Here is a 288,358-nt window from a genome sequence, read left to right on the forward strand (position 1 = left end):
ACAGTAAGCACTTAAAAAATACAGTGTGGCTTAGTGAAAAGATCACGGGTTTGGGAGTCAGAGGAAGTGGATTCTAATTCCGGCTCCACCACTTGTCTGCTGTGTGACTTGAGCAGGTCACTTCACTTCTCTCTCCCTCCGTTACCACATCTATTAAATGGGGATGAAGAGCGTGAGCCCCACAGTCTTATTATTATTATTATTATTCTCATCATTATTATTATTATTATTCTCTGTGCCTCAGTTACCTATCTGTCAAATAAGACTGTGAGCCCCAAGTGGGACTGTCTGATTATCTTGTATCCACCCCAACGCTTAGAACTATGCTTGGCACATAGTGAGTGCTTAATAAATACCATCATCATTATTATTATTAATAATAAATTCTCCAGTTATTATTATTTCTTAAGGAGGGGGCTGGTAAGGAGGAGGGTTGCGGCTGTCTCCCCTCCCCGCCCCCGCCCATATTGTAAGCCCGTTGTGGGTGGAGATTGTGTCCCTGTATTACTGATTTGTACTTTCCAAGCGCTTAGGTCAGTGCTCTGTGTACAGTAAGGGCTCAACAGTGCTTGGCATATAATAAGTGCTTAACAAATACCATTGTTATTATTTTTATTATAAATACGATTGAAAGAGTGAAAGGAAAGAATGAAGGAATGAAAGAGTGAAAGGAAAGAATGACGGAGTGAAAGAGTGAAAGGAAAGAATGAGAGTGGAAGAGTCAAAGGAAAGAATGAAGGAGCGAAAGAGTGAGAGGAAAGAATGAGAGTGGAAGAGTCAAAGGAAAGAATGAAAGAGTGAAAGAGTGAAAGGAAAGAATGAGAGTGGAAGAGTCAAAGGAAAGAATGAAGGAGTGAAAGAGTGAAAGGAAAGAATGAAAGAGTGAAAGGAAAGAATGGAGGAGTGAAAGTGAAAGGAAAGAATGAAAGAGGAAAAGGAAAGAGTGAAAAGAAAGAAGGAGAGATAAGGAGTGAAAGGACAGAATAAGAGTGGAAGAATGAAAGGAAAGAACGAAGGAGTCAAAGAGTGAAAGGAAAGAATGAAAGAGTAGGCAGCATGAGAGTCAAGGAGGGAAAGGAAAGAAGAAGAGTGGAAGAGTGAAAGGAAAGAATGAAGGAGTGAAAGAGTGAAAGGACAGAATGAAAGTCAAGGAGTGAAAGGAAAGAATGAGAGCGGAAGAGTGAAAGGAAAGAATGAAAGAGTGAAAGAGTGAAAGGCAAGAATGAACGAGTGAATGAATGAATGAAAGGCTGAATGAATGAGTGCGGGTCTCCCGCGGGCCGGTAGGTGGCGCCGCCGGCGCGGCTCTGGGCGGGGAAGAAGGCGGGCGGCGGCGGCAGCAGCAGCAGCAGCAGCAGCAGCAGCAGCAGCAGCAGCAGCAGCAGCAGCAGCAGCAGCAGCAGCAGCAGCAGCAGCAGCAAAGCAATTGCAGCTGCAGGAGCAGCGGCAGGAGGAGCAGGTCCGGAGCCCCGGCTGCAGCGTCCGGAGGCGGCCCCAGCCTCGGAGGGCTCGGGGAGCGGGCCGGGGCAGCGGGCCGACCCATCGCGGCCGAAGGGATGCCGGGGCCCGGGGAGCAGGACGGGGAGCGGCGGCCGGGAGGGAGCCCGGCCTCGCCCTTCGCCCTCCACGCCACCCCCGAAGCCGAGGTAGGAAGCGGCCACGGGGCTGGCGCTCCCCCTTCCTTCCCCCTCTCCCCACCTTCCTGTCCCGGCCCTTCGGACGGTGATAATGATGACGATGATGATGATGGCATGCGTTAGGCGCTCACTATGTGCCAAGCGCCCTTCCGAGCGCCGGGGTAGAGACGGGGTCGTCAGGTTGTCCCACGTGGGGCTCACAGCCTTCATCCCCATTTGACGGAGGGGGGAACCGAGGCCCAGAGAAGAAGAAGAACCATGGCGTTCGTTGAGCGCTCACTGGGTGTCAAGCGCTCTTCCAAACGCCGGAGTAGCTACCGGGTCATCGGGTTGGCCCACGTGGGGCCCTCGGTCTTCATCCCCATTTGACAGGTGAGGGAACCGAGGCACGGAGAATAATAATAATAATGATATCTGTTAAGTGCTTACTCCGTGCCAAGTGATAATAATGTCGGTATTTGTTAAGCGCTTACTATGGGCAGAGCACTGTTCTAAGCGCTGGGGGAGATACGGGGTCATCAGGTTGTCCCACGTGAGGCTCACAGTCTTTATCCCCATTTTACAGATGAGGTGACTGTTCTAAGCAGTGGACTGGATACAAGGTAATGAGGTTGTCCCACATGGGGCTCACGGTCTTCATCCCCATTTTACAGATGAGGGGACAGAGGCACAGAGAAGTGAAGTGACTTGCCCAAAGTCACACAGCTGACAAGTAGCGGAGCCGGGATTAGAACCCATGACCTCTGACTCCCAAGCCTGGGCTCCTGCCACTAAGCCATGCTACTTCAAGCCCTTCTCCCATTGAGCCCCCCCACCCAGATTTTCCTTTTTCCCAGAGGGAGGAGGGGACCTGGCCCTCTCTCTTACTGTGACTCCTTCCCCTTCCCCCCGGACCAGAGTGTTTCCATGCGGACTCTGTCCTCCGGCTCCCCGCGCTGCCTTCTGAGTTGGGAGTCGGGTCCGGCGGATCCCCGATTTTAACTGGAAGCCCCCAGGGAGTCCGCTTGGGAGAGGGGGCCCCTCCAGGGTCGGGAGCGCTTCGGGCCCGACCCCCAACCACCTGACTCCGGGACCTCGGTCCGGAGGCGACTCCGGTCTGTCCATCTGCACGCTGACCACCGATGCTTACCCTGGGCCAGCTCCGAGACTCGCCACTCTTGACCTTCCCTGCGCCGCTTCACCGGAGCATCTCATCAGCCCCAACACTTGATTTTGAACCACAAGAATTCGCGGTGGGAGGAGGACGAGGGCTGCGAGATTCTTCGGCATCTTTCCTGTGGCTATAAAAACCAATAGCATTATTGTTGTTGTTATTATTATTACATCAAGTGCCTACTGTGTGCCCAGCGTTGTACTAAGCTGTGGGGTTGATATAAGATTTCATTCAATCGTATTTGTTGAGCGCTTACTGTGTGCAGAGCACTGCACTGAGCGTTTGATGTTCAGATTGGACACAGTCCCGCATGGGGCTCACAGTCTAAATAGGAGGGAGAAGGGGTATTGAAACCCTTCACGGTCAAAGTAGAGGGAGGAGAATTTAATCCCCATTTTACAGCTGAGGAAGATGAGGCACAGAGAAGTGAAGTGGCTTACCCCGGGTGACACAGCAGACAAGTGGAGGAGCCAGGGGTAGAAACCAGCACAGCAGCTGTTCAGAACAGAAGAGAACAGGCCCTGAACCAAAATCCAGCGACAGCCTGGGCTGATGTCACGAGTTATTCATTTTCCCAACCCCGTTCATTTGGATTCTCTCGTGAGGAAGATGGAGCCAGGCTGATGTTCCTGCTCGGCCCCAAACCTTGAACCTCTCACTGACTCATCCTCTCCCTTCATCTTCTTCTCGTTGAGGAGCGTCACTGCCCCGGTGGCTTCCTACCTACTTTATTCTCCTCCGGCCCCTCCTTTAGGGCTGCCTTTTGAGTGACAGAGGATGTTTGAAATTCATTTTATCACCCAGCTTGAACAGGAGAGGGGCTCCCCGAGGTTTCGAAGGAACAAAATACAAAGATAACTGACCAGCTAGCTGAAGCTGAACAGCGGTAAGCCTCTTTAAACCGTCCGGGCATCGCTGAGAAAAAGATGTCTTCAGGAGAAGATGATGCGGAGTGGGGCTCGGGAAAACTTTTGTCTGCTTCCGTCGAGCCTGTTGAGTAGGACAGAGAAAGAGCGGACTTTTGTTTTCAAAACCGGAGCCAGGAAGCTGGACGTTTGGGCATTTGGAAGGGAGAGATGTGAAATCGGTACACCTGGAAAGTAGAAGCTAGTTTTGGGGTAGGACTTGGCGTAGGATCACATTTGTGGAACAAATTAAAAATCCTATCTCTCTCTATATATACGTATGCATATGCATCTTAGTAGAGGAACAGTGTGGCTCGATGGAAAGAGCATGGGCCTGCGAGTCAGAGGAACTGAGTTTTAATGCCACCACATGCCTGCTGTGTGACCTTGGGCAAGTCATTTAAGTACTCTGCGCCTCAGTTACCTCATCTGTAAAATGGGTATTCAATACCTGTTCTCCTTCCTTCTTAGATTGAGAGTCCCGTGTGGGACAGGGACTGTGTCTGACCTGATTATCTTATATCTTCCCCAGCTCTTCTAACAGTGCTCCACACATAGTAACCTCTTAATAATACCATTATTATTATTATTGTTGTTGTTATTGCTATTATAAGCCAGTGGCATTTCTCCTACCAGGCCCTTGGCAGTGGTTTCTAAGCTTCTGGTGGTAAGACAGAGTCCTGTCCCGTCCAACCCTGGCTTCGGTAGGTCTGGTGTGTCTGGGATCGGGAGTCTCTCTTACTGCCTGGCATGGAGCCAGGGGCCCTTGGAAGGGCGTCGGGGGCTTCCTGTGGCCCGAGCTGGTTAAGCACACGCTTCCTTCTCTGAGCTTTTTTTGTTCCAGTTCAGATGTTTGAGAGTCAGGAGCCCAGAAGGCCCAGCGAGCTTCGCCTTTCAGCCTTGGCCCTTTGGTGAAGGAGGGGGCACGGCGGGAGAAACCTTTCTGCGTGTTTCTAGACGGGGGTGGGTTAGCCACCCGAGGAGAATTGAGTGCTGGCAGGTTGCGGGGGCTCTGGGCTGGAGGCACGACCGGTGATTTTGGCCGGGATGGCCCAGGGCGATACCGGATTGTTCCCGGAGAAGAGAAGACACCTGGATTTCAGGGGATGACAGCTGTTACCCGAGGGAATCGAGGTAGTCATGGAGCGCATGGGTCTGGGAGTCAGAGTTCTAATCCCAGCTCTGCCAGTTGCCTGCTGTGTGATCTCAGGCAAGACACTTAACTCCTCGGTTCCTCAGTTTCCTCATCTTTAAAATGGGGATTCATTACCTTTTCTTCTTCTTACTTAGACTGTGAACCCAATGTGGGGGAGAAACTGTGCCCGATTTGAATATCTTGCTATCTCCTTAGTGCAGTCCGTGCTTGGCCCCTGGTGAGGGTTTAGTAAATACTACAATTTTTGTTATTATTATTATTGTTGTTCTTGGACTTAAGTGTCCCCAAGCAGGGGGCAGGGAGTACAGGGGGCCTGTCCTGGGAGCCTCTTTAACTAACGGGTCCCCTGCCTCACTAGAGCATTGGCTACCAAGTGGAGGTGGTCATGCCTCTCCTTATCTGGAGATGGGGCTGGGAAATGGGTTGATTTAAAAGCTCATTCATGCGGGTGCAGCAGGGTGCACTGGTTTGGGGAGTCATGCCAAGCCATTCCAGAGGCACACTGTACTGGGAACCCAGTTTCCTGCTTCAAATGTGGTAATGGGCTTTTGGGGTCTCCTTAGAACTCTCTCCTCTCCACCCTGAATGTCTGAATGGCCAGGACACCCTGGAGGGGATGGGGGGGAGGGGAGAATTGAAGTGATGACACTCTTGGACTTGAGCTGCGAGATCTCAGAATTGGAAGTGGTAATCAATCCGTGGTATTTGAGTGCTTACCTGCATACAGAGCACTGAACTAAGCACTTGGGAGACTACACTAGACTTAGAATAATAATAATGATTATGGTATTTGTTAAGCGCTTACCATGTGCAAAGCACTAAGTGCTGGGATAGCTACAGAGTAATCAGGTTGTCCTACATGGGGCTCGCAGTCTTAATCCCCATTTTTACAGATGTGGTCACTGAAGCCCATAGAAGTGAAGTGACTTGCCCAAGGTCACGCAGCGGACAAGTGGTGGAGCCGGGATTAGAACCAGGTCCTCTGACTCCCAAGCCTGCGCTCTTTCCGCTAAGCCACACTGCGGGATCCCTGCCCTCAAGGAGCTTATGGTCTGGCAGTGATGGCACCACAACTCTATTCCTCCTCCTCCCCGCTGGGAGCCTGGTGAACACCAAGGACCTAAGTTTCCTGCACCCGGCCACAGCAAGCATGTAGGGGATCAAACCTGTGCTAGTAGATATATGGACTAAGCCATCGTTTACATGGACCCCCTTTAAGGAACCAAAGTGTCATTCTTAAGGCATTGCAACCGAGGCTGTTTCAAAATGAGATCGTGAAATGATCGTATTTGTCGGGGTGGGGTGCGATGGGGAGGGGTGTGCCCGGACCTTGGTTTTGCTGCCCCTAGACCCACAGCAGGGACTAGGGTTGGAGTGGAGCTGCCCTCCCTCATTCCCAATTTTGTTCCCTCCCAGAAGCCTTGGGTTGGGGAAAGAGAGAGAGAGAACCCACTCTCTGAATGGCCTTTCAGTGACTGGTGTGGACAACTAATTGCTCAGAGGGCCCAGTGTGAGAGGAAGTAAGGCCTCAGCCCTAATCACTCTGACTTTTAAATGTCCAATGATACATCCTTTACTTGGGGCCACTTTGGTTTATGGAGGGGTGGTGTTTGTTAGTTGTTTACTATGCGCCAAGCATTGCGTGAAGCACTGGGGTAGATACAAGATAGTCAGGTCAGACATAGTCCCCGTTCCACATGGGGCTCAGAATCCAAATAGGAGGGAAAACAGGAGTTTCATCCCCATTTTACAGAAGAGAGACCTGAAACACAGAGATGTTAATGACTTGCTTGTTGCCACACAGCAAGCAAGTGATGGAAGCAGGATTAATAATAATAATATTTAATATTGGTTAAGTGCTTACTGTGTGCCAGTCATTCATTCATTCAATAGTATTTATTGAGCCCTTACTATGTGCGGAGCACTGTACTAAGTGCTTGGAATGTACAAATCAGTCACTGTTGTACATGCTGGGGAACATACAAGGTGATTCGGTTGGATGCAGTCCCTGTCCCCCACGGGTCTCACAGTCTTAATCCTCATGTTACAGATGAAGGAACTGAGGCCCAGAGAAGTGAAGTGATGTGCTGGAGGTCACACAGCAGATAAGTGGCGGAGCTGGGATTAGAACCCAGGTCCCCTGCCTCCCAGGCCCGGGCTCTTTCCACTAGGCCATACTTCCTCCCAAGTTAGGGAGAGTTAAGGAGGAGTCACCTAAGGGCACAAAAGGGAATATTAGACAGCAGAGGCTAACTCTTTTACACTTGCAAAATAGTATTGTTTTAGGGGGAAGTTGCCGGGACTGAATTGCATGAAACATTCTTCTCCAGGGGCACTAAATAAGGACGGGATCAGCAAGCTGTACTGTATTTCATTTTTATATATGGAGATGGACCCTCTTGAACAGCTGGATTCCAAACATTATGCAAATTAGTCCATCGAGCCAAGAGCCCTGGCTCCCAGTTGGCTCCCCGACAACAGGTGAAGGCAGTGTCCAGATGTCGCTCACGACTGGTATTCGTTTAGGACTTACTATGTGTCGAGCACTGTTCTAAACCCTGGGGACGATACAAGGCGATCAGGTGGGACATAGCCCCTGTCGCACAAGGGGCTCACAGTCTAAGCAGGAGGATGAACAGGTATCGCATCCCCATTTTACAGATGAGGACACTGAGGGCCGGAGAATTGAAGTGACACACAGCCTGTCACACAGCAGCCTAAGTTCACACAGCAGCCTGTGCTCTTTGAACGAGGTCACACTGCTTGTCTCCACAATGGTCATTGCATATTGGTTCCTAAATGCCAGTGATGTGTGCGAAACTGTGGGCAGAGCAGCGATTTTGGCACAGCCTGTACACAGGCACAGGCGAGTTTGGTTAGCCCTTCCTTGCTCTTGACCTCCACTGAAACTCACTGTGGGTAGGGAACTTGTCTACTAACTTTTATATTGTACTCTCCCAAGTGCTTAGTACAGTGTTCTTCACACAGTAAGTGCTCTGTGTCGCCTATGCACTTTGTTCTGTCCTTAAGCACTCTGATACACACTTCAACCCCAGACTCACAACATTAAAGTCCATATCCTTATACTCGACAGTTTTCCCTATCTGTAATTCATTTTAATGTCTGTCTCCCCCATTAGACCCTAAGCTCACTCTATTGTATTCTCCCAAGCACTTAGAAGGTGCTCTGCAAGCAGTAAGCACCCAATAAATACCACTGATTGATTGATGTCACATTAGGCTCGGGGCTCAGTGCCACACTATGAATCAAGGTCATCTCCTTGTCATGACTTTGTGAAGTCTACCCCTCCACGTGGGTATTGCCTCTCCTCTTCTGCCTCTTGGTTCCTGGGCCTCTATCCCTCCCATAACTCTGTTGAAGCCCCTAGAGTTAGGTTTTAGGGGGGAGAGAAAGAGAAAGAGAGAGAAAGCATCCTTAGTGAGCGAGACCTCCCCCAAGTCCCAAAGATTAGGCTCCCTACAGAGGAGCAGGCCTGGAACCCAGCTTTCCTCATGGAGGAGTAAGGTCATCCCAGCTCTGGCCCTCCTGAGGCTCAGCCCTCAAGCCCCAGATTTTCGGCCCAGAACACAGAATTGGCTCCAGAGATTTTGTTTATTCGTTAGTTCAGTGGTATTATTGAATGCAGAGCACTGTACTAAGTGCTTGGGAAAGTACAATTCAACAAACAACAGACACATTCCCTGCCCACAGTGAGTTTACAGTCTAGAGGAGGAGACAGACATTAATATAAATAAATTACAGATATGGACATAGTGCTGTGGGGCTCTGGCGGGGGGATAAATAAAGGGAGCAAGTCAGGACAACGCAGAAGGGAGTAGGAGAAGAGGAGAGGGGGGTCTTAGGGAAGGCCTCTTGGAGGAGATGTGCCTTCAATAAGGTTTTGAAGCAGGGTAGAGTGATTGTCAGATCTGAGGAGGGAGAACATTCCAGGCCAGAGGGAGGAGGTGGGCAAGATGGCGGCGGCTAGATAGATGAGATCGAGGTACAGTGAGAAGGTTAACATTAAAGGAGCAAAATGTGTAGGCTGGGTTGTAGTAGGTGAGTAGCGAGGTGAGGAAGGCGGGAATAAGGTGATTGAGTGCTTTAAAGCCAGTTGTGAGGAGTTTTTGTTTGTTGTGGAGGTGGATGGACAACCACTGGAGTTTCTTGAGGAGTGGGTAAACACGCCCTCAATGTGTCTGTAGAAAAATGATCCAGGCAGCAGAGGTAGATAGGACTGGAGTGGGGAGCGACAGGAGGCAGGGAGGTCAGCAAGGAGACTGATACAGTAATCGAGGTGGGAGAGGATAAATGAATTATTAACATTGGAATCATCCCATTGGAAACCCTGTGTCCTGAGTGTTTTCCCAGAGGAGACCGCCACCCTACTGCACCCACTGCCCCTCCACCCTAAGGCAACGGATTATCTTGTGGCCCGCTTGAAGCAGTCCTTCCAGGCCAGCATCTACTGCTCCCTAGCTCCCTGATTTAGGCTTCTTCAGTGGAGAAGTGGCTATGCCCCTTTTATAGTGTTGCCCATGTCCTGGGCAGAAAGGGAAAGTACAGGCTCCTCTTCTTGAGCCCCACAGCCCTCACCTCCACCTGCTGCCCCTTTCCTGGCTTCTTAGACCACCCAAGGTTCCTCTTTCTCCTCTCTCTCTGGAGAATTTCTGGTTGAAGCTTTTCCTTTCCCGCTCCTTCTTTCCCTCTCAAGGACCAACTGTCCCCTGGCAGGACAGGGCAGGGCAAGGCAGGACAGAGAGCCTGTGACACTCCTTTAAGTTCATCCAGCAGCGATAATGCATTTCCCTAGCAAGCGATTGACCCCCCCCAACCCCACCCAGAAGCTGCTGCTCATCTCCCAGCGTGCACCCGACGGCTGCCCTTGGCAGTGCCGCGGCGGCCCTCCGTCCAGGCTGTTTACATCTCAGCTCTTCCCGGAAAGGCTGGAAATAGCAAATGGATCAGCTGCCGCTCGGCAAAGACACAGGGCTCTGCTAGCTTAGAAATGGCACTGGGCTCGGGCTTTGGGGTCGTAGACTCCAAAAGCCGAAGAGGCCCTCCTAGGGGGAAGGGCAGGGTCAGGCTCTTACGCGCCGCCTCGTCGTCGGTGTTCATTGAGCCCCTCTACTGCCCTCAGCACTGAGCTAGGCAGAGGGGAAATCACAAAAGGAATAAGACCCAGGAGCATCTGTGTGATGGAGAAGACTAGCAAGCATAGAAGCAGTGTGGCCTAATGGCTAGAGCACTGGCCTGGGAATCGGAAGGACCTGGGTTCTCATCCCAGCTCCTCCGCTTGCCTCTGTGTGACCTTAGGCAAGACACTTCACTTCTCTGGGCCTCAGTTTCCTCATCTGTAAAATGGGATTAAGACCGTAAGCCCTGTGTTGGGATGTGGACGGTATCCAACCTAATTACTTTATATCTACTCTGTGCTTAGAACAGTGCCTGGCACATAGTAACCGCCTAACAAATACCGTAAAAATAAAAATGAATCAACAACGCGCAATTGGATATGAGCCCGAGAACGTGAATGTCACAATTTTATCCCTGATCTTATGAAACAGTTCCCAAGTACAGAGGTGCTGTGAGCAGGTGTGGGTCTAGGGGAATGTGAGGAGTCGAGGGGCAAGTTTCATCCAGGGTAGATGTTCAGAGGACTTCAAAGGAGGAGGGGTTTGTGATTTGGCAGGGTGCAGAGGTAGAGATGGGAAGCATGGTGATGGCTGGGAGGGTGAGAAAGCTGTGGTGAGATGTGTGTGTGTGTGTGTATGTAGAGGGAGGTCGGGGAGTGGAGTGGGTTGCTTGGGGTCTTTGTAGAAACGGCAGAAAAGTGGAGTCTGGGAGGAGAGCCGCCGGAGGCGGGTGGCCGAGAGCTTCCGAGTCCGTGGCTGGGTGTTTTCAGCTGCTGAGTGGATGATGATTCTGAGGAACGTCGCATCATCGTAAGAGAGTCGGTTCTCCTGCAACATGGGTTTTCACAGTGTATTTTGGAGAGAATGCACTTCTGCCTGAGGAGAACGTGATGTGCCGAGACCAAAGCGAGTTTCCTTCACACAGGGTTTTTCAAGAAAGTGGCCACCTGCTACTCAGGAATCTAGGGTGTGGGCATTCCTTGATTCAAGATGTTTTAATTCAGGATGTCCAGCGCTTTACTGCATTTCAAAGTTTACACCGTGCTTCGGCTTAAAACAGATTGGACTCAACTTTACAACACTGGCCTCATTTATGGCCCCTGCGGTGGGGGTGCCAGTTTGGAGTGGAGGTATTGGGGATAGGGACTCTTTGGGGCTGCAGATATTGGTCCAGGGACCCTAGGAAAATCATTTTTAAAGCCAAGATGGATGGGGAAGTGTGGAAGGCAATTTGAAGAGGGTGGCTGGAAGGGCGAGGTAGAGATTGGGAGGGTTAACTAAACACCTGGTGAGGGACAGGGACTCAAAATGCCCCGTAACTTCTTTTCTAGTCTACCCTGACGTGGAACCTCTGTGGCGCAATAAAAATAAATGAATGTAGCTAAATTACTCATCTATAATTAATTGAACACAAGATGCCTCTCAAGACTGTGAGCTTCTTGTGGGAAGGAAATGTGTCTATCAGCTCTGTAAGCATGTTTAGTACAGTGCTCTGCATAAAGTAAGTAAGCACTCTAATACCACTGATTGACTGATGGATGATTCTGAGGCTATCCAGCCAGAATTAAGGAGCCAATCTCCCATTTCTAGTATGTTTTCCTGTGGGAAAATTGGTTGCCACTTACCACGTGTTGACTTAAGATGCAGCTTTCAAGAACTAATAGTAATCGTGGTATTTGTTAAGTGTTTACTTTGTGCCGGGCACTGGATTAAGCACTGGGATCGATATAAGCAAATTGGGTTGGACACAAGAATTAAATGTAGCATAAATCTGAGGACTCTCTGAATCTCGAATTTGTAGAATGGTAATTTTTTTTTTCATGACACTTTAGTCGATCAATCAATGATATTTACTGAACTCTTACTTCGTGCAGAGCATTGTACTAAAAGCTTGGGAGAATTCAACAGAATTAGGAGGCAAGTTCCCTGTCCATAACGAGCTTACAGTCTAGAGGAAAGACAGACGTTAATATGAATAACTAATTTGTAATATACAATTCAAAGGTATGTACACTGAAGATATGACACTTTACATTATTGATCATATTTATGCTTCCCATTGTCCCCTTGAGGTAAGGAAAGGGCAGTAAGGGGGAATTGTTAACTCCATTTTAAAGATGGAGAAACTAGGGCACATAAAGTGTGCCTCCCTTGTAGACTGTAAATTTCTTGAAGACAGAGATTGCGTCTGTTCTCGTAGTCTTCTTAGTGCTTAGCATGGTGCTCTGCACAGCTTAAATGTTCAGTAAATGCCATTGATAGATTTGATTGACAAGGTGTTAAAGCGACTTGCCTAAAGTCACAGAGCAGGCCAGAGGCAATACTGGAGCAGAAGCCCAGTTCTTGACTCCCAGGCCTACGCTCTTTTCACTAACCCTCAGTGACTCCCTGTATAATATAAACTAGAATTTGAGGAAGGAGGAGTCTTCTCTCTCGTGCTGCCTTTGTCCTGGAGGATATCTGTGAGGAAAAGTATAATCCTCTGGGCAATGTTCTCCTAGGAAGTGTCCTTTGCCAGATGTAGGGGGCTTATAGGGAAGGGGGAACTCAATCAATCAGGTCATGAGTTCTAATCCTGATTCTGCCACTTGTCTGCTGTGTGACCTTGGACGTCACTTTACTTCTCTGTGCCTCAGTGACCTCATCTGTAAAATGGGGATTGAGACTGTGAGCCCCATGTGGGACAAAGACAGTCCAACTTGATTTGCTTGTATCCAACCCAGCATTTAGTGCAGTGCTTGGCACATAGCACTTAACAAATACCATTAATTATTATCAGTAGTAGTGTCGCCCCCTCTAGGCTGTAAGCTAGTCACACAGTAAATGCTTGATAAATATGATTGGTAAATACAGTTAAATCCGAATGAAGCTGTTCGTGGGCAGCGAACATGTATGCCAACTCAGTTGGATTGTACTCTCGTGAACACTTAGTACATTACTCTGCACATAGTGAGCACTCAATAAATACCACTGAATGAATGAATTGAGCACTTACTGGGTGTAGAGCACTGTACTAAGTGCTTGGGAGAGTATATTCCCCCTCTAGACTATAAACTCGTTGTGGGCAGGGCATGTGTTTATTTATTGTTATAGTGGATTCTCCCAAGTGCTATTACAGCATTCTGCAAACAGTAAGTGCTCAATAAAAGCCATTGATCGACAGACTGCCCACAATGAGCTTGCAGTCTAGAGAGGGAGACGGACATTAAATTAAGGCTATGTACGAAAGTACTATGGGGCTGAGGATGGGGTGAATAAAGGGTACAAATTCCACTACCAGGGTAATGCAGAAGGGAGAACAATAATACTAATAATAATAATGCTGGTATTTGTTAAGCGCTTCCTATGTGCCAAGCACGGTACTAAGCGCTGGGGTGGATACAAGCAAATCGAGTTGGACACAGTCGCTGTCCCATGTGGGACTCACAGTCTCAATCCCCATTTTACAGATGAGGGAACTGAGGCACAGAAAAGTGAAGTGCCTTGCCCAAGGTCACACAGCAGACAAGACCCATGACTTTTTGTCTCCTAGGCCTGTGCTCTATCCATTGTGTGGAAATGAGGGCTTAGTTAGGAAAGGCCTCTTGGAGGAGTTGCGATTTTAATAAGGCTCTGAAGGTGTGGGTAGAGTGATGATCTGTTGGCTATGAAGGGAAAGGGAGGACAAGGGCAAGGAGTGGGCGGCAAGATATATGAGATCGAGGTACAGTGAGCAGGTTGGCATTAAAGGAGCCAAGCTGGATTTTAGTAGGAAATCAGTGAGGTAAGATAGGATGGGACAAGGTGATTGAGTATCTTAAGCCAGTGGTGAGGAGTTTCTGTTTGCAGAAGTGGAACCACTGGAGGTTCTTGAGGAGTGGAGAAACATGGATTGAACTTTTTAAATTTAGAAACTTGATCCGGGCAGCGGAATGAAGTATGGACTGAATTGGGAAGAAACAGGAGGCACGGAGGTCAGTGAGGAGGCTGATGCAGTAATCAAGGTGGAATAGGATAAATGCTTGGATTAACATGGTAACAGTTTGGATGGAGAGGAAAGGGCAGATTTTAGTGAAGTTGTGACGGGGATTTGATGGCAGCTTGAATAGGTGGAATGAAAAAGATGAGTTGAGAATAATGCCAAGCTTATGGGCTCGTGAAACAGGGAAGGTGGTGCTGGCTACAGAGATGGGAAAGTTAGGGGAAGGATAGAGTTTGGGTGGGAAGAGGAGGAGTTGTGTTTTGGACATGTTCAGTTTGTGGCATCAGTGGGACATCCAAGTAGAGATGTCCAAGTAGAGGAGGAAATACAAAGCTGCAGAGAAGGAGAAAGGTCAGGGCTGGAGAAGGAGATTTGAGAAACATCTGCACAGAGATGGTAACTGAAGCCATGGGAGCGAATGAGCTCTCCTAGGGTGTGGGTGTAGATGGAGAACAGAAGGGGACCCAGAACTCAGCCCACAGCTCGGGGGGTAGGAGGCAGAGGAGGAGCCTACAAAAGGGACTGAGAATGAGTGGCCAGAAAAATAACAGGAAAACCAGGAGAGGACAGTGTCTGTGAAGCCAAGGCTGGATCAGGTTTTCAGGAGAAGGGGGTGGTCAGCAGTGTCCAAGGCAGCTGAGAGGTCGAAGAGGATTAGTCGAGGGTACCGGATTTGGCGAGGAGGTCATTATTGACCTTTGAGAGGAAAGTTTGGGTGAAGTGAAGGGGGTGGAAGCCAGATTGGAGGGGATCAAGGAGAAAATTGAAGAAGAGGAAGTGGAGGCAGCGGATGTAGACAGTGATCTCAAGGAGATTGGAGAGGAATGGTAGGAGGAAGATGGGGTAAAAACTGGAGGGAATTGAGGGATGAAGTGCCAGAGAGCTGCCCTGTTGTAGATTTACAAGGAGCTAGGGGCAAGTGGGGTGCTGGCTCCTCTCCAAGGTAACGGGGACTAGTGGCCATCCCCATTTTCTACTTCCACCTACATTTGGCTCTTCCACCGCTCACCTCTGGGACTGGGAAGAAGCAAAAGGGATCAAGGAAGGGCTGATGGAGGATTGAGCCCTTGATCCTTGCTGGTTGGGGCCTAGTCAGCACTGTGCAAGGGGGAAGAGCTGTGCTTTGCCACAATGACAGAGAGCTCCAGGCCTTAAGAAAACAGATTCTGGACTTCATCATCAGTGGTATTTATGGGGCGCTTACTGTTTGCGGAGCACTGTATTAAAAACTTGGAGTGTACAAGATACATTCCCTACCCAGAAGGAGCTTGCAGCCTAGAGCGGAATCATGCGATCAATTAATCATAGATGAGTAATTTAGTTACATTCACTAATTTTTATTGTGCCATAGAAGTTCCACGATAGGTTAGACATCTTCTACTAGATAAGAAGTTACACAGCTGTTCCCCGTTCACTGCAGAGCTTACTGGGCAGAGAGACGTGTTGTGTAGTCCTGCCCCTCCAACTTCCAAAGTTTCCTTCTAGCATCCTTCCCTAGCCCATCCAATTGCATCTCCGTTCGTTGCCCATCTGTTCCTTTAGTTAATTCATTGTTAATGGTGGTATTTGTTAAGGGCTTAGTATGTGCCAGGCACTGTAAGCGGTGGGGTGGATACAAGCAAATCGAGTTGGACACAGTTCCTGTCTCTCATGGTGCTCACTGTCTCAATCACCGTTTTACAGAGGTAACTGAGGCACAGAGAAGTGAAGTGACTTGCCCGTGGTCATAGAGCAGACAAGCGGCGGAGCGGGGATTAGAGCCCATGACCTTCTGATTTCCAGGCCCGTGCTCTATCCTTTAGGCCATGTTGCTTCTTCAGCCCCAAAGCCTTGAAGCTTCTGCTTTGCACCATCTTTTCATCTCACGCATCTGTCGTGTGCACTTACTCTCATAGTACAGTCAGCCCTCCTGTACTGTATCTTTATATACCACGTTTTGGATAGGGCATCGATGGGGAGTTGAGGAACATTCTTCTGACAAGTTGCCTCCGTCTGGGCAAGATGCGATGTGGGAAGAATTGGTTGCATGTGTGGGTGCGGTGTCTCTCAAGGTCTAAATACTCTTAGGGGAGCTTTCCTTAACGGGAAGTTTTGTCAAAATCGTAACCCCCGTGCTGGAGAAAACTGATTGTACCTTGGAGCTTTCTACAAATGGGTCACTCGGCCTCCATTTACAGTTAATCCAGATGAAAACACTTCCTTCCTCTTTTTTGTTTTTAAGTTCTGGACGTGAAGCCCATGTGCAGAAGCCAGTCCGACATTATATGGGGTAAGAAGCAGTGTGGCCTACAGAAAAGAGTCTGGGCCTGGGAGTCAGAGGACCTGGATTCTAATACCAGCTGTGTCTAATTGTCAGCTGTGTGACTGTGGGCAAGTCACTTAACTTCTCTGGGCCTGTTACCTCATCTGTAAAATGGGGATTAACTGTGAGCCTCACGTGGGACAACCTGATTACTCTGTATTTACCCCAGTGCGTAGAACAGTGCTCTGCACATAGTAAGCACTTAACAGATACCAACATTATTAATACCAGCTCTGCCTCTTGCCTGCTGTTTGACCTTGGATGTGTCACTTCTCTGGCCCTCAATCTCCCAATCTGTAAAATGGGAACTGAATACGTGGTCTCCTTCTTAGCCCCATGTGGGACAGGGACTATGTCCGATCTGATTGTATATTTTATCATATCTACCACAGCTGTTAATACAGTGCTGGGCACGTCACTTAACTTCTCTGTGCCTCAGTTACCTCATTTGTAAAATGGGGATTTAGACTGTGAGCCCCATATGGAACAACCTGAATACCTAGTATCTCCCCCAGCGCTTAGAACAGGACTTGGCACATAGTAAGCGCTAACAACTGCCAACATTATTTTTATCATTACTATCACTAATAATGTTATTACTATTAGTTGTGCTGAACAGTAGTTGCAACATTGCATGAAATTCCCAAGTTGGTGGTTCATACCGAATAAGCATTTGGTTGGGGAATTGCTTCTTGGTTTTTTTCAGTTTTTTTAATTAGCAAAGCCCACACACCAATTTTTCTGAGGTCTGGCATCCCCTGAGAAGAATGGGCCGCCTAACTAACCTTACCTCTGATCTGCACAAATGAACACGGGCCCAGAAATCTTACGTTATCTCTCAGGTTTTCCTAACTTCCCTAGTTCTTCCTGGAAAAATATAATTTCCCATCAAATATTTGGGGTCACGTTATTTCCACATGGAAAGAATTTTCTTATGCTCCATGGTGGGAATTTGACGAATGTCACCAGACATCCCACATTGGGTGGGACGATCATGGATTTTGAAGTTTAGTCTTGCCACCCAGAAAGCAGGGGTGATGGGAGGAGACCGACAGCAGCAGCATGGCGGTGGGGAGGAAGTTGAGGGACAGGTGGCTGAGCATTGCTTCTGATGAGGCTACCATCTCCAGGGTGGCCTTTCTGGCTGATCCCGAGGCTGGGCATGGTGGGAATTCCTGTGCTGAAAGTCCCCATTTGTGGCCCTGGAAAAGACCAGTGCCCCCAGTTCAATCGCCACATCCCAAGCTGGGCCAGCCGAGGCCACCCTTGCCTCCCTCGTCTCCCTTGTAGTGGCAGAGCAGAACACCGGCAGGGAGGATGTGAGAGGATCTCCTTCCCACCCCGTTCTGTACTTCTTTCTTTCTCTTCCTTTACCTCTTTCTTCCCTTTGCCCTCCCTGCTATTATTCTCCACTTTCTTCTCCTCCCTTCCTCCTCGTCCTTCTCCTCCTCTCTCCTACCTTCCTGTCCCCTTCCCTCTCACAATCGGCTGCCCCGCTTCCTTTTCTGAGGAACTCACGAGTGGAAGACGATTTCGAGACCAAGTTTCCGATTCGGGTTTCTTGACAACAGCCGATTCCCATTTGGCAGCTCAGTTGGTGGTCATTCACTCAGAACAGCCTTGCAAATAGTTTCTGGCCTGCTTGCCCTGGGTGACTCATACTATAGACCTGGCTAGTAGAAAACTTACTCACTTTCCTGGCAATATAACCTTCCCCGGGTGGAGGTTTTACCAGGGGTGGGGGGGGGTCAGGCTATTTAAAACCTTTGGAGGTGGTGGCGGGGAGGGGACTTTTACATTTGAGTACCGGGTATTAGCTTGGGAAGGTTTTTAAAGGACCTAGAGCAGAGACAGGAGGCCAGAAGTTGCCCCATGCTGCTGGCTTTCACATAAACACAGCTCGTTCTGGTTTTCCAGATCCAATGCACTGAGGGTTTCCTGCAGAGAAAACTAGGACTGCCGACAGTCTCATGTGGGCAGCCCTGCTGTGGTCTCCCTTCGCCGCCGACTTGTGGGTGAGCAGAGTAGAAAACAATGAACCGTCCCTCCCTAAAGCCATTTTCCTGGCTTCTGGTTTCTGATAAAGGAACCCAGTTCCTCGAGCACTCCGAAAACGTTTCCCTCCAAGATGAATATGGTCTTTTTTGGTGGTTGTCGTTCCCGCTTGCTTCCATCCTCCACCCTCGCCGTTTTCTTCCCGCCACCCCGTTCCCCCCTTCCCCCTTTACTCACTGAAATAACTCCAGCTGCGCCAGGGCTTTCAAAGTTTTAAATTGCACTTCGTGCTATTTATATTCTGGCCCAAAGGATGTTTTTGAGCCGAGTGGCTTATTTTGTCTTTGAGACAAAGGCCGAGTTTGTGAGCACATGGTAACGCAACTATGTAAACAGGAGTGTGGTGATGGGTGCACACTTGAAAGATGGGAGGTGGGTGTGAGTTTTCCTCAGGTAGGGGATGGCCTTAAGACAGCTCACTGCCTGGCTGGGCAAAATGAGGCTCAGAAATCACCGGCCCGGGAGGACCTGGAGGGAGTGTGCAAGGTAAAAGGAAAAAAAAAATGGTCGCTTCTCCGAGTCACGTTGCCATTTAATTAAAAAAAGGCAAAGGAGGTGTTTTCGGGAAGGAAGGCGGTATGTGCGTCTATGTTCTCTCTCCCTCTCCTCTACCCTCTCTCTCTCTCTCTCTGCTTTCTTGGGCGAACGTTTTTCCTTTGGTCAGATCAGTGCGCTAATGGGGCCCGCCACTCCCCTGCCTTCTTCACCAGCCCTAACCCCTCGGCATTCTTCTTCCTTTCAGGCGAAGGAGGTGGAGGCGACCATAGAAGAGATGCTAATCAGGCTGGATGAGTTCTGCGGCCTAACTGACCTGGTAGGTGGCCGTCGGCTGGGCCGATCCTGGCCCCGACAAGGCCTCGGCCCCTTCTAGAAGGTTTCAGGGGAGGCCATGTTGTCAGTGATTTAGTAACCAGACAGATCGAGCGGGGCAGCAGCCAGCAGTGGGGAGGGAAAACACAGACTCGGGCTGCGTGCGCACACACCACGCACACACACCACACACACCACACACACCACACACACATAGTCTCCTAAGTATTTCCTGAGGCGGCGGCCATCTTGATATCTCTTCCCTCCCCTGAGATGGTTTTATTACATAGAGGAGCGGAGACAACCACAAGGTGGCACTCTGGTGCACAAATGTGTAACAATGTACAGTGGGGATGGAATACTATATTTAACTCTCCTCAGGCTCCATGGAGCCCGCTGGATAAACATCTCGGAAAACCTGCAAGGGCCTCGGCCTGGCCGGCCCATTCCGGCCCACGGGGGCTTGGGGCCCGTCGCTTCCTCCCGGTCCATCTCTCAGCTCGGCCCGCCCTCCCCCAAGCGCCCCCCGACCAGTCTCCACCAGCGGGGACCGGCGACCGGCCTGGCGGACGTACCCAAAGGCGCCTTGGGAAGAAACGCCTGGTCTAGGCTGAGGTGCGACTGGCGAGGAGGTGTGGGGCGTGCTTCTCCAAGAACCTACCGCCGAAGCCTGGGTCGTTGCCGGAACGGGACGGGCCCGCCTAGGGCACGGGGCCCGGGAGTTGAGAGGGAAGTGGTGTGGGGAGCTTGGAAACTTTGAGGTCGGGTGCTTTCTGTGAAGCCTCTGAGACGTTTATTGAGTCTTAGGGACAGACGGACGGGAGGTTACTTGGATGGGAGAACGGAAGCGGGTGGCCTCGGCTTGGATTCAGGGAGAAGCTGGGCAGCCTCTTGTTTCCCAGGCGAGGGTGTTCTCCATTGAGGATGGCCCCCCAGGGGCTCTTCGCCGAGCTGGGTAGAGAAATAAACAAGAAGCCAAAGACACCAACGTTCTTCTGCCGTTCCCACCGAGCGGGCCTTCCCAGAGGGTTTGGCGCAAGTGCTCCCCCCGCACCCACCCGCCGGATTCCTCCTCCGGAAGTTGGCGCTGCCCACTGGGTTTGACTGAAGGGAGATCATTTGGGCCCTCAAAGCCTCTTTTCCCTCCTCACATCAAGATGATGGTGATTCTGTCAGGAACATCATCTCCAACTCTGAAGAACATGTACTTATCCCGATGATCATCAATCATCATCATCGTCATCATCAGTGCTATTTATTGAGCGCTCCCCATGGGCGGAGCACTGTACTAAGCACTTGGTTGAACACAACAGAGTTGGGAGAACTTTTCCTGCTCACAATGGGACAGCTCTGCTGCTCCTCTGCCAAGGTGATTGGGTCTGCCCGGGCATTTCCAAGCCAATCCTTTGACCACATGCTCCCTACCAACCCAAGGAAATGAAGGACTTACTATGTGCTGAAACGTCCCCTTTCCCATGGAGCTCTGACGTTGGGTCAGGGGACCCTCGGAGCGCGGCCCGGGGTCTTTGTGGTTTTTCTTCTTTAGCTCTTTTATGGATTCTCCCCTCCATTGTCCCGAAACCTTTTTTCAGTCTCGAGGGGGAGAAAACCAGAGAGCCATGTGCTATTGTTGAACCATCCTGCCCCTCCCGACTGGCTTCTATCAGAGGAAAACGCACAGGGTGTGTGCTGGAAGGTTTGATGGTGATGGCCTTGTTTTCCTCAGCGTTCGGGATATGGCTCTGGAGAGGCTTGCGGCCTGGACCGGCAAGGCCACTGGGCTCCCCCAAGAGAGAATCTGAAAGCCAGCTGCCCATGAGGATTGAGGGTCTTCCTCCTGACTCATGCTGAAGAAGCGATGACAGACAGCCACATCCCCAGGCGGGGAGATGGATTCCATCGAGCCCCGATTTCTCAATGGAGATCTTTCCCTTCTCCCTTCAGAGTTTGACCTCAGCAGCCTTGGCCTCGGTCTTGGGCGCCGGAGAGCCAGCGCCCACCCCGTTGAGAGCGGGGCTGAAGTGGGCCTTCAGGGCGGCCGGGAGGAAGCCCGGAGAGCCGGGAGCTCATTGTTAGACTGTGGGTTCGTTGTGGGCGGGGAATGTCACTGTTTATTGTTGTAATGTACTTTCCCAAGAGCTCAGTACGGTGCTCTGCACACAGTATACAGTACAGTGCCCAATAAATACGATTGAACGAATGCCCGTAGACCCCTGAGTCAAGGCATCTGGAACTCAGTCCCTAAAGACGCTTGGGGATGGCTTTGAAGAAAATGGAGTAATCCTTCTCGTATGACATGATACTTAGTGGAAATATTCCTAGATTATTAACTGGAGCTCCTGATACGCAGCGTTGTGTTTATGCGACTAAAGATAGTACTAGGGTTTCCTGCTTCTGGCTCATCAGAAAATATCCTTCTCCACAAAGGAGCCATCTTTCTCTGGGCCCAACCGGGCCTTGGCTTTGCTCCCTCCAGTTCCTCAGGGCAGGAGTAATGGTGGTATTTGTGAAGCGCTTACTTTGTGCGTAACATTGCCGTGAGCACTGGGGCAGATGCAGATTAATCAGCTTGGAGGACCACAGAGAAACTCAACGTGGGTTTTATTTGCATAGCGCTTCCTTCTGCTCCATAGGGCTTGTGGGGCAAGGCTGATTGTCAGTATCTCATACCATTTTATTTCTCTGAAAATCTTAAAAGGAAAAAAAATGAGCGAGAAGCACTGGGCTCGTTCCTTTGCCGCTCTGACCTTGAACCGATGATAATTTTCCATTGTCTGTGGCACTGACTAATTCTTTCCCTGGTTTGGCTTTGCCCGGGACGGGCTTCTCAGTCCCTGGAAGCACTGTCCTGGCCCACGGCTCTGGGGGTTTTCCCCAGCTCACAGAGAGTTTGCCGCCGGAGGCAGGAGGTGGCCGAGAGCCGGCTGGCTCAGACCCAAACTGAGCTTGAAGCCGAAGGTAGTTTGACTGGGGGTGAGGGTGTGTACTTGGGTCCCCCAACTCAAGTCTCTTCCCTTTCTCTGTCTCTCTGTCTCATACTTTCACAAAAATAACTCTCTTTGAAACAACAGCAAGACACTGGTTCCCTTTTGATGGTCCCCTCCTACGGCTTGATCTGGTTTCCTGTCAGACATAATGAGCCCAAGAAATCAGCTCATTTCCCCCACAACAGGTGCATTGAGGGTTGTACACTTGGTTTTTGGTTCAGCCCTTCTCCTTCTTTTCTAGACTGCCCCCTCTACTCCCGCCCCCACCCCCGCCACCTCTTTTGGGGATAACCCTCTTAAAAGCACTAAATCCCCTTCTTACCAGCAGCGCCAGACTCCGGCCCCTGAACTCTCCTCAGTTTGTGGAGCAGCAAAGTGGGGGTGGAAATTTAGGGTTGCAAGCATGGGACACCCCCTTGCTCTCTCCAGAGGCCCCAAGTACTCTATCTCCCTAACTCCTAACTCCTCCACGCAGAGAAGCAGCGTGGCTCAGTGGAAAGAGCATGGGCTTTGGAGTCAGAGGTCATGAGTTCAAATCTCAGCTCTGCCACTTGTCAGCTGTGTGACTGTGGGCAAGTCGCTTCACTTCTCTGTGCCTCAGTTACCTCATCTGTAAAATGGGGATGAAGACTGTGAGCCCCACGTGGGACAACCTGATTCCCCTGTGTCTACCCCAGCGCTCAGAACAGTGCTCTGCACATAGTAAGCGCTTAACAAATACCAACATTATTATTATTATTATTAGATCATAATCTCCCTCGTGGCTGGGACCAGATCCATCAACTCTATTATATTGTACTCAGTGGAAAGAGCACGGGCTTGGGAGTCAGAGGACATGGGTTCTAATCCCGGCTCCGCCACTTGTCTGCTGTGTGACCTTGGGCAAGCCGCTTAACTTCTCTGTGCCTCAGTTACCTCATCTGTAAAATGGGGATTAAGACTATGAGTCCTACGTGGGACAAGCTGATGGCCTTGTATCTGCCCCAGCACTTAGAACAGTGCTTGACAAATAGTAAGCGCTTATCAAATACCATCATTATTATTATTATTGTTATTACTCGCCCAAGCATTTGAAGCAACATGGTCCTGTGGAAAGAGCATGGGGTCTGGGAGGACCTGGTTCTAATTCTGGCTCCACCACTTTTTACATTTTTTTTTAATGGCATTTGTTAGCACTTACTTTGTTGCAGGCACTGTTTCAAGTCCTGGGGTAGATAAAGGATAATCAGGTTGAAAACAGTCCCTATCCCACATGGGGCTCACAATCTTAATCCCCATTATACAGATGAGGTAACTGAGGCACAGAAAAGTGAAGTGCCTTGTCCTAGGTCACTCAGCAGACAAGTGGTGGAGCCAGGTCCTTCTGGCTCCCAGGTCCATGGTCTATCCACTAGGTCATGCTGCTTTGATGTGCTTGTATACACCACTTGTCTGCTGTGTGACCTCAGGCAAGTCACTTCACTTCTCTGTGCCCCAATTATATGATCGGTAGAAAGGGGATTATGACTGTGAGCCCCATATGGGATCGGGACCGTGTCCAAACTGATTATCTTGTATCTGGTATCTACCCCAGCACTTAGAGTACCTGGCACGTAATAAGCACTTAACCAATGCTATTTTTTAAGGCACTTAATATAGTGCTTTGCACACAGTAAGTGCTCCATAAATTTCATTGCAAAAGAAGTGCTCAATAAATTCCACTGATTGATTGATTCCTCTAAACCTGCACTTTCTTCCCCTGGGTGGCATAATAAGGGTATTTACGTAGCACCAGTGGGTACAAGGCATTGTGCTAAGTGCTTGGGGAAAGTATACCAGAAGTGTGCTCTACCTTCCTGCTCCTCAGTTATCATCATCATCAAAGGCATTTACTGAGTTCTTACTGTGTGCAGAGCGCTGTACTAAGCGCTTGGGTGAGTATGATACACCGGGTTAGTGGACAGGTTCCGTGCCCACAGTAAGCTTAGTCTAGAGGGGGAGACAGACATTAATATAAATAAATAATTTATAATATATAAACTCAAGGCAGGAGTTTGAAGCCGTTTGACTTAGCCTGTGCCCAGAGCCTCCTTTTGCCTTTCCTGGCTGTTGGACGGTCACTTCTGGAGCAGAGAGATAAGAGAGCTTTGAGGGTGACTTGAAGGGGAACGGAGGAGAGGAGGTCCCTTCTGAGGGCAGGCGAATCCTCGGGAGACAGCGGCATTCAGACAGACCATTACAATTGCCACCAGTTCGTCTTCCTCTTTATATCCTTCATTCCTCATCCTTCTGGCATTTGATTGGTCATTTTTCCTTTTGGGGTCCCTTGAACCGAAAGAGCAAGCAGAAGACAACCTGCTTCTCTTTTAAATCAAGATTTTTGGCGTTATCTTTCTAAATTTTTTTTCTGCTTTTATAAATTTCCTCCTCTCATCAGTCCACAGGTCACAACCCCGAAAGCAGTGTGGCCTAGTGGATAGAACATGGGCCCGGGAATCAGAAGGACTTTGGTTCTAATACCAGCTCTGCCACTGATCTGCTGTGTGACCTTGGGCAAGTCACTTCACTTCTCTGTGCCTCAGTTATCTCATCTGTAAAATGGGGATTAAGATTGTGAGCCCCGTGTGGAACATGGATTGGGTCCGACCCAATTAGCGTGTATCTACCCCAGTGCTTAGTACAGTGCCTGGCACATAGTAAGCCCTTAACAAATGCATTTAAAAAAAAAGAACAAGGGTCCCAGGAGACTGTAGGGTCCTCATGATCCAGAGGGACAACAGGAGAAGGTTACCGGGAAGCGGAAAGGCAGGGGGGATGAAGGGGTGGGATCCGGTGTTGGCTGCTGGAATTGGGTTTTCTTTCGTGCAGATCCGAAGAGACACGTCGCAGATCCTGGACGAACACATTCCGCTCATTAAGACCAAAGTGACGGAAATGAATGGCATCTACACCAAAGTGGATAAATTAGAGGTTTGTCATGTTGATATATAAAGGCGTTGGACGAGTAAATGGGGTCTGCAAGCCTTAGTCGCCTTCTCCCCCCAGCTGCTAATTCCAGGCCGGAGGCCTGTGTGTAACCGTCACAGGACACGGTGATGAGCTAGTGGCCGGATGATTTAGCGGCCCCTCGCAGGCCACGGTGAAGGTGTCGGTGGTCCAGGGCGCCGGGCAGCATGTGGGTGTGGGGGGAAGCACGTCGATGGACCCAACTATTCCTTGGGTAAGTGAGTCAGTAGGAAAAACGAGGGACTTGAGCCTGACAGATCTTCCTTTCTGTTCCTACTCTGAGGCGGCGAGAGGTGAATGTGTAAAACAGGCATCTGCGTAAGTAGGGTATTAAAATTCTTGTCGGCTAAGGGCAAGGAATGAATATAATTAAAACATGACATTAGAATAGCTGATTAACTTGAATATCACTTACGGTGTTTACAGGAGGGGACGGGAAAGCAAAGGTCTACGGCCTCTTCTCCCAGTTGTCCTTCTCTCCCGACTCCGGGAAAACCCCTTCCTATCTCAGACAGAAAGCCTCGGAGGGATCGGGGATGCAGAGCGGTCCTGATTCAAGGCCTCCATCTTGTTTGGAACATTCAGACCTCTCCTCCCTAGGGGGAGGGGGAGGATGGAGTCGGGGCAGATTCCTCCGAAAGGCCGGCCGACCGGAGGAGCTTGGATCCGCCAATCAATCACTGGTGGTTATTGAGCACTTACTGTGTGCAGAACACTGTACAAAGTGCTTGGGGAGGTACAGTTCAACAGAGTTGGTGGACCTGATCCTTGCCCTCAAGGAGCTGACAGTCTAGCGGAATGTGGCCGTGACCGGCCGGCCGGGGATTAGGCACCTTTACGAGGTGTGGGTGGAGAGGGGCTGGGGGGCCAGGAGAAGGGTTGGGGAGCTCTCGGGCACCGAGAGGGAAGATTCTGAAATGCAGCCACTGGCCTCCTGGGCTCAGCCTCGTGCCTCCGGCCTCACTTGCCTTACCTCTGGAAAACTGTTCCGAGGGACATTAGACAAGTGCACATTACCTCTGGCAGAAGCCCCTGCTGCTCCTCGCTGCAATGAGTTTAACATCTGTTGCAAACCTGTTTTGCAGTTGATTTTTCCTGATGCCAGTGGACGAGGAGGGTACCCTAACCCAAGCTCTCTCGCCTTGCCCAGGACGGCAGGCACCAGTCAGTCCTTGCCCTTCGCGTCCTCTAACCAAAGCAACGGGCCGTGACGTGGAACAGGCTCCACGGGCAGCGGAAGATTTAGAACTAGAGATGAAGCGCCACTTTTCCCTCCTCTGCCCTCCATTTTACCTTGTGTCCTGGGGTCGGTTTGAGGCAGACCCGTACAGTACCACAGCGTTTCAGAGAAGGAGCATGGTCTGGTGGGTAGGTAGCGTGGCGTAGTGGATGGAGCACAGACCTGGAAGTCAGAAGGTCATGGGTTCTAATCCTGACTCAGCCATCTGTCTGCTGTGTGAGCTTGGGCAAGTCACTCCACTTCTCTAGGATTGAAACCGTGAGCCCGTGTGAGACAAGGACTGAGTCCAACCCAATTTTTCTTCTAGACTGTGAGCCCGTTGTTGGTAGGGATTGTCTCTATCTGCTGTCGAATTGTACTTTCCAAGCGCTTAGTACAGTGCTCTGCCCACAGTAAGTGCTCAATAAATACGATTGAATGAATGAATAGTGGATAGACTGCAGGACTCTGAGTCAGGAGACCTGCATTCTAATCCCGGCTCCACCTACTTGCCAGCTATGTGACCTTGGACAAGTCACTTCACATCTCTGGGCTTCAGTTTCCTTATCTGTAAAATGGAGATTCAATAGCCATTCTCTCTTCCTCTTAACACTGTGAGCCCTGTCTGGGACGGGGGATATGTCCAATCTGATTATCTTGCGTCTAGCCCAGTGCTTAGTGATCAATCGATTAATCAGTGGTATTTATTGACACATACCATGTGCAGAGCACTCCTACTGAGTTCTTGGGCAAGTACAGTACAGCGGATTTGGTAGTCTTCAGGATTGTGGATAGCACAGAGTAAGGACTTGTAGGCACTGAATCAATCGATCGTATTTATTGAGTGCTCACTGTGTGCCGAGCACTGTACTAAGTGCTTGGGAGTGCACAATGTAACAGGGTTGGTAGATATATTCTCTGCCCACAGTGAGCTTACAGTCCAGAAGGACAAATATTGTTAGTATCAGTGTTATATATAGTGTAATATTATTGCTTTCTGCTTAAATGAAAACACCTTGTCCACTCCATCGGTAGAGCAAACCTGGCTTGAGTAGAAGGTTCCTGAGGTGAGTTGGACACAGAGGGTGTGAACCCAGAGGCCAGACCAAGGCCCCTTCTAAGTTGTGGTCTCTTCCCTAATAATAATAATAATTATTAATAATAATTATTATGGTTATCATTATATGGTACTTAAGTGCTTAGTGTGTGTCAAACTCTGTTCTGAGCACTGGGCTAGATTCATTCATTCAATCGTAATTATTGAGCGCTTACTATGTGCAGAGCACCGGGGTTGGACACAGTCCATGTCTCACATGGGGCTCACAGCTTCAGTCCCCATTCTACAGATGAGGTAACTGAGTCCCAGGGAAGTGAAGTGACTTGCCCAAGGCCACACAGCAGACAAGGGGCGGAGCCGGCATTAGAACCCAGATCCTTCTGGCTCTCCCAGGCCATGACGCTTCCCTCGAGGGCTGGGCCAGCTCCCGCGGCAGTGGAACCCCAACTCGGTGAACCGTTTCCTGACTGTGGAGCTGGGGAGGGGGGCACGAGCAGACAGTTCACAGCCTTTGGGGGGGCCCGGGCCCCGTGGCTACGCAGGTTTCCCTCTCCTCCTCCTGTGGCTTTGCCATGAAGCAATTATTGGCATTTCAAAGGCAGCTCAGGCTGTGGAATGATTGCATTCCTCCCTGTTGCCTCACACTACCCACCAGAACTGTATTCATGCGAGAGCAGAAAATTGAAATCGGCTGCAGGAGGAGGATGCACTCGGGCTCTTTGTTCTGAACCCCGTCAGTGGAAGAAAGCCTGCCAGGGAGACCGACCAGAGACTGCCGTTGACAAGGTGGTGTGAGAGTCCGAGTTCCGGATGGTCCCTCCAGCAACGGTTTTGTGAAAGCCGACAACCTCCCCCGCCCCCGGGAAGCCCCCGGTCACTCCGGGGCTGCTGCGGTGCAATCTGTGGGCACCGGCGGCTTGTGGCGGCGATGGCGATGCCACCATTTTGAATTTCCCTAATGTCTCTTGGTCAAGAAATTCAAATGGCTTCATATTACCGACCTCAGCCATCCCTAGCCCCGTTGTGGATCGTCGTCCTCTCGGTAACGTTGAGAGAAACCGAGGCACGGAGAGAGTCAGGGACTTTCCCGAGGGGACCTAGCGAGCCAGTGACCGGGGCTGGGATCCGGGCCTCCGGTCTCCCTCGCCACCTACATCCCTGAGGGATCTCCCCCCCGACCCCCTTTGACCTCTGGGAGCCCCAGGAACCAGCCTGGTTTCCAGAACCTCGCTGGGATTCTTGTGGGGCATTACGTGAAATCAGAACCGCCTGGGGGAGGCTTGTGGTAGTCATTAAGGGTTTTGACGTCTTACTCCGGGTTGGTGGTGCTGGCTGTGGGTCTGTTGTCAGGAATGTATTCAAATCCAAGGCAGATGTGGTTGAGCTGTTCTCGGGGGCCTGCCTCTTTCTACAGGCGTTTGTCAAAATGGTGGGACACCACGTCTCCTTCCTGGAGGCACAAGTGCTTCGAGCCGAGAAGGATCATGGGACGTTCCCTCGGGCCGTGCGCAAGTGGCTGCAGTTGGCCAACTTCCCACCCTTCCGAAGTGTGAGTATTCCCCCAGGGGGAGGGATTTGGCCAGAGGAGGGAGGAGAGGAGGAGATGGAGAAGCAGGATTCTGCAAACCCAGAGAGATGCTGACTGGCTTCGGGTCTCCGGATATAGAAGATTCTCCACCCAGCCTGATCTCCTTTGCCCATTCTCTTGGGATCATTTTGGGAATGCAAAGGCAAACTTTATTTTGGATTAGGAGGGGAGACCAGGACACCTCCTTCATGGAGAGCCTGGAGCTAGGCAATTTGGAGGGATGCTACAGAATTGTCCTGTGCGTTTGACAGGGCATCATTCACAGGGAGGTTTACTCCGGGTCACAAGCGTGGAGATGAGGCCGACGTGGGACCGGGGGCCACAGCCCCCTCCCACCGCCCCCCACCAGGATTGCTCCTTGGGCTCATGTAAAATTGTAATCGTTGTATCTGTTAAGCGCTTGCTATATGCCAAGCACTGTACTAAGCACTGGAGTCCTCCTTGGGGCTCACAGCCCAAGTAGGAGGGAGGGCAGGTATTGAATCCCCATTTTGCAGATGAGGGAATTGAGGCCCAGATAAGTTAAGCGACCTGTGCTCCATAAATACGATTGGATGAATGACTTGCCTTATGCGTGGTTGTCTGTCCTGACTCACCAACACCGGTTAAACTCCTGGAGGGGAAGGACCAAGCTTTCTTCCTAGGCACCTTCCCCTGGAAGGAACCGTGGCACTAGGGTGTATCTTACAGCAGGTAAGTGGCAGATCTGGGCTCCCGGGCCTGTGCTTTTTTCCTTAGGCCAGGATGCTTGTAGGGTGGTGGAGGTGGGAGGTTTGCCTCATGGGCCATTCTTTTGGGGCCTCTTTGCCACACGTGATGTAATGATTACGCCTTCAGTGTCATGGCTCCTTCAAGGAGAAGATGCATAAGAAGAAAACTTGGTCCTTTCCCGCCAGGAGCTTAACCGGTGTTGGTGAGGCAGGACAGACACCCATGCATAAGGCAGATGAAGATCCAGGCGTCTACTAAAGGTCTGTCCTGGGTTAGGGCAGAGCGGGGCAGGGGACAGGGGTTTCGAGGGTGGGGAGAGAGAAGCTGAAGGGTGAGGGGTAGATGAGGGGGGTGGGAAGTTACAGTAGCCCTAGGTGGGGTGGTAGAAAGTATGGCCAGAGAGAACGAGCCCAGAGGGTCGTGGGAAAACAGAGAATAGAGGGCCAACAAGAGGCCTGGAGTGGAAAGCTTCCCATGCCCAAGTCTCCTTCTGAGGCCCCCACGGGCTGACCCTCTTCCCGCCCCGCCCGCCGATTTTCAGGAAAACTGGCAGAGTGTACTCTGATTGATCAAGAGCTCCCCACTCGTCCCCAATAATTTCCGATAACCAACCAGTCGTTGCTGCCTTCTAAAGATCCTTGAAATGCCAATGACAGGAACAAGGTTATGTGCGGAGAGAAGCACGGAAGCATGGGGTTTATTGGACAGATCTGGAAGAGGGAAAAGGGTTTCTGGATTGGAGCCTGATAGAGGAACCTGGAAAGGTTTCTGAGAAGGTGGCTTTTTCCTGGAGTTAGGAAAGGGAGGTGGGATTTGGGTTTTCCAAGAGCCGTGGGAGGACCTGGACATTTTCTCTCCGAGTTCGGATGACTTCCTCATAGGAAATCAAAACCAAACGTATGTTGTAAAGACACAAGGGGCTCATGAGGACGGGGAGTCCAGTGGCAGCATCAACACTGTCAAATTCTTAGGCGGGTAGTACAGTTTCAGGGCAGATTTCTCACCCTGCTGTGATTTGACGAGTGAAGCTTTTGCAAAGTTTGGTCTGGAATCAATCAACGAACGGTATTTGTTGAGCGTTTATCGTGCTCAGAGCACTGTACTGAGCACTTAGGACAGTACAACCCAGCAGCCTTGGTATTCGTGATCCTGCCCTCAAGGAGCTTACAGGCTAGTTTAGAGGCTTCTCCCAGAAAGTGTGGGTGAGTGTCTTCTGCCTGCCATGCTCTGTGTTTTCCCGGCATTGCTCTCCTTCTGGAACATTTTCTGGGCATTAGCAATGTCATCGCCATCTCCCAGGTTCAGAGCTGGCCACTGCCCCACTGCAAGCTGGATGGAATGAGCCATTTGGCATGAAGAGAGCGTGGTGGGAGCCGGGGGGCCCGCCCAGGCAGAGAGCTGGCCAGAGGCTACCGTGAAGGTGCTGGAGGGGTTCTGGAGTTTGGAGTCCCTTTGGAAGGGGGACAGAGAGGGTGATCTTGGGGGCTGCTCAGAACAGCTTTCCCTGCGCTCCCTGGACAGGTGCAGGTCACCCCCAGCCCCGTCCCTGCAGGCTCAGCAGGGTTTGCTGTCAGTGGGAGAGTTTAATAGTTAACAATAATGTTGGTATTTGTTAAGTGCTCACTTTGTGCCGAGCACTGTTCTAAGTACTGGGGGGTAGATACGGGGTAATCAGGTTGTCCCATGTGGGGCTCACGGTTTTAATTGCCATTTTACAGATGAGGTAACTGAGGCACAGAGAAGTTACATGGCTTGCCCAAGGTCACACAGCAGACAAATGGCGGATCTGGGAGTGGCTTCCGCTGCTCCTGTGGCACAGTGGACCCACGCCCTCCTCCCCTCTCCCAGCTCTGGCTGGGTGGCCCCCTCTGGGCTCTGTCTGACTAGGGCCGCACTCAGGGGACGTGCTAGGCATGAGTGATCCCTGGCAGGGCCTTACATGGCCCCTGCTCCGCCTGCCAGTGACATTCCCTGCTCCTACCTGTGGCAACTTGTTCCAGGAAGTGTGCTGGGCAGGTGGCTGTTCAGTCACCGAGGCCCATCTAGGGAAGTGGCTTAGTCTTGGTCTGTTACTGGGGCTCTCTGGCAGCCAGGGTTCCAGAGGAAGTCTCCGATTTGGGACAGAGTGTCAGGGAAGGGGTGTGTGTGCGTGTGTTTGTATATTTGTGTGCACACGTGCAAGCTTGTATGTGAGTGATTAATAATAATAATGATTATGATACTGTTAAGCGCATAACCTGTGTCAAGCGCTGGGGTAGATACATGATAACTGGGGGCTCACAGTCTTAATCTCCATTTTACAGATGAGGTACCTGAGGCACTGAGAAATTGAGTGACTCGCCCAAGGTCACACAGCAGGCATGTGGTGGAGCCGGGTTGAGAACCCAGGACCTCTGACTTCCAGGCCCGTGCTCTTTCCACTGGGCCACGCTGCTCTTCATCAAAGGGTGTTGGCCTGCGAGCTCTGAACCCTAGGATCCAGATCTATTCCTCAGGGATCTTTTAATTTGTTCAGCCACGGTTTTGGGTCCTCCAAGGTAACCTGAGACAAGTCCGAGAGGCCGCTGGGCCTGAGCTGTCTTGGTATTCGTTTAGTTAGGGTGTTTATTAAGACCTTACCAGGTACCGAGCATTGTGCAAAATAATCAGGTAGGTCACTTTCCCTGTCCCACGCTGGGCTCACAATCTAAGAAGGGGGTGGTGGGGAGAGCGGGTTTCTTATCCCCATTTTATGGATGAGGATATCGGGCCCAGAGAGGTCAAGCGACCTGCCCGAAGTCACGCAGCTGACATGTGATGGAGCCAGGGCTAGAACCCGGATCTTCTGACTCCGAATCCCATGCCCTTTCCATTAGGTTGGGCTGCTGCCTCCTGGCTATTAATTGTTAATTGCACTTGGGATCTTTCTCCCGTTTCAACTTAGCTGCTTGAACTGGATGGTCAAAGAAGAAAAAGTGACTTGTGCAGGCCCGGACTGATAAGCTGCTCTTCTCTTCTCTCCTTTCTCCTTAGTCCGTTATCCTCTCCCTCTCCCCTGCGCCTCCCACCATCTTCTTCTTCCTGATCCCTTGCACCCAATGCGTCCGGGGCCCGGGGAGAAGGAAAGCAGAGGACCCCATGGGTCCCGGGCCTAGCCCAAGGCCAGGCAGAGGCCACTCCCGGGGGCGTCGTGGGGGGAGGTGGCGGCGAAAGCGGAGGCCACGTGATTGGCAGCTCTGGGCTTCGGCTGTGCCGGGCCACGGAGGATGATGGGCAGCCAGCCTGTGATCTCGCCCTCGGGGGATCCGGCCTCTTCACCTCCCCTTTCTGCACCCACGCTCGCGCCCTGCCCAGTTCCATCTTGCTGCCCCCCAGCCGGCTCGCTACCTTCGATGGTCCCCCTGGGGGTCTGGCAGACCTGACGGACGCTGGGCTGGGCCCCAGCTGCCCCTGAATCAAGTCTGCGTGGTCGGGGCTTAGCCCACACTCGGCTCACCTCCCCCGGGCCGCACCTCCTCCCCTCCCCCCCAACCCCCACACCAGAGCAATGGAGTTTGGCGTCTGGCAGCAGCTGCCGCCGCCGCCGCCGCCAGAGCTGTCCCAGCTCCCATGATCCTCGGAGGCAGGGGGAGGGGACGGGGCCGGGAGCCCTCCCTGAGCGGTTGCAGGAAGGAGTGACTAGTCTGCCTAGCTCCTAGCGGCTCCGGCCACGACCGTTCCTGCCCTGCCCTCCCCGAAGGCAGTGGAGGGCCATTGGCTCTGGGCTGGGATTAGCTGATGCAGATTTCGCCACAGCCCTCTTCCCTTCCCTGCAGAGGGCATTCATCCAGTAAGGATATCGGTGACCGGAAACTCCTGAGCGTATGGAGTCTCCGACCAGTTAACTGCCCCGCCGCGCCCCTCTCCTTCCTCCAGAAGCACCGAGGAGAGAGGCCCGGCAACAGGGAGCTTCTGTCGGTCCTCCCCGGTGGCCTTTCCCACCTCTCTCCCGCTCCCCAGCTGCCAGACATTCGACGGGGTCTCGGCTAACGCTGGTGTCCATTACTTAGTCATCGGCCTATTTGTCTTCGTCAAGGCCGAGGCGATCGTAAAGCCAACAGTTGATCCTCCCTGATTTCCCTGGACCCTCCCGCTCCTCCCTCCCTCTCTTCCCCCTCAGCACTGCCTCCGCTGTCTTCCTGACCTCTACCCGCTCTGAAGGTGGGTGGCTAATAGCCTTAGCCGGCCAGGTGACCCGTGGGGCTTTACAGTCAAATGTCAGAGCGGGCGAGTTCAGTACCGAGGCGAGCAGGAGTAGCGTGGCTAGTAGACTGTGACTGGGAGCCCCCACGAAGGGACAGCGACCCTGTCTAATTCCCACCTGGGTATTCTCTCAGTGCTGAGTACAGTACTTGGCCCCTTGTAAGCACTTAACAAATACTACTATTATTATTAGTAGTAGTACTACTACTACTAAGCTCACTGTGGGCAGGGAGCGTGTGTACCAACTCTGTTGTATTGTACTTTCTCAACCGCTTAGTGTACGGTAAGCACTCAAGAGATATCACTGATGGTAATATCTCATTTCCTTCCTGGCTCACTTGAGAAAACTTTCCCCTGGAAAGTTTGGGCGCTTGCAAGCCTCCAGGACACGAAGCCTGGGGTGGAATCGGCTCAGCTTAGCCACCCACAGCCTTATGGACAGGCAATGTGGCTGTCTATTGTTGCACTGTACTCTCCCAAGTGCTTAGTACAGTGGTCCGCACACAGTAAGCACTTAATAAATACGATTGAATGAATGAACGAACACCCCACAGTGCTCAGCCGGGAGTTGCCCCCTCAAGGACGGGAGGGGAGCTTCCGGGCCCGGGTTTGGCGGCACCCGGGCAGGGTGAGACAATGGGCCCACCCATCCGGCTTGCTTTATTCGCCGCATGGGTCGCGAGGGGCTGGTCTCTCCGGCTTCCCGCCACGTTTAGCCTCCCGGAATCCAGGCGGCCCGCGAGCGGGGCACATGTGGAGGACCGTCGGGCAGACCCGCGGACGGAGTGAGGGAGAGGAGTTTAGAAGCTCCATCTGATGCCCGGAGACCGGAAGACAAGGAAACACTCAGTGCGCGGGGAAGGCCGGCCCCGAGACTGTCTGCAGAGGGCGGGTGGAGGGGCGGGGGGGTGGTATGCACACATCTGGAAGCCGTTAAGCGGGCCGTGGCGGAATCGGAGAACGTAAAACGGAGCTGCAGGCATCCTTGCGCGGGTCCCCGGGCCTCGGGGTGGGCGGAACAGTCTGCCGGAGAGACCTGCTTTGCTCTCGTGACTTTCTGCTGGACGTAAAGCCGGTTACAAGCTAATAATTGTACCGTGAATGTGATTGTGAATGCTCAGAAGTTGTCCTCTTTGCTTATATGCCCAGGAGCACAGACTGAACCCTGCTAATTTGTTGTAAACCGCTGTTTGTTTTCCAGTGAGCCAAAACATCTTGTTCACGAGGTGTCGTTTTGATTAATTCTTCCGATGGTTAGGAGCACAACTGTTTCCAGTGCTGACTCTTTGGCTAATAGAGAAACCACTTTGGGCCAAGCCCTGGCACCCGTATCCCCAAATTGCACAAGCAAATTGTGCAAGGGGGGGCGGGATTGGAGAGGTGGGAGGTGGCCCGTGCGGATCCCTCCCTCTCCCGGCACGCGACCTGCTCGCCACTCTGGCGGCCCACCTGAGGATTCGCGGACTCCATCTAAAGACCGCTTAGCCACTGGCAGCTCCTCACCACCTTCAGGAATCCCGTTCTTGGGCAAATGACTTAACCTCCCGGTGCCTCATCTGTAAAATGGAAGCAAAATACCCGTCCTTCCTCCCTCTTAGACCGTGAGCCCCGTGTCGAGTGGGGACAGTGTCTGATTCCCGTCTATTCGAGAGTAGAGTAGAGTAGACCACAGAGTGTATTCCTTTGAGTTGAAAACTTAGTCGATGGGGGGGAAGAGGGACATTCAGGAGGGAATGGGAAAGGAGTGCGTGTGTGTGTGGGGCGTCTTCCTTTGTAAAACCTCGCACCCTGAAGCAACCCCCTGAGCCCTCGCTCGGAACCCTACTCGCCCCCCATTTTCTCCCCAGCTGGGAAGGGCCGGGTGGCCATGGGCCTTGGTCATGGGGCCTGGGCCTGGGCTCAGGGGAGAGGCCTGGTCAGTTTGCTGAGATCAGAGAGCCACGTGGGCTCTGCTGTAATGGAGGCTGCTGGAAAAGGTGCTTTCCCCTTCTTCTGCCTGTAGGAGTCGTAAAGACCAGCAGCCGCCTCTCCTCCCCAATCCAACCCCCACCTCCTCCCATCCCCACCCCAGCGCGCACACGCTCACACACACATGCGCGCCGCGCACACACGCTCGCCCTGTACCCCCTCCCCCATCCTCATGTGCGGAGCTGCTCCCTGAGGCAGATTTCTTGCCTTGTGAAGTGTCCAACATGCAGAGGCACCTTCCCCTTTCCTTTCATTGCTCAGAGTTTGCTTAAGTCCTTATTCTGCGAGGCCCGGACTCGCTCTCTCCCTGGGCCAGGGGAACACAAAGAGAGAGGCAGATTTTAGTGCCTTTACTCAGCATTAATGTTCCCTTTTTTTTTTTCCTCCCTCTTCCCTCCCTGTGGTAAAAATGCAACATGAGCAGATGGCAAGTATTAACACAAAACGCAGGGCCCGGGTAGAGTTGGTTTAACCATGTGCTCTCTCCCCCTCTGCTGGGTCTCTTCCCTTCCCCTCCCCCCAGCTTTCAGTGAAGCAGTGTTTACAAGTTAATGAATTTCCACTTGAAATATTTTATGGTATGTGATGAGGTTGAGTGGCAGAGGGCTCCTCGAGGTGCGATTCAGGAACGCTCCGCGGTGCCGAGGCGAGGCCTCCGGATTTTATCTGGGGAGATGGAAGGACGAGAGGGGACTCGGGCTTTCCCGGCAACGGCATGCCGGGGGTCCCCACCTTTGCGTCGCTCGGAACCCGCCGTTCCTCGGAGCTGGAGCCCCCGCGTCCCGTCTTTGGGGTGGGCGGCCGTGGGGGGCGTAAGGAACTCCGCGAGCCAAACCAGTCTTCTTGGCCGCTCCTCGTGGCTCACCTACTGGGGGTGAGCGGCACTGTGGCCCGTGGACCTGCTCTGGAGATTGGTGAAATTTCATTTCTGGGTCATGGTCCTGGAAGATTTAGAGAAGCAGCTTGGCCTAATGGATAGAGCGCGGGCCTGGGAGTCAGGAGGATCTGGGTTCTAACCTCAGATCTGCCGCTTGCCTGCTGTGTGACTCGGGGCAGGTCATGTCACTTCTCTGGGCCTCGGTTACCTCATCTGTAAAAAGGGGATTAAGACTCCGAGCCCCATGTTGGACAAGGACTGTGTCCAACCTGATTATCTTGCATCTACTGCAGCGCTTAGGACGGTGCCTGGCACATAGTAAGTGCTTAACAAATAGCATTAAAAACAATTGATAAAGGTCCAGGGGGAAGCGGTACAGAGAGGACAAAACTGGACAGAAATGCCACGGAGAGACAGGCCAATTGTGTACGTTGGTAATCAATCGGTGATATTTATTGAACGCTTACTGTGAGTAGAACACTGTACTAAAAACTTGGGAGAGTACAGTAGTTAATAGACATGATCTATCCATCAGTCACGCTTACTGAGCGCTTATTGTGGGTAGAGCACTGAACTGAACACTTGGAAAAATGCAAGAGTTGGTCAACATATTTTCTGCCCTTATAATAATAATAATGTTGGTATTTGTTAAGCGCTTACTATGTGCAGAGCACTGTTCTAAGCGCTGGGGTAGATACAAGGTAATCGGGTTGTCCCACGTGAGGCTCACAGTCTTCATCCTCATATTACAGGTGAGATAACTGAGGCACAGAGAAGTTAAGTGACTTGCCCACAGTCACACAGCTGCCAAGTGGCAGAGCCGGGATTGGAACCCATGACCTCTGACTCCCAAGCCCAGGCTCTTTCCACTGAGCCACGCTGCTTCTGGATCTTATGGATCTTACAGCCTCGAGATGGGGGCCGGCATTAAGGTAAATTGTAGCTACAGACCTAAATGCTGTGGAGGTGAGCCAGTGATGTTTATTGAGTGCTTAATGAAAGCTTGCGGTGGGCAGGGAACACGCTGACCGACACTGTTATGTCATACTCTCCAAGTGTTTAGCGTAGTGCTCTGCACACAGTAAGAGCTCAAAAAATATGACTGATGGATTGTTACTGTCCGAGGAGCACCGTGCAGTAAAGTAGAAGCAGCATGGCGTAGTGGATAGAGCACGGGCCTGCGAGTCAGAAGGTCATAAGTTCTAGTCCTGGCTCTGCCACATGTCTGCTGTGTGACCTTGGGCAAGTCACTTTACTTCTCTGTGCCTCAGTTACCTCATCTGTAAAATGGGGATTGAGACTTTGAGCCCCACGTGAGACAGAGATTGTGTTCAACCCGATTTGCTTGTATCCACCCCAGCCCTTAGTACAAGTTCTTGGCATATAGTAAGTGCTTAATAAATGCCATTATCGTTACTATTATTATTAATAAGTAGACACGCCCTCTAGGAACTTGCAGTCTAGCTGGGGAGAGAGTCACTAAAATAAGAGGTAGGGGAAGCCACGGGGTTTAAAAATATGAACGCTCTGAAAGTTCTGTGGTTCTGTGGGGTGTGAGGAGACGGTGGGTTCCCAGTATTACTCTGGGCTGTCGGTTTCCAGACCGAATTCTGCGGGGCCAATGGGGGCCGGGGCTTCTGCCACAGTTAGAGCTATGTATATATGGTCAGGAAAAGAAAATCCGTTACAGTTCCAGAAGTTGTGAGTCATATAAGTCACACTGCCGGGATGTAGAGTGGGTATTGGCTCTGAATCGTTGCGAGCTCCGGCTCCAACTCTGCCTGATGAATATTTAACAGGAGTGTGCTCTCCTCCTGAGCATGTTATAGGGCCCCGTGCAAGCCCTATGGCACCAGCTTGAAGCCTCCAGGATTTTAACCCCCGGGGTGCCACACCTACAGCAGGCCGCCTCCCGCTCTCCCCCCCTCCCTCTTTCCCCCAGATTTCCTCCTTTGGCCCGAGGAGGCCCGCTCAGGGGTTCGAAGGGATGGTTTTGTTCCCGGCAGGGAAGGAGGAGGGATTCCTGGGTCCAGTGTGGGCCGTGGCTGTTATTTCTTCCTTTCGATGCAGCCCCGTTGGTTGGCTCCCCGCTCTGCCGGGAACCGTCAGGCCTCTACTTCATGCAATAGTAACTTCCTCTTGGAAAGGCTGGGGCCTTCAACTTTGGGCGGACGAGCCTCTCCCTTGAAGCCAAGCTCCTGCCCTGCCCCGAGGAATGTTTCTAAAGCGGCCCAAGCCTTTGCAGAATCCCAGAGTCCTAGCCTTCTCTCCCCTGAAGACCCTCCAGAACTTGAAAGGTAAAACTGAATCGGATTTAAATAACTGTAATTCTCATTACCCGGAACAGGTCTCAGAAGCCTTAGGGGCCACACTGAGGCCCTAATAGATGAATCCATCGGGGTCTGGAGACTCTAAGCTCACTGTGGGCAGGGAACGTGTCTACCGACTCTAATACTGCACTTTCTCAACTGTTTAGTACACTGCTCTGCACAGATAAGCGCTCAATAAATACAATTGATTGAGAGGGGAACCCACTGTACATTGCTGTCCCTCGGAGGACAGCTTCCACCCACTAAGGGAAATAAAGCATGTCTCATTAAGCAATAAGATCTTCCAGGTGGCATGTTTCTGTGTGATAATATCACACCTTTCTCCCTGTTTCAGGGCCTGAGGTCAGATAGACCTTAGCTATTACCCGAGACGTGTAATAATTAACCTGGAGAGCACCACTGATCGGGAAGGGATACTCTGACCGTACGTGGAATCGGCCGTACCGAGGATGGCAAGACCCTACCTGGGTACTGGCCACTCTGGCCAGTCCGGGTGACGTCGAGAGCCAATCGGGAGTCTCGGACGGGGGCCGGTCTCTGGAAGCTTCGTGGTTGCCGTGCAGGTGCCTTTCCGGCTCACCTTGGTTCAACTGCGGTTTCTACGCATCGGCCTGGTCTGGGCGTCGGCAGGTGGCTGGCCCTGGGGACGACCCACACGTAGCCCCGGCGGGGGGAGCCGGGCACCAGGAGTGGAGCGGCACACAGCGGGCATGGCCGGGCATGGCTGGGTTGGCTCCCGAAGGCAAAGACCGTCCCGGCGGGTCGCCTGACGGTGCAGCTTCTAAGGGTCGAGCGACCCTTGGCCTGTAGTAATAATAATAACAATAATGATATTTGTTCATTCATTCAATCATTCGTATTTATCGAGTGCTTACTGTGTGCGGGGTACTAACCGCTTGGAAAGTACAATTCGGCGACAAATAGGGAAAATTCCTACCCAACAAGTTAAGTGTTTACTATGTGCCAGGCATTGTACTAAGTGCTGGGGTGGATACAAGCAGATAGGGTTAGACACAGTCCCTATCCCACATGAGGCCTACACTCTCTATCCCCATGTTATATTAGACTGTAAACCCATCACAGGGCAGGGACTGTCTCTATCTGTTACCGATTTGTCCATTCCAAGCGCTTAGTACAGTGCTCTGCACATAGCAAGCGCTCAATAAATACTATTGAATGAAGGGCTGACATAACTGAGGCAAAGAGAAGTGAAGGGACTGCCAAGGTCACACAGCAGACGAGAGGCAGAGCTGGGATTAGAACCCAGGTCCTTCTGTCTCTTATGCATTAGGCCATGCTGCTTCTGGCCTGGTCCCAGAGTCGCAGGTAAAAGTATAGGCACTGAGTGTTTTGCCTGGTCTAGTTTTTCCGGAACAAAAAAGACCGGCGCATCATCAGAAGATACTGTGGGGTGTCTGTGTACCCCCCCTTCCCCGCTTCCCCAGCCCCGCCACCGGTAGCCAGGGTGAAGTCCCTTTCCTCTTCACCCGCCTCCGGGCTGGGCTGGGATAGTCTTGTCCCTTCCGGCCCCAGAGTGGGCTGCGGAGCTGCGCAGAGCAGCTGTGTGCCGCTACACGTTGTTGAGCGTCGTTTACGCAGCAGATCCAGCCTGCAGGAGTCACCATGAACGCCGCCGCAGCCTGATTTGAATGTTTCCCTCAGCCGCCCATCCCCCACGCCGCTGCAGTGCCAGCTCCCTTGCCTTTCTCCCCCTGCCCACCCCGACACTCCTCCCCCTCCTCCTCATCCTCCTCTTTCTCCTCCTCCTCTTCCTCCTCCTTCTTCTTCACATGCTCCTGCTCATGCACAGACTATTTTTATTCTTCATTCGTTCGCCTTGGCTCGGCCTTGTTCGTCGCTAACTTCAGGGCTAGGTAGGTTTGACCCAAGGTAACTCTCCTCCCCCACTCTTTCTCTCCCTCTTCCCCGTGCACCCCCTGACCCCCTCAATTAGTACATTTAACTCCTTCATTCCCAAACTGCCCAGGGCTTTCCTCCTGGGGGGAATTTTTAGGCCTGGGGAATTCCCAACCTTAAGCCAGACAAACTGATTCATAGTCTCATTCTCTCTCTTCTTCTCTCTCCCCCTCTCATCATTTCTGTCCAGTGAGCAGGGAAACCATCAGAGTCACAGGTGTGGAGTGTGTCAGTCAGTCATATTTATTGAACACTTACCGCGTGCAGAGCACTGTACGAAACGCTTGGGAGAATACAATATAACAAGATACAGACACATCCCCTCCCCACAACGAGCTTACAGTCTAGAGGAGGAGACAGACAATAATATAAATAAATAAATTACAGATATGTACATTAAGTGCCGTGGGACTGGGAGAGGAGACAAATTAGAGAGAGCAAGTCAGGGTGACACAGAAGAGAGCGGGAGAAGAGGAAAGGAGGACTTAGTTAGGGAAGGCCTCTGGGAGGAGATGTGCCTTCAATAAGGCTTTGAAGGAGAGAGGCGTAATTGTCTGCCGGATATGAAGAGGGAGGGTGTTCCAGGCCAGAGGCAGGATGTGGGCAACAGGTCAGTGGCGAGATAGATGAGATCGAGGTACAGTGAGAAGGTTGGCATTAGAGGAGCAGAGTGTGAGATCTGGGTTGTAGTAGGAGAGTAACAAGGTGAGGAATAAAGGGGCAAGGTGACTGAGTGCTAAATCCCCATGCCCAGGTGGTGGGGTGGGCGTAGAAAGGCTAGAGGATGGAGTGCCCTGTGGTGAGGTAGTGGTTTCCGACCGCCTCGATTGCAATTACAAAGACTTCAAGCTTGGGGATCAGTGGGGCACAGGCCTTCAAGCAGAAGCTCCGGCCCGAGGAATCTTGAAGTCTGGGCCCGGGGCCTGGCCCTGGTCTGAGGTACAACCTGTGGAGGCTCTGGTTCCACGCTCTGCCCTGTGCAGGTGAGGGTAGGGAGAGGGTCAGAAGCCCCTGTGAGCTTCAGGCCCTTAGCACACCTGCAGAGAGGCTCTGGGCCTGGGCTCTGCCCTGTACAGGGGAGGGCATGAAGAGAGAGAGGGAGAAGGGAGAGGAAAAGGGAGAGAAATCCCTGTGAACTGCAGGCCCTCAGCCCCCACTCCCAGGGTGGCTCGGCTCCCAGGCTCTGCCCTGTGTGGGTAAGGGCATGAAGAAGGAGAAGGAGAGGGAGAGGAGCCTCTCTGAGCTTCAGGCTCTCAGCCCCTGCCCCGAGGGAGGCTCTTGTTCCTCATTCTGCCCTGAGTAGATAAGGGCATAAAGAGAGAGGGAGGGAGAGGAGCCCCTGTGAGCTTCAGACCCTCAGCCCTTGCCTCCGGAGAGGCCCAGGTACCGGACTCTCCCTTGTATTGGTGAGGGCATGAAGAGAGAGGGAGAAGAAAGACCCTCTGTGAACCTGAGGGCCTCAACTTTGAGAAGCTAAGTGGCATAGTGGAAAGAGCATGGGCTTGGGAGTCAGAGGTCATGGGTTCTAATCCCAGCTCTGCATTTAGCAGCTGTGTGACTTTGGGCAAGTCACTTAGCTTCTCTGTGCCTCAGCTACCTCATCTGTAAAATGGGGATTATGACTGTGAGCCCCTCGTGGGACAGCCTGATTACCTTGTATCTACCCCAGCGCTGAGAACAGTGCTTAGCACATAGTAGCGCTTAACGAACAGGGTAATTATTATTAACCTCTGCCCCCGGGGAGGTGTGGCCTGACTCAAAGACAGTACGGCGCCGCAGCAGCCCTCATCGAGGCTGCGCACGGGCTTCGGAGTCAGAGGTTGTGGGCCCTAGTTCCAGCTCCGCCACTTGTCTGTTGTGTGACCTTGGACAAGTCATGTTTTGGGGCTTCAGTTCCCTCATCTGTAAAATAGGGATTAGAACTGTGAGCCCCACATAGGACAAACTGATTACCTTGCATCTACCCCAGCGTTTAGTACAGTGCTTGACACAGAGTAAGCACTTAACGTACACCATCATTATCATTATTATCGTCCGTCCTTTGGGCTTCCCGAAACTCTGGCCCCCGAGGCAGCCGCTCCCTGAAGAGGTGGAGCCGGCCCGACCCGGAAGGGGACCAGGCCTGGAGGAGCCCTCGCTTAGCCTGGGGCTTAGTGGCTCTCACAGCCCGAACGGCTCTCACAGCCCGGACGGACCGGTTCTGGGTCGAGTTTGAGTCCGGAGGATCATCGAGTGACACAAGGACACGTTTTTCCTCTAGAGATCAGTGGAGAAAGAAGGAACTTCTCTCCTGCTGCCCCTGGCTCTGATTTTCGCAGGTCCGGAACAGGGAGCGCAGGCTGGTCCCTGAGGCTGTTTCCTGTCTGGTGGCCTTAATCGAAAAGGCTAAAAACTGTGAATAAATATAGTCATAGTGCCAACTCTTTGTTCTGAGAGCAGGGCTGGCACCTGGGGGCAGTGGAAGGGGGTCAGGGATAGACACGGTCTCTGTGGGGCTGACAGTCTTAATCCCCATTTTACAGATGAAGTAACTGAGGCCTAGAGAAGTTAAGTAACTTACCCACGGTCACACAGTAGACGTGGCAGAGTCGGGATTAGAACCTACATCCCCTGACTCCCAATCCCATGCTCTTTCCACTAGGCCATGCTGCTTCCCTAAATCAGCAGCAGTGACTCTTACTGTTCCAGGGGTAGCCTTGGTTAAGGGTGAGGCCAGATTCCAAGGAAATGCCTTTAAGGACTTTACTTGCAGGCTCTTCCTGGAGTGGGGAAGTCTCTGGTAGTAAATTGCTATTGCTATCAATAATAATAATATTCAGTAAGTCTATATATATTAATATTTGTCCTTTGAAGTTAAAGAAGACAACACTAGTGGTGAAGTTCAATTGTGTGTGTGTGTGTCTGAAAAGGCCAATGCAGATGCCACAGTTCTGGTCACATTGGGAAACGAAAGGGTTGTCATGTTTGATATTTGCATCACCTGGCACCGGTTCTGTTTTACCTCCTTGTTTCTGGTTCCTTTAGAAGCTCCCGCTCAAAAAGAGCTGCTTTATTTTTGCTCGCAGTGCGCCATGCTGGTCTATTCTCAGCAATCCACTCCCGGTCTTGAGCTGGGATGCAGTCTGGTCCCAGGCTTTGTTTTGCCCTAAATTGTCTTCTCTTTCCTGCTCGCTTTCATTTTCTCAGTCCCAGCTCGCCGTTCAGCTGTTTACTATTCACTTCCCCGTGTCCCGCCCAGGTGAGCCGTGTTAAGGTGAGCCCAGCTTCGACGCTGGGAGACGGACCACATTCCAACACTCCATTGTCGGTCATCTCGTCTTGCCATCTGATACCGAGTGTGGCCCGAGGCTGACGGAACGGCTCAAGGAGCCGGATGTGGTGCCTGTGTGGGGTCCAGGTCTATCAGCCGTAGTGAAGGGCGGACGGTATTACAGCTCTGTAGACTTTTATTGTGGTCTGGAGCCCGTTACTGCTGTCGCCACTCTCTGTTTGACAGTCTCCCAAAGGGATTAGGAATTAAGCAATTACTCTGTGCTAAAATCTGGGGTAGAGTCAAGGTTATCAGATTGGAAACAGTCCGTTCCACACGGGACTCACCACCTCCCTTACCCCATTTTACAGATGAAGAAACTAAGGCCCACAGAAATTAAGTAGCTTACCCAAGTCACATAGCGGGTCAGTGGCAGAGCTGGGTCTAAAACCCCGGTCTTTTGGCTCTCAATCTGCTGACCCTCCTATAACCACATCTCCTCCAAAAGGCCTTCCCTGACTAAGCCCTCCATTCATTCATTCATATTTATTGAGCACTTACTTTGTGCAGAGCACTGTACTAAGAACTTGGGAGAGTGCAATATGATAGACACATTGCCCACAACAAGCTGACAGTCTAGATGCGGAGAGACAGATATCAAGTACACATAAATATATTACAGATATGTACAAAACTGCTGTGGGGCTGGGACGGGGGGAAGAGCAAAGGGAGCAAGTCAGGGAGGTGCAGAAGAGAGGGGGAAAAGAGGAAAGGGGGTCTCAATTCCCTATCCATCCTCTTCTCTGCATCACCCAGGCACTTAGCTCTGTATTCCTTAAGCACTTTGATACTTACCTTAGCCACACATCCAATTTCCCCTGTCTGTAAATTTATTTTAATGTCTGTCTCCCCCTGTAGACTGAAAGCTGCTTGTGGGCAGAGATTGTGTCCATCAACTCTGGAACTTTCATAGAGTGCTCTGCACACAGTAAGTAAATTGACTGACCCTATCAGACAACATCCATCTGTCTGGGATGGTTATTTTTTTAAGCTATTTGTTAAGCACTTCTTATATGCTAGGCACTGTTCTAAGCTGTGGGGTAAATACACGATAATCAGGTTGGACAAGATCCCTGTTCCTACATGGGACCTACAGTCTTCATCCCCATTTTACAGATGAGGTAACTGAGGCACAGGGAAGTGAAGTGACTTGCCCAAGGTCACACAATGGGCAAGTGGCAGAGTCAAGATGAGAACCCAGCTCCTTCTGACTTCCAGGCCTTGCTCTATCCACTAAGCCATGCTGCTTCTATGCCCGGAGACACGCGAGAAGGCTTGAGGGGGCCTCTTTTGCTCTCTCCCTCTCCCAGAGAGCTTGTGCACCTGAGCCAGATTGTGCAGTTGCGGGGCTTCTAAAGGGATCTCCCTTCACTGGCGTGTTTGCAGCCAGGCTGAGCTGGTTGTTCTCTCACCATTTTTGGTCTGTCGTCACCACCATCATCGACGGCAGCTTTTCTCGAGCCTTTCCTGTGAGCAGAACACTGCAACAGGCATTTGGGAACGGTGGAGGGATATCATAGGCGCACAACCAATGCCCCACCCTCTAGTCAGCATTGATACTTTTGCGGAGAAGATAAAACACTGGCTCAAGGTTAAACCCACTCCCCAGAGCCCATCCGTCTCCTGAGTCACATGGTTGGAGACCAGAGATTTAGCTATTTCCATATTTTTCTTTCAGCTTAAAAACAAGTGAATTATTATTATCATTAGTATTATTAGTATTGTCAGACCCTGTTCTAAACACTGGGGTAGATACAAGTTGATCAGTTAGACCAGTCCTTTTCCCACATGGGGCTCTAAGTAGGAGGGTGAACAGGTACTGAGTCCCCATTTTAGAGATGAGGAAACTGAGACCTAGATAAGTGAAGTGACTTACCCAAGGTCATACAGCAGGCAAGCGGCAGAGTAGGGATTAGGACCCAGGCCTCCTGACTCCCAGACCCGTACACTTTCCGCAAGGCCATGCTGCTCCTCAGTGGAATGGAAGGGTCATTTAAGAGGCTCTCCGGCTTTGGGAGTGGCATCGAGCATCCCGTCAGAAGTCTGAAGGGGGAAATAAGTCTAGAGAGAGAGGGTGAAGACTCCAAAGGGGAGGCCCATCGTCGTATTGCCGCCCTGCCATATAGGAATGGGCACGTTTCCGAGGCAGAACGAGCCACTGTCACTGCCCTCAAGGACGTCACTGTCTCTCGGAGAAGATGGGCAAACACAAACACCCCAGCATAAGTAAGGATACAGGGGTGTCCCAGATTACAGGCACCAGCATCCACTTGGACTCTAAATCTTGCCCGTTAGTTCTTCCTCCATATTTCACAGAGCATGGCCTAGTGGTTAGAGCACGGGCCTGGGAGTCAGAAGGACCTGGGTTCTATTCCTGGCTCGGCCACTTGTTTACTCCGTGACCTTGGGCAAGTCACTTCACTTCTCTGTGCCTCAGTTCCCTCATCTGTAAAATGGAGCTCACAGTCTTAATCTCCATGTGGGGCAGGGACTGCGTTCAACCTGATTAGCTTGTATCTACCATAGTGCTTAGTAAGCACAGTAAGCGCTTAACAAATACTACCATTATTATTATCATCTACCAACCCCCCTCCCACCCTTCCTCTTCACCCTAGTTTAAACTGTCTTCACCTCTCAGATGGATTATTCTATCAGCCTCCTTCCCAGCCTCCCTGTCTCCTGCCTCCTTCGTTAACTTGTCCCACTAGCAGGCGTCCAGATCACCTTCTTAAAGCATTGTTCAAAAGCATCACTTCCCCCCCCAGAAACCTCCAATGGCTACCCATTTCTCTCCACATGAACAAAAACTCCCATCCAGTGGGTTTTAGGTTCTCCAGAGGCTGCTTCCCTGAGACCCATCCACCCTCTTCTCCCGCTGTAGCCCGGCCTGCCACTTCACAGCTGTCAAATGTGGCGTGACTCTCCTATTCCCCTTGACATCATCATTCACCCTCCTCTGCTCCTTGGAGCTCTTTTCCCCCACTCAAATCAGCTCACATTCCAAGCCTCCTCTCACATTCATTCATTCAACGGTATTATTTAGTGCTGTGTGCAAAACACTGTACTAAGCGCTTGGGAGCATACAATATAACAATAAACAGACACATACCCTGCCCACAGTTAGTCCCTGTATACTTGGTCATACCTTCCCATCAGACACCTTGGCACTTAGGCACATTTCTGCCCATTTATTTTTATTTGCCTTCCTTTTTATCATTCTTACTTTGATTCTCATACTTACTGCACATTTGCAGTTTGTGTCCACGTCCCTCCCCCTCTGGGTTGAAAGCTCCTGGCAGGCATCCTCTGTTGTGTCTTCTCAGGCACGTGGTACAGTGGTGTTGCCTGCAGTAGATGTTCATTAAAAGCTGGTGATAATGAGGACATCTAAGGCCTGGACAACCTCACTGGCCGTGCGAAGAGGCAGGTAAATAGTCAGGACCAGGAGGAGAAAACCCTTAGTGGGAAGCCAATTATCTGAACAGAGGGAAACCAGGACCACTAAAAAAAAAAAAAGTCCAGTTCTCCAAGCAAAACAAGGTGAGTTTCTGTCATGAAGCCAAACCCCATTTTACAATCTAAACTTTTGACTATTTGATCTAGCCTCAACTCCGATAGTACCGTATTGACTTGCTTAGTTGCTTCCACTGCATAATTTCCCCACCCTGATTTTTGAGGAGGAAATAGTAGATATCTGTGGTACCACATAATTGGCAGCAGTGATATAAAGGAAATGAGAGGAGAAGGGGCAGAACACTGGGTAGAGCCAGTCAATCGTATTTATTGAGCGCTTACTATATGCTGAGTGCTGTACTAAGTTCTTGGGAGAGTACAGTATAACAATACAACAGACACGGTCCTTGCCCACAATGAGTTTACAGTCTAGAGGGGGAGACAGCTTTTTATTAAATAGAATAAATATTTATATTTAATATAAATAAAATTACAGTTATGTACATGTGTCATGGGGCTGGGCGGGGCTGGGGGGTGGTGTAAAGGGAGCAAGTCAGGGCGATGCAGAGTGAGAGAAGAGAGAAGGAGGGCTTAGAAGGCCTCTTGGAGGAGTTGTGCCTTTAAATTAGGCTTTGAAGTGGGGAAGAGTAATTGTCTGCCTGGTATGAAGAGGGAGGGTGTTGCAGGCCAGAGGCAGGACGGGAGGTCGGTGGCGAGATAGAGAAGATCGAAGTTCAGTGAGAAGGTTAGCATTAGAGGAGCGAAGTGTGTGGGTTGGGTTGTAGTAGGAGAGTAGTGAGGTGTGGTAGGAAGGGGCAAGGATGATTGAATGCTTTAAAGCCGATGGTAGAGAGTTTTTGTTTGATGCAGAGGTGGATGGGCAACCACTGGAGGTTCTTGAGGAGTGGGGCGACATGGCCTGAACCTTCTGGACTGGGGAGAGACAGGAGGCAGGGAGGTCAGCAAGGAGGTTGATATAGTAATCAAGGCCAGATAGGATAAGTGCTTGGATTAACATGGTAGCAGTTTGGATGGAGAGGAAAGGGAGGATTTTAGCGCCGTTTTGGAGGTGAAACTGACAGGATTTAGTAATGGATTGAATATGTGGGTTGAATGAGAGGAGACAAGGATAATGCTAATGGTACAGGATTGTGAGACAGGAAGGATGATGGTGTCTCCGGTGATGGGAAAGTCAGGGGAAGAACAGAGTTTGGTGGGGAAGATAAGGAGTTCTGTAGAGGCCGCTTGCCTAAGGAGATGAGGAGTTTCTCCTTTGAAACAGGCTCACTCCTGGGAAGGAAGAGAAGTGGGGTGGATCATTTACTAAGCGCCTTGTATGCAGCACTTGGAAAAGCGCAGAAGTAAAGAGATGCAGTGAGTCTCAAGTGTCCTCTTTCTTTCCTCTTCCTTCTCCCTTTTCCGCTCTCCCGCTGCCCTTATTGCTAAACTTAATTCTAATATGACCCCATGTAATAACTCCCCATCTCTCAGGTGAGAAAATTATGCCAAAAAGTGGGATGATGTTGCGAGTAAATATGGAACTCCTAACTGAACTTGGCAACGGAGTGAGCTTCTACCTTCAGCGTGCCCCCTGACCCTCGGTGCCTTGGCCCCTGGCCCAGGATGGCCGAGCTCTTTCTCTAGGATGCGGGTCCCAGTCCCAGACTCCCGCTCGCTGAGGTGTCGGGTTTCTGGACCCGTCCCATTGTTCAGGTTTTGGGTGGTGGTGTTTTTCTCCGCTGCTGTCTGAGGTGACTTTGTAACCTAAACACGAATTAATTTTCTGAAAAATCCTCCAGCTCCCCCCTGGTAATTTTTGGGTGATTCCCATTTTGGGAGCTTGTTGAAGTGATGTGCTGACTGCTCCATTTGTCAGTAAGGGGCGGTGGGGATCCGTGAAGGCCAGTTAGGGGCACAGTGCGAGTGAGTCCACATTCACCAACAGGTCACACCTCAACTTTTTTTTATGGTATTTCAGTGCTTACTTTGTTCCAGGCACTTTACTAAGCACTGGGTTAGATACAAGCTAATTAGGTTGGACACATTCCACGTCCTGTATGGGGCTCACAGTCTTAATCCCCATTTTACAGATGAGGTAACTGAGGCACAGAGACGTTAAGTGAATTGCCCAAGTTCACGCAGCAAAGTGGCAGAGCTGGGATTAGAATCCACGTCCTAGAGAAGCAGCGTGGCCTAGACAAGCAGCGTGGCCTAGACAAGCAGCTTGGCCTATTGGAAAAATCCCGGGCTTGAGAGTCAGAGGTCACAGATTCTAATCCTAGCTTCACCACTTATCAGTTGTGTGACTTTGAGAAAGTCACTTAACTTCTCTGTGCCTCAGTTACCTCATCTGTAAAATGGGGATTAAGACTGTGAGCCCCATGTGGGACAACCTGATTACCTTGTATCTCCCCCAGTGCTTAGAACAGTGCTTGGCACGTAGTAAGTGCTTAACAAATACCATTATTATTATTGTTATTATTCTGATTCCCAGGCCTGTGCTCTATCCACTAGACCACACTGATTCCTATGCTACTTTTGTTCTGGACTGAGTGTGGGGGGTGCATTCTGAGATCTTGGCAATCATGAAGCGCTTAGTACAGTGCTTTGCACACAGTCAGCGCTCAGTAAATACGATTGAAGGCATGAATGAATGTAACACCGCCAAGTGGAAATAGAGGATGACATTCTCCTCTCAAAACTCCTTGAAACCCAAATGACCCAGCACTTTCTGAGCAGCCCACACTGTGGAGATGCCGACACCCACTCTGGAGTAACTTATCCTTCGAACAAGATGGAATGAAATGAGTTTGTCATGTTAGGGGCTGCCAGAGAGAGGAAGGTCAGGTCAAGAAAGATGCTTTCCCTTGCCCCCGCCGTGTCCCCATCTCCCGTCCCTGCCCCATTTTAGCCTGGCAGCCCCCGTCAGGTTTCGTTGGCTATCGTACTGAAAGGCCGTCTAACGTGAACAGGGCGGAAGAGGTGAGCAGGGGCAGGAGAGAGGGAGGCTCACAGCGGCTGCATAAAGCCATTAAGAGTTAAGCGTGTGCAGAGTGGTTGCTGCTTTCAGTCAATCATTTACTGAGCGCTTACTGTGTGCAGAGCAGTATACCCAGCGTTTGGAGAGTACAATAGAGTTGGTAGGACCGATCCCTGCCCACAAGGAGCAAATGTTAATCAGTAACTTGGAGGTCTTCGGTATCTTCTCCATGAAGCCTTCCCTGGCTACACAATCCCCTCCCCAGCTTGTTCTCCCTTCCTTCTGCATCGCATCTGCACTTGTGTCTGTACCATCTAAGCGTAACAATCAGTGATATTTACTGAGTACTTTCTGACATACCAGAAGAATCGCAGATGGAGAGCAGGGCGTTGTGGGAGAGATGCGTCCATGGCGTCGCTATGGGTCGGAGGAGACTCGGCGGTATAAGACAAGACTGTATGCCGAGCATTGTACGAAGCATTTGGGATAATACGATGAGTAGGTAAACAGGATCACTACCCGCAAGGAGCTTAAAGAGGAGAGGGGGAGACGGACATTAAATTACAGGTGGAGATGTACGGAAATGCTGTGGGGGTGTGGTGAAAATCAAAGGATTTAAGGGTTGCAGCCCCAAGTACATAGGCGACACGGAAGGGAGGGTCGATAGGGAAAGTGAGGGCTTAGTCAGGGAAGGTCTCTTGGAGGAGATGTGATTTGTAAAATGGGGAGTGATGGTCTGTTGGATATGAATGGGGAGGGAGTCCCGGGCCAAAAGGAGGGCGTGGGCCAGGGGTTGGCGACGAGACGGATGAGGTCGTGGTACGGTAAATAGCTTGGCTTCAGAAGAGCCGAGTGTGTAGGCTGGGTTGTAGAAGGAGATCGGCGAAGTAGGGCAGGAGGGGGAGAGCTGATTGAGTGCTTTAAAGCTTTTAAGGAGTTTCTGTGTGATGTGAGAGGTGGATGGGTAACCACTGCAGGTTCTTGAGTAGGGAGATGTGGACCGAACAATTTTTTAGAAAAATGATCCGGGCAGCAGAGTGAAGTAAGGACGGGGGTGAGGAAAGACAGGAGGCAGGGAGGTCAGCGAGTAGGCTGATGCGGTAATCGAGGCGGGACAGGATGGCAGCGGTTTCGATGGAGAGGAAAGGGCAGATTTTAATGATACTATGAAGGCAGAGCCAACAGGATTCGGTGACTGATTGAATATGTGGCTTGAATGAGAGATGAGGCGAGGACGATGCCAAGGTTATGGGCTTGTGAGATAGAGAGAATAGTGGGGTCGTCTACAGTTATGGGGAAGTCTGGAAGAGGACGGGATTTCGGTAGGAAGATGAAGAGTTCTGCTTTGGCCACGTTTAATTTGAGGTGTCGGTGGGACATCCAAATAGAAATGTCCCGAAGGCAGGAGGAAATACAAGACTGCAGAGAAGGAGAGGGGTCAGGGCTAGAGAGAGAGATTTAAGAACTCATCCATCTAGGGATGGTAGTTGAAGCTGTGGGAGCAATTGAGTTCTCCAAGGAAGTGGGTATAGATGGAGACTAAGGAGGGGATCTACCACTGAGACTTGAGGCTCTTATGAGCATTTTCGTACTTATCTTTATAGTATGTTGATTCTCATAAATGTAATTTATTTTTATGTCTGTCTTCCCCACCCTGGGTTATAAACTACTTGAAGGCAGGGATCGTGTCTACCAACACCATCGCACATTTCCAAGTGCTTAGTACAGTATTCTTCACAGAGCACTCAATTTATTATAAATACCAGTAGAAAAATGATCGATGGAGCGACTTTTTTTTAAATACCAGTAGTAGAAGAAGTGGCGCTTATTGAGAACCCGCTTTTGTCAGTCTGTCTGAGGGACTTGGACAGTACAGGATCTAGAAGTGACACATTCATCCTCTACAAGGTGGCTATGCAGAAGCAGGTTTGAGGCAGCTCAGTTTTGGACGATGAAACCAGGCGGGCAAAAACTTCATAAAGGTCCCTCTCAGGGGACTTCTTTGTTTTGGGACTGTTGGACAGGCTAGGCACCGCACTACCCTGGGCCAGCATCTTCTCAGCTGCCTCAGCCTTGGGGCATGGACGAGAGGGGCTCATTGCGGAAATATGTGCAAGGCAGCAGCCAGGGTGAAGGAGCGTGGACTGGACACGTTCAAGACACCAGATTTCTTGTCCAGGCTTGATTGCTCCATGCCTCTTTTCTGAGCCCCATGGATCGGATCTAATATGTGGCCTTGTGGATAGAGCACAGGCCTGGGATTCAGAGGGTCCTGGGTTCTAAATCTGGCTCTGCCACTTGTCTGCTGTGTGACTTTGGGTAAGTCACTTCACTTCTCTGTGCCTCAATTATCTCATCCGCAAAATGGGGATTAAGACTGTGAGCCCCATCTGGTACAGGGACTGCGTCCAACCTGATTTGTTTGTATTCACTTCAGCGCTTAATACAGTACCTAGCACACAGTAAGTGCTTAACAAATACCACAATTAGTATTATTGAAGCAGCGTGGCTCAGTGGAAAGAGCATGGGCTTTGGAGTCAGAGGTCATGGGTTCGAATCCCGGCTCGGCCACTTGTCAGCTGTGAGACTTTGGGCAAGTCACTTAACTTCTCAGTGCCTCAGTTACCTCATCTGTAAAATGGGGATGAAGACTGTGAGCCCCATGTGGGACAACCCGATTCCCCTATGTCTACCCCAGCGCTTAGAACAGTGCTCGGCACATAGTAAGCGCATAACAAATACCAACATTATTATTATTATATCTACCCTGGCACTTAGCACTGGGCTTAGCACATAATGCTTAACAAATACTACTATTATTATGATATTATTATACCTGGTCTCACCTCACAGGGATTAGGGAAGCGCAATTTTGTTTTAAACATCCGCAAAGGGCTTGGAACTTTTCATAGCACGGAGACTAAGTCAACACGACATGATATTGTTGAGGTTCGTTATAGTGAATGTCAAAAGACCAACCGCCGTCTCGGCGCTACATTTTCTAGGTAATATTCTTCTTGGCTTTTAATTAGCACTTCTGCAACACTGACTAATTAATCCTCACCACCCTTCTCCTGGGTAAAGCCAGGACCGCGATCGGCTGTTAGCAGAGGTGGGGATGGGGAAGCGAGGTGGAGCGCCTCCTTACTCGATTGGTCCCGAGTGCAGCCGCTGGAGGCTCGGCTCTCCCCGCCCACCTGCCGGTTTACCTGTCGCCTGGTTGCAGGCTCTGTGCCTCCATCGGGTTCAGTGGGAGCCACAGGTAAAGGAACTCTCTTTCTCTCTTCCCCTCCCTCATTCTTCTTGTCATTTTCCCTCTCCTCAGTCACTCCTTCTCCCTCTCTCATTCTTGCTTTCTTTTTCTTGCTCTTTCTCCTCTCATTCCTGCTCTTCCCTCTCTCGTTCTTGTGCTTTCTCACATTAGCTCTCTTTCTCCCTCCCATACGCACCTCTCCCTCACATTTGCTCTTTCTCCCTCCCATACTCACGCTCATTCTCTGGATTCCCTCAGTCCTAAGGAGCCTGGAAAGCAGAGCCGAGAGACTCAGTCAGTACTCCCTCTCCTGTGCCAGTTCTCTGGGAGCCCAGCGTTTTCCAAGTGAAGAATGGAGGGCAGAACGGAGCAACCTGGCTCTTTCCCAGGTCCTGGCACTGCCTCTGGCCGGCTATGGGTTGGATGCTCTGGCCAGGTTTCTGAGGAACTCAAGAGGCAGGGGTTGCAGGCCTGCAAGATAATAATAATAATGTTGGTATTTGTTAAGCGCTTACTATGTGCAGAACACTGTTCCAAGCGCTGGGGGAGATACAGGGTAATCAGATTGTCCCACATGAGGCTCACAGTTAATTCCAATTTTACAGATGAGGTAACTGAGGCACAGGGGAGTTGAGTGACTTGCCCAGTCACACAGCTGACAAGTGGCAGAGCCGGGAGTCGAACCCATGACCTGACTCCGAAGCCCAGGCTCTTTCCACTGAGCCATGCGGCTTCCCCCAATGCCCCCGCCGCCCCCATTCCCATTGGTTAAGTTTATGGGAGGGATGGAGAGGGGGCTCAGTAGAGCAGCCTTCAGGGCATCTTGGGCGAAATTAGGAAGCACAGCATGGCTGGTGGGGGATGATTAGCCCTTCTGGAACGAGGAACATCCACTGATCCAGGCCAGAGGGGAGAGGCCAGTGGTGAGGTGACCAGCAGGAAGCTCCACAACGGTCCCCAGATCGTCACCCCCTTTCCAAATGAAAACAGCAGAAACCACAGATCCCAAGAGTCAAGATTGGGAAGGTCAGGGAGGGCCAGAGGCCCCAGAACAACCCTCAGGGCAGCCACGTCCTCGCATTTTCTAAAGTAGCGGCCACTGCAACACCCCCATAAAGCCACTGAACTAGCCAGCGCCTGGGGACCGTGACGTGGGAGCCTCCTGGTTTATCTAAGGAGGAGCGCGACCCAGTAAAGCTGCATGATTCGTTCTTCGGTCTCGTGCCAGTTGGGGTTCTGATGTCTCTCCCCTTGGTTATTTATCCAGGAGAAAAACCACGCCGGAACTCGTTGACCGGAATCGCTTTCTTTTGTTTCAGAAGCCGTCGCCACCAACCCAGCCAACCTACGAACTTCCGACGCTCTACAGAACCGAAGACTATTTCCCTATGAATTATGAAGGTACAGAGTATTAAACCCAGTAATGTGCTATGCGTATTCCTCGCCTGGCTTTGCAACGATCCCACGGACAATTTTTCCCTCACTAACATTAGAAAAACTAAAGGCCCTCAAAGTCTTTTCATCCTGTCCCCTCTTCCCTCTCCCTGAGCCCCGCTACTCTCTCTCATCACGACCCTTTGAAGGAGCAGTTCAGTGTGTGCGTTTCAGCAAAATTGAGGAGGGGTCGCTGGATGGTTTCTGTGTGAATTAAGAAGGCGCTGCTTTTACTGCCTGACCATTCTTTCTCATCAAGGAAATGAAGACATTTCAGTTAAGCTTTGCTGAAAGGTGATTTGAAAGGGAGGAAATGGAATTTGGGATCTTTTGGTGTCCGAAAGGGATTTGAAAAGTTTTTGGGTTTTTTTGAGGCAAATGTCTTCTGTATTCCTCAGTGGGGTCTCTTGAAAGTTGGTTAATTCTGTTAATTTGCTTAAATGAATCCAAGTCATGTTTGTTTTGCCCAGATCTATATTAATAGCCTCAAAACCCTCTCTTATTGACCAAGCTGCCAGAAAATGGGTGTCAGCTACTTGTATCTCGTGGGTCGTTTATCTTTCAGAGGACTGTTATTGTTACAAGAGTAGGCTGATTCCTCTAGGAGTATCTTTTTATGGTGTTTAAGCGCTTACTATGTGCCAAGCACTGTACTAAGCACTGAGGTAGATAAAAGATACTCAGGTTGGATATCACCCCTGTACCTCTTGGGGTTCACAGTCTAAGTAGGAGGGAGTAGGGTTTAATACCCATTTTATAGGGGAGGAAACTGAAGAACAAGTGAAGGGACTTGTCCAAGGTCACACAGCAGACAAGTGGCAGAACCGGAATTAGAACCCAGGTCCTCTGACTCTCAGGCCCATGCTCTTTCCCCTAGGTCATGTTGCTTCTCTGTCTTCTGCTAAACACTGGTTAGAGTGTTAGAATTTAGACCAAAGGTCTAGGCCTTTGGAACCAAAAAGATTAGTTTATGTGTCACTTCGGCCAGCCTCCAAGAGTCCAGCTTGGTTTCTGGGGTCCAGAGTCGGTCCCAGGTTGTTGCCCTGCCCTTTTAACCTCTCAAAACCAAGCAGGGCTTCACCTTCGCTCCCTGATGGTAGTGGTTTTCTCCTGGAACTCTATAAATCGGCTTCCAGGAATAACACTGCAGCTGCTCTCTACGCTGAGATGGATTGGCTTGGATGTATTAGAAATCTAAGGAAAATGAAAGGTAAGGGAACCAAGTTGGAAAAGCACATTAGCAGTTGCACCAGAAATGAAGGGGGGGTACTTCCTTCCGGGGGGATGCTGGCCAAACCCCAACTTAGCCGATGAATCTATCGTATTTATCGAGCGCATACTCTGTGCAGAATGCTGAACTAAGCCGGTTGGGAGAGTACAAGAGTCGCAGGATCTGGGTTCTAATCCCGGCCTCTGATTACGGGTTTGCTGTGTGACCTTGGGCAAAGACACTTAACTTCTCTGTGCCTCAGTTATTGCATCTGTAAACAGGGATTAAACTCCTGCTCTCCCATAGCTAAACTGTGAGGCCCATATAGGACATGATTAACTTGACCTACTCCAGTGCTTAGAACAGTTCTTGCACATAGTAAATACCTAACAAGTACCATATTACAAGCGCTTGGGAGAGTCTAACTTAATTATCCCAACAATAACGATAACATTAGGTACTTACGATGAGCTGAGCTCTGAGTAGATATAAGTCCCTGTCCCATGCAGTGTTCACAGTCTAAGAGGGAAGAAGGGCAGGTAGCTTACCCCTATTTGACAGGTGAGGAAACTGAGGCTCAGAGCGGTTACATCACTTACCTCAGGCCTCATAACAGGTCAGGGACAGAGCTGGGATTAGAATCCAAGTTTCCTGACTCTCAGGCTCTCGTGCTCTTTCCCTTAGGCTGCACTGTTCCTGATTTTCAAAGGCCAAGGGGAAAGGTCTGTCAGCGCAGCTCAGATCATCCACAACCGGGGCCTAGAATTCTCCTTGCAAACACCACTTGCACCGGGAAAAACTTGACAACAGAACACCACTCTTCCCAGAGAAATGATCGAGGCCTTCATTTTCTTGTTGCGTTTTGGGTATTACTTGAAGAAACACCTTCTCTCTCTTTCCTACTGTCTCGATCTTCCCTGAGTGGCTGTACAAATCCAGGGAAGCTTGTGTGGTCTTGCTGGTAGACTTAAAGTGGTGGTGAGCCCCGAGAAGAGCCTGCAGGGGCTGGTCACCCCAGTTCTACCCCAGTGGGGGTAGGCCTCTCCTGGAGTCTCGGGGAGCAAGGAGTAACCTGGCAAAGGAGCGGGCTCCGCTTTGGTGAAGCGGACCTCTGACTCGGTGCTCTCTGTGAGAGAACTCAACAGTACTGAGCACCCGCTGTGGGCAGAGAGCACTGTACTAAGCGCTTAGGAGAGTACCAGAGATTCGTAGACACAACCCCTGCCCTCCAGGAGTTCACAAGCTAGAGGGGGAAAGACAGACACTAAAATAAATTACAGGTACAAGGAAGCAATACTGTAGAGATAGGTACCTAAATACTACCTGGGGGGGGGGAAGAGGGGTCGCCTACCTATGTGCTTAGGTGCTGCAGAAGTGCAAGTTGGGGGGAAACAGGGTGGGGAGATGACAGATAGATCAGGAAGGCCTCCTGGAGGACATGTGATTTTCTCGAGAAGGGCTTTTGAAGGTGAGGAGAGCAGTGGTTCCGTCAGATGGGAAGAAGAAGGAAGTGCCAGGTAGGTGGGAGGGCAGGACAAGAGGTTGACAGAAAGAGCACGGGCCTGGAGGTTGGGGGACCTGGCTTCTCATTCCCGGCGTCGGCCACTTGCTTGCCCTGTGACCTTGGGCAAGTCACTTGACTTTTCTATGCCTCAGCTTCCTCATCCCAGAAAACAGGGATGGAATACCTTACCTGTTTTCCCTTCTCCATTGACTGTGAGCCTCTGATAATCAGGTCAGGCACCGTCCCTGTCCTTTCTGTACCTAGCCCGGTGTTTAGAACAGTGCGTTGACACATAACAGATCCTTAACAAAATCACAATTATTATTAATATCGGGGGGCGTGGTGGGGTAAGTAAGCCCCCGAAGAGAGAATTTCGAGGCCATCATTCGCAGCCTGTTTTTCATCAACAGGGCCAAGGAGGAGGGCACTGGCACTGAAAATGTGAAATCACCAGCCCTACCTGGGCCTGGAGTCCAGCCAGGAAGAGCTCTCACCTCCGGCGACTGGAGGCGAGCTGGGGGAAACGACGAATGAATGAATGAATATCCATTTTGTAGATGAGAAAAAGGAAGGCACGAGAAGCTAAGTGACTTGCCCAAGGTCACACCCACAGGCAAGTTCCTCATCAAGATCACGACATTAGGATCACCCCGGCGGGAGGGGGAAAAATGGGATCTGTGTTTCTGCAGATCGCAAGGAAGTTCTTAAAGCATTTCCCTGAAACGCTTCCTCCTCTTGGAGTAATGTTGCGTCTTATTTCTGCCTCTTATTGGAGTAAATCTGTGGCCCTCACTCGCCGGCCAGCCCAATCCAATTTATCCCTGTCGTATTTGAGACGGGCTGGCTGGGCGGCTATTTCAACTCCTGCCGCCTTCCCTCAGGGCTAGATCTCGGGCTTGGCTCACCTGGCAGGTTTGCTTGGGCCATTCCTTGGTCAGGAAGAGTCTGGGGCTGAGAAACCCCTGCTTGAATTCCTACAGCCCCCCAGTCTAAAAGGTCAAGACAGTTTAACTCTACTGCTTTTGGAAAAGGAAATCAGTTCCAACAATGAGGACGATTTGTATCGTCCTTTCCCCTGCCCGGAGAGGTCCCCGTTACGGGTTTCACCCCAACCCTTTCTCGGTGGTCGGGGCCGGGGGGGATCCCATTGACTCACTGGCCTACTAGAAAGCGAATTCTGTTCCCCAGGGGAGCCAAGCACCAGCGCATGCTGCCAACGAATGACACCTTGCACAAAGGCTCCTTCATCCAGGGAGCAAAATCATGGGGGGGTGTGGCATATGGAGCCATCTTACACTCACAGTAGACAAACCAACACATCAAGAGGGAGCCTTGGGGAACAGCTGCTCCTTGCAGAAATTTGTATTTATATACACAGATGGACAGATGGGGCGTTCTAGTGTTAACAAGGTGGGCAGGCAGAAGGGGAAAATTCGAGGGTTAATTGATATTCTTTTTGGATCTCAACTCGGGCAAGGAAAGCCTGAGGCATTCAAGATGAGGTGAGGAGATCAGGCCCAGCCAACGCCTGCCTCTCCACTTATGTACAAGGTCCAGGAGGTCTGAGGGACTTTCTGGTGCCTCTGGGGAAGATTTCTTAAGGAAACACTCCCCAGAAAGAGGGAGGGGTGACTGTGAATCCCAGGGCCGTTCCCTTGGGGGAAACGACTGCCCTACCCAAAGTCCTGGGGACCACAGTTTCCTTAAGGCTGGGGTCTCCAGCAAGAGTATTTTAGTGCACCAAGCCCTGTCACTCTCTCCTTGAGTGGGAACAAGGGGAAAAACGAAAAATTGAACAGCATTGAGGGGTGTAAGAATATTTTGGGGAAGGGCGGGCACCATCTTGGACTGGCGATTGCCTGCGGCTCTACGTATAGACTGTAAGCTCGTTATGGGCAGGGAACTGTCTGCTGATTGGTGTGGATCGTGCTCGCCCAAGTGCTTATTACAGTGCTTGGCACATAGTAAGCGTTCCATAGAATACCATTAACGGTGTGGCCCTCAGGCAAATCCCTGGTGCCCTCCCATCCAGAAGAGCCTGAGGCCTGGGGTAGTAGGGGACCAGACGCCCCCAGCCAACCCAGACCAAGGACCAGTCCTCTCCGGCACACCTACCTCTTTGACCCAGAACCGCTGCTGTGGTCAGACGCAGAGAAGGCTAAAACGCAAGTCATGCAGCTCTTCCTTTTGTCCCAATTTTGGAGGTTTCCAAGGCGGAGTTTGCTGTCTTTAACGCTCCCAGCTGGCTCTTCCCCATTCCAGCTGGCCCCGGGGCTGCAGCGAATGCTGGCAACCAAAAGGCCAGCAAGCACAATTTTTCTCCTCCTAACCGGACCGCTACAACCAACGGACATTAAAACAACATCCAGGTTCTTTTCTTATCGAAAGGGTGTGAATCTAGTTTCGAGGAGGGATTCGGCCACTTCATTTGTGAAAGGTGTACTAATTGATAAGGGTGTTTCCCGCCTCTCCTTAATAATCATTGATTACAGTCAAAAAGGACTTCAGTCTATAGCCAGCGTTAAGTACAAACCTGCTTGGGCTGTTCTAAACCTGACCTTTTGCAGGAAATTGCCAAATTTTTTTTAAAAGCTTTCAAATGTTAAGCCCAATTTTTGATTAGTTTTATTTCAGCTACTTGTCAATCAGGAAAAGCAGCACGGCCTAGTGGGAAAAACACAGGCCTGGGATGTAGGGGACCTCGGTTCTAATCCCCGCTCTGTCACTTATCTACTCTGTTGATCTTGAGCAAATCACTTCACTTCTCTCTGCCTCAGTTATCTCATTTGTAAATGGGAAAGACTATGAGGCCCCATGTGGGACATTGGATTGTGTCCAATCCACCCCAGTGCTTAGTATAGTTCCTGGTACATAGTAAGTGCTTAACAAATACCCATTTTTTTTTAAAAAAATCCATCAAATAATCCATTAATTATAAAGTGTTTTCTATGTGCAGAACACTATACATACACATACAAACATTGAGCGCATGGGAAAATACAACCGAGTTAAGTAGACACGATCCCTGCCCACGAGGAGCTTACAGTCAACAGGGGAGACAGATATTAACACAGATTAGGGACAGGGGAAATACAACAGTTGTAATGTTGCAAAAAAGTCCTTTGGTAACCATTTGGTACTCAGTTCCCATTTCAGTTAAGAACCCTGCACAGAACTGAAAAATCTCAGCTCAGCCTGGAATCCCCAACTACCCAGGTTTAGGCCTCAGTGCTCACAGCCACAATTTACCTTTGGTGGCACCCAGATTACTCCACAGATGGTTCCCCTCGCCCCAAGATCATAAATGCCAAGCCATTCCATCCCTTGCTCCTCTAAGCAGGACCCTCGATTAATTCAATGGTATTTGCTGAGCGCATTCATCCATTCATTCGTAATTTATTAAGTGCTTACTGTGTGCAAGGCACTATACTAAGCACTTACGGTTGTACTAAGCACGTCGGGGAGTACCGTAGAGTAAGAAAATCATGAGTCGTTTAGGAAAGAATCAACTAAACGCTGGGAGAAATACCTTTTCGGAACTTGAGGCTCGGATGCATAGAGGGGCAGTCCAGGAGTGCCTACCGACTAGATGGATTTTCTGCAGCAGAGAGTTGGGAGACGATAGAAGGGCCTGCATTTGCCCGCTCCTAAAACCCCAACCTGACATCTTTGGAACCAGACAGGTGTTTTTAAAAACACGGTGTTTAAACCACACAGAAATAGGAATCCTCTAGACTTTAAGCTCCTCGAGGACAGGGATCATGTCTGCCAATCTCTTTGTACTCTCCCAAGCGTTTAGTAGTGCTTTGCATACGGTAAGCACTCGTTAAATACCATCAATTGACCATTTCTTCTGAAACACTCTAAAGAGCGGTTAGAGATGGAGCTCACGTACTTTGAGATGGCTTCGCGAGCCTTCTTCAAATGGAGTCGCTCCGTTGCCGCATCCAGCGTGCTAAGAAAAGAGCGTCGGTCCATACGACACTTACCAGCTCGCTCTTCTCTCTCTCGTGCGCACGGACCAGTCCACCCCATCCGAGGGTTCAGCAGACATCAGCGTTCGCTCCGCTTGCCGAAAGAGGGTGAGCAACACCTTCTTTCGAGAAACAGCGTGGCGTAGTGGATAGAACATGGGCCTGGGAATCAGAAAAACCTGGGTTCTAACTCTGGCTCTGCCACTTGGCTGCTGTGGGACCTCAGGCAAGTCAGTTGACTTCTCTGTGCCTCAGTTACCTCATCTGTAAAATGGGGGTTAAGAGAGAGACCGTGTCCAACCTGATTAACTTGTATCTACCCCAGGGCTCAGTACACAGTCAGTGCTTAACAATACCATATAAAAGAAAAAAGAAACCCACCGTTAGGAAAGAGCAACGGCTTCGGCAGCCGGAGGGTCACCCGCCTTGCCGCCCAAGCAGCCTGGTTCTACGGTCCTGGGCAAGGACGCAGGCTGGGCCTTCCAAGCGGAAACTCGGGACAACCCTCCCTTAAGGGTTTCTGACCTAGCTGGAAGAGAGACTCAAAGAAGAACTACTGGAGTCACCAAGATAGGATAAGAACACAGGGTTTTTACCAAAACTCAGGCCCACATTGAAAATAAACTTTTTGAGGGGCCCTGATGTCAGAACGCCCTAGAGAAATCTCCCTGGGGGAAAAGTAGAGGAAAAAATAAGACCTACTGGAAGAATTAGTCTTGAAAGATTTTTTATTGAGGACAAGGATAGGAATTTGCTCAAATGAGTGATTACAAGCAGCGGGTTTTTGTTTTGTTTTAATAAACCCCAAAGTCTAATCCCTTACCTCCAGTTACAATGGAGACAGGCTGCCAGGGCTTGGAAAAAATAAATAAAATAATTTCCAAAAGCGAGTGGGACTTGTGGTGTTCTCTTTTTCAACCTTTCTCTCACTGCTGCGAGCCAGCTCTGGTTTAGCAAGAACTACCCCAGGCTGGAAAGTTTTCTTCCAAGTGACCGAGTCAGGCTCCGCAAGCTTATCACCAAGACTCTGTGAGTACCAACCAGCCCCCCAACCGGAAGCCAGAAGTTTACTCCCGAACCTTCTCCGAGCACGTCAGAAGCATAACTGCACCGATTTTCCTACCTCTGCCATTTTACGCCTCCCAGAAAGTCTTAGTACTCTATCGAGAAAACCAAGCCCGTGCCTCCAGGACCCTATTCAGTCGATCGATCAACAGTATTTACTGAGTGCGTCCCCGTGTGGCAGAGCACTGTTACTAAATCCCTTGACGGAGTACGTTATAACAGAGTCGGGAGACATGTTCCCTGCCCACACGGAGCTTACAGTCTAGAGGGAAAAGGAGTGCGTCCTCTAAGGCCCGGAGATTCGACAACAGCCGACGAGATACTCCAGAGGGGCGTAATCCAAACCACGAGGAAATTCCATCAGCTTTTTCAAAATCCCTTTCGCCCCACCCACCGCCCTCGACTACAACACCTGCATCTCCCTAATTTTCCAAAGGCTGGACCCTTGTGTGGCCAATCTTATCTAGACCAGAGAAGAACATCCGGGAGACGCCCCCTGTTGAAGATGGCCAGCTCCCTCCTGCCGAGGGTTACCAGACTAGCTTCTCCGATCTGAAGGGGGCTGCGTTTGTGCTGCCCTATTGCCAGTGACCTGTGAACAAATAAGCAGTCTGCCCCCACCGCTCCCGCAGGACGGTCTCTCTCAAAATGGCGACCGGAAAAGAACAAACGGGAGACTTGTTGAATGCCGCTGTGCCCTTCCGAAAATGCAGCTCGCCCCTCACGGGAGGCGAGACCGCCACTGTCCCAAGATTCTCATCTACGAGGTGCATCGTTGCCAACTGGAGTCTCTACCCACCCTCCTCCGACCTTTCCACCGGGAATATACGGCACCGGAGTCGGATCTCTGCTGGGGACCGGGGACGAGCCGCAGAGGGGAGAGGGACGGGGATCCGGAAAACCGCGGGCTCGTCGGAGCAGACCCTTCCCCCGGAGGCCCGGGGGGGCTCAGGTGCCAGCAGGAACAAACTGACGTGGCAGCGTCATTCGTAATAAAGCCAAGGTTTACATTAAGCACAATACAGCAATTTATTTAGATGCTTAAATGAATACAAAGGGAAATAAAGAGCACAAAATTATACATACTACAACAGTGTGTCATATATTAGATGGTATTAAATGATGCACCATTTGGTGTTAACTAAAGATAAAACTAAATATCCAAAAGGCAGCGCTTCTCGTGTTTCGGTCTGCTGCTTCAACACAATACCACTTTTTTATACAGATCTAAAAGGTGTCAAAATTAGTAGTTGCAAATTCGTTTTCTTGCAGGTGATTTTTTTTTTTTTTTTTAGCTTAAAAGATTTCAGAAAACGGATCTGAAATACCAGTTTATCATCAGCTGTAATGTCAAGGCTATTCAGAACGAGAAAATTCTATAATACAAGAGAGACCAGATATACTTTATGTCCCTGGCCTCCGGTTTGAGATTGTACAAGGTTATGTGCAAAAACTAAGTCTGTCAAAAGTTCTTACTGGAGCAGTTTCAAGCTTTTGCCTAAGTAACTAGATACAGCGTTTATTACACAGCAGGGCACCACTAAAAAAGAGGAAACCAACCTATGATGGGTAACACAAGAACAATAGCATAAGCTTCACTTGAATAGGTCTAAAAGACTGTACAAATATACATTTCAACTATTCAGAATGAATACATGAAAAAAAAAAATCGATTTTCCCAGAGTCTACTATACACATCGAACTGGTAGCTCATACGTTGGCCCTACTCTACCGTGTGGAGAAGGGGGTAATGTTTTAAAAAGACAGACAACCGAACGTGTACAGGGTGAAAGGAACGGTGAAAAATGCAGATTTAAAATAAACCTCTGCTTTTCCTCGTGTGCATTCGGGAGCCACCGGCTTATCGCTTTTCACACTACGTCGCTGTGTGCGGGGCTCGGCGCAGCAAGACTCTCGAGCGAGGATCGGCCCACGGTTGACTTGGAGATAACCACTGGAATCAGAGTGGCCACACACGCCTTCTTCCCCCTCCCCGCCCCGGCCCCCACCCCCCCCGCCGTCTCTCTCCCCCCCCTCCCCGCCCACCCCCCGACCCCGGCCACCCCCGCCCCCCCAAACCCCGCTAGCCGGATTGATCTCACGTCCGAAGGCAGTACCATTCGAATGAAGCTTTAGCAGTCAGTCTGAAATGCCACGGTCGGGACAGTTCTAGGATCGCGGGCCCTCCCCCGTCCGCCCCGCCCCTCATCCCCGCTCCCCCGGCCCCGCCTCCCGCCCCCTCCCCGGCCCGCGCCCCTCCCCCCAACGCCGCCGCCGCCCAGTGAGCGGAGCAGCTTGATCGCTTGTTGGCTGCTCAGCTCGACGCCGGTTAAACCGCTGTGCATCTGCTCGGCCACGCCGTCGGTTATATTGTCAAACTGATCTCCGTCTTCGCTATCAATTGTGCTATTTTGCCACTCCATCTGGGGGTTGGACAGGCTCTCCTCGTTCTCGGATGCGTTTTTCCACTGCGACTGGTCCTTGGCCCAGAACTCTTCCACTTTCCCGAAGGAACTCGTCTTCCACTTCAACTGCTCCTCGTCGCTCTCCGACGCCCCTTTGGTTTCTGCCGGCGGCTTGCCGCTGCCGCCGGCGTCCTCGCTCTGGACGACTCGTCGTCCAGACCTCCGGCTTGACCTCGGACGTGTTGTCCTCGAAGTCGGACACCGGCTGGGAGCCGGGCCCGCTGTCCGCCGGGGACCCGCCGTCTTTCCACTCGACCGGCGTCGTCCGGCATCCCCGTCGCTGTCGGAGGCGTCGTGCGTCAGCTTGGACGGCTCCGCGGCGGGCCGCGGCTCTCGGTACTCGGAGTCTCCCGCCGCCCTCCTGCCGGCCCGACCTTGCCCGGCGAGTCCGCGGGGTCCTCGCCCGTCAGCTTGGACGGGCTCCCTCGGGGTCCTCGCCGGGGCTCCCGCCGGGGGATCTTGTGGTCCACGTCAAAAGTCGGTGTCGCCAAAGTCGCTTCCGGCCCCCGTTGGAGTCCTCGTCCAGGTTTCTCCAGGCTGTCCGACGAGCTGTCGTCCCCCTTGCCCAGGATGATCTTCTTGTCCACGGTTTTACTGGCGTTGACCCGGGAATTCTTCTCGTCGTGGTTCTCGAAGAGCCACTCGGCGTCGACAGTCCATCTCGTGCTTGACCTTGTTCAGCTCTTTCATGTTTGAAGCCGAGCAACACCCCGGGCTTGTACTTTCTCGCAGTCGCGAACGCACTTCTTCCTCTTGTTGCTGAAGTGGGAGGCGATGTCCGACTTCCACAACCAAGGCTGGCGGCCAGCTTCCTCGATCTCTCTCCTCGTGGGGTAGGGCTGCCTTGTTGAAATACTTGGTGAGGAACGTCTTCCGGGCTTCGTACGAGTCGTCCTCGTGCCCCTTGGGGTCCAACGCCAGCACCACGGGCTCCTCGGGCTTCTCCTCGAAGATGGACGGCGGGAGTCCCAGGTCGTCGTCCAGCTCCGCTTCTTCAGCATGGAGAACTCCATGTCTCGTAGGTCCGCTTCACGGGGCCCAGCCCCGCCGGGGCCTGGTTGAGGCGGGAGGGGCGGTGGCCTTGTCCTGGCCGTTTCTGGGTCTTGCCCACCCCCGGCAGTGGACGAGGTGCAGCGTGATGGTGGAGGCCGTCATGTTGCTCGTGGTAGTACGCCCAGGCAGTGGATGCACTTGTACGTGAGCTTCTTCTCCACCGGGTGGACCGTCTGGATGACCTGGTGCCCGCTCCCGCAGGGTGGTGGGCCAGGGCGTCCGAGATGGGGCCCTTGAGGATGGAGAAGCACAGCGGGCAGAGGGTCTTGCCCACGTCCTTCTTGTAGGGGACGGCGGCCTGCGGGGAGCTCTTGACCGGCACGTCCGCCTTCTCCTGGATCTTGGGTTGCGGTTTCGGGGGGACCGGGGGGGTGTTCTGCGCGTGGTACGCCACCGACTCGGCGGGGGCGTCTCTCAGGTTGTATGTGGTGACCAGCAGGTGGATGTTGGTGTGGCTGCCCTGCTGCAGCGTCAGGTCGAAGGTCAGCGTGGAGTCCGTCTTGGGCCCCATCTCCTCGTCCACGTGGGCCAGCCGCATGTGCGCCGCCATCTTCTCCACGTCGTTGAAAGTCGACCGGCAGTAGGGGCAGGACAGGCCGTGGATCAGCATGTGGTTGAGCAGAGTGTCCGTGGGCAAGTAGCGGTTACAGTAGAGACATTTACTGGTGAAATTGTGGATCTTCATGATGTAGTTGGCCACGGCCGGCACCTTCTCCGCCTTGTGCTCCTTCTCGAAGTGGACGCTGTACACGTTCTCGGGGAACAGCTCGTTGCAGATGGTGCAGATTTTCCACTTCTGGGTCGACGAGGTGTTGGCGGCGACGGGCCGGTGGCCGCGGCGGGGGCTTGGCCCCGGACTGCCCCAGCGCCCGCGAGGCCGCCTGAGACTGCGAGAGGGAGGACGGCTTCAGCTGGCCCGCCGAGAGCGAGGAGGAGGACGAGGAGGAAGAGGAGGAGGAAGAGGAGGAGGAGGAGGAATTGGCCGACTGGAGCGTGTAGCGGGCCGGGCCCTGGGCCCTCTGCTCGGCCCCGAGCCCGTACGGCCTCCCGTTCCCGCTGGGCAGCAGCGGTTTCATCGCGGGCGATTGCTGCGGGAGAGAGACCGGGGCGCTCCCGCTCAGGCTCAGCCGCACCGACTGCCCCACCCCGTAGCCCGGGGCCACCGACTTGACGCCGTAATTGTTCTGCGGGAGGTGGACGTTCGACAGCATGTTGACGCCCGTGGAGTTCAAGTTAGGCTTTGGTATAGTGAGCCGGTTGACCATCTGCTGGGACGGGAGGGGCCGGACACTGCCCGAGCCCAGGGCCCCGACGCGGGGCGGGAGGCCCAGCGGCTTCTTCTCCTGGGGTTTGGGAGCGATCAGCATCAACGGTTTGGATCGCGGGACCACCACGTTGGTGTGCCCTATCATCGCCGTGACCTGGTAACCGATCCGTTCGTGGTCTTCGATGACGTGCTGGACTAAAGCTTCGTAGGACTTCGGCATAAAAAGGCATCGTTTGCAGTGAATACTACCCTCCTCTCGGGCACTGGAACTCAGCGGGACGGCCCCGTTCAGTGACTTTTCGCCTGCCTGGGCGACGTAAGGTGCTGCGACGTGCTGGAAATGTTCCCTGTAAATGTGCTTTCTAACGATTTCGTAGAGAGGATCTCGGTAAGTGCACTTCTTACAGTAATAAACAGCTTGCTCTACACTGTCAGCCTGCTTAGGTTTAAGGCTCTCGTGTTTGTTTTTATCTTTAAAAGTGCTGATGCCGCCGCTCGGTGCGGTGGCATTTGGAGCATGAAATATCTTAATGTGCGTTTCCAATGTCTTTTTGTCCGCATTGAAGGTACAGTAGGGACAGTTGAGGAGAATCCTGTTCTCAAAGTCTTCGCTGTGGACATTTCGGAAGTGACTTTTGTAGGCGGAAAAGAACTTCGAGGAAAACGGACAGGCGCTGCAGCAAAAGGGTTTTGTCCGATAGTCCTGCAAACGAAGGAGAGAGAGCGTTAACAGGACACGTTTCTAACCTGAAGCCTCGTCCGCCAGTCGGGACCCTCTCTGTTTTTTTTTTCCCCTTTATGTTCTTTGTTGAGCGCTTACTATGTACCAGGCACCATACTATGCGCTGAGGCAGACACAAGCTAATCAGGTTGGACACAGTCCCACGTGGGGCTCACAGTCTTAGTCCCCGTTTTACAGATGGGGTCACTGAGGCACAGAAAGGAAAGTGACTTGCCACCAAACTCACAAAACAGACAAGGGGCGGAGCCGGGATCAGAACCTGGAGCCTCTGACTCCCAGCCCGTGCTCTAGCTGCTAGGCCACTGCTTCATCTCCCCCGGCGGAGCAGGAGTGTGAACAGTCTGAGGATTCAGACTTTATCTCATCCTCCTTTACTACACGTTGCACTCCCAACTGGAAGTGATCCCATCGTGTTCTCGTAGGTTCTCAGTCAATCAGTCGTGGTACCTATCTGTCTGCCTACGTGACCTCAAGCAGAATCTTAACATTCCTGGGAGATGCCCGGATCGCCACGTTCATTGGCCCCCAAAATCAATGCGGAAAGCGATCCTTATTCAGCACGTTCCTGGGATGGGCTGTAGGACCGTTTTTCAATCCTTGCATCCATCCGTTTGGTCAGTTTCGTTGGACGCGATCGACAATGTGACTTTCAAATGGAAGAGGCTCCTTAAAACAAAATCAATCTTAAGACGCTCTTCAATCAATCAAAAATCTTTCACCTGTTAGCTTCTTTTCCACGGGGTCAGCAGTGAAAGGTAAAAGCCAGGCTCCTCCCGAAAACCTGGAGTAAAAGCTGGAACTTGGCCGGCCTGACTTGGGAGAGCCCAGCCAGCCTGACCTTCACCAAACTGAGGACAGCCAGCTAAAGGACGCACATTTACAACTTCGCCTTGGGTGAGGACAAAGCTTCCTGTGGTGAAATTCTTTTTACCCAGGCCAAATGGACTCCAGCTGAAGGCAGCAGACGGACTCTGCCCCACAGTATGAACCTCAAAGAGTCATAATACCCTGGACTGTAAGCTCCTTGGGGGCTGGGAGCGTGTACTGTACTTTCCCGAGAGCTCTAAGCCCAGTAAGTGCTCATTAAATGCCACAGATTGATTGTTTGATAGCAGGCGCTAGGTTCTGCCCTGATGCGTGTTTTCCCTACCAACTTTAGGATTCCCCAGTGGGGAATCAATCGGGGGACGCCCGCCCAACCTCACCCCTTGCGGGCTACCCTGCCAGGATTCCTTAATGTGGGCTTTTGCGGGGCAGAGTCCTCACCTTACATGAGAGCTGGGGGTAACCAGGCCGTTCTACACTGACAGATGAGGCTGTTTCTCCTTCTGCCAAGGGGGATTGTGGAGAAAAGTGTATATTCCAAAAAGACACAACCCAATCTTTCTGAACAAAGTAGAGTTTTGTAGTATGGAGAACCTTGCTTCCCAAACCAAAAGTTCCAATGCCAAGGCAATATCCAAAGGCCTAAGAGAACTGTTTGGTTTCCAGCGAAGATGTTAAACAAAAACCGCCCCTAGAATGAGATAAGTGGTGCTCAAACCACAATGTTTCTGAACGTCCTGATGTTTGGAGCAGCAGCCAGTTTCAAAGTTGCCAAATTAAAACCAGTGACACTCAAGGAGGTCTTCTGACGAGGGCTAGCAAGGACTAGCAAAACTCACACTCCACGAGAGGCTCTCTCCTCCAGAACCTCGTATTCACTAACAGCAAAATGGATCGTGGCCTTCTTTCTTCATCCAGAGCCCAGATCTTCCTTGGTAACGTCAGACTGGCCGTTCACAGTGGAACCAGCCTTCAGGTTATCGGACCTACCCAACCCTGGATTTAAAATGACAATTTTCCTATTTGGAATACTCCCGGTCTCAGATTGTTCTTGCACTGATGTTAAAACCTATCTGGAACACAACCATCAAGGCAAAAGAAAACCAGGTAACTCCACAAGAGTAAGCAGGAGTTCAAAGTTCAGCAGAGTACTGTTTGTTTGCCCATTGTTTAATCTTTGGGACAATCGGGAAATGGAGAACTGTTGCTCTTAAGTAAAAAAAGAAACACACAAAAAAACGCAAACCACACACCACTCCAGGGAGAGGGGCGGGAGAGATTACAAAAAAAAAGCATAAGTCAGGTTGGAGAAAACCTTTAGTTTCTTTCCCTTCTGGGTGGATGATGAATTGTCACATTTTTCCAATTCTGCCCCCTTTCTAAACTAAACCCCAATAACCTTAATCCCTATACTCTTTCTAGCTCAGTACTGTTTCTCCTGTCAAATTAGAAAAAAATTAAACAAATATCTTCATGTTTTCATTGCCACTCCATTTAGCCATCTGCTCCCAAATGTGCAGGCCTGGACCGCCCACACACTTTGGGAGCCACAGAGCAATGGAAGCAATAAGGCCTACTACAGTGAGAAACAAATCAGGGTCTCCGGCACTTTCCCATGGACTTTAGGAAAGTGAACGATTGTGAAATGCAACTTGAAAGAATTGAGGGGAAAATTGCGGGCCTATTCATTAGCACAAACCCAATTTTTAAGCTAACACTTCTGCGTCGGAAAAGTGAAACCTGCTTTATTAGGTTGATGGGGTTGCTAAGGAAAATGCCTAGATTCCATCCCTTCGGGGCAAAAATAACCACGTCCCCTCACCGGTCACCACCCTCCGACACTCCACCAAGTCACTTAGATCACTGACTTCAAAATCTGTACTGGAAAGAAATGGCTAAGGTGACTGTATAGGCGACGAAGGGAAGAAACTGTAAAATGTCTTACGTGATTAAATTAGTCACTGGACTTACCTGATTTTTTGTAAGTGAAGGGTCCCACAATCCAACATCCTCCCATGTAGTGTTTTTCAAATAAAAGTCATTAGGTTCAAACTGTTTAAAATCCTGCAAAAAGCACAAGGGAAAAAGTGTCAACCTTCCACTTTAGTAGCAAGAGCCATTATAATCCTCGCTGTTAGCACCAAACTCAGGAAAGGACATCTGCCTGCCTCAAATACAACACTCAAAGTGCCTCCCCAAACTCAGGCCGCTATTATGATGATGATAATGATGCTATTTTTTAAATGGTATTTGTTAAATGCTTACTATGTGCCCGCCACTGTAGTAAGTGCTGAGGAAGATACAAGCCAATCAAGTAGGGCACAGTCCATGTCTCACATGGGGCTCATAGTCTTAATCCCCATTTTATAGATGAGGTAACTGAGGTACAAAGAGGCTAAACCCAAGGTCAAGCAGCAGACTTGTGGCAGAGCTGGGATTAGAACCAAGGTCGTCTGACTCCAGGGCCCAGGCTCTTTCCACTAGGCAACACTGCATTTTGATAAGGGCTTACTCTATGTATGTCAAGTATTTCAACGCTGGGGCAGATACAAGTTAAATCAGGCCAGGCACAGTCCCTGTCCCACATGGGGCTCACAATCTAAGTAGGAGGGAGTACTACTTAAAATACTCCTTTTCGACCACACTTTTGCAAAGTCAATCACATTCGGTTTCCAAGGAAACAGACGTTCTAATTAAGTCATAAATTCCAACACAGATGAATGCTAAGCATTTTCTGTTTAAGGTCTTTGCATTTATTGGTCCTCTCCTACCCAAAAGATACCACGACAGTACTTTTCAGATACACCAAACGTTGCCCACAAAGATGTCATTCAAAAAGCTGAAAAACCGTAAGCAATAAGTAAATAAGCAAAATGAGCTTGCAGTAAGAAGCTTTCCATTAAGCTGCACTGAATTGTGTCAAAAATGTTGGCATTCTTTGGGAATAACTCAACTGCATGTCTCTGTTTATTGAGGGACTGCTGATAAGGAAATGGGGATCTTGATAAATATCTAACTGTTAGATGGAATTCTGACCAGTAGTCAATGCTTTAAAAATTGCTTTTCTGAGAATATCACTCATCCCAAACTCAAACCAAGACATGTAAAAATTGGGAAAGGGAGAGAGGTAGCGCAGTGTGGGCTAATGGACAGAGCACAGGATTTGGGAGTCCAGAAACCGGAGTTCTAATCCTGGCTCAGCCACTTGCTTTCTGGGTGATTGTGGGCAGGACACTTTAACTTTTCAAAGCTTCAGTTTCCCCAACTGTAAAATGGAGATTCAATATCTCTTCCCCTTCCTTTCCATGAGTGAAAGGGGCAGTGTCTGATCTGATTGTACTCAGTGTTTAGCACAGTACTCGGCATATAGTAAGAACAAAACAAATGCCACAATTATGATGATGATGATGACGAGGATACATGACTGGCTATACTAATTTAAAAAACAATTGCTTAGGCTGTAGGTCGATGTAAAATGGAATGATAGGTTCATGCTGATTTGGTAAATATCAAAATTTACCACACTTCAACACTGGTACATTTATTTCACTGATGGCGGCAAACCTAAACTCAAGATAACATAATCAACACAGTTGAGTCAAGAATCCAGGATTCTTGAATTTGAGGGTTAAAAAAACCCAAAACTTTACTCACGTTTACCCAACTACACTCTCACTGGCCCTTGGAATGTCCCAGATAAACAAGTCAGACCTCTGGAGAGGAAGCGCCACATTGGATGATGAATAAGTACATAGCTAGATATCTACATACGTACACGTAGATATATACCTATATACATAACCATCCTCTTTGAGAGAGGCTTCTGAAATATACTGAGTCTGTGTTGAAGGAACCATAACTCCTCTGAACTCTGGCAGATTCGCAGTCAACTTCCAAAAGGACTTATCGGTCAAACAAGAAGACAATGCCAGTTTTGAGCAGCTGGGAAAGGGGATTAAGTGAAACAAAGACAGGCCACTGCCCCAAGACCCAAGGAAGTTAATACTTACTTCTATATGTTCTTTACAGTATTCCAAACCAATGTCACTAAGTATTTTTTTCACAGTTTTCCGGGCTTTTCTTAAACTGCCAAGGTTGTTGACAGGAAGTTGGAACATAGTTTCTAGTGGAGAGAAAAATCAGGAAAGGTCAAAACACGATCTTTTATAATGTGCTGTATTTTAAACTTTTTGTAACTTGCCACCGTACTTTCCCCACACTGTCGTGATCCCAAGAGCCTTCGCCATCTGGCAATAAAAGCAGTGGATATATATTTCTGTCTAATTTGTTCTAAGCAACAAATGTCATTTAACCTGTTGTATCCAATGGGACATGAACAGGAGATTAACACGTGACAAATACTTGGGGGTTAAATCAAGCACCGTCTCATAAGAAATGTCTGTTTTCTGGTTTCTTAGAGGATCCCTCAGATCTGAACTTTCAAGGAGTTTCTTCAGGAAACCAATGAAAACCTTCTGAGAAATAAGTGCGAATGTATTCACCGCCCCCCATCCAAGAATTTACAGACACGTCCTTAGGCTTTGTTGCTTCCCCTACCTGTATTTCGTTTTAATGTCTGTTTCCCCTGCTACACTGTACGTTCCTTGAGGGCAGGGATTGCCTCTCTCCACAGCGTCTGCTGCAGTGCTCTGCCCACAGTAAATACGCAATAAATACGATTGAAAACTAAATTGTACTCTTGGAAAGGACTAGTCTTTCAGATAAATGAAATTTCCCCTTAACACCACTTTTTAGCGGCAGAGATACGAGTCAGAGAAACACTATTTTCCAGGCATTTCAGTAGAAGCCCCCAAGTGACCTACTTAAGGATCTCACCCCAAACACACAAAATTGGTTTTTCCTTTTTAAGCCCTTATGATGGATGAATGAATAGATGAATGTTGAGCTACGTACAGCACAGATGACGTCACGCTTTCCTGAATGAACAGAAAATACAATTGTTTTGTAAAAGTATTACAATATATTGCTAAGTATGGGCACCTACTGATAACCTAATGAGAAGGGCAAACACATCACACAGTTAGCTTCTACTGTATGGTCTCATTTTGTTTCCTTTCACGACCTATTTAAATCAGGTTTGTTGTTTTAAAGCAGAACCCACCCAAGTTGACGAAACCATGAAACTCAGCCAACACAAAATATTTCACAAAATATTTTACGTGTCATACAGTGATGACATGTAATTTTTTCTGAAACTTAAGAGGATGAATTTGCTCTTAATTTAATAAGCCAAAACCAAACCCATTTGAGGATACAAATAAGAGACATTAGAAACAGAAGCATGCAGAACAGCAGGCAAGATCAGAAGCTGAAGAATAAAATTAATCTCTTCAACTCACACTGCAAGGGCCTGGAATTCTAAACTAGCCATTAGTTCCTTTCCAAATATAAACCCCCAAACTTAAAATAAGTCTTTTAACTTGTTTTTAAGATTCCTAACATTACCCAGTTTTCTCCTCCAAACCAAATCTATATTAAAATCATACAAAGGAAAAGAATTCAAAATCCAGGGTTTTATGCCACCAGACATCACAAGGAACAAAAGACACGATTTAGTGTTTCAAAGGGATCCACGCTAGGTGAATCATGAGCAAAATGTACTTCTAAGAGTAACGCAATTAGCCTCATTACCCTTAGAAGTAGACACAATATAAAAATCAAACTCCGCAAATTGAACCGCCGTCACAGCCGGAAGACTCTGTCTCTCCTGACCCTCTAGGTGAGGTTAACCAAATCCTCACTGTTGAATGCGTGACTTGTGGAGCACTCTCTAAGCTAGTCATGGGGGAAACAGTCACTGGATCCCCAAAACAAAACTCTACAAAAGTAAAATATCATTCACTGGTTAGGTTGGGTTTGTTTTTCTTTTCTGGTGGTGGGGGAGAAGGGAAGGTGAAGGTTTAAGGTTTCATACTTGATAACCAAAAGATCTTAGTTTGATTCCTTATATGTCTGTGATGAAACCACATAAACCGACCTCGTGCTACAATCCTTTAAGGCCTACAGCCATGGGGTAGGGAGGAAGGTTCGCTAGCTCAATAGATGTGATTAAGAATTCCGGGGAAGCTAAGTTTGATTAAAAACCACCTCAATCTGGGCCTCCAGTCTCCCCTTTGCTCCATCCAGAGAGAGGTGGGGGGGTGCGTGCATGGGGGTGGGAGAGAAAGGGAGTACACTTACCAGCTGGAACCCCTGGTCAGAAAGGCCTCCTACTGTAACATAAACCCCATCTCACTGGCTCCAGCCAACCACGGAGGCTGGAAACTACCCTACGATGCGCTGTGCTTTGGGGGCAACTTAGAGCATGCTGAAATAATGTTCTTGGACAATCTCTCATAATAGCAAACAGTGGTCTAGAAGTCACTGGGTCGATGGGTATAGGAGATTAGGCCCATGGTATCAATTTTCATAATTTGAAGGGAAAAAAACCCCAAACCACATCATATTTTGACCCATTATTTAAGGACAGCACCTACTCTTTGATTTTTGCTTTTGTTGCTCTAAATGCAAATCTGGGTGTTTGTGGGTGCCTAACCCAGGCTCCGTGTATGTCAAATTTAGCCTCGCCTTATCTTACTTTATTTCCCTCACTACCACCGGGCCCCGTGTCCTCTATTCCCTGTCATTCTTCCTAGCAAGAACACACCACAACTAAATGAGGCTTTTGCAAACCATGATGTACAGCCAAAGCTTTTTTACTGAGGAGGCCTAAGAGCAAATCAAAACCAGGCATTGTTAAGTTCTCCCTACATTCCCTACGAAATTACGGAGTAAACATCAACTGCGTTTTTTAGAAAGCATACTTTGAAAATGTGCTTAATACAAGGTTCTAGTTTATCTGCCCCATAGATACATAGCAAAAAACTTGTGTACACACACACACACAACACATTCCTGACTCACTGAAATGTCATTATGTCTGCAGCTGACAGTTTACAGTCGCTATTCCAGGGAGACAAAAACTTCAGCTTGGGATAACAGACAGCATTTTTCCTCATGAAGAACGGCAAGAATTCTGAAGTGCCTACAGAGCCAATGAGGCCTTGTCCTACAGGCTCCTGAACAGCAAACTCCATGCACCTCATTTTATCAATTTAAAAAATCTGAAATATTGAGCAAACCCTCTTGAGATTTGGACTGATGATTCCAGGAAGTCTAAGAATGAGCAAAAACTAATGTTTCACCACAAAGCCACCACATCCTTTCTGGTTTACTCCTCTGGGCTGAGTTAATGAGGTTTAAAAATAAGAGTGGTCCTGTCTCCTGGAGTGGCAGGCAAAACAGCACTGTAACTAGTCTCTCAATCGATCCAGGGTATTTAATAAGTGCTTACTATGTGATACGCGCACTGTACTAAGCACGTACAAGACGACAAACTCAAGTTGGTAGATATGACCTTGCTCTCAGGAGCTTACAGCCTAAAGGGGGTCACAGACATTAAAAGCAATTACAAATTGGGCAAATGGAAGAATATAAGGATGTGAATATTTGGGTTGTGGGGCTGGGATGACAGTCAAGTGCTTAAGGGGTAGAAATCTAAGTCCCTATCCTCAATATTATGTTGGAAAAGCTCCTTTTAGGTTTTAGTTGAAAAAAAAAAATAAAAAGCATGAGGTGAGAGGATGCTACCATTCATGATTTCCTATTCTACCCATCTCTGAAGAAACACACACATGCATTTCTTCTATCTTCTTAAATTGAATCCTGATCTCTCCAGTAAAGCCTTGGATTAATTTACCTCCCTTTTATTTGGCAGTGTAGGATAGTAACACCTGCCTCTGCCTACCCACCCCATCATCCCACCTCTATACTACTTGGCAGAGGAACTAGTGTGGCTTAGTGGAAACAGCCTGGGCCTGGGAGTCAGAAGGACCTGGATCCTAATCTTGGCTCCTCCACTTGACAGCTGTGTGACCTTGGGTACATCATTTAGTTTCTTTGTGCTTCAGCTACCTCATCTATAAAATGGGGATTAAGACTCTGTCCAACCTGATTAGCTTCTACCTACCCCAGCGCTTAGAGCAGTGCCAGGAACACAGAAGCTCTTAAATACCATTTAAAAAAAAGGAAAAAAAGGAAAGTGAGGTGTCAAGATCAGTGGCAGAACCAGGCCTTCGATTTTCAGGCAATCAAGCTGCTGAATACCAGAGAGTGTGGATGGCTCAGTGCAAACCCTCACCCACTATTCATGCCTACTTATGTCCACTGATGATAGGACCCATCTTTCCCCTTCTGATCAATAGCGGCCCAACCATGCTTATCCCAAAGAGCAAGGGGCCCAAAATGGTGCCGTGCTGCACTTGAAAGGACAAACGAGTGTGCAAAAGTGGACTCTCAACAATTCACACCCAGGTAAACACTCTCATGGCAGCCAGTGTCATTTTTGACCCAGAGAACAACTCTAGACAAAGGGCAACTGTTCAATCAATGATATTTATTGAATGTTTACTGTGTGCAGAGTGCTTGGGAGAGTGCAGTACAACAGAATTGGCAGATACGTTCCCTGTCACCATTCTTTATTAGGCCACTGAAGTCACATCAATCAGTGCTATTTACAGAGCATATCCTGCGTACGGAACACTGGACTAAGCACTGTATTAAGAAACTTGACTCCACCAAGCCTAAAGGACCTACCTGATACATCCTTGGATCTCAGTGCTTTCCAACTGGGGTGCTCCAAGGATTTTTGCAGGCCGTCTTGGTATAATGAATGTGCCAAACTAATTTCTAAGTTGTTGTTTTTTTAATGGTATTTGTTAAGTGCTTACTTTGTGCTAGGCACTGTTTTAAGCACTGTGGTAAAGAGGCGGTAATCAGGTCAGACACAGCCCCTGTCCCACACAGGGCTAATCCCCGTTTTACAAATGAGGTAACTGAGGCACAGAGAAGTGACTTGTTCAAGGTCACACAGCACACAAGTGGCGGGGCCGGAATTAGAACCCAGGTCCTTCTGCATCCCAGTGGCTAGAGCCACTAAGCCATGCTGCTTCTCATTGACTCTGCTTGTACTCCTGGAGGCACAGAGCTCAAAGGAAATGTCACCGAATGACTGCATGCAGTTTGCTGCTGTTTCTGTTGCCATGAGCAATACAACTCAGATCATTTCCTCAAACACAACTCCAAGTAGCAGGGCCTAGTGGAAACGGGTCTAGGAATAAGAGGATTTGGTTCTAATTCTGGATCTGCCACATCAGTCAACTGTATTTATTGAGTGCTTACCGTGTGGAGAGCACTATGCTAAGTGTTTTGGAGAGTATATAAAAAGAGAGTTGGTAGGCACATTCCCTGTCTATAAACTTACAGTCTGGGGGGGGCGGGGACATGTATTAATACAAATAAATTTTGAAAACATATGGAAGTGCTGCAGGACTGAGGGGCGAATAAAAGGTGCAAATCCCAGTGGAAGGGCGATGCAGAAGGGAGTGGGAGAAGAGGATATGAGATTGACCTTGGGCAAGTCACTTAACTGCTGTGCCTCAGTTACCTCATCTGTAAAATGGAGATTAAATCCTACTCCCTCCTATTTAGACTGTGATTACCATATTGGGACAGGGGCTACATTTAACCTGATTAACTTTTATCCACCCAAGCGCTTCACAGATACTACTAAAAAAAAAAGAGCAGCACTTTTACAAGTACCATAAATATTACTATTATTAACTCCCTCCCCACCACCCGTTTACTAGCGGCTTAGTTGGCATGTATTTTTGTGTGATGGGCTCCAAAGATTGCTGTTGAATGGAAACGGTTGGGAAACACATTCCTAAGTGCCAAAGCGAATCACTAGCATTTGTGTGATACAGCCAAATGCCACCTCCAAAAGGTGTTAAACCCATCAGAATCTTGGAGGGAAGAGGCAAGGGGAAGAGCTTCAGAGAGAGATGCTAGTACCCTTTTCAAGTTTCTTGGATCGAAGCCCATGCTATCTCCCTATGTTAGACTGGCCTGTGAACATTTTACACTGGGGCGTTGATCACAGATCAGAGAACCTGCTTTAATCACCTACATGGGGGAAGGATGCTTAGTACAGTGCCTGGCACCTAATAAGCCCTTAAAAATAGCATAATTTTTTTTTTTAAAAAGAGGTTTAGACACCCCTAGACAAGAAAGTTCTACCCAAAGTATTTCAGATACCAAAAACCCCCAAACCAACCAAAACCAGAGCCTTGACTGAAAAAAACTAAAAAACAGACTTGGATCTCTCCTCACGCTTAGATTTATAAATCCGTTCACAAATATGAGACTGATTATCCAAGATCCTGTTCAGGAAAACATATCACTATGTGCAGAGTGATATGAGTTCATAACTAAAGGATTAATCCTCACTCCTAGACTTCCGATCAATTTGCCAAGGTGGCCATCAGTCTTAAGAGATCAAAAGTCAGTTCTGCTGAAATTGGCTACCTAGCCACTCACAGGTCCAGCTCACACGGCTTTTCCAAGAAAGCAAAACAAAAACACTCAAATACACTGGAATTTGGCCAGTAGCAGGCCAGTGCTATCTCAAAAATGGATTCAAATCCACACAAAGTGATAAAAGCACCCGGCAAGAGCCAACCGCAAAAGGCATTAGAACCTAGGTTACGAGGAGGTAGGGCACATTTTCAAGCAAAGAACTTATTCACTTGGCGTTGTGACATAAGCTACTACCTTTCCGAAAAATATCACCTGGAACTTTAGGAGGAATCGGTCTACTCGTAGTTTGTTACCCACGAGTTGAATGGAAAGAATGGAATAATAAGATGCGAACCCCAAACTAAGCAGCCATTAGAGTCGAAGCCCACTTCTGAAGAGCACCACCAGCTTCCAGGTTCTTAAGTCTCCTTTCTGAACGTGCTCGGAGTTTCCTCTAGCTGTCATTTTAGCAACAACCAAGGCCAGAGCCTGTTTTAGGCTGGGAAAATAACAGTACCAGTTCAGCAGTCACAATCCCATAAAGTCACTACTCTGATCTAGATTGTTCTGACGAACGTATTTTCTCAGCCCATTTGACCATGACAACTTTATCTTTTTTTTTTACCCCATTTATGGCATTTGTTAAGCACTTACTGTATGTCGGGCACTACACTAAATGCTAGATATGAGATAATCAGTTTGGGCATAATCCCTCTCCCACACAGTGTTCGCAGTCTTAATCCTCATTTTGCAGATGATGTAATGGAGGCGAAGTGAAGTGACTTGACCAAGGTCAGAGTCAGGATTAGAACCCAGGTCTTTTGACTCCCAAGCCCTTGCTCCTTCCAGCAGGCTATGCAACTTCTTTCTTGGGTTAGAAAAACATGACAAGAATCTCAAGAGGGCAACCAACATTGCCACGCTCCTCCATATGTCCCATGATACCATAGAGAAAATACCGGGTTGGAATGATCAATAATTTAACCTAATACAGGAGGGAGAGAGGGAAGAAGGGAAAGACAGGGAGAGAGAGGAAGAGAAGAGGGAGAGGGAGAGGGAGTGAGAAAGTGAGAGACCGTAGAAGATTGCAACAAACCCTGTGTTTATTCAGATACGGGCAGGGCACCAAACCATTTTGATTTTAGAGGCAAGTTTGCAGGAGTGGTAAAGGAAATATTAGGCCTTTATATTCCATAAATTTAGTTTCCTTTCATCACTGAGTCATCCAGAAAGCAGATTACCTGGACAATTTTACTAAATGCCAATGCACTGGTTGAAGGTGGATTTTAAAGTACGAATGCCATTCGATCATACGCCTCCGCTATATATGCTGATGGTCTTCACCGGGAGGTTTTTTTTTGTTTTTTAAACTTCCCCCCAGCACCCATTTGGGAACCACACGGTAAGGAAGAACAAATAAGAGTAGCGTGGCCTAGGGAAAAAGTAGGGACCTGGGGCGTCAGAGGAGGTGGGTTCTAATTCCCTATCTGCCATTTGTCTCCTGGGTGACGTTGGCAGGTCACTTAGCCAACTATGCCTCAGTTTCCTTAACTGTAAAATGGACATTAATCCTATTCCCCCTTATTCCGTGAGCCCCACGTGGGACAGGGATCGGTGACCAACCTAATTGTCTTGTATCTCCCTCAGCACTTGGCAGGTAGTAAGCACTTAAATACCAAAACAAATCAGACAATAGGATAGTCTGGGTTGCTGCCTTTGTGACTGATTTAAAAGTGAGGGCTCTAGTCCCCATTGTCATTCCCTCCTAATCCTCCCCAAAGCCCGCTTGCCTCCACCCCCACCCAGCACCCCAGCCTCTTTCCTCAGCCTCAGGATTTTGGCTGCCTCTGGAAATCAGCTCTCCCTCCCTGCTGGATCCCAGCTCCCTATCATCAGTCTCTGGATTCGTGGGAAGAAACAAATCCCTAGGAGCTTATTTTAGGATTGACTTATTCACCAGCACCTCTCACCCCTGTACTCTGCTCAGTTCCTTTAGAGCCTTCAACTCCCTCCCAGTGGAATGGGGGGTTCCACGACAGACACAAGGCTGCAGGGTGCCATCCCCAGCCTTTTCCCATACCACCGACCACCCTCAACATAACTTCTGCTCATCAGCCCAGCGTGACTTGAGCAGTAATTCTAAGGCCTGGCTTTGCTGGAACACAAGAAAGTAAAATGTGTTGGAAGCTCAGGAGGGCACCTGACCTAGCAGAACACGATGGGTTCTCTGCACAAAGAAATTGAGCACAATGAATTAAATGGTAATAGAAAGCCTTTTTATTGTATGGTGTTATCGCCACATTTAGTTTACATTTGAACATACCATACTGTCAGATGTGGATATAATACTATACTCGAATAGAAATTTCCCAAATATTCTGGAGGTACTTTTATTAGCATAGTTCATACACTTCTGCATAAATTATAATCCAACGTGTTGCAAAATACGGCAGTGTTCACTTCCCACAGAATGGGTATATCCGTAGGCTCAGCATTACAACAGTCAAAACTATTTTCAGTTATAACTGGATGTTGCAATCACAAGCAAAGCACCGTTTTAAACACCCAAAAGTTGCAGCTGAGAACAGACTATGCCCAGAAAGGAGACAAGTAACCCAGAACGTACATCTTCCAACTAGGGCAATGGATAAATATTGAGAGTTTTTATCTCTTTCCTAATTATACTTCACTATGTGCTTATTCGCTTAGCCTAAACTAAGCGAACTTTTAAAAGCAGAGGACTATGGGGCGACAGTCTCTCAATCAACATTCTAATGCCTGTAACTCGGGGTCGGTGAATAAATAACGTAACAATAGCACCGTTTGAAAGTTATTATAGCTCCACTATGTGCCCAAGCCATCAGAAGTGCCCATTCCGACTCATGAAGCAGGTGTTGTAATGTCTGGTGTTCCCAGCAAGGGTATTTGGTTAGCAAAGGGAATAGAGAGGGTCCTAAATTTAGGCTACCTCCAGACCTCCAGGGAATGTCTCCCTCCTTAACAGTCTCCGTGAGGGCATCAGGGAAAGTGCTTTACTATGCCCACCCTCAAGATGTGCAAATGATTCTAAACTGCATTTCAGAGTCAGCAGTCACCATGGGGCTGACTAACAATAGGTCCGAAGAAAAACCAAGGAAATGGAAGCAGTCCTGACCTGAGAAATCTAAACACAACAAAGATCTCCAGCAACGACACAGGTCCCAAAGGCAAATGTAAAATTCGTATTAGCTAGAGAGGCAGGTCCAGGCGTGTTTTAAAATCAAGTTGGGGCTGGCTAGGAGGTAGCAGCGTGATCTGATGGAAGGATCAAGGACCTGGGAGTCAGGGGATCTGGGTTCCATATCTGCATTTGTCTGCTGCATGACCTTGGGTAAGTCACTTAACTTCTCTATGTGTCTCTTGCCTCATCTGTAAAATGGGGAGCAAAGCCTCCCCTCTCTGACTTGGACGGTGAGCCCCGGGTGGAACAGGGATGGTGTCTGATCTTTTTATCGTCTATCTACACCAGCGCTTAGTACAGTGCCTGCCACATAGTAAATACTTCACATATACCACTGGAAAAAAAGTTACGGATGGCTCTTGCAATCAGGATGGGTGCTTACAGAGAACCACCTCACAGCCTCCATGGCTGCTGTCAAAGACAGCATTTGGAAGGATCAATCCTCTGACCCTGAAATGGCCCTTCTCTTGCTCTCCTGAGAACTCCTCAAAGACAGGTGTTCCCTCCCCCAAACCCCCTCTCTCTCATCCTTCCCAGCTGTCTCTCAAAAAGAGAGCTCTGCAGCATTTGGATTCTACCCCCTTTAGTACTAACAAGAATAACTGGTATTTGTTAAGCACTTACTATGTGCCCAGCACTGCGCTAAGGTAAACACAAGATAGGTTGGAAACGGTCCCTGTAAACTGTGGGGCTCACACTTTAAGGGGAAGGGAGAACACATATTAAAATCTCACTTTACAGATGAGGAAACTGAGGCACAGAGAAGTGAAGTTATTTGCCCAAGGTCACACGCAGCAGTCAAATGGCAGACCTGGAGTAGAATCCAGATCCCTTGGCTCCGAGACCTGTGCTTTTCCGGCTCGGCCACGCTGCTTTCCTTCCTTTGTCACTGATCCGTTGGTCGTGTCCTAAAAACCCTTGCACCTATTCTTCCTTCCCTCCCACCTATTCTTCCATCACTCACTCTCCGATGACTTTTTCTGCTCTATCTCCAAACACACTCTATCTCTCTTACCATAAAAAACAAACCACAAAAAAACCCACATCTTTTCTGGATCTCACCGGCCCCACCTCCTTGCTCCCTTTCCAGGCTAAAATGCCTCAAATGGGTTTTTACACTCACTCTTCCATCTCCCTTTTTGACCCTTTTCAACCTGGTTTCTTTCCCCTTCATTGAGACAGTGCTCTCCAAAGTCACCAGTTCCTCCCTGTCACAGCTAACAGACTCTACCCTGATCTTCCTGGGGCTCTCAGCTGCTTCTGACCTGGTACGTCACTCCTTTCTCTTGAATGCTCTGTAACTTGGTTTTTTTCTGACAGGTCTCTCATTTTTCTCCCTATCTCGGCCACTCCTTCCCTAATGGGCTCTCTGTCAATCTCTCATCCTCCTTCTTGTGGAAATTCCCCGAGGCTCAGCTCTGAGTTTCCTTCTCATCTTACTCTTATTCCCTTGGGTTCCTTATATGCTCCCGGCTTCAACTACCCCCTTCTCTGGAGGTGACTCCTAAACTCCCTAGATCACTCTTCTCCTTTCCTCTGAAATCTCACACATCTCCTCTTGCCTCCAGGACACTTCCACCTGGATGTCCCACAAGAACTTAAGTGATGTCCAAATCTCCTCTATCTTAACTTTCCCATCACAGCTGACACCACCAACACCCTCCTTGTCTCTGAAGGCCACAACTATTACGTTACCCTCGACTCCTTTGTCTCTTTCCATTTTCAGTCTTTCATTAAATCCCGCCGGCTTTTCCTCCACCACATTTCTGAGATGTCCGCCCTCCCTATCCAAATGGCCACAGTGCTTGTCAAGATAACTCTATATCACATCCCAGCTTGACTGCTGCACCAACCTCCTCATTGGTCTCCCTCCATCTGGCCTCTCCAGCACACGTCATATCATGCTGCCTAGATCATCTTTCTAAAACGTCACAATGTGCATCTACCAGCCATTCCTCGAAATCCTTTAAGGGTTACCCATTCCTCTGCGCTTTAAGCAGAAATCCTGACCGTTGGCTTTAAGCCACTTAATCACCTCTCCCTTTCTTATCCACTCTCTTTCTCCCACTAAATCACAGCTCGCATTTGTCTCTCTTAAGCTTATCTACTACCGTGCCTCCTCATCAACCCACCTCTCTCTGACCCCTTGCTCATGCCATTTCTGCCTGGTTCATCATCCTCCATCTAATCCGCTAGACCACAGCTTGCCCCATCTTCAAGCCCTTCTAAAATCACTTTTTTCCTCCAAGTCACAACCCCCAACTATCACCTCAGCAACCCTACACCACTTACAAACTTAAGCTCTAACACCCACATACAACACTTCTGCACACATTTTTATTTTCTCTTCTTGAGGGCGCAGATCTAATTCTACTTCATTCTTCCAAGCAAAGGGCTCTTTACAGAGTAGGTCAATAAATACTGATGGATTGACATGAGTTTTATAATTTCCTTTGTAATTCTCCTCAACATACAATTCCTCAGAGCCAAATCAAGATTTACTGGTCCTTTATGTTCTAAAATAATCCCACCCACGATGAAATTTACCCCTGACCTTTTCTACTTTACCCCCAATCTGGGACCGTCTTGTTCGGCTACGAAGCGCACCCACACCAGGACTGTCCTTTGACGCTGGGTCCCATTGCTTGCAATGCTTTGGCACTCCTGCTTAAAAAGGGTCACTCATTCCGGGATGGCAGGGTCCACTGGACCATCGAGGTATCCTACCATCACCTGGTGCCTGAGCTGTGCTGAGATAAACATGGCTTCCACCTGGTCCAGTAACTCAGTTCCAGGACTCTGTCTGTGACCCTGTCACACTACTGAACGCAGAGCGTGGCCTGTGACTGTCAGACTTGTTCGAGGTGCTGGGGGAAGGACTTGAGGGGGGTAGACCCTGGGCCTGCTGACCGCCACCAAGGCATCTCGCCAGCTCTGTAGACTTTCAGAGAGCATCTGCTATGAGGTGTGAATGCTGGCTCAAGAAAAGTGAGGTAACTCAGTGACGAGTAGTGGCCTCGCTTTCTAGGGGATGTGAAGCTGCCCGGGAAATAATCTGTTCGATGACTGCCAGGCTTGTGAGGAGTGCAACCTAGAGACCAGAGAAATAGGGACGCCTTTCCGCCTGGTCTCACCAAGGCAGGAAGGCCAGAAGCAACTGCATTGAGTGGCCTCCACAGACTACAGGATGCCAAGGAAGCTGCAGTGGACCCTGAGCCTCAAAGCAGCCCAAAACTCCCCTACTCTGGCTTCATTTCCCTACTGAATTTTTTTTTTTTGTATCTGTCCTCTTTTATGCTTTCTTAGTGTTACCCTTTCACCTCTCCTTGTGTCTGTCGCAGGCCCCCTCCCCTTTTGCTTTTAGATGGTGATAATAATAATAATGTTGGTATTTGTTAAGCGCTTACTATGTGCCGAGCACTGTTCTAAGCGCTGGGGTAGACACAGGGGAATCAGGTTGTCCCACGTGGGGCTCACAGTCTTAATCCCCATTTTACAGATGAGGGAACTGAGGCACCGAGAAGTTAAGTGACTTGCCCAAAGTCACACAGCTGGCAAGTGGCAGAGCTGGGGTTCGAACCCATGACCTCTGACTCCAAAGCCCGTGCTCTTTCCAGTGAGCCACGCTGCTTCTGGTGAGCCTCTGGAGGGCCAGGGACTGAGTCTAATTCCCATCCAGGGATTCTCCCTCTGAGCTTAGTGTGTTTTTCTCACATCGTAAACCCTCCATAAATACTATTACTACTGTCTGTGCCAAAGGGTAGGAGTCACATTCTAGATAAAAAGAACACTTTTTGACAAACTTGAAAGGCACCGAAGTGACTTCTACCTTAGACAAAGAGGAGATTACCAGTGCAGTTTCTTCCCTGGCCTGCTTGCCTTATTGGTGCCCTGAAGATCAATGGAAAAGGTGGAAAGGCATATGCCAACTCGCACCGCCAATCAACTAAGAATGCATTTGTTTGTTCCTGTTGTTTTGGCTCCCCAGTCTAGCAGCAGAATGAGGTTAGTTACTGGACCCGCTGGTGAGGAAAAAGAACTCGTTTCTGGCATTCTCTGTCAAATGGTTTCCAAGTAGGGTGTTGGTTGGAAGACCATTCACTGGGGTCCAGAATCTCTTAATTCAGCTCACTTGCTCTCAGCTTCTTTCTCCTCTCCCCATTTTCTGCTGCTCAGACTTCCCCACTGGAATCCGTAGCCTCAGTTTATTGCAATGCCACATCAGGAGCCGACTGTTTGGGTTGGTGTGACCCTCTGATTGCTATTTGGGAGGTCGCCTCTTACTTCTAATACATCTCTGTGTGGACCCTTCCCATCCTGGCGGCCTAGATGAGATTCTTTTATGCGAATTCCTTCATATGGGAGGCCCCGTTCAAGTTGCCTCATCAAGTGGAGATGACAAAGGAATTCCTGGGACCCTTGCCCTTCAAGGGAAACAAAGTGCTTAGAACAGTGCTCCGCACACAGTAAGTGCTTCTTAAGTACGGTCGACTGGTTGAAGGAGATGCTCAGGCCTACTTCTACCAAGTTCCCAGGGTGACCTCCAAAGTGAGCTATTGCTGGAATTGTCCTGCGTTATAGGCGGGCAAACTCCCGCTCTGAGACAGGATGCCTGGACAGAAGGATGAGTGCAACGAGGCTGGGTGGCCTTTTGGTAGAGCACGGGCCTAAGAGTCAGAAGGACATGGGTTCTAATCCTGGCTCCTCCATGTCTGCCATGACTGGGCAAGCTACTTCACTATGCCCCAGTTACCTCATCTGTAAAATGGGGATTAAGATTGAGAGCCCTGTGTGGGACAAGGACTGTGTCCAACCTTACTAACTTGTATCTTCCCCAGCACTTAAAACAGTGCCTGGCACATAGTAAGCGCTTAACAAATATCCTTACTATTATTATTCTGAGGTGCTTGGAGTCTGGGGTATCCTGGAACTCCACCTTGGGTCAGGAACCTTCTGGAGTGACTCCTCTAAGGTCCAAAGACTTCAAGAAACAGGTCCTACCACAGCACCAGAGCACTGTTGTGGGCAGGGACTATATCTTGCTTATTATTGTAGTCTCCCAAGTGCTTAGTAGAGTGCTCTGCACACAGCGCTCAATATGATTGAATGGAGAGTTTATCATCTGGGAAGGGGAAGGGACTGTGTAGGGAATCTTTGTCCCAGAACCAGGCTTCTGGGCCCTCCAGGCCCACTGTAAAAACCCAGAGGGAGAAGGCGCTTGGTTGAATCAAGATGGCAGCACTCATTTATCCGCTTGCTCACACATTCCCCTCTAGAATATAAACCTGTGGGTAGGGAACATATCTACCACACTCCTATATTGTACTCGCGCAGGCGCTTAGAACAGTAGTCTGCCCACAGTAAATGTTCAATAAATACCTCAAATTGATTCTGGGAGGTTCCCACAGTGCAGAATGGAGGAAACTGGTGTTCCTCATATTACATTAAGTCAGGTGTCTCTCTCCCGACATTTACTAAGGGAAGAGAGTAAGCTAGTCATGGGCAGGGAACGTTTCTGCAAATTCCGCTGCATTGTACTCTCCGAAGTGCTTATTACAGTGCTCTGCACCTAGTAAGCGCTCGGTAAGTGCCATTGATTGATTGATGGATTCACCTTGGACAATGCCAGAGCCTTGTACTGCTAGGGAGAGCTGTCCGGTTTGAAAATAGCTCTTAACTGTGAGGGTCAATGAGAGAGAAACTCTGGTGCACATGCCCACAAAAATAGCGTAAGGGTCCTCTTCTCGCCTCTCACCATTCAGGACAGGTACTCCTCGGACCCAAGAGTGCCATCCAATGTCATGTCTCTCCCTCAGACCGAGGCTGCTTGGCATTCATCAGAATCTAGTGGACTGTAGGGAGAATGGGGGAAAGGACATATCCTACTGACTGGGTTTTTGCAGTAGTGGTGATGGTTAGTGCTGAGGCAACCCCACTTCCGCACCCAGTCCACCTGTGCCCAGTGGACAACGTGGAGGGACTGCTGGCAGGGACAAAAGGCATAGACTTTCTCTGAGTACCCAGGCACCATCGAGTCCTCATACATTCCCCACGAATGCAGAAGCAGAGAAGCAGCGTGGCTCAGTGGAAAGAGCATGGGCTTTGGAGTCAGGGCTCATGAGTTCGAATCCCAGCTCTGCCACTTGTCAGCTGTGTGACTGTGGGCAAGTCACTTAACTTCTCTGTGCCTCAGTTCCCTCATCTGTAAAATGGGGATTAAGACTGTGAGCCCCACGTGGGACAAGCTGATTCCCCTCTGTCTATCCCAGCGCTTCGAACAGTGCTCGGCACATAGTAAGCGCTTAACAAATACCAACATTATTATTATTATCACGTCATTGTTAAGTGTGAATTAGTAAGGGCCGGTGGGGGTAAAACAAGACCAAAAATAAACCAGGGATCTTGGCATGCCTATTCAGTCTGAAGCTGGCAAGAGGTTCGAGGCAGGGCATACGTGGATGGGGGCAGTTATTTCAGGAGAGCAGTGGGACGCCAGCGGCCTCTTTTACCTCAGGGCAGGTTTGGAAAGCCCCATCGATCGCCTGAAGGTGAAACCAGTCGGTGTCGGCCTCCACTCCGAGAGGAAGCCTGATGGCACTGACACCACACCTGGCTGGGCAGCATTTGCATACAGGGGTCGCCCTCCTTCGGGAAGTTAACAGCACATGGCTCCCCTGTCTGAACGGTTCGAGGGGGAAGCGGCTCTTGAAGGTGGCTGGCCTGGTTGGGGCGAGATTGTCTGGGGGGGTACAAGGGGGGCAGGGAGGTGAGGGGAGTGAGAGGACCCTGGGGCTTATGTGACTGTTGTTGGCTTCTTCACAGGTGGTGCAACCTGAATATGAAAGCGATCCAGGCTGGGATGCTAGCAATTCTCTGGGCCTGTGTAAGAGGATGAACCACACTTTCTTTACTTAGAAGCATTATAATATTCCTAATTCCTAATTTGTAGTGTTAGGAAGCCTGATTTTTGGATTTTTTTAAGGCTCACCTGGTCCCTCCAATCTTGGGCGTCTTAGCTCCACACATAGGGAGCGGCACTGGCACTAATATGTGCCGTCTGAACAGGAGAATGTTGCTTGTGTACATTCAGTTTATATGGTTGTGTCGCTGCTGTTCTCAACTGGGCCAAGGAAGACGTCCCAAGATATTAGGTTTTCACATTTCATTGTCTCTGCTTTATTCGGGGAGGGGGGGGAAGGAGGGGTTTGTAGGTGGGGAGGGCCGGGGGTCAGGGGAGAATTCCCTCCCTCCACTGAGGGGGAGCCACCCACTGAGCTGAGCTCCACCCACCCCCAAGGGGAGCAAGAGCATAGGCAGCAGAGCCTTGGTCAGATCCTCTCCGAACTCCAGGGATGTTCTGTGCGTGGGGAGTGGGGCTTGGAGGGGGATAAGCAGGGTTCAGCCTGCTTGGCTACAGCTAGTATGGAAAAAGGTTCTGTTGAAAGGCTTCCCGGCTACACAGAGGGGAAGAAGAGCTGCCCTAACAGGTCAGTACGAGAGCCCTTGAGGGCGGTGGGCTTTGGACTGGGCACTCCTTTCCTGTTATTGACCTCATGGCCCACAGGGGTTCTGAGGGAAAAGGAGAGACTCAGTGCAAGGCAGGGAAGGCAATGGCCAGAAGAGTAAGGATGGGGTGCACGGACTACTTACTCTTCTTCCGCAGACCACGCCGCTGATCTCACGTCCCGTGGCTTGGAGAAAAGTCCTGAGGCCTTGGTTGCAGGGAGGCACAGGGAAGACAGGAGAGGCTGAAGGGGAAAGGGCTGACTTGCCTAGCACCCTGGCAGAGACAGAACTTGATCTTATCCGGAACCAGTTGCCTGCCCTCCTAAGACAGACGGTTCTTTTAAACTTCATAACGAGAGGTATCTGGGAGCAAATACTTTAGTGCCCAATAGGCATTCGGCAGGATAACCAAGGGTGAATGCCAAGGAGGGTAACCATCACTTTGTTCCTTCAATCACCCTTCGATGCCAGCGTGGTCTAGTGAATAGAACTCAGGCCTGGGAGTCTGAAGGACCTGGGATTTAACCCCAGCTTTGCCACTCTTCTGCTGTGTGACCTCGGGCAAGTCACTTCACTTCTCTGTGCTTCAGTTTCCTTATCTGTAAAATGGGGATTAGGACTCTGAGCCCTGTACGGGACAGACACTGTTGTCTGACCCCATTTGCTTGTATCTATCCCAGTGCTTAGTACAATGCCTGGCATTTATTAAGTATTTAACAAATACCACAAGTATTTTTGGCGAAACAATTCTAGGATAAAGGGCCTCACCCTTTATGGCGTGGGGGGCAGAAGACACATTTCCAAGTATTTAGGACCCTGGGAAAGCACCACAGAGACCAGCCAAACACCAGCTCAGAAACCTCCAGTCCACCTATTCCTAGATTTCCAGGTGCCGCACTGGGAGAGAGCCATGAGGTACCAGGGTGGGAAATGATCCCATTAGCCAGGAAGAGGAAGAAAGTCAGCCTTTCAATGACTGCTGAAACTCAGTCCCTCCAGGGCCAGAAAAGGGTCTCTCATCACCAAGTTGCTTAGTGGGTGATCTCCTGCTAGAGGCAGAGAGACCTTGGCCACATCCCCCGTGCCAACCCCGGGGATTCTTCCCTTTGGGAACAGCTCAGTGAACCAACCAGTTGGGGTCAAGCGTGTCGTGCCATAGTCCAGGACCATTTCCAGACAAGGAAGATGGGTCTGAAGTGGGCATGTGGGGAGCTGGGGTGCAGGCTTGCCTCAAGGTAGACGGTCTCAAGTGTTGGGAAGTGACCTTGGACACCAGGTTAGTCAACCCCATGTTGGTGTCCTCTTGAGAGGGGTAGGCCGTGGACTCCGTCTGCCCCAAGTGATGGCTGGCGTAGGGGAAGGTTGCTACATGGCAACCCTAAAGAAACCGCTGAGGCGACCAAGGTAACACTCTTGGCCCTGTCTGGACTCAGGCTTGAACTAGAGCCGGTACCTAGGATGTCCGCCTATCCCTGCATCCTCTGGTATCTTTTGATCTGTCTTCAGAGAAGAGACACTTCAAAGAGAAACAGCAAATCAGAAATCCACCAGCCAGAGCCAACTGCCACGTTCAAATCCGGGTTGCCTGGGGATCCCTCAAGTCCCTCTTCACCCTTGGAAGGAAGGAGGCCATCCTGGATCATCCTTGGCTATTTTCTGGGTACATCTCAAGTCCCGGGTCAAGATGGTGCTGAGCTGCTTCTCCCAACAGCTCTCGTCAAATCCCAAAGAGAGGTGGAAGCTCTTCTTCAAAAACCCATACTCCAAATTAGAGAGAAGAAACTGGAGGGCTCGCTTGGGGCCAAGGAGGAGCCTTGAAGGAAGGGGAGTGGAGTCGTCAGACCAGAACACTCGGCTTAATGGGAGAGGGATTGGCCATTGGGACATTTTCCTGTCTTTTCTGACTCAGGGTATGACCCACCTGTGGATCACTTGAAGCCATTCGAGTAACACACATGGAAGATCTGGAAACAGGTTTTCAACGTCACCGGCCTCTCAGCCGATGATTAAGACGCTGACGACGACTCTCCGTTACTCTTCAAAAGCCTCTCTGACACAGTGGAAGAGAGCAGAAGACGACTATGCGAAAAACTCGTGGAAATGAACAATTCCCAGGCCAGCTGGTATACCCAGAGAACTTGGTAAAATATCCCCTTTTCACAGGATTGACGGAGAGAAGAACGAGAGATGGGTGAGGGCAGCCGAGTTCTCCGAAGCACAACAGGGCTCTTGGGAGCACCGAGAGTACCGCTCTTGGCCGGGAGAGGAAAATGACCATCAGGTGAGCACACTAAAGCAGCCCCATTCTCATCCTGTTGCCGTTGCCAGAGTCAGCTCCTGGCTCAAAGAACCACTGTACTGGCCGGTGACGGCCACGTCGAGGCACTCCCTACGTTCCTGCTGGCCTCTTCAGCCATTAGCACCCAAGGTCCACTTTGCCAGTCTACAGTGCGCTACTTTCTGGGTATGTACAAAAGACGCCAAACCCAAAACGACTACAGTTTGGTGACTGGCAATGAAAATATTCTTGGAAGGACACTTCGATATTACCATAACTCTTGTGAATAGCATTAAAGATTTAATTCTTACTCCTTGACTTCACAGATTTTATTTCCGGACTTCGTGGAAATAGTTTAGACCCACTACTGATCAAAAACCAATAAAGTTCCCAACAACAACACAACAAAACTACCAGAATTGTGTGTTCTATCACCCCTATGGCAATACATTTAGCACACTCATCTACGCATTTATCCCTCATAAATAAAAACTACAAGAGCCAACCCAGGATTCAGACTTAAAGGGATCCACCTTTTCCCTTCCTTCCCATTGCTAGTGTATGTGTGGAATTCCCAGGAGAAACACTGAAGCTGTGAGCACCATGGTTCACTGTTTGGGTTTGTTTTGTTTTTTGAAGGAGATTTACATTCTAAAATATTCAACCAATCTCGCCTCTGAAGTACAGTCGGTAGAACCTTAGCCTGGGCTTACGTCACCCACCTGGGACGACGCTATCGACGAGGCAGAAAACTTCTTTCCGTGGCCTAGTGGTTAGAGCACAGGCTTTGGAATCTAAAGGACCTTGGTTCTAATCCTGGGCTCCACCACTTGTCTACCGTGTGACCTCAGGGAGGTCACAACTTCTCTGTGCCTCAGTGGCCTCATTTGTAAAATGGGGATTAAGACTGTGAGCCCCATGTGAGACAGGGACGGAATCCAACCTGACTACTGTATATCTTTCTCAGCACTTAGAACAGCGCTTGGCACATAGCAAGTGCTTAACAAATACCACACACGCACACACACAAAAAAATTAGAACACCAAAAAAGTACAAACCCATTCTGGGGAGCACAGGGTGCGGCTACTTCCCACCAACCTTTGCTTCAGCCTTACTGTACACAACCACACAGGACTTTGCATTTTCTTGGCATTTCTCCAATTTCACAGTACTCTGTACAGGAAGAGAACCCTGAGCGGGCAAGGGAATAAAGAGTGCTTTTTGAGGGGGACACAAGAGAGGAATCTCTACCGAAGGTCATCAGTCGGGGGAGGACGCTTCAAACTGTCTCCCCCTAACCCATAAAATCCCCTGGATTTACATTATAACATGATTTCTCCGTTACATGAGGTTCTCCGAGACCACACCGACCACTTTATGGCAGAGATGACCGTATGTGCCATTACCATTCCCAGTGGGAACTACCACTCCAGTGAACTCCTGTTCAATCCTCCAGAAGACAGGCTTTTCCACACTAGGCACACTTCAGAGGAGAGAGCCAGACCACACCCCCAGCAGTTACTTCCACTCTGAGCATTGTGGAAAGAATAAAATCTCTCTGCAGCCCCCACAAGTACCAGTCCTTGGTAAAGACAGCAGCAAAACTAGGTGGCCTTGGAACCCGCCAAGAACCACTGGCCTCAAAGCAGAGGTGAAGAGGAGAGGGTAAAAATGAAATAAAATAAACGTCCTCTCTCAGAGAACGCAGAGCTGAGGGGTGATCGTAAAGGGAAGAGCGAACGGTTCTGGGAGGAGAAGGTTTGGGTTTTACTTCCAACTCTGAAGCAATCACTGGGTGACGCCAGTGTCCTTTGGCATCATTGAGCCGGCCGCCTTCCAGCTATCGCCACGAACCACAACTCCAAGGATGAAAGTTTAGGACGGCAGGATCAAGGTCCTCAGGATTCGGCTGTCGGCTCCGTGGCCCACGACTTGGCAGCTGGGGAGCTTGGCTCACTCCTCCAGGTCTCGAGATCTTTGCCCTCCCGGTTCAAAACTGCAGTCCGTCCCTCTTGGAAAATGGGGGTGAGCACTGAGAGGAGGTGGTGGTGGGGTAAAAGTACTAACATCTACTGGATGCAACGCACTGTATTAGACCCACTTTGTCAGCCAAGAGAGTGGTCCTGCACAAATGAGACAGAATTGTAACCCAGACAGACTTGGCTCAGACAGCCCTATAGGCCTGGCCATTCCAGGCCCCCATCCTCAAATGTACCTGTTTGACAATTCGCTTTAATACCTTAATTACAATTGAAGATAGTCATGCTAATTTGCGCAGTTCGTTAAAAAAAAAAGAAAACGAAAGCAGCAGAGATGAAATTGAATCAGTTTCGGGTGTTTTCTTCCATACCGTCACTACCAACAGAACTGGATTCTTCAGACTCTCAATTCGATAAAAGAAATCCAATTAGTCTAACAAAGCTTCAAACACAAAACTCCTTTCACCTCAGAATAAAAAGTTTTAATACCAACTCAAATTATCATTTTTCAATTCTTCATAATTGAGTTTGGTGGCTGGATTCTTTGAAAGCAGCGGGTTTTAATTCGGCAGGGGCAGAAGCATGACAGCTACGTTTAAGTTATGGTTAGAGGACAAAGTTTTTTTCTTCACTTTTTAAAAAATTGTGGCTAGAAGGTTGTTTATTACATTGCTGTATCTAACAAATGGGTTTCAGTTGGGTGAAAGAGAATTCGGATGACTTTGGCTGGCAGCAGGCAATACAGGCCCACAGAGCGTTGGAGCCGACAAAGCAGGAACGCTACGGGGTTGGGGCAAAGACTTGACTTCAACAGCAGTAGTAGTTAGAAGCAGCAGCAGCAGCAGCGAGAGGCAGAGTAGAGGTATTCGAGTGCCCCATGGGTGAAATGCACTGCACTAAGCACTTGGGAAAGTGCAGAACCATACGAGCCCTGCTCCCAGCCCAAATGGAGCTTACATTCTATCAAACATACAACTATCAGAAGTAAGGTAATCAGAAAAAATAAGGTGTCGGCACAATTGATGATCTTCTATCCAGGGACAGGGTGTTTATAAAAAGACTTCAGTGCTGGAAGTGGCTTGGTGGGCTGTTGTGGCACCCTCTGGACTGTAAACTTGTCGCGGGCGGGGAATGAGGCTTTTATATGGTTGTGCTGTACTCTCCCAAGGGCTTAGTACAGTGCCCCGCACACAGTAAACGCTCAATAAATACGAATGATTGATGAAGAGGAGCCAAAGTAGAAATGTACGGAAAAGAGAAAAGCGGGATTTAAAAAATACAAGCAGCCCCAAGAGCTCGACCTGCCTGTAAAAATGCAATCCTGTCATTAAAGATCGGCACATGGGGACCGGCAGCTGGTCAAGCCCCAAACCTTTCCTTAAAGGAGGAATAGAGACCCCCAGGGCCTCCTGCCCAAGAGCTCCAGGACCCAGAACAATGGCTACAATTCTTCAACCCCAGGCCGGTGGGAAAATCACCACCCTTGGTACCAAGTTAGCAGCCGATGTCCCTCCTCGAGTGTCACGATTTTACCCACGGTTAAAAAAGAAAACCTCACCCAAACAGAACAGCTCTGTGTATCAAAAATTAAAATTTGACCGGCAAGCCTAGCAAATCTTCTCTCAGACACATCAGAGTGAATGACGATGCACAACGCTACTTAATTTTTAGGAGGTTTCCTACTGAGGGCCTCATTTCAACACGGTCTAGTGAAAAGAGCACAAGACGGAGAGAGAGGACAGTACTCGGCTCTGACGCCGAGTCACTTCTCTGGGCCTTGGATTGCTCATCTGCAAAGTGGGGATAAGGTCCTTGCTCTCCTCTCTTCTCAGATCGTAAGCCTTATGTTGGACAGGGACCAACTCTGACCTGGTTATGTAAATCCACTCAGCCCAGGACTTTGACACATAAGTAGCTCTTAATAAAAGCCAGACAAATAATTGTTCCTATCAGAAAGGCCATTCAAGCAACAATTCCAACAAGGATACCTCAACTAAGTGTAAGCCCCCAAATTGCATTTTCCTGACCTCACAATAATACTAGTATTTGTTAAGTGCTTTACTACTTGCCAAGCACTAAGCGCTGGGGGAGATACAAGTTTCATCAGGTTGGACACAGTCCCTGACCCACAAGAGGCTCACACTCTTAATCCCCATTTTATAGATGAGGTGACTGAGGCCCAGAAGTGAAGTGACTTGTCCAAGGTCACACAGCAGACACGTGGCGGAGCAGGATCAGAATCCGAATCCAGGTCCTTCTGACTCCCTGGCCCGTGCTCTAGTGACTAAGCCACGCTGCTTCTCTAATCCTAATAAACATCTTTCAAGTCAAAACCCACAACTTTTAGTGATCTAAAGTGAGAGTCCTGGCTCACTGTGTATGACGCCACACCTACACTACACTTTCTTTTCTCACTTTCCCATCCTTTGTTCTGCCAATAGTAGGTGTTCAGATCAGATGGACTGAAATTCACTCGCAAGAGCGGGTACTTTGGGGGATTTTGAGGGACAATTTATAGCAAGAGAATTACAGTTAAGCACAAGCCTGTCTGAAATCCGAAAGCGACCTGGATAATTTTGCTGACTAATCTGAGTGTGCCTTTAATAGCGTGGCCTAGTGGAAAGAGCACAGGCCTTGGAATCAGAGGATCTGAGTTCTAATCCAGGCTCTGCCCCACATCTGCTGTTTTCTTGGGCAAGTCATCTAATTTCTCTTTGTCTCGGTTACCTCGTCTGTAAAATGAGGATTAGGACTGTGAGCCCCACGTGGGACATGGACTGTGTCTAACCTAATAATGTTGGTATTTGTTAAGTGCTTACTATGTGCAGAGCACTGTTCTAAGCGCTGGGGTAGATACAGGGTAATCAGGTCGTCCCACGTAATGCTCACAGTTTTAATCCCCATTTTACAGATGAGGTAACTGAGGCCCAGGGAAGTGAAGTGACTTGTCCACAGTCACACAGCTCACAAGTGGCAAAGCCGGGATTCAAACCCATGAAACCTGATTAGCTCGTGTGTACCCCAGGTCTTAGTACAGTCCTGGCACAAAGTAAGTGCTTAACCACTGTCCCTCCCAAAAGACACCCTCTTAAACCCAAGATCCGGGCCCTGCGACAAGCCCCTGGAACTTCAAACACTACAAATACATGAAATCTGACACAAATAGACAAGTGCCCATTTAGACTGACTGATGTACTTCACTTTTCAAAGTATTTCAGAGTTTGATGATCGATACTATATGAATAATTGGACCCTACTGAGTCCCAATTCGAGGACTTTGCAACGAGTTATCTGACAAGCAGGAGTGTAGTGGCTACTTACACCTTCCAATTTCACAAATCCTGTATTATTTATAGTCTAATGACAAACAGCAGAAGCTGTGCATATTTGGGGGGGGGGGGGCGGCACAACAGATACTTGAATCCCAATTTTACAGATGAGGAAATAAGGCACAGAGCAGTTGCTCTATATGCTCTTTCATGAGACGCAGCATGGCTTAGTGGAAAGAGCAGGGGCTTGGAAGTCAGAGGACATGGGTTCTAACCCCAACTCCACCACGTGTCTGCTGGGTGACCCTGGGCAAGTCACGTAACTTCTCTGTGCTTCAGTTACCTCATCTGTAAAATGGGGATGAAGGCTGTTGAGCCCCACGTGGGACAACCTGATTACCCTGTATCTACCCCAGTGCTCAGGAAAGTACTCGGCACATAGTAAGCCCTTAACAAATGCCGTAATTATTATTATATCATCACCATTACGATCAATGGTACTTACTGAGCACATACTAGTGGAGAGCACTGCACTAAGCTCTTGGGATAGTAAAATACAAAAGAGTTGGTAGACACATTCCCTGTCCACGAGGAACTTACAGCCTGGAAGGGGAGACGGACATTAATGTAAACAAAAATACTCACAACAAAAGCTTGAGGAAGAACTGTCTGGAGCCGAGGCCCGCCGAGAAACAAAAGTAAGAGAGAGGCAATGAGAAAATACTCTCGACTTGCACGAGGTCCTGTCCTGCAGGTGCCCGTTTGGGTCCTAAATGCTATGGAGGCATACCCTCCCTCCCCAATATCTGCCTAGACTAGGTTTTGCAGATGCCTGAAAAGGGGAACGTCAGCTTGATCTTCCAGACCAGATAAACCAGGCTTACGGCCACAAGAACACCACTGAGGAAACAAGTCTTCCCCTGGACTAAGGATAGTCCCCTGCCCTAAACGCTGTAATGCACTTCCAAAAGCGCTCGACCCAGCTTCTTTCTCTGGGGTGGGGGATTCCTACTCCATAAAAAGTACTTCCAAAAATAACAGGCGAGCACTATTCCACTGTCAAGTCAAATACTGCCACAACAGGAAGTGGTATTTCCAACTAATTTTTCCAGTATTGTACACCTTAATGGCAATAACAACAACAACGGTAGTATCTGTTAAGCCCTTACTACATATTAAGCACTGGACTAAGGGCTGGGACAGCTACAGTACAAGCAGATGGGACACAGGTCTTCTTTCACACCTAGGAGAGCAGGTATTTCATCTCCATTTGACAGATGAGACTACTGAGGCCCAGATAAGTTTAAGTGGGATCCCCAAGGTCACAGAGCAGGCAAGTGGCAGAGGATTAGAACCCAGGTCCCCTGAATCCAGGTTGGGCTTTCTTTTTTTTTTAAGCGGCATTTGTTAACCACTTACTATGTGCCCCCTCCTCAAAACACTCCAGTCGTTGCCTATCCACCTCCACATCAAACAAAAACTCATGCTTGCCTTTTAAGCAGCCCACCACCTTGCCCCTTAACTCACTTCACTTCTCTCCTTCTACAACCCGTCCACATACTTTGCTCAAGTGCTAACCTTCTCACTGTACCTCGATTCCTTCTGTCTCACCACTGACTCCTAGCCCCACGTCCTGCCTCTGGCCTGGATGCCCTCCCTCCTCAAATCCAACAATTACTCTCCCCTGCTTCAAAGCCTATTGAAGGTGCATCTTTTCCAAGAGGCCTTCCCAAGCTAAGCCCCACCTTTCCCCATCTCCCACTCCCATCTGCATCACCCTGACTTGCTCTCTTCATTCATCACCCCTTCTGCCCCCCATCCCAGGCCCACAACACTTATGTACATATCTGTAATTTTACTTATTTCTGTTGATGTCGGTTCCCCCCCTAGACTGTAAGATCATTGTGGGCATGGAATACGTCTGTTTATTGTTATATTGTAATCTCCCAAGCACTTAGTACCGTGCTCTGCATAAAGCACTCAATAAATATGACTGAATGAATGTGCCAGACACTGTACTAAGCACCGGGATAGACACAAGCTAGTCAGATTGGACACGGTCCACGTCCCTCGGGGGGGCTCACAGTCTTAATCCCCGTCTTACCGATGAGATAACCGAGACCCAGGGAAGTGAAGCGACTTGCCCAAGGTCACACGGCAGATGAGTGGCAGAGGTGAAATTAGAACCCAGGTTCTTCTGACTCCCAAATCTGTGCCTTATCCACTATATCATGCTGCTTCCCTTTCCACAGCAAACCTTAGCACCTCGCAATCTTGGCACCAGGTAGGACCCTCACCCCAACAGAGACATGTACTAACTGCCCCTCCTCTCAAAACCTTCTCCAGGAATCTGGACCCTAAAAGCGTCCCTCCCCGACGGGGGATCTCAGCTCTTCCTTCCACCTCCCCCCATCCCCACTCCTCCTCCTCTCCAACAGACACTGCCCTGGGTGACCCAACGAGTCTCCAAAGCCCATGGAGGCTGCTGGGAAGGGGTGGGAAGAAAGGGCCAGCCAGGCTCAAGGGCAGTTCCTGTTGGAGCACAGCTTTACAATTGGGCAGGAAGCTGCTGATAAAGCCATATTTCACAGATTACATTAGCTGCACTTCAATATTTATTTATGTTCAAGCTATGCACTATAGAGGCTTGAGAATAGATTAACAAAATGTGGGAGAAGAATAAAGTGTGACCAAAATAAGCCTCCTCACCCCCTGCCCCGGCCCCCCAAAAATCTAGTTTAACGTTAAGGATTCCATAAAGGGAGGGAAGGAAGGTAAGAATCCACAGGCCCAAGCAAACTCAAATGAGGAATTTTGGGGGCGCAGGCGATGAAGTAGCAGCAACACTTTTATTGGAAGTTAGTAAAGCTGATTAATGACAACATGTTTCATTTAATATATTACCATCTGGAACCCTTTCTTCCACCACCTCTTTTTCTAGAGGGAATGCTGGGTGGCGCAAAGCTGGATTAGGTATTTTTAAATGAAGACTGAATTTAGCTCCCAGGCCTTATCTCGTTGGTACCAAGCGAAGAACATGGGGGAAAAAAAAATGAAAGAAGAAAAAGATAATCTGAGCAGATACCATTTGGCTACATCATGATGGCCAAAGCTTTTGTTTTTTTAAAAAAATGGCATTTGCTAAGTGCTAAATACAGTGCCAGACACTGTACTAGGAGCTGGGGTAGGTATAAGACACAAGTTAACCATGTTAGAAACAGTTCATGCCCCACATGGGGCTCACAGGCTTAATCTCTATTTTACACATGAGGTAACCTGAGGCACAAAGAAGTGATTTGCCCAAGGACACAAGGCAGACAAGTGGCAGAGCTGGGATTACAACCCAGATCCAGCTTTCTTTTTAGCCCAATATAAGGAGTCAAACAGAATTATAACCACACTTTCCCACAGAAGTTCCAAGTTAAGAAACCCAGGGTATTCACAATAAAAGTACCACTCCCCCAGGTGGGCAGCAGGCCGTCATTGGTCTCTGTGCCAGGTGGGTGATGACTGGGAAGTTGGCACTGTCCCTCCCCTCTCTGGCAGACGTCTGAAGGAAGCAGGTGGAGAAGAAATAAAAGACTTATCCTGAATCCAAAGAATCAGTCAGGGAGAAAACTGGAGATTCTTCCCCGTAACTTGCAGTGGAGGGATAAAACAATCTATCAATCGTATTTATTGAACACTGACAGTGTGCAGAGCACCACACTGAGCGCTTGGGAGAGTACAATATACCGGGCTGGTAGGCATGTTTCTTGCCCACTCTGAGTTTACAGTCTGGAGGGGGAGACAGGTATTAATATAAATAACTATGGTACAGATGTGTACTTAAACTGCTGTGGGACTGAGGGAGAGGTGAATAACGGGTGCAAATCCAAGCGCAAGGGGAGATGCAAAGCCAGTGGGAGAAGATACTCATTCATTCGACTGTATTTATTGAGCACTTACTGTGTGCAAAGCGCTGTACTAATTGCTTGGGAAAGTACAATATAACAACAGATACATTCCTGCCCATAACGAGCTAACAGTCTAGAGGGGGAGAAAGACATCAATATAAATCCATAAATGGATAAATAAATTAGAGATGTATACACATGTGCTGAGGGGATGGGAGGGAGGACGAATGAAGGAGCAAGTAAGAGAAGCACAGAAGGTAGTGGGAGAAGAGGAGAGCTTAGTTAAGGAACACTTCTTAGAGATGTGCCTTCAATAAGGCTTTGAATGAGGCTGAGGAGAAAAAAGGCCACCCAGAGCCAAAAGTAAGGCCCTAAATTAGGGAAATCCTCTCTCCCTGGCATCAGGCACTGGGGCCGGGAACGCTTTAGGCACATCTGAGTGGCCGGCACCCAGCCCACGGTCTGGGCTGGCTGCTGCCCCAGTGAGGAGTTACAAAGGTGGGGTCCAACTTACCCCAGGGGATCCAGGTTCCGACCGTGCGTGTCCCAAGCCCAACCAGACACCACCGGTCACTGGCCCACTAATATAAGATATTTATAATTGTATTATAATACTTTATACTCTAGACTGTAAGCTCGCTATGGGCATGGAAGGTGTCTACTCACTGTAGAATTGTAATTTGCCCCAGCGCTCAGTACAGTGCTCTGCAAATAGTAAGCACTCAACAAATAGCATTGATGACGATGAAAACTAGCTCCACTGAAAATCGCCACCCGCTAGGAGTTTTACCCATACCCATCCTCATACTTAGAGATCGACCACGCTTAGGCCCCTAAGTTCATTTACCAGCTCTTTACTTACACACCATCTTGTCACCGACTACTACCCAGCCCACATCCTATCCAACCTAGTCGTCGTGCCGCCTTCTCATCACTCCCCACCGCCGACCTCTCGCTCACATCACACCTGCCCTCTCTGCTCCCGCCAGCCCACAGCTCTCTCCCTTCTTCAGACTCCATCTGAAATCACACCTCTTTGAGGAGGACTGCCCTCAACTGATTTCCCATCTCCCTATCTTAAAACCCCCAAATCCATGTCACCTCTTTCACTCTTTTCAACCCAGCACTTAAGTACACATCTTATAAACTTCATTACTTGTAGTAGTAATAATATTTACTAAGCACTTTATGGGTAAGGAGCGCTGTACTAAGCGTCGGGAAAGAGAACACACAAGAGGGAATTAGAGCTGGTCAATTAATTTCTCCTATTGGCATTGTTTGAGACTGATTCCCAGCAAGAGGCCAAGAACATGCCTACTAATTAATTCTATTGGACGGTGCTGCTCTCCTCATAGTCCGGGCTCAATAAATACCACTGACTGAGCTATGTACTTCTCCCCATTGCTCTCATCCCAAATACACGATTACTAAATGTAATAAACAACGACTTATTTCCCTTGAAAGTGGAATTCTTAATCCAAAAGCCACCACCAAAATTTGGCCCATTTCCCAAGTGTTAATTTGCCATGACAGCCAAAACTCATCAGGTTCGGCATCACGTTTTGAATCCTGACAAAATTAAAATGTCAAACAATCAAAATGCAGTGTTACTGTTCACATTATAAAATGCCTGAAAACACAAGGAAGTCCGGCAGAGTTGTCACAGCAACAAACTACGAATGCGCGCAAACACAGCATTCCAATTTACTGTGTGTGTCTGAGTGTGTATATATACCCTAGATTTGAGACTAATGGGCTCAAACATTAATACTTTAAATGCATATGTATTCCAGCAAAGGTTACAGCTAAGATTATAATTTTGAATTCCAATGTGACAGCCTATATTTGCAAAAAAAAAAAAAAATGAAGGAAAAAGCCACCCAGGCCCAATCGTTGGGTTTGTTGTTTTTTAACAGTAGTTAAGTGCTTACTATATGCCAGGCACTGTACTAAGTGCTGAACTGTGTATGCCCTTAGTTAAAAAAAAAAAAGGACTCCTTCCCTACACTCTCACCCACCAGGATTAATATTGGTGCCAGTTTCCTAGAACTGCAAACGAATATTTTGTTCAGGAAGGATGGATGAGTCTTCCCACAGGGTGAAAATTCACTAGGCTCTTAATCACCAGGACGGAACAGTTCCTTGGAAGCAGTGTAGTCTAGTGGAAAGTGCAGGAGGTTGGGAGCCAGAGGACCTGGGTTCTCATCCCAGCTCCATTTGTCCACTGTGTGACCTTGGACAAGTCACTTAACTTCTCTGTGCCTCAGTAACCTCATCTGCAAAATGGGGATGAAGACCGTCAGCCCCACGAGGGATAACCTGATTACCTTGTACCTACCCCAGGGCTTAGAACAGTGCTTAGCACATAGTAAGCGCATAACAAATACCACAATCATTAATCCTGGGTGTACCTCTTGCCTGTTGGGTGACCTTGGGCAAGTCACTTCAATTCTCGGTGCCTCAGTTTCCTCACCTGTAACATGGGGATTCCATCCATGTGGGGCAGGGATGATGTCTGATCTGCTGATCTTGTATCTATCCCCGCACTTGACCCACAGTAAGCGCTTAAAGTGCCTATCGACTTTTGTTTGTTTTTATGGTATTTGTTAAGCGCTGTTCTAATGTTGGGGTAGAGATGAGGTAATCGGGCTGGACCCAGTCCACAGCCCACAAGGTGCTCACAGACAATCTCCATTTTACAGATGAGGTAACTGAGGCACAAGGAAGTTAATTAACTTGTCCAAGGTCACACAGCAGACAAGTGGCAGAGCCGGGACCAGAACCCAAGTCCTTCTGACTCCGAGGCCTGTGCCCTAACCACTAGACTAAGTTGTATTCATTCATTCATTCAATAGTATTTATTGAGCGCTTACTATGTGCAGAGCACTGTACTAAGCGCTTGGAATGTACAATTCGGCAACAGATAAGAGACAATCCCTGCTCATGGACGGGCTTACCGATGCTGCACTCTCCCAAGCGCTTAGTACAGTACTCTACACAGTGAGTGCTCAATAAATATGATTGATCAATTAAATCAATCGATCAACCAATGATATTTATAGAGTGCTTAACATGTGCAGAGCATTGCACTGCATGCCGGGGACAGTAAAACGCAACTGAGTAGTTAGTAGATGCAATCCCTGCCCACAAGGTGCTTACAGTCTACAAGGAAGAGACAGACATTAAAATAGATTAAGGAGAGGGGAAACAGTCTCGGAAACGTGTGAACTTGGAAGGTAGAGCGCTCTGCCTGGGGTCAAGAGAGGTGTATACAGTGGCTCCTCTCCTAATAAGGAATTTTCGCCAAGAACCATTCCCCGGTGAATCCCCACTTCCCTGGTCATGCCACTAGCCCAGACGCTCCACCACTCGGGCACTTCTCTGTTACTGAACTGCTTTGAGACTGCTTGCATCCGTGATCTTATTTTCCTTTTGACCAACTGGGCCCCACTTCAATCTCCTTTTAGGTTTGAAACGTGAAGAAAGTGGCAGGTCTTTCCACTCCAATCTTTGCTCCCCAAGCCTCCAGTACAGTGCTCCGCCTACAGAAATCAATCGACTGAGCGCTTACTGTGTGCAGAGCACTTTACTAGGCGCTTGAGAGGGTACATTAGGCACTCAATAAGTGCTGCTCTTTTCTTGATGTACGCGGTAACTGCTCGATAAATACCATTGAGTGATTGGACAAGGAAATTCTCTTGGAGAGTCAGGTTTCAATCTTCCTTCCTGTATATTCTCTCCCAGGGCTTAGTATAGTGCTCTGCACACAAGAACTTAATAAATGCTCTTACCACATTTTAATCACACCTCCAAAAATTTATCTACTAAGACCCGGCCCCAAATGCTTATCCTTAAACCTTTTCCTCAGTAACTGCTCGATAAATACCACTGAGTAATTGGACGAGGAAGTTCTCTTGGAGAGTCAGGTTTCAATCTTCCTTCCAGTATATTCTCTCCCAGAGCTTAGTACAGTGCTCTGCACACAAGCACTTAATAAATGCTATTACCACATTTTACTCACACCTCCAAAAAATTATCTAGCAAGACCCGACCCCAATTGCTTATCCTTAACCTTCTCCTCACCAGTGGGAGAAACTGACACCAAGAAGCTGACGAGATGTTTCGCCCTAGATCACAAAACCCACAAGGCAATCAGATTTTAGCTTACCACTGAAAGGAACTGCTATCTTCCTCATTTTGAAAACAGGCAAATTTAGTTTTCAATTTGAGTCTATTTCTCCCAGTTTCTTACAGTTTTGGGAGATTACCATCCATGCCTTACTTTAATCTCCATGTTCCTCACTCGACAAGCATTCACCCATACTTTTAACTTTTTTTAAAATGGTATTTGTTAAGCCCTTACTATGTGCCGGGCACTGTACTAAGCGTTGAGGTGAATACAAGCTAATCGGGTTAGATACAGTCCTGGTCCCACACTGGGCTCCCAGTCTAATCCCCATTTTATAGATGAGGTAACTGAAGCCCAGAGAAGAAGAATAATGATAGCATTTAAGCATTTATTGTGTGCTAAGCACTGTTCTAAGCGCTGAGGTAGATACAAGATAATCCATTTGTCCCACGTGGGGCTCAGAGTCTTAATCCCCATTTTACAGATGAGGGAACCGAGGCACAGAGAAGTGAAGTGATTTGCCCAAGGTTGCACGGCAGACATGTGGCGGAGCTGGGATTAGGACCCAGATTCTTCAGATTCCCAGACCTTTGCTCTATCCACTAGGCCACGCTGCTTTCCTATCCTGCTTCAAACTACATCCTCTTCTTCCTTCTCAATCTAACATGAAACTCCAGGACTGGGAGAAGGGGGGAGGGGAAGGAAGAAAAGAGGGATCAGGGATGAGAGAAGAGGAAAAGAAGCGAAACCGCTGGCTGGAAGACAGAGCAGTTACATGGCTCCCCGCTCCCCAGGTCTGGCTGTTTCACGAGCAGCTGGAAAAGGGGAGAAGGTCAAGGGGGACAAGAGGGAAAGAGAAGGACTGAGCAAAGTCACTGAAAGGTCAATCTGTGAAACACATAGATCTCTGAATTTCTATTCCAAAACTTTTCCCTTCTGGATTTTCGGCTAGGACTCTAGTACTGTGGCAACTCTCCACAAGACTTTGCCTTTCTGGGTCAAACCAATATCCACCCCCGGGCCTGACTTCTGCTTGCAGCAGAAACAGCGATGGTCATCGTCCTTGACACCTGCCGGGTCAGAGATGTTCCACGTGACATCCCCGGCTTCTCTTTTAAAGTAACCAATCACGGTGTGTCCCGAGCCACTTCACCCACCGGGAACCGTCTAACCTCTCTATCGATTTCGTCCCTCTAGCCTCCCATCACAGACCGACCCTTCATCCTTGGAGTCACCCAAACTCACCTATTGTTTTTTTCCAAAATACACCATCTACCTGGGCTCTGGTATTGATTCTCCTTTTAAAGACTCTTCTGCCCATTCGGTTGTAGAACGCAACAGTTTAGGGCTCACGAGTCAAGTCTCCCGGGCTCTATTTTCCTCCTTTGGCCACAGGCTCGTAATATGACTTTTGGCTAATGACTCCACCTCTGAGCTTCCTGCCCGCGACCTGTGGAATCAACTACACATTTATCCTCCTGACGGATCGCTGCAAACTCTAATATTGGTCCAGCCCACACAGAGCCTTGGGTAAAAAAAGAGAATCCACAAGCACGAAGGATCACTATTAAGTTATGAAGCACCCATTAGCTGAACAGCCCACATGGGCACAGTAAGAAGACTGCGGACAAAGTAGAGGCTTGGGAACCAGCTCTGAAGATATTCAGTGACTCAGGTGCATCACTTACAGAGCTTCGCAAATCACTGGGCCCTTGATTTCCCGATTTGTAAAACAGAAAGCCCTGGGAGCATTAAGTAAGGTTCGTAAAGTGCTCTGCAAATGAAGAGTGCCAGCTATCAGTATTATTTCAGCATTTCACAAACACCAGCAAGGGGGCCTTTGCAGACAGGTGAGACACTTTCTTTCCTTATTAAAAGTAACCAATCGGTTGCATTAGCCTGATGTACACAAAATTCGCCTGATTTGCACCTGAGCAACAAAACAGAGGCGCACGGACCAGGGGTGCTAGTATACCCACAGAATTTACCTTTTTAACAGACTGGGGGAGACACCCAAAGACTCCCTTTCTTTGCATGGTATAAACATATTCCTGAGTTAATGTCACACTCTGAGGTCCAATCGGTCCTTCCGGAGCTGCTCAGCGGCTCTTAAATGGTAACTGTCCCCATGCAAAGATTTGCCTGTTTCCCTTTTCAATCAATAGTATTTACTGAGCATTTACTGTGTGTAAAGCACTGTACACTAAGCACTTAGGGAAGTACAATCAACGGTATTTACTGAGCGCTTACTATGTGCAGAGCACTGTACTAAGCGCTTGAATACAAGAGTTGGTCCTTCCCGAGTGCCTTCTTCTGAATCGTTTTGCTCATGCCCTTAAAAGCAGTGTGGCTTAGTGGACAGGGCACGGGCCTGGGAGTCAGAAGGACCTGGGTTCTAATCCCGGGTCTGCCACTTGTCTGCTGGCCAAGTCACTTCGCTTCTCGGGGCCTCAGTTACCTCATCTGCAAAATGGGGATTAAGACAGTGAGCCACACATGGGACACGGACTATGTCCAACCCTGTATCCACTCCAGTGCTTAATACAGTGCCTGGCACACGGTAAATATTTAAAATACCATTAAAGGAAGAAAAAAAGATGCTGCTAAGGACGCATCTCTCCTGGGCTCTTTGCACTGAGTCAGGGACCTCTAACAGAATGAAAAATCACCATGGTAGCCACACCAAAGTGTCATCACAAATCAATTAATCTTGAGCTTTTGCTGAGTGCCGAGAGTGTGCAGAGTACGGGGCTATGCTTTGGGAGAATACAGTCCATGCCTTCGGTGTCCCAGCCCCCAGTGTGTTTACCATCCAGTTGGGGAGGCAGGAAGACACTAATATTTACACAGTGGAAACGGGGGAAGGGCAATACCTCAACTGCTAATGGGAGAAACGTGGTAGAATATATGAACATTAATATACTAATAATTTAAGCGCTATGTGCCAACCACTGTACTAGGCACTGGGGCAGGCACAAGATCATCAAGTCCCTCGAGGGGCTCACGGCCCAAGTATGAGGGAGCACGAGGAGGGAATCCCCATTCTGCGGATGAGGAAACTGAGGCATGGAGGCGTGAAGTGATCTGCTCAAGGTCACACAGCACACAAGTGGCAGAGCCAGCATTAGAATTCAGGGCCTCTGAGTCCCAGGATCAATGCTCTTTCTATTACGCTGTGCTGCTTCTCTAACACGCGGTGAGACGTGCAAGGCACAGTCAGGTTAGCTTGGCAGGAGTAAAGTAAAATCTAAAATCTCATCTTCCCACAGTGTTTGCTTTCCCTACCGCATCGCCTATGCACTTTGTTCTACCACCCCCTACATAGCCTTATACTCAGTTGCTTCCCCTACCTGTCCTTATTTTAACGACCCCTCTGACCCACTAGACTTTAACCCCCTTAAGGGCAGGGATGTTGTCTCCTTACCCTTTCGTACTTTCCCCAGCGCCTAGTACTCTGCACACAACCTGTTCCAGAGATACCCGTGATGGACTGACCGACAGGAGTAATGAGCGCAGGTGAGGTGAGGCAAGGTAAGAGGAAGCTAGTGAAGTCATAATGGTCACCAAGTTTCTCTTTAACACCTGGAAAGAAACGAGAAACCACCGGAGGCTTCTTTCTGAGGAGCGGAAAGATGTGCGCCAGAGCCAGGGAGGTCAGCGAGGAGGCTCTGAAGGCAGGCTACTGGGAATATTCCAGAACCTCTCCGCAAACTCGTTACGGACAGGGAATGTGTTTAATTCTGTTATATTGTACTCTCCCAAGCGCTTAGTACAGTGCTTGGCACATAGTAAGCACTCAATAAATACAATCGATTGATGGACTGAGTGAGCTGTCAGCCGCCCGGATGGAGGGGGAAGAGCAGATGCAGGAAATGCAGAGGGAAAAATCGGTGAGATTTAGTAAGGGACTGAATGCGAGGGCTGACAGAGGGGGGAGGAGTCAAAGATAATGCAGAGCCACAGGTTTCTAGGTGCCGGAGGGCAGTGGTAGTGGTGGAGGGGATGAGAGAGGGACTGGATTCAGGCTCGGCCATGTTGAGTTTAAGGCACTTGATGGGACACCGACATGGAGACGCCCTAGAGAGAGCAAGAGGAAATGGAGGGACTGCAGAGCCACTAAGGCTTAGCTCCTGGGGTCGCGGACCAATCAGCCTATACTTTCAGCTGGTGGGGCTCCGATTCTGGAGATGATTCTCAGCTGGCCCAGCTGCTAACGCTGACGGGACGGCAACCCAAACTGGGCCGACGTTGTTCACGCCTTTCCCCTTCCCGGGGGGTACTCACCCCCCTTCGAATCCAAGCCCCTCCCCACCCTCAACGCCTTCCCCCAAAGGACCGCTCCTCTTGCCACCCCGCAACAAGAAGGCATTCCCCAACCAAATCCCACCTCCTGGTCCTCCCAACCAACAACCGTCAACGGAAACACACTGCCATTATTTGCTTTTAATTTTATCCTCCTACCTGCTTCTAGTAGATCCAAGTAACGGGCACTAAGCTAAGCATTTTGAGGAACTACACCCCAAGCAGACATTCCTACCCACAGGTTTACATTCTGAGGAGATGGACAGGAGACGATTCGCGATAGGTGGGACCTGAATAACGGAAGACACACACATCAATTCTAAGAATGGATTAAATTCCTAAGTGCTACAGATGGCTCTGGGGCTCTACATTGGCTCGTAGACCCAATAAATTTGTGTCTGCCAATCTTTCCCACTAGATTCTAAGACCCTTAGGGTGGAGGGGATGTGTACTTTATTTTTATTCAACGTTCCCAAGTCCCCAGTACCAATCAATCAATGGTATTTATTGCGCGTTGACCGCGTACAGGGGACTGAACTAAGCATCTGGGAGATCTCAAATCTACAGAGTTGACAGACACGTCCCTTGCCCACAAGGAGCTGACAGTCTAGAGAGGGGGACAGGTGTCAATATAAATAACCACGAAGTACTACGCCACGTTCAAAGAAAGCATTCAAAAAATGATGGATGAATAAACGCAGTCTGTGGATCATGCATGTTCCCTGCCCTATCTTGAGTGCACCTATCCCAGCAGTTAGTTCAGTGGTTGGTGCTTAATCTCATCATTATCAATAATAACCGGATGACAACCTGGAGGGGATAAACACTCCCACTTTTTTTTTTTTAATGGTATCTGTTAAGCTCTTACTCTGTGCTATACTAAGCCCTGCGGTAGACGCAAGCTAATCGGTTTGAACGCACCTGGAGCTGACAATCTTAATCCCCATTTTACAGATAACGGACACTGAGAAGTGAAGTAACATAGCATGTCTAAGGTCACCCAGCAGACGGGTAGCAGGGCTGGGTTTATCCACTAGGTCATGCTGCTTGCTGCTTCTCCTTTCAGATAGCAGGTTCAGCCAGTCCTGTGCCGATAAACTGGTCAAGGGCTTCTGCACGAAAGGAAAACTAAGCGAGCTGTGGATCAGAACCAACACAAGAAACCAAGTTTCTCAAACTACATGGCTTAGGGAACTTGAAAATCAGAGGTGGAGGATAAAAGAGCCAGTTCCAATTGGTGGAGAAGAAGGTCATAAGAGTCTGGGGCACAGATTTAACCAATTACCAAGCAGCTTTAATCCCAGACACTTTCAAATGCCAAGTTTTCCAAAAGACATCAAATGGTACAAGCGACAGTGACTCACTTTGGCAGAATACGGTATATTTGTTTCAGATTCACCACCACCAACCTACTAACCACCCCTACAACTTTAGCTCCCTAAAGCAACGTGACTCGAAATAGAGCTCTGGGACTTGAAGTTCAACAGAATTATTCAGAGTAAAAATTGTACCGATACACATACCCCTCAGGCAAGTAAAAGTTACACCCTCAGTGAAATTAATTCACCTACTGCAATCTATAATACACTTTATGACATTCTCTCAAGCTGAAAATCCTTTGAAACGTCCAGGCCAAACAAGCAGTTTATTGCATAACACTCCCGTGGGTATCTTTGGGTAAACCACAAATTAGATGTTAATCTAATAAAATAAAATTTACCAAATTTCATTCACTCTTCTTTGATTTCAAGTTAGTTTTCCTAAGGTTTTAGAAGTCCTTGATGGGTGTCCAGGGCTTAATCTTGACTTGTTCATTCTGAAGCTCATCTTTAATAATTGAAAGGGTCTTTTTTCTTTTTTAAAGGGAAGATCACTTTCACGACTACAATTCAGAATTTATTTCACTTCTTTGCTGTTCAGAGCAGAATCTGTCCACGGTCTTTCTAGCTTCCATAGCCTGCCGTCTTTAACCGCTCCAAAAAGCAATGCATAAAAGTGTCCGAAGTCTTCTCTTATCCCTTTTTTCACCCAAATACTCACCCCCATTTCCACCAACCAGCGATTACTTTCCCCTTGAAAGTCCCCAGCTTTTGTGAGTTTGCAACCTGGGTGTATTCCTTCCCTTAATTCTATCTAACCCCTTCATCAATGGAGAATATCTCTGCATTTCACAATTCCACAACTCTTCATAGCCACTTTCAAGATTTTACAAGTTCTCCCCAACTTGGGAGTTGGAAAGCAACCTGAAATTCAAAGCACCATTCCCCGTCCACTTTTACCTTGAGCTAGACTTCTACTCTGCTTTTAATTTAGGATTCCATTGCTAAACTGGAGCTGTTTGGGAGAGCAAGGGGTGACAAAACACAGCTCTGCTAACTTGTTGGAGACCAGGATCCCTTTTGAGAGTCATTTTCTTCTGGGATGAAGTTTTGTTAATTCCAGTTCATGGGGCATCGCCAAGCCACTCAAATATTTACCAATACCTTCTCAAACCCGAAAAGTTGTCATTCTTTAATTAAAAAAAAACAAAACAAAAAAGAGCTCTCTCCTTAAAACTGAATAGTCCACACCTGTAAACCGTGGGGGAACTGGCCGATCCATTCTTTTTGAGGGGAGCCCAGGGTCGCTGCAAGGTTCTGGCTAACTAGCCTTTTCCTCAAGAACCGCTTCCACCACCAAAGGACCCCAGTTAACGTTACACCTGTTTAGGATTTACCACGTCAAGCAAAATGAAGCAACTTCACAGTTTTCCTCAACAGGCACTCTAACCCAATCTTCTTCACCAATAAGGAGTCTTCAAATCCACACTGCTCTCTAAACCATTCTTACCAAACAGAGGTCTCACAACCACCCGGCAGGTACTGAAAATGAGCAGGCACATTTGAAACCACTCGACAAAGGCTCAAATATCTATCTGGGCATCTTCTCCGACCCCAACACCATGGACAAGTTTCTTTGGAATGTTAAAAAAAAAAAAAAAGCCAACCCCCGAATATAAGGCTCACAGAACCTCCTGAACTCCGCAAAGGAGCTTTTCTATTATCGCCTCAGGCCACTTGTTAACTTTATATCAAATGGCGCACCCATCGATTTCATGAACCAAGTACATCTTAGTGTTACTAGAAGCTCCTCAATGAACGAACCCCCATCAATCTGCCAAAATAAGAGAATTCTGTGAATCTCGTTTCCTCCCGCTGAGGTGAGGGTCTCCTTACAAGCCAGCGTGTCCGTCAGCACTCAAGAGTCAATCAATGGCATCTGAGCACTCGGCGAGCGTGGGAGAGTACAACACGAAAGAGTCGGGCGACACGTTCTCTGCCCACGATGAGCTTACAGACTAGAGTCCTAGCAAAATGGCGACCCAAATGGTGCTTAATCCGCATTAAGGAGGCAGCAATAAGGCGCACCAATCCAACACCGTTAGCTTTTTGTTTTCCAGCTTTTCAAAGGAAAGCAAAATCCAGGCCGGGCCCCGCCCCACGGGAGTCACCTCTGGTTCCACGGGGTGGAATCGCTCGGTTCCAAAGGACTCAGGGCGACTGAGGCTTGGGGAGCCGGGCAGTAGATGCTCCTTTCGCTTCCGCGGTGCCACGGTTCTCCAACACCTCACCCCGTGCTGCGCTTTCACGAGGTGGCCTGACGCGGAGCCCCCGGAGGGCCAATGGAGTTCTCCAACACGGCAATACCCAACACCACCACTAGGCTGCCCCCTCCATTCGCCACAGCCACGGTGCCGCTTCGGGGTTCAGAGGGTCGGGGACCGAGGGGTTCTCTCGCCTATCTCCTCTCAACCCCCATCAAAACCCCCATCGGTCTGGGCCTGTTCCCGGCAGAATGATGTCCAATCTCCAGTGCTTTCAAGGTGGCGGGGTCTTTTGGGTGACGACTACTTTATGGCGACTATGGAGTCCGTCCACGGGAAAAGAACGTTTTCTAAACAGACCCCTACTCGACCTAGAAACGAAGACCGCCTCGATCTCGCGGTGACGTTGACGGTCGCTCGGGCGACCTCCCGCCGCCGCACCAAAACCCACGCCGCTTGAAAACCTACCATCCCAGGTGCGATTCCTGCATCCGTAGAGACCGGGGGCTACGGAAGGCGGACAGAGAGAAGTGGCGGCGGGCAGCGAGACGCTCCTCTTCTACTTTTCAAGCCCTCCCTTCGGGCCGCCCGACTCACCTGGCCGACTTCGGCCACCGGGCGCTTTCAAAACCGGAGTCCGGGGGAGACGCCGGAGGCGTGGAGAAGACGGGGAGAAAAAGCCAACCCCACACGCACGCACGGAAGACACCCATCCACTTCGGTCCGTACCCGAGCGGTCTTGGGTTCGGGCCACGTGCGGACGCACGTCGATCAAGTTTACGAGTAGGCGCCTCGCCTAGGCCTCCAAAGGAAGGTGGCTCTGAGAACCCAGAAGAGTCTTTGAAGGGTGGGGGGGGGGGAACCCCCCCAGAAATCACGGCTCTCTACTTGTTCATCTTTTTCTGTGCTGTTGTCAGCTCAGCAGAGTAAGTAAAGTGTGCGGGGAGAGGCCCATTTTCCCATGGTCTGTAGACGGCGCTGTGAAGCCGCTCTGGTCGTGTGCAACGGGGACCCTCCCCCCACTCTGCAGCCCTACCCAGTGCGGGGAATGCGCCCCCTACTGACTCCAACCCTCATTGCCTTTAGCGTTTTTGGCTGCGGTGCATTTTGGGTGGGGGCTGGTATTTTCTTCGTGGCCATCGACCAGGAGCAACAATACACATTGACCAAAAAAAGGAGAGAAAAGAAAAAAAACGGGACCGGGCAACCCCGGGGCCATTCTTTCCCCTCGCTCCAGTCGGTCCACATGGACCCGGGACATCCCGATTGGCCGTTGGGAAGATGGAGCTGCCTGGAAATGACACATCCAGAGAGCAGGATTTCGGGTTTTTGTTTCCCCCCCTCCAGTACACACACACACACACCCGCCTTTGTCTGCGAAATGGGGTTACAGCAAAGGCTTGCCTGAGAACAGGACTGGATGTGGGGGTGGGTGGCTTTTTTGGGGGGGGGGGTTGGGGGAAATCGGTTCTTGGGGGGGGGAGGGGGTCATGAAGCAATGAGGGTCTGGCCCCGAAGCCGGCTCCTGGCAGCAGGAGCAGCGGGAAATCGCGCCTTTTCCAGCAGACACAGACACCCAAGTTTGGGGAGAGGAAGGGGAGGGGAGGGGAAAGGAATGAGAGGAGGGGTGAAGAGGAAGGCGGCAAAGATACTACTCTCCATTCATTACATTTTTTTTTTTTTTTAGCCATTTCTGCTCTCCGCTTTACCGTTCTCTGTCATCTAAGCGGCGTGCCCAAAACCGAACTTTGCCATAATAAGCCGTTTCCCAGACTAGCCGGCATTTTTAAAAAAGAGGAGACGCTTTTGCCTGAAAGGAGACGCGGACGAACTAGCACGCTAAGGAGGGATGCAGGAGACTTCACTTTGGGCTATGTTAATTCGCCTTGTTGCTGCCCCCCCCCCCCAAAAGGGAAGGAAAAATACATATATATGCGTGTGTGTGTGTGTATGTGTATATCTCTCTCTACCTCTACCCCATCCCACTCTGCACACAAAGCTGAGGCCGGAGCAATCTGTCGTAGGAATCATGTCCGCTCAGGTACTCGCTCCCAAGAAGAATTCAACCCAGCCCTCGTTGGTGCGCCTTATTCTGCTGACTATTGCGTCGCCCTTGAGCGCCCACGAGAACCGGGGATGTTCCGGGGGTGGGGGAGCCGAGGGGCCGCCCGTCGCCCCCCAGGAAGAAAGCCGGTAGCGGTCCATGCCGTTCCGCCGGGCGGACCATCAGCCATTCAGCAGCTGGAGCACACACCGAAGGGGAGGAGGCGGCGGGCGGGGAGGGCCGGGGAGGGGGGGTTAAATTGAAACAACAAAGCCACCAAAGTCTGCAGAGGGGCGATTCGGCGCCTCCGGAGCTTCGCGGCCCGCGGGGCGCCCCTTCCCGAGTCGGCGGGGATGGCGTGGTAGGGATGGGGAGGGATGGCGGGGCCTTCCTCGTGGAGCGGGGCTGGGTGCTGAGTGCGAGGGGAGGGAGGGCGACGAGGGACTTCACGCGGTCGGCTGGGGCAGTCCGTGCGGCCAGGGGGCCGCCCCGTACCTACCTTGATTTGGTTTGTGAGGTGGCGCGGAGCCGGCGGGGGCCGAGGGGGCCGGATCTGGGCGGCGGGAGGCTCGGGAGGAGAAAGGGGGCGGCGGCGGCGGCGGCGGCGGCGGCGGCGGGGCAGCAGCGGCGAGGCGGGGGGCGCGAGCTGTCCCGGGGGGGCTCCGGCCGGCTCGCGCCGCGGCCGCTGCTGCCGGGGGAGGCGGCGGGCGCAGCAGAGTGAAGGCGGCGGCGGCGGCGGCGGCGGCGACGGCGGGACGGGACGCCGGCGGGCAGCGGCTCGCTCCGGTCCCCGGGCGGGCGGACGGGCGGACGGGCGGGCGGGCGGCGTCGACGAGTGGTGCAGACAAAGGGGGAGGGAGAGGAGAGGAGGGGAGGAGGGGAGGGGGGGGACGGCCTCCTCACCGGCGGCGGCCGCTTCTCTCCTCCTCGGCGGCGGCGGCGGGGACCGGGAGAGGGAGCTCGTCTGAGGAAGAGACAAAATCCCCCTCAGCGCTGCCTGAGGGGAGGGGGGGGGGCACAAGATGGCGGCGGCCGGGACGGGGGGTGGAGGGGGAAGGGAGGGGGGTGTGTGAGTTCAGCTCATGGATCCCGGCGGGCGGCTTGGGGGGGGGGGGGAGGGAGGGGGGAAACCGGGGCCGGCGGCGGGGGGAGGAGGGGCCGATCCCGCGTCTCCCCTCGGCAGACAATACAGGCACCTCGGAGAGTCCCCGAACCTGCCCTGGCCAAAATGGCGGCCGAGAAAGAGCGGAAGTGACGTAAGCGCTTCATTAGCATAATAGACTCATTGTCCAGCCTGGGGGGGTTTGCCCCTCTTGCCCCCCCCCACCGGGGGGGAGGGTATTTCTCTCCAAGCCAACGTGAAGCCACGGTCGGCTTAGGCTTGGGCTGTGGGTCACCCCCAACTGCCCCCCCCCCCACTCCGGGGGGGGGGCGTTATATAATCGACGGGGGGGTGGGAGGACGAGGGGTGGCGTTCTCGCGAGAGTGGGGGGATTTGCTATTGACCCACTAGGAGGCGCCTTGAATAATGGCCGCACTGCGCCTCCTTCGGCGTGCGCGGCTGGCGCCTTCCCCTGGCCGCGGCCGGCGGAGGCGGCCCTCGGGCCGCAGCACCGCCCCAGCACTCGGTCAGGTGGCGGGGGTGGGGATCCCTCCGCCAGCTCCCCGCTGGGGCCGGACTACATTTGGGTGGGTGGGCAAAGATGCTCCCACGTGGAAGAGGAAAGTGCGGGGGCGGGGGAGGAGGGGGGGGGAAAAGCCCGCCTGGAGCTGAGGGGGAAGCAGAGAGGAAGGAGGGGATGACCATCGGGGCAAGGAAGGCAAAGATGCCCCCTTCGACTCAGCCCCAGAGGGTGGAGGCCCATCCCTCCAGCCAAGCTCTTACTTTTCCCTTGGGAGATCCTGCTCCTGGGAAGATGACTTCCTCCAAGACCTGGGAGGGAGGCATCCTCCGCTGCGGTCCTCCCCCGTCGTCCGGAGGAAGAGAACGGCCTCCTGTCGGAGTGGCGATCTTCCTTTCCCGCCGACCGGTCCGGTCCTGAAAAACTCTGGATCTTCTGAACCTCCACATGCCCATGACAACCACGCCCTTTCAATTTTCATTCCACCGAGCAGACACGCGGAGATCCAGGAATTAATTGGCCCTCTCTGCCTAATCTAGAGATTACCCTATTTAAAAACAAGTCAGCTGTAAACTCCAGTTTCCCAAGATTTTTTTTTTTTTTTTTGGAGCCGCTACACTGCTAATTAGTTCGAGATAAGGTTCCCCATCCTTAATTGGTTTAAGGTACAGCCGAAACCATTAGAACGGAGTGTGTGGAACGGGGGGATTTGGGCAGTTTTTACCCCCGGTGGATGACTGGTCATCCGGCGTCAGTGCTCTACAGTACGCTCTTCGATTTAAAAGAGAAAAAACAAAATTACGGTACATCGTCTTGGCTTTTTCAGGATTTCAAAAGTTCGAAATGTAGTCAACTCAAAACCTCCTTAATATAATTAGGACAAGGAGCTACCGATTTAAACAAGGCAATGTAATGTTCAATGTGTGTAATTTGAGGTCCAGAACAACTTCATTAACAGACCGAGCGAGCTCTTGCGATTTTGAATTCTTTGAATTCTTGTGACTTTATTCATGGTTTTTCCAACTTTACAATTGGGAACTGAATGGAGATCATCAAACTTGGTCTTAGGCAGTAATAACTTTTTTTAAGAAAAACATCGTGTGGAAACAACTGAAATTGGCAACAGGGAACTTCAGGAAGCCTTATGCAGAAGAATTTTAAAGAATGAGGAAGCAGCTAATTAAGCTAAAGAAAAACTCTTAATATAATTTAAGCGCTCATTAATGGGTTTCAGTTTTCTTCATTGCTGTCTTCCATGCTGTGAAGCACACCTTATGTTTTTCATTATAATGGAAAGCAATTATGAATTATGGAACGGTTACTGTGGTCAGGTTTACATACTAAGGTTGCGGCTGAAACTTTTAGAAATGCTGGAAAAATATACCAAGCTTCCTTTAAAGTAACTCTCAAATGATGTAATTGCTGCTTTGTTAAATACCATTTCCTGCAAATTAAGATAATTTGGTATGGTGATGGAATAGGAAAGTTAGAAACCGTGTACAGGACTCAGGCTCTCTAGAAATGTCTGAATGTATATTTCTACGCTGTGGTGACGGCTCTATCTTTTGCAGGTATTTTAATCTTAAAATTCATGCTCACTTGTGAAAATTTTTTGCCACTTTAATACTAAATAAAATCGAATTCGGAAGGTAATGGCAAATAGATTAAACCAGATGTTAAAATCAAATTCAGAAAGTGTATTAAAGCAAACGTTAAGGAAGGCTTTCCAATTTATACACTCCATCTAGCCTCTAGTGAGTTTCTAGGGAGCCAGACTCTTGTTCTTAATGAAACTCCAATATCAGAGAATAATGGGTGAACTTCTCTAAGAAAGATTGACCCCTGGTGGGCAGACTGAACAGCTCACAGAGGAGGAAAGTCAAAGATCCTCTGGGCCAGGAGCGTTCTTTGGAATAAGGTTTGACCGGCAGCACGGCAAAACACAAAACTCCCATCATTTTTAAGTACAATTTTACCATGAGAAATGGAACATCGGCAACAACCATCTTAATTTACGTGGCGATATGCGATGAGGGAAGGGTTACGTGTTCCTTCGCTGGCTTCCAACTTTTCAGAGTGATTAAAAAAATCATTAGTTTATATAAAATATTTATATTAGTTTAGCGATCTCTCCCAAATAACAATTTACAGAACTGGCAACTTATGCAAAATGGCCTAGTGAAAAGAACCCGGGCCTGGGTTCTAAGGCCGGCCCCACCACTGGCCTACTGTGTGACCCTGGGCAAGTCACTTTTCTGTGCTTCGGTTGCCTCATCTGTAAAATACGGATTAAAACTGTGAAATCCCATGTGGGAATATGGACTTTTTCCAACCTGATTATCTTGTATCTACCCCCATGCCTGTGCCTGGCATAGAGTAAGCGCGTAACAAAAACCCCCAAAATGAAAGGGCAAATACATTTCTAGAGTCGTGCCTAACGGTTTCAGTGCCACATCTGTGTTGCCTGATCCGAGGGTAATGGTCCCCACCGCGTGGACCAAATAACTGTGACAGGCCAGTGTGCATATTTGGAATTATTCTTATACTCCATCAGAGCAAAGACGATGAAGTTCTGAAAGAGAGACTTCACTGCACATGAGGAGTGAGTTATGTTCACAGCCTCCCACTTCATCAGACTCCTGGCAGCAAGGTTTGGGTTTATGGTGTGCCCAAAGATTTACACGTGTTGTGTGTTCCCCTCCAAAAAGGTTGGGAAGTACCACTCTAGTCACGAGACATGAGGCACCTGAAATTCTGGATTCTAGTCCCGCTTCCCCCACTATTCTGAGCTGGGGCACGAATGACAAATCCTCTCTTCACCTCAGTTTTTTCCACCTGTAAATTGGGCGTACTTACTTGCCCTAGGATTCTGTTTTGAGAATGATAAAAAAAAAAAACCAAGCATGAACATAACCTTAAGATACCTATTTCTTCCTACTAGATATCCCCAAATATTAGGAGTTCAATTAAAGGAGGAAATTTGTAATTGAATAAGCAGCTTTTTGACTTTCCTTTCGCCAATTAAAATCTACCTCCAAGTGAGAATTAATCTCTAGCCATCCGGTAAATGTTTACCTTCCACCACACATGTTTTCACTAGGCATTATAGGTAGAACATGGTAGCAAAACTCCAACACTCGATTTGACCCGATGCGGTGTCAGAGACAACTGTGGGTGTGGTATTGGACACCGGGTAGTACAAATGCAAGTTTTTCCTAATGTGGGGTTCAGCAAGAATGCAACCCCTGCATTTGGCGGGGTGGGAGGGGGGATCTCAATGCCCACAATGACTCTCTACAGCTGATTTCCAAAATTTCAACATTAAGAAATTGATTTAGGGTTACATACTTTAACAGGTAGCCTGCAGCCAAGTTCCTGGATCACTATCTAAGAGAGAACAATTGCTTTTTTCCTCCCTTCTATCCCTCTGAATATCCCATACCACTAGGACAAGGCCACTTGAAAGGGGTAGGTTCAAAGCAGTAAAAGTAGGGCGTGGATTTGGACCCATCTTTTTTTAACACGGGATCAACGTCAAGGAGGGCAACCCCATTCTGAATACTGAGCCGGATGGACCACTGTGATTTCTCTTGTCCTCTTGCTCTCATATGGACTACACTGAATTCTCTCTGTGGCAATTTAGGATTCCTCTCTCCAAGATGAGCATCCTTTCAAGACATTAAGAAGAAACACTTTTTTTTTTAAAGCGAAAAGGATGTCTATATTATTTAGCCAGAGCTAATCTCTTGACATGTAACATCTAGGCTTTTGCCACCCTCTTAAGATGCTAAAAAGTAATTACCCTGCCACTCTGTATTTACAAACATCAAATTTCTTCTTGTTTTCAAGAAATACCGATTTGGATAGGCATGTTGACTGACTCAGAAATTTAAGGTCAATTACACTTCTTGGGATGAGAGGAGAACGGCACGCATGCGCAGCCGCCTGGGGCTATTTGAACATGTCATGCCAGGAAGCGCAAGGGGATTTCCATGCCCTTGTCCTTTCCCGCCCCCCACCCCCAAAACAAGAACTGTGAGAAGCTCAGCATGGCGGCTGCCATTCTCACCCAGGATTGGGGCCCCTGCCCCTTTCTCCACCCCATCCCACCCCCTCCCTGTTAAGACCACCAAAACAGGATGGAGGAGGGCAGGCCAGCCAGGCCCAAGCAAGGGCTTGCCTCAGGCTCTTTCGGGCACTCTCCTGTACATTATATTTCTCTTGGATTTAAATGCTAGGCAAATACAGATAAAAGCTGCTATTCTTCAACTATTTCAAAATTTCCCAAACAAAAAAAATCTGCATTCTTAAACTAATAGGCTAAAAATTATACAAAAATAGTATAGATTTATTTATAAATCTTAACATAGTAAAAGTCATCTATGATTTTCATTCTTTTCTACAGGGATTTGGAATACACAGTGGAATTTCACCAGAAGAAAAATTTTACATAAACTTACCTTACTTTAATGTTTATGTTCTAAAAGTAGCATTTAAAAAATCAGCAATCGGGTTCTTTTGTTTTTGGTTTACACTGAAATGAATATGATATTTTCAATATAAATGAATACGTTCTTTTATGTAGTGGCAAAGAGAGTCAACAGTCCTTTCAAAAAGGAGACTATTTCGTTTCCTCCCAGCTTGGATTCGCCATACACGCGGTCCACAAAGGATATAGGAACCTATTGAAAAAAACTACAATTACTGGAAGAAATTAGGGTTTAACACAGAGCGCAAAATAATTAACGAGAACTCGACAAAAACCGCCATGATAGCTCCCTTATTTTAGTGGCTTCGACCTACGTTAATACCCCTATGTCAGAAGCCCAAAGTGTGGATTTTCTTTCGGTTTCGACAGATTTACTAAAGTTGACCAAGGATTTGAAAACACAAAATTAGATTAAATAAACACGTAGCAAACCTAAAATGACCTTAAGAGTATATATTTATTTTCTTAGGTTTCGAGCTCCATTTCACCAAGTGGTTCGATTTCAAATATACGCAAGGCCAGCCTGGCATCCAAAAAGGGCTCCTGAGTCACTCCCGAAGTGGCCCGAGGGTAAGAGTCGGATATATATTCTGCCAGGTTTGGTCTCAGGGACAGGCGACAGACTTGGGATAGACGGACGGACCCAGAATCCTCGACACCAATCTACCCAGCGGAGACCTGAACCCGAGAGCGATCCGGCACAACTCTCAACCGGCTACAACTACGGCTTCAGAAGTACAGTTTCTGCTCTACGTAACAATGTTGTTGGTTCTGGGCCCTCTGATACCTAAGCGAGCTTAAGGAAGAACCGCACCCTCCCCGTCTTTAAAACCCAAACAGGCTTGGGCCAGGGCCCCAGGATTTTGGAGCACAGAGTGGCTGATAGTGGGTAATCACTTAGATCACTGATGCTACAACCTCTGATTTTTACTATAGAAAAGGTTTATTCAGCCCAATGTGATATTGGGCAGCATTTAGAAGTAGCATTAAAGGAGGCTAGGGATCATGTCGTCGTATCCTCCCAAGCAGTCATTACAGTACTCTGCACATAACTAACGCTCAACAAATGCTTCTGACGGGATTACTTTAAAATCAACATGTATTTTTAACATAGCTAGCACTCTACCTCTCCAATGGTGTAATCCAATTGTCTAGCTCGAACAATCATCTCCATTTGGAAGACGTATCCTTTGGAAACACATTTTTCCATTAATTTCTGTAGAACTTCTTTTCGATATAACCTGGGAAACAGACACACACTGATTTTATATTTCATTCTCCTATGTTCCTAATTTTGGAGTTTCTCTTATGTTCATTTGTTCAGTTGGAAATCTCTCTACAAAGTTGTACAATTGAAAAAATTACAGACACTTTGGGGAAGCAGAATGGTCTAGTGGAAAAAGCACAGCCCTGGGAGTCAGAGGACCTGAATTTTTATCCCAGTTCCACCACTTACCTGCTATGTGGCCTGGTGCTAATCGCCTAACTACCCTGTGCCTAAATTCCCTCACCTATAAAATGGGAATTCAATACCCGCTCCTGCCTACTTAGATTGAGAGCCCTATGTGGGGGTCTGGTTATCTAGTAGTAGTAATAAAAATAATAATAATATGGTATTTATTAAGTGCTTACTATGTGCCAAGAACTGTTCTAAGCGCTAGGAGAGATTCAAGGTTATCAGGTTGTCCCACGTGGACCACAGTCTTAATTCCCATTTTACAGATGAGGTAACTGAGGCACAGAGAAGGGAAGTGACTTGCCCAAAGTCACACAGATGACACTACCCCTGTCCTTCATACAGGGTCTGCCATATAGTAAGCAGTTAACAAATAACACAATTACTGTAAAGTTTTTTTCTATAGATCTGTCATTAAGTCAGACAGATCCTACAACATGTGTTAGAAAATTAATTAGTGCTGAAGGAGGCCCAATATTTCTCATATTGGGTACTTTTCTTTCAGAGCACTCACAATGGTTACAATAGAGAAATCATCTGCTCCTGGGTATGTCATTTTATCTGCCAATTTAAAAAATCTATTGCATAAGTATATTTTAAAAGTTTATTATTGACATTTTTAGCCTTGATTGATTAAAAAAAAGGTAAATGATTATTCTTCCTTGAGCATTTTGGAAAAGACTTGTGTTTTTTAAAGACTTCTTCTACAGAGAAACTAAATCTTAAGGAAGAAAAACAAAGTGGGTATGAAATTTTCCTGAAAAGGAGCGGCAGAGTTGAGAATACGGTGAATGTACAAGAACAGACAATGCTTGAAGGAACTCTTGGAAAGCTTAAAAAAGCAGGGGTAGAGAGGTGTGATTATTTTTTAAAAATAATCACTTTTTTGACTCATTCGCATTGACTTTCGAGACATCCGTAACTAGGGATCTACTTCTGTCTCAGGCACCTAAAAATCTCCCCATGCCACCTCTGAGAATACTAAGGGCATGAAGAAAAGAAGTATGATTCTCAAAGCTCAGTGACAGTTTATCCCATGTAAGCTCATTATAGGCAAGGAAAGTGTCTGCTGATTCTGTTGTATTATACTCTCCCAAGCACTTAGTACAGTGCTCTGCACATAGTAAGCACTCAATACCATTGATTATTTCCAGATTTTGGCAAAGACAGTACAAAACACTTGGAGGTGTGGGGGTTGGATACTTGAGGTCCTAATGGTGATGAAAATCATTGAGAAATGTCCACAAAAGGAAAGCTTGCCAAAATTTGCTACTGACCCACCCACATTACTGGCCCCTTCTCTGTGTATACACATACACACACACTCTCTCTCTCTCTCTCTCACGCTCTGCAGCATGGCACAGTGGATAGAGCAAGGGCCTGGGAGTCAGAAAGTCAAGGGTTCCAATCCCAGCTCCCCACTTGTCTGCTGTGGGACCGTGGGCAAGTCACTTCACTTTTCTGGGCTTCAGTTTCCTCATCTGTAAAACGGGGATTGAGACTGTAAGCCCCACGTGGGACAGGGACTGTGTCCAACCTGATTTGCTTGTATCCACCCCAGTGCTTAGTACAGTGTCTGGCACATAGAAAGCACTTAACAAATACCATTATTATTGTTTTTATTATTAATAAATAAAAGCACATGCCCTTTTTCAAAAAATGATATTTGGTAAGTGCTTCCTAAGTGTCAGGCACTATACTAAGTGCTGGGGTAGAGATACGAATTAATCAGGTTGGACACAGTCCATGTCCCACAAGGGGCTCACAGTCTGAATTTCCATTTTACAGATGGAGCACCTGAGGCCCAGAGAAGTAAAGTGACTTGCCCAATGCCATATAGCAGAGAAGTGGCAGAGTCGGGATTAAAACCCAGGTTCTTTGACTCTTTGCACTGGACAACACTTCATTTCTCACCAATCCATCCATCAACGGTAGTCAACTTCTCCCATAACTCATGTTTTCACTATACAAATTAGATGTAATGCTGTTGGAGAATTAGGAAAAGTGCTGTCAATCTGGATAGAATGCAAAGACATGTTGGGAAAAAAACAGTTGAAAGCATCTATGTGGCTTCAAACAAACTGTGAGGGTGATAGTGTTAAGAATTTTTATTAACACAGGATTTGTTCAGAATGAAGCTCCCCATCACAGGAGTACTGATTGTATTTATTGAGCAGCCACTGATTGCAAAACGCTGAACCTTTGTGCTAGGGAGCATGAACCAAAGGCAATACATATACCCCCTGCCTTCAAGGACCTTACAATCTAGCTGGGGAAAAGTCAGATACAAATAATGAAAGGAAGAGGAAGAGCAAGGATACAACAGGTAGTAGTATGAGTATCAGAAAAATGGGCTGAATAAAATAATTGAGAGTGTGTGTAAAACCTGTATAAAAATACAACACTATCCCATTTCTCTCACATTCCTAGAATGCCCAAAACTAGCAAAGGGCATTTTTGCCTGTCTTCCACCCCTTTTTCCTAAAGCCCCAAATGAGAATTGCCCCAACTCTTCTAACTGCCAGCTCTGCCCTTAGCATTTACCACTTTGTGACAATCGGCACCCTCTTTTTGGCAAGCTGTTTCCTCAACCAAACCCCCTTATTGACTGGATCATACCCTCCCAGTCACACCCTCCCATTCAATGCATCTCTTTGAAGGAGGTGTGCTCTCATTTGTTAAATCACTGCATTTTTTTCTTTTGGGTCTTCTCTTTATAGAGCATAACTATATTTTTACCTTTTTCTATTTCCGTACTCTTTCCGATAGACTTGTTTCTTTTCAAAATTGAGAAAAAAGTACAGTAGGAAAAACTGAGAGAACCCAGGGCTAATATACTTCTTTTGCTTCTGGGTCTATTCCCTGTTTCTTCACTTGTTAACGCCTTCAGCTTTATAATTCTTTTTGGTTTGTACCATTTCCCTTGTCTTTCCGTTTCGGGTCTGTGGATTTGCTGATAATTTAGCCGAAAGGGCCACTGCCAGATTGCCCATTGACACATCAGGGCCTGCAGTTGCTGTCTGGGCATGGGATTGCTGTAAGTGCCTCTTCGGTGAATAGTGTCCTGGCCCTGACACACTAAAAACATGGCAGGAAGTCATCAGCTAGGCAGCCTGCATAAAATGTGACTGTTTTTCAAATGGAAAAACAAGGACTAGAAGCAGTGTGGCCTAGTGGATCGAGCACGAGCCTGGGTTCTAATCCCGGCTCCACCACTTGTCTGCTGTGAGACCTTGGGGAAGTCACTTCACTTCTCCGTGCCTCGGTCACCTCATCTGTAAAACAGGGAATAAGACTGTGAGCCCCGTATGGCACATGGATTGTGTCCAACCTAATTAGCTTGTATCTAACTCCAGAGCTTAGTACAGTGCCTGGCACATAGGAAGCTCTTAACAAATGCCATGAAAAAAAAAAGAAAGAGTACCTATCTAGGGGTCCCTCTGTAGGATTCGTGCAGTTTCCTACTCTTCTCCTTCACCCTTCTACTTCTCTGTTTCTTTCCCTGTCCACTTCCTCCACCTCCTAAGAACATTCGCACTACGGCATCAAGCCACACCAGTGATCTTTCCAACCCAGATCCATCCCCATTACCGGCACCAAAGGAGGACTGGAGGAAGAATATGATGTTTTTGGTCGTAAACAGCAAACTTCATGGTTATGGATGTATCTTCCAACAGCTGTGTGGTTTTTTCCCCTCTCTAATATCCCTTTTCGATCTTTCTCTCCTCTTTCCCTAGCTCTCTGTCTCTCTTGCTATGTTGACATCCCCCCAGTGGAAAGTGTCCAAGTCTGGGAGTCACAGGACCTGGGTTCTAATCCTGGCTTTGCCACTAGCCTGCTGTGAGACTTTGGGCAAATCATTTAACTTCTCTCTGCCCAGTTTTTTCACCTGTATAATCCCCATTTTACAGAACTGCTCTCCCTCCTTCTTAGACTCTGAACCTCTTATGGGACAAGACTGTGTCCGACCTAATTATCTTGTGTCTCAAACCTGTGCTTTGATACAGTGTTTGGCACATAGTAAACACTTAATATCGTTATTGTCTCTTTCCATCTTTCTCCTCCTCTTTTTCCATATTCACCACTTGAGCCTCCCAACTGTCCTGGTAGGGAGCAGTGAGTATGTAGACACTTGATTGATAATTTATTTGGAGAACTGGAGAGACTAGAGGGAGGTAAAAATGAGTCCGTCCCTGCCAGTAAAGGGACTGCCAATCCACTCCCAAGGGACAGCGGGAAAAGGATGAGGCCATGGCTTCCTGGATTCTCTAGACTGTAAACTCGCTGTGGATAGGGAATGTCTTGGCCAACTCTGTTTTACTGTAGTCTCCCAAGTGCTTAGAACAGTGCTCTCACATAGTAACCTCTCAGTAAATATCACTGACTGATTCTGGTGGAATACAAATTACTGAGGCCTGGAAGGATCCTTTAGTTCAGGAAATGGTACGCGGTGGAGGGGAGGTTGCTAGTGGTATCTATTTGGCTCCTCCCCAGAGTCCTTTAATTCTCCACACAAGGTGATGGGATCCTAAAGTTGCCAGCTCTCTGTACTGTCAGGAGTCACAAGGAGATGGAAAGGGAGGAGCTGATTTTGTCCTGACCTCCCAAATCTCTATTTCAGGGACCTCTTTCAGTACTGATCAGTTAGTGGCTTCATTTACCTTAAAAGGTCATTTTACAATTTTTATTTGTTTACTGCTACTCATTTTTCAATTACCTCATGTAAATCCAATCTTAGTCTTGCACAAGGAGCAATATATTTTGCACCTGTACTGTAGACTCTAGCCAAGAAATGAAATTTGAGGAAGTCATTTACTATATAGACACCTTGTTTGTGCAAGCCATACCAGTTTATGTTTAGTCCTCCAATTAGGTCAAAGCATACTACCAGAGCAGTATAACTAACAAAAGAAAGAATAAAAGCAGTACATGTTCCCACTGAATATTTCATGTTTTAGCTATTAAACTCTCACCTGACTAGGAATTTAGGCTTAAATCATTGATCATAATTAGCTGACTTTTTCAAAAAAGTGTGGCCTCCAAAGTGTTGGGGTGGTCACAATAATGGTGCCAGCAAATATTATTTATGAGCTACTACTAAACAAATATTAATGCTTAAAATAAATCTCTGAGGGAAAGGAAAATGAGGGTTTTGTTTTTCCCTAGTTTACAGAGCCATGGTGAAAATTTGTTAAATGACTTTTCTAAAGCCAAAAAAAAAAAAAGAGAAACGTGTGTAGTGTCCAAGTATTATCTAAAAGGATACTGCTACCATTGGGGCTTCTGGCTAGCAGGTCTAAACAAAATGAAGATTTCCCAACCGAAATAATCAGAGCAGGGTTTTTCCACAAACTTGGTTCATCGGGGAGGGACAGTTCAATATCATTCATCTGGTCAGGCTCAGACAGCATCGGCTAAACAGCTGCTGCTAACTACAATTCTCCAAGGAGAAGTAATGCACAAATTACTAATTGGTGCAAGACAATTAGTCCTGGAAGTGAATTAATCAGCATTTACATTTTCTAATACTATTAATAACATGTTTGGCCATCTGGTGTATCCTCTCAAACAGTATTTAGTGTAGCATACCTATAGAACAGAACGACAACTCCTGGAAGACAACAGATTGACTAGAGACACCTTTCTCCCCTCATTAATCGGAAGAGTGTAAAATAAATCTCGCATACCTGAAACTTCCTGTTAAATCTGATGCTCCGGGTCTCAGCAGAACTTGGGTTATAAAGTTGGCTCCACGGCTGCCAAATAAAAGTGAATTCTTTAGTCACAATTTAGGTGAAAACTCAGTAACGCAAGCGGCATATAATACAGTGAGAGGACACGAAAGCACTACTGTCATACATGTAGTACGGTGATTACTTCAAGATATATTGAGCACTTCTTAAATTTTATAAACTCATACCAAGATTTCACCTGTATACTGTTAGGGTAGGAGTCCTCTTCACAAGCATCACTCATTATTATTATTCAAGGCCTAACAAGTTGCAATAGTAACATTACTCATAACCGTGGTATACAAGATGTAGGCTGAAAATGTCAATTTAGTGGTTGAGGCGCATGTTCTCTGTCCGACCTGATTAATTGATTTGACCCTAGTGCTTAGTCCAGAGTAAGCACTTAAATACTACAATTATTATGTCTATATTTGCCACAATAGATAAATGAAAAGATTAAAGTGATCCAGACATCAGAACCGGTTTAGTCATTCTGGCAGAATGATAGCACATGGGTATTCTCACTTAAAATGCAGTAGTAAAAATTACTGCATTAAATAGTTCAGCTTTGTATTTACTTAAAAGGAGGAAAAAAGGTCAGTGAAATCTAAGTACTCCACTAGCGTAAAATGCCTGGTCTCTAAGCATAAGTATCCTAATACGGGAATACCAATAATATACCCTAGGTCTGACTAAAAACTACTCAGGACCATAGGTAAAGCAAATTATTCCACACTGACTTCATCAGTGTTGATCGTAATAGAAACTTTCTAAGGTATATGGTATATTTTCATTAACCAAAGTCTTTCAGACTACCCAGATTACTACACAATTAATGCAAAGTGATTCTGTAATGTCAAAAAATATTTACCAAAGAATGACAGTACTACACCTGCCTCATTGACTCCAAGGCCCACAACCTCCTCAACTACGTCAGACCTCTAACTCCCTGCTGAAACCCTCCCTAATCTATGGAGAGTCAGCTAACTACTTAGTTAGCATGACAGAGACCATCAGACACTAAAATGCCCGAAGGGCTATCCTCACCTCCTCCACTCTTTCTTTCCTGCCTCCAAATCCACATTCTCTACATTTTCCCAGCCCTTTCCCAAATGCTCTTAAAATTAAACACCTCTCTCCTGGTGCTTTGGATCCCATCCTGCCCCCCACCAGAAGCACGTGCTCAGACCCATCTTCCCACCCTTACCATCTTCCCCCAGCTTTCAAACTGCTCAAGTTCCTCTTCTTTGGATTCCCGCTGCACTTTCGAGCTGTTACCGCGTTTCCTCGCTCCCATTCCTGCCCAAATACCCCTGAATGGGTTGTATACTAGACTTCCTCCCTACCCACTCCCTCCTTGTCCCACTGAAATCCAGTCATGTCAACACAGCAGCCACCCTTACCACTTAGTTATATATCAACTTACATTCTCCATTTATGTTTCCATTCTGGAGCTCTTACCAGCTGAACCTCCACTTTCCTTCCGGCTCCCACTTTATGTCTATCTGTTCCACTAGAATGTAAACTCAAGAGCAAGGAATCAGATCTCTTTCTTCTACTGGGCTCTCTCTCCTAAGCACCTAGAACAGTGCTCTGCCTCAGCTGACAAACCAACAAGTATCACTGAATGAATCGATACTGCAACAGTGAGGTCCCAGAGACACACTTAAGCTTCTTGTGGCCAGGGAACGTGTCCACCAACTCTGTCATCAATATGGCCTAGTGGCAAGAGCACAGGCTTGGGAGTCAACGGTCATGGATTCTAATCCCGGCTCCGCTACTTGTCTGCTGTGTGGCCTTGGGCAAGTCACTTAACTTCTCTGTGCCTTAGTTACCTCATCTGCAAAATGGGGATTGAGACTGTGTGCCCCATGTGGGACAGGACCTGTGTCCAACCTGATTATCCTGTACCTACCCCAGTGATCAGAACAATGCTTGGCACGAAGTGCTTAACAAACATAATTATCATTAGCATTATTACTCTCCTGAATGCTAAGTACAGGGCTCCGCCCAAGGTAACCATTCAATAAATGCCACTGATTGATTTAAGACTCCAATTTTTTTTCCACAGCCACATGATGTACAACACAAAAGGAAGTCCACTTACCTGATTATTTTTCTTTTCAAATCCCAACCATATACACCCCCATTTCCTTTATAGCGAGTACCGGAGACAATGTCAAAATTACCTTCTTTTTGCTTTCTGTAGGATATATAAATTAGTTCATGCATAAGAAAAGTCAACTGTGATACTGCTTTAATAGACTGTTTCTAATGATATTTTTCAAACATCCAATGGTGTGTGGACAAGGCCCATACGGTATCTTTACAATGAGAAACAATGTAATAAAAGGAGACAGAATTTTTCGATCTCCATTTAAAAGTAATTTTTCAATTTGCTTGTTAAATAATAACCACGTATCAAGATCCTAGGTCTTGTTTATAAACTAAAAGAAATGGTTCCCAAACTCTCCTTGAATTTCCAGTTTTCTTGGTGCCCTTCTCACGAAAGAGATGGGACAGTTCCAGTCAAGCAGTCTTAAAATGGAGTGAGAGTCCAGAGTGTTCTCAAAGGGCAGAAAAAGGAACCCTGTAACAATTCTAGAAAGTTCTGCTGTCAGGGCAGGGTGGCAACACAATGTGCTCCACGGCTGGATTTGTTTATACCAACCCAGCCTGAACTTTTAAACATCAGAGAATGTTTCTTTACATCAATCGTTTTCTGATGTTATAAAGCCCAACTGATAGCAAGAAGACGCCAGGATCGGTCTGGGTGCAGTCTTCTTCTCCGCATGGGGAACTAGTGCCTGGCTGACATCCTTCCAGAAGCAAAGTAGGTGGGATTTAGGTACCTAATGAAGCCACCTGAGATACCCTTTTAGTTAACTCCTGAATTAAAGTCCGGAACTGTACAAGTACAATCTGACCACCCCAAGCTTCATAGGAGAAACAGCATGGCGTAGTGGATAGAGCACAGACCTGGGAGTCAGAAGCTCGTGGGTCCTAATGCAGGCTCTACCACGTCTGCTGTGTGACCTTGGGCAAGTCACTTCACTTCTCTGGGCCTCAGTTACCTCATCTGTAAAATGGGGATTGAGACTGAGAGCCCCACATGGGCAGGGGTTGTGTCCAAACTGATTTGCTTGTATCCACCCCAGCACTCAGTAGAGCAATTGGCACATAGTAAGCACTTAAATACTACAATTATTATTATCAACAGCATACCCAAATAAAATTTTCAGTACTGACTCGAGATGTTTATAACCACAACTTCATTTTAACTGCTTATTTACAATTTATCTACTTCAGTTTTCCCCAATTTTACAGTGCATTTCAGTTCAGACCTTTGGAGCTGTATGGGGTGAAGATGTCATACTAGAATGGAGGGAAGATTGCCATGTCCTACCTCCTCACATCCACCAAACTCTCTTCCCCTCTTCAAAGCCCTACTGAGAGCTCACCTCCTCCAGGAGGACTTCCCAGACTTAGCACCCACCCCCTTTCCCTCTGCTCCCCTTCCTCCTCCCATCCTCTGCTCCTCCCCCTTTTCCTCTCCTCAGCACTGTGCTCATTTGTAGATATTTATTACCCCATTTATTTTGTTACTGAGGTGTATATCTCCTTGATTCTATTTATCTTGATGATGTCTTGTTTTGTTCTGGTTTGCTTTGCTGTCTGTCTCCCTGGTTTAGACTGTGAGCCCATCATTGGGCAGGGATTGTCTCTATCTTTTGCCGAATTGTACATTCCAAGCACTTAGTACAGTGCTCTGCACATAGTAAGCACTCAATAAATATTATTGAATGAATGTGCTTCTACCTGTGTTCCCCTGAAATCCTTGTCTTTCAACCAAAAGAGAATCCAGCTGACTAGATAGAAAAGTACCCTGATGCTCTGGTATAATTTACATTATTTTTATCCCATGAAATCCTGACATTGGAAAACTGTGCATTTCAACAGTTATAATATTGCCCTTCCAAGTATTAAAAATGGTACCCACCTAATGAATTCCGGAATGAATTTTGGCTGAAATTTGGAAATAAGAAAACAAAAATACAACAGTAAGTCAGTAGACCTCATTTAAAATACCTCGAAAGGAAAACAGAGGAAAGATGAAAAGACTTACGTGATGTGATAGGTCGGCATCCATAATAATGATGAAGTTGCCGGTGGCATGTTGCATCCCATGAATATACGCAGTCCCTGGGAACGGAAGAAAGGTTACTACATTACAGGATGATCAGAAATTGATTATTAGAAAACTGAGTCAGACCATTATAGGAGAAAAAAAAATTCTGAAAATCATATGCCGTTATTAAAAAAAAACAATCCTCTAGCTAAATGATATCATTATGTGAGGGACGGGTCTTCCCAGGTCCCTGAGTAAGAAGGCAGGGAGAGGTCTGGCTGAGAAGAGCCAAGGGAAGTTTTCCTTGGTGGCTGTCTTCCGACACTTATGGCTGAGCTTTTAATAGCCAACCAACAACCTTGGCAAGCTTTCCACTGAAGAGCTAAAATTTGCCGCTGAAATCAATGAAGATGAGTAATTTGAGATACTAATGCTCCAAACAAGCTTAGTTATCTAGGACTTCTTCCTCGCCTGGAGTCTGTGACTTCAGTTTTGAATTTTTTTTCCTCCAGACTCATAATTTTGATAATTTCTGTTTTTCTGCATTATCCTCAGTTTACAAGGTTGCAACATGCTGTCTGTGACCTACGTGCACAAATTCCCATCGTTCTCTTAAAAAAGACTACTAGATACTCTGGAAGGAAAAGCACCTACGGCTAACCTGAAACACGCCTTAATTATTGCACTAAAGAGCCTCAGAAAAAAGTATAATACTCCAAGTCACCCTAAGCCAGCCATTAATTAGGTCACTATAGCTTACTGATATTTTACACAACAATGATAGACAGAAAATTACTTTTCCTCTATAATCAAACATTAAAATTTTATCCTTGGGGGTCCCACACCTCACGCACACCCAAAAAGTGTCCCCAGTTATGTTGGTATATTTGCAGCAAATGGTGCTGTTGAGAGTTTGGTGTTCAACACCCATACCCCAGCTCCCTTTATGCATCTTCCAGTAACGGCACATTTGGCAAATCTGAGCAGGGCTTACCAAAATACAAAAAATCCAACTAGACCTTGTTGGTGAAGTGGGATGGGTCTTAGGGAAGCCAGATCTACTTAGTTGATGCGAGAATCTAGGACTACTGATGTTGTCAAATGCTTTAATCAAGGCAAGAAAACCAGTGGTGAGGTCTGAGGACCGTTCTTGAACTAATCCTGTATGACAGAGAGCAAACATTTTTTGGGGGCGTCTGCTGTACTGAATGCAATCTAAATTCACACTGAGTACAATACTAGCAATATTCTCGAGCAGCCAGTCCAGTTTGCTTATTTTAAGACGGCAGATTCTGAAAATTAGCAACACAAAGAAGAAATATAATAGCATTAGATTTCTCCCTTTCCAGACCTGCCGCTCTATTAAAAACCATTAGGACCACCTGAAAATTACAATCGCACACTTGATGTATTAAAGCTTGTGTCGCTTCTCCAAGTGGCTAAAAATACCCACTCTAAAACATTTAGAGACTTCTAATCAAAATAGCAGTTGTGAAGATTAAGAAGTTTTACTTAATAATAACTTACCTAGTCCCAACTTTTTTTCTCTGGGCCTTAGGAGCTGCAAGATTACAAAACAAAGATTTGATTTTATCCATTCGTTAATATATTTGTATTAAGTTTTAATTACGGTTTTTTTTTCCATGTGACCAAAGCTCTGAAAGATTTTTGAGCAGAAAGACGATTCTGGACATATGCCCCAAAATTTTCATTAAAAATTGAAGGCCTCAGAAAGCACATAAAGGCATTCAAGACCGTAATCAAGAATGAGGGGAATTCATTCATTCATTCATTCATTCATTCACTCAATCGTATTTATTTACTGTGTGCAGAGCACTACAGTAAGTGCCTGGAAGAGTACAACAATAAACAGACACATTCCCTGCCTGCAATGGGCTTACGGAGAGACATTAGTATAGATAAATTATAGCTATGTACATAAGTGCTTTGGGGCTGGGAGGGGATGAATAAAGGAAGCAATTCAGGGTGACTCAAAAGGGTGTAGGAGAAGAGGAAAGGAGGGCTTTGTCAGGGAAGCCTCTTGGAGGAGATGTACCTTCAATAAGGCTTTGAAAGCGGGGAGAGTAACTGTGGGATTATTTCGGGCTATTTCCACTAGGGTCACGCCGCTTCCCAGCTTCTGTACTCCAAAAGAAAGAAGCATCTTCCTTTTTTAAAGATAGTTTTCCCACAAATCCGATCCTGATTTCTGCCATGAACACTACAATTACTCTCTCTGGATTTTTGAGATGCTTTATGAGTTTATGTAATCATTTTATGATGAAAACACACCCAAAGAAGTTCTCTCTTCTCTGTTTCTTTTCCAAAATGTTTGCTTTAGAACATGAAATGACTAATTCAAGGAAAACTGGGCAAACATTCAAGCCTGGGGTCTTCTCCAATTCAAATTAATAAACAGGGAAAAGAAACTCCTTTATATAGTGTACATGAAAATAAATAAAGGCCATATTTTTGTTGAGGGAAAAATATTTTGTTTCTTTATCCACTGTGTGAAGTGAAGTACATCCCAATGCAATTTTCTTTTCCCATTTGAAGTTGGTCCAATTTTGCAATTTCATCTCCATTGAACTCATCTGTCATTTTTTGAGATATATGAAACTAAATTCAAATGGCAAATTTCATAGGCAAAACCTAAAGATTCTCATTTGGGATGCTGGGGAGAATTTCCAAATTCACCATTTAATTGCGTTAAAAAGTTGGGTCACCGTTACTTCAGCTGTGGGCACCTTCTGAGCCAAGTAATGCTGATAAAAATGATTTTAAAATGTTTTTCCTCACCAAATCGCTTCCCCTGCCCCTTTAATTAGTTATTCTAATTGACCTGATTAACTTGTATCTACTTCAGTGCATAGAGCTTGACACATAATAAGCGCTGAAATATTATAATCATTTTTTCTAACATGAATTTGTAAATCCAATAAACTCCCAGTTTGGGTGCTTATGATTTACCAGAGTTTTTATTCTATATTGTCCAGGATATCATTCACGTAGAATTATAGTAGTTGCCTTTGAAAGCTGCTAGTTATCAACGTTTCATTTTCATGACTGGAAAAATAAAGAGCAAATATAATCATTCCAGACCTAGTTGAGTGTAACCTGTCATTGCTTCAGTCGAGGCTCTTCCCATCCATCATCAGACCTTCAAATTAATCACTGAATCTCAGAAACAGTTCCCCAGCAAGAAAAGCAAGGAGGACTGGTTCATGAAAGAAGCCAGAATGGGAATAAGTCAAGGGGGAAGAGGAAAAAAAAACATAGGCAGGCTAGTGGGAAAGAGAAAGGAGGAGTCGGGTGGCCAGAGCCAGTGAGCCAAGAGCCACTGAGAAGAGAAGAGTAGTAGAGTCACTACTGGGCAAGAGAAAGCTGGTGGCAGAGAAAGACACGATTAGGGGCAGGGACTGCAGTGAAAGGAGGAACCCTCAGGACAGTAAAGACTGTTTGTAAACTGGACCATAAAAATGCACTCGTTTCAGGTAAAAGTTTGTGATTCACGTCATTGATCGACAGGACTTACTGAGTGCCTGCCAACAGTAAAGGAGAAGAAAATAATCAATCAAGTATCTATTGAGTGCTTACTGTAACACCGTACTGAGTCCTTGGGAGTCCCGATACAAAAGAGTAAGTAGAAGAGGTTTCCTGCCCACAGGGAGCTTAGAGAGAGACTAAAGGGGGAGGCAAGTAATAAAATATACTGAAGAATACATCAGAAGCAAAACACGTTTCTTCCCCTCAAAGAGTTCACGATCTACGGGGGGAAGCAGCGGGAAGAACAACGTGGATAAAACGTAGTAGGGCCTATGAGAGCATGAAAGAGCTGAATGCAAAAATTGAGTACACACTGAACCTAGTTAACTACACTGAATAGTAGTTAATTTTGGAACTCATCACTGAATGTACTCAGCATTATGCTCATCTTAAAACCCATCAGGATATTTTAATTTCTCTAAATACATCCTGAATCACCAACGAAAAATGGATCCCACACGGACGGGCTTTTAGACATCACCGGGACAGTCCTGGCGCCTAAACACACTCAATTCCAGGTACCTGACCTTCCCTCAGAACAAGTGAAATGCAGTACTGAGGACGAATATAGAGAATTCAACATAACTCACGATTTTCTCTGACCCATAGATCTTTTCCAACTGTTCTGCAACTTCCCGCGTCCCATCTGGACTTCCATCATCAATGATTATAATCTCATAGTTGTGGCCACTGAAATTAAATTGGGAAAAATAACTTAAAAATGGCATAACGACAATTATGGAAGGCATCATTTCCTTTGAGATGAAAAAAAAATCTGAACTAGTCAAGTACAAATCAGAGTGCAGATACTGAACAAGTAAAATTGAATAACGGCCCATTTCACTCACTGCTCAAGCTGCAATTACTTTATAGAAAATAAAATACAAATATTTTGTTTCTTCAACAAATAGCACTCACTGAATTATCTCATCTGAGGAACGGTAAAGAGGCAAAACTTCATTCAAGAAGGTCTCAGATGTAAAGATGGCCTATTAACCTACGAGCTATGAAAATTAAATTATGGATGACATGCTCACAAAAAAAAAAGAATTGGAAAAAATGATAGAACAATCAATTGTGGCAGAACTTGTTTAAATTGGAGGATCCCGTTGGGAGAAAGAGATAGATAAAGGAAAGAATTGGCATGTAACTGGATTCCAAGCCAGCATCAATACAACTATCCGGTGTAAATTTCTCAAAATAGGCATTAAAATTTTAATTTTGAAAATGCATCAGAATGTTTCTAAACTCATGTATGCTGTTCTATTTACCTTCTTTTGAAAGAGGAAAAGTTGGGTTGGTGAGAGGACGTGAGGGGCCATTAAACATTTCAAATCTATTTAAGCTATAGCTATACTATTTAAGCTACACTAAGCTATATATCTAATCCCCTTTCATTCAATCAATGGGTTTTATCGTGCACTTACTACGTGCAAACCACCGTACTTAGCGCTTGGGAGAGTACAGTACAACAGAATGAACAGATACGTTCCCTGACCGTTAACGAGCACGGAACTCCTGAATTCCCTCGGCGGAAAAGCAACGGGAGGGGAGCAGGACTCCCTCATGCCCAGCCTTGGTGCCCAGCACGCCGAGTGAAGCCCGTTCCCCCCCAGAGATAGACCCTGAGAGCCGCTCTGTCTCCCACTGGACAGATGAGGACACTGAGAAACAGAGAGGTTAAGTGACTTGCCCAAGGTCACACAGCTGACAAGTGAGAATCCAGGGTTCGAACCCAGGTCTGCTGACTCTCAGACCCATGCTCTTTCCACTATTAATTAAATCTGTAATTTATTTATACGAATTCATTCACGCAATCGTTTTTATGATAATAATAATAATAATGTTGGTATTTGTTAAGCGCTTATTATGTGCAGAGCACTGTTAAGTGCTGGGGTAGATACAGGGTAATCGGGTTGTCCCACGTGAGGCTCACAGTTAATCCCCATTTTACAGATGAGGGAACTGAGGCACAGAGAAGTGAAGTGACTTGCCCACGGTCACACAGCTGACAAGTGGCAGAGCCGGGAGTCAAACCCATGACCTCTGACTCCGAAGCCCAGGCTCTTTCCACTGAGCCACGCTGAGCACTTGCCGTGTGAGAGTATAATACATTGCCTGTCTCCCTCTCTAGACCGCAAGCTTGTTGTGGGCAAGGGATGTTTCTGTTTATTGTTTATTATTAGGGAAGCAGCGTGGCTCAGTGGAAAGAACACGGGCTTGGGAGTCAGAAGTCATGGGTTTGAATCCCGGTCCTGCCACTTAGCTGTGTGACCGTGGGCAAGTCACTTAACTTCACGTGGGACAACGTGATTACCCTGTATCTACCCCGGCGCTTAGAACAGTGTTCTGCACATAGTAAGCACTTAACAAATACCAACATCATTATTATTATCACTGTTCCACTGTTCTCTCCCAAGCACTTGGTACAGTGCTTTGCACATGGCCAACACTCAATAAATACGACTGAATAAGTGAAACCCAATTTTGCAGATGAGGAAAATGAGGCACAGAGACGTTAAATGACTTGTCCCTAGTCATAGCAGGCAAGTGGCGGAGCCAAGATTAGAAGCCAGTTTTTCTTTTAAAAAAAGTTGTAAGAATTAAATCAAATGGTAGTAAGGTTTCCCTGGAAGCAGGTTTTTTTTTTTTTTTTTTTGCTAAAAGATCATTTCCATATAATTTCTTTAAAGAGATTCTTCTCAAACCAGGCAAAAATTTGGGGGGAGAAAGATGCTCTTAAATGTGAAATATTTAGAATAGGGAGAGCGAACCTAATTTTGGTCAATCTTAACCACCTAACAGTCTCTCACTCTTGACTTTTCTGCCTCTAATTCCACTCCACATCTTTCTCCTCCCATTCAGTTTTGTCAAGCTTCTTCCTTCTTCCAAAGCCCTTTTTTAAAGCCCACCTCCTTCGGGAAGGAAACACTCTAAGAAACCCTCCCACCTTCCCCCAGTCACGCCATTCCCCTCCTACTCTTTTGTACTTAGCTCCTTGAGGGAAAAATCACATCCTCCATTTGTATTGAAAGCTCTCAAGCACCTGGTAGAGGGCCACATTCTGTTTATCTACATATTATTTCCCCAACCCCATATGTATTATCATTTTTCCCTTTTGGTGATTTTATTTTCATCCTTTATGGCTTCTTGTATCTCTAATAGACTTCCTCAAAGAGTAGGGATCACATCTTATACTTCTAAAATCCCCCAAGGGCTTAGTAAAAAGCTTTGCCAATAGTTATTGCTCAACGGTGGATGACAAAGCCCACTACAATTTGGCCAAATTATATTCCCACAACAAATTTTGCTGACTTTGGTGGTGTGTGGGAAGCACGTTAAAAAATACCTTTTAAAAAAAGGAAAAAATCACAAGGCTTAGTTTTGGCATTCCTTCTGGAAGTAAAGCACGAGCTTTTGAAAACAATCTAACCGAAATGGATCTTTATTTTGTAAACTCCTTGAGGGCAAGGAACTTGTTTACCAATTCTTCCAAGTGCTTAGTAAAGAGCTCTCTCCACAGCTCAATAAACACCACGGGTGGATTTCTGTTTAGAAGGCCCTAGAAGCTGGAGCCGCTGAGCCCCGGCAACCTAAAAAAAAAAGAGGGATACCACTTGCCCCACCATCAAGGGGAGGAGGGAAAGTTGTTTGGGAGGAACTTAGGGCAAGGGGCACAGTGCTCTGCACACAGTAAGCGCTCAAAAAAGCAGCATGGCATAGTGGCAAGAGCTCGGGCTTGGGAGTCAGAGGTCATGGGTTCTAATCCTGGCTCTGCCACCTGTTAGCTGAGTGACTTTGGACAAGTCACTTCACTGGGTCTCAGTTACCTCCACTGTAAAAGGGAGATGAAGACTGTTCCCCTATCTGTGATGACCCTGTCTCTATCCCAGCGCTTAGAACAGTGCTTGGCACCTAATAAGTGCTTAACAAAAGCCATCATTATTCTCCGTGCCTCAATTCCCTTATCTGTAAAATGGGGATGAAGACTGTGAGCCTCACGTGGGACAACCTGATGACCTTGTATTCTCTCCAGCACTTAGAACAGTGCTTGGCACATAGTAAACGCTTAACAAATGCCATCATTATCCTCCATGCCTCAGTTCCCTCATCTGTAGAATGGGGATTAAAACTGGGAGCCCCACGTGGGACATCGTGATGACCTTGTATCCTCTCCAGCGCTTAGAACAGTGTTTGGCACATACTACGCGCTTAACCAATGCCACCATTACCCTCCATGCCTCAGTTCCCTCATCTGTAAAAGGGGGATGAAGACCATGAGGCCCAAGTGGGACGACCTGATGACCTTCCGCGAAACAGCGTGGCTCAGTGGAACGAGCCCGGGCTTGGGAGTCGGAGGTCATGGGTTCGAATCCCGGCTCTGCTACTTGTCTGCCGCGCAGCCTTGGGCAAGTCACTTCACTTCTCTGGGCCTCAGTTCCCTCATCTGTAAAATGGGGATTTAGACCATGACTATCTCCCCCGGCGCTTAGACCAGTGCTCTGCACAGTGTAATAATAATAATATTGGTATTTGTTAAGCGCTCACTATGTGCGGAGAACAGTCTAATCGGGGGAGACAGACAAGAGCAATGGCAATAGAGTCAATAAATAGAGTCAATAAATAGAGTCGATTAGACCGTAAGCCCGTCAAAGGGCAGGGACTGTCTCTATCTGTTGCCGATTTGTCCATTCCAAGCGCTTAGTCCAGTGCTCCGCACATAGTAAGCGCTCAATAAATACTATTGAATGAATGAATAATCGGGGGAGACAGACAAAAACAGTGGCAATAAATAGAACCAAGGGGAAGAACATCTCATTAAAACAACAGCAAATAAAAGCAGCGCGGCTCAGAGGCAAGAGCCCGGGCTTGGGAGTCAGAGGTCATGGGTTCGGATCCCGGCTCTGCCCCTTGTCAGCTGGGTGACTGTGGGCAAGTCACTACACTTCTCTGGGCCTCAGTTACCTCATCTGTAAAATGGGGATGAAGACTATGAGCCTCACGTGGGACCACCTGATGACCCTGGATCTCCCCCAGCGCTTAGAACAGTGCTCTGCACATAGGAAGCGCTTAACAAATACCAACATTATCACGTGGGACAACCTGATGACCCCGTATCCACCTCAGCGCTTAGAACAGTGCTCCGCACATAGTCAGCGCTTAATAAATACCAACATTATCACGTGGGACAACCTGATGGACCCTGTATCCACCTCAGCGCTTAGAACAGTGCTCCGCACATAATAAGCGCTTAATAAATACCAACATCATCACGTGGGACAACTTGATGACCCTGTTTCCACCTCAGCGCTTAGAACAGTGCTCTGCACATAGACAGCGCTTAACAAATACCAACATTATTATTATTGTTACCGATCTGTCCATTCCAAGCGCTTAGTCCAGTGCTCTGCACCTAGTAAGCGCTCAATAAATAACTACTGAATGAAGGAAGGAAGGACCGGCCGGGGGAGGGGGGGGGGAAGAGGACGGGGGGGGGGGGAAGAGGACCGGGAGGGGGAGGGGCGGCGGTACCTCGCCCCGAAGCTCTTGACCAGAAGCCAGACGATGAGGGGTAAATTCTCCCGCTCGTTGTAAGTGGGAAGGAGGACCGAGTATTTGTCCGCCCGGCCGGGCCGCGGCCTCCCGGCGCCGCGCCCAGCGCCATCGCGGGACGCCATGGCGGAAGCGCGAGCCCCACCGGAAGCGGAAGGGCGCGAGCCGCGGAGCGAGGGAGGGAGGGGGGGAGGGACGAGGCGGGCCGTACCAACCCCAGACCAAAAAGGGGGAGGGGGTCGGCCGCCTCTACGATTCTCTTTTCCGCCGAAGAACGGGGCCGGGATCCCAGCGCCTGGACAGAGGCGACGGGGAAGGCTGCTCGTGAAGGGGCTCGGGGGCGGAAGAGCGGTTTCCGTCCCCGTTCGCTTCTCCGTCGTCGTCGTCCCCCCGCGGTGGCGGCCCGTTGGTGCGGTCCGAGGCGAAGGGCGGCTTCCGGCGGAGGGCGCGGGGCGGAGGGCGGCATGGCGGCGGAGGACGTGGCGGCCCTGCGGGCCGAGCTGGAGCGCCGCGAGGAGGAGGTGAGCGAGCTGCGGCGCCGGCTGGAGGCGGCGGAGAAGGGGCGGGCGGCGGCGGCGGCGGCGGAGGAGGAGGAGGAGGAGCTGGGTCCGCTGCCGGCCCGCAGCGCCCTGACGGCGGCGGAGATCCTGCGCTACAGCCGGCAGCTGGTCCTGCCGGAGCTGGGCGTCCGCGGGCAGCTGCGCCTGGCCGGCTCGTCCGTGCTGGTGGTGGGCTGCGGCGGGCTGGGCTGCCCGCTGGCCCAGTACCTGGCGGCGGCGGGCGTGGGGCGGCTGGGCCTGCTGGACCCCGCCGTGGTGGAGCCGAGCAACCTGGCCCGCCAGGTCCTGCACGGCGAGGCCCGGGCCGGGCAGCCCAAGGTCCACTCGGCCGCCGCCGCGCTGCGCCGCCTCAACTCTTCCGTGGAGGTGGTGCCCTACGCGCGGGCGCTCACCCCCGCCTCGGCGCCGGACCTGGTGCGGCGCTACGACCTGGTGGCCGACTGCTCCGACAACGCGCCCACCCGCTACCTGGTCAGCGACGCCTGCGTGCTGAGCGGCCGGCCGCTGGTGTCGGCCAGCGCGCTGCGGCTGGAGGGCCAGCTGGCCGTCTTCCACCACGCCGGCGGGCCCTGCTACCGCTGCGCCTTCCCGCGCCCGCCGCCCGCCCACACGGTCACCAGCTGCGCCGACGGCGGGGTGCTGGGCGCCGTGCCCGGGGTGCTGGGCTGCCTGCAGGCCCTGGAGGTGCTGAAGATCGCCGCCGGGCTGGAGCCCGCCTACAGCGGTCGCCTGCTGCTCTTCGACGCGCTGGGCGGCGGCCCCGCCGGGCAGTTCCGCTGCGTCCGGCTGAAGGGCCGCCGGCCCGACTGCCCGGCCTGCGGGGACCGGCCGGCCGCCGCCCTCCTGCCGGACTACGGGGCCTTCTGCGGCGGGGCCGCCCCCCACGACCGCCGCGGCCCGGGCCTGCGCCTGCTGGAGCCCCGACACCGCCTGGCCCCCGACGCCTACCGCAGCCTGCTGGACCGCGGAGAGCCGCACCTGCTGCTGGACGTGCGGCCCCCCGCCGAGGTGGACATCTGCCGCCTGCCCCACGCCCTGCCCGTGCCCCTGGCCCGGCTGGAGCGCGGCGACGAGGCCGCCCTGGCCGCCCTGGCCCAGGCCGTCGGCCGCGGCCGGGCCCGCCTGCCCCCCGGGACCCCCTTCCCCGTCTACGTGGTCTGCAAGCTGGGCAACGACTCGCAGAAGGCCGTCGGGATCCTGAGGGACTGCGACGCCCCCGGCCTGCGGCCCCTCGTCGTCAAGGACATCGCCGGGGGGCTCATGGCCTGGGCCGCCTCCGTCGACCCCACCTTCCCCAGGTACTGAGGGACGCCGGACGGCCGGGAGCCCCCGAGGACCCACCCCGGGCCCCGGCCGGCGCCGTCCCCTTCCGGGGACGCCGCCCTCGTCCTCTCCCGCGCCGGGATCCTGCGGGGCGGGAGGGCGGAGAGCCGCCCTCCCTCCCTCCCTCCCTCCCTCCCACGTCGATCGACGAAAGAGCCGCGGTCTGGTCTCCTTGGGCGCACTCGCCGCCCCGTCAAGGGCCGCGCCCTGGCGCCTAAAAAGCGCCCCGAGTCCACGCCTTCTTGGACCCCGCTCTGGCCCCAGGGGCGGCGGAGGGGAGCCGGGGGGAGATCGGGGAGTTCTCCCGTGAGGGTCGGCACGAGGTCGCCGGCGGCGGCCGGAAACCCGCAAAAGTCAGGGGACCAACCGGGAAAGGGGTCCAGTCAGACCACTCGCGGAGAGCCCCGGCCGACCGCCGAAAGCGGGACCGCCCGTTTAGGCCCAGGTCTTCAAGGCGCTCCGTCCCCAGGCGTTCCGGCGGTGGGCCGGAAGGACAAGGAGGACCTTCGGGAGGGCCGCGAGCTGCCTCGGACCTCTTCAGCGGCGGCCTCGAGACCCACCCAGGTGTGAGGCGGCGGCGGCGCCGGTGGAGGAAATCCACCACCCTTTTCTGGGGCCGTGCCCCGCCCCCAACCCTGCCCTTTGTCACTGCTGTAGTAGGTGACCTTTCTCTTTCGGGTACCATTATCGCTCACTTGAATTTAATGAAATCACTTTAGTTAACTGATCATTGTTCCACGATTGCTATGAAGGACTTTACCTCAGGGCCCCGCTTCAGATCCGGATCGAGTACGGCCTATTAAACACAGCCTCAGGGAGCCACCCGCTGTGGGTCGACAGTGCAGAGATGGACTTAAAAAGCCCAAGTTTCAAACAAGGGGAGAACAGAAAGGGGGGGAGGGGAGCTCGGAAGAAAACACGCCAATTTAAACCAATCAATCACGTCATTACCCGCCCTTACTTCACTGATCTGCTATGACCCAACCCTATGCTTCCCACCTCCTCCTTGTACCAGAATCTCAATTTATCTCACTGCCCGACCCCACTTGGCCCGGAACTCCCTCTCCTTTCATATCGCACAGTCCACCGCTCTCCCCGTCTTCAAAGCCATCCTAAAGTCACATCGCCACGTCATTTCCACTCAATTCGCATCTCCGGCCCCGTCAGCCCTCACTTCCCCTATTCATTCACTTAGTCGATTGTATTTATTGAGCGCTTACTGAGTGCAGAGTGTTGTATTAAGCCCTTGGGAGATCACAGTTCAGTGACACAAACATTCCCTGCCCACAACGAGCTCACAGTCTGGAAGTGGGGGGAGACATCAAAACTAGTAAACAGGCATCAGTAGCATCATTATAAATAAATAGAATTATAGATGGATGTATATACACACCTCATTAATACACAGCATTGTAATTATAAATATGTACATATATACACGGGGAGGGGGAGCAGAGGAAAAGGGAGGACCTTCTGCATCACCTATACGTACTTGATAGTCACCTCACCCCCAGCCCCACACCACTCAGGTACCTATATTTTCCCCTATCTGTAATGTATTTTAATGTCTGTCTCACCCTCTAGACTGTAAACTGGTGGGCAGAGATCGGGTTTAGCAACTCTTGCAGTTTTCCACACGCGTAATTCAGTGCTCTGTACACAGTAGCCATTCAATAAATACCATTTATTGATAGAGGGGATATTTGGTCTTTTATGCTCTTCACCATTCCAGTCTTGCTAGGGTGACCTAGTTTTCAGCTGCCCCTCCCCTGGCCTGTAACACCATGGTTCTGGACGCTCGTCTATCCAGGGTGAGTCCAGTCACTGTCCAGCCTCGCTCGGCCTGCCGAATTCCGTGACTTGAACACCTGAAGCCATTGGGTCTGGGTAATGGGAGGGGGTGGGAGAGGGACCAGGCTCTCGGAGAAATGCCTTAGTTTGGGGCCAGTTCTGCCAGATGGAGTATGTTGCTATCACTTCATCCTGCCTTATGGCAGAGGAACTGTGCGATGTGAGTCTTGGGGTCCGTAGATTGAATTGGTTAACATCATCACAGTTCACTCTAAGTCGGGACCGGGGCTTTATAGTTTCTTCGGTGTGAACCCCTACTGCAGCTTCTACAAACACTGTTTGGCCTGGTGACGCCTGTGTGGGCCAAGAGATGATGTTCGGCCTATTTATTTTATACCTATTTCAGCGCTTAGTTCAGTGATCTAGACTCAGTTCACTGTGGGCCCGGGAACTTGTCTGGGTATTGTCACATCGTACTCTCCCAAGCTCTTAATACAGTGATTTGCACACAGTAAGCGCTCAGTACCATTGAATGTTTGAGTGCTCAACACATAGTAAGGATTTACCAGTTATCACCTTATTACCTCTGCAGGTTGCCAAGCTTCCTGTCCCTCTAGAGCCTCTAGGCAGCAGCTCAAAGGGGCTGAGATCCCTGTAGTCTAGAACACCCCCAGGACCTTAAAAATTTCGGACAAGTGTGCAATGAAGTGAATTTTAGCAAGACTATGGTCTTGGTCAGCTGATAGCCCCTTCCCCCCCAACTCAAGCGCTTAGTACAGTGCTCTGCACCCAATAAATGCTCAATAAATACAACTGAATGAAACTCCAAGCTCATACAGAATCTCCTCCCGGATCCCTTTAGACTGTAAGCTCTGAGCCCGTTCAGTACAGTGCTCTGCCCACAGAAAGCGCTCAATCGATACGACTGAGTGCGTAAGCTCCTTGAGGGCAGAGATTGTCCCTACCAGTTTTACTGTACTCTCCCAAATGTGTCTGCACACATTAAGAGCTCAGTAAGTACTATTGATTGAATCCCATTCCTGACCTAGGTGTGGAGATGAGTGTGGGTAATAATAAAAATAATAGTGCTACTCGTTAAGCACTCACTCTGCATCAAGCACTGGGGTTGACGTGTTATAAGCAAGTTGGACGTGGTCCCTGTACCAGATGGGGTTCAGAGTCCAAGCGGGGGAAAGACAGGTGTTGAATCCCCATTTTACAGATGAGGAAACTGAGGCACAGAGACATTAAGTTACTTGCCCAAGGTCACACAGCAGACGTGGACCTGGGATTAGACTGCTGGGAAGCAGCGTGGCTTAGTGGAAAGAGCCCGGGCTTGGGAGTCAGAGGTCATGGGTTCTAATTCCGCCTCGGCCAATTGCCTGCTGTGTGACCTTGGGCAAGTCACCTCACTTCTCTGGGCTTCAGTTACCTCCTCTGTAAAATGGGGTTTGAGTCTGTGAGCGCCACATGGGACAGGGACTGTCTCCAACCTAATATGCTGTATCTACCCCAGCACTTAGTACAGTGCTTGGCACGTAGTAAGCGCTTAACAAATACCACAGTTATTATTATTAGCTCAGGTGCTCTGACTCCCAGCCCCCTGCTGTTTCCACTAGGCCATAAGCTTCTCAGGGACATTCCTATTCAATACTGAGAAATTACCACTTGCCCTTTTCTAAGATGGAAGGTTCATTCATTCAGTCATATTTATTGAATGCTTACTATGTGCAGAGCAGTTTCTCCTTAGCTCCCCATCCCATCAGTCCTATCATTAGCAAAGGACAGTTTTACAAATGACCCTTTTTGGGGTTATTGCACAAAGAGTCTACCGAGCAACCATCACCTAAAAGAGGTTACGGGCTAACTACGTGCCAGGCACCTGAGTGAGTGCTGAGGCAGATAATCAGATTGGACACGGTCCGTATCCCACGTGGGACTCACGGTCGTAATCCCCTTCTTACAGATGAGGTAACTGAGGCACCGAGAAGTTCATTGACTTGCCCCAAGATCACACAGCAGACAAGAGGTGGTGTATACCTCTTCTGAATTCACAAGCTCTCCGAGTGAAAAATGGAGGAAAAATGAAGAACTCTCTCTCCTCTTTCAAGATAAATGACAGAAGTAAAATGAACTTAGCGATTGTGAAAACATTTTAATTTTCTGTTCTTTTATGATAATTATTAATCTCCTATTAGTCCTTTAGGACAGTGACTGCATTCTCTATGGAATAATTAGAATATGCTATCTAAAGTGGGAAGTTGGCTCTGGGTGGAGATGCCTTCTCTGCGTATTTCCGGGTCCTGAACGACTACAAGTGAGAAAAGGAAGCTAATTCCCAGTATGCTGCTTACATATGTTCTTCCCATTTATAGACTATCCTGAAATATATTCGTCGATGGGAAACTTTATTCTGGATGCTGACTCCTTCTGTCATTAATTAGATGAGACTCATGCATCTCTCTGTTTTCCAATTTTAAAAACAGTCTGGCTCCCTAACCTTTTCTTTAGAGTAAGACTGAGGCCATCAGAGAGCACAATTTGACTTGAATGGCGAAATAACCTAGAGTATTAAAAGAAAAAAACATCTGGGAGAGCTTCCTCTGGTGATATTTTTCTGTTTGGGTCAGGATCACTTTGTTATTTTGAGAGTAAAAGAGCAGACTCTAGAAATCTGGTCTCTTAGTGTCATTTGATTTTTACACAAAGAATTTCTACAACTTTTAAAATCACTCAAATGCCGCTGTATGCAGCATCATCTTCGAACTGAAAGACAGCTAAAAATTTTATAAACATATATACTGTATTAAAAATGTCTCCTCTCTTGGAAATCGATAAACATGAAATCTCTATTACTCTATGGGCCTCTTTTTGTGTGTGAAAACAGTGAAGAGCAGAAGTGATAATATTTTGACTTCTCTAAAAATTCCATTTGTTTTCAAATAGTGAGACAGTTCATCAGCGAGATACCAGAGTGACATCTCTGCTGATGAGCTGTAAATCTTTCCATTAAATTCCAGGAGCAAAACTGGCTAACAAATTAGGTATCAGTCATTAGTGACAGAAATATCCTGAAGAGAAGAATCCGGAATGTTTTTCAAGGACAAAGGAATCCAATAAGATCCAGTAAAGAATAGTTGATGCAGACACATGAGTTGTACTGTGTACATTTCAGAAATTCTCCTCTCTAATTTTCGTATTCAGTGGCATTACTGGGAATTACTGGGAATGAAAAATAGGATCCTTTTGGTTCACTTTTCTTGTTGCTTCCTCCTAAAGTAATCATCAGTGACCTAACGTTGTTATTACGTACGGGATGGTATTACCTCTTGGTATATTTTGTTAGGACGAAATATATATCTTAATGAACACCCCCCCCCCATTAAAATGGTGACATATCACAAAAGAATGAGTTGTATTGTTATAAATCCAGCCAGAGCAGACAAATTTCTTAAGGTTTTAGAAACTGTGAGAAAGGGATGGGAATGGTCAATTCATCAATCAATCAATGGCACTTATTGAGCGCTTACTATGTGCGGAACACTGTACTAAGTGCTTGGGAGCATACAATACAACAATTAGCAGATGTTCTCTGCACACTGTGAGTTTACAGTCTATTCGTAATGGAGAGACCAAATGGCTCTCAGGGGAAAAGCATGCTTAGACCCTTTCTCAGGTCTTAATAATCAGACTTCCAATACATTTTGCTCCTATACTGATTATAGAAGGGTGAAAATAAAAGTACAGATGGAGAAAGCATACAGGACCTGCTCCATGGGTTTTATTTGCCGAGCTCCCTGCTGCTAGAGAGTTGTTGCCTCTGCTTTCTAGAACTTTATATGGATGGGCGTTCAGCTGTAAAAGTTGGGGAATGTAGCTGTCAGCAAAAAACGAGGAAAGGCATCATCACATTTTCTGCTTCCCGCCCCCCTCCCACTGCAGTTGCAGGACCCAAGAATGGCCTTGTAGGAAAGAGGAAGAGGGAAAGCAAAATGAGTGATGAATGTACTCCCTCCACCCGGCCACTGCAGTCAATTCTTCTCATACCGGGTCCTCAGCGTCTTCTGCTCCTTCTCCGTCGATCACTTAACGCTAATAAAATGCCTCGGCTCTTTGCATTTGTAGAAGGCAAAAGGGCTGTTCTACAGTAGGTCAGATTTTTTGGAGATACTCCAAGAAGTCCTCAGTTTGAATGGAGCTGCAGACAAGACTACCATGTCATTCCATTCACAACTGCCCCAAAGCTCAAGGACAGAAGGAAGGTGTCTTTAGCTTTAGATGCATCTAAGTGAGGAGAATTAAAGAATGTAATTATATGCACCCAGGATAAAGTGTAAAGAGTACATTTTCATTCTTCAAAGCCTTGTTAAGGTCACATCTCATCCAAGAGGCCTTCCCCCCCATAAAGTCCTTTTTTTCCTGGTTCTTTTTCCCTTCTGTGTCATCTCTGGATCTGTGACTTTGGGGCATTTGATATTTGCCCCACCCTCCACCCCCCACCGCACTTATTTGCTTATCTATAAATTAAATGATATGATATTTTAAAGTATAACGACCGTCTCCCCCTCTAGACTGTAAGCTCGTTGTGGTCAGGAAATGTGTCTACCAACTCTGTTATACTGTCTTCTCTCAAGCCCTTATTAGAGTGCTCTGCACACAGTAAGTGCTCAATAAATACCATTGATGGTGGTATGTACTGAATGCTAACTGTGCAGAGCGGAGTATTAAGTCCTTGGGAGGGTACCATGCAATAGAGTCGATAGGCATAACCTGTTTGGACTAGGAGTAGACAGGGGAAGCAGTAGAGTAAAATGATACATACATAATGTGGCATGGGGATAGGGTAAGTATCAAAATTCTTCAAGGATTCGGGGCCAAATGCTTAGGCAACACAGAAGGTAGGGCAGAAAGGATGGGGAGATGAGAGATTAGTCAGGGAAGACTTCTTGGAGGAGGCTAGGGCTTTGAAGATGGGAGAGTGGCAACCCCCAGCCCTCGAACCAGCTCGTTGAGAGCAGGGAATCTGACTGTTTATTGTTGTGGTGTATTCTCCCAAGCACTTAGTACAGTGCTCTGCACACTGTAAGCGCCCAATAAATATGATTGAATGTGTTGGATATGAAGAGGGAGGGCATCCCGGGCCAGAGGGAGGTGAGCAAGGTGTCAGCGGCAAGATGTGATCGAGGTCCCGTGAATAGGTTATTTTTCAACAATCAATAAATCAGCGGTATTCAGTGCTTACCGAGCATAGTGCAGGGGATTAAGCACGTGGGAGTGTACAACAGGACAGAGTTGGTGGACATGAAAGAAGATTACAATTTTGAGCCAGGCCAAACAGACGCGGAGCCTCTGCAGGGCTCTGGCAAGCAGGCCCTCGGCCACCCGGCCCCGCTACCAACGGGAAGGCTGTTGGGATCGGCAAATGGCCCATTTGCTCGTGGGGAGGCTGCAGCAAGAATTCCAAGGAGTCAGCAGCAGCATGGAGTTAAAGGGAAGTGGAAAGGGGAAGTGGTGGAAAGGGGAAGTGAATTACAGAAGCCAGGGAGTGCACCAGCTTCAGTCACTGGCTGAATCCCCGCCACTGTCCCCTGTTCCAAATCAGTGAGGGTGGGGTTTAGGGGAGACAGTGTTATGAGGGAGGACCAGGACAGGACAGAAAATGGTGGAGGTGAGCAGGAAGAGGGAGAGCAGGGAGGTAGGCAACTGTAGGAAGTATTGTGACAGTTGACAGCGAGCGAGTGAGCGGGAGAACGATTATTAGCTTCAAATCAGAGTAAAGGAGTCAAACAAATCTTTGTAATCCACACTTGAAAGTGTAGGGATTCATTTCAGTTGTTCAGAGTGGGCGAGAGGGAGGTGGGGTGTTGCAGGGTGTCCAGGAGCAGAAAACCAACTTTTATTTCCAGGTGGTATCCAAGGTTTCATTGTCCCTTCAGAGGAGGAAAGGGCTGAACTAACTATCCTCCCTCCCATCTCAACTCTACGAATACAATCACATTTTGAGAACAGTTCTTCCTAAGCAGTCTAAACCATTTTTGGGGGGTATTAAAGATTATTTCATTTGCACCGTATTCCTAATAGGTAAGTTTATTAAGTCTAGCGACCCCCTCAGAACAAAGAGTTATCCGCCGTCAAAGCTCTGAATTCTTAAATTGTGATAGCAAAGTCACCTACACTACTGTCAAAATTTGCAATACACAAAGCAGTGTGGCTCAGTGGAAAGAGCACAGTCCTGGGATTTTGCAGATGTGGATTTTAGTCCTGGCTCGGATCCTTAATAATAATCATAATTATAAACCATATTTGTTAAGCAGGTAATATATGCCAAGGACTGAATAATAATAATAATTATGGTATTTGTTAAGCTCTTATGTGCCAAGCACTGTTTTAAGCACTGGGGTAGATACAAGGTATTCAGGTTGTCCCACGTGGGGCTCACAGTCTCAATCCCCATTTTACAGATGAGGTAACTGAAGCACAGAGAAGTGACTTGCCCAAGGTCACAAAAGCAGACAAGTGACCCAGCTAAGCGCTGGGGTAGATACAAGATAATCAGGTCCCTCATGGGGCTCACGGTCTAAGAGGGAGGACATATTTTGAGTCCCCATTTTACAGATGAGGGAACTGAGGCACAGAGAAGTTAAGTACATGGCTGAGGTCAACATCAGAACTGAGGTTTTGTGATTCCCAAGCCTGGGCTCTTCACTAGGCCATGCTCCTTCTCAGGACACTTGCCTGCTGGGTGACCTTGGGCAAGTCACTTCTCAATGCTTCAGTTTCCTTTTCAGTAAAAGGGGGATTAAACCCCTGTTCTCCACCCTTCTGATGGTGAGCCCCAAGTGGGACAGAGACTGTGTTTGATCTGATTATCCTGTATCTTCCCCAGTATCTAGTCCAGTGCCCAGCACATAGTAAATGCTTAAGAAACACCGCAGTTATTAATACCAACTGCCTAATAGAGTGCTTGGCACACAGGACCCCGAGTCACTTCACAAAGACAAATAGCAATATGAAGTTCTCTCCTACTGAACTCTGCGGACTTTCCCTTTGAAAACCTGCATCCTGAGGTGATTTGAGGCAGAAGTTAGACCACATCCAAAGGAGAACAAAACAGACAAAACAAAAAAACTCAATCGTATTTACTGAGCACTTACTGTGTGCAAAGCACTATACTAAGTGCTTGGGAGAGTACAATATAATAGTATAATAGACACATTCCCTGCCCGCAGTGTTTGGTCATTCCAGGTAAATTGATGGATGATTGATGGCCCTCTAGATTGTCACCTCATCCTCTGGACCGTAAGCTTGTTGGGCAGGGAATGTGACTGTTTTTGTATTGTACTATCCCAAGTGTTTAGTACAATGCTCTGCACACAGTCAGTACTCAAAAAACTGAGTACTGAATGAATGAATGCCATGAATGAGGCACTTGGTTCAACTGAGGGTCCCTTACAATAATTTTCATTTGAAAATAATAACTACCCGGGCAGAGGATGAGGGGAGTGTCAAAGCAGCGACTGAGCCTGAGGTAACCAACTTCCAACCTGCATTTTTTTGCGGAGGAACCTGGAAACAAATCAGTAGAGATTCCCAATCCAAATCAGAAAGAGGGATGACCTGTCCTCTCTCACCTCTTCTTTCAGGGACATTTTGCATCTCAGCTGTCTTTTTCAGCCTCCCATCTCCCTTCTCTGCTGTCCTCTCTCTCTGGAAGAGTTTTGCCTCGTGGGTCACTGAAGAAAGGAAACTGATTGTGGGTAGTGCTCCTGCGCACTGGTCCCGCTTCTAGCTCCTGGCCCTTCTGTGTAAAAAGCTGTTATTTTATTTAAAGCCTATTCAGAGGTGTGCGTACTGTTGCTAGGTTACTAAATCTCTGCTTGGAAAGAAAGGTTATCTCAAAAATATCCAATGCCTTACCTCTTAGCTTTAACAAGGGTATTAATTATGTCATCTGGAGGGGAAATTGACCTGTTCATAAATTTGGGATGAAAATAATTGTCTGGACACAATTGCTTGGCTAGTTGCTTTTTGAGGACTATTTTAGCCGCGCTGTTGGTCCAGGGGAAAGAGCATTGCTTTGGGAATCAGGAGGCTCCCCTCTAGACTGTAAGCTCTTCGTGGGCAAGGAATGTGTCTGTTATATTGTGAAACTGTCCTCTCCCAAGTGCTTAGTATAGTGCTCTGCACACAGTAAGCGCTCACTAAATACGGTTGATTGGTTCATTGATTGATCGAGGCCTGGGGAAAAGTCCCGGTTCGGCCTGTACTTGGTTCTCAGAGACCAAGATCACATGTGCTCCCAAGGGTTTAGTAGAGTGCTCTGCACACAGTAAATGCTCAATAAATACCATTGATTGATTGGTTGATTCACCTCACAGTGGGCTTCATCCTGAGAAGCAATGTGGTCTAATGAAAAGAGTAGGGGCCTAGGAGTCAGAGGACCTTTAATCCTGGCTCTGCCGCTTGCCTGCTGTATGACCTCGGACAAGCCTCTTAACTGCTTGGTGCCTCAGTTTTCCCAGCTGGAAAACGGGGAGTGAATAAATGCCTGTTCTCCCTCCACCTCAGACTATGAGCTCCTGTGGGACAGGGATTGGGTCCGACCTAATTATTTTGTATCTACTGCGGTGCTTGACCTTTAATGCTTAACATGTAAGGAAGTAGCGTGGTACCGTGCTAAGCGTTGAGATAGATACGAGATCATCAGTTTGAATAGATTCCCTGTAGACATGGAGCTCACTGTCTTAATCCCCATTTTACAGATGAGGTAACGGAGGCCCAGTGAAGTGATCACGCAGTAGACAAGTGGCTGAGCGGGGATTAGAATCCATGTCCTTCTGACGCCCGTGTTCCACCCACAAGGCCACGCTGGACAATTTTGGCATTCAAAATATATGAACATATTTATCTGTAATAGATTATTATCTGTAATATACAAAAAGTATTAGGTACTTATAAATATTCACAAACTGCGTGTAGGAACTGATGTCCGACCCCTCCCTCGGCCCCTCTCCCGGCTGCAGTTATCAGCTCATCGTTCAAGCACTTAGTACAGTGCTTTGCACCCACAGTCAGCACTCAATAAATACAACCGAATGAAGTCGGGCGACCATGGAATGAATGGTGATACCGTTGATGGCGGAAAAAGGAGGCCCTGGTGTGCTCCTTGAAGAGGAGGCCACCATGGTGTGCTTTTGGAGTCCATGGTTTGCTTTTGCTGCCCTGATAATGCACTTACTCATATATTTAACAACTGCCCTGTCCAACTATCTCAACCCCGCAAGTAAATAGCTGTCGCCCCAGCACGCAGCTATCTTAGCCGTACGGGCAAGCTACCCCGATGTTCAATCCTCATCCTGGGACGCGGCTGACTCAGATCAAAGAAGGCCGAGGGAAGCGCGGAATCCGTTGGGGTCACAAGGGGTTTTCCCGCCTAGTTGACGAACCAGCCTCCGGCCGAGTTTCGACACTGGAACCTGGATGGCCGCCAGGTGATGACAGAAAGGCTGCGAACATCAGTCCAATCGCAGCTCGACATGAATGGGCCCAAAAGCGGACTCCACCCTAAGAAGAGAACTATAAGAAGAAGCCAAGCACTGGACCCGGCGCGCCACCTCCCTTAAGGGGTGGACGCCCGCTGCGTGCGTTACACCGATTCGGCCTACCGGGGGTACTTGTAATCAGTTGGAATAAAGGTGCTCTTGTTTGCTACTGGCTTGATCCTCCGAGTAATTCTTTACTCGCCCCTGATCTGAATCTTGTACGGGCAGACTCCGATGTCCGCCGTCACCGTCGTTCGATGCATCTGTGCTGTCTTTTATCTGGGAGGTGGAAGGTAGTGTTGGTGATTGTGAGCCAATGATCGGCACATTAGCGGAACAGAAATAGGCTTGGTATTTAGCTTTCCAATCCCATGGGTTTTTTCCACGTTTCAGTAGCATTAACCACCCTTGCTTGGAAATCTCCCCCCAGTGATCACTGTGTTTGATTTTGAAGCTGTTGTAATGAGTCTGTCCACATCTGTTGAGAAGCAGCGTGGCCTAGTGGATAGAGCCCGGGCCTGGGAGTCAAAAGGGCCTGCATTCTAATCCTGGATCTGCCGCTTGTCTGCTGTGTGACCTTGGGCAAGTCACTTCACTTCTATCAGCCTCAGTTCCCTTATCTGTAAAGTGGGGATTAAGACTGTGAACCGATGTGGGTCAGGGACTGTGTCCAATCTATGTTGCATCTACCCCAGCATTTAGGACAGCTCATAGTAAATGCTTAAAACATTATTATTATTACTAATATTATTATTATGAGATGAGTACAACAAGCCAGACAAATTAGCCACATTCAAGGATATTAAATAGCATTCTTCTACTTCCCATTTATTTAATAGTTGTTCATTTTTATCCTCTATTTGGGGGAATGGGGTAGCGGGACCTTTTGGATGTGTTCAGATTTTACCCTTGTATCAAAGATACAAGAAACAGTGGGACCTAGTGGATAAAACATGGACCTGGGAGTCAGAAGAACCTGGGTTCGAATCCTGACTCCACCACAAGTCTGCTGTGTGACCTTGGGCAAGTCATTTCACTTCTCTGTGCCTCAGTTACCTCATCTGTCAAATGGGGATTAAGAGTGTGAGCCTCATGTGGGAGGGGGACTGTGTCCAAATTGATTAGCATGTATCTACTCCAGCACTTAAGAACAATGCCTGGGACATAGTAAGTGCTTAACAAATACCATAAAAAAGATTTGGTCTTGTGTGGGATGAAAGTCTGGACCTCAGTGGCCTCATTAGAAACAGGTGTGATCATATCTACTTTTTACCTGCCTAAGGCTAAAAATTACTAAGATTTTTCTGAATGTAATTGTAGTCTTCCCCCTAAGTGTAAATTGATGTCATAAACTAAGCTTGGAATGATGTTATGTAAATTCATTCAATACTAATTATTGAGCGCTTACTGTGTGCAGAACACTGTACTAAGCGCTGGAATGTACAATTCGGCAACAGAGACAATCCCTGTCCATTCACAGGCTTACAGTTTTATGTCTATCCCCAGTGCTTAGTGCAGTGCCTGGCACGTAGTAAGCGCTTAACAAGAGGTCGTGGGTTCTAATCCCGACCCCGCCGTTTGTCAGCTGTGTGACTTTGGGCAAGTCACTTAATAATTCTCTGTGCTTCAGTGACTTCATCTGTAAAATAGGGATTAAGACTGTGAGCCCCATGTGGGACAACCTGATTACCCTGTATCTACCCCAGCACTTAGAACAGTGCTCGGCACGTAATAAGCGCTTAACAAATACCATTATTAGCAACATGGCTCAGTGGAAAGAGCACGGGCTTGGGAATCAGAGTCAGAGGTCATGGGTTCGAATCCAGCCTCTGTCACTCGGCTGTGTGACTGTGGGCGAGTCACTTAACTTCTCTGTGCCTCAGTTACCTCATCTGTAAAATGGGGATTAACTGTGAGCCTCACGTGGGGCAACCTGATTACCCTGAATCTACCCCAGCACTTAGAACAGTGCTCTGCACATAGTAAGTGCTTAACAAATACCAACATTATTATTATGATTAAATGCCATTAAAAAAAAGAGGAGCTTAAAGGTTTCAGGAGCTCCTTTAAAACCCTCAGTTCCCCAGCACTTATGTGAATCTCTGTCATCTATTTATAGTAATGTCTGTTTCCCCCCAGACTATTTTTTTTTTGTGAGCAAGGAACGTGTCCACCGACTCTTCTGTACCGTGCTTCTGACTATTGTGCATAGACAGTCAATCATATTTATTGAGCACTTACTGTGTGCAGAGCTCTGTAAAGTGCTTGGGAGAGTACAATATAACAATACAACAGATACATTCCTTGCCCACAGCGAGCTTACAGTCTAGAAGGTGAGCTTAGTATACTCTGCACGTAGTAAGGGCTCAGTAAATATTGATTGATTGATTGATTGATTGATAGAAAGAGCTTTGGAACATAGGTGTCAAGACCTTTCCAAGTATTTACTATATTAAAGCAGCAAGGCTGTTGGTGGTTGTTTCCATGAGTCCGGTCTACCTCAAGGGGTGGGTTCTAATCCTGGCTCTGCCACTCGTCTGCTGTGTGACCTAGGGCAAGTCACTTCACCTCTCTGGTCCTCAGTTACCTCATCTGTAAAATGGGGATAGAGACTGTATCCACCCCAGTGTTTAGTACAGTGCCTCACACATAGTAAGCACTTAATAAATACCGTAACAGCAGGGATTTTGAAGATGAATGAGGTAAAATAGTACATGACACTTGCGGGGGAGTGGGAAGGCCCTTATGGGAATGTCAGAGAAGTGACCAGCCATCCGGTTTTATACTGGACAGTCTCGTTTCAGCTGGCCCATCTCCTGGGTGTTCCCAAATGCTACTAGACGCTCTAATGTCTGGTTTTTCATTTTTGGCCCCAAGCCTCCCCTCCGCTGGGGCTCCTGCTGCCAAGTTCTAGGACTTGGACGCTGCTTCAGACTTCACCCTGGGAGGGGAACCGAAGGGTCTGGAGCAAATGGGATATACGGTCCCACCCCCAGAGAAACATTCTAGGAACCTGCCAAATCTGTGTACCTCCGGAAAATGGTACCCGGGACATCATCCCCTTTGGCTGTGGGCCCAGCATAACGCAGGCACGTCTCCTTGTCTGGTATATGGTGGCCATCGGTGACTGCCCTATGAGTTGCAGGAAGGGTGAGGGGGCAGAAAGGGACTGACACTGGGCACTCAAGGGAGGTTGGCAGAGTGAGTCTTCTTGTGGCTTGGTCTCCAGCTGGGCCTCCTGTTTCTCCTTAATAATAATAATCATAATGCTAATTGTGGTATTTGTTAAGTGCTTACTATGTGCTATGCACTGTTCTGAGCGTTGGGATAGTTACAAGACAATCGGGTTGGACACAGTCCCTGTCTCACACAGGGCTCACAGTCTTAATCCCCATTTTGCAGAGGTGGTGACTGAGGTTTAGAGAAGTGAAGTGACTGGCCTAAAGTCACACAGCAGGCAAGTGGCGGCGCAGGGATTAGAACCCAGGTCCTTCTGACTCCCAGGCCCATGCTCTTTCCACTAGGCCATGCTGCTGCTCAGGAAAATTCTCCTTTAGTTCCCTGAGGCAAGTTCTCTCCACTTACCTCTTGCTACCCTTGCTATTTGCTGCTGACATTGACAACCACCCCTGCCACTTTCATTCATTCAATAGTATTTATTGAGTGCTTACTGTGTGCAGAGCACTATACTAAGCGCTTGGAATGCACAATTCGGCAGTAGATAGAGACAATCCCTGCCCAAAGATGGGCTCACAGTCTACTATGGCTCTTCTTAGAGAAGCAGCGTGGCGCAGTGGAAACAGCACGGGCTTTGGAGTCAGGGCTCATGAGTTCGAATCCCAGCTCTGCCACTTGTCAGCTGTGTGACTGTGGGCAAGTCACTTAACTTCTCTGTGCCTCAGTTCCCTCATCTGTAAAATGGGGATTAAGACTGTGAGCCCCACGTGGGACAACCTGATTCCCCTGTGTTTACCCCAGTGCTTAGAACAGTGCTCTGCACATAGTAAGCGCTTAACAAATACCAACATTATTATTATTCTTCCATTCTCTCCACTCGCCCATCCCTACTGTTTTAAACATTTGGAAAATACAGAAAAATACATTTCTAGAGGATATGGAATTGCTTTAGCTCCCTTGACCCCGAGAGAAGTTTCTCGAACTCACTGTGGGCTGGGACCGTACCTATGAATTCCATTCTACTGTGGTCTCTCAAGCACTTAGTACATGCTCTGGATGCAGTAAACACTCAGTAAATGCGTTTGATTGATTTACTGATTGAGAGCTTCACTGGCTAGGTGTGTACTCAGGATGTACTTAAGTGCTTAATATGTGCTTTGGACACAGTAATCGCTCAAAAAATACGATTGATTGAATGATAAGGATGCTGCAGGTTGGCAGTAAACATCACCTTCACCTGGAAGGGGCAGGAAAATTGGGTTAGAGTTGGCAGGACTCCTTGCTGAACTGGGATATTTTTTACAGTGTGACTGTGAAAAAAAGTTTCTGTTCCACCACTGTGAATCAGTTAATTATTGTGCCAGACAACGCAGATCATTCTAGCTAAAATTTGGGAACTGTTTGTAATCTTAAAAAGATTCAGGAAGCTTGATGGCTCTTGTGAATCTTGAATTCATTTAACTTCTAGAATTTTTTAATGATATTTGTTAAGCTCTTACTATGTGCCAGGCACTGTATTAAGTGCTGGGGTAGATACAAGCTAATTGAGTAGGACACGGTCGATGTCCCACATGGGCTCAAAGCCTTAATTCCCACTTTACGGTTGAGGTAATCGAGGCACAGAGAGGTTAAGTGACTTGCCCAGAGTCATACAGCAGGTACGTGGCGGGGCAGAGATTAGAACCTAGGTCCTTCTAACTCCCAGGCCTTGCACTATCCACTAGGCAACACTGCTGCCCTAGAATTTAACTTATAGAATTAATTTAACTTCTAATCTCTAGAATGTCACTGCTGCCCTGAAGAAATCACGTATGTCTGTCTGTCGATTTATCTAGCAGTATACATTTGTCGGTATAACTGTCTGGGGTCTATCTACGGATCTGACTGACCTCTCAGCTTGCAGTTTTCACCAAATATACCATCACTCTTGTTGTAGTAATGCAGTATCTGATGTCAGAGAATACCAATAGCTTGAAGAGGTATTAAATCTAGATGATGGCTACTAAAATTCTTACTTGCCTGCAGCTAATTCTATTTTTTCCCTCCAAATGCTGGGCCTATCGGTTTATGCTAAATCGCGTGGCTTTTATACACATTCATGGGTCGGCAAACACATACCCATAGTATATACACCCACCCAAATGCCCTACGGATATGTCTACATAAATACATATGCAAGCACAGAAAGGAGAGAGACATCCAGATGCAGATGGACGGAAATTGCGATCACGACTTTAATGGCAAAGTTATTCCTACATTTTTGTCTCTAGACCTGCCGATGGCATTTTTAGAAGAAAAAAAATCTCGGTCTCCATATGCTCCAACAAGCCAAGTTTCATCCCCGTCATACTTTTTTTACGGCATTTTATTTTTTCTGGGTCTCTTTGAGATCCGTAAGTATCCCAAAAGGGATAAATTGATTTCATTTGTAAAAGAGGGGGCCCAACTGCCCCGAAATGCAAATTCCGTTTTCCGTATTGTCCCTTGACTGCTATTTCCATCAATGACCCCTAGAGGGCAGGATTGACTCAAAAAGTAAAGACAGGCAGAGGCCCGTTCAGAAATTAAGAAAGTTGCATGGAAATCATTTGTCTACATTTCAGACTCAGGAGACCAGTTGGACACTTCTTTTGGTACCCTCCCTGCATCTGGGCATATGATGATGACGATGATAAGATTAACAGTATTTGCTGAGTGCTTACGATGCGCCAAACTCTATACTAAGCACTGTAAACACGGCTCACACGTACCACGGTTGCTATGGGGCTCACAGTTTAAGCAGGATCAACAGGTATTGAATCCACCTTGTGCAGGCAAGGGAACCGAGGCACCGAGAAGGTGACTTTCCCAAAGTCACACGGAGCTAGGATTAGAACCCAGGTCCTCTGACTCCCAGTACCGAGCTCTCTCCACCGGGCCACGTTGTTTCCCTGAAGCGTATCTGAGCTCATAATTTTACCGGGGAAAACAGACGTGATTATTCATTCAATAGTATTTATGGAGCGCTTACTATGTGCAGAGCACTGTACTAAGCGCTTGGAATGTATAAATCAGCAACAGATAGAGACAGCCCCTGCCCACTGATGGGCTTACAGTCTAATCAACTCAACATGCAGCCGTCCCACACCTATTCTCTAGAAATAACAGTCACTTTTGGCGGTTCAAAATGTTTTTAGAAAGACCTGTCTTAACCAGTGGCGTCCCTTTTTATCATACTTGAGGGGTCAGAGAATCCTCCATACCATCAGTCTAGTCATCCTTCGTTTTTGGACAAATGGTGAGCTTTACTCACTGATGCGGATGTGCTTGAAAAGGCCAGTGTGAGTATGACCAACCAAACCACGAATATACAACACCCTGTTATGCTACCATGTTTGCTGTTTACTGGGCCTGGGGACAAAAGGCTCCGCATTTATGTCCATATCCATAGTTTATAATAATGTCAGTCTCCCGCTCTCGATTGTAAGCTCCTTGTGGGCAAGGAACATGTCTATCGACTCTATTGTTCTCTTCCAAGCACTTAGTGCAGTGCTTTGCACACAGTAAGCACTCAATAAATATGATTAGTTGGTGGATTAATTCTGCTCCACGGAGTCGGGGACGGGAGTGGGGTGGCACTGGAAGGGAACACTAATGGCTTTTTGAAGCAGGCAAGGGGCTGGAAGTGGAGTTATCATGCAGCTCCTCTCCTTGCCTCTATTAAGCAGATGAAGTCTCGCGGCTGCCGGTTTTCCATGACGGCATTAGGTTCTGGGTTGCTAATGAAGGGTACTTGTTATGTGAAAGGTTTCCTGGCTCCGAGAGATGTGCTGCCTCAGTTTTCTTCAGGTTTATTGTCAGGCTGCAGCAATGGTGTTGGCTTCGCTAAATGAGCCACATCATTCAAACAGTGGTATTTATTGAGCACTTACCTGGTGCAGAGCACCGTACTAAGTTCTTGGGAGAGCACAATACAATGGATTTGGTAGACATGTTCCCTGCCCACAAGGAATTTACAGTCCCAGCTCCACAGCACTTCTCTGTGCTTCAGTTACCTCATCTGTGAAATGGGGATTAACTGTGAGCCTCATGTGGGACAACCTGATTACCCTGAATCTAACCCAGAGCTTAGAACGGTGCTCTGCACATAGTAAGCACTTAACAAATACTAACATTTATTTTTATTTTTTATTTACGCATATATCTAGAGAAGCAGCTTGGCTCAAGGGAAAGAGCCCAGGCTTGGGAGGCAGAGGTCACGGGTTCCCGGCTCCGCCACCTGTCAGCTGTGTGCCCTTCGGCGAGTCATTTCATTTCTCTGGGCCTCAGTTACCTCATCTGTAAAATGGGGATTAAAAGTGTGAGCCCCAAGTGGGACAACCTGATTACCTTGTATCTCCCTCAGCACTTGGAACAGTGATTGGAACATAGTAAATGCTTTAACATATGCCATCATTCTTCTTCTTCTTCTTATTTATTTATTTATATTAATGTCTGTCTCCCCTTCTTGACTGTACACTTGTGGGCAGGGAGTGTGTCTGCTTATTATTATATTGTACTCTCCCAAGCTCTTAGTAGAGTGCTCTGCACATAGTAAATGCTCAATAAATACAATTGACTGACCAACTGGCATGAGAACCTTTCTTTAGAGCAAGCACAGTGTGAGGGTAGTTTGCCATTAATGTTAGCTAATGAGGGATACGGCCCATGTTTAATTCCCACCTGTATATTTTTTTCCCCGCAACTTAGTACAGCGTTCTGCATACAGTAAGGGCTAAATAAATACCACTGCTACTTCTGCTAATGTTGACCGCCAAGCTTGGATTTCTGTTTTGAACACAGCTGTCGGAGTAACCCATTTCATGCTGGCGGGATTGCAGTTCGGGATTCCAGTCGGCGGGGACCTGAGTTGATTTGAAACGTGCGGAATCTTTTATTACTCTTCTCCCTTATTGAAAAGGTAGTTCTGGTAGAAAACATTATGCCTGAATGTCAAAGTGCCCTACCTAGTGTCCCTGCAGTGCTTAGAACAATGCTCTGCACATAGTAAACGCTTAACAAATACCAACATTATTAACATGGCACCCTGGGGCTACTTAGTTGATGCCAATGAGAAATTCTCCCAGGCCAGCCGTTTAAAATAAAGGGAGTGTTTCTCCTCAGTTTTGCTCTACCTGGAAATTGATTAATTATAAATTGGTAAGGCTGGAATGGGCATTGAGAAGCAGCATGGCTTAGTGGCAGAGCATGGGCCTGGGAGTCAGAAGGACTTAGGTTCTAATCCCGGCTCGGCCACTTGTCTGCTATGTGACCTTGGGCAAGTCACTTAACTTCTAGGTGCCTCAGTTACCTCATCTGTAAAATGGGGATTAAAACTGTGAGCCCCATGTGGACCATGGATTGGGTCCAACCTGATTAGCTTGTATTTACCCCAGAGCTTAATACAGTGCCTGACATAGTGGGTAAGAAGTGCCGTAAAAAGTCCTTCCAATTTACTATTATTATTATGGTATTTATTAAGCACTTCATATGTGCTAAAACATTAGGCCCATTAGAGAAGCAGCATGGCTTAGTGGAAAGAGCACAGGTTTGGGAGCCAGAGGATGTGGGTTCTAATCCCGGCTTCACCACTTGTCTGCTGTGTGACTATGAGCAAGTCACTTCACTTCTCTGTGCCTCAGTTACCTCAGCTGTAAAATGGGGATTAAAAGTGTGAGCTCCACGTGGGAAACCAGATTACCTTGTATCTACCCCAGAATTTAGACCAGTGCTTGGCACATAGTAAGCGCTTAACAAATTCCATAATTATTATTATTAGGTTAAATGCTGGAGCAGATGCAGATAGATTGGACACAATCTCTATACTACACTGAGCTCCAGATGGACTCAAGATGGCAACAGCCGAATTCTGAAATTTCAAATGAGCTGGTTAAGACTCTTTCTTTCCTTCTCACTACCGGCTCCTGCCTTCTGTTCACCTGAGTGAGCTTCAACCTAGCTTAAGAAGCACAGAGCACAGGCCTGCGAGTTCTAGTCCCGGCTCTGCCACTTACCTGCTGTGTGACCTTGAGTAGTTCACTTTTCTGTGCCTGTTTCCTCAGCTATAAAAAGGAGATTAAGTCCCTGCTCTGCCTCTCAGACTACGGGCCCATGTGGAATGTGGATTTTTGCCTGATCTGATAATCTTGTTTTACTCCAGCTTTTATCATAGCGTTCGGCTTTAAGCCTAAGTGCTTAACAGGTACTTTTATCACAGGGTTTGGCTGTAAGTGCTTAACAGGTACAATTATTATTCCAATTTCTAATAGTATTATTATTATTCCATATGCCAACCCAAGATAGAACCCTAAGCATATTGTAGGGGAGGGCAGAGATCCTAGCCTGAATTGTTGAAGCGTCCAGTAGCAGTCCTGGACTATGCAACTGCACCAAAGTATGAGGAGAGCCTCTGAGAAGGCCAGCTCTTTTCCAGAGACCAAGCCCAATCTGAGAGCGAGAAGGACTTCTAGACATCGTTCATTTTGCAGGGACCTAAGAGTCCCTTCCTTCCTCTCAGGATGGCACCTGGAGAGTTTTCAGTCCTCTACCAGTCTTGGCTACGGGAGGGAGAGTCAAGCAGAGGCCTGTCCATTCCATTCCTAGCTTGGGCAGTGGCCAGCGAGTGGAAGACCATCTGCTGCAAATCAAAAGTTCACCCTGGAGCAGCCAGGGAGAGAGTCGAGGATGGAGACTCAAGTTTAATAATGATAATAATAATAATTATGGTATGTGTTAAATGCTTACTACATGCGGAGCACTGTTCTAAGCACTGGGGTAGATACAGGGTCATCAGATTGTCCCACATGAGGCTCACAGTTTTTAATCCCCATTTTTACAGATGAGGTAACTGAGGCACAGAGAAGTTAAGTGACTTGCCCAAGGTCACACAGCAGACAAGTGGCAGAGCCGGGATTAAACCCACGACCTCTGACTCTCAAGCCCGGGCTCTTTTCACTAAGCCACGCTGCTTTTCTTACTGTGCAGAAGGCGGCAGTGGTAAACCACTTCTGTATTTTTACCAAGAAAACTCTATGGATCCACTACCAGAACGATTGCAGATGGAGGTGGGGTGTTCTGGGTGAGATGTGTCCATGGAGTCGCTGCGGGTCAGAGACGACTCGAAAGCTTAAGACAAGACAAGTCTCTCTTTCATCCTTGCTCTTCAGCTTTGTAATATCTTACCGTCTTTGCTGTTGCTGATAGAGTGATACCAGACCAAAATTATGGGCTCCAGTCTGACCCAATAATAATAATGATGGTATTTGTTAAGCGCTGACTATGTGCCAAGTGCTGCTCTAAGCGCTGGGGTAAATACAGGGTAATCAGGTTGTCCCACATGGGGCTTACAGTTCTTAATACCCATTTTACAGATGAGGTAACTGAGCCTCTCTGTCCAGTCCTAGCCAAGTCCAATGTCTGTGGGGGATGGATTGTGGCCTGATTTTTGGTAGGTTTTTTTATTTTAGCCCATTAGCATTTGGAGAGGTTTCTGAGGAGAGAGGAGGTGTCGGGTATTGATAACTGCCTGCTGATGGGGCACATGTGGATTTCATCTGTCTGCCACTCAACAAGTCAATCGTATTTATTGAGTGCTTACTGTGTTCAGAGCACTGGGCTAAGCGCTTGGGAGAGGACAATACAACGATAAACGGACCCATCCCCTGCCTACAACAAGCTTGCAGTTGAGAGGATGAACTGAGTATGTGTGGGCAAGAGCGGAATGGCGGGGCCCTTTCTCCCTGATTTATTGATGTCGATGAGGTAATTTCTCCTTTCAAACCAGTTCCAACTGTGGGGCCTCTGCCTTAGCTCCAACGGGATAGGGTAAGTCCAAAGATCTAGGTCCTTCACAGCAATAATTGTGGAATTTAAGGGCTTACTATATGCCATGCACTGTGCTAAGCACTGGTGAGGCTACAGGATAACTAGGTCTCACATGGGGCTCACAGTAAGTAAGAGGGAAAATAGGTATTGAATCCCCAGTTTGCAGATGCGGGAACTGAGGCACAGAGAGGTTAAGTGACTTGCCCAAGATTACACAGCAGGTAAATGTTGGAGCCGGGATCAAAACCCAAGGCCTCCGACTCCCAGGCCTGTGCTCTTTCCACTGCTTCCAGGACTCCCAGGCTACACCGCTTCCCTGGATTTTCTCCTAATCTGAAGCCCCGGGAGATGTATTAAGGGACATCAGTATTTCTGTTTTTAATAATGGTTACAGTCTTCAACCCACCCTGGCTTTCCATCAGGTGCTTTATCAATCCATTAGTTTTTCATAAACCATTTTCTCTTAAAGACATTCCCTACTTTGTTTTCTGCAGTAGTGAAACCACACTGCAGTTTTCTTCCTTTTCCTCTTTCCTTCCCTAGACTCCTCTCTCTCTGCCTCTCACTTACTTCAACCTTTCACCTTGATTGACGTATCTCTTGTCAAGATGTAAATGAAAGATAGTCCAGCAGAAGATGAGATTGCTTATTGCTCTGTCAATTTGTGGGAGCGAACAAGATAAGGAAGAAAAACATATATATTTTTTTCAGGCAAGTCTAGACAGCCTCACATATAACTTGGACCAGTAATGGGAATAGACAGTATGAAAATCTGCACTGTAAAGTACTTTAAAAGGATCCTTTTCTGGGAAATGGCCAGCCTCTGATTTGTCTAATTACCTACTTAGTTGCTATGAATAAATATTAATTACTACTATAGCAGTAGGTACTAATACAATAACAACAAACAATATAATAGTATATGTACCCAGAGGCTTGTGGATTACTGGATTCATTTTAGTAAATACAGAAGAAATATACATCATAGATGCCAGCAGCGACAGCAACCTATTATAAGCAAACAGGAATACTGAGTGATTCGTGGCCTGGTTTCTTAAGCAGCAGGATTTGCAACATACCCAAGACCCTCAAGACAGAGCAAAACAGCCTAGGTTGAGTGATTGCATAGGAGAATCCTCTTCATCATCCCATCCCTCCTCCCCTTGGCCCCCACATCAATTGTGGGGAGATAAAAGGGAAAAGCGTAGCCTTTTTTTTTAAAAAAAAAGTATTTGCTAAGCATTTACTAAGTGTCAAGCATTGTTCTAAGCATCAGGGTACGAGTTAATTAGGTCAGACACAGACCCTGTCCTGCATGGACTAAGTCACCGTCTAAGTAGGTGGGAGAACAGGTATCCCCATTTTACAGTTGAGGAAACTGAGGCACAGAGAAGTTAAGCGATTTGCCCAAGGTTACACAGCAGGCAGTTGGCAGAGCCAGGATTAGAACCCAGGTCCTTCTGACTGCTAGGCCCGTGCTCTCTCCCTAGGCTACTCGTCTCTATTAGACTGTAAACTTCTTGAGAGTTGGGAGTGGGTGTGTTTTTTAGCATTAACCTTAAACCCACTGACCAGGGCAGTAAATCCAGTAAGTTTTCAGGGTTATTTCAGGCCTAGGTTGGTCCATTCTGAGAGCATCCTTGGATGTCCTGCATTTAAACCCCCCTCCAGACTTTTCCCTGCCTCCTGGGCAAGTATGTTTGCAGTGTTCTCTTGTTTGAACAAATCTTTCAATAATAATTAGGGTACTTGTTAAGCGCTTACTATGTGCCAAGCACTGTTCTAAGCGCTGCGGTAGATACAAGTTAATCAGGTTGGACGCAGCCCCTGTCCCACATGGGGCTCACACTCTTATCTTACCTTGGTATCTGTTACCGATTTGTACGTTCCAAGCGCTTAGTACAGTGCTCTGCACATAGTAAGCGCTCAATAAATACTATTGAATGAATTGAATGAATGAATGAATCCCCATTCCACAGAGTAGTGACTTGGCCAAGGTCACACAGCAGACATGTGTGCAGCTTCTCCCGGGCCCTCTGTCTTTCTGACTCCCAGGCCCATGCTCTCTCCACTAAGACACGTCTGGAATCTACATGCCTACCCATCCGGCTCTATCATCACATATCATTCGAATAAACGCACGTCAACTCTTTTGAAGTCTCTCATGAATAAAGAAAGTGCTGGATGGGCCCTTTTCTCTTTTGTATATATAGGGAGAAACAATATCATCCTCAGGCAGGTCAAATCCACTCACACCATACTCTGTCTTGGACAGTGGCATCTAAAGGAGGAGCACTGTGGGCTAGAGGAAAGAGAATGGGCCTGGGACTGAGGGCTGGGTTCTAATCCCAGCCCCGCTACATGCCTGCTGGGTGATCTTGGGCAAGTCACTTAACTTCTCTGTGCCTCAGTTTCTTCACCTGTAAAATGGGGAGTCAATGTCTGTTCTGCCTCCTATTCATACTGTGAGCCCTGTGCTGCATCTGATTAACTTGTATTTACCTCAGCACTTGGAATAATAATAATAATGTTGGTATTTGTTAAGCGCTTACTATGTGCCGAGCACTGTTCTAAGTGCTGGGGCAGATACAGGGTAATGAGGTTGTCCTACATGAGGCTCACAGTTAATCCTCATTTTACAGATGAGGTAACTGAGGCACAGAGAAGTTGAGTGACTTGCCCACAGTCACACAGTTGACAAGTGGCAGAGCCAGGATTCGAACTCATGACCTCTGACTCCCAAGCCCGTGCTCTTTCCAGTGAGCCACGCTGCTTCTCTAATAATGTTGGTATTTGTTAAGCGCTTACTATGTGCAGAGCACTGTTCTAAGCTCTGGGGTAGACACATGGGAATCAGGTCATCCCATGTGGGGCTCACAGTCTTCATCCCCATTTTACAGATGAGGGAACTGAGGCACAGAGAAGTGAAGTGACTTGCCCACAGTCACACAGCTGACAAGTGGCAGAGCTGGGATTCGAACCCATGACCTCTGACTCCAAAGCCCGTGCTCTTTCCACTGCGCCACGAGAAAGCTTGGCACATAGTATGTGGTTAACAACACCGTAATTATCAAAGAGCACTTGGAGAAAAGGATATGATGAATCCATTACTCTATATCGATTCATTTTCACCTCCATTGTGGGTTCAACTTTTAAATAAATTCTTTTCTTTTTAATCTACTATAGACCTCTTGTCCATAACCTCTTGTCTATGTCCTCTCCCCACCCCAGTCCATACTTCACTCTGCTGCTCAGGTCATTTTTCTACAAAAGCAATTATTCCTTGTTTCCCCTTCCTCAGGAACTTTGAGTGGTTGCCAACCCACTGCCACAAGCAGCGTGGCTCAGAGGTCATGGGTTCGATTCCCGGATCTGCCACTTGTCAGCTGTGTGACTGTGGGCAAGTCACTTAACTTCTCTGTGCCTCAGTTACCTCATCTGTAAAATGGAGATTAACTGTGAGCCTCACGTGGGACAGCCTGATCACCCTGTATCTACCCCAGCGCTTAGAACAGTGCTCGGCACATAGTAAGCGCTTAACAAATATCAACATTATTATTATTATTATTATCACAACCAATAGAAACTCCTTACATTGGCTTTAAAGCATCCAATCACCTAACCTACCTAACCTTGCTGATTTCCTATTACAACCAGCCCGCACACTTTGTTCCTCTAACACCAATCTACTCACTGTACCTTGAGTTCATCTGTTTTGCTGCTGACCTCTTTTCCAGGCGCAGCCTCTGGTCTGGAACGCTCTCCCTCTTCATAACCAACAGATGATCACTCTCTCTACCTTCAAAAACCTTATTAAAAGCATATCTCCTCCAAGTGGGCTTACTAAACTCTCATTTGCCCTTCTCCCATTCTCTTCTGTGTTGTCCTTACTTGGATTTGCACCCTTTTCTCACCCCTCCCTCAACCCTATAGCACTTATGTACACATCGCTAATTTCCTTATATTAATGTCTGTTTCCTCCTTAGTACGGTGGTTTGCACCCAGTAAGAGCTCAATAAATCCGATTGATTGAATGACCGCATTTCCCCAAACCTTGCTTGAGACTATTTCATGTTTTCAATGATTTATCCATCAGTAGTGTTCATTGAGCATCTACTTGTGGGCAGAGCATGGTAGAAGTACTTGGGAGCGTATAACAGAATGGATAGACATTGTCCCTCCCCTCAAAGATTTTACAGTCCAGCACAGACAGAATCTGTGGCAAGCATCCCCAGAGATTTGATGCCCTAATCCCATGGGACTACCTTCTCTTCCTGCATTGAAGGTATCTGTGCTAGGTTCCTGCTTTTCACTCTGAGAGAAAGACAAAAATTTCCTGATGCCGTCGTGTGGGTGTTTTTCCTGAGGGGGGAAGAAAAAAGACAGACCCCCCAAACAAGACTCCATTTGCTCTGTTCATGTTACCTTCCTGCCGGTTTTGCATTTTAAAATTATCCTCCTGCCTCTCAAAGAAGAGTATCCAGAAGAGTATTATTATCATTATTATCACTGCAGTAATTTTTGATTGCTGTGCGCGTACTGTACTGGTTAAAGGCAGGGCTAATTAGTCAGAAAACTTACTTTTCCTGGTGAGTCACTGGGAGTTTGTCATAGGAGACTTTAATGAGTCCCCCATGACTCAAGTGATATTTCCTTTCTGCATCACTAAAACTTGCTGTGATAATTTTGGTTTCCTGACCTAGAGAAGAGGCCCCACAGTCAACTCTCAAAGCTGAGAGTTGGAGCAACCCCCAATCAGCAGGGCTGGATGATGAAACCGATATTTTTTCCACCCTATTCCTAGTTCATGTCTGAAGTGAAGGGATGAGTGCTTAGGTACAGTGCTCTGCATCGGGTAAGTGCTCAATAAATACCATTGATACATTTAAATGTATGTAAATGTAAGTTCTGGGTGCTGTTGCAGCCTCCTCAGAAAGGTAACAAATAAATCAGGTATGGCTGCATTTTCCCAAAAACCTACTGATTTACATCATTTAGAAAAGAAGCTATTTAAGGTACCCCCCCCCCCCAAGACCCTTCTGTAATCCAATTTTATTACCCCGTGTGGGGCTAAGCTATATGGAACATTTCTTTTTTTTTTAAAAAAATCTCTTTAGCAGAATCTATTTTGAAAAGAGAATCTTTTTTCCTCTAAAAATCGTTCATATATAATCTTCTATAATTGCACAGAATTTTCTAGTGCTTAAATCATTTACATAGCCCAAAAAAGAAAACCCATCTCTTTATTGATGGAAATTGAGATCATCACTACTACAAAGTAGGGAAAATGTACATGGCTTTATGATACAAATGATGGTCTTTGATGCCACATAACGTATTTTTTTTTTTTTTTGCCTTTCAGAGGTAATGCCCCCAAGTGTCATTTATCGGGAAGCTTCACCGCTTGCCCGTTGGACTTAAGACCGCCTCGTGCTGCTGCCGTCGAGAGCTCCGGAAGCAAATGAGAAAAGGCCTATGACCACAGAGCCGCTGTCCGTGAGGGGCAGGGGTGACCCGTCATTTCAGTTGTTGTTGTCTCGCGCCTCCGAGGAGACGCTCCCAAACAAAATGTCGCTGTCCTGTGACCCGTTACTTAACTGCGACTTGGTTTTGATCAAGAATTGCGCCCTCCTGAACATGATCCTCTCCTGCTCCTGCTTCAGCTCTAGGTAGGAGCGGGAGAACGTGTGGAAGATGGACGTGACCGGGAACGCCATGAGCAGGATCCCGCTCAGGATGCTGCTCAGAGCCACCACCTGGCCGGGGATGCTCCTGGGCACCATGTCGCCGTAGCCCACCGTCGTCATGGTGATGACCGCCCACCAATAGCAGGCCGGGATGCTGGTGAACTCCTGGGTGTCGGCCATCTCGTTCTCAATGACGTACAGCAGCGGGGCGAAGAGGGCGATGGCGACACAGAGGAACAGCAGCAACAACCCAAACTCCCGGGTGCACCTGCGGGCGGTGAGTCCGAGGGTCTGCAGGCCCAGAGAGTGGCGGGCCAGCCTCATGACGTACAAGATCCTCAAGGCACGGAGGATGCGCAGGACGAGGCCAACCTTGTCCAGGTAGCTGTTGCCCGAGCTCGGCTTCTTGTGGCCCACGGATGTGGTGTCGACCACCAGGGTGATGTAGTACGGGAGGATGGCTACTAGGTCGATCAGGGTCAAGGGGCTCCGCAGGAAGGCAAACTTGCTGGGCGCTTGAACGAATCTCAGCAGGAACTCCAGGGAGAACCATGCCACACAGACGGATTCCACGATGAAGATGTTGTAGCACATCTGGGAACACTCGCCCTGGAATAGAGAGGAGGCGTTGCGGGGAATCACGGAAGTTTTCAGTTATTCAAACTGAGCTACGGTCTCGGGAGTTAGAGGACTCAGAGGTAAGTCCCCCTCCTGGGAGCGATAGCCACTTCAGAAGTGAGACCACGAAGGCCAGTTTTATGATTTTCCCAGCCTGGTACAGATGCTACAGAAGGAAGCTGCAAAGCACTGGCCCTGAAAGAGTTCACGCCCAACTTACTCCCAGGGAGCGACGTGCATGGATCAGCCTAATAAATAAATTTTAATATTGCTAATGAGCTGAGGTGGGGCCTGAATAAAGCTTTAAGGATCTAAGGCACCCTGGGTTGAAGGGCACAATTTTAACCTGCTTTATCGTGGCATTCATCTACAAAGAACTGATGTCTCCTCCTTTCCTTTAAATGCCACGTGACCCCTTGCCACCTGGATATCATCAGCTGATCTGTTCAAGGCCAAGACATTCCCCTTTGACAGCTGCTACAGCTTCTCATTTCTGGACAATTTCAGCTTATGGTTCGTTTCTCCCTCCCCACCCTGCCTCCTGCACAGTCCTCCTGGTGATTCTAACATGCAACCGGCTGACCTTTGCACACCGCTGCCTAACACTTCCTCACTCTTCGAGGCTCTACTGACCTTCATCTCCTCCACACATTTGCTACGATCCTACAGGGCAAATCAGAACATCGTTATCAGATGATGCTCCTTGTCCTCAAAGGTCACAAATAGGGTACTATCCTCCTCTTCCAACTTCAAACTCTACTGGTCTATAAGCCCCTTGAGGGTAGTAATCTTGCCTGCCGATTTTATTGTACTGTATTTTCTCAGTCCCTTAGTACAGTGCTCTGCACACAGGAAGGGTTGATAAGCACCAACTCTCTCACTCTCTCTTGCACTACAGTACTATTGCACTCCTCCAACTCCCCCTCACCCCATTTTAATGGTATTTGTTAAGCACTTTGTCTGAGAAACAGCATGGTCTAATGGATAGAGCATGGGCCTGGGAGTCAGAAGGACCTGTGTTCTAATCCCGGCTCTGCCACTTATCTGCTGTGTGACCTTGGGCAAGTCACTTAACTTTTCTGGGTCTCGGATACCTCATATGTAAAAGGGGGACAAGAGTGTGAGCCCCATGTGGGACAGGGACTGTGTCCAACCTGATGACCTTGTCTCTAACTGAGCGCTTGGAAGTGCTTGGCACATAGTAAGTGCTTAAGAAATACCATTATTATTGTTATTATTATGTGCCAGGCACTGTAATAGATACAAGTTAATCAGGGTGGACACAGTCCCTGTCTCACATGGGACTCACAGTCTTAATCCCCAGTTTACAGAGAAGGTCACTGAGGCACAGAGAAGATAAGTGACTTATCCAAGGTTACCCAGCAGACAAGTGGCGAAGCTGGGATTAGTACCCAAGTCCTTCTGACTCTCAGGCCCATGATCTTTCCCCAACGCCACTCTGCTTCTCTTTTAAATTTCAAACTCTCTCTAACTAGAGCCCCCTGACACCTCCCTGCTCCAACGACTCTAGATTCCCGAGATTTCAAGCCTTTTCACCCTGTTTTATTATCCCAGGCATCAGCCACCCCTCTTACCCCACGTGTGAGGGAAAGAACAATAGTAACTCTCTTATACTCTCCCAAACGGTTAGAACAGTGACTTGCACACAGGAAGCACTCAATAAACACCACCGACTGCAGTTCTCCTCCCTACACTCAAGCGAACTCACACACTGAATCTGGCTCTCACTTCTTTAAACTCATCAGAAAATATCCCAAACTGACCAGCTTTAGCCATGCCAAAATTCTGCTTCAATCACATCAAGGTGATTCTTTTATTCTTCTTGACACTCTGGCCCACAACCCTCAACTGCTCTTCCAAATTTAAAATTCCTTTCTAAAGCCTCCAGGCCCTCCACTTCTTAATAACAGCTGATGACCTCACTATCCTTCTTTATTGATGTGATCAGAATATTCAGATGCATCTTCCCCATCATAATATTCCCATCTCTTCTTCCTGGTTTTTCTGAGAAACAGGTATCCCTCTTTTTCGATGAAGCTAACCTCATTTCCTGTGACAAGTTCCCAGCGTTCTCATTCATGAAAGATCTTGCTCTTCTTCATCTCCATCTTGAGAAGCAGTTTGGTCTAGTAGAAAAAGCACAGGCCTGGGCGTCAGAGGGCCTGGGTTCTAATGCCACTTGACTGCTAGGTGACCTTGGGTAAGCCATTTAACTTCTTCCTGCCTCACTTTCCTCATCCATAAATTCGGCCTTAAATCCTACTCCCACCTATATTAACTGTGAGCCTCATGTGGTTTAGGGATTGTTTCCAACCTGATTATCTTTTATCTATCCCAGTACTTAATACAGTGCTTGGCACAAAGTAAGCCCATAAAATGTACCATTAAAAAAACACAAAAAACCCCACAAATTCTCCTCTCCTTCATTGAACATCTAAAGTGTCGGGACATGCCATCCACATCCGGTGTTTCCATTCAAATCTGTTTTTGATGACCTTTAGTCTGGTTTTCCTTTCAACATTTCACTGAAACTGCTTTTAGCTGAAGTTTCCAAATCTAACCAAATCCAATGCTAGCTTTTCTGTGCTCATTTTTCCAAACCTCTTCTCTGCCTTTGATGTGACATGCAAACTCTCCTTTTTATCAATCAATCCTATTTATTGAGTGCCTACTGTGGGCAGAGCACTGAACTAGGTACTTGAGAGAGTACAATATAACAATAAAACCGAGTGGGTAGACATGCTCTCTTACCACAATGAGTTCACCATAGAAATTATGTATATATCTATGATTTATTTACTTATATTAATATGTCTCTCCTCTAGACTGTAAGCTTGTTGTGGGCAGGGACCATGTCTACCAACTCTGTTGTACTCTCCCAAACACTTAGTACAATGCTCTGCAAACAATAAGTGCTCAATAAATACCACTGACTGACGGATTGATTGATTGAAGTTCTTTTTAGCCTTGTCTTTAAGGAATTTTCCAGGTTCTCTTCAAACTGCTCCGACTACCTCCCCTCTCTCCTTTGCTTCTTCTCTCATCCTTATTTTCCAGCTAGGCATCCTTCAGCATTTTGTGCTGGCCCTCTCCACTTCTCATTTTATAGCACTTTCTTGAGGGGAGGTCACTTAATCCCAAGGGTTAACGTTTCCAGTTCTAGCCTCTCGCTGGAAAGATCTCAGTGCCATTTCACTAAATGAGGGGCAAGGAGGGTGGAGTGTAATCCTGGCGACTTGCCAGGAACATAAAACCATTGTAGCAACAGAGGCCAGGGGAGTTGTGAGGTGTTACGCTCCCACTCATCTATTCAAATACTCCCTTCTGCCTCTAAGATATCTGCAGTCTGTATGGCTAGTTCCTAGTTCCTCCCAACTTCTCCAGAGCGGCCATGGTAAGCACAATCCTCCTGCAGATCCCTGAAGATGGTGGAGTCAGGGGGAACGGAGAGAAGTGGGCTGGGGAGGGGATATGCCTTTTTGCATGTTTCTAAATTTAAATTTATTCTCAGTCATTTTTCCTGTGGTGCAGTGGCAAGGGTTACCCAGGGAAAAATCACTGCGGATGTACGAGTCACAATCCCTCCGCTTTTTTTTTTTATGGTATTGGTTAAGCTCTTGGTTTGAGTCAACCATGCTCAAGTGCTGGGGGGTAGGTCCGAGTTAATTAGGTCGGACAAGAGTCCCTGTGTCTTGAAGTCGGGGCCTGCATCTTCTTTTCTGTTTTGTAATCCCCATAGCTCCAGTTCAAAGCTCCTCAAACAGTGGGATCTCAGTGCACGCTATCGAATGAATGAACCTTGGGGGACAACTGAGTTTTTCTCGAGGGTCTTGATTTGGAACTAGTTAGTAGTGATGAGAAGAAGCTGGCCCTAGGTACACATGCTACCCTGGATGTTACTATGGTCTATACACCCACCCTTCCATGTGTGCACACACACACACAAACACACACACACTCAGGGATTGAGCCAGGTGCAGAATTTGAGCTTTGTGACCTGTGTTCCCCAGATATTAGTCAAAGCACAATCACAGATATTAGGGCTGAAAAAAAAATGTGCATCCGACAAGCTGTCCCAGTTAGTCTGTCATTTAAGTTGCCACGCCTGCTTCCCACCTATAAAACACTCCTCTGTAAAATCTGCTCTTGCCTATTAGCTGCAGATGCTTTTATCTCCTCACAGAGAGCACCTTTTAGCTGACAGAGGGGGCCTCAAATTGCACCCGTCCGATTCATTTCCCAGGCCTGGCATTAATAACCGTTCACTTTAGGCCACGGGGGCCTCGGTTTTGGCCGGGAAAGCCAGCGACTGTGCTCTCGGGGCCCCGGAGATCCGAACCGCGGCCGACCCGGGCCGGAACTCACCTGTTCTTCCTCTTCTCTTAGGATGGGCATGGTGCTGATAGACAAGTTCACGGCGGTGATGGTCACAAATAGCACAGACAGGCATGCGAACACTTTCCCCGGCAGCCCCGACTGAGGCCTCTCCACCATGTCCCGCAGCCCCTTCATACACAGGCCCACCCGGGCCTCCTCGGCCACTTCCGCCAGGCTCTCGCTCTCCAGCAGGTCGTCCTCCCTCTCGTTCATCTCCGTGAACTCCTCGATCTTCTGCAGGTAGCGGCGCTGGCAGCACCAATCCAGGTTGCCCTCCTCGATGCCCCAGTAGAGGAGCTCCTCCCGGAAGGAGAGGGCACACATCTCCCTCAGCAGACGCAACTTCCCCACCCGCAGGAAGGTCAGGATGGTCCGGAAGGCCCCGGGGTTGCGGTCGAAAAAGAACTCGTTGCAGGTCACGTCGTAGTCGTCGCAGACGTTCAGGATGTCGTCAAAGTTGGTGCAGGACTTGAGCTGCCCGAGCCGGGTCAGGGGGAACCCGTCGAGGGTGGTCCACGGCAACAGGTACCTGATGCCCCCCACGTTGATGATGATGTGGCGTTTGCGATCCTCGGGCTGAGCGCTCTGGTAGAGATCCTCTCGCGGGGGGAGAAGCCGGGCTCTTTGGTAAAACACTCCCTTGAGCGAGTGCGACTCGGGGAAGAAGGTGTGGTTGAAGGAGGTATCGGACACACAGCTCAGGGCGCTGTAGTCGTAGTCCGAGTTCTCTCCGGGCAAGAGAGTCATTTTGGCAACCGGACTTTACATTCCTCCTTGGAATTCTGAAACAAGATGGGGAAGGGAGGGGGTAAAAAAAAAAAAGGGACAGAGAGACAGTTTTTCTGACAATCATTCAGGTGTTTGGCCTCGGGTAAGCAGTGACAATGATGACCATGCTGCTCGCAGGACTATTTTAAGATCAGTGAATAACCACGGCAGAAAAAGGGGCTGCCAGCAGCTCATTCTCAGCTGCTTGGTAAGGCAGAAGCAGCAGCCAAAATGCTCCACTCTCTGTGAGGGAAGGCTCACACAGAAAGCCCAGCTGTGGACTTCCACCCCACTCTCCGCTCCTTTTGCTCGTGGCTTCTAAAAGTGCTCTGACGCCACAGAGATTTTGAGATCGAGCAAAATTTCAATTCTTTGCATTGCCTTTTTTCTCCAGAAACCCACTGGTACGATTACTAGGAATTCAGTTCCAATGAAGGTGAAAATGATTTTAAAGGCAGTGTTTATGAATCTCTGTAAAATGATGCCCGCTACACGCCTCCAAACCCGATCTGTTTATAGTCTGTCTAGCCCCAGAGCTCATCAGAGTGTTCGGCACATTGTAAGTGCTTAAGAAATAGCACAGTTATTAGTTTTGCAGACTAATAGTCCCGCAATTATAAGGTACAGAGATGAATTACTCTTTATTCATTCCAACTGGCTCCACCTTTCCGGGTTTTCCCTCTGCAATTGCATCCATTCCATCCATTGCATCCATTGAGGACCTATTTGTAGGATGCTTCTGAATGGTAGCTGTGAAATAGTTTTGGGGTTTTTTTCTGGCTAATTTTTTCTAGTCATTAAATTCAAGTAACAGAGCTTCCTTTCAAAAAATGTCTCCAAGTTTGCATCATAAAATAGATGCGGCTTCACCCTCAAAGATAAAAAAAAATTCACCAGGGGAGTAAATTTTACTTTTTATTTAACAAGGGCATGTCCCTGGAAGAGGCATATATTGTATCCTTAGAGCTATTCAATAAACAGACCATAGAACCAAGTTCTCTTAGTTTTCTCTCTAAAAATCCTAACCTTTGGACCATCTCAGCTTTTCACTATAGCTATTTCCCCAAGTCCTGGCAAATCAATGGTCTTTATTGAGCAATTACTGTGTGCAGAGCACTGTACTAAGCACTTAAGAGAGTACACTAGAATTGGCAGACACGATCCATACCCTCAGGGAGCTTACGGTCTTTCATTTGCCATGATAATGTTGCCATACATCACTCTACTTGAAAAGTATTCTACCCAGAAAGCAATATAATGTGAAAAAAAACCCCAATGTCCTGTTTCCTGGCTACAAGTTCACCGACAGATAATGAATATTTTATTCTCCTTCCCTGCAGCACTTGGCTCCTCAGAGACGGCAGGAGACTAATTTGCTAAATGAGGATTAGACACTTTTTTTAAAGTTCATTGATGGGTCTCTGGTGTGTGCATATGTACATGTGTTTGGCTGCAGGGGCCGGGTGGGGAAAATACAAGGGCAGGTCTACTCTTCTCTGATGTATAAATGGAGAAGTCAAGGTCATAAATTTGTTTCAGAAATGAAATCCCCTGAAAAAATGGGGAATGCTTTTTTTTTTATTAGTTGCAACCTCATTCTAAACTAGCATGCCGTCAGTCAATCAATCACTGGTATTTATTGAGCACTCACTCTGTGCAGAACACTGTCCTAAGAGCTTGGGAGAGGACACTAAAACAGAGTTGGTAGATCCCCTTCCCTGCCCACAACGAGCTTACGTTTTAGTGGACCGTGTGCCAGGCACTCTGCTAAGCCCTGGGGAAGATATAAGATAATCAGGTTGGGTACTGCCCATGTCCCATGTGAGGCTCAGAGTCTAAGTAGGAGGGAGACCAGATATTGTATCCATAAATAAGGAAACCGAGGCTCAGAGAAGTTAAATGACTTGCCCAAGGTCACACCGCAGCCCTCTCCCTACTTCAACTGATATAAAAGTGCTTTGGAAAAATCAAAGCACTACACAAATACAAGGTATGTGGGTCCTCATGAGTTTTACTGGTTGTAGGCCTTTGTCATTTTCATTATGTTTATGTGGTATGCTGGTGAATTTGAATCTGATTTGCTTCCATACTGTAAATTGTATTTTTCAAGAGGCCATATCTTTCTCCTTCTCCCCATTTGACCCAGTACAGGAATTAACACCCAGTGGGTACTAAATAAATGTTGCCGAACGAAAGAAGATTTCTTGAACGGAGACCGTGGCCATTGGCCATGTTACTGCTCAACAAATGGCCAAAGCGTGTGAAAGCCAGGCTCCCATTTTCCAAATTCTTGCAAAGAATATAACATCCTGAGTTTGGTGATAGCCACTGGGAAAAAAGATGGATAAATAATCACCCATCATGGGGAAAATAATCATTATGTACTGGATGTCACAAAATCAGCAGAAGCAGCAGATAATTGAGAAAATCTGCTATTTACAAAACTCTAGTTCTCTACTATGGTGATTTCCCAGGGAAGTCTGGATTGATTTCCCTGGCAGTAAACTGGTGTAATTCTTCCGGATCAAGAGTTGCATCTGTGCCTCTGACTCAGGCAGTTCCGTGCATCATGAAACAGAATCAAATTTGTGAAGTATAAAAAAAAAAGGAAAAAGAAAATTCTTTCCTTTTGTGTTTTGTAGCCACCATGGTGAGGCAGGTTTCTACTTGCAGAGCCCACTTTTCGGTTTCTCTATAGTCCACCTTTCCTTCTCCCAGCCAATAGTTTTCAAGAATCTTACTGGCTCAGTACTGGACCCTTCATTTTGTGCAAGTGAGAGAGCGTCTTTGTGTGTGTTTGTGGGTGCGCAATATGCAGAGGGAACACCATGTGACCTGTGGCATCATAAACTACTATCTATGGCTGCCCTTTCTTTGCCACTGCCAGATTTTAAATGCTGCTGAGCTCAATCTATGGCCAGGTTTGCTTTATTGGACACACAAAGTGGACAAGTTCAAACGAACACTGATGTCATGCTGCATTTCTCTCCAATTAAAATGTTAATGCAGAAGCAGCGTGGCTCAGTGGAAAGAGCCCGGGCTTGGGAGTCAGAAGTCATGGGTTCTAATCCCGGCTCTGCCGCTTTTCAGCTGTGTGACTTTGGGCAAGTCACTTAACTTCTCTGGGCCTCAGTTACCTCATCTGGAAAATGGGGATTAAGACCGTGAGCCCCACGTGGGACGACTTGATCACCTTGTATCCCCCCCAGCTCTTAGAACAGTGCTTTGCACATAGTAAGCGCTTAACACATGCCATCATTATTATTAGTAGTAATGAGAATGGACTCAGGCACTAGAGATGGGCTAAGTGGCCCTGATCAGATGGACAAAGAAGGAGCACGAGGGTTAAGGAGCCCCAGTGAAATTGTTAGGCGTTTTCATTCTCCACCTCCCATTCGCCTTTCCTTTTCATAACAGTGACGATTTAGTGATCCGACTACACCAGTCTTTCCCGGATTGCTTCCAAATTCAACAACAGCATAATCTCAGAAGGCACACTGTGCTGAGGTTCCAAAACGGCCAAAGTGCCGTGTTTTTGCAATCCAGATCGAATAGAGAACAAATGGGAAGCAGAGCATGCCCTAGTGGATAGAGCTCAGGCCTGGAGTCAGAAGGACCTGGACCCTAACCCTGGCTCCACCACTTGTCTGCTCTGCGACCTTGGGCGAATCACATCATTTCTCTGTGCCCTCACTTACCTTATCTGGAAAACGGGGATTAAGACTGTGAGCCCCTGTGGGATAGGGACTGGGTCCAACCAGATTAGCTTGTATCTATCTCAGCGCTTAATACAGTGCCTGGCACATAGTAAGCACTTTACAAATACCATAAAAAATTGCTCCCACAACATTTCTCGGGGGAACAAAAGCAAAAAGACCCTATTCCTCACGGAAAACCCTGATGGTGTTCAGAGGATCTCCCCAGCCTGTACCTGGTGAGCTAACAAAACTGCCAGTTCAGTTAATAATGATAATGATAATAATAATAATCAGTATTGGTTAAACACTTACTATGTGTAAAAGGGTGTGCTAAGAACTGGGGTAGAAACAAGATAATCATGTGGGACACAGTACTGTACCCTCAGTTTACAACTGAGGAAACTCAGGCGTAGAATAATTGTGACTTGCTGAAGGCCACCCAGCAGCCAAGTGTTTAGTACAGTGCCCGGCACATAAGTGCTTAACAAATACCAAAAAAAAAAAGTGGCCGAGCTAGGATTAGAACCCAAGTCCTCTGACTCCAGGCCCATGCTTTTTCCACTAGGTCATGCTGCCTCCCAATGGGAGAAGCTTTCAGGCTGGAGCCAGAAGAGATATTTCATCGAGATGCTCCGAGACCTCCTCACTGATTTTTTCCCTTGGACTGTAATTGGAGACAGAGACACTAAACCCTACCAAAGAAAAAGCTCTGCAATCACGGAGAAAAACTACACCAGCTACTCTTTTCCACTCCGTTTGCTGACATGTTCCCACAGGGTAAGTTTTAAGGCTGCAGAGTCTAGGGCTCCAGATGGATGGGTGTAAAGAAGGAGGGTGTTTACCTATGCAAATATCAATTCTAAACAACTTTCCAACTCTACATTTTCCTCTCAGGTGGAGGCTTATGTCTATCTGTTTTGTCTAAAGAGGGATGCCGTTTGGAATGATTCTGATCTCGGCAGAAATTCCACTGTCGGAAATGTAGGGCATCGGGCAAGGATTGTGGGGTTTGAAGGAGGGGTCAGAGAGGACACTGTAGCCCACTCTTAAGGGATCAGAAACATAAGCCCTTGTGGCTCTGGCTAACAACTGGATAGCAATTTCACAACTGCACTTGAGACATGTTTCTGAAAAGCACGGTTGACTTTAGGGCTCTGTGATGCAGGGATTTTCAAGTTGTGCACAGGTGACACTAGTGCCAAGATCATATGGGGCCCAAGTGAGCAATACATGCTCAAATGGGTGTCTGGGGTCGTCTTAAACTATTCGCTAATTTTCTCATGTTAAATTGTACTCCAGTTCCACAAAATCACCGCCACAAACCACTTTTCAATCACACGTACACACACACACACACACACACACATACACAAACACACATGCCCTGCAATGAGTCAACAGCCCCGTTATTCTTCAGTTTTGAAGGATGTTCTTTCTGCTCACGTCTTTGAGGTATTAGCACCCTCCTATGTTCATTAGGGGCAAAATTAATTTACTAAAATTCAACAGGTCAGATTCACCAAGCACCAGGGCAGTTGGGGCAAGTGGCTGAGAAATTCACACACTCTCTCCAAAGACAGATGGCCTCCACGTTCAATCATTTAGCATATGGTACTGCCATTATCTATCAGATTTGGCCTATTTAATCTTCTAAAGACTTCAAACCACACCAACAGCCCTCAACAGTTACATTTTAATAAATCTCAACTCCCAAACATCTACAATGACTGCACCATTATCACCAACCCAACTTAATGCTGGGTAAAATGTAGAGCCTTTATATTTTCCAACTTAATGCTGGGTAAAAATGGTGGGGATATTTCCTCGTGCTTGTTTTAGCGAAGCAGACCCAGGAGAGACAGCATCTGCCGGAACTCCAAACAGGGGTGTCACGAGCTTGTTGTGGACAGGGAATGTGTCTACCAACTCTTTTGTACTCTCTCTAGTGTTTAGTACAGTGCTCTGCACACAGTAAGTGTTCAATAAATGCCACTGATTGATCGACAGAGGTGCCTCCTTCTGGGAGTTACACATTCAGACACCACTCCTGAGAGAGAGGCAGCATAGCCTGGTGGATAGAGCGAGGCCCCGGGGAATCAGAAGGACCGGGGCTCTAATCCCGGCTCTGCCACTCGTCTGCTGTGCGACTCCGGGCAAGTCGCTTTACTTCTCTGTGCCTGTTACCTCCTCTGTAAAACGGGGATTAAGACTAAGCTCCACGTGGGGTTGCGTCCAACCCGATTACCTTGTATCTACCTCAGTGGCCGGTACAGTGCCGGCACCTGGTAAGTGCTTTAACAGAAAGCACTAAACATACCAAGGCCATCACCAGTGATCGCTTTCCCTTTTCCTTTGCGAGCTGCTTTGCCGGTGAGCGGGAAGAAACACATACCATTAAAACAAATGGCAAGTCACTTCACTTCTCTGGGACTCAGTTACCTCATCTGTAAAATGGGGATTGAGACTGTGAGCCCCACATGGGACAGGGACTGCGTCCAACCCAATTTACCCGTATCCACCCCAGCGCTCAGCACCGTGCCTGGCGCATAGTAAGCACTTAGCAAATGGCATTATTACCGTTATTACTATTATTACTAAAACCGAAAAGCAGAAAGGGCCAGCCACGAGGCGGCATGAAGAATGGGCATCCACCCTTTAGCAGCCAGAACGGGCGCCGAACCCTTCGGCTCCGCTCCAGGGGGGTTGGTTAACGGGCAGAGAGAAGGCAGTAAATGGGCAGAGGAGTTGGCGAGAGGAAAGCCGTTGGCGAGGGCAGAAACCCGGGCAACCCCGCAGAGGGGCGAGGGAGAAAGGGCCCCGCTACGGCAAAGGCCCCAGAGGAGGAAGGCCGGGCGGGCCGGACAAGCCGCAGCCGGACGGAACGGCCTAAAGTTGGCAGTCGGTGCAGGGTGTTGCTGGGCGGGGGTGATGGTGGGTGCGTCGTTTGGACTGTGAGCCCGTCACTGGGCAGGGATTGCCTCTATCTGTTGTCGAACTGTCCATTCCAAGCGCTTGGTACAGTGCTCTGCCCAGAGTAAAGCGCTCGGTAAATACGACTGAATGAATGGTGGGTGGGGGCGATCGGGCGACCCGCCCGGCTCCGGGGCCCGCGGGGCAAACTCCAAACGTGGTGCTCGGGCTGGTCAGCGCTGCCAGTCCTGGGGGCGAGGCCCGGGGGGGGGGGGGCATCCCTGCCCTGCGGACGGATGGACGGAGGGAGGGATGGACGGGACCAGCCCCCTCTGCCCCTCGGGCTGCCGGGGCAGGGGCAGCGAAGGGATGCGCCCGGCTCTGCCTGCTGCCCGCGGCCCCGCTCCGCCCAGCCCCTCTCTGGACTCCGGGCAGGCGGGGACGGACAACTGGGCTGAGTGTCCGGTCCTGTCCTCTCCGGTCCTGTCCAGTCCGGTCCTGTCCTCTCCGGTCCTGCCCAGTCGGGTCCGGTCCAGTTCTGTCCCGTCCAGACCGGTCCTGTCCACTCCGGTACTGTCCAGTCCGGCCTTGTCCGGTCCAGTCCTGCCCTGTCCGGTCTTGTCCGGTCCTGTCCGCCCCCGTCCAGTCCGCCTCCCTCCCTGCTCCCCGGGGGGGGGGGGGTGCAGGGCGACGGACCGAGCCCGGGCCGGCGACCCCCGGGGTGGTGCCCACCTGTGCCCGCCCCGAGGACCGGGCCGCCCGGCCGGGACCGCCCCGGGCCGGAGCCCTCCACGTGCCAACCGCCCCGCGCCCCCGCAGCGCCCCCTGCCGGCTGCCCCGCCGCCGGCCTCGGGCCCTCCGCCAGCCTCCACCGCAGCCTCACTTGGAAACTCTTGGCTGCTGCGGCCGCGGCTGTTGCACCTTCTGCTGCTGCTGCTGCTGCTGCTGCACCCTCTGCTGCCGCCGCTGCACCTTCTGCTGCATCCAAGCCTCCACACCCCGCTTCGGGACTGCCAGCGTCAGGTGGCCAGGGTGAGAGCCGAGGAACCCCGGAGAGGAGTGGCCCTCTCTCCCCCTCGCCCCTTCAGTCTCCCGTGTTTCAAGCCGGAGCTCAGGTTCCGCGTTTCGGAAGAGGGAGACGTCCGGGGCTTCGCCGAAAGCCTCTGCCCTGAGCCCTCTCCTCTCAATCCCGCCCGCTTCCACTCCCCTCTCCTCTCTCCTCTCCTTCTTAATGCCCTCCCCCTCCGGCCTCTTCCTTCCTCTCTTCCCCGGCCGCCCCTCGGCCCAGAAGGGAACGGTCAAGCTGGGAGGGATCCCGAGAGCTCAGACGGTCCTCGGAGAGGAAAAGAAAGGAAATCGGGAAAAGAGCCGTTCTCCCTGTCTTTCTCCCCCACCCTCTCCCCTCCCCATCTTTCTCCTCCCTCCCCCCACTCCGCTCCCCCTACCAATCCCGTCTCCCCCCCCCCCCCCCCCCCCCGTTTGGCAAAACGTTTGCGTGGCTGTCACTTCTCGTAGATAGGAAGCTTTTTCAAAGCTGGGGTGGAGTCTGGATGTTTTCAGTAGGGCCTCCCCAGGTTCCTCTACGTCGTGGAAGAAAATACCACTCTGCTACTCAAAAGTAAAGAGCACCGCTCTGGGAATCAGGATTCGAGTCCTGGTTCTTGAAATAGTGGACAGTTTTTCTCGCCTGCGATCGCTGATCAATAATAAAGAAACCGGTAGCCAAGAAATACGCCGAAGATTAACGATAGGAAGACTTGGTGTGAAGAGCCCGGGAAGAGTCATGAAACGTGCTGTTGGAACAATGGCCACAAAAGTACAAACTGTCAACTCTCTGGTGTTTCCGGTGACCGTGTATGGATCCGAAGGCCGGACAGTGAAAGAACCGGATAGAAAGAAAGATTCTTTTGAAACGTGGTGTCGGAGAAGGCTTCCGCACATACCACGGACCGCCCGAGAAACAACAAATAGACGTTGGAGCGAATTAGACCAGAGTGGTCTTTGGAAGGCCAAATGACTCCACTTAGATTAGCATATTTTGGACACATAATCGGGAGGACCGATTCTCTGGAGAAGACACGAATGCTAGGAAAAGTCCAGGGAAAATGTGGAAGAGGCAGACTAACAGCTAGATGGATAGAGACCAAAACAACGATAGCGGAAGAACCCTTAGAGAGGTTGCTGATTATAGCAGAGGACAGGACGTTCTGGAGAAAGTATATTCATAGAGTCGCTGTGAATCGGAAATGACTCGATGGCACTTAATAATACTAATAATGATCTATCTGCTGGGACAGTGCAGTCAGCAGCGAAGGTTTCCGAACCCACCGGAGGTGTTCGCTCTGGAGGGCAGGCTCAACAGGAATCATGAAAAATACCTGGCTAAAGTAGATGGCCAAGGTCACGGTGGCTACCAAGACATGGTCATGGCTCAATCGATCGATCGTATTTATTGAGCGCTAACTGTGTGCAGAACACTGGGAGAGTGCAATACAACAGAGTTGGTAGGCACGTTCCGTGCCCACAGTGACCTTACAGAACAGATTAGACTTAGACTGTAAGCCCGTCAAACGGCAGGGACTGTCTCTATCTGTTGCCGACTTGTTCATCCCAAGCGCTTAGTACAGTGCTCTGCACATAGTAAGCGCTCAATAAATACTATTGAATGAAAGAACAGAGGCGGAGACAGACACCAGTATAAATAAATTACAGATATGTATATAAGTATTGTGCAACTGAGAACAGGCTGTAGGTTGGCTCTAATGCACATTAGTCACTTTGGCCAAAAGATGTCCCGGCATGCCGTCATGTGTACACTTCATGTGTACATTTCATGTGTACCGTCATCTACACTTTGCAAGACGTATCATCCCTGACTGCCTATTTGCTTGTTGTCCTCCATGCCCTTATGGGTTCGTAACTGGCAGGGCCAGTGTGAGTGGCACAACACAAACCCATCAGCAGCGTCGTCAATCCATGCCACTTTGCGGTCTCACTTCCATTCATCTCCCCTCCCACAGTACATCCCAATACTTTACACGGTACTGTACCACGTCCTACTTAGATTCACATTTATTATTGCTACTACTAATAGGGATGATGTTATTTATTAAGTGCTTATGTGCCAAATATTCTGCCACACACTGGGATAGATACACGATAATTAGATTGGGCATAGTCCCTGTCTCTATGGGCCTCCCAGCCTGAAAGGTAGGAAGAACAGGTCTTTTATCCCCATTTTACAGATGAAATTTGAGGCATATGAAAATTAAATGACTTGCTCAAGATTACACAGCAAGGCAGGTGCCGGAGCCGGGACTAGAACACGGGTCTCCTGACTCCCTGCCCTCCCCCCTTTTCACTAGGCCCTTCGGCCTCCAATATTAATATTGATTTTTTAATTTATAAAACTTTTTATTCAGTCATTCATTCAATCGTATTTATTGAGCACCTACTGTGTGCAGAGCACTGTACAGAGTGCTTGGAATGTACAATTCGGCAACAGATAGACATTCCCTGCCCAACAACGGGCTCACAGTCTAAAAGGGGGAGACAGACAACAAAACACAACAGGACTTCTGCACCAGTTATCTAATTTGAGATAGGGAGGGATGGGGATTACTAGCCCCAGTTTACAGATGAGTGGGTTGAGGTACAAAAAGGTGAAAGTGCCTTTCCGAAGGTAAGAGAACAAACGACAGTATTGACGGTCAGTATTAGAATCCTCTAGACTTTAAGTTCCTTGTGGGCAGGGAATGTGTCTATAACCTCCATTATAGTCTACTCACCCAAGTGCTTAGAATCAATCAATCAATGGCATTTATTGAGTACTAACTGCACAGTTAGTGGAAAAAACCCAAACATGGGAGTCAGAAGACCTGGATTCTAATGTCGCCTCTGCCACTTACCTGCTGTGGAACTTCAAGCAATTCACTTAACTTCTTGGAGCCTCAGTCACCTCATCTATAAAACGGGCATAAAATATCTGTTCTCCCTCCCTCAGACTATGAGGACTGTGTACGACCTGATTAACTTGTATTTCCACCAGCACTTAGCCTATAGTCAGCCCTTAACCCCAACCCAAACAGAGTGGCTCAGTGGCAAGAGCCCGGGCTTGGGAGTCCGAGGACATGGGTTCGAATCCCGACTCTGCCACTTAGCTGTGTGACTGTGGGCAAGTCACTTGACTTCTCTGTGCCTCAGTTACCTCATCTGTAAAATGGGGTTGAATACTGTGAGCCTCACGTGGGACAACCTGATTACCCTGTATCTACCCCAGCGCTTAGAACAGTGCTCGGCACATAGTAAGCGCTTAACGAATACCAACATTATTATTATTATAATTATTTATTATAGGCACACTTTCATTCATTCATTCAATAGTACTTACTGAGCGCTTACTATGTGCAGAGCACTGTACTAAGCGCTTGGAATGTACAAATCGGCAACAGATAGAGACAGTCCCTGCCCTTTGACGGGCTTACAGTCTCATCGGGGGAGACGGACAGACAAGAACAGTGGCAATAAATGGAATCAAGAATACTTGCTATGTGACTCTGGGCACTCCATTTACAGAACTTCGGTAAAGCATCCTTAAGAAGTTCCCACCTCAAAAGTGTCACTTATAATACGCTGAGACTCTCGGGTACCTTATAGGGTGTCGACATTTTTCAATTTGCTGCTATGCAAGCTGCAAAACGTTGTGAGAGGGTTTTGCGGGCCGAGGTGAGAGGCCGGGCACCGAGTGCAGGTGCGCCTCTTGGCCTCTGGGTGGCGTTGTCCAGTCACTCCTCCCCAGGCCACTGCAGATTTCCCTTTTTTTAAAAAGAATCACAGACTTCTCAGGTGGCAAAGGATGGCCAAAAGTCTTCTAATTCATCCCCCTTTCTCCCATCAGGAATGTATTGATTCTCGGTTTCAGAGATCTCTAGCAAGCTCACCGAGATTTATGAAGTGCTCACTTGCTTCCATCATAACCCATCCCATCAATCAATCCATCACTAGTATTTATTCATTCAGTCGTATTTATCGAGCGTTGACTGTGTGCAGAGCTCGCTTCCTTCATGACCCATCCCATCAATCAATCCATCACTAGTATTTATTCATTCAGTCGTATTTATCGAGCGTTGACTGTGTGCAGAGCTTGCTTCCTTCATGACCCATCCCATCAATCAATCCATCACTAGTATTTATTCATTCAGTCCTATTTATTGAGCGCTTACTGTGTGCAGAGCCCTGTACTAAGCGCTTACTAATTATGGTGTTTGTTAAGTGTTTACTATGTGCCAGGCACTGTACTAGGCGCCGGGGTGGATACGAGAAAATCAGGTTGGCCGCAGCCCCTTGACCCACGTGGGGCTCACGGTCTCAATCCCCATTTTATAGATGAGGGAATTGAGGCACAGAGAAGTGAAGTGACTAGCCCAAAGTCACACGGCAGACAACCGGCGGAGCTGGGATTAGAACCCGTGACCTTCTGACCCCCACGCCCCTGCTCTATCCACTACATCATGCTGCTTACTGTGTGCAGAGCATTCTACTTAGTGCTTGGGAGAGGACAATATGACAGCGTTGGTAGACAGGTTCCCTGCCCACAGTGAGCTTACAGTCTAGAGGGTTTATCCTTACATTCTAGGGTTTAACCTCCCCGGTGTATGTCTCCTGGCAGTGTTGACAGTATCCGAGACCTCTGGAGTGAAAGCAGAAGTATGTTGCGCTAATGTTCAATGCCAGGTCCCGTGATTCACTACCTGAGGTCTGATGAGCATGGGGCAGGTGTCCCAGGTGGAGTTGATGCAGGGCTACGCAATCAATCCATCAATCAATCCTATTTCTTGAGCACTTACTGTATACAGAGCACCATACTAAGCGCTTGGGAGAGTACACTATAACAATAATAATAATGTTGGTATTTGTTAAGCGCTTACTATGTGCCGAGCACTGTTCTAAGCGCTGGGGTAGACACAGGGGAATCAGGATGTCCCACGTGGGGCTCACAGTCTTAATCCCCATTTTACAGATGAGGTAACTGAGGCACAGAGAAGTGAAGTGACTTGCCCACAGTCACCCAGCTGACAAGTGGCAGAGCTGAGATTCGAATTCATGACCTCTGACTCCAAAGCCCGTGCTCTTTCCACTGAGCCACGCTGCTTCTCTATGTAACAGACACATTCCCTGCCCACATTGAGCTTATAAGGAGGGCACATATGAAATCAATAGCAACAGAGTATTTACTGAGCACCTAGTCGGGGCCGAGTGTTGTACTGGAGGCTTAGGGAATATACGCAATAATTCAAAGGTTTGGTTTCAGACTCTCTGCGTGAATTTATAGCCTACTCATTTACTGAGAAAGGAAGCGTCCGTCTCCTGTCCTTTCTCCCATTAAGAATGCTATAGCCAGAGGTGTAGGTAATGACAGAAATTTGTAAAATTTCCAGTTGCTTTGACATTATTATTTTTACTATTAGTAATAATAATCATTATTATCATCATTATGGTATATGTTAAGCCCTTACTCTGCATCAAGCACTGTTCTAAGCATTGGGGTAGGTACGTTAGTCTGGTTGGACACAGTCCCTGTCCCACATGGGGCTCACAGACCAAGTAGGGCGAATGGGTATTGAAACCCCATTTTCAGTGGAAGAAACTGAGGCACAGAGAAGTTAAGGGACTTTCCCGAGATCACCCAGGAGGCAAATTTTGGAGCCTGGCTTAAAACTTAAGCACTCTGACTCTCAGGCCTGTGCTTTTTCCATTAGACAAGCCACTTCTCATTACTGCTGCTTCTCATTACTGTCTAACCCATCCGACTGAGCTCCTCAGGAAAGACGCTTCTGAGTCTAAATGCCAAATCATCATAATAAAACACACCGAGAAGCCGCCCGTACTTTGGAGCCTCCCAGAGATTTTGTAGTTCGAAATAATTTCAATTTTCATCTTCAGAGATTGTCCCTTTGGCCTGTTTGGGTCTCCTTCTCTAGGGTCAGGGAGAGATGCTTGAGAAAGGGAGAATTGACAAAGAGTCACCGTGATTGTAATCCTGCTCCTAAGGGAAATTGGATTCGTTCCCCTAGAGGAGTACAAAATGCACTCACCCTGCTGGAATGTGTGATCATTTTAATGCAGTAGCTCCTTCCCAGAGGCAGTGCTGCAGTGATGGGATTTTAAACACAAACATCACCTTGTAAAGTTTGGGTTGTTAGCTTTTAAGTTTAAGGGAGATTTAACACCAAATCGCCTCTCTTCCAATCCTCTTCGGAGATACCATTCATTTTGGTGCTGCTTCTGAAGGACTCTCGTTCTCCCCTCTCTGAAAATAGTTTGCCGTGGCCTTGCGGAACTGACAGTGAAGGGCAAGTTTTGCTGATTTAATATCTTTGTCGTTCATTCTTCTCTCTCCAAGCAAGAGCCCTCACCTCCAAATCAAGCTTTGGGTTGATGCTGGAGTCAGATTCCCTAAACTTTTATTAACATTAACACTTTTACCTTAACATTTTTGCTCTGAGCTCCTCAAGTAGTTGTGATATCAAGCCCTCTTTTAGTCTTTTTAGCCCTTTTTTGGGTTAGTTACAAAAGCCAGAAAGGAATAATATTACCAAAGAAGCACTTGTACCGCAGATGTTGTTGTACATAAATTATGAAATGCCAAATTAAAAAAAGTTTATCCAAACTTACAAAAAAACATTTTATTACTCCCAAATGATATATATTTTGAATCTTAATCCATTCTCCATTTATTAGGCATGGCACTGTACATAATAATAAAAATAATGATAATGATGGTAATAATAGTTGTGGTATTTGTTAAGTGCTTACTATGTGGCAAGCACTGTGCTAAGGGCTGGGGTAGATACAAGATAGTCAGGTCTCACATGAGACTTACAGTGTAAGTAGAGGGGAGGACAGGTATTGAATCTTCATTTTTGCAGATGAGGGAACTGGGGGACGGAGAAGTTAAGTCATTTGCTCAAGGTCACCCAGCAGACAAGTGGTGGAGATGGAATTAGAACTCAGGTCCTCTGACTCCCAGGCCCATGCCCTTTCCGCTACGCCATGCCGCTTCTCCCTGTATAGCACAGGTTCCTTAAAATAAACACACCTTCTGGAGCTTGTTTTCTGGAATGAAAATAATCAGCGGTATTTGTTGAGCGCTGACTGTGTGCAGAGCACTCTGTTATGTGCTTTACAAAACAACAACCACCATCAGCCATGCTGGGCTGATAAAGTCACTACAAGTGTCAGGGGAATCCTGTCGACAAACCAAATTCGCTGCACCACTTGGAGAACTGGCTTTGCTGCAGTGGAAGATTTTTAGTCCTGTCATGATTTACTCTGCTTCTGGGCTGCTTTCCCTCTTACTTCATTTGAATCTGGAGTTGAGATCCTGCTGTCCCTTCTCTGAGACTGATAGGGGTCATTCACTGCAGTGGCTGCAGTCAAAGTTGGTGCAGTTGACAGCACAAACAGACGGCTTCAGCTCTCTGGCTGCTCCTTGCCCTTCCTCATACTTCCAGGATTCAAATCTCCTAACTGAACCAACGCAGTTCCTTCCTTTTGCAGGTGGACAGTGGCCACAAATGTCAGTGGCCTGGAAGCTCAAGAAAAGGATATGTCTGACAAATAGCACATTCTGGTCAATCGGTCAATAGTATTTGAGTGCCTACAGTGTGCTGAATACCGTAATAATCATAATATCAGTATAAAGCGTGGTATTTGTTAAGCGCTTACTATGTACCCAGCACTGTGGTGGTTACAAGATAATCAAGTCCCACATGGGGTTCCCAGTCTAAGAAGGAGGGAGAACAGCTATCGAATCCCATTTTGCAGAGGAGGGAACTGAGGCAGAGAAAAATGAAGTGACCTGCCGAAGGCCACACACCAGGTACATGACGGAGCCGGGACTAGAACCCGGGTCCTGTGAATCCCATGCCTGGGCTCTTTCCACTAGGTCATGCTGCTAAGCGCTTGGAAGAATACAATATATTTAGCAGGCACGTTCCCTGCCCTCAAGGAGTTACAGCCTAGCCGGGAGACACAAGTAAGTAAGTTACAGAGAGGAGGAAGAAAGTGCAGTGCTCTGTACATGGTAAGTGCTCAATAAATATCATTGATTGAAAAGGGGATATGGACAAGAGTAGTGTTTAAAATAAGGTAGGTACAAAAGTGCTAAGGAAAGTTGTTTGAACGACCGTGCTAAGGCAGTGCAAAAATGGTCCGGGATGGGGGTGGGGGGGCTATATATTGGGGTAATCGGAAGGTCTCCTGGAGATGGGATTTCAGAGGGGCTTTGAAAATGGGGAGAGTACAATTCTGTGGTATTTAAATGGGGAGGGAGTCCCTGGCTGGGGGAAGGACTTGAGCAAGAGGTCCGTGCAAGAGATGAGGACAAGATACAGTGAGCTGGTTAGCTTGAGTTAATCCAGGTCAGGAATCAGATGCAGCTGGCTAGGTGGCTGCAGGTTCTCTTACTCTGGCAGCGTGAAAAGCAGTGTGGGCTAATGGGAAGAGCATGGCATGGGAATCAGAGAATCTAGGTTCTAATTCCGACTCCTCCGGTAACCTGCTATGTAATCTTGGGAAAGTCACTTAACTTCACTCTACTTCAGTTCCCTCTTCTGCATAATGGAGATTCAATATCTGTTCTCCTTCCTTCTTAGACTGTGAGCCCCTGTGGGACCTGATTACCTTGTATCTGTACCAAGTAGTACAGTGCTTAATATAGAATAAGCACTTAACAAATACCATTCTTCTTCTTATTATCATTATTCTTGTTGCTATTGTTCTGCCTAGAAGATAAAGACTACCAATCCCCATCCTCATCAAAAGTGTGACTGTAGGCTCCTTGTTGGGCAGTGATCATGTCTACCAACTATATTACATTATATTCTGTATTATGTTATATTCTCCCAACCCCTTAATACAGTGCTGTACACTGTAAGCCCTCCATAAATACCACTGATTGATTGATGGAAAGGTCTTTAATGAGCAGAGCATGAAATAGACGATGCAGTCCCTGCCCTTGAGAAGTTTATCATCTAAAGCGGAAGTTGACAAGTGTACAGTAGTTTAAAAATGAAACAACAGATTGAGTAAAACAAACATAAATGGATGAAAAAATAGTAACGGATACCTAAGTACTAAAAGGTGATTCTTGAAGGCCAGATGGCCAAGGCGAGCCCATGGTGGACCGCGATTGTCTCTATTGCTGTATTGTACTTTCCAAGTGCTTAGTAGAGTGCTCTGCACACAATAAGTGCTCAATAAATACGATTGAATGAACGAATGGCATGATCAGGATGGTGATGGGGGATAGTTAGAGGGGTTCTCCCATCTCCAACCCTTGATTCTGCCCTTCCCAAGCCCTGCAAGTTCTCTCCTCCTTCATATCCCCCAGGCTACATTCAGAGAAGCGCGTGGCTCAGTGGAAAGAGCACGGGCTTTGGAGTCAGAGGTCATGGGTTAGAATTCCGGCTCTGCCACTTGTCAGCTGTGTGACTGTGGGCAAGTCACTTAACTTCTCTGTGCCTCAGTTACCTCATCTGTAAAATGGGGATTAAGACTGTGAGCCCCATGTGGGACAACCTGATTCCCCTGTGTCTACCCCAGCGCTTAGAACAGTGCTCTGCACATAGTAAGTGCTTAACAAATACCAACATTATTATTATTATTACATTCTTCCCCAGCTTCAAAGACCTGTGGAAATCCCAGCTCCTCCAGGAGGCATTCCCTGTTTTATTTCCACTTATCCCCATGTCCTGTCAACTACAGTAACCACTGCCCCCCCAGTTCAGTGGACAGCTGTTCTCTGCCTGAGGAAAAGCAAGCTGTTCTCCATCACCCTTGGGGCATTGGTTTGTTCCCTTTCAGGAATATTCCCTGTCCTGAGGATCAGGAGACAGTCCCAGAGAAGCAATTTTCTCCTTAAAGAACAAAAAGTGAGTCATGCCTTTGTCTTTCTCTTTCATAGATATGTGAGCTCCTTGAGGGCAGGGAAGTGGGCAGTGTGGGCTACTTGAGGGCGGTGCGTCTTGTTTCTGGCATACTCTCCCAAGAGCTTAGCACAGGGCTTTCCACTCGGTGCTTAATAAATACCTCTGATTACTGATTAGCCTCCACCTTTCCCAAAGATTACTGGCACCAAGATATGTCATTACTCTCCAAGGGAATTGTTAACAATAATAATATTAATAATAGTAATGGTATTAGTTAAGAGCTTATTATTTGCCAAACACTGTTCTAAGTGCTGAGGTAGATACAAGATGATCAGGTTGTCCCACGTGGGGCTCACAGTCTTAATCCCCATTTTACAGATGAGGTAACTGAGGCACAGAGAAGTTAAGCGGCTTGCTCCAGGTCGGCAGACAAGTGGCGGAGATGGAATCAGAACCTACGTCCTCTGACTCCCAAGCCCGTGCTCTTTCCACTAAGCCACGCCAAAGGAATTTCTCCCTGTCTCTTACATGGTCTGCATATTACTACATTTAACTTCATGTTCTACATCCCAACACCACATTGAATTTTGAGTAGTACACTGCTGACTCATAATTCATCTTGGAGTTGGCACCCCTAGGTCTTTCGTGGCTCAGTGGGAAGAGCCCGGGCTTTGGAGTCAGAGATCGTGAGTTCGAATCCCAGCTCTGCCACTTGTCAGCTGTGTGACTGTGGGCAAGTCACTTCACTTCTCTGGGCCTCAGTTACCTCATCTGTAAAATGGGGATTAAGACTGTAAGCCCCACGTGGGACAACCCGATTCCCCTATGTCTACCCCAGCGCTTAGAACAGTGCTCTGCACATAGTAAGCGCTTAACAAATACCAACATTATTATTATTATTTCAGTTTACCTCCATCTTGTACTTAGTATTATTTTTCACTATTATTTGTTTTTCACCCCTTGCAGATTTGATGAACATGCTCTCAATTCCTGTGTCCAACTCGGCAATAGTAGCGGGCAGAGCTCAGACCTGGGAGTCAGAAGGCCCTGGGTTCTAATTCTGCTTCTGCCAGTTGTCTGCTGCGTGACCTTGGGCAAGTCACTTTACTTCTCTGTGCCTCACTTACCTCATCTGTAAAATGGGGATTAAAATTGTGAGCCCCAAGTGGGACATGGACTGTGTCCCACCTGATTAGCTTGTGTCTACCCCAGTGCTTAGAAGAGTGCTTGGCACATAGTAAATGCTTAATAAATACCTTAAAAAAATAGACCCCAGCCTGGAGACCTACTGTTTGAGACACACCAGTGAGACCAGTGTCACCTTCGAGTGTAACTGAATACCTTTCTGATCCAAACTAAATCATATCTGTTGACTTTTCCTAGCCTACATAGACCGTGGCTCCATCGTAAAAGGAAATTAAATTGGTCTGGCATTCCTAGGTATTCTAGTTTGATGGGCAGGAATCGGGTCTACCAACTCTGTTGTACAGTGCTTTCCCAAGTGGTTAGTACAGTGCTCTGTACCAGTAAGTGCTCAAAAAATACCATTGACTGATTGATTCCTAGTAACTAATGCTTTTCAAGGTTGTTTGATTATTTTCTTTACTGATTTCATTTTCACTGCCTTCTATCACTAGATTATAAACTGCTCACTAGATTGTAAGCTTTTTATGGGCAGGGATCACCTCTACCAACTCAATTGTACCCTCTCAAGTGTTTAGAACAGCTCTCTGCACACAGTAAGTGCTCAGTAAATATCACTGAATGATTATCCAACTACTCATCTCTCTCTCTCATTCTGTAATATCTGGCTTGTTTTTCTCGATGTGCTCAATATAGCTGACTTTCATTTCTCAGAAAAACCCTCCTTCCACTAACCAATTTTCCTTTTCCTCCCCTAGTTCAGGAAGCTATTAAGAGAACTTTTTCATTATTTTTTTTTGTTCCCCCTTTAGTTGATGATAAGCAGATAGTCTAAAAAGGTCAGGGTGAATCTTAACCACTCTGGGAAGAACAGAAATAACCAGGTTAGGGTGACCCAAAATTTTATGTGTTGACTTATTTGCTAGTTTAATAGCCTCATTAATCACCTAATCATTAAAGACATGTAGTAACCAGGGATGATTTCAGCATGAGAAAGGATACTGATCTTGGAAATGTTTTGCATGGGGCAGCAGAGCAGATCAAGTCTTGTGAATCAGAGCAATGACAGCCACTGGTACAAATTTTTTCTCCCCTAGAATTTACGCTGTAAGACTTCTGCAGAGGGATAATCGAATTTCCCTATAGGAAAACCTGCTCATCCCTAACAGTATTTCATTTCATTCTCTCCAAAATGCATCAGGAACATAAATCATAAGATTCAGGCTAACAAAAGGTGTTAATGGGTCTGTAGCAAATGAAGAGTTTTCCCCCTTCTGTCTTGCAGCATTAGGCTGTTTGAATATTCCCCATTTGTGGAGGCATTTATCCATGTGTCTAATGTCAGAAATTTGTACATGACTGAGGTGCCTTAAGACTGTAATGCCCTTTCCACATCTCTGGTTCCCATGTGATGTCTCTGCTTGGTTGTACTTGGATTTGCTCCCTTTATTCACCCTTCCCTCAGCCCCAACGCACATAATAATGGTAATAATAACAATAATAATAGTAATAATGATAATTTTGTGTCAAGCACTGTACTACATACTGGGGTAGATAAAAGCCAATCTGACTGAACACACAGGGGCTCACAGTCTTAATCCCCATTTTACAGATAAGGGAACCGAGGCACAGAGAAGTGTAATGACTTGACCAAGGTCACCCAGCAGACAAGCGGTGGAGCCGGGATTAGAAGCCAGGTCCTTCTGACTCCCAGGCCTGTGCTCTATCCACTAGACCGTACTGCTTCTCACTGTACTTACGTACAATGTACAATGTATTTATGTACATAGCTGTAATTTATTTATATTGAATTTATAACTTAATAAATTAAATTATAATTAAATAAGATTTTTATTATTTATATTATATTAATATCTGTCTCCCCTGCTGGACTGTAAGCTCACTGTGGGCAGGGAACATGTCACCCAACTCTGTTATATTGTATTCTCCCAAGCCCTTTGTACAATGCATTGCACACAGTAAGTGGTTGATAAATACTATTGCTTGATTGGTTTCCATAGCTTCCTACCTGGTGTGAGCCCACTCTTCCATTCACCCATTTTGTTCATATTTCATCTTTCCTCAAAGCCTGAAATGCTCAGTTGAAGATCCCAAAGTAAAATGGACATTTTTGAACCAACAAAATACTACCTAGGAAATATTGAAATCCATGAGAAATAGTGTCAGCCAAAATGCTACAGTTATTGATTCTTATAAGAAATGATGGGGGAGGCTTATTTAAAAAAAAAACAACTAGTAAAGGAAGTACTCTTTGCAGAGTTATGCTTCAGTTCGAAATCTGATTATTTCCTGTGAGTTAAGCTTATAGTGGTATTTGATGGATAATTGAAAAGTTCAATAATTGCTTAAGACTTGTAATGCGACAGTGAAGCCTAACACAGAAAAAACAAGGCACACACAGTGCAGTTTTTATACCTAATTATCGCTCAATAGTTGATCAAGCTTACTGAAAAATTACCATGAAATATAGTGCCATTCTTTGGCTAACAAGATTTCTTTCTTATCAAATCTATAAAACATTTCCACACCATAATTCCCAAGACATTTTATAGTGATCATAAAAATCCAATAATGCCCTTCAATAGTAATTTACTCTGCATTAGGCATTCACATTTACTTAACTTTTGAAGGCTGTGGACTTTTGGAAAAATAAATGTTACCCGGGTGACCTGTTTATATGATCATCGTCAACTACATATATTGAGAGAGTCTCCTTCTGTGTGCAGAGCACTGATGTAGGCGTTTGGAGAACATATGAAAGACAGAAAAGATGTGATCCCTTCCCTGGAAGAGCTCACGATCTAATGGAGAAGACGAGAAGATACAACACTGCCGAATATACAGTGGGTGAAAGAGTGAGGGAATTGGATATGAATGGTAAATCAAGGGAATAAATACATAAGCAACAAAAAAAAAGATTAATACTTGAAAGTTGTAGACGGTAAGGTTCTTGGGCAGGGATTGTGTCTACCCACTCTGTTGCGTTTTCCCAAATGTCTAGCGCAGTGCTCGACACACAGTAAGTGCTGATCAAATTTCATCTGTCAACTTACTGAAGAGGCTGTCGGGATAATAATGTAATAATAATAATGTTGGTATTTGTTAAGCGCTTACTATGTGCAGAGCACTGTTCTAAGCGCTGGGGTAAACACAGGGGAATCAGGTTGTCCCACGTGGGGCTCACAGTCTTAATCCCCATTTTACAGACGAGGGAACTGAGGCACAGAGAAGTGAAGTGACTTGCCCACAGTCACACAGCTGACAAGTGGCAGAGCTGGGATTCGAACTCATGAGCCCTGACTCCAAAGCCCGTGCTCTTTCCACTGCGCCACGGGATCGGTGGTATTTATTAAGTGTTTTCTGTGTACTGTGTGCTGGGCACTGAGAGTACATTATAATCAATTAATCCGTCAATTGTATTTATTGAGGTTTTACTATTTGTGGAGCACTATATTGTATAACAGAGACGATAGACACATTTCCTGCCCACAAGGAACTTACTTTCAGTCTAGAGGGGGAGACAGGCGTTAAAATAAATTAGGGATATGTACATAAGTGCTGTGGGGTTGAGCGAGAGGTGAATGTCAAGGGGTTAAAGGGTAGAGATGCAAGTTCACTGGCGGAACAGAAGATAATGAGGGCTTAGTCAGGACATCTTGGACGAGATGTAATTTTAGGAGGCTTTTTGTAAATGGACAACCATTGGAGTTGCTTGAGGAGTTGGGAAACATGGGGTAAATTATATTTTAGATAAATATCTGGCAGCAGAGTGAAGTATAAGGCCTGGAATAGGGAGAGACAGGGAGGTCAGCGAGGAGGCTGATGTAGTAATCAAGCCAGGATGTAATAAGTGCTTTGATCAGTGTGGCAGAAGTTTGTTTAGGGGGGAAAAGGCAACGTGATTAGGAAGGAGTAGGGGGTTATTAATAATAATAAAGGTTCTGGTATTTGTTAAGCACTTAATGTGTATCAGGCACTATACTAAGCGCTGGGGTGGATACAAGCAAATCAGGTTGGACACAGTCCCAGTCCCACATGGGGCTCACAGGCTTACTCCCCATTTTATAGATGAGGAAATGGAGACACAGAGAAATGAAGTAACTTGCCCAGGGTCAAATAGCAGACAAGTGGCGGAGCCGAGATTAGAACCCACAACCTTCTGCCTCCCAGGCCTGTGCTCTATCCACTATGCTCGGGGAATGACTCCTGGAGGAGGTGGCTTTTCTTAAAGGCCATGAAAGAAAAGTGAAGTTGAGAGAGGAGGTTATACTAGGCAAGAGACTGGTGTGAGCAATAGATAAGTGAGACTTTTAGACAATTAGGTTTGCTTGGGAGGAGCAAAGCAAGTTTCTGAAAGGTAAATGAAAGAGGGCCTGCACTGATCTTTCCCGGTAACAGGCTTTGGCCAGATCCTTTGTTGAAATTCAAGGGGCAAAGTGGAAGAGAAACTCGAAGGTTACATGCTTCGAGGTACCCCCTGAGTCATATAGATGTATTCAATTTTAAGAGTACTGAGAGCGTAAAAAGCATACATTCATAACGTTTATTCAGTCATTCAACAGGAACTGCGGGAGCCAGGCAGCGGTGCAAGATAAAACAAAGAAAATTAAAAGCTACTGAAAGATTGGGTGGATGAAGGGAATACCAGTCAAATGTGAATGATGAATGAAGTCAGGGGAAAAAAGACCACAAAGGTGCAGATTGTTTGTGATCCCAAGAAGCTCTACCTGGGTCTGTGAGGAAATGATAATTCACAGGCTCCTCTGCTTTCCTGTATCTGCTAGAGAAAGTCTCATGTACATTTTTTTCTTTGGTTTCCTCCCTCAGGCCCTGCCACCATCAAAGACAGTTTTTATTGAGTGTCTAGTATACACAGAGGGCCGAACTAGACAATGGGGGACATAGGATCTGAGACTCCAGGAATATGAGTGTTTTCCAGAAAGAAAGCCATTTGCGGATGGAGATGTCAAGAAGGTTATACGTGGGAACTGGGGAAGAGGAGGAAGGGAGACTGGAGCAAGTCAAACTCAAAACTAAAAGAAGATCGCTATGAGCATCGGTCCTCCTGGCAGGGGTATCGATCAATCGATCTATGGCATTTCCTGAGAGCTTACTGTGTGCTAAGTGCTTGGGAGAGGACAATACAATAGAGCTGGTAGACACTATTCCTGCCCGCAAGGGGTTTAGAGGATGATGATGAAGACTTCTTCAGATGGCGTGAGAAAGCTACAATCTAAATTTTGTCTCTCTAAAGTAACACATTTAGAGTAAGACAGTATTGGGTTTGATATTGCTAGAAACTAGGAAAATCTTCCAAAGTAAAGTTTTCAAACATTTCAAAGGAGAACCACAATTTTAGAGGTCCTTTATGTTCAGTAATCCACAAACGCAAATCATAGAAGGGAGCAGGGAGCCCCCAATTATAGCTTTCCTGTCCATTCCAGTTGACAGCCTTATTCCAAACAGAATTTTTCAACCCGAAGTTCTATTTTCGCCACCAGCTCATCCAAGCAAGTCTGATGCTCAATGCCAAACCATTTTGTCAGCTTTTAGGCTGTACAATAATAGTATCTGTGGTGTTTGTTAAGAGCATACCATGCCAAGCACCGTGCTAAGCAATAAGGGTATTTGCAATCAGACCAGACATCATCCCCGACCCACGTGGGGCTCATAATCTTAGTAGGAAACTGAGGTACAGAGCAGATAAGTGACTTGCCAAAGGTCACTCAGCAGACGAACAGAGGGGCCGGGATTAGAACCCAGGTTTCCTGACATCTGGTCCTGTGCTTTTTTCCACTAGTACAGACTCTCTGGGGCAAGCACCTGTTTACCTTCATGTCAAAACAGACCTGATAGATGGGGGTTGGTCAGACGTTTCCACTCCCCATGATGCTTTCTCCCCATCCCATTGTCAGTGTGACGGAAACCTCAGACTATTTCTGAGAGTCCAGACAAAGGGGAGACAGGACCACCAGGGTCCCCAGACATCAGCCATTAATTGTCCAAACCCCTGGGCCAAACCGAAGGCTCGTCCAAAGAAGTCATTACCATGGACCAGCTACTTTGCTTCAAGCTGTTTGCTTTGCCATTCTCAAAGTGGCTTGTGTGGAACTGCATCAGAAAGCATTAGTTAGTGATCCTCTGTATGTTGATTAAAAAGGGAGTGGGATCAAATCAATCAGTTAGATTTATTGAGTGCTTACTATGTGCAGAGCACTGAACTAAGCACGTGGGAGAGGACAATATAAGAGAGTTGGTAGAACTGTTCCCTGCCCACAATGAGCTTACAGTTTAGAGGAGGAGGCAGCCATTAATATAAATAAATAAATTACGGATCTGTACATATGGGCTGTGGGGCTGAGGGAAGGGGTGAATAAAGGGTGCAAAAGGACCCCAACTCCCTCCTCCTTTCCTCTTCATCCAGAGTGCCAAGATCTCCAGGCTGTGTGGGAGATGCTATAATAGCCAGAGAGCTGCCTAGGATATTATTCAAACAACCAGACAAATAAATACCTGCCATAGAGCAGTCTCTGGGAAAGGGCACACGCTTAGTATCTTATCTTAAAATTTCCCAGGGGCTTGAATTGAAATAGTATGTCGAAGTGTGTATATGTACTGCCTAAGAGATTTTTCTGCTGTGGAGGCTGGCCGATGTATTTCACAATAGAACAGAGGAGAGATGATGTCTGGAATATGGATCTCTGTGGGCAAGAGATTGAACTGGAACCATAAACCTGGTTCCTTAGGGAAATCTCCGCTCTTCTGTGTTATATGAGTAAAATAACTCAAATAATTAAAATCACTGGCAAATGATTTATCTCTCTCTCCCCACAAAATGAGCTGGGGAAACAGCTTTTGGTTATGTTTTTTGGACATTTTTCACAAGTGCTAATGAATAACTGACCTGGACAATCTGGATCAATGCACCCTGCATATTACTGGGAAGTAGTCACCCCTGTGGAGTCCCCATAGACAGAAGAGCCAAACAAGTGAGAAGTAGTGATGCCTAGTGGAAAGAGCACAGGCCTGGTAGTCTTGGGAGACTTGGATTCTAATCCTGACTCTGCCACTTACCTGCTGTGTGACCTTAGGCAGATCACTTAACTTTTCTGGGCCTCATTTTTCTCATCTTTATATTGAAGTTCAATATCTATGTTCCCTCATTATTTAGATTGTGATCCCCATGTGGGACAGAAACTGTATATGCTCTGATTCTCTTGCTTCTACCCCAGGGCTTTGTACAGTGCTTAGCTCATAAAAAGCACTTAACAAATATCACAGTTATAATTATTATTATTATTATTACCTTAAGAAGGCCTGGGGACTAGACCATATATAAGGAAGATAAATTTTGGGAGCAGAAAAAACAGTGATGGTATTTGTTAAGGGCTTACGATGTGTCAAACACTGTTTTAAGAACTGGGGCAGATACAAGTTAATTAAATCAGATACAGCCCCTATCTACATGGGTCACATAGTCAAAGGAGGAGGGAGAACAGGTATTGAATCTCCAGTTTACAAATGAGGAAACTGAGACACAGAGCAGTCAAGTGACTTCCCCAAGGTCATGCAGCAGGCAAATAGCGGAGCCGGGATTAAAAGCCAGGTCCCCTGACTCCCAGGCCCATACTCTTTCCACTAGGCTATGTTACTTTAAAAAAAAGCATTGGCAATCTCCTTTAAGATTCAAAGAGAAAAGGTTTCACCACATTAGCCCCATTGGATGAGGAACATTTTGGGCAGGAGTAAGCAGTCTGGGCTTATTGTAAGGAAAAGGGAATTCTGTAGCATCTATTTTTTCTGAAATATAGTGACTTGGATGGATTGGAGATTTAAAACAAACAAACAAACAAACAAAACAAAAAACCAACAACCAGAATAACTCTCAGCAGTTCTCACGAGTAATGTATTGGCAAATGAAGAATTCAGGAAAACTTGGGAAAATTCAAAGAGGCAGAAAAATCAATTTACACTCAACTCTTTATTTTAAATAATATTTTATTTTATTATTAATAATAATGGTATTTATTTAGCACTTACTATGTGCCAAGCATTGTACTAAGTCTTTTATCAATAAATCAATGGCATTTTTTGAGCACTTACTGTGTATAGAGCACTGTTCTAAGCGCTTGGCAGAATACAGTGCAATAGAGTTGGGAGAAACAATCACTGTCCTCAAGGAGCTTACAGTTTTGATAATTTATCACAAGGTGATCAAATAGAATCTCTGAGCTACAACTCCATTTGCTTTGCAAGAATTATGCATTCACCAGAAAAATCCATCTTGCCCGAGCTGGAATGAAAGAGCAGAACTCTCACAGAAAAGTGAGGGGAAGGGATGCTTGGAAAAGTTATAGGCTAAGGAAATTCAATTTTTGCCCTATTTCAGATAGGCTAACCACTCAGTTGACTTCTAAAATTAATTAATATCACTGTCTTAGACAATTTTTCAAATGTCAGAGATAATTGGCAAAAAATAAAATATTGGTTGTAAATTTATAGCCTCTTGACAGTGTACCAGAGTGGGTTAACTTTAATTTAACTGGACTCATTATATAACCATAGAAAGTGTGGCTGAAACATTTGATGTATGTTTGAAATCACACTTTCTGAGATGGGTGTTTTCTGGGCTCTGCCAAGGACCACTTTGGAAGTTAGTTTCCAAACAATCATGACACTATTTGGTAAACCCATTTTTTTGTCTCTGCGGTGGTTAAACAAACTGAGAGGCAGGATTAAGGTTAGGCCACAGTTAACGAACCCTTCCGGACATTGATTTGGTTACAGAGGCAAGATTCTTATAGTGGGGAAATTTTGGATGGGAAATGAGGTAGGGTAGCAAATGTCATCTAACCCAACTCTAAATTTTCAGTAGGGCTCCCATCCCCTGGGGCACAAGACCCCCATCCCCGCTAGAATGTGAGTGGGGATTGTGTTTACCATCTTTATTGTCCTCTCTCAAGTGCCCGCACAGTGCCCTGCCTGGAGCAAGCCCTAAAAAAATACTACTGGTCGATTGAAGGCCTACCGAAAGCCTCCTCCTCCTGAAGAATGGGCTCCACTCAGTTCCAGGATCATTTTGTTTGAAGGCAAAACACAAAACAACGATCTAACCATTTACAGAAAACAATGGAACATCTGCACCTGGAAAGCTCTTTAGAGGTCTGGTTACATCCCAAGAAGGATGTAAGAGAGCTCGCTAAGTGGAAGAAGCCCCGGCTTTGGACCCAGGAAACCTGACACTCTTGTCTTCTGTGTTACCTTGGGCAAGTGACCTAGCTTCTCTGTTCCTCAGTTTCCTCATCTATAAAATGCGGCTTCAATACCTGTTCTCCCTCCTACTTAGTTATGTGGGACAGGGACTGGGTCTAACCACATTATCTTATATCTACCCCAGGGTTTACTATAGCTGAAAGTGCTTAAATAACACAATTCAAAGTCACTTCACATAATCATGGTGATGGAGCAGCTTCCATATAGAGCCCATATCTTGCTCACGCCCAGCAGACCACCGCTCTCCCCCATCTTCCAAGTCCTTCTGAAGTCACATCCCCTCCAGGAGGCCTTTCCCGATTGATTTTCAATTTCCCCACCTTTTGTCCACCAATCACTATCTCGGCACTTCTGTACCACCAAAGCACTTAAGTCCACTCACCCTACTCTCCGGAGCATTTAGGTACATATCTTTTTAAACATATTGCCTTTTATCTGTAATTTATTTTATTGTCTTGAGCCCAGGGATCTTCTCTACTCATTCTATTATACACCCTCACACTCTCAGTACAGTGTCCTGCATGAGGTGGCTCCATAAATACTATCGATCGATTGACTGCTCTCTCTGTTTATTTGCACAGCTGATTCGAAGGCAGAAAGTAACATCGCTTGAATGATCTGCTTCTGGGCAACGGAAGGCTTCTCTTCCCCTTTTCCGGAGAAGGGGCCCCTGCTGACCAGGTGACAGATTCAGAGTCATTTAGGAAAATATTCCAGCCCTGCAGCCAGGGCTCCCGCCTGAGAATGTTTTCCTAACTTGTCAGGGGACGGAACTGGAAAATCATTGTGCTTTGAAAGAAGTTGGTAGATGCTTTGAAAGAAGTTGGTAGACGCATTCCCAATAACCATTGATAATCAAGTTCTTTTTATGTCTAACTGAACTCCCTTTTGTTGCATTTTAAAGCCATTTCCCCCTAATAGGTCCCTGATGGGAATGAAGATGAACAAGATCCTAGCCAAAAGCTCTCTGCAAGCTGGAATGCCAGGGTTGGGATTAGTTACTTTTGAGAAGAGGAATTTCACAGTTAACAGCAGGAGGTCAGTGATAGAGCTGAACTCAAACCCAGAGGGCACCAATAGTGTCCACCCCACCTCAAACTTAGGTCTTAAGTTTTAATAGTTTCTTGGTCCCATTGCCAACGGTGTTTACTTGTCTTTGGATCAGTGGCAGGAGGATAGGAAAGGAAGTAAATGCCCAAGCGAGGAATGAAGGAGTTTGCTTCTGGCTTCCCTACGGGAGTCATGAGGGATAGACATGCTTTGTCCCCATTATCATCATCAACATTATCATCAGTGGTGTTTATTGAGTGCTTACTTTATGCAGAACACTGTACTAAGCACTGGAAAGTGTACAATACCACAGAGTTGGTAGGACTTTGTTATCTAGATATCTTGCTTTGCTCTGCTTGAAAGTTGTTTCCTGGCTCATGTTAAAAGGTTGCCTTGGAAAATCTATTTTTCTTCTCGAGATTGTATAGAGTATTTATGTTCCTAAGGAAATTTTGTAAGCAACCTGAGTCTCTGCTCTGACATCTGCACCCTCCTGTTTCAGCTCTAAGGTGCTATTTTTAGGGCACCAAAAATGACATCTCATTAAAGGGTCAGCGAAGTGTTGTGTTGGTTTCAAGGGCTGGACGTGTAACTTCAGTCCTGGATTTGTATTTCTTCAGGGTTTCAAAGGGCCCAGAAAATGCGTAGATCTGAGGGCTGGGTGAAACCCTTGAACTAGGTAAGAAACCTTCTAACTTTCTTATTTTATCTCTTTTTCTACTCTCCCACTTCCGTCCCCTTGCTTATGCTACTCTCCGACCTGGCTTAGAACTTCTTCCATTCCCAAATGTGACAAATCACAGTCAATCAAATCAATTGATCAATAAATCAATCATATTGTTTTAGGGTTTACTGTGTGGAGAACACTGTTCTAAGCACTCGGGAGAGTACAATATAACAATATAACACAAAGTCCTCCCTATATTCAAAGTCTTCCCAAAAGTCCACTCCCCCAATGTCCCTTCTCTGATCAATTCCCAGCATCCCGAGTCCTATAAACACAGCGCCCATCTTGATCATTTACAGGCCCATCCTCAGCATGTAATAATTGGTTTTTCTTTTTTTTATTGTATTTGTTAAATGCTCTCTATGGGTCAAACCCTGTTCTAAGTGCTGAAGTATCGATATGTTAATTAGATCGGACACAGTTCCTGTCCCACCTGGTCCTCACAGTCTGTGTAGGAGGTAGAAGAGGTATTGAATCCGTATTGTACAGCTAAAAAAACTGAGGCACAGAGAAATTTAGAGACTTGTCCGAGGTCACACAGAGAGCAATCGGCAGAGCTGAGATTAGAACCCAGGTCTTCTGATTCCCAGTTTTAGGTCACTCTGCTTCACTGATTAATAAAATAAATGTAATTTATTACATTTTCTGTTGGGTTAATGATTTTGATTACTTTGTTAATATTTTATACCCATCTCCCCCATTTAGCAGTAGCTCCAAAGGGGCAGGGAACAGGTTATTTCTCTGTGTGTATGTGGTCTTTTTTTACAGTTTATGGTAAGCGCTTACTAAGTGCCAAGCACCATTCTAAGTTCTAGATTTGGGTAGATACAAGTAAATCAGGCCAGATACAGTCCCTGTCCCACATGAGGCTCACAGTCTAAGTAGGAGGGAGAAACAGGTACAGAATCTCCTGTTTACAGATGAGGAAACTGAGATGCTGATAAGTGACTTGCCCAAGGTCACATAGGAGGCAAGTGGCAAAGCCAGGGCACGTTTCCTCACAAGTTCTTAGTACGGTGCGTTACCTGCAGTGGGTGCTCAATCAGTGATATTACTATAATTCCCACGTGTGAAACTGCTGTGCAAAGCTCAGTCTGTGGGTTCTAAGTAGGCACAAACACAGAAGTTCCTCTCTTTCAACTACTCTCCTCATCCACAGCCACGGGGATTCTGCATGGGATGATTTTAGCCCACGTGACTGGTCCGTAAACTTGGCAGCCTTGGGCATCTGCCGGATGCAGACGTCCCTAACACCAGCTCTGTCCTTCACCAGCTTTAATAACTAAATTACCACCTCCCACCTTCTGCAGAATCCGGAGGTGGTTTCCGTAAATGTGTGTCGACAGTAGAGTTGTGTGTAGCAACAGTGTACACAGAGTGACAGAGACCAGTGTAGTGGTCTCTGGATGGAAGGAATGCAAAGCAGCCTTTGTCAATTCCCAGAGGAAAAATAACTTCCAGAAACAAGCATGGCTACTTCACCCATTCCATTGGGAATTTTCTTCTGCCAGTGTAACTTTTACATAACCCACAATGGAATACCAAGGAAGTCTTCATTTTAGAAATAATTTTGGATTACTACATGTGAGTAGAGATAAGAGAGTTGAAATCAACACCTCTTTGACCCACCATTAAGCGGTTCAGCCTTTAAAAATGGCAGGAAGTCTATATTGTTACTCTCCTAAGTGCTTGGTACAGTGTTCAGCACACAGTAAGGACTCAATAAATGCCATTAATGATTCTTCTCCTAGGAGCTGGGAGAGAGAAGGAAGAGCCCCTTGTTCAGCCATTTCCACTTTGGGCAGCTATGAATTAGTTCCTTATTTACAAGGCAGGGGAAGGGGAGGAGATCCCACCTTCCATACCATTAGCTGCTGCTCTTCCCCAATCAATTAATTGCATTCACTGAGTGCTAACTGTGTGCAGAGGAGTGTACTAAGCACTTGAACACATCCCTTTTCCCTTGCCATTAGTGGTGAGGCCAGGGAGAAAAGCACGTAGGGCCTAAGAATGCAAGAGGGTTTCCACTCTCAGAAGAGGTAGGAGGCTTTGGGGTGTGCCAGGAGCAGGCCATCAAGCCAGAACCTGAAGTCCATCTCTCAGTTTAACCCTTCCCACAACCCTCACTGCTCAGGGATCCCAGGTGCCACTTTTTCTTAATGAGCAAGCTGCCCAAAATCATATCCAAAGCCTTTTCAATTTGCTTCCAATTAGCCAGCCTCCCTGGTGTGTGCGTGCAGCAAATCCAAGCCAGGTCCAATCCTCTGCTGCTGGTGAAAATTAGTTACAGGGATTTCAGCTAGAGGCAGGAGAGAATCCTTCCCTCCCACCTCTGGCTTAGTCAGTGAGATTTCTTATCTGGCTCCAAGGAAAGAACTCCCCACCTGGGACTTTACCTTGATTGAAGATTTCTTAGGCTGGGGAGGATTGTCAGCTTCCCTTCCAGCTCAACTAATTCTGCAAGGCAGACATCGCTTTTGGCAACCCAAGCCAAATGTTAGAGTCTTGTGCTAGTCAGTCACAGGTATTTTTTGAGTGCTTACTGTGTGTAGAACACTATACTAAGTGCTTGGGAGAGTACAATAAAACAGGCAATTCCCTACCCACAGTGGGCTTACTCGTGGCAGCCGGCCTGAAGATATGGAGTCCCACGGCCCATCACTGGGGAAGGGTATTTGATGTCTGCAGGGCAGCTGCTTAGAGACATGGCCACTGGACTCTGGGATTCTCTGTCATGGCTTTCAAAGTAAGTTTATTAATAATAATAATGATAACTGTGGTATTTGTTAAGTACATACTATGGGCCAGGTACTTTACTAAGTGCTGGGGTAGATACAAGCAAATTGGGTTGGAAGCAGTCCCTGTCCCACATGGGGCTCACAGTCTTAATCCCCATTTTGCAGATGAGGTAACTGAGGCCCAGAGAGGTAAAGTGACTTGCCCAAGGTTACACAGTTGACAAGTGGCACGACCGGGATTAGAAGCTTGGTCCTTCTGATTACCAGCGTGTGCTCTATCCACTAAGCCACACAGCTTCTTTACTACTCATCGATTACTACCTCCCTGAGAATGGGGCATCGTCTAAGCTCTGGGACTCATTTCTCCGGTTTAACAGGAGCAGAGATCACTGCTTGGCTCATTCTCTCTGACTCTCAGGGGTTTCAGCTGCCAGAAAGCATATGTTTTTCTAAATTGGTTCTGAGAGGGGGGTGGAAGGGAACAAAAGGTGAAGGAGTTCTTGCGGAGCAATTAGGCTTGAATGAGAGGCTTGATATGGAAGGTGGTGACTTCCAGTAATGTTGCGGTCTAGTGATTTCTCCCCTGACCCTTACAACCAGACTCAGCTTTCCACTGGCCTGAGCCAGAGGTCTCCAGGAGTAAAACATTTTCCAGCAGACTTAATCTAGTCTTAGTCCTGCACGTACCCATATTACAGGCAGACCAGTTAATCTGGTGTAGCTTTCAGAAATGGAAATCTGCAAAGCAGAGGTTGTATGACAAGGTTTGGTGTCATACACAATGCATGTGTAAAGCAGTGTATCCTAGTGGGAAAAGTCCAGGACTGGAAGTCGAGAGACCTGGGTTCTAATCCCCTCTCTGCCACTTGCCTGCTGGGAGATTTTACCTTCTCTGAGCGTTAGTTTTCTCATCTGTAAAATGGGAGCTAAATACCGGTTCTCCTCCCATAAACTGTGAGCCTCACGTGTGACGGGGTCTGTGTGTGATCTGATGCTAGTGTATCTACCCAAGTACTCAGCACAGTGCTTGGCACAGAGTTGGTGCTAAACGAGTGCCACCGTCATTAGGATTAATGCAAAGCTGTGCCCCAAATTGGAGGCTGGCCCTTTAATAGGGCAGTAGAGGGCCACGCTCCTGTATTATCTCTGTGTTCATCAAAAATTCCCATTACTGGAGAGCTACAAACAAAATTAAGATCTTAGCAGGAGGCATGCCATGAGAAGAGACATTCAGTGGATCCCAGCTGGAGCTGAAATTGGCCCGCTGGTCAACAAGTGTGTGTGAGGAGGTGGAGGGGCAGGGGGACTGGTGAATAACTGCATCTCCGTTCACTTTAAATAATAATGATATTTGTTAAGCACTTACTATGTGCCAAGCATTGTATTAAGAGCTGGGGTAGGTCTGGGATAGTCAACTTGTTCCCCCCCCCCCCAACATGGGGTTCCCAGTCTTAGTAGGAGGGAACACAGGTATTGAATCCCACTTTACTGATGAGGAACTTGAAATACAGAGAATCTAAGTGACTTGCCTAAGGTCACCCAGGAGGCAGTTGGCAGAAGTGGGATTAGAACCCAAGTCCTGTGACCCCCCCCCAAGCCCCTGCTCTTTCTGCTAAACCATGCTGTTTGACTAAATCAGTGTCATTCATTCAATTGTATTTATTGAGTGCTTACTGTGTGCAGAGCACTGTACTAAGTGCTTGGGAAAGCACAATACAACAATCAACAGACATATTCCCTGCCCACAACAAGCTTACAATCTAGAAGGGGGAGAAAGACATCAGTGCAAATAAATAAATTATAGGTAGGTACAAAAGTACTGTGGGGTTAGAGTGGGGAAGAAGAAAGTGAGCAGGTCACTGTGATGCAGAAGGGAGAGGGAAAGAGGAAAGGGAGTTATCTAGTCTGGGAAGCCCTCTTGGAGATGTGCCTTCAATAAGGCTTTGAAGGAGGGGAAAGTAATTGTCCCCTCCCACCCCAATCTTGCTATACCTCAAGCGGCTGCATTGCCGGGGGAGGGGAGAGAGCGGGGTCCTTGGCTTCCGGCTTTCTTCACGTTCCAAAAGAAGAGCCAACACTTCTGCCCCGCTATGAGAGAAAGGCTCAATCCATTGTGAAATTGGAGCCATGTGGTTCTCTCGAGATGGCAACATAGACTAATTGACTCTAGTGAGACTTCATTGAGCCGTTCATTAGATAGGGTCGTTTCGGCGTCACTGCCCGCTAACGGTTAGGGTTTGGAGACGACTTTCTCTTTATGAAGGGGAAGGACAAAGGGCTTACCGAGCTCATTAGACCATCTCTATTTGCCACAGAGTCTCTGAGAAATTGCAGCTCTCCGACCATACCTCGGGGTAACCCAACCAGGGACAGTTTTCAGTGAACCTGCCAGCTCTTGGCAGCTGACGGAGAGCAGGATTATGAGCTACATATGGAAATGTTTAAAGATTTAGAGATGGATAGAGATGCGGGGAGGAGTTGGGGCCGGGGAGGAGAAAGCAGGAAGGAGGAGAAAAGAAGGCTTTTAAGGTTTTTGCAAATCCTTGTTCAAGTCCATTTCAAATCATACTGCACTGTATCTATCTGATCCTACCATTAACCCAGTTTCCTAGCAAGCAATCTTGGTGTTTACCAAATTGAAGTCCACACTTCAGAAGTGCTCAACACAGGCAGGCAAACCTTTCATAGTATGGGGAGGTGGCGTGGAAGCAGAAAGAGGAACTTTCTTGTTTGTCTTTCTTGACAAACTTGTTTGTCCCTTTCAGATGATGACATGCAGTTCAGCTCAACATGAACCATTTTTCTTTCCCAGGATGCAGGGCCCTCCTCAAATCAACCAGACAATTATTCTCCCCTCCTTCAAAGCCTTACTAAAGGCACAGCTTCAGCATGAGGCCTTCCCAGCCTAAACCCCACTTTTCCTCATCTCCCACTCCCTTCCACGTCACCCTGACTTACTCCCTTCGCTCTTCCCCCGTCTCCCCAGCCCACAGCACTTATATATATATCTCAAGTTTTATTTATATTGATGTCTGTTTACTTGTATCGATGTCTGAATCCCTTCCCTAGACTGTGAGCTCATCGTGGGCAGGGATTGTCTCTATTGCTATACTATACTTTCCTAAGCACTTAGTAAAGTGCTCTGCACATAGTAAGTGCTCAGTAAATATGATCGAATGAATGAATGAGAGAAAGGGGATCAGAGAGCGTTCTCTTTACAGCAAAGAAGCCCGGTAACCAAGCCACCACGGACCTGACGTAAAGGCAGGACAGCCCAGGGCGGAGCTGGCGGTGGTTAGAAGAGACAAGGTCGGAGGCAGGGGAATGGACTGAGAGCCAGCTCCTATTGAAGAGCAGGAGCAGAAATAGCCCTGTGAGCAGCCTCCTGAAAAGATGATCCCTCCTCAGTGGCCACCTCGGATTGCACACATAAAACCCCAAAGCCTCATTAGAGTGATTTGAAACAGGTGTCTGCTGTGTGACCTTGGGCAAGTCACTTTACTTTTCTGGACCTCAGTTACCTCATCTGTAAAATGGGGATGAGTGTGAGCCCCCTGAGGGACAGGAGGGACTGTGTCCCACCTGATTAACTTGTATCTGCACCAGCGCTTAGAACAGTGCTTTGCACATAGTAAGTGCTTAACAGATACCACCATTATTACTTAACGTCTCTGTGCTTCAGGTTCCTCACCTGTAAAATGAGGGTTCATTACCTGTTCTCCTTCCACATGGGACAGGGACTGTCTGACCGAATTAACTCGCATCTATCCCAGCACTTGGCCCAGTGCTTGACACATAGTAAACACAACTAATACCATAATATTAGTATAGTAATATTATATTATATATATTTATTGAATGCTTCCTGTGCAGAGCACTACTGAACCCCAAGCCATTGCATTCGCTTCATTCCCATCTGGAAAAATCACGCCGAAGGAAATGCGCACGGACGCAGACTCGCAGGCAGAAACATTGCTTGGGCAAACACATCTGGCCCACAGAGAAGCAAACCCACACAGAAAACTCACAAACATAAGCACAGACAAATCCACATAATTACACACAAGGGCAGACAGACCGACTCCCTCTCAGAGCGTGACAGACACTGACAGGACTGTGGACACGTGAAGAAACCCCCATGTACAAGAGACACATAGAAGATAAACGCACAAGTACAAGTATTCTAAGGGAAACAGAGGGATGGACACAAACGGGGAATTACACAGAAACCACATAGAGGGGAAACCTCCATGCACGGAGACAAAGTTACACAGCAGGAAATGATGGTGCAGAGACTCAGAAAGACAGAATTGCAAACATGATGAGGGATGCTGTGAGGCAAGGGGGCAGGAAGCGATGGGAAAAAACCTGCGATCTGGAGAGTGGGGAAGAGCAGGGAAGACCGAAAGGTGACAGAAAAAGGAGAAATGTGAAGAGAAGGAAACAGGGGAAAGATGAGAGACAATTACAAATCCTGTGATGGTTTCACAGGTTTGGGTTAATTAATATTCCCCAGCTGGTGCCACCGTCTCGTTCTGGAGACGGATCAACCTCATTTAGTTCCTGGCTTCTTCTGGTGCTTTAGATTTAGGACATGGAGTACAAGCTGCTTCATTGTCCTGAGATTTCCTCAGGATCCTGGGGCATGTTTGCTCCAGAAAACTGAGTCGAAAAAGGAAATTATGTGGAAAATCTTGCCTCTAGAATTTTCTTTCCTTTGGGAAGGGAGGCCCTTTCACCTGGACAGAGTGGCACTGAGGAGGCTGAGAGCATATTGTCTTGGGTTTCCTTTCCCCTCTAGACTGTAAACTTGTTGTAAGCAGGGATTGTCTGATATAGTGTTATATTGTACTCTCCCAAGTGCTTAGTACAATACCCCGTACACAATAAGCACTTACTAAATACAACTGACTGACTGAGACTGGCTTTCAACCATCCTTCATTAGCATTTTTCACAAAACCACCACAATGCATCAGCTAATGACACAGTCCTCCTTTGGCCCCAAAGAGTAAAAACAACTTTACCTGTTGCCTGGTTTCCTCCAAAGTTCCCTTACACTCTGGGAGCTCTATTTCAGTAATAATAATAACAATAATTGTGACATTTGTTTAGTGCTTACTATGTGCCAAGCCCTGTAGTAAGCACTGGTGTAGATACAAGATAGTCAGGTCCTTTAAGGGACTCACAGACTAAGTAGGAGGGAGAACAGGTATTGAATCCCCATTTTCAGATGAGGGAACTGAGCCATGGAGAAGTTGAGTTACTTGCCCAAGGTCACACAGAGCCCACTGGCTGGGCAGTATTCTAGACCCATTATGGTTGTGTTTCTCCGATTTTGCCAAAGAATAGCGGCTTTAATCAAAATTGTGGAAAAGGTGGTGGTGGGGAGGGGATGCAGACAGCAGCAGGCACAAATCATTTGGAGGCTAACCCTCCCAACTCCCCCTCCCCCCCTCTAGTCTTTCCACTGCACTGACCCCCCACCCTGGCTGCACTGGACAAGTGATTGATGGAAGCCAGCGGGTCGCAGTTTCCGTTGCTGTCCATCTCACTGGAGACATATCCTGCAGTCCTGCCTCCCAGCTCATTTTAAATATTTTATTTCCTAGACATCACTATGCTGGCCACATGATGACCTGAGACCTGAATGAGAGGTCGAGAACACTAAAATGGAAAGGAGCAGCCAGAGGAAGGACAAGATCTGTGAAAAATCTAAACACAGATGACAAAAGGAGGCAGCAAAAGTTAGGAGGTTTCGAGTGGGGGACCTCGCTCAGGGGAAGTTGGGGGAGCTGATATCCTAGTGATTCCCTCTGACTGTAAGCTCTTTGGAGGGAACTTGTCTACCAAATCTTTTATACTGCGTTCTCCCAAGCGCTTATCACAGTGGTCTGCACACAGTAGGCATTCTATAAATGTGATATGATCGATTGATTCTGAAAACAAGAAAATGCTCCGAGTTGCCCTGAGTCATTTAAGGTAGCCATTGGAAATGTAGTGGCCCCCAACACTGTGTTTCACCACCCTAAACTGAGGTAAACAGGTGCCCTGAAATGGGTGGAAAAATCACACTTTTTTGGGACTTCTGTCCGGTTCTTTAAATGGGACTAATGATAGAAGCCAGTACGGGTTTTCTTTTAAGGGAGGACAGATTCCCCCAGCTTTGGAAGCTCTGGTGCTCGCTTCTTTGAACTGGCCCATTTGATTGATTCTGGGGGAGTTTTGGATGGGACAGTATCTGGTCTTAGTAATAATGATTGTGGTATTTGCTAAGTACTTTTCTATGTGCCTAACACCGTACTAAGCACTGGGGTAGATACAATATAATCAAATCAGACACAGGCCCTGTCACATGGGGCTTACAGTCAAAGGGAGAAGGAAAACGCATATTTTGTCCCCATTTTATGGATGAGAAAACGGAGGCACAGATAAATGACTTGCCCAAACTCATGCAGTAGGAAAATGGCGGAACTGGGAATAGAATCCAGGTCTCCTGGCTCTGAGCTCTGTGCTTTTTCTGCAAGACCATGTGAATTTCTGTCAACTCCCATCAGGCTCTGTTGGATGTGGCTGGGCAGCTATGGTTACACCCCTCTTGCCACCAGTGCCTGGTGGCAGTGCCTTGGTGCCCTCTGACCCTGTCGGCAGCCAGGGTTAGTTTGCTTGGGTTGCGGTGGCCTTCACAAGAGGCAGTGAACTCACAGACCTCTGGGCAGTGAACGTATCTGCTAACTCTGTTGTCTTGTACTCTTTCAAGCGCTTAATACAGAGCTCTGCCCTTAGGAAGCACTCAATAAATAGCACTGGTTAATTGATTGGCCTGAACAGAAAACTAGGACCAGGTGGAGGAGAAAAGGAAAATGGGAAGGGGAGGAAGAGGAAATGAAATCAGGGGCCAGGAAGAGCAAGAGAAAGTAAGGAAAAATGGAAAGACAAAAGGGACAGGGAAAAAGGAAACTATGTTTCTCCTTTTCCCTCTTTGGAAGGCTCTAGTTGGGTCCTGTTGAAGGTGTAGCCTCCTTAGCCTAAGACTCTCCTTTTAATAATAATGGCATTTGCCTACTGTGTGACGAGCACTGTTCTAAGCTCTGGGATAGGAACCAGTCAATCAGGTTGATCACGGTCCCTCTCCCACATGTGGCGGCTCACAGTCTAAATAGGAGGGAGAAAAATGACTGAATTCCCATTCTACAACTGAGGAAACTGAGGCGCACAGAAGTTCAATGACTTGCCTAAGGTCACACAGCAGACAAGTGATGGATTAGAACCTAGGTCTTTTGATTCCTGGGCCCGAACTCCTTCCACTAGGACGTGTTGTTTCCCCTTTGTAGTTTTACTGGTGAAGTGAATGAAATTAGTATCTTCCACTGGCCACATGCACCATTGTTCTCTGTCCCCCAAGAACATTAGATGAGTGGTTATCGCTCCATCGCGGAGCGAAGCAGCATGGCCTAGTGGAAAGAGCACGGGCCTGGTAGTTAGGAGACCTAGTTTCTAATCCTGACTCTGCCACTTACCTGCTGTGTGTCCTTGGGGGAAGTCACGTCCCGATGCCTCAATTTCCTGCAAAGTGAGAGTTAAATTCCTGCCCTCCCTTCCCTTTAGACTGTGAGCTCCATGTGGGACAGAGACTGTGTCTGTTCTGATTGTATTGTCTCTACCCCAATACCTGGCAAAGAATAACCGCTTAGCAAATATCACTCTTCAATCTTAAGATGCGGGAGCATTTTATAGACCCAGTTTCTTCTCTAAATACGTGAATAAAATGAGTAAATCATTGCAGATGGGTAAAATGAGGCAGAGCTAAAAGTCTCCTGCTAAGGATTCCCCAGGGAGACAGGAACAGAATCAAAGAGACCAGAGGGGAACAAAACCTCTTTCAGGGTCTCATTTTTATTCAAGAACAAAAGCTAGTGATGAAGGCCCCCAAGAATATGCTCTGTGAGAACTGAAAGGCTCTGAGCAGAGGTATTGATTGTAGGGTATATACAGAAGTTGAAAGAGAGATTATGAAAGAGAGCCTTACTGTAATCATCGAAAGTTCTTACCAAAGATCGCACTTTTAAAATTTAAATTCCAGAGTTGAGGGATCATTTCCCAGGAGAAATAAATAATTGTCCATACCATATGAATCGAGTGTTGAGTTTTTCACTGGCCTCAGGCTCTTTTGTATCTTGTGCAGTTTCAGGACTCATTAATTATGCCTCCAATGGCTCTTTGAAATGGCTGCTCCAAAGGGAATTCACTTCTGGACACTTTGAGGCAAAGTAATCTCCCTTCGTGTAGTTTGACTGATCATACCGTGCAGCCTATTTGCTCCACGGAACCAGAAGACCCGATCTCTGTGCATTAATGGGCAAGCGTGATTCCATGCTCATAATGCAGCCACTTCTAGGGTGAAGCACAATCCCCAGCATGCGAAACATCATATACTGTGCTGCATGCTATTTAAAAAATCTTTATCTTTTACATTCTTTAGAAAAAAGTATTCTCCAATTTTGTTTTGAAAAAGATGTGCATAAGTAAAAAAAAAAATCCCCCACCAGTAATGATATTTTATAGGCTTAAAATGTTCTCACATATATCTCCCTGAATGAAATGTTTGTTTTCCAAAGACATTGGTAAATCCACTCACTTTTCCCACTTATATGCTTTTCCCAATTCAGCCTTTTTCACCCTCAGTTCCTTGAAAACATTTATGTGAGGGTGTTTCTCTTTAAAAATGGCTATAGTCTGAGCTGAATTTTAATGACTTAAAGAAATAAATGCAAAAGTGTGAAAATACTCTGCAGTGGGAATTATGTTCTGAACTGTTTCAGGAACACAGCCCACCTAGCAAAGTGTTAGGCAGTAGAACTGAGTATACCTTAGGTAGGATCTGGGGAAAAAGATACTGCGAACTTATTTACCTTTTCTACATTTTCTCCAATTTTCTTGATCTGTTCCTATAGCAACCCTAATGGGGATTGGGTTGCTAGAAAAGCATTAGTTTCTATAGAAACGATTTGTTCTGTAAGAGAAAAAAAGTTTACTTTGCAGCACATGATGTCTAATATTAGGTTGTTATTTTTTGCCAGCATCCCCCCTCCCCGAAAAAAAAAAATAAAAAATTGAGGCCACCTACACACGTATGTTGCACCCATAAACACAAAGTCACCTCACAGGCTCACATGTATGCTTTGACAGGAATTTTATTGCTTCAGTATCAACTCCCAGAGACTTTTGAGTGAGAAAGAGCTGGTCATATAAAGCCTATTTTGGCTTTCCTATGAATTCACTGACTCTCTGTGACTCTTTCTGCATATAGGGAAGGAAACCTGAACTAAAATGGCCTTTGTATTAGCCCTGAAGGCCAGAAGCCACTTTGAAAGATTCAATGTCTTCCTTGCAATTCTCTCCCTACACTGCCTCAGAGAGAAAAAAATAGGTTTTATTTTTCCTTAAATCATTCCTTGATTTGCTCCTCTCTTGACCCTCTGAGGCTATCAAATCAAATTTTCCTTTCCCATCTTAAACTAAAGCTAAAAACTAAATTAAGTTGAAACCTGTAGACTGTAAACTTCTTGTCGGCAGGGATCACATCTACCAGCTGTTATAGTGTACTTCTCCAAGCACTTAATATAGTGCTCTGCACACAGTAAGCACTCAACAAGTGCTATTGATTGGTTTATTGATTGATAAAAGATTGGGAGGTCATTTCTAAAATTCCAGTCACGAGCAGTTCATGGCTATTGCTCAGATCCTAGCATTTTCCCAAGTCGGTTGCTGCATAAAGTAGCTTTCAACTCCATGAAATTCCTTCTAGAGAAAATTTTATCGTGTGTTCGGGGATAGGAAGTCTTCGAAAACATAATTCACGTGAGCTATTGCAACTGATTCTGGCTTCCAAGTTAGAAAATTCGAGAGAATTGTATATATTCTCAGAAGCAGTATATATCATGCTCTTAGTTTGTTTTTGGAAAAAAAAATTCTCTGAGTTGATTGAAGGTGTGAATTGCTATTGCGAGGATGCTGGTGTGTGGCCAGACTATTTAAACCGAGTAGATTTAGAAGGATTATTAAAAGCTTTAAATAGGATTGTTAAGATAGGACATTAGTTGGATTGGAATTCTGCCTCGTTCTCAATTTCTTGAACAAAATGTGTTTTGTTTTCATTGCGCGCAGCTTTAGGAAGTTAATTTTTTCATTAAAATTTCTTTATGGCTTTTCCCTCTGGTTAATAAATTAGGTTAATGATTTCCAGGGAGATTACTCCCAGCAGGCCTAATGTATGTCAGGCAATAACCAATCTCGTTGGGATCAGAAGTGCTGCATTCAAAACCTTTAATTTTATACCCAAACTTAGTATTTCTCCCCAGTTAAATCTTGGCTCTTTCTTAATAGAGACTTTAGAGTTTTGGGAAGCCCTTCACTCAAGGTGGGAGGAAAGTGGGATTTTGCAATTGGCCAGTGTCCTGGGCCCACACTAAGGAGGATCTCACACTGGCCAGAAAAGATTTGGGGGTGTGGACTCTCCCCCAACTTCACGTCAGTGTTGCTTTTAAGCAGGGAGTCTGGCTGGAGTCTCAGTGACTTCCAGAAAGGGGAAGAGTTCTGCTTGGGGTCTCTAGACTGTAATCAAACCCTTATTGAAGACACATCTCCTCCAAGAGGCCTTCCCTGATTAGGCCCCCCTTTCCTCTTCTCCCTCTCCCTTCTGCATTGTCCCGACTTTGCTCCCTTCATTCATCGCCCCCTCCCAGCCCCAAGGCACATATGTACATGACTGTAATCTATTTATACTAATGCCTGGCTTCCCCTATAGACTGTATGCCCATTGTGGGCAGGGAATATGTCTTTTTTTTGTTATTGTACTCTTCCAAGTACTTAGTATAGTGCTCTGCATAAAGTAAGCACTCAATAAAATATGATTGAAAGAATGAATGCATGTTGTGGGTAGAGAATGTATCTGTTATATTGTGCTCTCCCAAGCACTTAGAATTGTGCTCCGTACACAGTAGGTGCTCAATAAATACGATGATTGATTGATTGGGAGATTCTACACCCCAGATGCCTCCTAGACCGCTCCAGCCCTGATCCGGGTTTCCATTCAATCAATCGTACTTATTGAGCACTTACTGTGTGCAGAGCACTGAACTAAGCACTTGGGAGACTACAGTATAATAGAGTTGGTAGACATATCGTTCCCACTGGGCACCAAACTCTGCTCCAAGGACAGCATCGCTGCTTTGCAGCAGGCAGGAACAGTCTGTAAGATCATGGAGCCGAGGGACAGTCTCCTCCCTTCAGGAATGCACACACCACCACGTGACTTCAGGTTTCCATTCCACATAGTAACATCCCCGTCTTGGCCCCGACAACCAGCTCCAGCTGGCTCTGCCTTCAGTTTTTTCTCTTCTTTGCATCTGCGGGGACATGCAGAGCAACAGCTCTTTAACAAAAGGCTTACTTGTGACCAACTGCAAGCAGGAGTAGCTGTAGGAAGCTGTGGGATGTTTTAGGCTGTGCTCTGCCCCAGTTCCTGTAATAGTGGCAAGAAATTGGACCCCTAAAGACAGTGAGATAGGGGAGAATATTGACTATCTTTGAATCTCAGGGCACAGTCCTTGTTCACTTACAGCTATGGAGAGGGAGAAGGGGGTGTTTTTCTGCTCGGTTCCTTGGGTGCCCACAAAGGCTGAACAGAGGAAGAAAGATGGGATCTTGGGGGACCAATGATTTGGGTCCTATGGGTGAATCAAATAGCAGCTTTGCTTTTTTCTGCACCCCTCTGTGCAGAAAACCCATTGTGGGGAGGGAACATTTCTATTGTATTCTCCCAAGAGCTAAGTACAGAGCTCTGCAAACAGTAAATGCTCAAAACACACCATTGATTAATGGACTGGTTAATTGATTAATTCTATATATCTACCTTGGCAGAGCCACATCATCTTCCAGAGGATGCCGTGGCTGTTGAGTGAAATAAGATCTTTTCAGGGAAGTATTCCTGATATATTTGGTATCTGGAGTTACCTTTGAAGTGGGCTAACCTCAGGGGCTATAAACCTTTCTTCTCTCCTCTGCTCATGAAATTGTTGGTGCTCTGCTCATATTGCTCAAGGGAAACCATTTACCAAGTTCCCTGCCAGGGACTTACATACTGTACAGTTACCTGGAAAAGAAATTCTTCACAGAGGCCCTATGACTTTAAGGGCTCTCAGCGGAAGGGCTAGTCCTCTGCTTCTTCAAAGCAGGACAGGGATGGTTTTTATCATCCTGATAGAAAAATCAGGCTGCAACCCCAGAGGGATTAGCCGAAAAGCAGATGTGGAAGATTGTATCACTATCTTGGTGTTGGTATGTGTGAGCAGAGAAATAAACAAGAAGGTTATTCCTGCTGAACCCCTCTTTTGAGACTCCTTTTCAGTGACTGCTGGTGGGATGGGGGTTTTTTGTTAGATTGTGTTTTGTTTTTTTAAAATGATATTTGTTGAGCATTTACTAGGTGCCATGCTCTATACTAAGAACTGGGGTAGATACAAGTTAATCAGGTTGGACACATTTCATGTTCCACATGGGGCTCACAGTCTTAATCCCGTTATTTTACAGAATGAGGAAACCGAGGCACAGAGAAGTGAAGTGACTTGCCCAAGGTCACATGCCAGAAAAGTGGCAGAGCCGGGTTAAGAACCCAGATCCTGCTGGCTCCCAGACCCAGGCTCTAGTAATAATAGTTATGGTATTTGTTAAGTGGTTACTATGTGACAGGCACTGTACTAAGCGCTGGGGTGGATACAAGCAAATTGGGTTGGACAGAGTCCTTGTCCCACATGGGACTCACAGTCTCAATCCCCATTTTACAGATGAGGTAACTGAGGCCCAAAGAAGTGAAGTGATTTGCCCAAGCAGACAAGTGGTGGAGCCAGGAGTAGAACCCATGACTTCTGACTCCCAGCCCCATGCTCTATCCACTACACCATGATCCTTCTCCATTAGATCGTCTGTGCAGATCAGTTATGGCTCCTGGAGGCCCATCTCCTTAGCTGGAGGTATATCTCTCTGAACCTCTTCTTGGGAGAGCCTGCTCCTTTAATATTATTTAATAGCAATAAACCATATTAATATATAACAATAATGAAGGGTATTTGTTACGTGCTTACTAAATACCAACAGCACTTAGTATTGTACTAAACACTGAGATAAGTACAACATAATTAGGTCAGTGGCAGTCCCTGGCCCACATGGGGCCCACAGTCTAAGAGGAAGAGAGAGAAAATGGGCATTTAATCCCCATTTCACAGATTAGGAAATTGAGGCACAGAAATTAAATGACTTGTCCAAGGTCACACAGCAGGCAGGTGGCAGAGCTGAGATTTGAATCCATGTTTCCTGATCCCTAGTCCTGAGCTCTTTCCAGTAGGCCCCACTGCATCCCAAGGAGCCAGTTTAAATGCATCCACCAACTCTATTGAATTGTACTCTCCCAAGTGCTTAGTACAGTGCTTTGTGCAAATATTATTGATTGATTGATAATCCAACAGGGTCATCCTGTCTTCAGATGTGAGTCAGAGTTTCCTAATCAGATGAACATTAAGGAGAAATGGAAAAAGTTCTTTCCCTGCCCATCTGGGAGCCTTTGAGCAAAGGCTAAGTCAGGGACCATCCGACACCAAGCAGAATCCAGATTCAAGAGCCAAGCGGGACTAGCTTCCCCAGACAACTGTAATTCACAGTAGGACTCACCCCTCCCCGGCCCTCACTTCCTCCAAAATTCCCTGCCTGGCCAGTGGAGATAACAGCATTAACAGCCCTCCTAAGGTTGAGTGACTAATCCAAAAACCCTCTAGCAAAAGCCATGTTCCAGGGTGGGATCTTGGGAATGACAAGAATGCTAATCAGGCACAATACTCTGCTCTAATTTTTCTGGGCTGTTGCTAAACAGCTGCCCTCTTTGACCCCCGGAGTGGCTGCATTTTTGTAATGAGTTAAGGGGCCATTTGACCAAGTTTATCCTGGGCCGTCCAGCTTTCAGCTGTTCTGCCCTGTCCAGTGTGATATGGCACCTGAGGACTTTACGTGTGGGATTTTTACTTTCAGTGCCCTACCGCCCTCTGCTTCAGTTCCTGCGTCCATCTGTCCGAGCTCCACTTCAAGCATTGCCCTGTTCAGAGGGAGGGGAGTACGCTTGGCTCTGGAGGCAGAAGGGAGGGGTCAGGGTTCACCCTTGGAGAAATACTCTGGACATGGCAAAGTGATTACTTTTCTAAATAAAAAAAATTCTGAATCCTCCCTCCCTTCCACCCCACAACTTCTTTTAGATTGGAAACTCCTTGTTGTACGTTCTAAAGAAACTTGAACATTGCTCTGTACACAGATGCTCAGTAAATGCTATCGATGATGGTGACGATGATTTCTCCTACCAAAAACAGTACTCTTTCTCTTTCTTTTGAGGAATTTCCATCAGGAGTGAGGAAGCCCCTCCCTAAAATAGGAGTATATATACATATATATAGTGCACATACACACTTATACATGTATATATGTGTACATATATGTGTATATATACTCCAAGCATTTCTCCTATTTGTGTGCATTTGCGTAATGGTATTTGTTAAGTAATAATATGTTGGTATTTGTTAAGCGCTTACTATGTGCCGAGCACTGCTCTAAGCGCTGGGGAAAACACAGGGGAATCAGGTTGTCCCACGTGGGGCGTTAAGTGCTTACTATGTTCTAGTTCTAATCACTCTTCTAAGCACTGGGGTAGATACAAGCTAATCAGGTTGGTCAAAGTCCCTTTTCCACATGAAGCTCATAGTCTTAATCCCCATTTCACACATATGGTAATTGAGACACAGAGAAGTTAAGTGATTTGCTCAAGGTCACATAGCGGACAAATGGCAGAGCCAGAATTAGAATTCAGATCTTTCTGACTCCCAGGACTGTGCTCTATCCACTTGGCCATACTGCATCCTATTTTAAAAAAAGTACCCCAGCCAGTCATTTATGACTCTGTTTCTGCAGGACCAGGTAAGTGTTCACACAGGCTTCTACTTCCATTTCCCTCCAAATTACACACTACAAATGCAACCCGAGTTCTTTTTCCCTCCTTTCCTTGTCCTGTGATGCTCTTCCCCATTGATTTCCGTCCACTTCTTCAACTTGCCAGTCTGGGTAGGGAAACTGTTTAAGGTGTACTTTCAGTTGCATTTATTCCAAATAACAAGACATTTCCTTCACCGCTTTGTCAATTTTCTTTCTCATTTGCCTGGAGAAAGGGAGTGAACTCTTTTATTTTAACATCAGTGTTTCCTACCAGACTGTAAGGTCCTTTAAGGCAGGGATCATTTCCACCAACTCTATAGTATTGTACTCTCCCAAGTGCTTAGTACAGTGCTCTGCATGTGGTAAACTTGTTGAGAAGTAACATGGCTTGGTGGATAGATCACTAAGCCTGGGAGTCAGAAGGAACTTGACTCCCAGGAACTTGGAACTTGGAGAAGGAACTTGGAGAAGCAGCGTGGCTCAGTGGAAAGAGCATGGGCTTTGGAGTCAGGGCTCATGAGTTCGAATCCCAGCTCTGCCACTTGTCAGCTGTGTGACTGTGGGCAAGTCACTTAACTTCTCTGTGCCTCAGATCCCTCATCTGTAAAATGGGGATTAAGACTGTGAGCCCCACGTGGGACAACCTGATTCCCCTATGTCTACCCCAGCACTTAGAACAGTGCTCGGCACATAGTAAGCGCTTAACAAATACCAACATTATTATTATTAAGGAACTTGGTTCTAGTCCTGGCTCCTGCACTTGTCTCCTGTGTGATCTTGGGGAAGTCACTTATCTTCTCTGTGTTTCAATTTCCTCAACTGTAAAATGGGGAATGTGAGCCCCATGTGGGACACGGATTGGGTCCAAGCTGATTAGCTTGTATCTAATACAGTGTCTAGCATGTAGTAAGTGCCCAACTAACACCATAAAAAAATAGTAAGCACTCAACAAAATATGATCGATTCATGATGGATTATCATTTGGGGAGTTCTTTTGCTGCAGAAGTGGAATGCAACTTTTGGTCTGCCATCTCACTTCCACCTTTCTAATCGTCTCTTCTTTCCTCTGTCACCTCTCTCATGAAAAGCTCGGCATTCTGATCCCTGATCCCAAGAAAGCCTCAGGATCCTGGGACCAGAGGAGAGACTGGAGTCTTGGGAAGCAACTCAGATGGAAATTAAATTGTGATTTGCAAGCCAAGTTGAAGAAACATTTAGGGTATGTAGAATCAGGCAGAATAAAAGATCAATTGCTGTCTGATCATCGTATTGTCTAAACATCCCTTTGAATTTCTAAATGTCACATTGAAGGAATATTTTTAGCTTGATTAATCAGATTCTGAGAAGGGCTTTTTCTTTTCAGGTCTATATGCTGTATTGTATTTCTCACATAATTTGGGTCTGCGGGGAAGTTACTTTTTGCTTGGGGCTATCATGTATGCAAATTACTTTCCTCACCTGCACCTCAGAGACTTTTAAATTTTTTACTTCCATGACAATGTAAATATAGCTACGGGAAGCAGCGTGGCTCAGGGGAAAGAGCCCCGGCTTGGGAGTCAGAGGTCATGGGTTCAAATCCCAGCTCTGCCATTTGTCAGCTGTGTGACTTTGGGCGAGTCACTTAACTTCCCTGTGCCTCAGTTACCTCATCTGTAAAAGGGGGATTAAAACTGTGAGCCCCACATGGGACAACCTGATCACCTTGTATACCCCAGCGCTTAGAACTGTGCTTTGCACATAGTAAGCGCTTAACAAATACCACCATTATTATTATAGCTAAAGAAAATAATGCATCTTTGTTATTCTTGAAGGTGCAAATAGGGACTTCTGTAAGGTTTTGTCTTTGATGAATTTTTTTATGATGCTTGCTAAGTGCTTACTATGTGTTCAGCACTGTTCTAAACAATTGGGTAGATACAAGTCAGTTAGGTTGGAGACAGTCCCTGCCCAACATGGGACTCATAGTCTAAGTGGGAGGGAGAACAGATAAGGAATCCACATTTCACAGTTGAGGAAACCGAGGCCTAGAGAAGTTAAGTCATTTGCCCAAGGTCACACAGCAGGCAAGTGGAGGAGCTGGAATCGAGAACCCCCGATTCTCTCACTCCCAGACCCGTGCTTTTGCCACTAGGCCATGCTGCTTCCCAGCTTGCTTGAGTTTCCTCGGTCTTTCCCTAATTGAGATCTCTGGGGGCAGCTTGGAATTGGAAATACCTTTCCCAGTTCTGAATCTCCCAGCTGGGACCTTACCCAGTCTCCCAACTGAGACCCCCACCCGATCCCTACTCTAGTGAAAGTGGAAAAGTGCTGTCCGAGTTGATCATGAAATGAGATGTTTCTCTGTATTTGAATATTTAACTGATTGAAGGCAGATAAACAGTTACAGGTATCCAAGATAGCTGGAGCCAAGGTGAACTCTTCTGGATTTGCAATGTCTGAATCTTGAAGGTATTTTTAGAATAAGAGACAAGGGTAGAGCGACCTAGGATGATGAAAGGTGAAAAAGTATTTGGAGAGGCCCCACCTACTCCATAAAACTTTCTAAATCGACCCCACAGGACTCCAGGCCCTCCAGTTGGTAAACTTAGTGCATATGTAAATTACAACTTTGGGTTTTTAATCATCTATAAATACAGGCTTCTGACTTGTATTTTATGTTTATTTCAGTATTGCCACTTGTCTTGTTGCTGTCATTTAGGTGTAAGCCCCTGAAGGGCAAAGGCCATGTCAAGGTTTCCTTTAGTTTTAGTTTTAGTAAGTGCAAACCTTCTTTACTCATTCCTTCCATTTCTTCTTGCCACCATATTAGATTTACAGCCCCTGTGCCATTTAGTCTCATGGTGCATTAACATGGCTTAAAAGAATCATACATTAAAAAAATGGAAAAGTTGAAAAATCAAAGCAACAAAGAACCCACAAGTCCAAAATGTGGAGCAAGCTTGGATCAAGGCCCAAAATGGGGGGGGGGGATTGCTCTGTACCTCACAGATTGACAGTTATATATAAGGCCCCATTGCAGGAAGCCTTCAAGGGCCTGGTTGGTGTTGCTCAGATCTTTAGGCTAAAATCCAGTGTGGGGTTTGAAGAACTTGCTCTGGACTTTGTACTTGAACATGTCCTTCAATCTCACCGCACAAAACGAACAGTTTCGACTCACTGCCCTGCCGCTCACTACAAGTTATGAAAGCACATCAAAAATATCAGAAGACTTGCTTTTCTGACACATTACTGATGGTCCAACATTTCTAGATCGCTTACTCTCCTCTATCCACATGGTTGTCATGGAAACTGTTTCCTGGGTAACCTGTTGACTTATTTGGCGATAGTTAGTACTTTGAAGTGTTGATTGCTTACCAAAGAATGGATTTTTTAATGTCACCAAGGTAACTGCCAGTCACTTAATTATACTTTTAGGTAAAGAGGAATTCTCTTTGCAAATGTCAACATATTTTGGGGTGGTAAATTATCCAAAGATGAATATACTTTGTGATTATTTCAATATTTTCTCTTTCCAGTTGTACACACCAGTTCATTCATATCCAAACTTACTATCTTGGATATAATTTTTTTCAATCCCTGTGCCTCAAGATTTCCTATCATTTCTCTGGGGCTTCAGATTCTCCATTAACATAGGAATGCCATTCCTGCAGAATCCTGCCTTAAGGAAAACCCACAGTATTGGTCCGAGTCCAATGCCAAACACACACACGCCTGCATACAAACCGTTTCTTCTGACACTGCGGCACAGTTTCCAAGTAGGCACGTCGTTGTCGGGCAAATGTTCCCTAGCGAAATGTTTGAGTCAAGATGCTTCAGAAAAGCATGCTTTCTGCAAGAAATGAGTGTATACATTCCATTCAGATCTCAAATCATGAGGGAAGGCAATAATAATGATAATAATAGTATTTATGAAGTGCTGACTAAGTGCTCAAGCATTTTGCTAAGTGCTGTAGTTGATAAAAGATTGATCAGATTGAACACCTTCCCTATCCCACGCAGGGCTCACAGTACAAGAGGTAGGGAGAGCAGGTTTCTGATTCCCAGTTTAGAGATGAGCAAACTGAGGCACAGCAAGGTTAAGTTACTTGCCCAAGTTCACACTGCAGGGCAATGACAAGGCTGGGATTAGGACCCGGATCAGACCCATACGCTTTCTACTGAGCCCCATTGCCTCTTGCTGGGAATTCATGTTACAATACTTTCATTCATGCATTCATTCAGTAGCATCTATTGAGCACTTACTGTGTGCAGAGCAGTGTAACTGCACGCTTGTACTGGAAGCCGTCTTCAGATCACTTTATTTCTCTCCTTAGGCCCCATGCAAACCATATGACAAAGAATCTAAACCTGGGCAGAATCCCAAGAGTTAATGAAACCTCTCCCCATCACCAGTAGCATAGTACCCAATTACAGTTTCCCAGAGAGATGTGAAGCTCTCTGATTTGAAAACACCTTCAGGGAATTAAATTCTAAAGTCTTCCTCGGTAATACTTTCCACCTTTAAATTTCTCCTTCCTAACGTCTCTGAGGAAAGGCTGTTATTTTTTGGTCTGCTCTCAGAGAGGGAGGGCACTGCTAAAGCCTTGGGTAGACATCAATCGATCATTCATGGTATTCACTGAATGTTTACTATGTGCAGAACACTAAAGTAAGCACTTGGGAGAGTATAATTCAACAGAGTTGGTAATCAACCAACCAATCATACTTATAGAGCACTTACTGTGTGCAGAGTATAGTAAGTGCTTGGAAGAGTACAATTCAACAGTTGGTAGTCATGTTTCCTGGCCAATGTGTTGCACTCTCCCAAGCCCTTAGTACAGTGCTCTGCACACAGTAAGTGCTTGATAAATATGATTGATTGAAAGGATCATATTTTTCATTTGGTTGGCAGCTTGAGCCATTCACACTCAATAGAGTGTGTTGAACACTCACCGTGTGCAGTATACTGTGCAAAGAGCTTGGTTGAATACAAAAGATTTAGAATCTATGTTCCCTGTCCTCGAAAAGGTTACAGTGTTTAGAGAAGCAGTGCGGCCTAGTGGAAAAAGCACGGGCCTGGGTGTCAGAGGACCTGACTTTTAATCCTAGCTCCACCATTTACCTACTGTGCAACCTTGGGAAAATCACTTAGCTTCTCTGTGCCTCAGCTTCCTCAACTGTAAAATGGCTCCCTCTTATTTAGACTGTAAGCCCCGTGTGGGGTCAAATTATCTTATATCTACCCCAGTGCTTAGTACAGTGTTTGGCATCCAGCAAGCACTTAACAAATACTACTACTATTATTATTATTACACTTTAAAAGAGGAGACTGGCATTAAAATACATCACAAGCAGGAACAAGGAAAAAGGAGCTAAGCATATGAATTAGTACTTAAGTACATCCACGTTAGTGAGAAAAGACAATTTCCACAGCAACCCGGTCATTTCTGTCCGGGAGGGAAAATCTCAGCAACCGAGGTTGGTTTCAGTACTAGATTGTAAACTCTTTGAGGATGGGAACCTCGTCTACCAACTCTATTGTTTTGTACTCTCTCAAGCACTTAGTACAGTGCTCTGCACACTTTATGGGTTTAATAAATACCACTGATTGCTTGATCACTATAGAAATTAGGAGACAAAGTAAGGTTTGTGAGTTGGGAATCTCTCTGTTTTTTTAATGCATTTTTGTTGTGCTTACTATGTGCCAGGAATTGTACTATGCGGTGAGGTAGATTCAAGCTAATCAAGTTGGACACAGTCCTTGTCAATCAATCTATCAATCATATTTATTGAGCATTCACTGTGTGCAGAGCAATAGAGTTGGTAGATACATTAAAAGTATTTGTTAAGCGCTTACTATGTGCAGAGCACTGTTCTAAGCACTGGGATAGATACAGGGTAATCAGGTTGTCCTATGTGAGGCTCACAGTCTTCATCCCCATTTTACAGATGAGGGAACTGAGGCACAGAGAAGTGAAGTGACTTGCCCACAGTCACACAGCTGACAAGTGGCAGGACCGGAATTCGAAGCCATGACCTCTGATTCCCAAGCCCGGGTTCTTTCCACTAAGCCACGCTGCTTCGCTACGTTCCTTGCCCACAATGATGGGGCTCCCAGTCTTAATCCCTTTTTACAGATGAGGTAACCGAGGCACATAGAAATGTAGTGACTTGCCCAAAGTCACCCGGCAGAAAAGTGGAGGCGCTGGGATTAGAATCTGTGTCCTCTGACTCTTAGGCAAGTGCTCTTTCCACTAAACCACACCACTTCTTTGCTGCTCCTACTGCTGCTCTGTCTCCCTCCCTCACCTCCTGAAAATCAAGCCTGCCTGTCAGAATTTCCTTGTTATCATTAACCACTTACTAGTACCAAGCACTGTGCTAAGTACTGCGGTAGGCACAGGACAGTTAGACCAGACACTCAGCTCCCGTCCTGTCCGGGGCTCAGAGATCCCTTGTCCCGACTCCTTATCGGCTCCGTCCATCTTCTTGAAAAGGCTGCCCCTTCCTCTCCTTGAAAGTTTGACCTTTTAAAATGAGATAGAAAATTCAGGCAAACCATTTGAGGAAGGGTAATTATGTTTTATGGAAGGTGAGATGTGGTACGAGCAGCATCCCTGTAGTTTGATGGAGATAAAAATAGAAGAAATCTTAAATGGTGTGCTCGCCCTGGGAGGAAATCAAAGCCTCTGGCTACAGCATGGACCTGGGAGCCAGAAGGACACGGATTCCATTTCAGGCTCTGCTACTTATCTGCTGTGGGACTTGGGGCAAATCACTTAACTTCTTTGTTCTTCGGGTACTTTGTCTGTAAAATAGCGATTAAGACTGTGAACTCCCTTTGGTAAATGGCGTCCAACCTGATTAGCTTGCAGCTACCCCAGGGTTCAGTACTACCTCATCTGTAAAATGGGGATTAGCTGTGAGCCTCACATGGGACAACCTGATGACCCTGTATCTATCCCAGTGCTTAGAACAGTGCTCTGCACATAGTAAGCGCTTAACAAATACCAAAATTATTATTATTATTACAGTGCGTGGTATATACTAAGCACTTAAATACCATAAAACAAACAAACAAGCAGAACCATTTGGAACCCTGATCCGGCTCAGGCTGAAGTGCCTATGAGTGAACCCGTTCTCTTTGGCTGCTTCCTTGTCCCTGCCTTCCTTTTTGCCCCTCCCCTTGCCTCTGCCTTCTCTTGCTTCTTTCAGCTGGGTAGTGATGTCCTTTGGGGGTGAGCTTCTGAGGAACTCATGTTCCCCTCCCTGGAGTCATTGGGTTGGGGAGGTGCCGTAAGGTCACTCTTGTGGAGAGAATCTCTGTCAGACTCCACACTTGCTTGTCCTTTACCTTGAATCTTTCAGGCAGGGCTAATATCAGGCCCCAGCAGTGACTGCCTAGTCCCCGCCCCCTCCATTTCAGCTGTCTTCTGAGAGTAGTTACATCCTACCAACTGTCTCCTAATGGAATAAGTTAATGCTCTTTGGACCTTTTTCTTGGCTCAGGTGTAAAGCTCCCCTCTCCCTCGGTTTCCTGAAAGGCGGGGTTGTTATATCATCTTTTCATGTTAAGTCGCTCTCTCGAGCCCTTATGAAAGGAAGCCCGTTCTCTCGTTCCTCCCTCTCGGTAAATCCAGCAATAGTTATTTTTTGCAGATTTCGACTTCTCCAGCTATGGGTAAAAACGGAAAAAGAAATCCGCCCGCAAAATCTTTTTGTGGCCTCTGATGTTAAGCCTAGGGAAGGTTCCCAGATCAAATCTGAGTTTCTTTGGGAAAAGGTGCCAGAGGGATGGTAATAATGGTAATCACTGGGGTACTTGTTCAGTCCTGACTATGTGCCAAACACTGTACCAAGAGCTGGGGCAGACATAAGATAATCAGGCCGGACACCATCCCAGTTCCACTCAGCACTCTCAGACTAAGCAGAAGTAGGAGTTTCCTCATTTTACAGATGAAAAAGCTGAGGCACAATGAAGTTAAGTGACTTGCCAAGGTCACCCAGCAGGCAAGTAGTGGAGCTGGGATTAGAATCTAGGCCCATACTCTTTCTACTAGATCATGCAGGAGGTAGGGGCAGATGCTAAAACATAAACTGGTTGGAAATCCACATCCACAGGGAATTAAGGTTTTAAAAAGCTCCGGTAACATTGAAGGGGAAATTAATTTCCACTGGGATTTGCCAATATAGCTCTAGTATACAGTTCCAGCGGTTTTAAATATCGTCAATTGGAGCGTCGTTCTCCGAAGCCTCTCAAGCCTCTCTCCAATTTTGAATTGTGCTCCATCCCAGAACGGAAGGAACCTACAAGCAGGGGACACTTATAATTCAGGACATCCTTGCCCTCCCTACCGACAGATCTGCCTGTCAGAACGCTACCCAGCCTGCTTCTGAGCAGTAGTCACAATAATAATAATAATGATAATCCTGGCATTTGTTAAGTACTTACTATGTGTCAAGCACTGATGCAAGATGATCACATCAGACACAGACCACTCAGTGTTCGCAGTCTAAAAGGGAGGGAGAACAGGTATTGAATCCCCATTTTACAGATGAGGTAAGCGAGGCCAGAGAACTGAAATGACTTGCCCAAGGTCACACTGCAGGCATGCGGCAGAACCGGAAGTAGAACACAAGACCCCTGACTCCCAGGCCCATGTTCTTTTCACTAAGGCACACTGCTCCTCAGGACTCTTTCGCTCCCTCTCCAGCCCCTCATCTGCTTTCAGAAACCTCTTGGCCCAGAAACGCATCTGTGCATGGTTTTAATCCTGTTGCTTTCCTCTCAACACTCTTGCTCCCTATATCCTTCGATTAGTGAGCCTGCCTTCCCTCTGCCCTCTCACAGGCTCACTCTGGTCAGTGAGAGGGACCTCTCTTCAGTTCTCACTCCCGAGCCCACAGGCCACTTTATCAGCCCTGCTTCTTTGCCTCTCCATCTCTCCCTCTCCTTTCAGCTGGCAGTACATATCTCTGTCTCCCCTATTCCTTCCCACCCTCTTCTGTTTTAACTCTTGAAAACCTTTTGGTCCCAGCTCTTATGAGAAGACACCACGCTGAACAACACAAGTCTAATGAGATCAGATCCGCAGTTAAATGTATTTTCTCTCTTTAATGTTCAACCTGATAATTATTTTATTTAATCAATAGCAATCCAGCTTGCTGTTTACTATATAGCAATCCAACAGAGCCTTTCGCTAAAGCTATTATCCCAGGAAAATAGGAAAACAATGCAGTTAAACCCAAGTTCAATTAGTTTGAATTCAGGAGGGGCCTTCCAGGCCCTTGTAAACTCTATTTCGATTCAGTTAGAAACCCACACTCCACAAGAACAATTGGTGTGCAAGGAGGGAAGTGAGCAGCAGGGAACATTGTGGAAGCATAACGCGTCTCTGAAGTTGTAAGGAATTAAGTTTGGGCCCTGTGTGCTGCAGAACAAAGACTATAACCACATATCGCAGCATAGAACCAAGGCTGGGTTGGCGTGGAACGGGAAGAAATGGCTGGAACTTGGTCTGGGTCTTTAGGAGGTACCTTGGTAAGACTGCCCACTTCAGATTTGTGAAGATTAGGATAATAAGAACAGTAATACTAATGAAAATCATAATCATAATTGTATTTGTTGAGCACTTACGATGAGCCAAGAACTACTGAAGTAGATAAAAAATAATCAGGCCAGATGCACTCCCTGCCCTTTAAGGGACTCATAGTCTAAATAGGAGGGAGAACTTGCATTGAATCCCCATTTGGCAAGTGAGGAAACAGGACCAGAGAAGTTAAATGACTTGCCAGAGTTCACATAGCAGGTAAGTGATAGATCTGGGAAACTCTATGTAGATCCTTTTTCTGCTCTAGCTTCTTACCTAATAATAACCATTTTGGTAGCTAATTGCTTACTCTGTGCCAAGCAGTGTACTAAGCACTGGGGTAGAGATGAGATAATCAGATTCCATGTGTGGCTCACATTCTAAGTAGGAGGGAGAACAGGTATTGGATCCCTATTATACAGAGGAGGGAACTGAGGCACAGAGGAGGGAACTGAGGCACAGAGAATTGAAATGACTTGGCCAAGGTCACACAGCAGACAAGTGGTGGAGTTAAGATTAGAACCCAGAGCCTCTCTCTCCCAAACCCTTACTCATTCCATTAGGCCTCACTTGTTTCAGCCATTACTTATCTGTTCTCCATTCATTCAATCATATTTACTGAGTGCTTACGGTGTGCAGACCACTGTACTAAGCACTTAATACAGTGCACTCCAGCCACTGTCACTGTGTTCTCTGCCACTACAGCCAAAAGTGAGATTTCTGTGGGCAGCAAAGATCTCAGAAAAATTTTATACTGATCATCTGAACAGTGAATATGTCTTGTGGTTCTCTCGTATTTCCAAAGAGCTTAGTACAGCACATTGCAATCAAAAGATGCTCAATAAATACTATGACTACTGCTTCCGCACATAAACCATTGGTCAGGGAAAGATATTCTACTTAAGACTGTGAGCCCCATGTGGGACAGGGACTGTGTCCCACCTAATTGACTTGTACCTACCCCAGGGCTTAGAAAGATGTTTGACACATAATAAGCATTTGACAAGCACCATAAAAACAAATATCAAACTAGGATGTGAGACAATGAATATATAGCCCAAGTTCTTAAATTCAGTTGTTGAGTTCAGTTGAGTCTCCTACTTAGTTTCCCTCTCTGGAAAATGGGGAAACTTCACAAATATCCCCCAGGGATTGACATGTGAATTGTTTGGTATTTGCAAAGGATTTTGAGCATATTAGGTCCTCATAATGAGTGATAGTAAAATATACTGGATGTGCCCTGAAGATAAAGAAATATAGCACTATCCTATTGCCATGTCTTTTTTTTTCCTTGGGGTGTTTCTTGGGGGATTATTACCAGGACAAACAAAAGTCTAATTTAACTTTGCCTGGGGTTGTTGGAATGAATAGAGAATTTCAGAAAAGACGACAGTATGTTTTCAGGTTTATTCATTCATTCAATCGTATTTATTGAGCACTTACTGTGTGCAGAGCACTGTACTAAGCGTTTGGAAAGTACAATTTGGCAAAAGATAGAGACAATCCTTACCCAACAAGGGGAGTTTTTAACCTCTGATTTCTTAGGGAAGTGAACTGACAAGTATTATGTTGATCTCAATGGTAAAAGCTGATTAAAAGCATCTTTCCTCCTCTTTCTTATCCCAATATTCCCTTATTCATCTCAGGAGAATGAGAATAATAGTTAAGACATGAGTTAAAAGCGCTTAACAAACACCATAATTATTATTATTCTCACCAAATTGAACATAGTCATTAAACCCAAATTCCGTGGCTTTAAATTACCAGTATAATATCATCATATTATGAACGTGGAAGCATTACCTAATGTATAATAACAGGGTTAGGTGGGAAGACACCTATTTTGCCTCTAAAGAAATACAGTGGAGAAGATATTGGCATACATCATCACAAAGAAGTTATTCATTCAATTGTATTTATTGAGTGCTTACTGTGTGCAGAGTACTGTACTAAGCACTTGGGAGAGTGCAGTACAACAATAAACAAGACACATTCCCTGCCCACAACAAGTTAATTGAATAACGATTGCTTCCCTTCTCTGACACCACAGTGTTTGTTACAGAATGGTTATTTCCAGTCAGGAGGCTCTGTTGAAATGTATCCCTCAGTCATCTCACTGGATGTCACTAATAATTTTGATACTGACTGGCTTCCTTCCCTCAGGCATCCATTTTGGAAGCTCTAGGTGGTCTGCTTGGTTCATCTACTGGACTGAAAGGGGAATCTAGGGTGGGGGTAAGGTTTTTATTTGAATATTTCTCTGGTCTGGGTCTGGACCTGTCCATCTTTGGAGAAAATAAGATAACTCCAGATCTTTACAAGAGCAGAATTGGAACCTACTAAGTCAAGAAATGATAGCTTGACAGGCCACTTATAAAACTGCTTGCCCAATTCACGCCTTGAATTTTGGTAGGGAGCTCTCGCAGCAGTAAATGCAACATTGGCTAAATTTTACTATAGCATGAATAAGTTCGAACAAAATTAATGCTTAAATAATACCAGCATCACAGAGGAGTAGCTACTAAATAGTTTTAATAGCGATTTTTATTGTTCTTACTGCAGCTTATATGTAATTCACTGAGTGGGCAGGCATTCTTCCACATTGTACACAGGTCACTTAGGAGCAGCTAATTCTGATATTCGAATAAAGTACATAGGTGAACAGGAATATAGCTGAAATCATTACCCTGATAAATTTTTGAACATTCAAATGGCTGGAACTCTTTGTTCTTTCTCTTTAATTTAGGAGCTAATGGGTTCACCTTGGAAATGTTTGGGTTTTAGAAACAAATGTTTTGAAAAGTGAGGCAAATGGTTGCAGAAGAAAGAAGAAAGCAATTGGTAGCTTCCCCACATTAAAGGTTCCCTGAGTAAAGTACGTGACCATTACTTTTAGTTATTTCTTGGATTTATACAGCTCATTTGCTCTGAAGGGCTCAGATCAACGTTCAGAGAACATAATAGGAAGAGCAAGCAGCGTACTTCTTGGTTGCAGAAAAAGCTCTGCCAGAAATTGTGTTGGAAATACATCTTCTGGACAGCTAATTTAATAAGGTCTGGATTAGCACCAAACGAACCCCAACCAGGGATATATAAACTTTCCAGAAGAAAGCATGTCCCCCTTATCGCATCTGGGCACCTGAAGATGCCCATGGAAATCCAATCAATCAATCCTGCAGCTCCCCGATTCCCTCTGGCATCAAAATGGGATCTTATCTGACCCTCTGGCTGTTGGGGGGCTTGGGCGGTGGAGGTCAGAGGGATCCCAGGTCAAAGCTTGTCCTCTGCCAAGAATCCTTAACTCCACATGTTTCCTCCCTGCTGGAGTTGAAGCTGCAGCTCCCTTGTACCTGATTCTAGCGCCCTTAGTACAGTGCCCGGCACATAGTAAACGCTTAACAGATGCTACCATTATTATTTTTATAATTAGGGGAGCAGGATGGGCACACATCTGGACAACGTGACCACAGAGTAATTCTTTCACTAGATTTCTCAACGCAGCCCAGTGGAAAGAGCATGGGCCTGGGACGACTGGAGTTCTAATCTCAGTTTTGCTACCTGCCTGTTGTGTGACCTTGGGCAAGTCATTTGTAACTTCTCTGAGCTCCAGTTTTCTCATCTGTAAAATAGGGATTCAATACCTGTTCTCCCTCCTACTTAGAGGGTGAGTCTCATGTGGAGCAGGGACTAGGTTTGACCTGATTATCTTGAATCTACCCCAGTGGTTAATACAGTGCCTGGCACATAGTAATCATTTCATAACATATTATTGCCATTATTATTAATAACTCTAGGGTCTCAGTGGAAGTGGGAGAAATGTGGTTGGAAAGCTAGAGTTACCACTCCTGCTGGCCGACAGTGTATCAGGCAACCCATCGCCTCACGGGAGCCGAGGGGATTCGAAAGCCCCATACAGCCTCTGGGAAGGCTGGGGCATTTCCTAACTAGAGACTGTTGCCCTGGAATGGTAAGAAACCAAGGACTTTCCCCTTCATGAATTGTTTAAGTTGCAGGAAGCCAGCATGGCCTAGGAGAAAGAATGTGGGACTGAAACTCCACATTCAGCAGCCTCTGGCCTGCTTTTTAATCTTAGGTCACTTAGCACCTCTGTGCCTCAGTTTCTCTACTGCTTCACATATGCACTTGAGTCTTTACCCACAAGTACTTAGGTACTCGCTCCTTCCCCCTCCGCCCGTACATACAAAGTTTTATACTCGGTTGTTTAACCCTATCTGATTTTATTTAGGTATCTATTTTCCCCGACTCAACTGAAGCTTCTTGAGGGGGGTGGTCCTGTCTGTTAACTTCATTCTACTCTTCCAAGTCCTTAGTACAATCCACTGCATGGAATAAGTATTCCACACTTGGATTTGTACCATTTATTTGCCCCACCCTCAGCCCCACAGCACTTGTGTACCTCTCCTTATGCTCTGACTTTCCTCTATCTATAATTTATTTTACTAACTGTCTCCTCCACTAGACTGTAAGCTCCTGAGGGAAGGAATCATGTCTACCCACTCTATTGTACTGTACTCTTCCAAGGGCTTAGTACAATCCTATGCAAACAGTAAGCGCTCAATAAATACCTTTGACTGAAAAAGAAAACACGATACAAATGCAAAGTATTGTTATTATTGAATTATTTCATTTCAGACCTATTTCATTTGTCGTTTGGATTACATTCCTGTTGTTCCGAGGGTTGGCTCCTCTCCTCCCTACCATAGAGAACATGCTCTTTCTTGATCCCATTGCTCAGCTGTGAAACCATCAGGAGGTTTCATTCTCTAAGAGAGACTTGTCTCCCGTCTCCCGAGCGCGATTTATGACAAATAAAACCAACCAAAAGCCATTTCCTGTCTCTCCCTGTCTGGATTACCTGGGTCTTTGATGTTACAATGCCGCATTATTCCAGGCACGTTGCCAGTATTACAATGGGCGCAGTGTTAAAGAACTGGAAGGATAACTTCAAAGCGGTAGACTCTCTGAGAAGTAAGTTCAAGAAATATTACATGTGCTATGTTCGTGAGTCAACTGCTGCGACTCTGCGGTGGACTGAACGTTGTTATCAATGTCTACAAGTGGCAATAAAGGCTCAGACACTCGGCACTCCCTGCTGGTCACCTAATGAACGATCTCTCTGGACTTAACACGCTTTTTCTCTCCTCTGCCGTACAAACTTCAATTTCCTTCTGCCTATGGTTTATCTCTATCTGAATGGCCCACTGGCCTTAAACTTTATTTCAAAAGCTGACCCCATTATCATCCCTCTTTAACTCTCTCTTCCTAACTTTCCCGAGCAAGGCGATCTTCCCTGTTCCACCAGTCAGTGGCTTTGGGGTCATCTTGGATGCCTCCCTCCCATTTCTCTGTCTCTAAATCCTGACGATTCTTCTTCTACACGCTTCATGGCATCACCTCTTCCTCTGTAACTTAGAATCGCCATCCTGGTGCAAGCCTTCATCACCTTCTTGCTAGACTCCTGTAGCGGCCTCCCTGCCTACAGAGTCTCTTCTCTTCAACTGCAGGTATCATCTTCATTCATTCATTCAATAGTATTTATTGAGCGCTTACTATGTGCAGAGCACTGTACTGAGCGCTTGAAATGTACAAATCGGTAACAGATAGAGACAGTCCCTGCCCTTTGACGGGCTTACGGTCTAATCGGGGGAGACGGACAGACAAGAACAATAGCAAAATTATGTCTGAAGAGCTAAAAGAGTCATTGGCTAAAATAGGCCCAACTGGGCCAGCAGTTTGAAATGCTTACTAGCCTGTTCCCTGAGCTAGGGGTTGAGTCAGTCCAGTGGTAAAATTCTTTGAAATTTCCAATGGCTTCCTACTGCTTCTCCCAGAAAATAAAATCTCCTCTCATAATAATTATGGTATAGTGCTTACTATGTGTTTAGCACTGTTCTAAGTGCTGGTAATGATAATCAAGTCAGGAGGAATCTCACAGTCAAAGACAGGAGATGAGACATCAAATTCCCATTTCACAGTTGAGGAACTGAGGCACAGAGAAGTCAAGTGACTTGCCCAAGGTCAAACTGCAAACAAGTGGCAGAAGTGGGATTAGAACACAGGTCCTCTGACTCCCAGGCCCATGCTCTTTCCACTTTCATGCTACTTCCCACGCTGCTTCATCAGCTCTTCCCCATCTGGCTCTCTCTTATTTGCCAGCTTCCTCCTTCTCTTACAACCAAGCTTGGATTCTCGACCCCTCCTGCTACACTATAGCTCTTGACTCTCCTGTCTCTGCTCCCCTCTTTCCTTTTATTCATCCATAGATCATTAGTATTTATTAAACATCTATTGGAACTTTCCCTCATTCCCACCAAACAGTTCCCTGTTCCCATTTCCTCCGGTAAATTCTTTCTAAAAAGTTATCTCCTCTAGGAACCCTTCCCCAGGGAATTCTCCCTTCCCCCTTTCTATGTCATGATAGGAAGCAGCCTGGTCCAGGCCTGGGAGTTATAGGACCTGCGTTCTAATCCTAACTCGGTCACCTTTCTGCTGGGTGACCTTTGGCAAGTCACTTAACCTCTCTATGCCTCAGTTTCCTTAACTATATAATAGGGATTACATACCCACTCGCTCTCCTAATAATAATAATGTTGGTATTTGTTAAGCGCTTACTATGTGCAGAGCACTATTCTAAGCACTGGGGTAGATACAGGGTGATCGGGTTATCCCATGTGGGGCTCACAGTCTTAATCCCCATTTTACAGATGAGGAAACTGAGGCACAGAGAAGTTAAGTGACTTGCCCACAGTCACACAGCTGACAGGTGGCAGAGGCGGGATTCGAACCCGTGACCTATGACTCCCAAGCCCGGGCTCTTTCCACTGAGCCACGCTGCTTCTCCTACCTAGACTGTGAGCCCCAGGTGGGAGAGGGAACGTGTCTTACCTAATCATCTTGTATCTACCCACCACGTAATACAGTGCTGGGCACATAGTAGGCATTTAACAAATGCCACTATCATTATTATTATCCCTTCAGCCACCGTAGCACTCCATCAATTCTCTCCCCCTTACCTTCCACTCTCTTCTCCTACCCCAGTTTACACTCTCTAATCCCCCAAGATCACCTTCTCACTGGGCCTCAATCTCATTGTTCCGATTCAGGATAGCAGATGTCTCCCTCCATTCTACCAAAGATTCCCAGCTAGGTGTGTTTGCTTTGCTGGCACTGATCCCAACTGGCAACTGAGTCAAGATTAACTGGTCAAAGGTGGTGTTCTAAAGTCATGAAAGAAGTGTTCTGAAAGGAAGAAGGCGAGAAAGCTGTAATAGGCAGACACTTTTTCAGGAGATGGGAAAATTAACAGTAGCGGTTTCTGATGGCTCACACTCTCCTAGCCCCTAAATTTGCAGTATCTTTCACACTGAATTTCAAAGGAATATGTAGAAGGGCTGAGAAATACTGTACTGCTAATTAAACCCATTAAGTGATGGGAGACCTGGTGGATACAAGAATCCTGGTTTCATTCTTAGACATTTACATCAGTAAAGGCCTCAACCAGGACTGTCTTAGTTCTAATATTCTGGGCCCATGCTCTTTTCATTAGGTCATGCTGCTTCTCACTGTGACATTAAGTTGGCAATCCTAAGGCAAAGAAGAGCTTTTCTAAATCTGGGAAAAGAGAAGATGTATCCATGTCAGAAAATACATGAATTCACCTATTTCCTTTCTTTCATTTTAGGCCAGTATTTGGCCTTTGTTCCTTGTGCATTCTCGTTGAGCTTCAGTTGGTTCTGTCCGTCAGTGACAATACAGTGCAGACTGGAAAGTTCAGATCTAGGGGCATTTCAGTCAATGGGCTTTGGGCAGAAAACAGTGTGCCCCCCCACTTTAGGCCTTTGGAAGCTGTTAAATGGCCCACTGTTTCAGTGACATGTTTTTAAATGGAAGTCAGGTTAATTCAGGGAAGCAGTGTGCCCTAGTGGAAAGAATCCAGGCCTAGGAGTCAGAGGGCTTGGGCTCTAATCCCAGCTCCAACTCTTGTCTGCTGTGTGACCTTGGGCAAGTCACTTAGCTTCTCTGTGCCTTAGTTTCCTCATTTTGCAAATTCCAATTCCCTCCTACTTAGTCTGTAAGCTCTCTATGGGGAAGGTACTACGTCCAAATCACTTTATTTTGTATCAGCCCCAGAGCTTAGAACAGTACTTTTCATATAGTAAGTACTTAACAAGTATCATACTAATAATAATGATTCTAGAGAAATAATGCAGCTGTTAGCCTAGCGGTGAGGGGCTGAATTATACTCCTGCTCCCACATATCTGGTTAGGTTAAAAATCCAGTGGGTGGATTATGTCTCCCCCTCTAGACAGGCCGGGACAGTGTCTGCTAATTCTGTTGTAATTCTGTTAGTTCTGTGCTCTCTCAAGTGCTTAGTACATTGCTCTCCACATAGAGCTCAATAAATACCATTGATTGAGTGATTCGGAGGCCCCGCCTGTGGTGTGGGCTGGCCCAAACATTCATTCATTCAATCAATCGTATTTATCTAGCATTTACTATGTGCAGAGCACTGTAAAAAGCGCTTGGAATGTACAATTCGGCAACAGAGACAATCAGCAGCAGAGGGGTTACCGCTGGAGTCTTGGGGTCCACATGGCTACCACTTGGAAGCTCTTAGGGGTCTGATGATGGGATACACAGCTACTGGGGCAGAGGGTTTTCCAGCTGGAAAAAGCCCCACCGGTTTCCAGGGAAAATCTGGAGGAGGGAGAGCTCTCTTCAGGTACGGATTCACGGAGGCATTGCAGAATGACACTGTCCTCATTTTCATTCTCACCTTTGCTGATTAGTAAGCGACTCCCTTTAACACATCAGGCCCTGGAAGCCAACAAGTGAAAGTGAGGGTTCAGAAATGAGTCTCTGCTTACAACTCTCTTGAGTGTTGTTTCTGATCCCTCACCTCCTTCCCTCTTGCATTTTCAGGGAAGAGGCACCTTTCGGGGTTTTCTTTTATAGCACCTTCTGTTCCAGAGGAATCCACTCACATAATTAGGTTGACCCTGCACTTCTATTTCTGGAGGGGGAAGGGGAGAGATTTTCCTCAGTCCACAAAGTACTTCACTGACATATCTGGGGGGTCTGACTTGGCTCCAGGACCTTTCTCTCATCACTAATCCATTTCCTTTTCAGACCACTGGATAGTTGAGTCATGTCTGGCTAACAGTGTCTGACTCCATTCCTTAGTGGGATGGAGTCTGGTTTTTTAGTAAATGGGGGTGAAGGCGGGGAGAAGGGGAACTGCTGAATGTCTCGCCTATTAAAAGGAGGGTGAACTCCGTGATTTAGTGGGCAAGAAAGCTATCTAAACTCTTTTCATTAGTAAGGAACAGATTGTTAGGATTGCTTTGACTTTGATAAATACGCTGCCTGATTATTGGAATCTGACACAACATTTACCTTCAAGTGTTCCCAATCACATGGCTTCTGGAGATTTTTGCCTCCACAGGACCAGGAGTGATCCATGCTACTGAAAGAGAAGAATAGGCACAAGCTATTACAGACAGGCTCTCGAACGCTATGTATCATGCTCTAAGCTTCCAAATTTTTGGACTGCACTATCATTTTGTCCTTTATGGTATTTGTTAAGAGTTTACTGTGTTTCAAGTGCTGGGATAGGTTCAAGCTAATCAGGTTAGACACAGTCCATGTCCCACGTGAAGCTCACAGTCTTAATCCCCATTTTACAGATGAGGTAACCAATGCACAGAGAAGTTAAGCGACTTGCCCAAAGTCACACAGACAAGTGGCAAAGTCCGAATTAGAACCCAGGTTCTTCTAACTCCCAGGCCCCTGCTCTCTCCATTAGGCCATGCTGCTTATTTGTTCCCCTGGTCACTTAGTCAGTGGTATTAATTAATTAATTAATGGTATTAATTGCATACTTACTGTGTACAGAGGACTGTATTAAGTGCTTGGGAAAGCACAATATAAGAGAGTTGGTAGATTGACCGCTGCCTACAGGGATCTTACAATCTACGGAGGGAGACAGATATTAAAATAGATGAGGGATATGGAAAATAGTGGAGTATAAGAATATTTGCCTAAGTACTGTGGGACTGGGGTGAGTATCAGAGTTCTTACGGGGTAAACAGCCAAGTGCACAGTCGACAAGTAGAGGACGTCGGATAGGGGAAATAAAGAGCTTGGTCTGGAAAGGCTTTTTGGAGAAGATGTGAGACTAGGAGAGTTTTGAAGGCGGGGAGAGTGGTGGACTATCTTCCATTTAGTACAGTGCTCTGAACATGATAAATGTTCAACGAATATACCGTTGATTTAGCCCTTAAACTTCAGACTGTGTCTCTGCTTGTGATCCTTTCCCTTGTCTTGACTTTCTACAACATCCCGAAAGTAGCTCAAAGTCCCTGATTTTTCTAGTGCCGGGTTTGATCAAAACTGGATTTTTCTGCTTTGTGGTGTTAAAGAAAGACTCATCAGTTATTGGCTATTTCATGAAGAAAAATGGCTAGGAACTATGACTAATCAGGATTAAATTTCAAATGTGAGACTACCTGTTCATTCAATTTGAATGCTAATTTATTCACGGGTCTTCTGAGCTGAATGGATAGTCATAAATTGTATTAATAGCACAGCTATTCAACCGTTGTTGGGTAGGATGAGTTTGAGTAGCTGACAACCAAATGACTCAGTTTTAGAAAAGAGTAGAGAAATGATTACAAAGTAATTATTGTAGTTATTGATATTTAAGAGACCTGTTTGGTGATCGTGATTCATGAACACAACATAGGTTGTTTATAGATTGACATTTTAAATGCAAAGAACTTAGTTTGACTTTGCAAAATAATATATGTCCAGAGGGCATGTGTAATGTTACAGATCAAATGAGGCTAGGTGGTTCAAAACGAACTGTACTTTGCCATTTCTGGAATCTTCTCCCATTTCAATTGTCATAATATACCTTGGGAACTAAAGCATTGTTCACTGATCCTTTTGTATATGTATATGTTAGGAGTCACCTACTCACTGATAAAATTTCACCTTCAGTAGCATCAACTTTGAATCACACACACACACATACACCCCCACACACCCAGGACCCTCCCTTTGTATTCCAGATGAGATTCGATATGTGGATATGAGAAGCAGCATGGCTTAGTAGAAAGCACAGGTTCTGGGAGTCAGAGGACCTGGGTTCTAAACCCAGTTCCACCATGTACCTGCTGTGAGACCTTGAGTAAGTCACTTAACTTATCTGTGTCTCAGTTCCCTCATCTGAAAAATAGAAACACCTGGTCTCCCTTCTACTTAGACTGTGAGTCTCATGTGGGACCTGAATATGTTGTATCTATCCCAGTGTTTGGTACAGTGCTTGAGACACAATAACAACACTTGACAAATGCAATAATTTTTTTTTAATTTTATGCTCAAAGACCAAAGTGTGACTGACATCCCCTTCCATTCTGTACACATGAAGATCACCCTTAGCCATGCTGATGAGCTGACTCTTCTCAGCATCTATTATTTTCGAATTTGCCTCCTAGCAAATCATTTTACATGTAAACATATAGTTGAGAGAGTGTAGGTGATTTATCTAATGTCACATGGAGAATTGGTGGAAGAACTTAAAATATAACTTTTCGGGCTTCCCGTCCAGTGCTCTTTCAACTAAAGTGGAATCCCAAATCCAGAGGGCATTTTATTCCAGATTTATCTTTCAGAGAATGAACTGATGTTTGGTTACTTTCATTTCTCACTTTATCTGTAAATATTTTGATTGATTGGTTAATCTGTACAGATCCTCAGTGTAGTCATCAGTTGACAGGATAGACAGACTGCCTGGGGTTATGTAAAGGAATGGATAATTTCAGTTCAAGTTTGTTCCTGCAGAATAATTTTCCCCTGTATCTGTCTTTAGGAGATAGAAGGAGAGTGAAACGTAATCAATTGGTAGTCTTTAATGAGCATTTACTCTATGCAGAGCTCTGTCCTAAGTACTTGAGAAAGTACAGTAGAGTTAGTGGACATGATCCCTGCCCTCGAGGAACTTTCATTCTAACAGGATTGGGAAGGATTTCAAAATCCAAAAGGGGAAAGGGCAGATAATTTGTTCATTTTGTGGGTCTGTGTCCAATTTTCTGTTTTGCAATATGGCGTGTGTTTACTCACTATGTTGATCTATGCGTACTCTCTTTGTCATTTATCCATGTATCACACAAAACATGAATATTTTTTACATCTGGCTAAAGCAAGGGAAATGTAGGGCTGTTAAGATGGTGGCTTCCACTTTAATTCATCTTGGTTTTGGAAAGGCAGCATATTCAGCAGAATAACTGCTTAATTACATAAAACTCCAGCTGGGCAGGCATTAAAATAACTGGCACCAAGGGAAATGACAGAACAAGACTGAAAAAAATCATATGTTGAGAAAGAAACCCGCATACACACACACACACACACACACACACACACATATATGCACACACACATACACGCGCATACATTCAAACACCCCTGGCAGAAGGAAGGAGATAGACACAGCCCACTAAGGCTAGATAACAAGCTGCAAACTATTTCACAGCATTGAATTCAAGGTTACCTTTCCCCCAGTCACCTTGCATTTATGATTTCACAATTATTTGGGGCTAGGAGAGGGAGGATCATCGATGGCAGCTGTGGTTCTTAAAAGCCCATTTTATTCTTAGTACATGAGGAAGAGAAACACATTTCAGACTGTAGTGAAGTTGACGAAAACCTGAAAAATGGGAAATACAATCCCATGTGGTCTTTCTCCAAGGGCACTTACTGAGAAACCATTGTGTTGTCTCTTCTGGTAAGGAAATCCTTTTAACGCTGTCAGGCAGGGACCTAATCCTTTTTTCAGGGATGCTGAGGCCAACGTTAAATAATGTTGGTATTTGATAAGCGCTTACTATGTGCAGAGCACTGTTCTAAGTGCTGGGGCAGACACAGGGTAATCAGGTTGCCCCACATGAGGCTCACAGTTAATCCACATTTTACAGATGAGGTAACTGAGGCACAGAGAAGTTAAGTGACTTGCCCACAGTCACACAGCAGACAAGTGGCAGAGCCGGGATTCGAACCCATGACCTCTGACTCCCAAGCCCAGGCTCTTTCCACTGAGCCATGCTGCTTCTCTAATGACTGGGCTATTAAAACCCTCTAGTGGCAGGCAAGTTTGAGAGGAAGACTCTTTTGTCCAACATAGCACAGGTTCCCAAACAACATGAGCGAACACTTTTTTTGCCTCAGTTAAGGAAGCATGGATATCTCGGTGGTGGGAGAGATCCTGTCTCCGCCTGCTGTGTGACCCTGAGCAAGTCATTTAGCTTCTCTGTGCCTCAGTTACCTCATCTGTAAAATGGGGATTATGACTTTGAGTCCCATATGGGACAGGGACTGTATCCAACATGATTTGCTTGTTTCCACCCCAGTGCTTAGTACAGTGCTTGGCACATAGTAAGTGCTTAACAAATGCTACTATTAAGACTGGAGAGCTATGAGAGCCTGCTGCAATCCTGAGTCTTTATCTAGCTACTCAAGGTTTATCTTCAAGTTCTGCACAAGTATACAAGCGCCACATTCTTTCAGTCCCAACATGGCTGGGCTTAAAGCCAGCACAGAAATGCTGGGAATTTTGAGTGAAGTGTGGGACTCCTTGAAGGAAGGGTGAGAAAGATAGCCCCTAAGTGAAAATGAATAAACCATTTTGAGATTTAAAGAAGAATTACCTCTGAGTACTTTTGAGAAACTTCATCCTTGACAAGGTCTGTCAGCCAGAGGATAGGCTGCCTCTTTCCTCTTTTTTTTACTATTATTATTATGGTATTTGTTAGGGGTCAAGCACTATTCTAAGTGCTGAGGTGGATAGAATTTAATCAAGCTGGACATAGTTCCTATCCCTTTTGAGGCTCACCGTCTAAGTAGGAGGGAGAACAACAGGTATTTAATCCTCATTTTACAGTTAAGAAAACTGAGGTATGGAAAAGTTAGGTGATTTGCCCAAGGTCACACAGTGAACAATTGGTAAAATCAGAATTAGAACCCAAATCCTCTGACTCCCAGCCCTGTGCTCTTTCCTCTAGGCCACACTGCTTCTCAGGAGATTTTAGGATTTTGCCCTGAACCTGACATTCTTTACTGCCGTTTTCTCACATCTAGCACTTTATCTTCAGGATATGCAGATTGTTTAATCTGTCTTCTTCAGCTACTAAGTCTAGAAGGATGGGGGGTGTGGGGTGTGGGGTGTGTATGTGTGTGTGTGTGTGTGTGTACACTCCCTCTGATGCTCAGTAAAGATCACCACATGGCTTTCCCTGGAGGCAAGAAAGATTGAATGGTAACAAAACGAGAAGGAGAAAAACAGTCTTAAGGAAATTGCAACATAATTTCTCAATTGCAGAGTGGAATCCTAGATGAAGTTTAAGTTAGTTTGGAAAGAGGATGAATTTGTCAATCTTAGGATAGGGAGTTTAGTTCCTACCTGCAAGACATAATTACTGATAATGCTGTCTGATGCTGCCATTTAAAGGCCATGAATTTGTTTTTCAGTCTTTCCTCCTTATAAAAGAGTCTAAAGGTCCCTGAAGACCTGAGTCTGTAGCACCCACACCCACCCTTTTTGCGTGCTAAATGCTGCTGGCTACTCTATTGGCTCTGGTAACATGGAACTTGACCTTGTAGCAATAGCAATTATCATTTTCAAAGGGAATATAAGGTATTCAATAGATAATGTTCATAGTCCAGGGAGGACTTGGTGGTATAAAGAGAAACTTGCACTTTGGCAGGGGTATGCCATTAAATTATCTAAAAATATATATGAGGTTGGATTGTTTGATTGATTCAGTTGAAATAGTCTTTTGATTTGAAACATCTAGATATTGAGCCCAGTTGTATCATCTGGATAATTTGATGTGAAGACAGATGTTCAGTTCCGTGGAAAGGGCTGCTCTGGGGAAGCATTTTTTTGGAGGGGATGAGTAAAGCTTGAGAAAATGTAATTTCCCTTAATCTGTAATTCATGAGCTTCCCTACTCAGTGTCAGTTAGTGGTGATTGAGCAAACATTAAAGATAAACGTCTTTAAACCTAAAATATGAAGCCAACATTAGCAGGGCTATATGCCACTGGACCCACCATTAAATTCATCCTATTCATTCATTAATTTATTCAATCGTATCTATTGAGGGCTTACAATGTACAGAACAATGTATAAGCACTTGGGAAAGTACAAAACAACAATGAACAGACACACTCCCTGCCCACAAGGAGCTTACAGTCTAGAAGGGGGAGACACACATCAATACAAATAAACAAATTACAGATATGTACATAAGTGCTCTGCGGCTGGGAAGGGAGAAGAACAAAGGGAGCAAGTCAGAGTGACTGCAGAAGGGAGTGGGAGAAGAGGAAGGGTGGGAGGAGCTAGTCTCTGGGAAGACCTCTCGGAAGGAGATGTACCTTCAATAGGGCTTTGAAGCGGTGGAGACAACATGTTCAATTGATTGATAGAAAATTGTACATCCAGAAACCAATCCCATGGCAATCCTACTTTGTGTTCACAAGCCCAACTAGGTGGCTTATTTGCCCACCCATCAGATCCTGCCTGGGAACACCAATCAGAGGAGGGTGCTTCACAAAGCCATGTTTTAATTAGTGGAATCTAACCAAAAGAGGTTGCCTGAAGCCCTCATGTTTTGGGGATAGCTGCAATTTAGCAAGCCATCTAACTATCCCGTGTCCAGATCCAGGGGGCTGAATTGCAACAAAAACTACTTGTTGTCCAGTGAATGCTTCTCGACTGACTAAAGGTCTCTGGCATTGGTCACGAAAACAGGAGGAATCTATGAATTTTTTTCAGCCATACTGGATATTCACCCCAGGCAGGTTGGGACCGTGTATAGAGAATGTATCTGTAAATATGAGAATGTGTACAAGCATGAGAGCTGAATAAGTCAAGCCATTCGAAAGAAAAAGTGCTACATGGCCTAATTCTCTGGAGATAGAATTTATTTCAATTTGCTTTTTCCAGGCAGTACAAATCACACTCTTCTTTTCAGTGGGAGATGGGAAAGGAACTGCTCAGTTCATATAGTAGACTCTTCTGTGCTGTGGCTTATTTCAAACTCTTTCAGATGGACAGAAAATTCAATTTTGTTTTTCTAAGTCCTGTGTTAGAAATATTGAGCTGGAAAAGAAAATCACATTTGCAAAAGTTCAAATGTAGTTTACCATGATTTTACCAAAATGGATCTCCCCCTGGTGATTCCTTTGTAGGGGTTTTTCTTGAAAGTCTTTCTCTACAAGGATCTGTAAAATTCTAATAGATCCAGTTCTTTGGTAAATACATGATGGTGGAACTGAAATTTTTCCACCTCCCCTTGAAATCCCTTCTCTTTGTGGAGAGAGAAGGTTGCATGGGGCAAGGAGAAGGTAAAAAGGTCCTGTTTGTTCTTTTTTTCTACCATTGCTTTCAAAGAATATCTGATCCATACCTTGGAATTGCAGTGAGACAGGTCTGATATTTTAGTCTTTGGCCAAGAGAGCAGCATGGGCTAGTGGAAAGAGCGTGGACCTGGGAATCAGAGGACCTGAGTTCTAATCATTACTCTGCACTTTGTCTGCTGTATGACAGTGGGCAAGACACTTAACTTCTCTGTTCCTCAGTTACTTCATCTGTAAAATGAGGATTAAGCCTGAGATCAACATATCTGCCCTCTCACTTGGGAAGCTCCTGAAGTCCTTGCGATGCAAGATTTTCCTCTGACTCTCAATGTCTAAGGAACAGCGTGATAATCACATTTATCTCTCACAAAATTTTCTAAGACTCTTTTAGGCCATTTCTACCCTAGCAAATTTTGTGTCTAAGTGAGGCAAAGCTCCAGTTATTTGGACAGTTCAGATTCATTGTTTTCATGAAATCAAGATAGCTGAGATTGAAGTATAGTTTTAGATCACTTTTAACTCGATAATTCTCCAGGGTCCACCTGACCATCATCATCTCAATGGAAAAGGTAGATTTTCTAGATACTGAAGCTCGATCAAATAGTTTCTATGATTCTTTTTAAAAAAATAAACTCAGGAAAGTGTTTGAGCCAGATGGACAATAAATTCAATCTGCAGAGATCATGGTGATAGATCTAACTGCACAGTTTCTTGCAGTTAACATAAGTTATTGGAGGATTATTTGAAACTGAAACTCAGCCCTCCTCAAATCTTTACAGTTAGTGGTGACATGGAATATGCTATTCTTCTTGTTTTTTATTTTTAAGAAACCAATTCTAGATCTTGGCAAACATCTGGCATTGCCTGGAGCTCCCAGCCACATAGATAATTCAGTTTGATATTTCATTCTGTGTGTCACTCTGGAATAACTTTTTTTCATTAGCCTGATCCACTAGTGTAAATCATCTGGATAATTCAGGCCCCCAGTATACTCAGGTCTCAAGCAGCATTAGCGGAAAGAACACAGGCCTAGGAATCAGAGGATCTGGGTTCTACTCCTAGCTTTGACAGTTGCTTGTTGTGCGACCTTGGTCAAATCACTTAACTTCTCTGTGCCTTAGTTCCCTCAACCATAAAATGGGGATCAAATACCTGTTCCCCTTCCTACTTAGACTTTGAGTCCCTTGTGGGAGAGGGTCAGGATTAGCTTGTATCTACCTCAGTGCTTAGAACAGTGTTTGACCCATAATAATAAAAATGACAATAATAATTGCTCTGGTATTTTGGGGAAAAAAATCCCCTTTCATCTAAACTATTAGGAAAATTGAAGCTAGAGTTTATTTTGGGAGTTAAATTATGTGAATAAGTTGCCAAAACGGAGGAAAAGGATTTATTGGGAGGCAATAGGTTCTAGTTGAAAGAGTGTGGGGCTGAGAATCCAAGCGCTTAATAAAGTGCTCTGCACACGTAAGCGCTCAGTAAATATGATTGAATGATTGAATGAGACCTGAGCTCTAGCCTCACCTCTGCCTCTGACCTGCTCTGGGACTTTACACAAGTCGCTTAACCACTCTGGGACTCAGTTTCTTCATCCATAAATCAGGAATAATATTATTTGCTTCTCCCTTCTTCACAGAGATGTTTGAGGACAAAGTAATATGAATGCATTTGAGGAAAAGAAAAGCGGTACACAGATTCAACGTAATGTTATCATTTATTTTAAAAGGAGGATGCCAATAATCAATCTATATTTAAAATTTTCCATTGTGCTTCATGGCTTAAGTTCCAGGCTTAAGGGTTGACCTGTTTAAACCTGATTCTGCCATCTATTGTGTACATCTTTCGCGTTTTACATATTGGCTGTGCTGGCACAGGGTGGCATCATTCATTTGATAAATCAATTTAATACCCACATGTTTCTTAGCCTAGCACATGGTGACAGCCTATCAATACAACAAAGTGAAAATTTGCCACAAGTGGATTCTGTCTTAAGTTAAATAGAACAGCTGAGTCTATTAGGATGAGGAGACACAGAGTGAAAGTTTGTCTCATGGGGTCCCCGATTGTTCTGGGTGTCCTGATTGACAACCTCTTCCCTGGGTGCAGGTGTTTCTGGCTGCTCTCCAGTGTCAGCCTAATGTGGACTCACGAGGCCCTAGACCTGGGAAAATCTCAAACCGTTATCTGTCCATCGCCTGGGTGAGCTGACATTGGGGGTTTCTGGGGCAGGCCCGGAGATAGGGCCACCAACACTTCATTTCTATTGATTAACCAATCAATCAATGGCATTTATTGAGCTCTTGTTGGGGGCAGAACATGGAACTAAACGCTATCTGCATGGAGCAGGCCTCACTCATTTTAGCTTGGGGATTTAAATTCAGTACGCTTCAGGCAGATTTGTGTCAAAAAGTAATTTGTTCAGGAAGAAAATGAACTGATAAACTTGCCCCATGCAGATCCTGACAGGGTTATACCCTTTCATGTGTCACAAATAGCTTTATTTATCTTGGTTTCCACACCTGGGCATTTTCTGGCTTCCAAGAGCTTTTTCTGAACATCGCCTACGTGTGCCTCTCCAAGATTTGCCGGGAGGAAATGAAAGAAGAAAAATCTCCCCAAAGTTCCATCGCTATGATTATGAAAAGGTTTACCTGATAGATCCGGCCACCAATCACTCACTCTTGAGAGCCTGGAGCGGCCGGTGATTACGTAATGGTGGCTGAGACAAAATGAAAGCCATCCATCTCAGCCCAGCAGGACTTAGGTAAAATGGCATCTGCCCGCCATCTTAAAGCCACCTTCGGAGGGGTAGAGCCATCCGGGATCAGTTTTCAGAGCAAATTCATAGAGGTCCTGTTTGGCTTCTCCATCCCAAGCAGTTCTTAACAGGGATGAAAATGTGTGCACGTGTGTGTGCGCATGTGCGTGCGTGCACGTGTGTGTACGTACATGCATGCACATGCCATATATGTGGGAAATGGAATAGCTGGAACTTATGCAACAAACTGTTACAAATAAGTTTTGGGGGTTTTTTATCCTGTTTAAGGCCCAGCGCCCCAGGTTGGGAGATGGGAGCAGTTTGCTCATTTTACACGTTGGCTTAACAAAGGCCTTCTGTTGACTTCCCTGCTTTGCCGTCCCATGCTCCCTGGCTTTTCTGACTCCTCAGGGAGGGAGGAATGGAGAGAGTGTCCCCCAGTGGGGCAACTCCCACCCTCTCTCCCACCTCACTGCTGCCTCTGACTCCCACTGTTGGCCACCAAGGTAACATTTATAAATACCCGCTGAGCCGGTGTAATACAGTGCTCCGGGCTTCTAATCACTCTGAACCCTCACTTGCACAGAACAATAGAGGTTCTGCCCACATAAAGCAAGGGGAGGCAGTTTGCTGGTCTCTGAATACATTTTCCTCCCTCCATTTTGCCCGGAAACCTACAGCAGGATAAGGAAGAGATCGTAGAGTGGGAATGAGACCAGTGTGGGAAAAGGAACTGCTGGAGGCCAATGATGAGGCTTTTGTCTGGACTTCTCCCTTTAGAACACACTGATTTCATGATAAAACAGGTCCAAACTGGGGGGTTTTTTGGTGGAAAAATGAATATCCTGCCCATTTCTGTGGAAAAATGACTCTCCAAATCACTGTGATTGGATGCTCGTATGAGCATTAGAGACCCAATGAAACCACTGCATCACTAAGGTTCTAGAGCCCCTTAAAATCAGTATAAACAGAGAAGCAGTGTGGTCTAGTGGAAGCACCACCAGCCTGGGCATCAGAGGATCTGGATTCCAATCTGGCTCTGCCATTTGCCTCCTGTTTCCACATCTGTCAAATGGGGATTCAAAATCTTGTCTCCCTCCTAGTTAGACTGTGAACCCCATGTGGGACAGAGAATGTGTCCAGCCTTGTATTTACCTAAGTGTTTAGTATAGCGTTAGGCACATAGGAAGTTCTTAACATATACCATCATAATTATTAGGTACATACATATACCATCATAATTAGTAGATATATATATATATATATATATATATATATATTCATGAGGATACCAAGGTAATTTCTACTTTAGCAAATGAAGTAGAGAATAGAGACAAAATCCACACAACTCAGGCTTCAAAGACTACTGTCTACTCTATATTTGGGAATGTGTCTATATAATAATAATGGTATTTGTTAAGTGCTTATTATGTGCCAAGCATTGTTCTATGGGGTAGATACAAGGTAATCAAGTGGTCCCGTGTGGGGCTCACAGTCTTAATCCCCATTTTATGGATGAGGTAACTGATGCACAGAGAAGTTAAGTGACTTGCCCGAGGTCACACAGCAGACAAGAGGCAGAGCCAGAATTAGAACCCACATCCTCTAATTCCCAACCCTGTGCAATTTCCACTAAGCCACACTGATTCTCTACCACCTCTGTTATATATACTCTCCCAAACACACAGTAAGCACTCAGTAAAAAAAATTGACTGATTCAGAACAGTGTTCTTCTCTTAATTAATGTAGATATTGTCTTAGTCCCCTTCAGTACTGACCGAGAGCTCATGTTGTCTCACGAAGGGGATTTGAGGATGGGGGCCTTGCCTATCTCTGGTCTCCTACTTAGAAGCTTAGCATAGCGAAGGGCCCAGGAGAGAGGAAAACTCAGCCTGGCAATAAAGGGAATGTAGTGGAAATAATAATTACAGCACAGAACAGAACTCCGAGTTTAACACACTCTTCAGAATTCTGCATTTTTATCCATAGCCAGAGAAACAGGGTTTCCTTCCAGTATATTTGGACTCCTGTAGCGCTTATTCCTCTTTCCCAAATGGGCAGCCTCACACACGGGGTCAATGTCAAACAGATTGGTATCATTAAGGGTCATTAGTTGATTGATTTTTTTTGATCAATTTTGCAAGCCCAGCTGCAGCCTTTCCAGCTGCTTTTGTGATGATGTCATGAGAAAGTTTTTCTCCAGAAGCTCAATACACGATCTGATTAAATGCTCTAAAGAAGGCAAAATGGAAAGCTAGAAATACAACAGCTGCTCTGATAGATGGAAAACAAGACTGTAAAAATGGCCTGGACTACAATGAGGATGATTTTACAATGGAGGAGGTGAGGGGAGGGGAAGGGGGAGATCAATCAAAGACAATGTTCTCAGTGATCGCATCTCCTCTCTTGCTTTCTAGACCTTGCATTTCAAAGAGTGAAATTGTATGGGAGGCAAGAGATTCTTCTGGGGAAGATAGGCATTGTGTTGTCTGACTGGGAGGTTTTTGTCCTCAGCAGAATGGGAGGAGATGAGGAACTCTCAAAAAATAATTAATTGGCAGAATCCCGAGTGTCATTTTGAAATGGGTGACTGTGTCCCAACAATGCTGAAAACAGTAACAAGGCAAATAAATATTGTCTGTAGTTGGAGGAGAATGCTTTGCCTTCAGCTGTACCATGTTGTCAGATGGCAGGAACAGAATGGGAAGGGCTGAGCTTCTGAAGAAACTGTTCTGCTCCCACACCTAAAACCAGGGGCCTCACAGCTTCAGTTTAAGACCCTGGCCTTTTCTGCAAAGGCCAGGACCTGTCTGAGAAGCACTGTGGTCTAATGAATAGAACACAGCACTGGTGTCCAGGAGACCTGGGTTCTAATCCTGCCTCTGCAGCATGACTGAAGGTAAGTCAGTTAACTTCCTTGTGCCTCAATTTTCTCATCTGTAAATTGGAGATTATATACATCCCCCTTACACTGTGAGCCCCACGTGGAAAAGAAACTGCGTATGACTTTATTATTCTGTATCTACTCCAGGGCTTGGAACCTAGGGAAGCAGCATAGTCTAGTGGATAGACCACAGGCCTGGGAATCAGAAGGATTGAGGTTCTAATCCCTGTTCTGCCACTTGTCTGCTGTGTGCTAATTGGGCAAGTCATTTAGCTTCTCTGTGCCTCGGTTACCTCCTCTGTAAAATGGGGATTAAGACTGTGAGCCCCAGGTAGGACAGGGCCTGTGTCCAACCTGATTAGTTTGTATCTACTCCAGCGCTTAGAACAGTGCTTGACCCATAATAAGTGCTTAACAAATACCATCATTATCACACAACAACTTCTTTCAGCTCAGCATGTGAAGAAGTGGGTGGTGAACTGGGAAAGGACGAGAACATGGGCAGTTTTGGGAATCTGAATTTAAATTTGGTTGGTGACTCTGCACAGCAAAATAATCAATACTAATTAAAAAAAACACAAAACAGCACTACAGATGGTTGGTGAGCTGTGTGCAGAGATCCTGGAAGGAGATATGAAAAGGAAAGAGCATTTGGCATCTGACAAACATCTGATGCAGGGTTTATGCCAGCTACTTTTTTCATGCAGAACCTGGTCACTTCTAAACTGCAGTCCCAGCTCCTCAGCTCAAAGACCAGGGAGATGGAAAGGCAGCCCTATTCATTCAGCAAAGCAAGCCTTCTTGAACCAAAAAGGTGAGGGAGTCTAGAATGAAGAGCAGAGGGCTTGCCCCCACAGGGAAAGTTAAATTCCCACTCTGGAATAGCTGTGGATTTGCCTGAAAGTCTCTTCCCCTCTGCCACAGGATTCTCATCAATCTTCGGCTCCTAATTCCCATCCTCACAGCCTTGATGTAGTGCGGCTGAATCAAATAATGTTTGGTGACTCACCGCATGACCTCACTCCAAGATATTACTGTATTAAACTGTAACCACAAGGTATCGCGATCCATCTGTCAGATACAGGGAGACAGTGTGGCCTAATGGAAAGTGTGCGGGGCTAAAAAGCAGGAGCAGATCTAGTCCCAGATCTGACAGTTACCTGCTGTGGAAGCTCAGCCAGTCATTTCACTTATTTGGGCTTCTGTTCCCTTATCTGTAAAATGGAATACAATACCTGTCCCTTTTAACTGTGAGCCCCAAGGGAAACACAGTTTCTGATCTGAAAGCGCTTAGTACAGTGCTAAGCGTTTAGTACAGTGCTCTGCATACAGTAAATACGACTGACTGAATGAATGATCCTGTATCTTTCCCAGTGCTTGGCATATTGTGAGCACTGAATCGGGGGCGGCTAGAGAAACACACAATCATCAAACAGATGTACTAGATATAGAAGCAACAACAATAAAGTGAGGCATATAGCAATGAAGGGATAGAGTTAAGCTGGGAAACCTTCCTGATGGAGGTGAGCTTTGAACTATGATCAATCAGTGGTATTTATTGAGTGATTGTGTGCAGAACACTGAACTAAGCGCTTGAGAGAGCACAGTACATCAGATAAGTAGATAAATTATCTTTAATTCATTTACCTATATTAATGTTTGTCTCTCCCTCTAGGCTGTAAACTCACTGTGGGCAGGGTACATGCCTGACAACTATGTTGTAGTGTACTCTCCCAAGAACTTTGTACAATACTCAGTAAATGCTCAGTAAATACCATTGATTAATTACTAGATACTGCCCACAAAAGCTGATGAAATCCTAATGGCTTTGGAGTATAAGAAAGATACTGATATCTGTTTGCAGTGATATTTGCCTCCCCCACTTCTAGAATGTGAGCTCTTTGTGGGCAAGGATTGTCATTTTTTACTGTTGTATTGTACTTTCCCAAGCGCTTAGTACAGTGCTCTGCACATAGGAAGCGCTTAATAAATGACTGAATGAATGAATGAAATGAATATTGAATCTTCCTTTTGCCGATGGGGTTCCAGCTCAGCATTAATGGCTGTAATTGGTAAAGGACAATGAGTAGAATGAGAATCACCTGACAGTTCAGCCAGTAAGTTAGTAATAGGAAGGGAGAGGGAAGGCTAGAAACCATCAGGAGCTGGGCCTTTTGACTCATGGAAAGCAGTCATCTCCAAATTTTTTCTCTCCTGTGCAGGTAGGATTAATCCATATTATTTCTAGTTTTAATTTGGGATTCCTGAGAAATGGCTAAATTACTTTCTTCTGACATTCTACTTGCTCTCTTAGGGGCTCACATAATTGTTATATGTTCTTCCATAAGCATTATGTTTATTTGCTTTTTCACACATGTTGCTGTGGGAGACATGTTCTGTGAGCACTTATGCCCAGACTTTTGGAGAATTTCAGAGGCTAACCGTTATATCTTTATTCCTTCTTTCTTCCCTCACAAAGAGTCATAAAGAATTCTGCCTCTGATACTGCTGCTGGGGAGGGAAGTCAAAGATGCTGGGTAGCTAGGAAGTTACGTGGGTCTCTCAAACCTTTCCTAAAAATCCCATCTTCTCTGAGAGGCTTTTTCTGCTGAATGCCACATTTCCCTTATCTGGTGCCCTTCCCTGTACATCACATCCAGCACTTAGCTGTGCATCCTTCAAGCACTCTGACACCCCAGCCGCACAGCACATATGTATATCCTTATACTCTACTTCTCCTCCTTTTTGCAATATAATGTCTGTCTTCCTCTGCGGACTGTAAATTCCTTGTGGGTAGGGATCACGTCATCTATCAACTTTATTGAACTTTCCCAGTGCTCAGGACAGGGGTTTGCACACCACAAGTCCTCAAATACCATTGACTGATTAGGGATTCATTCATTCAATTGTATTTATTGAGCACTTACTGTGTGCAGAGCACTGGACTAAGCACTTCGGAAGTACAATTCAGCAAAAATAGAGACAATCCCTGCCCACAACGGGCTCTTAGTCTAGAAGAGGGGGAGAGACACATCGAAACAGGGCTGGGAGATTCGAGGCCGGGAGGGAAGATTGGGAAGATCGCTTGCATTTTCTTGTTACCGCTAATCATGTAGTAAGGTGTTGCTATCACCTGTTTGCTGGCTATGGTTAGAAAATAAGGGAAGGGGTAAGGGAGAGTGATAGTTTATCCAGTGGTCAGCTCTGACTGGCTTCATTCTCTCCGTATGTGCAAAGGTACTCATCCGCAGTCAAAAACATGTCAAGCATCTTCAAAACGACAGTGACCTTTTGAAGATTAAGTACCTACTACTGCTCCAAGGCTTCCCGCCTGGCTGGAGTTTATAATGACAGTGAGACGATGATCAAAATGGAAGGCCCCCGCCCACCTCATGAGTAAGGATTAATAAGGTCTTGTTTCCTGTTGATCACACCCGTGAACTACTGCGGAGAAAAATGTTTCTCTGGGTAAGCCAGAAAAGTGTGCTTTGCATTTTCTCTTACCTTTCACCACCATTTGTCAGCAACTGCTTTTGGTTTGACTTTTCCTTACTTGGATAATTAACTAGGCTCTGTCGTATTGTTCCACTTATGTACTTATTTGTATTAATGTCTGTCTCTCCCTCTAGAATGTCAGCTTCTGTTTTTTATGGTGCTTGTTAAATGTTTACTATGCCAGGCAGTGTGCTAAACAGTGGGGTAGATAAAAGCTAATCAGGCTGGATACAGTTAGTTTTCCACATGGGGCTTCAGTTTTAACCCCCCTTTTACAGATGAGGTAACTGAAGCACAGAGAAGTTGAGTGATTTGCCCAAGGTCAAAGAGCAGACAAACGGATCTGCGATTAGAACCCAGGTCCTTCTGACTCCCACATCTGTGCTCTATTCTGTGTTGCTTCTCTAAGCTGCCCATTGTAGGCGGGAGTGTGTCTACTAACTCCCTTATGTTGTACTCTCCCAAGAGCTTAGTACAGTGCTCTGCACACAGTGCTCAAATAAAATTGATTTCCTAAAATAAGCAGCCTCACATTTGACTGAAAGCGGTTTAGGGCACTGGGATTTCATGTTATGGTTATTTCATGGCACACTTGATAGGGGTTTCCTTGAAATTTCTAATGGGCACATCTTGGTGGAGGGGATGTTACAAACTGGGGAGGGAAAGCAGTTGTCTATTCAGTAGGGAAGTCCTGGCCTTAATATAATGCTCTTCAGACAGTAGGTACTCAATAAATGTCATTGGTTTCATGGACCACAGGAGGATTCATAGCTGAAGGCAAAGTTCACAAGATCAAAGCTCATTCACTTTTGCAAAACACTTTGTTCTTGTCCTCCCTGTACTTAGTGCCTCCCCCCCATAAACAACAAAGCTGGTCACCCATGCCTACTAAATTCACACAATCCATGCCTCCATATAATGAATATAGTGAAGGGTGGGGAGGATTAATTACCTTGATGAGCTTCACCTTGGGCAGGTGGCCACAGCAGGAGGTGACAGACTTGGCTGAGTCTCCCCTCGCTGCCTCTGTTTCTCCAAGTTGAAAGTTTCATTTGCTACTGTCCACTTTGCCAGGGTCTGCCTTCGGGATTTCCAGAGTGGGGGAACTGAGTGATGGAGCCCTCTGTGATGCCCCTCTATACCCCCACCCAAGGGGTGACAAACCATGCAGTCTGGTGTTGGCTGATAACAGAGGTGGGGGCACTGTCTCTCCCCACCCCCTTGCTGCCTGGCTTCTTTTTTTTTCCTCAGTTTTTCTGTCTTTCATCTTCCTCTCTCTCTGTCTCTCTCTCTCTTCCCTGTTGCTGGTTGGCTGACCTAATGGAGACCACACATAAGCTAACACAGGACTTTGTGTGTCCTGCAAACTATGCTTGCTGAAAAGAAGAAATATTGACTAAGGAAACCTTATCCTGCATCTGCTTCTATGTAAGTCTATTCTAAAGGCCAATCAGGTTTGCATTCCTGGCTTGAACTGATAATAATGAAGTGCTTCCTACATGTCCAACCATATGCTAAATGCTAGGAGAGATACAAGATAATCACTTTAGACACAGTCCCAGGCCCTTATGGAGCTCACAGGTGAGGGAGAACTGGTATTTAATCTCCATTTTATGTATGGTTCAGAGCAGTTGGGTGACTTTCCCAGGGGAGAGTAAGGGGAAAATCCCCAGCAGTAATCCTGGCAATTGAATAATTGGCAGATTTCTAATCATTTGGTGAAAAGCCAAGGATGGGAACTTGAAGCAGGAATCTGGTGCCAGTGAGAAACAGAAATTAGAGGAGAGACTGTCCTGGCATAATTCCAGGGGATCAACCGCTGGATTAGCAAGACAGTTGGAGAAAAATCTCTGTAAATATGGTATTGGATTGGAAAGAGGGGAAAAAAATGAGTCCTGTGTTACTCCCCTCATTGTTCCAAAATTCCATTTTTCAGGAAAGAAACTCTCTTCACAGTCTGGGTACAGATTTCCTATAGTGGACTCCATCTTTCTCCACTGCTAATTAATTTTTTATTACTACTACCCCTTCCCTTTCTGCCCACTCAGTGAAAACTACTCTCAGTTGGGGATTTGAAAGAAGACTAGCTTTGTCAGGCTAGCATTTATTTTTCTGCACTGTACTTGTTTGGTTTTCATTTTTTCCAGTGAGTAATAGGCTAACAACGAAGACTGAGTAAAGTGAGAGCTGGGTAGCTGTCCAGATTGTGCGTGGGTGTCGGGTACCACAGAGTAGGTCTTCAGACTCTTTAGTGGATAAGTATTAACAAATTACCACCTGTAGCATCTGAATAAGGAATCCATCCCTCTCTCCACAACCCTCCAGAGGGCAGGATACAATTTTACAACCAGTATCCCATAACTCCAATCCTAGATACTTCACTCTGCCCTGTGGAATCTTTCCCGTGTTGCAGAGTGGGGATTTAGGTTGATTAGACACAGTTACTGTCCCACAGTTCAAGAAATAGGGAAGGTGGGTAACATCCCCATTTTACAGATAAGGAAACTGAGGTAGGGAAAAGGAAAGACAGTTGGCCAGAGGCAGAGCTGCAAAGTCCTGGAATGCCCTCCCTCTTCATATTCAACAGACCATCACTTCTCCCCGCATTCAAAGCCTTATTCAAATCACATCTCCTCCAAGAGGGCTTCCCCAACTAAGCCCTCTTCCTCTTCTCCCACTCCCTTCTGCATCACTCTTGCACTCAGATTTTCATCCTTTATTCAGCCCTCCCTTATCCTCACAGCACTTATTTAGATTTATGTAATTTATATTATTGTCTGTCGCCCCCCCCCCTAGACTGTAAGCTTGTTGTGGTCAGTGAATATGTTTACCAACTCTGTTGTATTGTCCCAGGAATTTAGTATGGTACTTTGCACACAGAAAGCACTCAATTAATAAGATCATTTGGAAATAGAATCCAGGTTTCTCGACTCCCAGTCCCTTGCTCTTTCCCCTGGGCCTTGATCCCCTCTCATAATTAAAATACTATGCCATAATTATTGACTAGTCTTACTCTCACCACTCGGTGAGAAACCTTTTTTTTTTTTTTTTTTGAACCAATCAATCAGTGGTGTTTGAGGGCTTACTGTGTACAGAGCACTGTCCTAAGTCCTTAACACAAACTTTTGCAGTTTTGATTTCTGGGCAATAACGGAAAAGTTTGTGTGACTAGTGATGTATGTGAGGGTATCCGGTGACCCTGCGGCCCAAATAAATGCTCTGTCTTGGAAAGGGGTGATGGTCAGGAATTGCAGGTTTTGCTTTCATTCTAATTGCCAACTTCAGCCCTCATGAGAAGGAAACCTCACAATGGTCTCAGCATCTGACCTTAACCTAATCATCAAGCGCTTAGTACAGTGCTCTGCACATAGTGAGTGCTCAGTAAATACTATTGAATGAATACTCTGTGGACCTGCTCAGAGGTCCACTATATATATATATATATATATATATATATATATATATATACACACATACACAAACACATACATATTATATATTAGGTATTTTTTAAGTACTTATATGCCAAGCCATGAATTGAGCACAGGGGTAGATGTCTTGTCTTTTGCTGTGGAAGCATCTCTGACCCATAGCGACGCCACAGACACATCTCTCCCAGAACACCCCAACTCCATCTGCAGTCATTCTGGTAGTGTATCCATAGAGTTTTCTTGGTAGAAAAGTGGAAGTGGGGGTAGATACAAGGTAAATAAAGTCAGCCACAGTCCCAGTCCCACATGGGGTTGACAGTCTAGAAGAGAGGGAGAATAAGTTTTGGATCCCCACTTTACAAATGAGGAAACTGAGACACAGCCCTTAAGTAACTTGCCCAAGGTCACCCAGCAGGCAACTGGTAGAGCTGGGATTAGAATACAAGAAATAATAATGGTACTTGCTAGGTGCTTATTATGTGCCAAGCACGAAACTAAGTGCTGGGGTAGATAGAAGTTAATCACGTTGGACACAGTCCCTGACCCAAATGGAGCTTCACTCTTAATCCTCATTTTACAGATGAGGTAATGGAGGCCCAGAGAAGTTAAGTGACTTGCCCAAGTTCACAAAGCAGATGTGGCAGAGTGGGGATTAGAACCCATGACTTCTGACTCCCAGGCCCATGGTATTTCCATTATATCATGCTGCTCATTATGTGCAGAGCACTGTCCTATGAGCTTGGGCGAGTACAACACAATAGCATTGATAGACACAATCCCTACCCTCATGGAGTTTACAGGCTAGTGGGGGAGATGGGCATTAAAATATACTACAGAAAGCTCTCGAAGGGGAACAGACCCAAAGACATAAGAATAGAAGATGTTAACCACAAGTAAGCAGAGGAAATAGGTGGGAGGAAGGTTTGTTACCTACCCTTTCCTCCTCTCCCTTCTCCTATAAGAAGCAGCGTGGCTCAGTGGAAAGAGCACAGGCTTGGGAGGCAGAGGTCATGGGTTTGAATCCTGGCCCTGCCACTTGTCAGCTGTGTGACTGTGGACAAATCACTTAAAAATAAATAAATGGTGGTATTTGTTAAGCGCTTACTATGCACAAAGTACTGTTCTAAGCGCTGGGGGATACAAGGTGATCAGGTTGTCCCACGTGGGGCTCAGTTTTAATCCCCATTTTGCAGATGAGGTAACTGAGGCACAGAGAAGTTAAGTGACTTGCCCAAAGTCACACAGCTGGCAAGTGGTGGAGCCAGGATTAGAACCACAACCCAGAAGCAGCGTGGCTCAGTGGAAAGAGCATGGGCTTTGGAGTCAGAGGTCATGAGTTCGAATCCCAGATCTGCCACTTGTCAGCTGTGTGACTGTGGGCAAGTCACTTAACTTCTCTGTGCCTCAGTTCCCTCATCTGTAAAATGGGGATTAAGACTGTGAGCCCCACGTGAGACAACCTGATTCCCCTGTGTCTACCCCAGCGCTTAGAACAGTGCTCTGCACATAGTAAGTGCTTAACAAATACCAACATAATATTAACCTCTGACTCCCAACCCCAGGCTATTTCCAGTGAGCCATGCTGCTTCTCTGTGCCTAAATTACCTCATCTGTAAAATGGGGATTAAGACTGTGAGCCTCACGTGGGACAAACTGATTTCCCTGTATCTACCCCAGCGCTTACAACAGCGCTCTAGTAAGCGCATAGCAAGTACGAACATTATTATTATTCTCTCCTTCTCCCATCTGCCCCCTTCCATTTCCCTGTGGAAGAACAGGATAGCGGTCTGGCTAACACTCCCGATGAAGGTTCAATTCCTCTCCTGTCTAGGAGGGAGTGGGATTTTGAGCAGTGTATGTAATTGACTATTGCAAGTTTAAAAATAGCTACAGCCATAAAAAGGGACCATTTTTCAATGTCCATTCAAAAAAAAAAATAAAAATCCAGAAGACGGAAGGGAAAAACGCTCCAGAAAACACTTCATCCTTGAAGGGACAATCTGAATTTTTAAGCTTTGGGGGATATACCCAAACTTATTTCCCCCATTTTTTTTTTCCTCATATGTTGCTGGCAGCTGGGTAAGAGGCATGCAGTTCTCATATTTTTAAACAGAAAAATGTGGTTATGGTATGTTTGGCTTCCTAATACAAGGCAACCTTGGTAAGAACATAAGCCATTTTATGGGAAAAAGAGTGAAATTCTTTGCTGCTGCAAAGCAGCTGAGACTCATTTGGTTTCTGTTTCCCCACTGCTGTTGCTTAATTGCCCTAATTAGTTTAATTATTGTAATGGAAGCTACGATGGACTTGTAGTGACAGAAAAAGAAACAGTCTTCCCTGATGTAGTTTCCTCGTTTCTTGCATCAGGGAACACAATGATACTTAGCGGCCATACTTACTCATCTATCAGTGGTATTTACTGAGCGCTTACTGTGTGCGGAGCTTTATTGTACTAAGCACCTGGAAAAGTACAAAAAGATAGAGTTGGTAGACAAGATCCCTGCCCACAAGGACCTTAAAGACTAGAAAGAGAGATGGACATTAAAATCAATTACTGTTAGGGAATTGGCAGAGTGTACATCAGTGCTGTGGGGCTAGGAGAGGGGTGACTGTCAGGTGCTTTCGGGTTTACAGATCGGGTTCAGGTGACATAGGGGAGGAAATAAGAGCTTAGTCAGGGAAGACTTCTAGGAGGAGATGTGATTTTTAGGAGGCCTTGAAGATGGGTAGAGCTGTTATGTATCGGATATGAAGGGGAGTAGAGTTCTATAGCAGCAGGAAGACATGGTCAAGGGGTTGGCAGCGAGATACGTGAAATGGAGGTACAAAGAGTAAGTGGATATTAGAAGAGAAGTATGTGGGTTGGGGTGTAGTAGATCAATGAGGTAAGCGTATTTATTGAGCTTACTGTGTGCAGAGCACTTTCCTAAGCTCTTGAATATAACAGTAATCACACATTCCCTGCCCACAAGGAGCTTACAATCTACAGGGAGAGGCAGACATTAATACAAATAAATAAATTACAGATGTGTTGTGGAGCTGGGCAAGGGGGAAGAACAAAGGAAGCAAGTCAGGGCCAAGCAGAAGGGAGGGGGAGGAGAGGAAAGGAGGGGCTTAGTCTGAGATGACCTCTTGGAGGAGATGCACCCTCAAAGAAGGCTTTCAAGGTGTGGGGGGGGGGGTGGTGGTAATTGTCAGATTTAAGGAGGGAGGGCATTCCAGGCCAGAGGCAGGATGTGGACTGGAGGTCAGCGCCAGATAGGCAAGATCAAGGCACAGTGAGAAGGTTTGCAGAAGGGGGAGAGAGAGCTGATTGTCTAAAAGCTGATGGTAAAGAGTTTGATGCCAAGGTGGATGGCCACCCATTGGAGGTTTGTGAGAAGTGAGGAGATATGGACTAAATGCTTTTTCTAGAAAAATGATCTGGAGTGCAGAGTGAAGTGTGGCCTGGAGAGGGGAGAGACAGGAGGCAGGGATATCAGTACCTTGACTAATTCATCAGCCTCTTTGCTTACCTCCATGACTCCTGTCTCTCCCCACTCCAGCTATCTTTTCATTCAATACTATTTATTGAGCACTTACTATGTGCTAAGCACTGTACTAAGCTCTTGGAATGTACAGTTCAGCAACAGATAGAGACAATCCCTGCCCAGTAACGGGCGCACAGTCTAAATGGGGGAGAAAGGCAGCAAAGCAAAACAAGACAACATCATCAAGATAAATAGAATCAAGGAGATAGCCTCCTCAGTAACAAAATAAATAGGGTAATAAATATATACAAATGAGCATAGTGCTGAGGGGAGGGGAAGGGGGAAGAGCAGAGGGTGGGAGAGGGGAGGGAAGGAGGAGCAGAGGGATGGGGGGCTCCGTTTGGGAAGGCCTCCCGAAGGAGATGAGCTCTCAGTAGGGCTTTGAAGAGGAGAAGAGAGTTTGGCAGATGTGAGGAGGGAAGGCATTCCAGGACAGCGGTAGGATGTGGGCCAGGGGTCGACGGCGGGACAGGCGTGAACAGGAGACCACGAGGAGGTGAGCAGCAGAGGAGCAGAGTGTCCGGCGTGGGGGGGGGGCGGGGAGGGCAGAAGAAAGAGAGAAGGGAGGTGAGTTAGGAGGGGGCAAGGTGATGGAGTGCTTTGAAGCCAAGAGTGAATTTTTGTTTCATGCGAAGATTGATAAGCAACCACTGGAGGTTTTTGAGGAGGGCAATGACATGCCCAGACCGTCTTCAGCTGCTGGATGCATAAGAGCAACATTGGTGTCCAGGCTGGGGGTAAGGAGGAAAATACCTTCCTTTCCTGCTCAGGCTGGTTTATTCCTCATAATTCTTCATTCTGTTTTTCAAACTCTGTTCCAAGAAGTGGCACTCTCTGAATCAGTCTGTTGGCTGTCCTTTTGGCCTTGAAAGTCTGGTCTAAAAAAGAGGCATCAGCTGGAACCACTCTGCTGTTGAATGGGGGCCACCGCAGGCTGCATTCTGGGAGCATTTTTCACAAAACCCGTTTAGCTTTCAATGTCCTTGTGAGTGAGCTGAACTTCTCTGTGCCTGTTATCTCATCTGTAAAATGGGGATTAAAACTGTGAGCCCCATGTGGGACATGGACTATTTCCAACCTGAGTAACTCGTATCTGCCCCAGCACTTTGTATAGTGCCTGACACCCACAAACGCATAATAAATATTTAATAAAAACCACAGCCGAAGCAGTATTGCCTAGTGCTTAGGGTCCAGGCCTGAGAGCCAGAAACTCATGGTTCTAATCCTGTCTCCACCACTTGTCTGCAATGTGACCTTGGACAAGTCACATCATTTCTCTCTGCCTCAGTTACCTCAACTGAAAATGGGGATTGAGATTGTGAGCCCTACATGGGACAGGGACTGTGTCCAACTTAATTTGTTTATATACACCCCAGCGCTTAGTACAGTGCCTGGCACATAATAAGCACTTAAATACCATCATAATAATTTTATTATTATTAAAAAACACAGACTGCCTGGGAGTCAGGGGACCTGTGTTCTAATATGACTCTGCCAGTAGTCTGCTGTGCAAGTTACTACTTTGTGCCTCTTTCTTCGACCATAAAATGGGATTTAGTGCCTGTTCTACCTCCTACTTGGAATGTGACACCCATGTGGGACAGGGACTGTGTCTGACCTGATTAACTTATATCTACCCAGTTGATTAGAACAGTGCTTGACACATAAGTGCTTAACAAATACCAGAGTAACAGATGAGGTTGAGCTGTTTTCTGCCTGTTGCATCCTGGAGCCTTTCTGTTCATTCACCTTTCTTCATAGGTGCACTGGGAATTCATTCGGTGGTATTTATTGAGCGCTTACTATGTGCAGAGCACTGTACTAAGCACTTGGAATGTACAAATCGGCAACAGATAGAGACAGGAATTCTTTCCAGGGGTTTAGAAGCTAGGAGAACTCCCTGCTACCTGGGGTAATTCTACCCTTAGTCATATGGCCCCATCATTATGATTTCATTTATTGAGCTTGTGGAACATTTACCTTGTTTAAAGCATAAGACTAAGTACAAAGATAATTCAGTTGTCATTTCTGGCACACAGGAGGCTCACATTCTGAAAGAGAAGTGGGGGAAGAACTGTGACAGAAACCCAAGGAAAGAAATGACTTGACAAATATATCCTAAACAATAAATTAAGAACAGAATTGCCACCAAGTGCTCCAATACATTGCTGCTAAAGGAAGGCCACTTCTCAACCCCAAAGCTACAGCTTTCGTCCGTCAGGTGGCAAGCTCTCCTCAAGGGTGCTGGCCCAAAATCTGCCTGTTCCACTAGAATTGGGTAGAACTGGACCCAAGTGGTGGCAGATGGGAGAGGGTGGTTTTTTTTATGGTATTTGTTAAACATTACGTGCAGGCACTGGGGTAGATATAAGCCAATCAGGTTGGGCAAAGTCCATATCCTACATAGGGCTCAGTCTTAATCCCCATTTTACAGATGAGGTAACTGAGGCATAAAGTTAAATTACTTGCTCAAGGTCACCCAGCAAACAAGTGGCAGAACCAGGATTAGTACCCAGGTCCTGACTTCCAGGCTTGTGCTCTTTCCACTAGATCACGTTGCAGTTGGATGTCTCAAGGAAATTACCCCCATCTTTGGTAAATCTCCAAATAAATGCAAACTTTTTTCTTAACTCTCCTTCCCTCCCTTCTCAAAGTAGTAGGGGAAAAGTTCAACTTTATCAGATCTGAAATTCTTGGATCTCCCAGAAAGCAGCCAGGAATACAGAGCCTTAGAATAGGCTGTCATGAAATAGTGATTATAGAAGCATTGAGCAGAACCAGATACAACATGTGAGGAAAAAGAAGACATGGAAGAGTGCATTGTGGTGGCTTAATCTATTTTTGAGAAAACATCCCAAATTCCTAAAAAGAGTTATCCAAGCTCAGTACTACTCAGTCGGACTGGAGGCGATTTTGTTGTTACTACTTAGAATTATGACTCTATCCTCGTATTATGAAATGTCTGTAATTCTAACGACTATACTTTGGGACATTGATTCCTTCAGGGATCTTTGGCAGTTTGGATGCTAGACACCATAACAGTAATAATAGTGATGATGATATTTATCAAACACTTCCAGTGTACTAAAACATTGTGCTAAATGGTGGGAAGATACAATTCATTCAGATTGGAGACAGTCCCTAGCCCTCAAGGGGCTCAGGCTTTAGAGAGCAAATATCTTATCAGTTGGATAAGGAAATGGAGACATGGAGATGTTGAAGTGACTGGCCCAAGTACACAGAACTAGAATCTGGATCTGATTCCCAGCCAAGTGCACTTTTGGTTAGGCTACCGGGCCTCCCTGAGAGGGTTAAGAGTCCCGGGGCTTACTGCTGACTGGTAAGATGGACCCATTGTGGTTTATCCAGAGACAAGTAAATTTATTTTGGGGACCACCTGCCTTGTTTTAGAGGATGTCCTCTTGCATTAAAAATTTAGTCAATGGCTCCTGCTTAGGGGAATAGGAGTTTTTCATAGACAAGCTTAAGGGACTAGATGTTTAGCAGGCCAACCCATTCATCTTCAAATGCTTGCTATAAGCTCATTGTAGATGGGAATCATTAAGACTCAGTTTGGACACAGTCCATTTCCCACAAGGGGCTCACATTCTTAATCCCCATTTTACAGATGAGGTAACTGAGGCACAGAGAAGTTCAGCTCACTCATGTGGGCATCGAAAGCTGAACGGGTTTTGTGAAAGATGCTCCCAGAATGGAGCCTGTGGTGGTCCCCATTCAACAGCAGATTGGTTCTAGCTCTTTCGAGACCCTTTTGTAGACCAGACTTTCAAGGCCAAAAGGACAGCTAACAGACTGAATCAGAGAGTGCCACTTCTTGGAACAAAGTTTGAAAGCAGAATGGAGAATTAAGAGGAACAAACCAGCCTGAGCAGGGAATGTATCAACCAACTCTGTTATGTTGTACTTTCCCAAGCGCTTAGTACAGTGCTCTGCACACAGCAACTACTCAGGAAATAGGATTGATTGATTCTGACTGTATAACCCACACCTCCCGGGAAAGGAAACACAATGACCCTCTTAGGACCAAATTGGCTGGGAGTGGTGCTTTTTGGGGGGTGATGAATGGGATTTGGGATCCCAGGAAAACCGCTAATTGGAATATCATTGTCTTCCTAGTTCCCTTTCATTTTTTCTCTCCTGTTCCGCCCAGACTCTTTCAGGGGAGCCAGGGGCAGCCGGGAAGTGGCACGCATGTAACAGATGGCAGAAGTAGACACTGAATGCATCATTAGCTATTTACTAAATCATTTAGTGCTCTCTGCTATATTTATGCCTCTCCTTTATATTAATCTAAATCTGTAAAAGAATGGATGGGGCGAATTGAATTTCGGAGACACCAATTCATTCAGATAATCTGGCCAGATAGCTCTGGTAAACAGGCTCAAGAAGGTAGTGGCAAACTGTGGGGGTGGAGGGGGGAGGAGGAAAAGAAAGGAATGAAAAAGTACTTGAGAGAACCAAGCTCAGTATACCTCCAAAAGAAACAGAGAAAAGGAAATAATGTTTTCAATATGCAAGATTAAGGCAATGGACTAGAGAGAAACAAGCCTCTCATCTTGAAGAAACATCTAGCTATAACAAAAAATCAAAGTCTTGAAGGTTCTCTGACATGTTAATAGAAGGGTAGGAGGCAAAAGAGGAAGCAAATTGGAAAAAAAAATACAGCTATTGAAATTACAGTGCCTTCGTTCCTTTTGGAAATCAGCTGGACAATGTTAGATAAATGAGTTTTTAAAATGACAATTGAAATGAGGTTTTGGAAGAACCAGATGAAACAGGATAAGAATGAAAAAAAAATTAGGGGCAGAAGTTGAATGAATACCATTTATAGAAGTGCCAGAAAAAAAATGCTAAAGTGGTTTGGACATAAATAGAATGGGTGACTAATAATAATCATAATTGTGGTATTTGTTAAATGCTTACATGCTACATGCTGGGGTGGATACAATATTAGAACACAGCCCTTGTTCCACATGGGGCTCACATCCTGGGGGAAGGAGAGAAGAGAAATTTAAGCCCCATATTACAGATGAGGAATCACAGTATTAAATTCCCATTTTACAGATGAGGCACAGAGAAGTGAAGTGACTGCCCAAGGTCACACAGACAAGTCACAGAGTCAGGATTTAGAACCCAGATCCTTCTAACTCCCAGGCCCATGTTCTTTCCACTAGACCACGCTGCTTCCCAGCTTCTATCCCCACAACTACAAGATCACCACTTCCCTGCCACCATTCAATAGTATTTATTGAGCGCTTACTATGTGCAGAGCACTGTACTAAGCGCTTGGAATGTACAAATCGGCAACAGGTAGAGACAATCCCTGCCCTTTGATGGGCTTACAGTCTAATCGGGGGAGACAGGCAGACAAGAACAATGGCAATAAATAGAGTCAAGGGGAAGAACATTTCATAAAAACAATGACAAATAAATAGAATCAGGGTGATGTACATCTCATTAAACAAAATAAATAGGGTGATGAAGATATATACAGTCGAGCGGACGAGTACAGTGCTGAGGGGGTGGGACGGGAGAGGGGGAGGAGGAGAGGGAAAGGGGGGAGAAGAGGGTTTAGCTGCAGAGAGGTGAAGGGGGGTAGAGGGAGCAGAGGGAAAAAAGGGGGGAGCTCAGTCTGGGAAGGCCTCTTGGAGGAGGTGAGCTTTAAGTAGGGATTTGAAGAGGGGAAGAGAATTAGATTGTCGGAGGTGAGGAGGGAGGGCATTCCAGGACCGCGGGAGGACGTGGCCCAGGGGTCGACGGCGGGATAGGCGAGACCGAGGGACGGTGAGGAGGTGGGCGGCAGAGGAGCGGAGCGTGCGGGGTGGGCAGTAGAAAGAGAGAAGGGAGGAGAGGTAGGAAGGGGCAAGGTGATGGAGAGCCTTGAAGCCTAGAGTGAGGAGTTTTTGTTTTGAGCTGAGGTTGATGGGCACCTAATCACCTAACTTCTTACAACTCCTGTAGCAATTGCATACATATCTTGGATTCCCTTTACTTAAAGCATTATCCCATGTACATAACCCCCTTTTCCTTCTTCCTCCTATCTATAATTCATTTTAGTGTCTGTCCTCCCATTAAATTGCAAGCTCCTTGGGAGTGGGAATCAGGTCTACCAATTCTATTGTACTCTCCCAAGCAGTTAATATAGTGCTTTCTGCACACCATAGTTGCTCAGTATTTACTCAGAAAATGCTCATTGGTATTTACATACTACTGACTCATTGTCTTACAGGAGTCCAGTATGCACTGGACATGCAGAATTGGGGAACAGGAGAACTTTTCTTCCCTGAATCGCAGTTACGCCAATACTAATGTGTGTGTCTGGCAACCCGCCTCTTAGTGTTTGTTCTAATGGTCTTTTAATTTCGATGGGATCTAAAATATCTTGCTTGAATCATTCTTTTTTTTTTCCACTTTACCCATCTGGATCTTTGCTCACACTAATTTAATTCCTTTCAGCACAAAGTGTCACTGCACACATAAATCTGTACCCTACAATTTATGTTTTGAAACCTGAATTTCCTCTGCTCTTTCAAAATTACAGTTGAAAAGCCAGCTCTCCTTTTGTCAAATGCAGATACTGCCCAGCAGGGAAGAAATGTCATTGTATGTATACTTAGAGCTTTCCTTTGTTTTTGAAGATGTAAGTGATTATGAAATAATTACTATATTTATTAAGCACTTACTCTTTGATAAGTCCTAGAACAGATAGAAGATAAACAGATTGAACAAGTCCTTGTCCCTCATGGGATTTACACTTAAAGAGGAAGGGAGAGCAAGTGCTTTTTCTCACTTTAGCAGATGAAGAAACTGAGACTCAGGAAGGTTACTTGACTTGTCCAAGATCACACAGCAGGCTTGTGGTAGGTCCTCCCACCAGGCCGGTGCTTGTTCCACTAGGGTTCACTGGGGTAGGTAACCCATCTCTGGATCTCTTTCAGCTTTGGCATCCCACGCTGGTCACACGTCTTCGAACCTGTGACGGGACATGCAGATCTCATGGACCTTTATGGAAATTTGTAATCTGAAGTGTTTTCTTCAAATCAGTCACAAAGGTGTCTCCTTGCCCCAATCTGGCTGAGGGATAAAGAGGGGCTTGGCGATTTGGCCATTGGGTTTCCATGTTGTTCCCTGTACAAACTGGGTGGATGGGAAGTTGTCCCAAAGTATTTTTGCAGGTTTCTTAATTGTTCAGGAACTTGATGTTTATTCATTCAATCGTTTTTATTGAGCACTTACCGTGTGCAGGGCACTCTAATATGCTCTTGGGAGAGTACACTACAACAATAAACAGACACATTCCCTGCCCACAACGAGCTTACTTCTTGATGGACTGGAGGCTGCTTTTTTAATTTTAATGAATGCTTGGTTCTGGCCCAGCTTTAGCTGGTGAGTGAGGCAAGCCCCCCATTAGATGTGAGTAAGAGAGGGACCCTTCAGAAAAGGTGACCTGCAAGGCTGAAAACATAAAAGTCTCCTGCCTCCCCGTAAGACTCCCTCCTAAGTGTCTTGCCACCTGAGTTGAGAACCGGGAGGGAACTGCAGTTGTTCCAGAGCAAGGGGCTGAGAATATTAATTATGACACCTGTTAAGCACTTTTTTAAAGATAGATATATTTAAGTGCTCACTATGTGTCAAACACTGGGGTTGATCCATGTTAATCAGTCCAAACACAGTCCTTCTCCCACATGGGGCTCACAGTCTAAATGGGAGGGAGAATAGATATAATTATAATGTTGATATTTCTTAAGCGCTTGCTATGTGCCAAGCACTGTTCTAAGCACTGGGGTAGATACTAGGCAATCAGGTTGTCCTAGGTGGGGCTCATTTGACAGATGAGGTCACTGAGCCAAAGAGAAATTAAGTGACTTGCCCAAGGTCACACAGCAGAGAAGTGGTGGAGCAGGGATTAGAACCCATGGTTGAGGAAACTGAGGACCAGAGAAGTTAAGTGACTTGCCAAGTGTCACCCAGCAGGCAAGCAGTAGAGCCGAGATTAAAATCCAGGTCTTCTGACTCCGGGCCTCTTTCCCGGAGGCCATGCTTCGTTACAATACGCTCCACAGTGGGGCAGATAGGCTGTTAGATCACAGTCCTGGTCCCTCATGGGGTTCACATGCTAAGAGGGAGGGAGGACATATATTTTATCTCCATTTTACAGATGAGTCTGAACCACAGAGAGGTTAAGCCACTTGCTCAGGATCACACAGCAGGCAAGTGGGACTAGAACCTAGGTGTCGTGACTCCTAGCTCTGTGCTCCTTTTATTAGGTTGTGCTGAACACTCTAGTATGTTCAGAGGGAATTGTAAAGGCTTCTGGGTGCATATAAAACACTGTGGACAGAAGGGAGTAACCAATTTTTCTTAACCCTATACCATGGGGCCTGTATGGGACAGGTACTGTGTCCCAACCTGATTATCCTCTATCTAACCCAGCATTTAGTGTTTGGCACATATTAAGAGCTGAAATTCCACAATTGACAAAAGCCACTGTCATTATCACCACTTTTATTAATCTGTGAGAGGGAAGGCAGCTGAGATTTATTGTAACCCCAGTGTTGGCAGGGATCGTCTCTAATGCCGAATTGTAGTTTCCAAGTGCTTTAGTACAGTGCTCTGCACACAGTAAGCACTCAATAAATATGATTGAATGAATGACTTTAGGGCACAATGTGTGTCTAATCCTGCTTCTATCTCAGGGCTTGACACACAAAGTACTTAAAGAAAATTTACCACCACCATTATCAGAATCAGCATTTGCTTCAGCCTTATCTCCATTCTCTAAACTCAATATGGAGGCTAACAGTAGTTTTCAGAGGCTGTAAAGAGGCTGCAGTGAAGTCAAACACGTTGTCCTTAGAGCTGAATCTCTGCAAGGAAAACTAAATTGAATCTACTGTCCCCTCACTCCCTCCTGGCGTCTTCGAGATATTAAGGGAAAGGTAGAATATTAAGGTAATATGTTCTCCTCTTCTCAAGTCTCCCAACCCAAGAACCACATGCTATGTAAATTGGTTTTTTTCCCCAAAACCCTTTGGCATTGCTTTTGGGATTGAGCTGTTTTCACTAATGCTAATTGCCTGTGTTTCAATCACTGGAGGCCCTGCATTTCTACAGGGGAAATTTCTAGAGTGAGCAGTCTTCAAAAGATATTGACCCTGAAGACTTTTTTTATTCCATAACCCACCCTTACTGTAGAATAATGAATTTGCAAAGAATCTAAATTCTGAAAAGTTGCTAGCACAATAACATTCATGTAATTGCTCATTTCCTATTGAATGAATTTTTGAAGCATCCAAATAAAAATCCCAGTTTTCTGCTCTACGCTTAAAACAGTCTCCAAGGAATTTTCTGGGTGACCATTTTTGCCTGTAACACACTGCTGGGTTTCCCTAGCTTCCTCCCCGTGGTCAATGGATCGGAACCCCTAAAGGGCTGCAGCAGCAGCCACTGGAGAGTCCATGCACTCTTTTTACCTGGTGGGCAAAAGAAAGGGTATAATCAAGTTGGACTCTGTCAAATGCAAACCCAGAGCATTAATTAACAGTGAATACTCAGCAGTTGTTAAGGATGGGGAGGCCATGAACAAGATTCATGTCTCCCCTGCAGCTCTGCGTTTTGATAATTAGATTTCTCAGAGAGGAGAGTGGATTGCAGGCGGCAACAATTGCTTTTGCTACGGAATGGCTATGGCGGGCTCTTTTTACTTCCTAATTTCCTGAGTTTAATCAACAGGTAGAGTTGCAAGCTTCTCTTGCCCTCCTGGCAGTCTTTGCAAGCCCCTCCTTTCCAGTTGAGCTGCCTGGCTGATAAGAATGCAGCTTTCACAGCAATCTTTGGTATACAGATCAGAAAGGAGAAGGGTCACTTAAATCTGTAATTTTTTTTGGCAGGTAATGAGAATAGATAATAATAGGATATCCAAGCAACTGCTGAATAACTGAAGCAGCTCCTTGAGAAGCAGCATGGCCCAGTGCATAGAGCCTGGGCCTGGGAGTCAGAGGACCAGGATTCTAATCCTGCCTCTGCCACTAGTCTCCTGTGTGACCTTGTACAAGTCACTTAACTTCTCTGTACCTCATTTCCTTCATCTGTAAAATGGGGATTAAGACTGTGAGCCCCATGTGAGACAGGAACTGTGTCCAACCAGATTATCTTTTATCAACCCCATTTTAGTATATAAAACTAAACACCTTGCACATAGTAAGCACTTGAATACCATTTAAAAAAGCCAAAACTGAAATGGGGCCTATGCAGAGCCTAAGCAAACATTTCAGTGGAGTAGTGAAGTCGTGTTTTGTTAGGCAGCAGCAGCAGGCTGGAGTATAGTGAGCTGAAGCTGCCCTCTTCAACTGACGTGTTGGGAAGATAAGAGTACCAAGAGGTAGAATCAAAAGCCCTTCCAGTGGCTGAAAATAGATGCATCAATACGATAAGACACCTTTTGTGGGCCCGCAGTGTGGAATGGATGGCCGGTCACCTCTGAGTCTTTTCAGCTAAGTTAGCACACATGGCTAAGAATCACTATGATCTCAGCATTGACAGCTAGATATCTAAATTGTTCAGGATTGCAGAGATTTTTTTTAAATAGTATTTAATAGTAGTAATAGTATAATAGTATTTAAGAGCTTACTCTGTACTAAGCACTGTTATTAGGTCAAACATGGTCCTGATGCATGTGGGATTTAGTGTAAGAAGGAGAAAAACAACTATTGAATTTCCACCTGACAGAGGAGGAAACTGATGTGCCCCAGATCGCAGAGTGGGCAAGTGGTGGAGCCAAGACTAGAACCCAGGTCCTCTGATTCCTAGGTCCCTACTCTTAACACTGGGCCACATTGCTCTAATCCAACCAAAGTCAGAACTGTTTGTTCTCTGAGCAGGTGTATATTTGCTGTCACTTCCTCATCTTTGAACATAAGCTGTCCTACCGGTTGTGTTAGCAAAAAGTAATTTGCCTGGCCAGTAAATTGAAGCTTGATAACTCCGTGTTAGGACATCTGCCCACTTTAGGGTATAGGATTTAGGTCTGTTTTACTCCTTAATTAGCATCGCATCATATGGTAGCACTGCTTTTTTTCAGAAAGTCAAGGAAACTGGGCTCCTTCCTCACCTCTTAAAGAAAGACTGATTCCTAGTTGGTGAAATCCACTCCCTTTTCAGAGTCTTGGCATTCCTAATGTTTTAACATTAATGATTTCTTCTGGCAATAGCCATTTCTTCTCACCACTGGCCTCCGATTCACTAATATTTGCAGTTTTCAGGGTCAGGTTGCCCAAGGGAATATTTGGATCTTAACCTGGTGGCTCACTGGGTAAACCTCTCGTTTCCAGGGGTTGCTGGTGAAGGAGAGAAGAATAGTATATCCCAAGTTCCATCTTCACCCATCTTTTGTTTTGTCCCTTGCCAACAGCTTTTAGTTCTGCACCAGCCCTGTGAAGTTCCTCATCACTGAAGCTCTGCCCAGGAAGTTGCATAATGGGAAATTTCCTGCCCCAGGCAATCCCAGTATAGCCTGGCTTAGTGGAAAGAGCACGGGCTTGGGAGTCAGAGGTCGTGGGTTCTAACTTCTCTGTGCCTTCTCTGTGCCTTAACTTCTCTGTGCCTCTGAGGCACAGCTTCAGAGGTGCCTCATCTGTAAAATGGGGATTAAGACTGTGAGCCCATTGTGGAACAACCTGATAACCTTGTATCTATCGTAGCACTTAGAACAGTGTTTAGCACAGAGTAAGCGCTTAACAAATACCATCATTATTATAGGCCAGTTGTGCTATCACTTCGGCAAACCGGAATCCAGCCCCAGCCATCGGCTAAAGAGCAGAATGGTCTGATAGAGCACGAGCTTGGAAATCAGAAGGACCTGGCTTCTAATCCTGGCTCTGCCAATAGTCTGTATGACCTTGGGCAAGTCAGTTCTCTGTGTCTCATTTACCTCATCTGTAAAATGGAGATTCACTCTGAGCCCTTTGGGACAGGGACCTTGAATCTGCCCCAGTGCATAGAATAGTCCTTAAATACCATCATGATGATCATCAAGTCGGTACCAATTTGTGACCAATTGATAGTACTTGGATCAAAAATATTGGAACCCCAGGTACCTCTGGAACCCTGGGTACCTATGGTTTCCAGCGTTTAGTTCTCTTTTCCCCATCTCGCCTCTATTCTCCATGTCCCAATTCTTTTCCACACTTTTGGAAAAAAAAAGTGGTTTGATTTACATGTTTCTCTCTGTCTTCAAAAGTTGCAACAATCTGTCCTGGAGGAAAGAGTGGATGGAGAGACTTCCTTTATTAACTAATTTATGGTTTCCTTTATTAACTAATCACCTTAAACTCCTTTCCTAAGGAGAACTGCATTAAGGTCTTCCACTGGTTTTCGACTAATGAGCTGATTAAGGCCAGATCTCTTTTAGGGTGTGGTATCTTCCCCCCCCCCCCCCCCCACTCTCCAAATATCTTTAAAATCAGCATCAGGAAGAAAAAAGAAAAAAACGCCCTCCACAAAACACTGAATAATTTCTGAGTTGGATTGAAATTCCATTTAGACCTGCTGTGAGGAGATACTGCATTCAGTCTTCCACTGGTTTTCGACTAATGAGCTGATTAAGGCTGGATATCTTTTAGGGTGTGGTATCTTTCCCCTCCACCCTCCAAAATATCTTTAAAATCAGCATCAGGAAGAAAAAAGAAAGAAAAAAATGCCTTCCACAAAACACTGAATAATTTCTGAGTTGGATTGAAATTCCATTTAGACCTGCTGTGATCTATGACTCTTTCACTCAAACTGAAAACCTAAATCTGCTACAGAAGGTCTCTCATTTCCTAATGTTAAAGAAGCTTATGGGGGAAAAAAAGTCCTGTGGAAATCAAAGGCTCTTTTTTGATCTTTGTTTCATTTGAAAGGGCTTGAGAGTATGGGAGGGGAGACTCTCTCCCACCTGGTCAGTTCAAATGGGATCTTTTAACCAGTCCTCAGGGCTGCTGAGAAGAATCCTACTGCTTCTTCTGAGGGAAGAGGCCAGGTGAGGAATATCCTTTTATATCCCTAATCTCTCTGCTTCCCCCTTCTTCAGTAGCCGGTAGTTTTGCAGCTGCCCGCCTCCCACCAAAGAAACTGGAGGAAGATAGCAGGTGTTTCCCTCACCTCACTCTACACACTGTAATTGTTCAATAAATATGATTGATTGACTCCCTTGGATGTTCTAGCTACACCCTTCTGAGTAGCTCATGGAGCCTAATGAAGGGCTGCCCATCAACTTTGAAGAAAGGGGTGGGGAGATTGTCTCTAAGGACTCAACTAGGTAGTCCTGTGACAAATCCCGTGACATTTCACCATTCTTCTTGAAGATGGTGGATGCTAATAGTGGCATCTTTGAGATTGAGTGGCATCCCCACAGTACTTCACATGTAGAGGAAAAGTTTGGGTAAACATTTAAGAAGCGTGCTCTCTCCCTGCTTGCAGTTGACAGCAGGTATGCCATCTGGTGTGGGTTTTATGCCACTTTCGTGCCTCTAGCTGGCGTGGTGACTCCAAAGTTGTAATGGTGCCACGTCTTGATTGATTCTCTAGGTTTCATCAGGTGTCATCTTCAGTAGTAGCAAATATATTCAAGAGTTGAAGTGTTGTCTCTCTTTGGGGTGTCCTTTTCTATAGTCTGCTCTTTCAATCAATCTATCAGTGGTATTTTTTGAGCGTTGCTGCATGCAGAGGACTGTACTAAGTGCTTAAGCTCTTTAGAGGTGCTATAGCAGTGCAGAGAGGTCCCATATTATCCTCTCTTGTCAATCCTTTGTCTTGAATCTATTCTAGATGTCCATCTGGGATTTCATTGGCCAGTTGACTCCAGGGGGCCATCAGATATTTAAGGAGACCAGATATCCTCCCATTTCAATCATAGGGCCATCTCATTTAATTTTACTGTTCAGACTTTCTCTGATTTGAAGTATGGTGTCAAATCCTTTGGCCAAAACAAGTAATTACTGTTATCAGGAGCAAACAGTTAAACACAAAGGCGTTTGCTTTCTCATTCAGCTCAAAGTCACACGTCTCTACCAGTCACTTTGAGATGAATAACAGTTCTTGGTGGCCAACTAATATTCTGAAGTGTATTTTGGTATTCTGAGCACAGCATGTCAGCAGCCCCAGCCATGTAGCCTTTCAAAAGCTACCTTTTGGGAAAAGCTTCTTTGGTTGACATTTTTAAATGCCAGATTGTATGTAACCTGCTTTGGCATTGGCCTTCTGAACTGGTATTTGTCACACAAAAGGGTTTGCAGTGCTTGAAATTTTGTGGCCATTTTCTCCACTTGCCCTTTTTCTCAGCTGTTACATTATTGTCATGACTGGGAGATTTGTCGGGAAAAGGCAATTCAAATTGTATTACTTGACCACTGTGGTGATCTGTAGATGAGGCATACGCCTTTGAGATCATGATGGAGATAAAAATGCTTTGCATTCCATTCACAGTAGCATGGCTCACACTATCCACAGCACTGATTTTTTTGAATGCTGCAAAATCTAATTATTACCCTTATGCTAAACTGCTATTTTTCAAGATTGCATATGCTTCAACAAAGAAGAGGTCATTCTGCAATATTCTAGATAGATCACTGCAACAAAGCCCTTTTGTTTTGTTGGCGAAGGCTGGATGTATAAATTTATTCTACCAACGCACACGGGTAGGATCACAGATCTGATGAGCTGGATGTGGCCAAAGGCCATTTTCACTCACTCCTTGAGTTGGTGGATTCTCCAGTTCAAATGAGCAGCTCTCTGTATTTCAAGGAGTAGCGCTTAATTGACTTTAAGCAGCATTATTAGCTATGCCCTCTCAAGGAACATGCTGATCAAACCCTTTCAGTTCAACCTCAACCTTGTATTCAAGGTTCCCAACCTTACAGTCCTCTAGATTGTAAACCCGGTGTGCGCAGGGATTGTGTTATTGCTGATTGTACTCTCCAAGCGCATACCTCGACTTACTCCTTTTGCCCTTCCCCCATCTCCCCGCCCCACAGCACTTATGTTTATATGTATATATATCTATAATTCTATTTATATTGATGCCTGTTTACTTGTTTTGATGTCTGTCTTCCCCCTTCTAGACTGTAAGCCCAGTGTGGGCAGGGGGATTGTCTGTCTTTATTGCTGAATTGTACTTTCCAAGCGCTCAGTACAGGCCGCCACAAAATAAGCGCTCAATGAATACGATTGAATGACAATCCACAGCGGTTAGAAATGGAGGAATTTGAGTGACTGCCTGCCTTTAGCTTGCTTGGAATCTGGCCCAGTGTCCATATAAGTTGTGGCCATAAATTAGTCTGTCGTAGAAATTGAGAGGCTGAGTGCAGTTTAATTCGATCAGAATCTTATCATTTTCTCCACTAGTCATAATTCATACTCACGTTTCTGCTTCTTTGGCTTGCACCCCTTCTTTGCAGCTGTGTCACTTAACTTATGAAAATTATTCCATCATATTTGTGTGGTACGTACTGTGTGCAGAGTACAGTATGAAACATAGTGGCGAGAGAAATGAAATGAGAGAAGCAGCATGACCTACTGGAAAGAGCATGGGCCTGGGAGTCAGAAAACCTGGGTTCTAACCCTGGCTCCACCACTTGCCTGTCACGTGACCTTGGGCAAATCATTTCTCTCTACCTCAGTTTCCTCATCTACAAAATGGGGATCCAATACCTTTCTCCCTCCTGCTTAGAAAGGTGAGCTCTGCAAGGGCCCTGATTATCTTGTATCTACTCTAGCACATAATACAGGGCTTGGCATATAGTAAGCACTTGGCAAATACTATTATAATAATACTAATAATAAATAAGAGACCTGGTCCTTGCCCTCAAGGAGTTTCCAGTCTAAAGGAAGAGAGAGGTTTTTAATGGATAATAACTGGTACATCTAAAGTGGAAGGGAGTTTCTGGAAGGAGAGAAGCATCATGGTCTAGTGCATAGAGCACAGGTCTGGGAGTCAGAAGGACCTGGGTTCTAACCTGCCTCCAGTTAACTTCTTTGTCCCTCAGTTACCTCGTCTGTAAAATCGGGATTGATACCGTGAGCCCCGTGTGGGACTTGGACTGTGTCCAGCCTGATTAACTTGTATCTACCGCAGCATTTAGTACAGTGCCTGGCACATAGTAAGCACTTAAATAATATGAAAAAGAAGAGGGAAGCCTTGAGCAAGGGATTGAAGGTGGCAGATCTGAAAAGAAGGCCCAGTGAGAATGTTAGTATAAGGGGGGATAAAGTGTGCAATCTGGGGTGTAATGGGAGAAGAGAGCCAATACTATGAACATAGAGAGCGAAGGACTGCCGTGAAGCCAAAGGTCAGGAGTTTCTGCTCAATGCCATAGGTGCCAAGTTTTCATGGTGAATGCAGGGACGCTGGGGGGAAAACAGGGATTTGACAGGTGACTAGATCCAGGGCTACAGGCCAGAAAGCCACCAGTTTGACCATTTTTGGCCCTGATTGTAAACTCACAGGTCATGACAGAGTGAGGCTGGGATCCTGCTCAAAAACACTGAGTGGCCAACTGAAGAGAACCTAATTAAGCATTAAGATGTTTGGAGACTGTAAGCTCCTTGTGTTTATTACAGCTCCCTGCAAACAGTAAGTGCTCAATAAATACCACTGATCGATTGGTGTGGCTAATCCTAAACTAGGGGTGGGACTCTGTAAAGCTGGAAACAGAACACTCTTTTATTCTTATCCTCTTCAGGAAGAGGGCTATGGGGATAGGGATAGAAGGTGCCCTGAAGAATTAGTTTAAACACTATATTTTGGTAGATATTACAGGGCCTTAGCATAGCTTACTAAGATAGTCTTTGGCCCTTACATATAAAATTAACATTACACGCGAGAGAGCATATTATTACATTGTACTCTCCCACATACTTAGTACAATGCTTTGCAAACAATAAGCTCTCGATAAATACGATTCACTGTTTCAGTTAAGAAGGACCAAATGGAATTGAAAGACTAAGAAAAAATAATGGGCCAATGAGGCTTTGCTCAAAAAGTTGCCTTTTTCAAGTTCCTATTTTTTAGTGCTGCCCTGTACGGCTGTTTTGTCGTGGGCTTGGACTTACTGCTGACATAAACCAAAGCAGAGGGGGTGTCATGACGAGCTCATGGCAAATCATTTTTGATTTAAAAAAAATGTTTGGCACGTTGGTCAGAGAAATGAGATGGAAAAAGCAATTGGTTTTGTCAATGAGCTCCCTGTTTAAGGTAGCAGGAGAAAGGCAGTAAGGTGAGTTATTTACATGAAATGAAATGGATGAATTTTCCACTCCATGTTTCAGGAAGCTTAAGGATTTGCAGATGTTGATTGATGACCTCAATAAATTGTTGTTAAAGGTCCATTTCATCATGCTCTTGGGTGGATACTGTTTGTCAATAGAAATCCATTGTTGATATATCACTGCTAAAAGTGGCTGTGTTTTGGAAAGGATTTGACTTGGAACCAGAATACACATTAATGAGATTTTCATTGACCCTGAGGAGTCCCATTTGCTGTTGAGCATTGCTTCCCACGTTTTACAGGATTGATGGTAATTTTCCATATTTGTATTCACTTACCTAAGATCCTTAAACATTTGTTCTCTTAGGTGTTCCCCTACCCCCAGTTCATTTGGATTAAAACATTCTTTTCCCTTCACTGAAACTCATAGTTTAAGCAATTTTTTAAAATATATTACTCAATTTAACAACATTTTGCAAAGTCTTTTCACAGAACCTCGAATTGAAGAATTGAAAAGTCCTGTGCTCTAATCCTCTCATTCCAGGCAAGTGATAGATAAATAAAATTGTGGTATTTAAACTCTTCCTCTGTGCCAAACACTGTACTAAACCTCATGCAGATCAAATAAAAGCAGGTTGGGCACAATGCCTGCCCCATATGAGGCTCACAGTTTAAGTGGGGAGAGAGAACAGGTATTTTATCCCCATTTTGCAGATGAGGAAACACACAGAAAAGTGACTTGCCCAAAGTCTCACAGAAGGAAATGGTGAAGTCAGGATTAGAACTCAGGTCTCTTAACTCCCAGGCTCATACTCTTTCCATTAGGCCACAATTCTCTGGAATTAACTATTCAGGAATGATGTGACTTAGGTTTTTTTGTTGTTTTTTTTTAAGGAGCACCAAGGAAGGATACCCAACAGTTTTCCATAGTAGTCTCTTACATTGTTTTCATCTCCCTCATCAACAAGAGCTTTTCCTTATGTCTGAATGACATCTTTCCCATTTTATTTTGAGTATATTTTTCTCATGTCCAATCCTCTGTAGAAATGGAGAATAACTGGTCAGCTTTGCATAAAATCTCTTCATATAGTGAACCTTCTTTCTGTAGACTTAAGAGCCCTTTCCCTTTCACCTTTCCTTGTAGGATCCATTTCAGATTCCTTTGATCCCTTTTTTTTGCTCTTTGCCAGACTCTCTGCAGTTTCTCTACTTCCTTCTTAAAGTGAAAGTTCCAAATAATATGGGTTTGGCTTGTGCACAGTAGGGAGAGGGCTTATTTCCTAACTCTTCTTGGAGACCCACTGCTACATTATAGAATCAGAGGATTTACATCAGTAGCACATCATTGCTGAATCCTACTCAGCTCCGGCACTTCGTGGGGGATGTACTGAGCGATGGCCTGTGGTGATTGGTCTGGGACTTATTTAATTTTTAATGGTAATTTGTTAAGCACTTAATATATGCTGAGCACTGTTCTAAGCATTGGGGTAGATACAAGATACTCAAATTGGATACAGTCCCCGCCCCACATGAGGCTCACTGTCTTAATCCCAATTTTTCAGATGAGGTATCTGAGGAACAGAGAAGTTAATTAATTTGCCCAAAGCCATACAGCAGAATCCAGGTCCTCTGACTCCCAGGCCCATGTTCTTTCCACTAGGCTACATGGTGTTTTGAGGACATACTTATCAAATTGCTGGGGATACTAAAGAGGACACTCTAAAGTGGGAGGAAGAACCCCCCTTCTAATCCCCATTCTACAGGTGAAGCTGCAGTACAGAGAAGTTCGACACCTCCTGTCCTGGGCATGCAACGCCCCCAAGGCAGCTATATTATGTTTCCACAGTATTCAAGGAGTCCAAAGACCATTTTTATTGACAAGGTATAAAAGTGTATCATATTAGATGGAGCCAGAAATGAAATTACATCTTTTACTTCTCCCTAACCCTAAGACCCAGACGGAAGAGAGACAGATGAAGAGACCTGCTGGCAGATGAAGGAGACACAGAGAGAGAGAGAGAGAGAGAGAGAGAGATGCCAAGGAGGTGGATGAATGATCAGCAGTTTGTTGGGGCAGTACTTCCTTTCCCTCCATAGAGCTTTTTGTGTTGTGTGTAATCTGGCCCTGGCAATTGAAATACACCCAGCCAATTAAAATATTTTCTAGCCATTCCTTTCCTTCATCTGGTCCTGGCCTTCCACTTTTCCATGGCAAATGGGGCTTACCTTGGACAACTATTCAAATCTGATTTTTGTCATAATGACTGAAGGAAAAAACAACCATTAAAAGCTGTTCCTTTGGCCCAGCCACTTATCAGCTTTCCATTCCTGACAAGCAAGGAGGAAATATTTTTCCTGGCCCTCTTGGACTTATACTTGAAATATTTTTGCTGATCTGTGCTCAACTTTGATCATAGAGGCATCTCCTGTCTCATCTGGCCCCTCCACAATTGTGTCTGTCTGCACTGGATGCTCCATAACTGACAATGGGTCTCTGGGGAGGACTCAGTGGAGAACCTGAGTGCCATTTTGTTTCCCTCATTGGCTTAATTGCCCATTCTTCCAGCAACTGTCAGGTGTCACCAGGGGGCTGTGAGATGATTGCTAGCCTTGGTGCCTAATGGACAAGCTCTAGAAAGAATGGAATAAAAACAAGTTCTATTTGTGCTGCTTGGAAGACAGGCAGCGAAGCAGTTGCTGGAACAGTTTGGACTTGTTCATCTTCTCTTAAACTCTCCACCCTTACCAGAGCCAGATGGATTTCAGTCTGAATCCTTTTAACTTCAAAGGCTCTGGGGGCATGGAAAGGCCTATAGGTACAGCACACCTATCTGCCAAAAAGATGGCAGGCTAACAAGATCTCTTTCATTGCTCTGGATGGAGAGAACCCAACGGGAAGTCACGGAGATTACCTGAGTTGCTTACATTTAGCAGTAAAATTGGTTCAATGCCCATGGGCCTTGGTTCCACCATATAGGGGCCACATTTACTTCATCAGAAGTAAATTTGTCATCTAGCTCCCCACTTTGGCATTGCAGGCTGGCAATCATGTAAGCCCACCCTTACCTGCTGTTTCCTCCTCCCCCCAATTTAAACTTCTCACCAT

At 46.7% G+C, this 288,358-nt stretch overlaps 5 protein-coding genes and 1 non-coding gene across 6 annotated transcripts; 3 read left to right on the plus strand and 3 right to left on the minus strand.

The window, feature by feature from the left end:
• The first annotated feature begins 1,423 nt into the window (after window positions 1-1,423).
• On the plus strand, window positions 1,424-58,841 carry BCAS4 (breast carcinoma amplified sequence 4). The gene is made up of 6 exons (XM_029071225.2): window positions 1,424-1,646; window positions 19,047-19,118; window positions 24,949-25,050; window positions 28,777-28,911; window positions 55,290-55,371; window positions 58,529-58,841. The coding sequence occupies exons 1-6, from the start codon at window positions 1,557-1,559 to the stop codon at window positions 58,561-58,563; spliced, it is 516 nt and encodes a 171-aa protein (XP_028927058.1). The 5' UTR covers window positions 1,424-1,556; the 3' UTR covers window positions 58,564-58,841.
• A 1,027-nt stretch (window positions 58,842-59,868) lies between these two features.
• On the minus strand, window positions 59,869-116,719 carry LOC100073652 (activity dependent neuroprotector homeobox). Its single transcript, XM_029070641.2, is given in 20 exon segments — window positions 59,869-59,878; window positions 62,014-62,073; window positions 65,411-65,764; window positions 65,766-65,890; window positions 65,893-65,988; window positions 65,991-66,275; window positions 66,277-66,315; window positions 66,317-66,346; window positions 66,348-66,464; window positions 66,466-66,608; window positions 66,611-66,637; window positions 66,640-66,702; window positions 66,705-66,786; window positions 66,789-66,875; window positions 66,878-67,491; window positions 67,494-67,517; window positions 67,520-68,645; window positions 71,481-71,573; window positions 73,520-73,632; window positions 116,632-116,719. Coding segments are annotated over 19 exon segments (3,483 nt in total). The 5' UTR covers window positions 73,628-73,632; window positions 116,632-116,719.
• Window positions 116,720-122,075: 5,356 nt separating this feature from the next.
• DPM1 (dolichyl-phosphate mannosyltransferase subunit 1, catalytic) lies at window positions 122,076-142,803 on the minus strand. The gene is made up of 9 exons (XM_029070727.2): window positions 142,639-142,803; window positions 137,697-137,796; window positions 135,088-135,121; window positions 133,558-133,634; window positions 133,432-133,457; window positions 131,539-131,634; window positions 129,387-129,455; window positions 123,370-123,484; window positions 122,076-122,436 (listed from the first exon to the last, which is right to left on the minus strand). The coding sequence occupies exons 1-9, from the start codon at window positions 142,782-142,784 to the stop codon at window positions 122,332-122,334; spliced, it is 768 nt and encodes a 255-aa protein (XP_028926560.1). The 5' UTR covers window positions 142,785-142,803; the 3' UTR covers window positions 122,076-122,331.
• Window positions 142,804-142,963: 160 nt separating this feature from the next.
• On the plus strand, window positions 142,964-145,728 carry MOCS3 (molybdenum cofactor synthesis 3). The gene has a single exon (XM_029070049.2). It carries the CDS (start codon window positions 143,124-143,126, stop codon window positions 144,522-144,524), a length of 1,401 nt encoding a protein of 466 aa, XP_028925882.1. The 5' UTR covers window positions 142,964-143,123; the 3' UTR covers window positions 144,525-145,728.
• A 19,849-nt stretch (window positions 145,729-165,577) lies between these two features.
• Window positions 165,578-165,715, plus strand: LOC114813980. Its single transcript, XR_003761724.1, has one exon. It is a non-coding gene; the product is annotated as a small nucleolar RNA SNORA7 (small nucleolar RNA).
• Window positions 165,716-172,118: 6,403 nt separating this feature from the next.
• KCNG1 (potassium voltage-gated channel modifier subfamily G member 1) lies at window positions 172,119-186,187 on the minus strand. The gene is made up of 3 exons (XM_029071297.1): window positions 185,857-186,187; window positions 177,586-178,379; window positions 172,119-173,190 (listed from the first exon to the last, which is right to left on the minus strand). The coding sequence occupies exons 2-3, from the start codon at window positions 178,342-178,344 to the stop codon at window positions 172,417-172,419; spliced, it is 1,533 nt and encodes a 510-aa protein (XP_028927130.1). The 5' UTR covers window positions 178,345-178,379; window positions 185,857-186,187; the 3' UTR covers window positions 172,119-172,416.
• Between the last annotated feature and the right edge of the window lie 102,171 nt (window positions 186,188-288,358).

This window comes from Ornithorhynchus anatinus, chromosome 8, assembly GCF_004115215.2.
Source record: "Ornithorhynchus anatinus isolate Pmale09 chromosome 8, mOrnAna1.pri.v4, whole genome shotgun sequence".
Taxonomy (NCBI): domain Eukaryota; kingdom Metazoa; phylum Chordata; class Mammalia; order Monotremata; family Ornithorhynchidae; genus Ornithorhynchus; species Ornithorhynchus anatinus.

Bases quoted from the DNA above. Each gene is read 5' to 3' on its own strand.
- BCAS4 (XM_029071225.2), top strand. From the start codon at position 1,557: ATGCCGGGGCCCGGGGAGCAGGACGGGGAGCGGCGGCCGGGAGGGAGC. The intron at 25,051-28,776 runs GTTTGTCATGTT...CTCTTTCTACAG, and splicing joins CCAAAGTGGATAAATTAGAG to GCGTTTGTCAAAATGGTGGG. The intron at 55,372-58,528 runs GTACAGAGTATT...TTTCATCAACAG, and splicing joins TTTCCCTATGAATTATGAAG to GGCCAAGGAGGAGGGCACTG.
- DPM1 (XM_029070727.2), bottom strand. From the start codon at position 142,784: ATGGCGTCCCGCGATGGCGCTGGGCGCGGCGCCGGGAGGCCGCGGCCC. The intron at 133,635-135,087 runs GTAAGTTATTAT...TTCCGTTCCCAG, and splicing joins AGAAAAAAAGTTGGGACTAG to GGACTGCGTATATTCATGGG. The intron at 122,437-123,369 runs GTAGAGTGCTAG...TTTTTTCAATAG, and splicing joins TGGATTACACCATTGGAGAG to GTTCCTATATCCTTTGTGGA.
- MOCS3 (XM_029070049.2), top strand. From the start codon at position 143,124: ATGGCGGCGGAGGACGTGGCGGCCCTGCGGGCCGAGCTGGAGCGCCGC.
- KCNG1 (XM_029071297.1), bottom strand. From the start codon at position 178,344: ATGACTCTCTTGCCCGGAGAGAACTCGGACTACGACTACAGCGCCCTG. The intron at 173,191-177,585 runs GTGAGTTCCGGC...TCTCTATTCCAG, and splicing joins TAAGAGAAGAGGAAGAACAG to GGCGAGTGTTCCCAGATGTG.